At 38.6% G+C, this 288,358-nt stretch overlaps 11 protein-coding genes, 1 long non-coding RNA gene, 1 other non-coding gene and 1 pseudogene across 16 annotated transcripts; 6 read left to right on the top strand and 8 right to left on the bottom strand.

The window, feature by feature from the left end:
• The first annotated feature begins 32,504 nt into the window (after positions 1-32,504).
• LOC104232841 (uncharacterized) lies at positions 32,505-37,177 on the top strand. Its single transcript, XR_712462.2, has 5 exons — positions 32,505-32,789; positions 32,869-32,941; positions 34,478-34,561; positions 35,712-35,798; positions 36,920-37,177. It is a non-coding gene; the product is annotated as an uncharacterized lncRNA (long non-coding RNA).
• Positions 37,178-49,640: 12,463 nt separating this feature from the next.
• Positions 49,641-54,558, bottom strand: LOC104232840 (3-isopropylmalate dehydratase large subunit, chloroplastic-like; annotated as a pseudogene).
• A 29,210-nt stretch (positions 54,559-83,768) lies between these two features.
• Positions 83,769-101,987, top strand: LOC104243798 (DNA mismatch repair protein MSH1, mitochondrial). Of its 3 annotated transcripts, XR_715301.2 has the most exons (23): positions 83,769-84,028; positions 86,695-86,824; positions 86,966-87,063; positions 87,724-87,799; positions 87,929-88,048; positions 88,718-88,765; positions 89,233-89,297; positions 89,657-89,742; positions 90,291-90,455; positions 91,199-91,308; positions 91,389-91,494; positions 91,591-91,666; positions 93,473-93,531; positions 95,142-95,209; positions 96,037-96,210; positions 96,935-97,141; positions 97,709-97,965; positions 98,057-98,200; positions 98,780-98,837; positions 99,131-99,430; positions 100,133-100,858; positions 101,244-101,681; positions 101,857-101,987. XR_715301.2 is itself a non-coding variant. In XM_009799055.2 (22 exons), exons 1-22 carry the CDS (start codon positions 83,907-83,909, stop codon positions 101,472-101,474), a joined length of 3,426 nt encoding a protein of 1,141 aa, XP_009797357.1. In that variant the 5' UTR covers positions 83,769-83,906; the 3' UTR covers positions 101,475-101,738. The 3 variants fall into 3 exon arrangements, 2 of the variants coding, with proteins under 2 accessions (XP_009797357.1, XP_009797358.1); XM_009799055.2 differs by lacking the exon at positions 101,857-101,987 and having other exon boundaries at positions 101,244-101,738; XM_009799056.2 differs by lacking the exon at positions 101,857-101,987 and having other exon boundaries at positions 86,701-86,824; positions 101,244-101,738.
• Positions 101,988-112,702: 10,715 nt separating this feature from the next.
• On the bottom strand, positions 112,703-113,068 carry LOC138868316 (uncharacterized). Its single transcript, XM_070145862.1, has one exon. It carries the CDS (start codon positions 113,066-113,068, stop codon positions 112,703-112,705), a length of 366 nt encoding a protein of 121 aa, XP_070001963.1.
• An 11,742-nt stretch (positions 113,069-124,810) lies between these two features.
• On the bottom strand, positions 124,811-125,881 carry LOC138868322 (uncharacterized). The gene has a single exon (XM_070145869.1). The coding sequence runs from the start codon at positions 125,879-125,881 to the stop codon at positions 124,811-124,813; it is 1,071 nt and encodes a 356-aa protein (XP_070001970.1).
• A 233-nt stretch (positions 125,882-126,114) lies between these two features.
• LOC104243797 (uncharacterized) lies at positions 126,115-131,454 on the top strand. Its single transcript, XM_009799053.2, has 7 exons — positions 126,115-126,890; positions 129,099-129,168; positions 129,400-129,455; positions 129,606-129,681; positions 129,817-129,853; positions 130,860-130,974; positions 131,109-131,454. The coding sequence occupies exons 1-7, from the start codon at positions 126,604-126,606 to the stop codon at positions 131,347-131,349; spliced, it is 882 nt and encodes a 293-aa protein (XP_009797355.1). The 5' UTR covers positions 126,115-126,603; the 3' UTR covers positions 131,350-131,454.
• Positions 131,455-131,823: 369 nt separating this feature from the next.
• On the bottom strand, positions 131,824-133,499 carry LOC104243796 (uncharacterized). Its single transcript, XM_009799052.2, has 2 exons — positions 132,820-133,499; positions 131,824-132,140 (listed from the first exon to the last, which is right to left on the bottom strand). Exons 1-2 carry the CDS (start codon positions 133,410-133,412, stop codon positions 131,981-131,983), a joined length of 753 nt encoding a protein of 250 aa, XP_009797354.1. The 5' UTR covers positions 133,413-133,499; the 3' UTR covers positions 131,824-131,980.
• Positions 133,500-134,679: 1,180 nt separating this feature from the next.
• On the bottom strand, positions 134,680-141,179 carry LOC104243794 (glutamyl-tRNA(Gln) amidotransferase subunit B, chloroplastic/mitochondrial). Its single transcript, XM_070174129.1, has 9 exons — positions 140,973-141,179; positions 140,060-140,709; positions 139,548-139,761; positions 138,633-138,773; positions 138,329-138,532; positions 137,573-137,770; positions 136,664-136,732; positions 135,314-135,430; positions 134,680-135,232 (listed from the first exon to the last, which is right to left on the bottom strand). Exons 2-9 carry the CDS (start codon positions 140,680-140,682, stop codon positions 135,152-135,154), a joined length of 1,647 nt encoding a protein of 548 aa, XP_070030230.1. The 5' UTR covers positions 140,683-140,709; positions 140,973-141,179; the 3' UTR covers positions 134,680-135,151.
• A 95-nt stretch (positions 141,180-141,274) lies between these two features.
• TRNAS-AGA (transfer RNA serine (anticodon AGA)) lies at positions 141,275-141,356 on the top strand. Its single transcript has one exon. It is a non-coding gene; the product is annotated as a tRNA-Ser (tRNA).
• Positions 141,357-151,532: 10,176 nt separating this feature from the next.
• Positions 151,533-152,849, bottom strand: LOC104244530 (DELLA protein RGL1-like). Its single transcript, XM_009799972.1, has one exon. It carries the CDS (start codon positions 152,847-152,849, stop codon positions 151,533-151,535), a length of 1,317 nt encoding a protein of 438 aa, XP_009798274.1.
• Positions 152,850-165,371: 12,522 nt separating this feature from the next.
• LOC104244529 (uncharacterized) lies at positions 165,372-170,847 on the top strand. Its single transcript, XM_009799971.2, has 4 exons — positions 165,372-165,792; positions 167,361-167,428; positions 167,559-167,694; positions 170,582-170,847. The coding sequence occupies exons 1-4, from the start codon at positions 165,651-165,653 to the stop codon at positions 170,656-170,658; spliced, it is 423 nt and encodes a 140-aa protein (XP_009798273.1). The 5' UTR covers positions 165,372-165,650; the 3' UTR covers positions 170,659-170,847.
• An 8,089-nt stretch (positions 170,848-178,936) lies between these two features.
• Positions 178,937-179,356, bottom strand: LOC138868351 (uncharacterized). The gene has a single exon (XM_070145902.1). The coding sequence runs from the start codon at positions 179,354-179,356 to the stop codon at positions 178,937-178,939; it is 420 nt and encodes a 139-aa protein (XP_070002003.1).
• A 7,937-nt stretch (positions 179,357-187,293) lies between these two features.
• On the top strand, positions 187,294-188,308 carry LOC104244035 (putative F-box protein At4g38870). The gene is made up of 2 exons (XM_070145908.1): positions 187,294-187,411; positions 187,761-188,308. Exons 1-2 carry the CDS (start codon positions 187,294-187,296, stop codon positions 188,306-188,308), a joined length of 666 nt encoding a protein of 221 aa, XP_070002009.1.
• A 1,041-nt stretch (positions 188,309-189,349) lies between these two features.
• Positions 189,350-196,791, bottom strand: LOC104244020 (histone-lysine N-methyltransferase family member SUVH9-like). Of its 2 annotated transcripts, none has more exons than XM_009799322.2 (2): positions 194,468-196,791; positions 189,350-189,755 (listed from the first exon to the last, which is right to left on the bottom strand). In XM_009799322.2, the coding sequence occupies exon 1, from the start codon at positions 196,585-196,587 to the stop codon at positions 194,539-194,541; it is 2,049 nt and encodes a 682-aa protein (XP_009797624.1). In that variant the 5' UTR covers positions 196,588-196,791; the 3' UTR covers positions 189,350-189,755; positions 194,468-194,538. The 2 variants fall into 2 exon arrangements, with proteins under 2 accessions (XP_009797624.1, XP_009797631.1); XM_009799329.2 differs by having other exon boundaries at positions 189,350-189,873.
• Positions 196,792-288,358: the final 91,567 nt, after the last annotated feature.

The raw sequence follows: 288,358 nt of genomic DNA on the forward strand, positions 1-288,358 counted from the left end.
ATTGTCAAAACGACCATCTAAAGAATTTAAAACATTTACCGACCAACCTTGGCCGGAAACATATTTCAATAATTTAATTTTACCAACCAAAGTTGGTCGATGTATTTAAATTATGTTTTTTATTAATTATTAAATTTAAAAAAATACCGACCAAAGTTGATTGGTAAATGAAAATATATATTTTTTTAAAATTAAAATTTAACAATACCGACCAAAGTTGCTCGGTAATGTTCAACTCTGAGAATTCCTTGTTCATTAACCGACTAACTTTGGTCGGTAATTGTAAATTTTTTATTCTTTTTTATTGATTACCGACCAACTTTGGTCGGTAATTTGCAGAAAAATATTTTTTTCTATTAGAAACCGACCAACTTTGGTCGGTTTTTTGGGTTTTAATTTTGGCATAAAATGCCTGTTTTGGCAGCTACACCACCTGTCAGCATACCAATACACCTAATAGCAACATAAAACAACAACAACAGCAACAACAACAACACAATAACAATCAATAAATACATTAAAACTAACAAATTAAAGTTCAATTGAACATAAAAATCCAAAACCAAGTTAAAACTTATTACAACTAGTTCAAAACTGGTTCTATTTGTCTAGCTCAAAGTATATAAAATTCAAGGAGTGTTTTGTACAACATCATCATCACCGTCTGATAAACTTTCATCTACAAGACGGTATAGAGAAGGGCCTTGTGGAGGACGGGAAGAACGATCACGGGGAGGACGGGAGGAACGATCACGTGCAGGTCGAGCCTCTGGCGATGACTCACGAGACCGGGGCAACGAAAAAGCTCCAGTAGATAGGAGAGTTCTGATCTGAGCTTGCATGCCAAGGAATTGAGCATCTCTAACCCTTTCTCTTTCCTTGGCCGCTTCTAGCTCGGATGTGAGCTTTGTCATAGTCTTCCACATAGCGGAGAGGCTCTCCCCATTAAGTTGCTTGCCTTGCGAGGAAGTCCATATTCCTTGCATTTCACACTTATAGAGATAGAACTTTTTGTTAGGAAGCATGTATACCTTCCCCTATTTTGGACCGCCAGCAGACTCCATCCATATTCTTTCAGCATCCTCGTCCGAAGGTTGGGTTGGCTCGCCCGATTCACCAATTGGTTGAGTGCAGATGAATTCCTCCACGTTAGTTTGGTAGCGACCCTATACGAAAATTTAAATTAAATTAGTATTTCAAAATTTATATAAAAGTAAATTAAAATACTTAAAGAAAAGTGAAAGCTTATATATACAATCGAGGCCCGGTCCTCGATCCACCTTTCTTGATCCGTCTCTTTCTTCTTCTTTACAATGTGCATCTCCATGAATAGCTCATCATGGTTCATTGGACGCCCCAACTTCTTTTCCTGAAAACAAATTAATTTAGTTAATAAACAGAATAGATATACTTTGAAAATTAAAATAATTTAAGCAATTACGTACCAACCTTCTTTTTATTGTCCCTAGGCTGATCGCACCTCCTGTGTACAAGGAGCCTCTCTTCTCAGAAGTACGAGCTTTCTTTCCTTTTTCGTTTTTCTCTAGGAACTTTGCGGTAAGTCATCGCATTTGCAAATCATCCCATAAATTTTGAAGTAACCAGTCAGGCTTCTTGTTCTTCTTTCTAGCATCGAAGAAAGCATCGGACAATCGCTTGCGAGCTTTATGATGAAAATTTGCAGCCACTTTTGCGCTATAGAAGTGTTCCCATACACACTTTCTATGTATTTCAAAAGTTGAATATTATATGGAAATATCATAAATATAAATTATTAAACTGCTTAAAAGAACATTTATACCTTAAATTGATTGAAAGTTTGCTCCTTTAGCGAGAATGGAAAATCAGTCCAAGTCGCATAAGGGTCATCATAAAGCTTTCTGATGGCTTTGGTGATTATTATCGTAGTCTTATTACTCGGGATGAATCTGCAATTTAACAATAAAAACACATTAATATCTTAGTAAAAATGTTACAAAACAATAAATGCAAAAATAACAAATAACTCTTACCTATCACCCTCAGGGACTATGATGATCCTACCATATTGATCATAATGCACTTCCTTGTCACCATCATCATCATCATCGTCCGAAACATGTGTATCAGAGGCATGTGTGGATGGTGTAGGGGGGTCAGAGCTACTACCTCACAGGCGAAGGTCTGAAATAGATGGAGTCGTTGATGAAGATGGTTGCGATCCCTGTGACTGCGACATATCTGGATGGACCCCAAGTGGTTGTGATACTGATGGTTGTGACCCGAGTGACTATGACATGGATGGATGCAATCCATGTGGCTATGATATGTAGGGATATGATATAGATGGTTGCGATCCATGTGGTTGTGAGGCAGTTGGACTGTATGTCGGACGTATAGTCCTATGGCCCTATGATGAAATACCTGGTGTCTGGATGAAGGTGTAGGGCTCGTGATGCTATGGTAGCTCAGTATAACCGTGGGGTGGAGGATAAGACATAGGCATCTCTGAAGAGGGTAGAAAAGAGGGAGTATTATTATCTACCCTCCTCTTTCCCTTCCTAGCCTTTTTTCAACCCCGAGAACCAGTAGGGTCATTGTTTCCTTGACCCTTGCCTGCCATCTGCATAATATAATACATATTTAGATTGAAACATATAAGAAACTAGCTATAAAATGAGAGTGCTATAAAAACCAACTTTTTAAAGCTCATTGACGTATTGTTCCTCGTCCGAGAATTCTTCGTCCTAATTTTTTATAATTATTACTTCATTTATATCAATTTCTTCCAATATGCGTTCAGGATGTTCCAAATCATTTTCTAACTGATCGTCCACTATTTGGTGAACACTGGAGATATCGTTTTGATATGCAACGTCTAACACATTCTCGACTTCCACCCTACCTACAGGCTTAGTTTTTATTATAACCCACCAATCAGACTTATTCTGCCGCAATGGATAAGGAGCATAATACACTTGCCTAACATTATGTGCAATTATGAAAGGATCATAGCGATCATACTCCCTCGTATGATTAACCTCAATTATGTTGTATTGGTTGTGTACTCTTGTACATCTTGTTGGATTTGGGTCAAACCACTTGCATCTAAAGAGTATCAATTTCTTATATGGCCAACTTGTATATTCTAGTTATATTATTTCTTTGAGCACACCATAATAATCAATATCTCTAACTTGGTTGCCATCACCACTTTGAACCCATACCCTGTCGTTATTGCTATTTTTATTTTTAGAGCAATCCTCTATATAGAACTTATAAACATTCACTACGTACTTAGACATTGTTGTGACCTGAAGCCCAGGTCCCCAAGATATATCTATCAAAAATTGATTTACACCATTATTTGGATTATTTACCTACATAGTGTTTAAAAAAATTCATAAGTTAGCATAACTTACAAACATCATTTACCTACATAGTGTTAGAACATTATCAGGATAAACTTACAAATTGTTTGAACCACGTATCAAATCTCGTATATACAGCATCATGGCCAAATTGACCCACGAAGTGACTGTGACACATCAAATATTTTTAGTAGTTGCATCAAGATGTAATCACAGTAAATTTTATATTTTGATAACTAATAAATCAATACTTACTTCAGAAATGGTACAACTTCGGACAATTTGGCAACACATGAAGTGTAGCTGACTTGTACTCCATATCACTCAAACTTCTCTTTCTAACAACCTTAGAACATCGGTCTGGTTGATTGAATATGGACATTGGTGGATATAATGGATCATTCACGGATTCGACCATGTGCCTATTGGGCCTATTCTTAGAACATGGCACGTTACTCTCAAAATAATAAGAACAAAAATGAGCAGTTTTCTTTGCAAAATAAGCTTCGCATATAGATCCTTCAATCTTATTCTTCTGCTTAACAAATTATTTGCATTTGCCAATTGTCCTACATAATGTCATGTTAGCCAAGAACATTCAATAAAATAGAAAATTACATCAAACTTATAATATTACCTCTCAAAGAGATACATCTATTTGCATTGAACAGGCCCTTTAAGTCGTGCCTCGTGTACAAGGTGGATTGGAAGGTGTTCCATCACATCAAAAAAACCACATGGAAATATTTTTTCTATCTTACTAGAAGTTACACGAATGTTCTGATCCATCCAAAGTAGGTTTTCTTCCCTTAATGTGGTAGAACACAAGTCATTGAAAAATAAACTAATCTCTTTGATGGGTTTCTAGATTCTTTCAGACAAACCACAAAATGTAATAGGCACTAAGGTCTCCATGAAAACATGACAGTCATGACTTTTCAAATTGCTCAACTTCCCTACCTCCATATCTACTTTTTTTCCAAGATTCGACGCATAACCTATAGGCATCTTCAATTTCATAACCCAATCACAAATTTGTCGTCTTTACTCCAAAGTGAATGACTAACTTGCTTTGGGATGGAACACCTTACCATTGTTTGTTGTCTACAAGTATAATTCAGGCTGCCTGCAATATTCTTGTAAGTCCATTCTAGCCTTTTGGTTATCCTTTGTCTTACCTTTAACATCCATCACTGTGTTGAATAAATTTTCAAAATAATTCTTCTCAATATGCATGATATCAAGGTTGTGACGGAGAAGATTATCCTTCCAATAAGGCAACTCCCAAAATATACTCTGTTTCATCCAATTATGAGTAACACCATATCCGGGGAATCTATAAGGTGGAGCTTCAGTAACTTTACTGAAATTTTGGACCCTCTCCAAATTTCCTCACCTGAAAGTATCGGAGGTGGATAATCATATTCCATTTTATTCTTTTTGAATGCATTTTTCATCCTTCTAAACTCATGATCATGAGGCAAGAATTAACGATGACAATCAAACCATGATTGCTTTCGGCCATGTTTCAAAGTGAACGCTTTACTATTTTCCATGCAGTAAGGAAAAGCTAGCTTCCGAGCAGTCATCCACCCAGACAACATTCCATACGCAAGAAAATCATTAATAGTCCACATTAAATTAGCACGTAAATTGAAATTCTGCTTGGTTGATATGTCATATGTTTTAACACCATCAAAACCACAATTGTTTTAGCTCATCAATCAAAGGTTGCAAATATACATCAATCAAACTTTTTGGACTACGTGGACCGAGGATAATACATTTTAAGAATATATAAATGGACTAGTCATGCATAACTCAGGTGGTAGATTATAAGGTGTAAGAAAGACAGGCCAACATGAATATGGTATCACAGATATAGAAAAAGGCGTGAAGCCATCCGCACGCAGACCTAACCGAATGTTCCTTGGTTCACTAGCAAAATCTAGATGTGTCCTATCAAAGTGCTTCCAAGCTTCTCCATCTGAAGGATGACACATAACACCAGGTGGTCTTCTATTTTCAAAGTGTCATCTCATATGAGGAGCAGAACTCATCGACGCATATAACCTCTTTAACCTAGGTATAAGAGGTAAATAATGCATCGCCTTGATAGCGACCATATTCCCGCTGGAAGCCTCTTAAAACGAGGCTTTTCGCAAAATTTACAACTGTCTAAAGTTGCATCATCTTTATAATATAACATGCAACCATCTTCACAACAATCAATTCTCATTGACGAAAGCCCTAACTTAGAAACCAATCTCTTTGCCTTATAGAAATCACTAGGTAAGCTGATATTAGGGTCAACTAGTTCACTCATAAGGTCAATGAAAGAGTCCATGGCTGCTTGAGAAATATTCCAATCAGATTTGATACTTAGTAATCTAACTGCAATAGACAGCTCAGAGTGCGAACTTCCTTCACGTAGTGGACGACTAGCTTCCTCTAACTGTTCATAAAAATGTTTTGCATCATCATTAGAAGTTTGTTCAACATTTTCATTGGCTAACCCCCGAAGTGCATCCCAAAAGCATCCGCAACCATATCCTGAATTCTAGAATCAAGATTTGTATTCTCCACTGACATACTACTTTCACAAACAACCATGTTATGAAATATCCCACGGCTACCATCGATCTCTCCATGATTAGTCCACACAAAGTAATTCTCTATAAACCCCTTCCTATAAAAATGAAACTTAAATTCCTCCATTTTTCAAACTTCATACAGTCGCACCTGACACAAGGGCACCTAATTACTCCTTCACTTTGGTATGGTGGAAGTGATATTGCATGTCTAATAAAGTCATCAACCCCTTCTACAAAATCCTCCCGCAATCCCCGCCGATTAGGATAATTCCTATTGTACATCCAAGTACGATGTTCCATCTATACAAATAAAACAAGAACAAATTAATGTAGTTAATTCATATCCTACTCTTTTTTAGTTAATTCATATCCTAAAAGTTCCAATTCATATCCTAAAAGTTCAATTCATATCCTAAAATTTCAATTTATAAACTAAAAGTTCAATTTATATACTAAAAGTCCAATTCATATCCTAAAAGTTCAATTCATATCCTAAAAGTTCAATTCATAAACTAAAAATTCAATTCATATCCTAAAAGTTCAATTCATATCCTAAAAGTTCAATTTATAAACTAAAAGTCCAATTTATATCGTAAAAGTTCAATTCATAAACTAAAAGTTCAATTCATATCCAAAAAGTTCAATTCATAAACTAAAAATTCAATTCATATCCAAAAGGTCCAATCATATCCGAAAAGTTTCATTCATATCCTAAAAGTTCAATTCATATCTTAAAATTTCAATTTATAAATTAAAAGTTTAATTCATATCCAAAAGGTCCAATTCATATCCTAAAAGTTCAATTAATAAACTAAAAGTTCAATTCATATCCAAAAAGTTCAATTCATAAACTAAAAATTCAATTCATATCCAAAAGATCCAATTCATATCCTAAAAGTTCAATTCATATCCTAAAATTTCAATTTATAAACTGAAAGTTCAATTCATAAACTAAAAGTTCAATTTATATCCTAAAAGTTCAATGCATATCGTAAAAGTTCAATTCGATTCTCAAGAACAAGTCCTAAACCCTAGATTCTAACTAAACTATTCAAGACAATACAAAGTTAATAATTCAATTCTAACTAAACTATTCAAGACTAATTAAACTAATTAGGTAATAAAACTAATTAACTAAACTAATTAAAACAAGACCTAAACCCCAGTCCTCAATAAATGTAACGACTCGACCGGTTGTTTTGAGCATTTGCATTTCGCTCGCCAGTTCCCAGGCATGACTAGCCTCTTATGATGTATTATGACTTATGTAAATCGTCGGTTTTGGTTTTCAGGTGGAACAGAACAGATATGGAAGAAAGGTTCTCGGCTTAAGGCTTAAAATTTGAGAGGTTTGATCAAGTCTTTGACTTTTAGTACTCAATCTTGGATTTGAATTTTTATGATTGGATTAGCTCAGTTGGGTGATTTTGGACTTAGGAGCGTGTTCAGAATGTATTTTGGAGGTCCGTGGTAAATTTAGGCTTGAAATGGCTAAAAACGGTAATTTAAGTTTGAAAGTTTGACCGAGGGGTTGACTTTTTGATATCGGGATCAAAATCCAATTCCGTAAATTGGAATAGCTTCATTATGTCCTTTATGACTTGTGTGCAAAATTTGGGTCAATCGGACGTGATTTGATAGGTTTCGGCATTGTTTGTGGAATTTGAAAGTTGTTAAGTCCTTAGGCTTGAACCTGAGGTGGATTTGGTGTTTTGGTGTTGTTTTGAGTAATTCGAAGGCTCGACTAAATTTTAATGATGTTATGGGATGTGTTGGTACTAGGGGTGTTAATGGATATTCGAAAACGACTAAACCGACCGAACCATACCGCACCGAACCGATTTTTAGGTTTCTTTTTAAGAAACCGTAGGTTTTTATATAAATTTGTAACTGCACCGATAATTAGGGTAGGTTTTTTATTTTATAAAAATAAACCGAAAAAATACCAAACCGTAACGAATAAATTTTACATGTAGAAAATATATTTATTTAGTAAGTTTAAAAATAATAATGCATTAAATTTTCTTTGAGCCTTGGAATTATAAAAACTATTACAAGCCAACAAGTAATTAAACTCAAAATACTAATTCCTAAAACCTATTACGCTACTTCTACTTAAACTAAGTTATTTCAAGTATCTTTATTAGCAAGACACAAAGTATTCTAGCGATTATGAGTAGCAAACTATAATGTATTGAATATGTTTCCTTTCATATAATTTAGATTTATCTTTTTGAATATTTAATCTTCTATAGATTTTATTCTTGAGTCCCAGCTTGGTATATCTTTCAACTCGTGTGATTAATATTTTGTTTGCCTTTGTTTGATTTCTTTTACGATGTTGTAGAATAGTTGATGGATTTATACTCTAGCCATCTTTTTTTTTAATTCATTACTCTTTAAACAGTAAAAATGTCTAGAGAGTTTTGCTAAGTCCTATAAAAGAACGTATGTTATTGCAATTCTACTTCTACTGGTGAATTTTACATGATATTAAAAAAATACCGAAAATTAACTGAACTGTACCGATACTGAAGAGAAACCGACATGATTGGGACGGTTTCGAAAAGTCTAATTTTGGTTATACATAATAGAATAACCAAAACATTGGTATGGTATAAATTTTATAAAATAATTGGTCGAACCGAACCATTGACACCCCTAGTTGGTACATTTGATTGACGTCTCGGGGGCCTTAGGTGAGTTTCGGGGTGAGTTTTGAGCGATTTCGGACATTTCGACACTCGGAAGTTGTTCCGGATCGTGGGGGGCCGCGGACAGCGAAAAAATCATCGCCCCAACAGCCAAAAGGACCGCTATTAGCGGTGATATTTTGCTGAAGCGGTGGAACTTCCGCTGCGGCAGAAAATGGTCCACGACCGTGGTCATGAAGAATCCGCAAGGCTGCTAGTCCAACTTCGGAAGCATATATCTTTTGATCTACAAGGAATTTTGAGATGATTCAAAAATAAAAGTTGTATCCCTTCGTGTCTAGTTTCAAGAAAGGTAAAGAAATCATAATTTGGACATCTGTAGAGAAAGTTATGGCCAAAATAATAAAGCATGTCTGTGCAGCCACCTGAAGTGCGGTCAGAGGTGCTTTATCGCGGTCAGCAGTGAGGGAATCCGGAAGGTGCATAATAAATACGAGATTTGGGGTTTTATTTAATATTTTGACCTAGAGAGCTCGGGCTTTGGCGATTTTTCGAGGGATTTTCAAAAAAAACATCGGGGTAAGTGATTCTAACTCAATTCTGGCTAAAATACATGATTATAACGTTGGATTCATCATTTGAGCAGAGATTTGCTATGAAAATTTGGGGGGAAATTGTGGAACTTCATAAAATGAATATTTGGTATTTGAAAATCGATTCGGAGTCTGAATTGAGTGAAACTAGTATGGATAGTCTCGTAATTGAATGGGTTATCAGATTTTGAGACTTTGGTCGGATTTTGAGACGTGGGCCTGGGGGCCGGGTTCGAGCTACTTCAGGATTCTTGAGTTAATTTGATTATTTTCACTTGGACTTTGTTCCTTTAGCGTATATTGATGATAATATACTGATTTTGGTTAGATTTGGAGCAATTGGAGGCCGATTCGTGAGGCAAAGGTATCGTGGGCTAGAGTTTAGACCGGTTTGAGGTAAGTAATGATTGTAAATGTTGTCCTGAGGGTTGAAACCCCGGATTTCACATCGTTATGCTACTTTGAGGTGACGCACACGTTAGATAACGAGCGTGGGGTCATGCACCGTTGGGGATTTTGAGTTGGTCCGTCCCGTACGACTATTAAGTCGCGTATTTGATTGAAACTGTTTGATATCATTGTGCTTTGGAAAGTATTACTATGTTTTGGGCTGAATGCCATATTTGGACCTAGTGCCAACTGTTTGGACTCTTAGGGGATTTTTACTACTATTTCTCACTATTTTGACTTAATATCTGTACCCAGTCATGCTGTATTTTACTGATTTCATAACTCAGCCGTATTTACTCCGTTCTGATACTTTAAATGATATTTTGGACTGAGCACCCTATTTTTACTGTTAGCCCGAGTGGCTTGAGAGGTTTTCTGACTGAGTGAGGCCGAGAGTCTATGTTGTGAGGATATTATGGGATCGGGTTGCACGTCGCAGCAGGTTGTTACTAATTCATGATATTGTGAGGCCGATGACCTGATTGATTTATGCCACGAGGTGGCTTGTTGTTATGAGGCCGAGGGACTAGTTGATTTATGCCACAAGGTGGCTTGTTGTTATGTGAGGTCGAGGGCCTGATTGATTATGCCACGAGATGGCTTGTTATAGTGTTTGGGCTATAGGAGCCCCTCCGGAGTCTGTACACCCCCAATGAGTGTGGGTACCTAGTGTGAGTGATGTGATGTGGCCCAAGGGGCTGTTGTTGATTCATATTGTTGCCCGATGGGCTGTTCCTGATTTATGTTATGCCCGAAGGGCTGATTATGAGTGATTGTGAGGTAGTCCGAGGGGTTGGTTCTGTTAATATTATGCCCGAGGAGCGGTTTATGGTACATGTTTTTGCCCGAGGGGCTGTTTATGTTTCTATCAATTTTTTACTCATTGTTTTATCACTCATTTGAAACTATTGAAAAATATTTTAAAAAGGAAAGGTTTTTACTGAAAATGAGTTTGATTTACGAAATAAATGGTTTTTGTACTGTTTTGGAAATGTATTGTATTTTCTGTAGCGTTATTACGTGGTTTACATGTTTTCTTACTGCTCAGCTTTCATTTACTTTTATTACTTCCTGAGTTGGCGTACTCACATTACTCCCTACACCTTGTGTGCAGATTCAGGTATTTCTAAATCCAGTGGCGGGTGTTGATTACTTAGTGGCACGTTCATCGGAGTTAGCGAGGTAGTTGCCTGGCGATTGCAACCCTGCTTTTCTCCCTCCTTATTCTTCCTTAGTGTATTTTTGTGATTTTCCCTGCCATGTTGGCCTTGATATCGTCAGAACAGTTGTAGTAGATGCTCATGACTTGTGACACCCCGATGTTGGGCTTGTGTATTTATTCCGCACTGGTTATTTAGACTTATACTATGAGATTTCTTGTTAATTAATGGCTTAAAATGACTTTTATAGAATAATGGTTTTATTTTTGAATCGTGTCAGCTGGCCTAGTTTTATGATAGGCGCTATCACGACCGGGTAAGTTTTAGGGTCGTGACAAGTTGGTATCAAAGCTTAGGTTACATTGGTCTCATGAGTCATGAGCGGGTTTAGTAGAGTCTTGCGGATCGGTAAGGAGACATCTTTACTTATCTTTGAGAGGCTGCAGAACCTTAGGAAACTTCACATTCTTGAATTCTTATCGCGAGACATTGATTCAGGTTGAAGTGTAACTCTTTGAATTCCTTCCACGTGTTCGTATGCGCACATGAGCGCTCGATATCAGTTGTGCATCGACGGCTTATGATTCCCTGGATGAGGTGCGAGCTGTATTTCTATGTGTTGATGTTGAGCCAAGCTGGAAAACTTGAGGCCGGGTTTTGTTTGTGGCTTGAGTACTGAGATTTTGATTGTGTGAGCACGTGCATTTGGGACTTATATGTCTGTTTGTGTCCTTATTGGTGGGATTTGTGATTGGATGACTATGGGGTGAGTATGATTTGACTGTGAGATGTGTTTAGATTGTTCGAATGTGACAAGAAGAGTTTGTTGGAGATGTAGTAAGGATTATTGGGTGCTTGACTTATGTCTTAAGTTGGCGTATGGCCTCGAGCTATGGGTGTGTTGAAAGATCTTTTCATGTTGTCTAGTTGGGAAGTGAAGTAGATTTCATGTTGTGATACGAGTTCAGACTAAGGAAGATTAAGTGATTGCGTGATGTTTTTTATGGTGGAAGGGTATAAAGAGATGTCAGTTCGAGGCGAAGCAGGTGGGTTATCTCCTGCGGAGTGTTTTGCAGTTTGTGTTATCCTTATGTGGTTTGTTGGAAGTCCTCTTTTATTAGTGAATTATACGTTCTGTAGTTTGAGCTTGGATCGCATAGAAGAGTTGTCTTGACCGTTACGAGGGTGAATGCGAGGTTTACAAATGATTTGAAATATGAGATGTTATGTGTTGCATGGGCTTATGAGGGATTTAGTTGAATCTCACTATGGTGTTGTGGCAGTGATAGAGCATAAGCATTGTGAGTTTTTGGTGTGTTTTGATCTATGGCTTTGAGCCAAGTGGGGGAGTTCGATATTGATAAACTGATTTCACGATTATATGTTGTATTGGTTTCGATTTAAGGTATACTTGTAAATGAGTTATGTTCTGCAGAGGGTGAGATCGAGGATGACTTAAGAAGGAAATTTTGGGTAAAATTTATGACTATATGAGAATCATAGAATGATTTGAGTTGTTATTGGTAAAGGATGTAATGTGTATGGAGCAGGAATATATTTGGTTACATTAAGGTGGAGTTACTTCCTTGTATGTTGGAGTGCTAATGGGGTGCCGGTCATTCGGTCCGTTTGGTCAGTCTAATAGAGATTTGAGCAGAGTGGAAGACTCTTGAGAATGGTTCAAATGAATTGAAGATTTGAGCATGGCAATTGGGAATCTTCAGGATGTGTATTTTTCTAGAAACTCAGATTCATATTGGAGGATGTCAGGACTTGTGGCATTTCAATTTCACTACGGATTCTACATATAAGTACTAGGAAGGCGAAGGTAATGACTTTAGATTCGCAGAAGGTCTCTTCAGAGTAGGTATCTCGGTTGAGGTACTTTTGGGATGATTAAGAGAGCATTTAACGGCTTATGAGCCTTAGGACGGTGTGGTTTATGTCAGGGTCTCGTGTGGTGAGTCTTGATTGAGGACTGTGATATTATGGCAAGGATAAGTATCAATTTGAAGGTAATTCAGAAGAAACTAGGATAAATAGGACAGTTTGTAGTAGGTTGGATCGGCATGGTAATGGATGCGATTGGCTCTATTGGTCCTTATGAGGTAGTGAGTTTCTACATGTGTTTTGTGGCAGTACTCTCAGATTTTGGTGGCCTACATGGTTTAGTTGGGTTAGAGAGATTCAGTTATGATGGTTTGGTTATGTGCAAATGGGTTTCGAATAGTTCTCGATGGTTTCTACCACGGTTTGAGATATATATTTTCTACTAGCATGAGGAACATGTGATGTATAGTGATTTTCTCCGGATGAAATCAAATGGAAAGTTCTTGGCTAATTGAGTGAGTAGTTTCTTGTGACTCGGAGTGGAATACGAAGTTCTCGTATTTTTCGTATGATGGCATAGTATATACGGTGTGTTGTGTAGGATTGACATTTGCATATGTAAGATCACAGTTCGGTTTTGAAGGGGATGTCATGAGTCCTTAGGCAACATGGACAGTTTCATATGACTAGGTAAATAACATTACTATTTGGTATGGCTTGATGAGAGTATACATTTCAGAAGGAGGGATGTGTTTGATTTATGTATACTTCATTGGTATTGCGGCACTCTCCTATTTGATCGATTGATAGTGTTTAAATTTTGCTTTGTGGCACAGAAGAATTATAGAAGTATTTCTCGCGGGATGATCGTGTATGAGAGATGTGTTAGACATTCAGGTGGTGGATTTGGGATCAGAAATGGTGATTCGTATATTCTAATGGATTTGGAGACTGAGAGTTTTCGTAAGTAGATGGCTTCGTGGTTGTGGACTGTGAAAATGTAGCTAAGGTTAGTCAGAGGGTGGTATGTGTTGTGATTCAGTCACTGTGGACTTTCGGAAGGTTATTTATCTGTTGTGGGTGACCAGAGTTGATTTAGGGATCATTGGTAGGCCCAGTATGGATGTGTGTTCTGCACGGGGTCGGAATTGTTGCCTCCGAATTGCTATTTTTGAGGGATGTGCCATTCGGTTGTCCTTGAGCTTATTAGTGTTTTGAGGTTATTTTTGAGCTACTTTTATATGCTACGTAGGATTGGGATTCGTTGGTTAAATGCACAAATAATATGGTTTTATTTGGGCTTATAGCGGAATTTGAGTGTGATGGGTATCTGAGTATTGCACGATTGATTGGGCATTGGGTATTTTCTTTCGGGCTGGTGTGGAATTGCGTCATTTGCTTCTCCGTAGTTACAGTGATTCACTTTTGGTTGTTGATTTTGAGCATGGTGACTTGAGGTGTTTCGTGTGGGCCAGTGTTTGGATAGGATTGTGCATTGCAACGAAGTTATGAGGAGGTATAATCCTTCGAGTTAAATTCTTGTGTTCTGGTTCTACGGTATGTGATAGGTTCTTAGCATCATGTTGTGGTGGTACTAGCGAGCTTGCAGTACAGCTCTCTCATTTGAGTCATTTTTTTTCATGATTTGAGTACATTTGGATTGTTACTTATTGGTGCGCGGATTGCACGGGTTGTGGCTTTAGATTGTATTGATGCGTCATGCCACTAGAGTAGCCGTGTTGGATGAGATAAGATCATTGGGCCTAGAATGGATACTATCGGATTCGATTTCAGCATGTTGGAAGGATAATATCAAAGTTCGGCTTAAGCAATTCACTATAGTCCTAGCCGAAGGAGAGGGAGCTCCATGATTGGTTGATCTGATGAATGGTTATGATTTCTGCGTGTTTCTTTCATCATTGATAGTATACAAAAGTGTTGAAATGAGGTTTTATTGGATAAGAGGTTTATTACCAGTATTGGGTTGTATGAGCAGCTGTTGTGATTAGAAGTTATTGCTATGAATGTTTGAGTTGTGTGGTATATCATGTGATTTCATCTTGAGTTGCGAATATGGTTTGGTACATTTTGTCGAACTTATACGGTGTATAGATATGAGATACTGATCCTATAGATGATTTCGTAAATGGAAATTTGGTTCTAAGGATTATGGACTAGGATGGATTACGAAATTTCAGTTATGTTGTGCTAACGGACCTATGTGGGATAGGGTGACGTGGGATCACCTCCGGGTATGTACTTAGTGAGCATACATGGCGATTTGATGGCTTTTGGAACAACTCTGGGCACGTTCCACGACGAACGTATGTTTAAATGGGGGAGGATGTAACGACCCGACCGGTCGTTTTGAGCATTTGTATTTCTCTCGCCAATTCTCGGGCATGACTAGCCTTGTATGATGTATTATGACTAATGTAAATCGTCAGTTTTGGTTTTCAGGTGGAACATAACAGATATGGAAGAATGGTTCTCGGCTTAAGGCTTAAAATTTGAGAGGTTTGACCAAGTCTTTGACTTTTAGTACTCGATCTCGGATTTAAATTTTTATGATTAGATTAGCTCCGTTGGGTGATTCTGGACTTAGGAGCGTGCTCGGAATGTATTTTGGAGGTCCGTGGTAAATTTAGGCTTGAAATGGCTAAAAACAGAAATTTAAATTTAGAAGTTTGACGAAGGGGTTGACTTTTTAATATCAGGATCAAAATCCAATTCCAAAAATTGGAATAGCTCCATTATGTCATTTATGACTTGTGTGCAAAATTTGGGATCAATCGGACTTGATTTGATAGGTTTCGGCGTTGTTTGTGGAATTTGAAAGTTTCTAAGTCCTTAGGCTTGAACCCGAGGTGGATTTGGTGTTTTGGTATTGTTTTGAGTAATTCGAAGGCTTGACTAAATTTTAATGATGTTATGGGATGTGTTGGTACATTTGATTGAGGTCCCGGGGCCTCGGGTGAGTTTCGGAGTGAGTTTTGAGCGAGTTCGGATATTTCAGCACTCGGAAGTTGTTCCGGATTGTGGGGGGCTGCGGAAAGCGGAAAAATCATCGGCCCAGCAGCTAAAAGGACTGCTGTCAGCGGTGATATTTTGTTGCAGCGGTGGAACTTCCACTGCGGCGGAAAATGATCCGCAGCCGCGGTCATGAAGAATCCCCAGGGCCGCTGGTCCAACTTCGAAAGCCTATATTTTTTGATCTACAAGGAATTTTGAGCTGATTCAAAAACAAAAGTTGTAGCCCTTCGTATATAGTGTCCAAAAAGGTAAAGAAATAATAATTTGGATATCTGTAGAAAAATTTATGGCCAAAATACTAAGGCCTATTTGTGCAACCACCTGAAGTGCGGTCAGAGGTGCTTTACCGTGGTCAGCAGTGAGGGAATCCGGAAGGTGCATTATAAATACGAGATTTAGCTTTTTTTCATATTTTGACCTAGAGAGATCGGGCTTTGACAATATTTCGAGGGATTTTCAAGAAAACCATCGAGGTAAGTGATTCTAACTCAATTTTGGCTAAAATACATGATTATAACGTTAGATTCATCATTTGAGTAGAGATTTGGGATGAAAATTTGGGGAAAAATTGTAGAACTTCATAAAATGAATATTTGGGATTCGAAAGCCGATTCGGAGTCGGAATTGAGTAAAACTAGTATGGATAGTCTTGTAATAGAATGGATTGTCAGATTTTGAGACTTTGGTCGGATTTTCAGACGTGGGCTCGGGGGCCGGGTTTGAGCAACTTCGGGATTCTTGAGTTAATTTGATTATTTTCGCTTGGGCTTTATTCCTTTAGCATATATTGATGATAATATACTGATTTTGGTTAGATTTGGAGCAATTGGAGGCCCGAGGGGCTGATTATGAGTGATTGTGAGGTAGCCCAAGGGGCTGGTTCTGTTGATATTATGCCCGAGGAGCGGTTTATGGTACATGTTTTTGCCCGAGGGGCTGTTTATATTTCCATTAATTTTTACTCACTGTTTTATCCTCGTTTGAAACTATTGGAAAATGTTTTTAAAAGGAAATGTTTTTACTGAAACTGAGTTTGATTTACGAAATAAATAATTTTTGTACTGTTTTGGAAATGTACTATATTTTCTGTAGCGTTATGACGTGGTTTACGTGTTTTCTTACTGCTCAGCTTTCATTTACGTTTATTTCTTACTGAGTTGACATACTCACATTACTCCCTGCACCTTGTGTGCAAATTCAGGTATTTCTAAATCCGGTAGTGGGTGTCAATTACTCAGTGGCAGGTTCATCGGAGGTAGCGAGGTAGTTGCCTGAGGATCGTAGCCCTGCTTTTCTCCCTCCTTATTCTTCCTTAGTTTATTTTTGTGATTTTTCCGACCATGTTGGCCTTGATGTCGTCAGAACAGTTGCAGTAGATGCTCATGACTTATGACACCCCGATGTCGGTCTTGTGTATTTATTTTGCACTGGTTATTTAGACTTATACTATGAGATTTCTTGTTAATTAATGGCTTAAAAATGACTTTTATAGAATAATGGTTTGATTTGGGAATCATGTCAGCTAGCCTAGTTTCATGATAGGTGCCATCACGACTGGGTCGATTTTAGGGTCGTGACAATAAAATACAATGTTCAACTAATTGAAACAATAAAATACAATGTTCAATTAATTGAAACAAAACCTAGAAATAACAGAAATGGGTTGTAATACAAACCTAGAATTTTTAGGTGGAGAAGGTGTCACTACCCCAGTTCGCCCTCTACGAACTATCATGACGGCACTTATCCTCTACAACTAGGTAAGCCTAACAATTTGTGGAAAAGGGAAAACAATCGATAAAAACTAATAGAAACTGCGGATAAATATAATGAAAACGTTTAAGATGCTTGGCATATACAAATATACACACTCAACTGAAAAGATCTCCCAAAACCCGGAATCTCATGAAATCACAAGCTAAGGATACTACATAGTGCTCTAACTCCAGAATGTTTAAATCAAAGTAAATACAGAAGGAATATAACTACAAGAGAGAATGGAGAGGGACTCCTCGGACTGCGAATGTGGCAGATATACCTCGAAGTCTCTGAAGAATCGTCTCACCTCAAGGGTGGTAGAGCTGAGCCGAAGAACCTGGATCTGCACATGAAAAACATGCACAGGAAGGGCATGAGTACACCACAGCGGTACTCAGTAAGTGCCAAGCGTAACCTCGGTTGGGTAGTGACGAGGAAAGTCAGGGCCCTACTGATTATAGATGAAAAGAAAAAAAACAAGGTAAAACAGTATAGAATATGACAATATAATTTAAGTGCTAACAGTCTATAACAAATAAAAATGCAGAAAGAATCTAACTCAGTACACAAAAATAGAAACAGGGGATCTCCCGGGATACCGTCCCGTAGTCCCAAACGTAAATGTCTAGAGGATCTCCCGGGATACCGTCTCATAGTCTGAATCATAAAGATGCAGGGGAAACTCCCAGAATACCAATCTGTAGTCCCAAAGTAAATATCCAGTACAGGGGATCTATAGGGTGTTGTCTCATAGTCCCAAATATAAATGTGCAGGGGGATCTACCAGAATACCGATCCGTAGTCCCAAAGTAAACAAACAGGGGGATCTCCCGGGATACCGTCCCGTAGTCTCAAAGTAAACACACAGCAGCAACACGAAGAATATTCAATTCAATCCAATTCCATACCAAGGTAAAATAGATATTTCTAACCTAGCATGCTGCACAGAATTCAAATAAAGCAGTTTGAACAAGTAAAGCAATTAAGTCACTTAGACATATTTTTCTAAACTAACAGTACGTTTAAATTGCAAGTAATGTACAACAAGGAAGAAAAACACAACTATAGTTACATAATGAAAACACGATTTTCAACAATTAGCACATGTACGCACTCGTCACCTCACATACAGGGCATTTCATAAATCAACAATACCAAATCCTAAGGGGAGTTTCCCCCACACAACGTTAGGCAAGCCACTTATCTCGAATCAGCTCAATCAACTCGAAATCATGTTCTTGCCACGAGTACTCGATTCCAAATGACCCAAATCTATTCAAATCAATTGCATAATGTAAATATAATATCAAGTAACTAGTTCCACTAATTAATTCGAAGCTAACACGCGGAATTAAGAAAATTGCCCAAAAAAGCCTCCAGGGCCCACATCTCAAAATCGGGTAAAAGTTACGGATTATGAACCCTCATTCACTCACGAGTTTAACCATACCAAAATTATCCAAATCCGATGCCAAAAACTTAATCAAAACCCCAAAATTAGGCCTAAGAACTTTTCCAAAATTTTCCCCAATTTCTCACCCCAAATCCGAAATTAGATGATGAATTCCCGTTTAGATTAATGGGTTATAAGCAAAAAGGAGTTAGGAATCCTTACCCAATTGATATCTCTGAAAATCCCTCAAAATCTCGTTCAAATCCGAGCTCCCAAACTCTAATTTAGATAAAAATGGCTAAACCCTTGATTTTAAAACTTTATAATCTACCCAGGTGATTCCTTCTTTGCAAACGCGGAAGGCCCATCGCGTTCGTGAAGCATAACTTGGCTTGTCCCAGAATTCTTTCATCACGAACGCGATGACCGTGTCGCAAACGCAATAGCAACTCTCTCCCTCCTACGCGAACGCAGGACCCTTTTCGCGAACGCGTAGGCATATGACCTCTCAGCTTCGCGAACGTGGGATCATCATCGCAAACGTGAAGCATTAAGCTTCCACCATCCCCATCTCATCTTCGCGAACGCAAGACCCCACTCACGAACGCGAAGAAGGAAACCAGAACTAGAGACCTGCTGCAATTTCTCAAACATGCATTTGATCCGTTTAACCACTTAAAACTCACCCGAGGCCCTCGAGACCTCAACCAAACATTCCAACATATCCCATAACATCATTCAAACTTATTCCATCCTTCAAAATGCTCAAAACAACATTAAAACACCAAATTAACATCGGATTCAAGCCTAAAAACTCCAAAAACTTCCAAATTCCGCTTTCGATCAAAAAGTCTATCAAATCTCGTCCGAATGACCTGAAATTTTGCACACACGTCACATTCAACAGTACGGAGATACTCCAACTTCCAGAATTTCATTCCGGCCCCAATATCAAAATTTCACTATCAAACTGGAAACTTCAAAAAATTAACTTTCGGCATTTCAAGCCTAAATAATCTACGAACCTTCAAAACACAATCCGAATACGCCCCTAAGCCCGAAATCACCCAACGGAGTTAATGGAACCAATGGAATTCCATTCCGAGTTCGTTTTCACACTGCTCCAACTACGGTCCAAATTCTAAAGCTTAAACTCTCTTTTAGGGACTAAGTGTCCCAAAACACTCCGAAACTCAAAACAAATCATCCCGGTAAGTCAAAATAGCAGAAACATACACGGGGAAAGTAGTTAACAGGGGATCGGGGCATTAATTCTTAAAACGGTCGGCCGGGTCATTACATCATCCCCCTCTTAAAACATTTGTTCGTCCTCGAACGAGCATAGAGACATACCTGAAGTGGTGAAAAGATGAGGGTAACGGCTGCGCATATCCTGCTCGGTCTCCCAGGTCGCCTTCTCGACCGGCTGGCCCTGCCACTGAACCTTTACTGATTCAATGTTCTTTGACCTCAGCTTTTGAACATGCATGTCCAATATTGCCACTGGCTCCTCAACATAACATAGATCATTGTCCAACTGGACTGAACTGAAATCCAACACGTGCGACGGATCATCGTGATACTTCTGGAACATGAAATACCAGATAAACTCCTGTCAAGCTGGGAGGTAATTCAAGCTCATAAGCAACCTCCCCAATACGTCTCAATAACTCAAAAGGACCAATAAACCTCGGACTCAACTTCTCTTTCTTCCCAAATCTCATGACGCCCTTCATCGCCGAAACCCGAAGCAGAACCCGCTCTCCAACCATATAGGAAACATCACGAACCTTCTGGTCCGCGTAACTCTTCTGTCTGGACTGGGTTGTACGGAGTCTATCCTGAATCACCTTAACCTTCTCCAAAGCATCCTGAACCAAGTCTGTGCCCAATAATCTAGCCTCACCCGGCTCGAACCAACCCACCGTGGATCTACACTGCCTACCATACAAGGCCTCATATGATGCCATCTAAATGCTGGACTGATAGCTATTGCTGTAGGCAAACTCTGCCAGTGGAAAGAACTGATCCCAAGAACCTCCAAACTCTATCACACACGTACGAAGTATATCCTCAAGAATCTGAATAGTGCGCTCGGACTGTCCGTCCATCTAGGGGTGAAATGATGTGCTGAACACCACCCGAGTACCTAACTCATATTGTACGGCCCTCCAGAACTGTGATGTGAACTGAGTACCTCTATCTGAAATGATGGAAACTGAAACACCATGCAGGCAAACAATTTCCCGGATATAAATCTCCGCCGACCGCTTCGAAGAATAGGTAGTACACATAGGAATAAAGTGTGCGGACTTGGTCAGCCGATCCACAATCACCCAAATGGCATCGAACTTTCTCAAAGTCCGTGGGAACCCAACTACGAAGTCCATGGTGATCCGCTCCCACTTCCACTCCATAATCTCTATCTACTGAAGTAACCCACCCAGTCTCTGGTGCTTATACTTCACCTGGTGACAATTGAGGCACCGAGCTACAAACCCAACTATATCTTTCTTCATCTGTCTCCACCAATAGTGTTGCCTCAAATCCTGGTACATCTTCGCAACACCCGGATGGATGGAATACTGCGAACTATGGGCCTCCTCTAGAATCAACTCTCGAAACCCATCAATAATGGGTACACATACCCGACCCTGCATCCTCAATACCCCATCATCACCAATAGTCACATCTCTGGCATCACCGTGCAGAACCTTGTCGTTGAGGACGAGCAAATGAGGGTCATCATACTGACGCTCCCTGATACGATCAAATAAGGAAGACCAAGAGACCACACAAGCTAGAACCTGACTAGGCTCCGAAAGATCCAATCTCACAAATTGGCTGGCTAAGGCCTGAACATCCATCGCCATGGGCCTCTCCGTTGCTGGTAAATAAGCCAAACTCCCCAAACTCTCCGCTCGGCGACTCAAAGCATCAGCCACCATATTGGCCTTGCCCAGGTGATACAAGATAGTGATATCATAGTCCTTCAGCAGCTCTAACCACCTCATCTGGCGCAAATTAATATCCTTCTACTTGAATAGGTGCTGCAAACTCCGGTGATCAATATAGATCTCACAAGGAACACCATACAAATAATGACGCAAGATCTTCAATGTGTGGACAGCTAAGTCGAGATCATGGATAGGATAATTCTTCTCATGTACCTTCAACTGTCTGGACGCGTAAGCAATTACCCTACCGTCCTGCATCAATACCGCTCCAAGGCCAATCCTCGAGGCATCACAATAGACAGTATAAGACCTTGAACCTGTAGATAATATCAAAACTAAGGTTGTAGTCAAAGCTGTCTTGAGCTTCTGGAAGCTCGCCTCACACTCTTATGTCCAATGGAACGGAGCATCCTTCTGGGTTATCCTGGTCATAGGTACTGCAACAGATGAAAACCCCTTAACAAATCAACGGTAATAACCCGCCAAGCCAAGAAAACTGCGAATCTCTGTAGCTGAGGATGGTCTGGGACAACTCTGCAATGTTTCCACTTTCTTCGGATCCACCTGTATACCCTCACTCGATACTATATGGCCCAAGAATGCCATGGAATCCAACCAAAACTCACATTTCGAGAACTTTGCATATAACTTCTTTTCCCTCAAAGTCTGAAGCACTGTCCTCAGGTGTTGCTCATGATCCTCCCGACTTCGGGAGTATAACAAAATATCATCAATAAAGACAATGACAAACGAGTCAAGATATGGCTAGAACACACTGTGCATCAAATGCATGAAGCCTGATGGGGCATTGGTCAGCCTAAACGACATAACAAGGAACTCGTAGTGACTATACTGAGTCCTGAAAGTAGTCTTCGAGATATCTGGCTCCCAAATTTTCAACTGATGGTAACCTGAATGCAAGTCAATCTTAGAAAACACTCATGCACCCTGTAACTGGTCAAACAGATCATCAATATGAGGCAAAGGATATCGGGTCTTCACTGTAACTTTATTCAACTAGCGATAATCAATGCACATACGCATAGAACCATCCTTTTTCTTTACAAACAAGACAGGAGCACCCCAAGGTGATACACTAGGCCGAATAAAACCCTTATCAAGCAATTCCTGTAATTGTTCCTTTAACTCCTTCAACTCAGGAGGGGCCATACGATACGGAGGAATAGTAATGGGCTGAGTGCCCAGCAACAGATTAATGCCAAAATCAATATCTCTATCAGGTGGCATACCCGGAAGATCAGCTGGAAACACATCAGGGAAGTCCTGTACTATTGGGACCGAATCAACTATAAGGGTATCAACACTAACATCTCTCGCATTGGCTAGATATGCGTCACACCCCTTCTCAACCATTCGTTGAGCTTTAAGAAAAGAAATAACTCTACTAGAAGTGTGATCTAAAGTACCCTTCCACTCTACTCGTGGTACACCTGGCATAGCCAGCGTCACGATTTTGGCGTGACCACCAAGAATAGCATAATGGGGCGACAATCAATCCATGCCTAAGATAATAACGAAATCTACCATGCTAAGCAATAATAAATCGGCTCTGGTCTCAAAACCACTAAGAGCAACCAAACACGACCGATAAATATGGTCTACAATAAGAGAATCCCCCACATGAGTAGAAACATAAACATGGGAACTCAAAGAATCTTGAGATATGCCCAAATGCGGGGCAAACTAAGAAGACACATAAGAATAAGTGGAGCCTGGATCGAATAGAACTGATGCCTCTCTATGACAAACCAGGACAATACCTGTGATGACAAAATCGGAGGCGACAGCCTTAGTACGGGCAGGAAGGGCATAATATCTGGCCTGGCCTCCCCTTCTAGGGCGACCTCTACCTCCCCGGCCTCCACCTCTAGCTGGTTGAGTAGGTGGGGTGGCAACTGGTGCTGGAACCATAGCCTAGGAACTCTACAGGGCACGTTATGGCTGAGGAGTCTGTGGAGGTGCACCCCTCCTATATTTAGGGCAATCCCTCACCATATCGCATGTGTTACCACACTCAAAATAAGCTCTAGGAGGACGTGGTGGATGACTAGCTTGGGCAAGGTCTGTTGGATTGACCACTGAAAGCACTCCGTGCAAGAGGCGTACTAGATACTGGAGGTGTATAATAAGGCTCCTAAGGTCTAGGAGGAGTTGGAATATCGCTGGCTGCTAGAAGAGCTGAATGAACGGGGCGACTCATATAGCCCCTACCATGATGAACTGCAACTAGAGCACGAGCACTAGAATAATGGCCCGACTCTCGAGACCTCTTGGCCTCCCTCTCCTCTCTATCCCGACCATGCATACCTCCACTCTCCTAGCAATGCTCACCACCTGCTGATAAGAAATATCCATCTCCAACTCACGAGCCATGCTAGACCTAATGCTAGGAATGAGCCCCTCAATAAACCGTTGAACCCTCTCACGAACTGTAGCCACCAATGCTAGCGCATGCCTAGCCAAGTTAGTGAAACGGATAGCATACTCCTAAACAGTCATGGTGCCCTGGCGCAAATGCTCAAACTCTGCGCGCCATGCGTCCCTGAGGCTCTGAGGAACAAACTCTCTTAGGAACATATCTGAAAACTGATTCCAAGCAAGGGATGTTGCCTCAGTTGGACTGTCCAACTCAAAACTACGCCACCACTAGTAGGCGTCTCCTCGAAGCTGGAAGGCAATGAAAGAAACCCCACTCGATCCTGATATACCCATAGTGCGGAGGATACGGTGACACTCCTCCAGATATCCCAGGGCATTATCTAATGCTAAACCACTACATATAGGAGGCTTATACTTATTGAACCTCCCAAGCCTCCGCTGCTCATCCTCTGAAGTCGTTGCCCTATCCTCGGGCTGATTTGGGACTGCAGGCGGTGACGGTATAACCTATGGGATCTAATCAACCTGGACCCGCTACTCAGGAGTGCGGGTAGCGGGAGTCTGTGCTCTCCCCAGGCCGAGGATATGGCTGCAGCAAGGGGAATCAGCCCTGCCTGAGCTAGAGTGGTGTACATGCTCACGAACTGTGCAATAGTTTCCTGAAGAGCTGGAATAGTAGTAGCAGTAGGCGTATTTGGTTTCTGGACTCCTGCTGGAACTGCTGGTGGCTCCTCTATGGTAGCTCATGCGGGTGATCTGGCTGCACCACGGGCGCATCCTCGGCCTCTACCTCGGCACCGACCTTTGACGGCTCTAGCAGGGGGCGCGGGTGCCTAGTCATCTCTGATAGCACGTGTCCTCACCATTTGTGAGAGAATAGAAGACAGAAGTTTAGAATTGTGATATCAAAAATCTCACACGACAAAAAAATCAAATGAAGTGAAGTTTTTTCCTAAAAGTTAGATAGCCTCTCGTAGATAAGTACAGATGTACCTGTACAAATCCGTGAGACTCTAATAAACTGGCTTGTGATTCATGACTCCTATGAACCTAGAGCTCTGATACCAACTTGTCACGACCCCAGTTCGCCCTCCGTGAACTATCCTGATGGCACCTAGTCTCTATGACTAGGTAAGCCTAACAATTTGCGAAAAAAGGAATACAAAAGATAAAAACTAATAGAAACTGCGGATAAACATAATGAAAACATTTAAAATGTCACTCGACATATACAAATACACACTCTCAACTGAAAAAATCTCCCAAAACCCGAAATCTCATGAAATCACAAGCTAAGAATACTACATAGTGCTCTAACTCCAGAATGTCTAAATCAAAGTAAATACAGAAGGACTATAACTACAAGAGAGAATGGAGAGGGACTCCTCGGTCTGCGGACGCGGCAGATATACCTAGAAGTCTCTGAAGAATCGCCTCGCCTCAAGGGTGGTAGGGCTGAGCCGAAAACCTGGATCTGCACATGAAAAACATGCATATGAAGGGCATGAGTACACCACAATGGTACTCAGTAAGTGCCAAGCCTAACCTCGGTCGGGCAGCGACGAGGAAAGTCAGGGCCCTACTGATTATAGATGAAAAAAAAAGGTAAAACAGCATAGAATACGACAATATATTTTAACTGCTAACAGTCTATAACAAATAAAAATGCAGAAGGAATCTAACTCAGTACACAAAAATAGCAACAGGGGATCTCCCAGGATACCGTCCCGTAGTCCCAAACGTAAATGTCCAGAGGATCTTCCGGGATACCGTCCGGTAGTCTGAATCATAAAAATGCATGGGAAACTCCCGGAATACCAATCCGTAGTCCCAAAGTAAATATCCAGTACAGGGGATCTATCGGGTGCTCTCTTATAGTCCCAAATATAAATGTGCAGGGGGATCTACCAAAATACCGATCTGTAGTCCCAAAGTAAACAAACAAGGGGATCCCCCGGGATACCGTCCCGTAGTTCCAAAGTAAACATACAGCAGCAACACGAAGAATATTCAATTCAATCCAATTCCATACCAAGGTAAAATAGGTGTTTCTAACCTAGCATGATGCACAGAATTCAAATAAAGCAGTTTGAACAAGTAAAGCAATTAAGTCACTTAGACATGTTTTCCTAAACTAACAGTACATTTAAATTGCAAGTAATGTACAACAAGGAAGAAAAACACAGTTATAATTGCTTAATGAAAACAGGATTTTCAATAATTATCACATGTACGCACTCGTCACCTCAAGTACAAGGCATTTCATATATCAACAATACCAAATCCTAAGGGGAGTTTCCCCCCACACAAGGTTAGGCAAGCCACTTACCTCGAACCAGCGCAATCAACTCGAAATCACGTTTTTGCCACGAGTACTCGACTCCAAATGGCCCAAATCTATTCAAATCAATCGCATAATGTAAATATAACTTCAAGTAACTAATTCCACTAATTAATTCGAAGCTAACACACGAAATTAAGAAAATTGCCCAAAAGGTCCCCTGGGTCCACGTCTCGGAATCGGGTAAAAGTTACGGATATGAACCCTCATTCACTCACGAGTCTAACCATACCAAAATTATCTAAATCCGATGCCAAAATCTTAATCAAAACCCCAAAATTAGGCCTAAGAACTTTTCCAAAAAATTTCCCCAATTTCTCACCCCAAATCCGAAATTAGATGATGAATTCACGTTTAGATTAATGGGTTATAATCAAAAAGGAGTTAGGAATCATTACCCAATTGATATCTTTGAAAATCCCTCAAAATGTCGTTTAAATCCGAGCTCCCAAACTCTAGTTTTGATAAAAATGGCTAACCCCTCGATTTTGAAACTTTATAATCTTCCTAGGTGATTCCTTCTTCGCGAATGCCGAAGGCCCATCGTGTTCGTGAATCATAACTTGGCTTGGCCTAGATTTCCTTCATTACAAACGCAATGACCCTGTCGCGACCGCGGTAGCAACTCTCTCTCTCCTACGCGAACGCGGGACCCTCTTCGCGAACGTGGGACCATCATCGCGAATGCGAAGCGTTAAGCTTCCACCAGCCCTATCTCCTCTTCATGAACGCGAGACCCCACTCGCAAACGCAAGGAAGCAAACCAGAACTGGAGACCTGCTGCAATTTCTCAAACATGCATTTGATCCGTTTAACCATCCGAAACTCACCGGAGGCCCTCGAAACCTCAACCAAACATGCCAACATATCCCATAAAATCATTCAAACTTGTTCCAACCTTCGAAATGCTCAAAACAACATCAAAACACCAAATTAACATCGGATTCAAGCCTAAGAACTCCAAAAACTCCCAAATTCCACTTTCGATCAAAAAGTCTATCAAATCTCGTCCGAATGATCTGAAATTTTGCACGCACGTCACATTCAACACTATGGAGCTACTCCAACTTCCGGAATTCTATTCCGGACCTGATATCAAAATTTCACTATCGAACCGGAAACTTCAAAAATTTCATCTTTCGACATTTCAAGCCTAAATAAGCTACGGACCTCCAAAATACAATTCGAACATGCCCCTAAGATTGAAATAACCCAACGGAGCTAACGGAACCGACGGAATTCCATTCTGAGGTCGTCTTCATAATTCTCCGACTACGGTTTGAATTTTAAAACTTAAACTTTCTTTTAGGGACTAAGTGTCCCAAAATACTCCGTAACTCAAAACAAATCATTCGGGCAAGTCAAAATAGCAGAAACAAACACAGGAAAAGTAGTTAATAAGGGATCGGGGCGTTAATTCTTAAAATGACCGGCCGGGTCGTGATAGAAGGAGAGGGGCGGCAGTACAGTGGCAGTGGCAGTGGCCGGCGACGGCGATAGCAAGCTACTAGCAGTGGCAACGCGGGGTGGGGAATAGGATTTGTGTGAGGAAAATAGAGAAGGAGAGGGGAAGGTATTGAGGGAGGAGTTAGGGAAAATTTGGGGAAGAAAGTAAGAGAAATGGGGGGAACCCGTTATTTCATTATGTATTCTGAATTACCGACCAATGTTGGTCGATAATTTTGGTTGGTACATTAAGTGTTGACTGTTTGACCAAAAACCGACCAACTTTGGTCAGTTTTTTAAAAATAAACTAAATTCTTTTTTTGTTTCTATTTCTTAAAATATTATAAGCTATAAAAAAAATTATTATACCTATAAATATTTATTTTATTTAACTATACAATTATTATAAATAATTATAAACTATAAGCATAATCGTTACAAAAATTTATTAACTAGGTAATTACTTTTAATAGATTATAATAGCATCTGTGTAAGCAAATTTTCTAAGTTATGTTTTAGTATATGAGTAATTTCACACACACACACATACATTATATTGTAATTGATGATCAATCTTATACATTACTACGCACGAATAATTAATCAATTGATAAACCAATATAATATTATTCTATTTTAGGTCGAGACGTTTTGTTTTTTTATATTAATCGATATAGTTCAAAACGTTTTGTTTTTAATATTCATCGATGCATCTAAATAAGTTATAAGTCGATGAATCAATTTACAAGTCTATCAATCCATAAAAGAACTCGACCCATGTGTTCCCAGCACTTCGTGTTCTTATATATATATATATATATATATATATATATATATATATATACGGCTATCAAAGTAAGTGTGTGTGTGTGTATATATATATATATATCACACACAGACACTTCATTGTAATATTTTAACTATATATATAGCTTGTTATAGTATATGTTAGTGTGTGTATATATATAACACACACACTTCGTTGTGCTACTTTAACAACATATATAGCATGTTATAGTATATGTTAGTGTATTCATTATTCGTATTATTAAGGGTTAACGGATTACATTCATTCATCACTAATAATGCATGACATAGATTAATCGATATAGGTCGAGACGTTTTATTTTTACTATTAATAGATATAAGTTAAACGCTTTATTTTTAATATTCAACTATGCATCCGAGTAAGTTATAAGTCGATGAATCAATTTACAAACAGATATATTTGATGATAAATTATATATACTAATTATGATCTTCACAAGTCTATCAATCCCTAAGAGGTTATATCCCCGTCTTACGGGAGGTTCATCCCAGTAGAGGAGTCAGCCTTCGACTTCAGCACCAGTTACTTTCCCACCCGCTTAGTTAGCTCGGGGTGGAGGTAAGTCAGCTAGGGGTCGCCCTAGAGGAGGAGGTCAATCAGGGGGTGGCCAAGCCCATTTCTATGCCCTCCAAGCCAGACCAGATGTTATTGCTTTAGATGTTGTGATTACAGGTATTATCTCAGTCAGCCACAGAGATGCCTCTATATTATTTGATTCCGATTCCACTTTTTCATATGTGTCATCATATTTTGCCCATAATTTGGATATGCCCCGCGAGTCTCTTATTTCATCTATTCATGTATCTACTCCGGTAGGTGATACTATTGTTGTGGACCGTGTATACCGGTCATATGTAGTGACTATTAGGGGTTTGGATAGCCAAGTAGATCTCTTGTTGCTTAGTATGGTTGATTTTGACGTGATATTGGGCATGGATTGGTTATCACCATGCCGTGCAATTTTGGACTGTCATGCTAAGACAGTGACATTGCCTATGCCGGGTGTGCCACGGATTGAGTGGCGAGGTTCGACTGATTTTGTCCCAGTAGGGTGATTTCGTTCTTGAAGGCCCAATGGATGGTTGGAAAAGGTTGTCTTTCATACTTAGCCTTTGTGAGGGATGTCAGTGCAGAGACTCCTAGTATTGATTTTATTCCTGTAGTGAGGGATTTTTCCGATGTGTTTCCTGCAGACCTGTCGGGCATGCCACCGGACAAGGATATTGATTTTGGTATTAATCTAGTGCAGGGAACTCATCCCATTTCTATTCAACCATATCGTATGGCACCCGCGGAGCTAAAGGAGTTGAAGGAGCAGCTTGAGGAACTCCTTGATAAGGGGTTTATTCGGCCTAGTGTGTCGCCTTGGGGTGCGCATGTTCTATTTTTTAAGAAGAAGGATAGCACGATGAGGATGTGCATTAATTACATGCAGTTGAACAAAGTTACAATCAAGAACAAGTATCATTTGCCTCGTATCGAAGATTTATTTGACCAGCTTTATGAAGCGAAAATGTTCATCAAGATTGATCTTCGTTCAGGTTATCACCAGTTGAAGATCAGGGACTTGGATATTCTTAAGACAGCTTTCAGGACCTGATATGGTCATTATGAGTTCCTTGTGATGTCTTTTGGGTTGATCAATGCCCCAGTAGCGTTCATGCATTTGATGAGTAGTGTGTTTCGGCCTTATCTCGACTTGTTTGTGATTGTTTTCATTGATGATATTCTGGTGTACTCACGTAGTTAGGAGGAGCACGCGGAGCATTTCAGAGTTGTGTTGTAGAGGTTGAGGGAGGAGAAGCTTTATGCAAAGTTCTCCAAGTGTGAGTTTTGGCTCAGTTCAGTGGCTTTCTTGGGGCTCATGGTGTCCACTGAGGGTATTCAGGTTGATCCGAAGAAGATAGAGGCCATTCAGATTGGCCCAGACTGTCCTCAGCTATAGAGATTCGCAGCTTTCTGGGACTGGCATTTTATTACCGTCGATTCGTTCAGGGATTTTCGTTTATAGCATCACCCTTGACCAAATTGACTCAAAAGGGTGCTCCATTCAGGTGGTCGGATGAGTGTGAGGAGAGCTTCCAGAAGCTCAAGACTGCCTTGACCACAGCTCTACTGTTAGTTTTGCCATCAGCTTCAGGTTCATATACAGTGTATTGCGATGCTTCAAGAGTTGGTATTGGGTGTGTGTTGATGCAGGAGAGTAGAGTTATTGCTTATGCTTCTCGTTAGTTGAAGCCTCATGAGAAGAATTACCCTGTTCATGATTTGGAGTTGGCTGCCATTGTTCACGCATTGAAGATTTGGAGGCATTATCTTTATGGTGTGTCTTGTGAGGTGTTTACTAATCATCATAGCCTCCAGCACTTGTTCAAGCAGAAGGATCTCAATCTGAGGCAACAGAGATGGTTGGAGCTACTAAAGGACTATGATATTACTATCTTGTACCATTCGGGGAAGGCTAATATAGTAGTCGATGCTTTGAGCAGGAAGGCGGTGAGTATGGGGAGCTTGGCGTATATTCCTATTGGGGAGAGACCTCTTGCAGTTGATGTTTAAGCCTTGGCCAATCGGTTCGTGAGGTTGGATATTTCGGAGCCCAGTCGAGTATTGGCTTGTGTGATTTCTCGGTCTTCCTTATTTGATTGCATCAGAGAGCGCATGTATGATGATCCTCATTTGCTTGTTCTTAAGGACAGAGTTTAGCACGATGATGCCAGAGATGTGACTATTGGTGATGATGGGGTATTGAGGATGTAAGGCCAGATATGCGTGCCCCATGTAGATAGGCTTCGGGAGTTGATTCTGGAGGAGGCCCATAGTTCGCGGTATTCCATCCATCCGGGTGCCATGAAGATGTATCAGTATTTAAGGCAACACTATTAGTGGAGGAGAATGAAGAAGGACATTGTGCGATTTGTAGCTCGGTGTCTCAATTGTCAGCAAGTGAAATATGAGCATCAGAGACCAGGTGGCTTGCTTCAGCAGATAGATATTCAGAGTGGAAGTGGGAGCGGATCACCATGGACTTTGTAGTTGGGCTCCCATGAACTTTGAAGAAGTTCGATGCTATTTGCGTGATTGTGGATCGCCTGACCAAGTCCGCGCACTTCATTCCTGTGTGTACTACCTATTCTTCAGAGCGGTTGGCAAAGATCTATATCCGAGTGATTGTTCGTTTGCATGGTGTCCCAGTTTCCATCATTTCAGATAGAGGTACTCAGTTTACTTCGCAGTTTTGGAGGTTCGTGTAGAGAGAGTTGGGTACTCAGGTTGAGTTGAGCACAGCTTTTCACCCTCAGACGGACGGGAAGTCTGAGCGCACTATTCAGATATTGGATAGAGGCACTACTACAAATCATTGATTTTAGAGGTACTACTACAAAAAGGGCTTTGGCTGTAATTATTTAGCGGCAATAAGGCAATTGCCGCTAATAGATTCTATAAGCTGAAATATTAGCGGCACATGACCATTAGCCAGTAAAAAATATCCTTTTACCGACAATAAAAATAAATTGCCATTAAAAATTACTAATTAAAATTAATTTTTTTATTATTTTAACTTTCTCTCCGCATCCGAAAAAAATTATCTTTCCCTCCAATTTTTTGGGCACCAATGAATTATTCCCTCCAATTGAACATGAAATGGGTTTATTTATTCTCTTAGTTTTTTGGGCTTTTCCCTCTGACTTTCGTACATTTAATTGATTATTACGTCAAAAAATTGAAGGCACATTCATAATAGCAAGGAATCAAAAAAGGCATCGGTCTCTCAATATTCTTTGAAAATCATTCCAAAATATTTCTCACCGCTTCAAATCCGGCGAACATATATCAACAATGAATAGAGCCGCTTCCATTGCAGTGGCACCAAAAATTGATAATAAATCATCAATCAACAAGGAGAAGAAACAACCCAACAACCGTTTCAAGCTAAATCTCAATTCCAGATGCAATAACGAGAAGAAATCAATTTAACCATCTGTGAGAAAGATATGAAGGTACAAAGCTTCATATTTTGTTGGTATTTGTCTTTATGTATCTCTGTATTAAATTTCTATTTTTATTTTTTCATCGCAGGCCTTAGATTGGTTTTTCCGTCTTTGAGTCGCAGACGTCGAAGCAACAATTTACCCGAGCATGGGGATTCCGGGTGAAATTTTGTTCTCCTCCTCTTCTTCCTTTCCATTTGAATTTCACATCATTTGTCCTATGGAAATAGGGAAAAAAACTGGGAATAGCATCTCCAACCGGTGCTTGCAGCATTTATAAAATTTATAATTCTATTTCTACAAAAAATGATGTATGTATTAGAGTGACAAAATGAGCTAATCAACAAAAGGAAAGTGTTTTTCTTGTGATTTTATCGGATAAAAGAATGACAATTCAGGAGAAGATATAAGAGAGAGGAAATGTGATATGTCAAGATGATGGTAAGGTAAAAACAAGCTTTTTTAATTTCTATTTTTATATTTGCTATGAACTTTTGCTAAAGAACAAAGACATGATAAATAGGGGTTGAGAAATTTTTTCAAAAAGGTTAAATAGTGTATTTCTTCCCTCATTTTGCAGCGTATTTTTATATTGGTTATGAATCTAATGATTGTTCTTTAGCTGTATGATAGTAAAAATGCAGAAAAGATAGTGTAACAATAACAATTCCTCAACTGAACAAGAAGACAATAAATAAAGGGTGAAAAAGTTTATAAAAGACATCAGAGTGATAGGAAAATCTTTGTTAAGGTATTATTCTGTTAATTTTTAAGAATGGGAAGAATATTTTAGGTGTATATCAGTCCTAAGTTCCTTTGGTATGTAATAATGATAACCATTTGACTTTTCTTTTACCCTTTAAGACCGATTTTTCGATGACCAATTGTGTTACCTTTGCATCTTTGCCTTCTTCTCTTAGTTATTTTCACCTTTCTAGCTTTGTTTCTGCCTGTTGCAAGAAGATATTCAACGAATCCCACATGACGATGGCTGATTACTAATGCATCTTCTGATATGTTCATTTCATTTGTTAAATGCTGACTAATCTGGAGATTTCACGCTGAGCCATGTTCTTTTTTTTAATCTGATAGATGGAGGCCTTTTTCCTTGAAAAAACTCGATTTGTTAGGATACTTGTCTGTCTTAATATCCAGGAGTGAATTTTTCATTTTCTGCCTGTGCTTCTTGATTAGAAAGTTGTCGAATGCTATCCTAATGACTTTATTTGTGAAATAAATTGTTTGCCAATTAAACAGAGTGTCGTTACCCAAAGTTTGTGATAGCAGTATTTGAATGTTTTTGTAGTTTGAATGCAATAATATTCTCTTGATTCCTTCTTAAATTACTGTGTCATTTGTTTATGTAGAACTTGGATGTGAATTGAATTTTTTTTACTAAAAGAGAAGGCTTAGCTTGCAAGTTGCAGTGTATGTGTAAAGTAATATAATACTTTGTGGATGACTATGTGGTTGATTATTTTTCTGGAAAATATGTGAATTATCTGTGTAGAATCCATCTATTATGACTCTATTATTTGAGTACCTCAATCTAATATAACACTATTTCTTTACCTTCCTGTATGTATTTGATCTAATTGTGGGACTAAAATTTTGATATGTATGGATTCTTATATGTGCAAGTATTTACAGTTTTAATAGTGATTTTAATTGTTTATAAGATTTCTATGTAATTGTAGGTAACTTGTAGAGGAGTTGCAGATGTTTGTGACTGAAGTGGAACCACTGAGACCAATGAAGTGCATAATATGAAACGTCTCAAGGTATTTTTTGTACTTAAATTATTGTTCATCTCTTAAGTTTTCATCTATTCCGTGAAGTTATTTGATTGTGCGAAAAGCTTACGGTAGTTCTCTGCCTCTCTCATATTGTATTTCTGGACTCCGCGACATAGTATATCTGAGCAATTTTTGAACTAAGCAACAGTCCCTGAAAACTATAATCCTCAAACCTTTTCAAGTACTCAATCTCCCTTTAATATACCACGTTGGTATCAGTCATGGCCAGCTTGCACACTAGAGAGTTATTGGGATGGAGCATGAATTGTCACATCATATGATGAAGTTTACAACAGTTTTTATGCTTGTGAGGGCAAGAAAATCTTGTGAGGAAAATCTATGCCTATGATTTTGAGAATTCTTTTGATATTCAACATATGACTATTCTTCTCTACAAAGTCTTGATGCTAACCAACAGGCACAATCTGGAACTAAAAAGCAAATTTCATGTTGACTTTATACTATATGGAGTATGTTTTCTTGTAAAACAAAGGGAGAAAAAAGAAAATAGTTATCTATAACCAATCTCGAAACAGGAACATGGAGCTTCTCTCCATATTATATGTTTGTTTGGTTATAATATAATTTATCAATGTTTGTGGCCATGAGGTAATGTTGCAGAATATTTATCAGGTCACTGATGCTAATAGTGGCCATGAACGAGTACCACAGACATCAAGAATATCTAATATTATTGAAAATACTTCAATGCCTCACAGTATTACTAATATTTATCCTTCGGCAAGATACTATTTGAGTTTTCTATTGTTTGAATTTTCCTCCAAATTTTTTTATCATCGGAGTCTGATTTCACGCAAACTTGCAAGAGTTAGCATGAACACCAAAATCTTGCAGCTTTCACGTATTTATATTATAACAGTAACTTCACTTGCCTAAATAAACCTCCAGGGTAAAATTTTGCATGTAACAAACACTACTTGTTAAGATGGTTGTTGCTGTTCTTTTCACTACTTGTAATTTCAGAATACATCATTTTCTTCTCATGTTTCTCTAATTTCTCTTGGAAGTCTGATCCATTACAACCCTCAGTGGCTGCAAGATTTTTGTGTTCTTTTAGGCATGGAAAGTCCATGAACTTGTGCAGATTGGTATTTAACATATAGTTGGTTTGCAGATGTGATAACTTATTTTTTCACTGCTGGATGGTTGGTCTGATGGTGCTGTTCATTAAACAATGTACATGTTTTTGCTGTCTAAATTTGTATGACCATCTCTCTCTCTTGCATTCCTCTTATATTTAGTGTTGCGCTAGTAGGAGAAGAAGATTTCTTGCTTATGTGTACATCTAAAGTGCATCGCAAACCTTTTAATTTGTGTTTAACTGATTGTATGCATACCTCACTCTCCTTTTATCTAATTTATTGTTGTTAAGGTTTGTTTTGATAGGTTTCGCATGATACCTTGTCATTTCAACCCCAACATATGTATGACTAGTGAAATAAATTAATGGCGAATCTTGCTCTATTTGTCATTCAATCTCTCTATTCAATGGAAGTACACACTGTACAAAGAGAAATAAAATATTGGCCAACAAAGATAAATAACAGCTTGATCATTTGTTTACCCCTTGTTTTTGGTGTTTTTCTGCTTTCATTTACCTATAAGAAGGATCAAGAAATTGAGATTCTATAACATTATAGCCACTTCGTTTATCAAGAAACTAAATGAATCATGTTACTGGAAGTCTTTTGATGCACATTTGTCTTTGGGACGAGGAAAAATGTTACATATGCAGAGACTTCCTTCTATTCCCCGACAGGCATAGAACCAAGCCACTAAGGCCAGCCATTGAAAGCCATAAGAATGGGAACAATCTTTGGCAATGTGAAGTTTGTCAAACTTGTGATGTTGCTGCTACTTGCATGCCCTTCCAAACAAAGTCACAACATACAACAATAGACAACTCTAATCCTTCCATACATAATCTTCCATCATGTTGCACCAAGTATTAGGGGGTAAAGTTCTTAGACAATGACTTCTGACCTTTTCTGGAAAGATGGACATGTATTTTGTAAACATCTCTGTATACCCTTTTCCTTACTTTCCCTAGTGTTCTGTGATCCATGCTCATATTACCTCAAGCGCATATTAACTTACATACACTTTCTTTGTCTAATCTATTTAGTATTATGAGCAGATTAAAGTGACATGCTTCACTATTATCGCAGTTTCTCTTCCCAACATTGCATGAGCATTGTGTGTTCTCTTTTACTATATGGAAAAATTGACTTATCTAATCATAATTTCAAGCAAGCTTTAACTTAGCCTGGAATTGAGGATTATTATATTTCATCTATTGACATATTTATTTTATAATTTCAGGTCATACAGTCTAATTTTCGATAATTTAGCGGGTGGAAGATTTCAATATGACAAAGCGTTGCAGAAATTATTTGAAGATTGTTAGTCGTTAAGATTAGTTATATAATGACATTAGCTATTTACTTCAAACAATATAAGTTTATCTTTTAAGTTACTGTGATATTAATATTTTGGATTTGTACTTCCTCTTATTTGTTAAGATTTAACGTGATATATTATGATTTTATGAATTAATATTAATATGTTTTGTTATTTGCATTATTTTTTGGTCAATAGTAGCTATTATTAATGGTGTCTAAACTTACCGTAATAGCTTGTGACTTTTAGTGCCAATTTAACAGGATATACCGGTTATAACAATGGACGATAAAATGATAAATTAGATGTTTATATAGGGATATTGTAGACATTATATTAGTATTAAAGATGACTTTTAGCGGAAATTTAATTGACTTTATTAGACACTAAACTGGATGCTAAAGAGGCATCCTTATACGTTTTTATAAGAGATAATTTTGCCACTCTAATTGCCATAAAACAATTACCACTAAAGGTATGGACTTTTAGCGACAAATGTTTTAAATTTAGCGGCTATAAAAATGGTCGTCAAAGGAGCATATTAGCTATTTTTAGAGTGGGTTTAGTAGCCATAATAATTGCCGCAAACATTTTCCGTTAAAGCAAATTAGTTTTAGCGGCAATCAGTAATACCTTTTACCAGTTTTTGTCAAAAATGCCGCTAAAGGCTTTACCGATCCCGGCTTCAGTGGCGAAATACCAATTGCAGGTAAATGATATAGAGACTATTGTAATTGCCGCCAATGCTATTTATTATTGCATCTAAAGTCCCTTTTTGTTGTAGTGAGGGTCATGGGATCAGTTTCTACCGCTCGCGGAGTTTGCTTATAACAACAGTTATCAGTCGAGTATTCAGATGACTCCATATGAGGTTTTGTATGGGAGATGGTGTAGATCTCCAGTTGGGTAGTTTGAGCCGGGTGAGGCTAGGCTTTTGGGTATAGACTTGGTGCAGGATGCTTTAGACAAGGTGAAGGTGATTTAGGAGCGACTTCATATAGCGCAGTCGAGACAAAAGAGTTATGCTGACAGGAAGGTTCGTGATGTGTCCTACATGGTTGGGGAGAAGGTTCTATTGAAGGTTTCACCCATGAAGGGTGTTATAAGATTTGGGAAGAAGGGTAAATTGAGTCCTCGGTTCATTGGGCCTTTTGAGGTGCTTCGTAGGATTGGGGAGGTGGCTTATGAGCTTGCTTTACCACCCAGCTTATCGAGTGTGCATCCGGTATTTCATGTTTTTATGCTCCGAAAGTATATTGGCGATCCGTCTCATGTTTTGGATATCAGGACGGTTCAGTTGGACAGTGATTTGACTTATGATGTGGAGCCAACAGCTATTTTGGAGTGTCAGGTTCAAAAGTTGTGATCAAAGGATATAGCTTCAGTAAAAGTGCAGTGGAGAAGTCAGCCCGTGGAGGATTCTACCTAGGAGACCAAGCAGGAGATGCGGAGCAGATTTCCTCACCTATTTGAGGCTTCAGGTATGTTTCTTGACTCGTTCGAGGACGAACGTTTGTTTAAGAGGGGGAGGATGTAATGACACGGCCGGTTGTTTCATGAGTTATCGCTCAGTTTCCCCCATTTCTGCTTTTTTATATGTTGTTCAACTGTATTTCATCGCATTGTGTTGGTTAGTTTGGGTTCGGAGTGGTTTTATAGAGAAATGAGACACTTAGTCTCTTAAGTTGGCCTTTTTGTTGGAAAAGTCAACCAGAAGTTGACTTGTGAGTAAACAATCTCAGAATTTGGTTTTTATGATTCTTATAGCTTCGGGAGGTGATTTGGGACATAGGATCATGATCGTAATGGGTTTTGGAGGTCCGGGGTAGATTTAGGTTTGAATTGGCGAAATTGGAATTTTGGCATTTTCTGGTTGATAGTGAAAATTTTGATATAGGGGTTGGAATGGAATTCGAGAAGTTGGAATACGTCCGTTGTGTCATTTGAGACATGTGAGCCAAATTTCAGGTCATTCGGACAAGGTTTGATAGACTTTTTGATCGAAATTAGAATTTGGAAGTTTTAGAATTTCTTAGGCTTAAATCCGATGATGATTTGATGTTTTGATGTTGTTTTGAGAGTTCCGAAGGTTGTAACAAGTTTGAATGATGTTATGGGATGTGTTGCATGTTTGGTTGAAGTCCTGAGGGCCTCGGATGAGTTTCGGGTGGTTAAACAGATCAAATCCTTGTTTTGAAAGTTGCAGATTTTCTACTATTTCGGTCGCAGAGTTTTGGCCTTCGAAGGGATGAGAAGTGGGGCAGGAAATTTGGCCATCACGTTCGCGATATTGGTCCCGCGTTCACGAAGGGTAAGGCTGAGTGTGCATCGCGAACGTGATATGGGTCCCGCGTTTGCATAGAGTAATTGGAGCAGCTAGGGCCCTGATCGTTTGTGCTTCGCGTTCGCGATTGGTGTGCCGTGTTCGCGTAAGACAATTTCTGGTCAATGAGTTTTTGTGCTTTGCGAACGCTAGGCTTTGACCGCGTTCGCGAAGAAGGAAAGGTCACCTGGGCAGAATGTTTAAATAGCCATGTTCGCGATTTTTGGTCTATCTTCCACCAGTTTTGAGCGATTTTGTAGCTTTTTGAGAAGGATTGAAGAGGGAATCAAAGGGAAACACTTGGAGGTAAGATTTTTGGACTCAATACTCGATTCTATTGTGATTTCTACCTAATTAGACATGAAATTTGTGGAATCTAAAGCCTAAAATTGGGGAGTTAAGGCTTGAAATTAGAGGCTTGGATTTGAGGATGTGAGGGGTTGTTTGTGGTCGAATTTTGATGTATTTGATATGTATAAACTCATGAGAGTGTAAGGATACTAGATTTGTGATTTTTATCAGAATCCGAGATGTGGTCCCAAGGGTCGGGTTTGGCCAATTTCGGAATTTTTGATGTAAATTGGTTTATTTTCTAGTGCGATTTGTTCCCTTAACATATTTTGATGGTATGAATCTGTTTTTGGCTAGATTTTGAGCATCCAGAGGCTGAGTCGAGAGGCAAAGTCATCGCGGGCTAGAGTTTGGACTGGATTGAGATAAGTAATGATTGTAAATGTTGTCCTGAGGGTATGAAACCCCAGATTCACATTGTTGTGCTACTTTGGGGTGACACACACGCTAGATGACGAGCGTGGGGTCGTGCACCGTTGGGGATTGTGACTTAGTCCGTCCCGTATGACTTTTAAGTCGCGTATTTGATTTAAAATTGTTTGATATCATTGTATTCTGGAAAATATTATAATGTTTTGGGTTGAATGCCATATTTGAGCCTCGTGCCAACTGTTTTGGACCTTTAGGGGATTTTTACTACTATTCCTCACCGTTTTGACTTCACATTTGTACTCACTCATCTTGTATTCTACTGTTTTTCATAACTCAGCAATATTTACTCCATTTTTGATATTTTAAATGATTTTTTGGGCTGAGCATCATGTTTTACTATTGCTTGGCTTGAGATATTTCTGACTGAGTGAGGCTGAGGGCCTGTGTTGTAAGGGTATTATGGGATCGGACTATGCGCCGCAACAGTGTGTTACTGATTCATGATTATGCGGTCGAGGGCCTGAGTTCGTATGCCACGAGGTGGCTTGTTATGAGGCCGAGGGCCTGTTTGATTATGTCACGAGATGGCTTGTTATAACGCTTGGGCTGTAGGAGCTCCTCCGGAGTCTAAACACCCCCAGTGAGCGCGGGTACCTAGTGTGAGATGTGATATTGCCTGAGGGGTGGTGTTGTTTTATGTTACTGCCCAAGGGGCTGGTTATGAGTGGTTGTGAGATAGCCTAAGGGGCTGGTTCTATTGATATCTTACCCGAGGGGCGGTTGTGGTATATGTTTTGCCCGAGGGGCTGTTTACGTATCTATTCTTTTTCTCACTATTTTCATCACTCGTTTGAAACTATTGACAGATATTTTAAAAAGGGTTTTACTGCACTGAGATGTTTTTACGAGTTTTATTGCTTTACTACATTGTTTTGAACTTATACTGTTTTGTTGTAGCGTTATGCTGTGGTTTACGTGTTTTCTTACTGCTCAACTGCCTTTACTTTTATTACTTACTGAGTTGGCGTGCTCACATTACTCCCTGCACCCTGTGTGCAGATTCAGGAGTCTCGGGTCGCGGTAGCGAGTGTTGATCAGCTTTCCAGTAGGTCTCCGGAGTCGACTAGGTAGTTATTTGGCGTTCGCAGCCCAGTGCTTCTCCTTCCTATCTTATTTAGCTTTGTATTAGCATTTGTTTCAGACTATGTTGTCTTTTCTTATTCCTAGACGAGTTGTAGTTGCTCATGACTGGTGACACCCTGATGTCAGGCTGTGTTTTGTTTCCGCCTGTTTATTCTACCTTATTCTATGGGATTTTAGCTAATTAATGATTTTAAATGACTTATTATAAATGTTTGGTTGGTTTTGGGGTTGTGTCGGCTGGCCTAGTTTCACGATAGGCGTCATTACGACCGGGTCAGTTTAGGGTCGTGACAAGTTGGTATCAAAGCCTAGGTTACATAGGTCTCACGAGTCATGAGAAAGTTTAGTAGAGTCTCGCGGATCGGTACAGAGACGTCTGTATTTATCCTTGGGAGGTTGTAGAACCTTTAGGAAAACTTCATATTCTTGAATTTCTGTCGTGCGAATCTGTTAATTCCAGTACTAAACTTTTTTTATTCTATTCTTTCACATATGGTGAGGACACGTGCTACCAGTCATGATGGACGACCACCAGTACCACCAGTTGGGGCCACTAGAGGTCGTGGTAGGGGCAGGGGTGTAGCCCGCACAGCAGCTAGGGCAGCACTTGCAGATCCACCAGCCACCCTAGTTCATGATCAGGTCCCAGTTGTGGACACTCCAGCAGTACCAACTCAGGCACCAGCTGTGCCTATTGTGATTCCAGAACTTCAGGAGACCCTGGCCCAGATTTTATCAGTATGCACTGGCCTAGCTTAGGCAGTTTCAGTCACTACAACCGCAGCGACTTCTCAGGCCGGGGGAGGCACTCAAATACTCGCCGCTTGCACACCTGAGCTGGTCGTGCATGGACTTCAGACACTGGAGGCACCTCCAGCCTAGCCGATTGTAGCTGCTCAGGACTATGTAGCTCCTGTTATGCCAGAGGACGAGCAACGCAGATTGGAGAGGTTTGGTAGACTTCAGCCTCTGACTTTCAGTGGTGCAGAGGGCGAGGATGCCCAGGGTTTCTTGGACAAGTGTTAGAGGATGCTTCGGACTGTAGGTATTCTGGAGACCAGTGGGGTCTCGTTCACTACTTTCCAGTTCTCAAGGGTTGCACTTAGATGGTGGGAGGCTTATGAGAGGCGTAGGCCGGTTGACGTAGTGCCCCTTTCTTGGCAGCAGTTCTCCATTCTCTTCCTGGAGAAGTTTGTACCTGAGTCTCGCCGAGAGGAGCTACGCAGGTAGTTCGATCAGCTTCATCAAGGTGACAAATCTGTTACACAGTATGAGATTCGGTTCTCTGAGTTGGCTCGCCATGCGGTCTGGTTGGTTCCTGCAGATCGAAAGAGGATCAAGAGGTTTATAAATGGCCTCGGTTTTTAGCTTCGGTTGCTCGTGACCAGAGAGAGAGTATCCGGTGCTACTTTTGATGAGGTTGTTGACATAGCTCGACAGATTGAGATGGTTCGTGGGCAGGAGAGGATTGAGAGGGAGGCTAAGAGGCCTCGTGGTCAGGGTGGATTTAGTGGTACTCCTCATGAGGGTCAGTTTTAGCACGGCAGAGGCCATCCATTTAGGCATGCTCAGTTAGCTCGCCCAGGTTATCATGGGGCATCATCAAGCCATGGTTCTCACAGTTCTTAGTAGGGTCAATCATCACTCAGTGCCCTTCCAGCCTAGAGTTCGTTCCATGATCCATCAATTCAGGGCTCTTCTATGCCAGGTTCTTCTGCTGGTCATCCCGGTGCTAGGGGTTCTCTTCAGTCCCCGTCTCCAGCACTAGGAAGTTTTTATGAGTGTGAAGAGTTGGGTCACATGTGGAGGCGGTATCCTCGTCGTCTTGGGGGTTTATCTCAACAAAGGAGTCAGATATCGACTTCAGCACCAGTTACTTCACCACCCACCCACCCAGCTAGGGGTGGAGGGTAGTTAGCTAGGGGTTTCCCTAGAGGGGGAGGTCGATCAGGCGGTGGTCAGGCCCATTTTTATACACTCCCAGCTAGACCTGATGCTATTGCTTCAGATACTGTGATTATAGGTATTGTCTCAGTCTGCCACGGAGATGCCTTTGTGTTATTTGATCCCGGTTCCACTTTTTCATATGTGTCATCATATTTTGCTCATTATTTGGATACGCCCCGTGAGTCTCTTATTTCATATGTTCTTGTATCTACTTCGGTGGACAATACTATTGTTGTTGACCGTGTGTGCCGGTCGTGTGTGGTGACTATTGGGGGTCTGGAGACCCGAGTGAACCTTTTATTGCTTTGTATGGTGGACTTTGATATGATATTGGGCATGGATTGGCTATCTCCGTGTTAGGCTATATTGGACTATCATGCTAAGACAGTGACGTTGGCTATGCCGGGTGTGCCACGGATTGAATGGTGAGGTTCGACTGATTTTGTCCCCGGTAGGGTGATTTCGTTCTTGAAGGCCCAACGGATGGTTGGGAAAGGTTGTCTTTCATACTTAGCCTTTGTGAGGGATGTCAGTGCAGAGACTCCTAGTATTGATTCTATTCCTGTATTGAGGGATTTTCCCGATGTGTTTCCTGCAGACCTGCCGGGCATGCCACCGGACAGGGATATTGATTTTGGTATTGATCTGGTGCCGAGCACTCAGCCCATTTCTATTCAACTATATCGTATGGCACCCGCGGAGCTGAAGGAGTTGAAGGAGCAGCTTCAGGAACTCCTTGATAAAGGGGTTTATTCGGCCTAGTGTGTCGCCTTGGGGTGCGCATGTTCTATTTTTGAAGAAGGATGGCACGATAAGGATGTGCATTGATTACAGGTAGTTGAACAAAGTTACAATCAAGAACAACTATCATTTGCCTCGCATCGATGATTTATTTGACCAGCTTCAGGGAGCGAGAGTGTTCTACAAGATTGATCTCCATTCAGGCTATCACCAGTTGAAGATCAAAGACTCAGATATTCTTAAGACAGCTTTCAGGACCCGATATGGTCATTATGAATTCCTTGTGATGTCTTTTGGGCTGACCAATGCCTTAACAGCGTTCATGCATTTGATGAGTAGCGTGTTTCTGCCTTATCTCAACTTGTTTGTGATTGTTTTCATTGATGATATTCTGGTGTACTCGCATAGTTAGAAGGAGCACGCGGAGCATTTGAGAGTTGTATTGTAGAGGTTGAGGGAGGAGAAGCTTTATGCAAAGTTCTCCAAGTGTGAGTTTTGGCTCAGTTCAGTGGCTTTCCTGGGGCACGTGGTGTCCACTGAGGGTATTCAGGTTGATCCGAAGAAGATAGAGGCCATTCAGAGTTGGCCCAGACTGTCCTCAGCCACAGAGATTCGCAGCTTTCTGGGACTGGCATGTTATTACCGTTGATTCGTTCAGGGATTTTCGTTAATAGCATCACCCTTGACCAAATAGACTCAAAAGGGTGCTCCATTGAGGTGGTTGGATGAGTGTGAGGAGAGCTTCCAGAAGCTCAAGATTGCCTTGACCACAACTCTACTATTAGTTTTGCCATCAGTTTTAGGTTCATATACAGTGTATTGCGATGCTTCAAGAGTTGGTATTGGATGTGTGTTGATGCAGGAGAGTAGAGTTATTGCTTATGCTTCTCGCCACTTGAAGCCCCATGAGAAGAACTACCTTGTTCATGATTTGGAGTTGGCTGCCATTGTTCAGCGTTGAAGATTTGGAGGCACTATCTTTATGGTGTGTCTTGTGAGGTGTTTACTAATCATCGTAGCCTCCAGCACTTGTTCAAGTAGAAGGATCTAGCAGCAGAGATGGTTGGAGCTGCTAAAGGACTATGATATTACTATCTTGTACCATCCGGGGAAGGCCAATGTAGTGGCCGATGCTTTAAGCAGGAAGGCGGTGAGTATGGGGAGCTTGGCATATATTCCTGTTGGGGAGAGACCTCTTGTAGTTGATGTTTAAGCCTTGGCCAATCGGTTCGCGAGGTTGGATATTTCGGAGTCCAATCGGGTATTGGATTGTGTGATTTCTTAGTCTTCCTTATTTGATCGCATCAGAGAGCGCATGTATGATGATCCTCATTTGCTTGTCCTTAAGGACAAAGTTCAGCACGACGATGCCAGAGATGTGACTATTGGTGATGATGGGGTATTGAGGATGCAAGGCCAGATATGTGTGCCCAATATAGATGGGCTTCGGGAGTTGATTCTGGAGGAGGCCCATAGTTCGCGGTATTCCATCCATCCGGGTGCCGTGAAGATATATCAGTATTTAAGGCAACACTATTAGTGGAGGAGAATGAAGAAGGACATTGTACAATTTGTAGCTCAGTGTCTCAATTGTCAACAAGTGAAATATGAGCATCAGAGATCGGGTGGCTTGCTTCAGCAAATAGATATTCAGAGTGGAAGTGGGAGCGGATCACCATGGACTTTGTAGTTGGGCTCCCATGGACTTTGAAGAAGTTCGATGCTATTTGCGTGATTGTGGATCGCCTGACCAAGTTCGCACACTTCATTCCTGTGTGTACTACTTATTCTTCAGAGCGGTTGGCAAAGATCTATATCTGAGTGATTGTTCGTTTGCATGGTGTCCCAGTTTCCATCATTTCAGATAGAGGTACTCAGTTTACTTCGCAATTTTGGAGGGCCGTGTAGAGAGAGTTGGGTACTCAGGTTGAGTTGAGCACGGTTTTTCAACCTCAGACGGACGGGCAGTCCGAGCGCACTATTCAGATATTGGAGGACATGTTACGCGCTTGTGTCATTGATTTTAGAGGTTCATAGGATCAGTTTCTATCGCTCGCGGAGTTTGCTCATAACAACAGTTATCAATCGAGTATTCAGATGGCTCCATATGAGGCTTTGTATGGGAGACGGTGTAGATCTCCAGTTGGGTAGTTTGAGCCGGGTGAGGCTAGGCTTTTGGGTATAGACTTGGTGCAGGATGCTTTAGACAAGGTGAAGGTGATTTAGGAGCGGCTTCATATAGCGCAGTCGAGACAAAAGAGTTATGCTGACAGGAAGGTTCGTGATGTGTCCTACATGGTTGGGGAGAAGATTCTATTGAAGGTTTCACCCATGAAGGGTGTTATGAGATTTCGGAAGAAGGGTAAATTGAGTACTCGGTTCATTGGGCCTTTTGAGGTGCTTCGGAGGATTAGGGAGGTGGCTTATGAACTCGTTTTACCACCCAGCTTATCAAGTGTGCATCCGATATTTCATGTTTCTATGCTCCGAAAGTATATTGGCGATCCGTCTTATGTTTTGGATATCAGCACGGTTCAGTTGGACAGTGATTTGACTTATGATGTGGAGCCAGCAGCTATTTTGGAGTGTCAGGTTTAAAAGTTGTGATCAAAGGATATAGCTTCAGTAAAAGTGCAGTGGAGAGGTTAGCCCGTGGAGGATTCTACCTAGGAGACCGAGCGGGAGATGCGGAGTAGATGTCCTCAACTATTTGAGGCTTCAGGTGTGTTTCTTGACTCGTTCGAGGACGAATGTTTGTTTAAGAAGGGGAGGATGTAATGACCCGGCCGGTCGTTTCATGAGTTATCGCTTCGTTTGCCCCATTTCTGCTTCTTTATATGTTGTTCAGCTGTATTTCATCGCATTGTGTTGGTTAGTTTGGGTTCGGAGTGGTTTTGTAGAGAAATGAGACACTTAGTCTCTTAAGTTGGCCCTTTTGTTGGAAAAGTCAACCGGAAGTTGACTTGTGAGTAAACAATCTCGGAATTTTTTTTTTATGATTCAGATAGCTTCGGGAGGTGATTTGGGACTTAGGAGCATGATAGTAATGGGTTTTGGAGGTCCGGGGTAGATTTAGGCTTGAATTGGCGAAATTGGAATTTTGCCATTTTCTGGTTGATAGTGAAAATTTTGATATAGGGGTCAGAATGGAATTCGGGAAGTTGGAGTACGTCCGTTGTGTCATTTGAGACATGTGTGCAAAATTTCAGGTCATTCGGACGAGGTTTGATAGACTTTTTGATCGAAATCGGAATTTGGAAGTTTTGTAATTTCTTAGGCTTGAATCCGATGATGATTTGATGTTTTGATGTTGTTTTGAGCGTTCCGAAGGTTGTAACAAGTTTTAATGATGTTATGGGATGTGTTGGCATGTTTGGTTGAAGTCCTGAGGGCCTCAGATGAGTTTCGGGTGGTTAAACAAATCAAATCCTTGTTTTGAAAGTTGCAAATTTTCTACTGTTTCGGTTGCAGAGTTTTGGCCTACGCGTTCGCGATGTTGGTCCCGCGTTCACGAAGGGTAAGGCTGACTGTGCATCGCGAATGCGATGTGGGTACCGCGTTCGCATAGAGTAATTGGAGCAGCTGGAGCCCTGATCGTTTGTGCTTCGCGTTCGCGATTGGTGTGTCACGTTCGCGTAAGACAATTTCTGGTCAATGAGTTTTTGTGCTTCGCGAACGCTAGGCTTTGACCGCGTTCGTGAAGAAGGAAAGGTCACCTGGGTAGAATGTTTAAATAGTCATGTTTGCGATTTTTGGTCTATCTTCCACCAGTTTTGAGCGATTTTGTAGCTTTTTGAGAAGGATTGAAGAGGGAATCAAAGGGAAACACTTGGAGGTAAGATTTTTGGACTCGATACTTGATCCTATTGTGATTTCTACCTAATTAGATATGAAATTTGTGGAATCTAAAGCCTAAAATTGGGAAGTTAGGGCTTGAAATTAGAGACTTGGATTTGAGGATTTGAGGGGTTGTTTGTGGTCGGATTTTGATGTGTTTGATATGTATAAACTCATGAGAGTGTAAGGATTCTAGTTTTGTGATTTTTATCAGAATCCGAGATGTGGGCCCAGGGGTCGGGTTTGGCCAATTTCGAGATTTTTGATGTAAATTGGTTTATTTTCGAGTGCGATTTGTTCCCTTAACATGTTTTGATGGTATGAATCTGTTTTTGGCTAGATTTTGAGCATCCAGAGGCGTAACGGATTAAGGCATCGCGGGCTAGAGTTTGGACCGGATTAAGGTAAGTAACGATTGTAAATGTTGTCCTGAGGGTATGAAACCCCAGATTTCACATTGTTGTGCTACTTTGGGGTGACGCACACGCTAGATGACGAGCGTGGGGTCGTATACCATTGAGGATTGTGTATTAGTCCGTCCCATATGACTATTAAGTCGCGCATTTGATTTAAAACGGTTTGATATCATTGTGTTCTGGAAAGTATTACCATGTTTTGGGTTGAACGCCATATTTGGGCCTCGTGCCAACTGCTTTGGACCCTTAGGGGATTTTTACTACTATTCCTTACTGTTTTGACTTCACATTTGTACTCACTCATGTTGTATTCTACTGTTTTTTATAACTCAACCATATTTACTCTATTTTTGATATTTTAAATGACTTTTTGGGATGAGCATCATGTTTTACTATTGCCCGAGTGGCTTGAGAGATTTCTGACTGAGTGAGGCCGAGGGCCTGCATTGTGAGGATATTATGGGATCGGGCTGCGCACCGCAGCAGTGTGTTACTGATTCATGATTATGCGGTCGAGGGCCTGAGTTCGTATGCCACGAGGTGGCTTGTTATGAGGCCGAGGGCCTGTTTGATTATGTCACGAGATGGCTTGTTATAGCGCTTGGGCTGTAGGAGCTCCTCCGGAGTCTAAACACCCCCAGTGAGCGCGGGTACCTAGTGTGAGATGTGATATTGCCTGAGGGGTGGTGTTGTTTTATGTTACTGCCCAAGGGGCTGGTTATGAGTGGTTGTGAGATAGCCTAAGGGGCTGGTTCTATTGATATCTTACCCGAGGGGCGGTTGTGGTATATGTTTTGCCCGAGGGGCTGTTTACGTATCTATTCTTTTTCTCACTATTTTCATCACTCGTTTGAAACTATTGACAGATATTTTAAAAAGGGTTTTACTGCACTGAGATGTTTTTACGAGTTTTATTGCTTTACTACATTGTTTTGAACTTATACTGTTTTGTTGTAGCGTTATGCTGTGGTTTACGTGTTTTCTTACTGCTCAACTGCCTTTACTTTTATTACTTACTGAGTTGGCGTGCTCACATTACTCCCTGCACCCTGTGTGCAGATTCAGGAGTCTCGGGTCGCGGTAGCGAGTGTTGATCAGCTTTCCAGCAGGTCTCCGGAGTCGACTGGGTAGTTGTTTGGCGTTCGCAGCCCAGTGCTTCTCCTTCCTATCTTATTTAGCTTTGTATTAGCATTTGTTTCAGACTATGTTGTCTTTTCTTATTCCTAGACGAGTTGTAGTTGCTCATGACTGGTGACACCCTGATGTCAGGCTGTGTTTTGTTTCCGCCTGTTTATTCTACCTTATTCTATGGGATTTTAGCTAATTAATGGTTTTACATGACTTATTATAAATGTTTGGTTGGTTTTGGGGTTGTGTCGCCTGGCCTAGTTTCACGATAGGCGCCATCACGACCGGGTCAGTTTAGGGTCGTGACAATATATGCTAGCAAAAAAGTACACCAAATATTATCTTTTTGAGCTCAAAGGAGTCTTGAACCAGAATATTACCTTAAACAATTTTCGTATTCTCATTGCACCACCATCACAAGGATTTATTCAAGTTCCAAAACATAAAAACCAAAAAATGAAAAACAGAATAAAACAGCCCTTTAATGGATACCATAACATCAAAAGCAAGAGCTTAACCCCCCTCATCTGCTAGTGTAAAGCATATTGTCCAACTTCGAGAATGAATTACTCTCAACAACTTCACATCAAAAAATCTCTAGGATCAGTGAGATAACCAGTCAATGCTGATGCTGCAGCTGTATATGGGGATGCAAGATATATCTGACCTTCAATGTGCCCCATTCTACCTGGAAAGTTCCTGTTCGTGGTCGAGACACATACCTGAAAAACAATAGTAACTCATATAGTCAGGTAAATGCCTACAATGCAGTTAGCAAAATTGATCTTTTTTCCCTACTATTCCATGATTGCTTTCACTTTTGACACCAGAAAGATTGTTTGCGAAATTCAGTTTGTGCTATTGTGTTCTTTCTCTGCTTAATTGTTTACAAAATTCAGTTTGTGCTATTGTGTTCTTTCTCTACTGTCGCGTCCTCCTTATCTTTTTAGGTATATTCCTACTCTTGTTTTGATTTCACCTTGATTATTAGCTCTAAATAAACATATCCTAACTCTAGCTATCTGCTTGTGAGGTATTTGATGTCAAACCAAATGACTTTAGTGCACTAAAAATATCCTGCTCTAGGAAAAAACTCAGTAACAATATCCTAATTTGCCTGATAAGAGCCAGTGGCTTTTAATTTTTAGTAGTATCAAAGCCAAATACCCCAATATTCTTATAGAAGAATTAATAACTTGCCCTACTGTGGGCAGTGGCGAAGCCACGTTGAGTGAAGGGGTGTCAATTGACAACCCTTCGCGGGAAAAATACACTATGTAGTTAGGTGTAGAAACCTTTTTATGTATGTTGAATCCCGTGGCTTTTTCGGTGTTTTTTTAATATATTCAACACCCATTGTGCTTCTTTCATCTTTTACTTTGCTATCTTGGTTTCAGTTTTCTAAATATCTTATACTGTTATTACTTGCTATCAGTGCTCCTTTCTTTAGCTGAGGGTCTATCGGAAACAGTCTCATTGCCTTTTCAGGGTGCATACGTCCTACCCTTCCCAGACCCCACTTGTGGAAATACACTGGGTTGTTGTTGTATATTTTGACACCCTATTGGTAAAATTCTGGCTCCGCCATTGCTTGTGAGAGCATATTAACAAGTTAAGCATTCATATAAAATAATTAACAGCTTGCCTTAGGTTCATTGAGCCGTCCATAAGTGTCTGGAAGGCCGCCAGGACAAGCACCACAACTAGGACTTGCAGGTTCATAACAACCAGCTTCCTGGAAAATCTCGGAACATGTTTTACCACCGGATCCTGGAACCGGGAGACAATATATATCCATCCACACCTGAAACATTTTCAAATATTTGCATCATACAGTTCGTCTACATTGACATCGTAGTTGGCTAGTATTGAAAGATAATATTACAAACCTCTCGAGTAGCAGGAACAAGGAAAGCTGGAACCTTCACTTTCTTTCCCTGCACCAGCCACAGTCATTTGTTTAGACAGAATGAATATCTAATTTAACCTGCTTAACTAGACGTGGCTAGTTAACTCATCGACGTGCACTACTGCACTTCATATCTAAAACAGGATGAAACCATAGCATAATGATAATAGAAGATCTGTCTCGTAAATTTTGAGTCTTGCTCCGGGGTAATAATTGACAATAATGATCTAGCAGGAGTTGAAGCTATGTAAAAACAAGGAAATAGTGCCACAATAATATAGTTAAAAAGAGGGATAAGTGGGAACAATCAGAATGCCAAGGTATCATTTGCATGTTTTCACATGCTAATATAGTCTAGCAACAAGTCTAAAGGAAAACAGAATTTTTGACTTGCATATAAGACACATGATCCAACATGAAATGAAACATTTGGGCCGATGGCTTGCTTCACCTTTGGTATCCAATTTTTTTTTTTTAAAACTAATATTTGGCGTACAGGCCTTAATGAAAAAAAGAACAAGATAATCGCGTTGTGAGACATAAAAAGGAGCAACATCTTACAGAAGCTAGGAAAAGTTTTGCAGCAGACATGAAGTCCTCTGTCTTTCCACCAGTACAAGATCCAATATATACTCTGTCGATTTTCACATCCTTGCATTCTCTTTCCAAAGCACGATTATCAGGTGAATGAGGCTGCAAAATGCAGAAAACATTGAACATTTAGAGCAGATGAAATCAAAACACCAGCTTGAAAGCGCGCAAAAGAAATCAACACTGAGCAAGACGAAAATAAACCTAGAGATCATCGTTATACTAGTTGTTTTTGAAATGTAATTGATCCACATACAAGCTTTTAATATCTTATCAATTATATGAAACTTATGTTATTAACCTGATACAATCAAATTTCCTAACCGGTGATGCATTCAACAAATAAGAAAGGGTAGAGTAACCAACCTTTGCCACCAAAGGTTCCAACTTGGAGATATCAATTCGGTATTCTTTAAGAAATCTGAGACAAACACAAAAAGATCTCACAACGTTATAGCCATCGCGTTACGAACCTAATAATGACAACAAAATACTGATTTTGGATAAGAGTAGAATACCAGATGAGATATGCACACTAGAATAATGTCAATTTAAATTACAACTACAGAAGAAAATGTATACAGTGATGAATACCTGGCTCCTCCATCACTATAAACAGGCTATATGGTACAGATGTCTTGTCCTGCGACAGCATAATATAAAAATATATTAACTTTGGAGTAGAAGCCCTTTTTCTTCATTCTCAACGACATTATTGATTTGTATGCAAGGGGGCAGGATTTAAAGAAGTGAAATAAACTCACGGTTCTAAATATGAATTACCTTAAGATAGTCATATGTTGTTTTATCGGCTGGGATGACACCATTCTTTCCACCAGCTTCAACAACCATGTTGCATAGTGTCATTCTTTCTTCCATCTATTAGAGCAACGAAAGATGTTTAACTACTTATATATATGCAACCTGCTTAATTCCATAAAAAGATATCAAGAATGCTTACACTCAAGCTTTCAACTGTGGTGCCAGCGAACTCCATTGTTTTGTATGTAGCACCAGCCACAGATATTTCACCAATAATCTGCAGCATGAAATTCACCGACATACAACAGAATTCGAACTTAGGAACTTATCGGACCGCCAAAGATGTAGCTCGTAGATGAGCTACAGAGTATCTAAAAATAACTTACTTGCAAAATCAAGTCTTTAGCAAGCAAGTAATTGGGCACTTCACCATCCATGACAAATCTCAAAGTTGGAGACACCTACATTATACAAATGTACAATTTCATAAATTAAACTAGAAGAATTTTTCAGCTCTATACTGTCACAATCACAAGAATGATGTCCAAATATTATCGAGAGAAATGTTAAATTTTCATAAATTGCATGTTACAGAGTTAAATTTTAAATTATGAATCAAGACTACATATGAAAGCCAAAGAACAAAAATTCTCATAAAAAGATGCATTAGTCATCTAAACCACAGAGTTGATAGTCAAAGGTAATGCTCCTTCCGATAATTACAAAATACCAAATAGCAAGTTACATACTCCAAAAAAATTTAACCAGCACAATCTTGCACCACCAACAACGACAACAAACCTAGTGTAATTTCCCAAGTGGGGTCTAGGGAGGGTAGTGTGTGTGCAGACCATACCCCCACCTTGAAGGTAGAGAGGTTGTTTCCGATAGACCCTCGACTCACGAAAAGACAAGCAGTAACTGTTGTAATATTTCCCAAAAAATGGACAAATGTCCGACCATGTGGCAACTTGCATGGGAAGTACTAAACAAGTGTCATACACTTGGCATGACCTAAGCCCCTCAATTAGCCTATAAATAGGCCTTCAAGTAGACATCATGTATCAGCATATTTTTACTTTGTCTCTTTCTTTCCTCCCTACTTCCTTTTCTTACCTCTGTAAAACATTTGTAGTCTACTTTGTTTGTTCCCTCTTTTAAAATAGTTGGGTTTGTAATTTACTATTTTGCTGATTCGTGTATCCTCCCTAATAGAGGTAGGCTTGTTTAATCCTGGAGAGACATTTCACACTACTGAAATAGTTTCTTAGGACAGTGCCCAGCACGACTCAAGCCAATTCGTGTATTTCCGCTCACAAATAATATTATTGCAGAATTATTACTATCGTTACTTTTCGGTGTCATTTCCCTACAATCTAAGAAATTATGGCAAACACTGGTGCTGAAAATACTACTGATACCGCCAATATTGACGTTACATCCGCTGCTCCAGCCCCAGTTGCACTGCCATATGTCAGGCCATTTCCAGATGCGTCAAACATTGAAATTTTCGCCAATGAAAATTTCAAACGTTGGCAAGAACGTATTTTCTCACTGTTTGATGTCCATGGTGTTGCACATGCAATGCTGCATCCACAACCTAGTGCAGACGCTGATAATAGAATAGTGGAATCATGGCAATATGCCAACAAGTTATGCCGTCATACAATATTGCAAACTATTTCTAACGAACTGTTTGACATGTATTGCAGTTATAAAGAAGCAAAAGCTATATGGGAAGCTTTAATTAAAAAATTCACTGCTGAAGATGCTACAAAACAAAAATTTGTAGTAGGAAAATTTTATCAGTGGCATATGAGAGATGATAAAGAGATGAACATACAAATTAACGAATTTCAAAAATTGTTAGAAAACTTGAAGGCCGAGGGGATGTCTTTACCAGAGAAGTTTGTTGCTGGAGTACTAATTGAGAAGTTGTCTGACTCATGGAGTGACTACAAAAACAACTTAAAGCACAAACAGAAAAATTTCACTATTGAGGAAATTGTGACCCACATCCTAATTGAAGATTCCAACAGGAAAGAATCTGCCAAAGCTAGGATGACAGCTCTTAAAGCAAACTTCGTGCAAACCAGCAACAACAACCGCAAAAGGTACGAGAATAAGTTTCAAGGTTGCAAGCCTAAAAATCCTAACCTTAAAAAAAAAAAAGGGCTCTTGTTTTGTTTGTGAAAAACCAGGTCATCATGCCTCACAGTGCAAGTACAGAGCAAGAAATGACAAAGAAAAAACTAATACTCCTAAGGCTAACTTAGCTGAAGGAAGTGATATTATTGCAGTTGTCATTTCCCAAGTAAACATTGTAATACATGCAAAAGAATGGGTGATAGATTCTGGGGCTACTCGGCACATTTGTGCAAATCGAGAAGCATTTTCCTCTTATACTCATGTAGAGGATGATAGAGAAGAAGTCTATCTTGGAGACTCAAGTACTACCAAAGTCTTGGGTAAGGGTAACGTTCTCCTGAAACTCACTTCGAGAAAAACTTTAGCCCTTCTTAATGTACTGCATTTTCCTACTATGAGGGCAAACTTGATCTCTGTATCCTTGTTGGGAAGAGCCGGAGTGAAAGTGTCATTTGAATCTGATAAGATTATAATGACCAAAAATAATGTGTTTGTGGGAAAGGGCTATTGTAACCAAGGACTCTTTGTACTTAATATTTCTGATGTTATCAATGGAAATGTATCTAATTCTGCTTATATGGTTGAGTCTATTTCTCTATGACATGCTAGACTAGGACATGTTAATGTCACATATATAGAAAATGTAGTCACTAAGATTAATATCTGGTTTAGACTCAAATAATATTAACAAGTGTGAAATATGTGCTGAAGCTAAAAGTACTAGAAAAACCTATTTTTCCGTAAATAGAGAAACTGAATTGTTATCTTGAATTCACACTGATTTAGGCGACTTGAAGCAGACTATGACTAGAGGTGGTAAAAGATATTATGTAACTTTTATTAATGATTTTTCTAGATATACTAAGTTGTATTTTACAAATTTTGACAGAACAATAACAACCACATATGTCAAGAAGACAGTGCCAGCAACCTAAGAATCAGAAAAATAAATGGAAAAAGCAATATCAATAATCAAAATAATGGAAAGGTACTAGGCAATCGAAGCAGAAAACCATACAAACATAACAAGTTCCACTAACAATCTAAAGCAAGACACTACAAACTAGCCTAACACCCGTAACAGAGAAGAAAAACGCTCAACTACCTACTAACCTACGACCCTAATACTCGCCCTCCAAGCCTTTCTATCTAAGGTTATGTCCTCGGTGAGCTGGAGTCGCGCCATGTCCTACGTGATCACCTCTGCCCAATATTTCTTAGGCCGCCCTCTACCTCTTCTCACACCTGACAAAGTCAACCGCTCGCACCTCCCAACAAGCGCCTAATTTAACGTCGCGGCACGACTTGAACCACTTTATGCCTCCACCTTGAACTTATGAATTGTACCCCTAATTTGGCATCAAGTTTTTTATTATGCTCCCGGGGTGGTGGGACAATTGTAATTGGGCCAAGCAACCAATATCGCATTTTACACTTCTTGGCTTTCAAACGAGGTATATAATTCTGTCTCTCTAGCATGACAAATTCCAGATTGTAAACACCTCGTTCCTCATCCATTTGCTCCTCCAAAGGCTCAGATGACTCGATTTCCATGTCATCATCCAAACACAATGTTGAAAAATATATAGAATGAGGATCAATAGGTCCTAACTCTAGAATTGTATTATTCTTTCCATCCTTATATTTACATGCACTAGAGTCTTCAAATATAACATTCTCTACTCCCTCAAATGACTCTAAAACACTTTTCCCAACATTGACATCCTCAAGGAAAAATATGGTATAATGATTGGTATTCTCGTTTTAGCTCCTCAATTTGGTCTAGAAGATTTTTTTTTAGCTTCACACAACTCATCATTAAATTGTTGGGGTTTACACGCATCAACCTTTGCACTCAAATCTGCATCTAAGTTGCGCAGAGCCAAGCCAAACCTGTTAATTTCTAGTGCAAGATCAACTCTCTCCTTAGACCACTCATTCGTCAATATTGTTAATAAACAACGTCGTTTCGCATATTCCCTTAATCGATAATATTCGTCACAACACCAACCCTTACTCCCATATTCAAATTCAGACTTCCACGAGGTCAGGTCATGACAAGCCCAAAAATACGGGCCATAAAAGTCATCCGTCAACCAAGCGTCTTTGTCAATAATCTTACCTCCGGATACTTCATCCCCAGGTGTCATGTTGAGAACTAGAAACACACTAAGAGAAAAATATCAAATATTTATAAAAATAAAAATATATACAATTTTTTTTTTGGATAAATTAAAAGTGTAATATAGAAAAACAGCTAATTTCTAAGTCCCCGACAACGGCGCCAAAAACTTGTTGCGGCCAAATGCACACGCAAATATACGCGGTCGTCAAGTAATAAAGTGACTAAAAGTCGGATGTCGAACCCACGAGGACTTGTGATTAACTATTAACTAAATTAGATTTTCCTAATTATCTAAACAAGAATTAAACCTAAAAATATTCGATTCTAAACTAATCAAAATAAAAGAAAATAAATGGTAAACTCTGAACAAGGGAAAAGCATATTTTTATGATATTAATGTAATGAAAACGATCTAGGGTCATGGGTTATCTAACATTCTTATTGTATTGTTCAATTGAATTGACTAACTAATTTATCTAGTTTAATGGTTGACATGGTTAATATTGCTCATAATAATCTGTCGAATTCTTACTTGCTTATTCAAGCTAACCTAACACCTATATGTCTATGGAGTTAGAATAAACAAGAACGCATTCATAATTCCTGTACATCAACCAAGCAAGGTAATTAGGTATATGTCTATCCTAATCGCGAATCCATTCCCCGATGCCTGGATTCAAGAACTTGTTCTACTCAATCCTATATGCAATCTAGAATTTTCACGTTTGAGTTTAATTCAAGATTCGTAAATAGTATTCAATTGGTGATCAAGCAATCAAATAATTAAGTGCAGGATTAAATAAATAAATCAATACAATAAACTAAGAAACCAAAAATTAATATCTGAATAATAATAGTCATGAAGAACCACAACCCTAGAAATCGAAGTTTAGCTCCATGTAGATATGGTAGCAAAACAACAAATCATACAAAGAAACATAAAAATTACTAAGTTTGATGGAAGAAAGATGGAATCTGATGAATGTCGGTCTCCACGGCGGCTCCGTTCGCTTCCTAGGTCAAAAGTATGTTCTCCCCCAGTCAAATTTGGTGTTTAATAACTATTTATATGTGTAAGAAAAAACCCTCCAAAACCAAATAGGAGACAAAATAGGTTTTAAAAACCCGGAACACACCCGTTATAGACCGTGCCTCGCGAGGCAAAATGCCTGGTCCACCTCGCCTCAGCCTGTGCGCCGCCAGCTCCACCGCGAGCTAAGTAGCTCGCGCTGCATACTATATAGCGAGCTTCAAAGCTCGCGTCGCCCGAGTGCTTTGCTGCTTCGTTTGTCCTTTTGATTTGCTGCCTAACTCTCTCGTTGCTGTTTCTTTCTTTTTCCTTTCCCTTTGTTTCTTTTTGTCTTAATCATTGTTTAATTATGATATCATAATATTTTCCATTATCAAATAATCACAATTCATTCTTGATTCTTGTAGTAATAAAATATACGTAAAATCTCTACTTTGCTCCCAATTCCGTCTTCAATACCTACATATAAAATAAGCTCAATTAAACATAAATATAGTATAGTTTAGCATCAAAGCTCCAAAATGTAAGGTAAGTAATGCATAAAAAATATGTAATTATAACCAAACATCAATTGTCTTAACCCGAGTCTTAGCTCCATCGTACATGTCCTTAATCACCCTAATGTATGTTACCGGAACACCTTTAGCCTCCAACCTCTCTCGGGACCTTGTCGTACGCTTTCGGGAGGTCAATAAACACCATGTGTAAATCCTTCTTCCTATCCTTGTACTGTTCCACCAACCTCCTGATGAGATGGATAGCTTCCGTAGTTAAACGGCCAGTCATGAACCCGAATTGGTTCTCTGATATGGACACCGACCTCCTCACCCCCACTTTCATCACCCTCTCCCACACTTTCATTATATGACTAAGCAACGTAATACCCCTATAGTTATTGCAATTCTAGATATTACCTTTGTCAAACCTAATATAAGGCTAAAAAATTATCAAATCCTCTTATGTGTTGTCACGTGGTGCCATTTTTTCAACATGGATGTTAGCAAAGGTGATTTGCACAAATAGGACACTTCAACGTCACTCTTATTTTTTGGCCCCACTTACTCTATAGGCAATTAGGCATGACTTCAAGTTTAAAAAGTGTTAGCCCTTCACTTGTTCTATGACTTTTGATCTTAAAAGGTTGTCCATGGAGCAAGTGGGGCTCAAAAAATCAAGACCATCCATTTTCAAGATCATTGAATTAATTTCCAGCGTTAGAAAAGTAGTCCATTCCTTTCCATCCAAAACAAATACTAACACTTTGATTTTATTTTTCTTGTCTCATTTACACCTTTTTTTTTTATTACTTTTCTTCTTATCTCTGTATTGTTTATTCAAATTTATTATACTATTTTTGTCAACCAAAAAAAAAGGTTTCTACACTCCAATAGTGGAATTCACTTAAGTGCTACACTTCTTATTCACCTCTTCAACTAAAACTTATTCGTTTGACACAAATTTCTCAATTGAGGCAAACCTCTTACTTTCTCAGTCATAGTTCAAAGTAATTGGGATTAATAGAAAAATAATCAAGTCAATCTTTATACGTTTGGAAAGACATGCGATTATACTAACTTTAGTATAGTCAGATAGGACAAGATGTGCAAGATTTTTAAATATTTGAAAGACTATTTAGTGTTTAATTTTATACAATAGGATCGTTTTGAATGAAACTCTAAATTTAATAGTGAGCAAATTATGTTATACACCTATTCTACCCAAAATAATTATCCGTTTTTACCTATTCTAAAAATAATTACAATTATACCGGTGCAACCAAAAGTAATTCCCCGTTAATCCTTCTTCCTGTTTTGTTCTTGTTAACGCTAATTTTTCTCCTCCTTTTTGCTTTCTTCTCTTATCATTTTCTCCGTTCTTTCTCTTTCTTTCCTTTTGCCAATATCCCTACAAAATTTCATTAGATATATGATCTATTTACCTCTCTCTCCTATCTTTATCATTTGTCCCAGCTAAAAAAAAAAGTTTAAAAAGAAAGATCTATCAAAAAAGGATAAAAATTTCTAAGTTTTCAGTTTGCTACAAATTTGTGAGGTTATGTATGTAATAACAAATTTTAATTGCCGACGCTCTTTGTCGCAAGTTTTGGTGTTAATGATGATTTTTTGAAGATTGAATTGTGACAAATATTAATTTGTCATTGGAGGACCTTGAAGTTTGAAACTCATAAATTAGGTTTGTTGAGTTTGTGGTTATTTTGATCCGATTCTGACAGGGTATGTTCGAAATGTTAGTTGGAGGAAGTGGCTATATTCCGAGTCACTTTGGTGGAGATTATAGAGTAGATTTTTAAATTTTGGGTTGAAATTGAGTTGAACTAGCAAAGAAGACAGATTTGTATTGTATACCAAAATGATATATTGTATACTCTATTGGTATACAATAATTAATTCAAGAGTACATAATTAACTACAATCGTATACTATTTTTTTCTTTTGAAGAATAAATAAATCTTCTATATACCAAAATAACATATTATATACCATTTTGGTTAATTCAATAGTGTATAATTTATTGTGTTGAATTGACGAAGAAGAATTTATATTGTATATCAAAATGATATATTATATACCATTTTGGTATACAATTCATTCCAATGATATACTATTATATTATACTATATATGTAACGGTATACTCTTGCAATTAGGTCCTTTTAGAATTTTTAAATTTTTTTATTGACAATTGATATTATTTTAGTTTAATAATTGAATTAAAAAAATCTTTTTTAAACTCTTTGCATACAATTGTATACCCTGTTGGTATAGCTATATACTATACTTATATCATATGTTAGTTGGAATTTTTTTTAGTTGTATTATCTACATTTAATTGGTGCATTGTTTGATTTTTCTTTAGTAATAGTAGAATAGTACATTATCTTGAATTTTTAAATTTCCTTTATGCATGTGTATTATGTAATCATTTTGATTTTTTTCTTTATGCATTTGTTTTATATAATCGTATTATAGTACAATATCTTGAAATACATTATTATATTAATATGTGGTACACTATTTTTTAATTTTTCTTTTTATGCATGTGTATTATGTAATAGTAGTATAGTCATATATAGTTGTCTGAAATTAATTCGTAGAACTGTATACCCTATTGGTATAATTATATGTCATATTGGTATCATATGGTAGTTGGAATATTTTTTGGTTGTTTTAGCTGCATTTTTAAGTGAATTCTATTCTGAAATGATTTATATGATCATGTTCTATTGTGTTGGATTTTCTTGTACCTATGGTCATAGATTTTGTGTATTATATAATAGTTTTTATATTTATATGCAATTGTTGGAATGACCCCGTACAACTATATACCCTATTAGTATATTTATATACTAGTATATTGGTATCATATGCTAGATGAATTATTTTTTGGTTGTATTAGGTGCATTTAATTGGTATACTATTTGGTTTTCTTTTAATAATAGTAATATAGTACAATATTTTGAAATACTTTATTATATTAATATGTGGTACAATATTTTTTTTATTTTTCTCTTTATGGATGTGTGTTACGTAATAGTAGTAAAGTCATATAGTTACCGGGAATTAACCAATAAAACTGTATACCATGTTCGTATAGTTATATGCCGGATTGGTATCATATGGTAGTTTGAACATTTTTTAAATTATTTTAGCTGCATTTTTAAGTGAATTCTATTATGAAATTATTTATATGAATATGATTTGCAGTGCTCGAATTTTTTTGTGCCAATGGACATAGATTATGTGTATTATGTAATAGTTTTTATAGTTATAGGCAATTGTTCGAACGATCTCATACAACTATATACCCTGTTAGGATTCGGAATGAGCAAGTTGTCTTGCGAATATTTAGCTTGCAATGCGAGCATGTAATTTTCTCATACTTTTATTGCATCCTTTAATATTTTGGTACAGTAGTATAGTCGTAGATAGTTGTAGCAATATTCTAGAGCAATCATATAGGTATACATGTATATCATACCGGTATCATATGGTACTAGAAGTCTTTTTTCTACTTATATTTTATTGCATTTTTCAATATTTTATTATCATTTCTATTCTAACTAGTATATATGGGAGTTGATGGTCGTAGATTGTGTTTTTATCATAACCCAAAAACTAACCATGCCGTGATGGCGCCTATCGTGGTACTAGGAAAGCCGACACATTACCCAAACAAACGATATTTTCATTTTTTTTCAAGATAATCCCAAAGCTATTTAATATAAAATCTTCATAAGAAGTTCAAATCAAAATAAAAGTGCGGAAAAAGAAAGTCCTACATCGAGGTGTCACTAGTCATAAGCATCTACTACAATCGTCTGACAATATCAAGACTAACATAGTCTGGAAATAATTGAATACAACTAAGGAAAGATAAAGAGGGAGGAAAGTAGGGTTGCGATCGTCAGGCAGCTACCTTGCTAACTCTGATGGATCTACAACTGAATAATCAACACCCGCTACCTGGTCCAGAAACGCCTGGATCTGCACAAAAGGTGCAAGGAGTAACGTTAGCCTACCCTGCACTACTATTGAGTAGCGAGAGAGTGTCGAATCCTACCCCGCACTACTATTGAGTAACGACGCCAAAAAGTTGATCGAAGCCTACCCTGCACTACTATTGAGTAGCGAGAGAGTGTCGAAAAAGCTTTTACCCGATTTAGGGTCGGGATCAATTTTCACAGAGAGCTAGAATTTGGAGTCGGGTATCTATCTAGTTTAGAGTTGCGTAGGTGTTCCAAATTACACTTCTATACATTTTTGGGGTTTTGTTTTACTTCTACTTTTATCAAACTACAATGATAAATGAAACTAGATTGAACTACGAGTTAAACTAAAACGGGTTGTTCAAATAGTTTAAAAGGCACTAGGGTAATGACTTCCGCCTAGGTGGTCAATTAACGGATACTTGAGTCTAAGGCATGATTGACATATTTGGGGAGTATGATATAACCGTTGCACGATTTTACCCACTCTACACCTTTCGGTGGTTCGAGTGATTTTGCCCGAATTAACTTTTTCAAGATCAATTGGGTATGCAAATTTGCGCAAGCAATCAAGGTTCTAGTCGGGTATTACTCTCTCGAGGTTTAACCCTTTAATTGGAGCTATCAATCTCTTGAGTACGCCCAAATTCCTTGTTGGACCAATTTCAGAGACTCAAGCTCTCTTTCTCAAGAAGAGCTCAAGTCAATTAAACACAAACTAGTGTTTGCAACCACTAATTCAACAATTAAATATGAAATTAGCCCAAATATCAAACACCCATAGTCAATCTAGCCCTAAAACACAAGACTCATCAATTATTCACACTAGGGTTGAGCCACAACCCTAGCTTATGGGTATAGCTACTCATAATTAAAGAAGAAAAGCAAGAAATAGATGAAGAACAACTCATATTAATTAATTACCAAGATAAACAATAAGATTCAATGTTGAAATGTACATAAATTGCCCAAAATAGTTAAAGACTTCGAACCCACGAGCGCAACTACAACTAAAAACTATCTGATATCCTAAAATGGGAAAAGAAGCTATTTATACTAAGCTGAAAAATATGGACAAAAATACCCATGCAGGGCTAGTGCGGACCACACAAAATGGTGTGTGGCCGCACTAAGGCTTTGCACTTGAAAACCCATCTTTCTGAACTCAGGCACTGCAGACCACAGAGAATGGACTGCGGCCGTAGAGGCTTCTAGTGCGGTCCGCATGAAATAGAGCGCGGACCGCATTGGCTTGAAACTCGGAAGTTGACACTCTCTGATCCTTCTTATTGCGGACCACACTAAATCGAGTGCGGTCGCATTGATCCTAGTGCGGACCGCACAAAACCTAGTGCGACCGCATTAATCCTAGTATGGACCGCACAAAACCTAGTGCAGTCGCATCGCCCTTTTTGCCTGAATGCCACCTCTCTGAACCTCCTTGTGCGGGCCGCATAGAATGGTGTGTAGCCGTATTGGGCCTGTTTTGCCTAAGCTTTGTCTTGTCTTGGTACTTGTGCAAGTTTCACTTCTTTTGAGCTGACCTTTGACTCTTGTAACTTTTTTGATCAAACCTACAATCAAGCACAACTTGTGACCTTTTGGGACTATTTTGTACGAATTTCTAATTAAAACATAAGCAAGAAGGAGTATAAAATGCATCAAAATACCTAGTTATTAACTCCCCCAAACTTAAGCTTTTATTTTTCCTCAAGCAAACAAAATAAGACTCACCCCTTAAGAGAACATCCAAGAAGTTTCAGTTGTCCTAAAGTAACCTCATCTAGCATCAATTGGGACTAACAATTGCCCTCAATACAAATGAATCATTAACAACTTTTACTCTTTGAAACTCCATGGATTAAGTGCGACACAAGAGCATCAAGAATTGACTCAACACATCAAAGAACTCTTTCTATTACTTTGGTCATTGTGGAACCCAAACTCACACATCCTCAACTCTCCCTCAGCAAACCTCACCTTTAGAATAGTGGCACTCAAAACGAGGTTATTGGAAATCCACTCATCTCTCTCAAGAAAAAGTCACAAGTCCGACTCTAAGTACCATATGCTTGCCCCTTATGTGAGTCACCACTAATGTAAGCTTCATTCAACTCAAGATCATATAGGGCTTTTGTGGAGACTTTGTGAAGGCTTTTGATTTAGGGTAGGAGATATTTGGTCTGAGTAGGTTCCATCTTCCCTTAAGCACTTCTGTGTTTCATTTGGCACGCTTTCACTTGACTCTTTGGGTCATTTCACTTCTTTCTAAGGGGTTAGAGAGATACATTGTCACTCTTTCTTATACATTTCAAACCTTTTCTTTTTTTTTCAACTTTCCACACCTTTCATTCATTACTTTTCTTGAGTCTCTTTTTATTCTTTTTTCACATTGAACATTCTTTTTATCTTTTTGTTTTTCTTTTTTTTCATTGCCTTTCCTTTTCTTCATTTTTGTGCCTTTTTACCACTTTATTGCAATCCTCGTCTCTCCCGTCAAACTTATGCTTTTGTCATGTGCTAAAGGAAAGATCGGGTGCTAAGAGAGGGTATGTTTTAGAATGGGTATAGGCTTGTATTATGGGTCTTGAAGGGAAAAGGTCTAAGGCTCAAAAGGGTTGACTAAGGATCTTATCATTGGTAGGTTATGGAAGTGTTCAAGCTATCATTTGGACCAGGGAGAGCCTATAATCATGTCTCAAGTCAAAATTCACTTAGGATTTCGCCTCAAAAAACATTCAGGGCAAGTTCTAGACCAATGTCTCGGGACTTGGACTTTCAATGCAATTACTCACCACACAAGGGTCGCTAAAGACATAGAGTCGGGGGCCCACAACGACCTTAGATAAGATTTGAGCACATACTGGTCCCGAAAAACCACTTGATGATTATCGGTCAACACAAGAGTCTCAAGGTTACGACTTTCACATCCTAAACACAACAATTTATTTTTGACCATAAGATCAAAGGCTAATACGCTAGGCCCAAGTGAAGCTTTGATTGAGGTACCCTTAACTACTAACTACTAAAAACAAAAAAGAAAAACGGACTCAAACCCTTAAGAAGGTTGTCACGCCATCCATCATAGGGAAGAGCCACCCGGTTCACACAAAACTCCACCTTTGGAAAGAACTGTGGTATTAAGAAAACCAAAGGCTTATTGCAAGCTTTCAAAACAAGAAGTTATGAATCATAAATAAGAAGCTAAGAACGAAAAGTCGCGGAAAGTAAAATGAATATATACAAGAGGAGATTTGTCGAATATACAATAGATGGGATGAATATGTACAATGTAGCATAACTTTATATACAAACCCAAAGTAAAATAAAAGTGCGATAAATGTAACGAAACGGTAAAATTATATACAACCCAAAGATGAAAAGATAAAGAAAGCATAAAAAATATCGAATATATATACAATCATCCGAATGAATCCATAAAAGTAGGGCCTACCCCCTCAGATGAAAGCTGGCATTGTCCCCAATGCCAACTAAACTAAATAAAGCACCAAAAAGAGAAAGGGAAAAGGGATATAGGGACTCCATATGGCCTGTCTGTCTGCATGGGCTCCTGAGTGGTACCTGGGTCATTACTATGCTCGGGAACCTCAAACTAGTTCCTTGTGGCCTGCTGTTGTGCTGCTGGGACTTGGGCCTGGACAGGCTCCTGAGGTGCATCCTATGGTTGACTGGAGGAGGCCTCCGATAGGTCTGCCAACTGGATGACTGCATCGTCCGCTCTGGAAATCATCCTCTTCCTCTTGGGAGGCCTCTAGGACTGCTCGAACTGGGGATAAGTTGATGGTATTGGGTCCTACAGCAATAAGTCCAAAGGCGGATGAACTGCCTTTATTTTGTCAACATCAACCCTCAGCGCCTTTACGGACTCCTTGAAAGCCCGCGTCTTCCTCAACTTTCTGTGATCCTTAGCAAACTCCTTGAGAGCCTGGATGTGTGAAACAACTGCATCTGTGAGCACCTTCTGAGTGTCGAGGATTTTCTTTTGGTTGGATAAAATCTCCTTGAGAGCATCCTCTATGGACTAGGGGGCCTGTGGAGGTGGAGGTGCGGGCTGAGCCTGTACTGTGGTAGTGAGGGTAGACAACTTGGATGATGCAGTCTGCATCCAGTTGTTGATATTGAGAAGAGTCTGGCTCAGTCGGTGGGCAGTCACTGGATAGGAACGGGAAGATGGTACTCCGGGTCTGCTGAGGTGGATGGGCCAGGAGGGATATCAGTGGAGGTGGAGGCAGGCTGAGCAGGAGCCACTACCACAACAGGCTCTTCAGACTGGCCAGTTGGAGCAGTAGTTGTTCCCTTGAAGTTCTTGCTCTTGAGATTATCATTCCCTTGCATGTTATACCAAGAAAATGGGGCCTTCGCTTTGACCTTTATATCAAACGGCCTCTTTTCAACTTTGAGGTCCCGGAAGTAAATAGTCAAAAAGCTTGGGAAAGGTAAGTTTCTGTCATTCTCAACACCCACAATTGTAATTATCCTCGACATCACATTTACCATATTGATTGGGTATCCCGCCATAATCGAAGCCATCAAAACTGCCTGGTGAAGAGGGAGGGAGTTGTTATGAGTCGTGGGGTCCAACCTGCTACATACAAAATTTTCCCACCCCCTTGCCTCGAAGTTCAAACTACGTCATAGAATCTTGACGCCCGCAGTTGACCAGTCAGGGGTGGTACTTAGGATTGCCAAATACTGTGCCAGCCAGGGACGAACTTCCTCGCCCATGTCACACCTCCTTTTTCCTCCCGTGCCGCCCGTGAAGGGGCGCGGAAGGGAGTTTTTTCCAATTAAAGGACAATCGAAACGAGATTTATTTATTTATTCAGAGTCGCCACTTGGGAGATTTAGGGTGTCCCAAGTCACCAATTTAATCCCGAATCGAGGAAAATATTAGACTTTCCAAATGAAGTCTGCGAACCAGAAATTCTAAGTAAGGAATTATGTTGACCCGAGGGAAGGTGTTAGGCACCCCCGAATCCCGTGGTTCTAGCACGGTCACTTAAACTGTTGTAATGGCTAAAATATCTGATTTTAATACATGTTCAAAAACTATAGTGCAATTTTAACTTTTAACCGCTTTTATTGTTATTATTATTTTTATAGAGAATTGCAACATCGTGAAAATATATCTCGAACCACGTCACATCAATGTACCCGTGGTTATCGGCATATTTCGACTCTGTTGAGATTTGGATTTGGGTTACATAAATGCACACCCATATTTAAGAAAATAATTTGTTAAAGGCGCGCCTAAAGCGACTAGCGTATCATTATTTTTTGGGTAAGGTCGTGAAATTTGTTAAACGAACGATCCCGAAATTTATACAATTATTAACCTTTTATTGAGGGCCCCGCATCTTATACATTTTATTGGGTGAGGCTCATCTCATTTATTTTAACCGGATAATCCTAAAGTGCCTACATTTTTTCTATTAAATTTGTCTCTACAAAATGAAAAAAAAGAAAAAGGTCCTAATTTATTTACATGCTTACGAGTTGTTATAGTTGAGTTCCGAATATGATTCGTAAAATCTGAAAATGATGCAAGCAGGGCAGTCTATTGCCAATGCGGGCCCAGACCCAACGTGTATGGCATAAAACTGGACCTGGGTCATCTTATTCACATGTTACTACCTAGTTACATTATACTAGGCATGTTCACAGTTTGTCAAATTAAAAAAAACTTGGCAATCTAATTTTAGTCCTAGACCATTTACATGCTGAAATTGATCAATGGTATTTAACTAAACAATATTCATACAAGTTCCAAAATGGTCTATTCGTTTAATGAACTAACTGTTGAATGTTTAAGAATAATCTAGATCACTAACAAATTAACTAGACAGAGTTACTACACCATTTATTTATTTTTTAGGCAATACATAGATGGTTCGTCCGTTAAGCTATCATCAGATGTTCCACTATATATATTAGATAGCTACCTGATTCTGATTAAAGTAAGCTAAATAATTTATATATACAAATAAAATTCAGAATATAATTAAAATAAATTCAGAACTTCAACTCTTCATTTCATATTCATGCTTCATGTTTCAGTTTACAGTAACCAACGTGTCAGTTGTGTACCAGATATTGGAAGCAAAAGAAAAGGGAGATCAGCAGAAATTCAGTAGCATGCAACAACAGCAACCCCAGCAACCAGTAACAACCAGCAACGAGAAACTAGTGACAGATTTTAAAATCAAGATAAAAATTCAGAAACACCAACAACAATCAACGGACAGAAGCAAAGGGAATCTTTTCAGATTTGAAAGACTAGTTAGTGTTTAACCCTTAATTTCTGAATTCGTATATCAGAATATTTAGATTGTATATCAGGTGTATACTATTCTTCTTTTGAATTTCCAGAATATTTTTATTTTTATTTTTTGAATCTTAGTATTTCCGGAATTTTTCTCTCTCTTCAATATTCAGCTCTCTCTTTTTTTCTCTATCCTCCCTTTAAATCTGTCCAAGTCCCCCTATTTATTCCCATCTTTCAGCATTTTTAAAAAAATTAAAACTCACTATCTTCCACTCATCCCCCTTTTAATCCCACTACCTAATGTTTTGTCCCCCATTATATTAAACAAATACATTATCCTCCCCTCATTATATCTTGTTCCCCATGCTTATATTAAACAATTACATTATTCCCCACCTTTATATCTTGTCCCCCCATTATTGATTATTTTAATATTATTTTAATCTTAATTGACAGAGCACTCAAAATAAATAATTGTTCAGAATTTTAATTCCAAAAATACCCCTCTGACCTTACTGAAATTACCATTTTGACCCTGAAAACATTGTAATTTACCAATCTACCCCGTCAGCTATAACAAGTTCAACTAATCAATTCTAACCAAAATATAGCAGCTATAACCAATTCCTAATCAGATTTTATGAACAAACTCAAACTATATGATGAACAACAAAGAAACAACTGGAATTATTTTGATTGAACAATCTTTAAACAACAAATCTACTTTCAGATTCAACAACAATAACAAACAAGTATATTCAAATCATGAGCTCAAATTCAAATTAAACTTAAACAAAATAAATAAACAGATTCAAATCACTAAACTCAAATAATCAATTGATCTTCAAATTAAATCCCACAAAATTACAACAAAGATACATGATTCAAACTAAATCAAAAAATTAAAAACTAAAACATAAAATCACATTAAATTACTGGATTAACATGAACTTCAAACACAAAATGAACATGAATTATCATGTCTCAATTAAACAACAAACATGTTAGATTCAAACGATTTAAACTAACATATTTCTATATTACAACAAAATTCTTTTAAACGAATAAAAACAAACCGAAGAAGAAATAACTAATTGAATTTCAACTTGAATCTAACAACATTAACAATTTCTAAAAAAAAATACATAAATGCTCATGAAACAAACTTGAAGAAATAATTAATTAAATTTCAATTTGAATCTAACAACATTAAAATTAAACTAACAACTTCTTTTACAAAAATAAATAAAAACACATGAAATAAAATGAAAAACTAGTTAATTAAGCGATAAACACGAGCAAAACAAGAATCAAACATTTACCGATTTTAGATCCGAGAATATCAAAACAAAAATACAGACAAAATGAAACTCCAACTCACTAACCGGATCGAAGCGACGACGAACTCGAACGGAAAGTAGTTTGGTCGTTTGGACGAGGACGAAGAAGGAGCAACGAGGGCAGCCATGGCGGACAGTGAAGAACGCAGCAGCAGCAGTGACGGAGAAAAAGAAACAGTATCAACGTGAAGAAGAAGAAACAGCAGCAACGATCTTGAAGAAGAAGAAACAGCAGCAACGATCTTGAAGAAGAAGCAACCAACGTGATCTTGGAGAAGAAGAAACCAACGTGATCTTGAAGAAGAAGAAGCCAACGTGATCTTGAAGAAGAAGCAGCACGGGCAGCAGCAACGGACAGAGAAGAATGCAGCAGCAGCAGTGACGAATGGAGAAGAAGAAGCAAGAACGATCAGCCATGGCCGAGCTTTGAGCTCGCCAGGGAGAAACGAAGACGCAGTGAACGTGACGGACTGAATATTGCTGCGTTTGGAGCGTCGAAACTGAACGTAGCAGCAGCTCACGTCCATGGCTGGAGCTCGACGGGGCAGCAGGAGTTTGGTTGTTCATGGCTTGGGTGGTGCGATGACGATGGCGGATCTGCTGGTCGCCATTGACGAGCTCTGATGACGAAGATGAGGCAGCAGTCATGGCTGTTTGGAGATGTGTGTGCGTGGTGTGTGCTATGTGTGTTGGATGTGTGAGGGGGGGCAACCATGGTTGGCTGAGGTTTGGAGATGGTGAAGTCTTGGAGAAGAAGAAGAGAGGGTGGCAGATGAGATTAGCTTTTTTAGGGTTTGGGTTTTTTTGTTTTGTTTTGTGAAATGTAAGATAGGGAGATAGGGGTGTTGGGTAATTGGGTTATGGATTGGGTCGACCCGTGTTGAGATGGACCGGGTCATGGGGAAGGTTGGGTATTTTTTGGGCATGTGGTTTGAATTTGAAGAAGAGGCCCAATTCCGATTTTCTCTATTTTTTGCTCTCTTTTCTTCTTTTATTTTTCTAAAACTAAATTCTAAAAATCCTTAAACTATCATATAAAACTAAATTAATTTATAAAAGCGCAAATTAACTCCCAATAACAATTAAAATACAATTAAGTAATAATTAAGCATAAAATTGTACAATTGGACATTAAATGCTAAAAATGCGAAAGATGCCTATTTTTGTAATTTTCATTTTTGTAAAACAAACTTAATTGCTAACAATTGTAAACTTAAATCCTAAACGCAAATGCGACGTATTTTTTTATATTTTTTTATTAATTTATAAAATAAACATGCGCAGACAAATGCAAACAATACAAGAAAAATAACACAAAAATTCTCAAAATTGCACACCAAGGAAAATCGTTTTATTTTGAATTTTTTGGGAGTAATTCTTTCATAGGGCAAAAATCACGTGCTTACAGCCCAGTTCCATCTTTGCCATGTATAGGGTCTCATCTTCCTCATCAAAGCCAAGGTAGTCATTTATTGTTTTCCCATCAAACAACACCTTTAGATTTCACACCTTGGTCACTTTTGTGCCCTTTTTTATGTGGGCAACGTTGGTGTAGAATTCCTTGACCAAGTTCTCGTTGGCATCTATACATTTACCCAAAAAGTATTCCCAGTTAATTCTCTCCCGAAACTGCCTCCTCACATTGGGGTTGTGAGGTAGCAAGTCTCTATCCATAAAACTCCTCTCCGGGATCAACTTCCTAACCGGCCACCATTCCCGGAATTTATGATATGCTACCTCGCTCACGAACCGGTCTTGCCACGCCTCCAGTTTCCTAGTTCTAGCAACACCCCTCCCCCCCACACACACACTTGAGGTTCAACCCGTTCTCCAACTACTTCTTCTCCTCTTACTTCCTCCTCATCACCTACTACATCCTCTCCAGATAATGAAGCTTGTGGGAGATGTGGAGTATTCATCCCCACCGCCTTCAACTGAGCCCTCAAACGACCCAGAAGACACATTTACTAACACTTGGGCAGCTGGGGAAGTGGGAGGAGTGTCTCTTAGTATGTGCCTCTCCGGCCAGTCAGGGATATATTCTGGGATTGAGTCTGAAGATATCTCCCAAGAGAGCTCGTACTCACTCCCAGACATGTCAATGGCCCTATCAGCAGCTTTAATAATCTTCCTCATGTTTTTTTATGTTTTGCCGGGCTTGAACAGTCAATCATACCATTTTCCGTTTCCATCCCCGGGAGGATTCTCCTCTGCCTGGTTGTTTAGAGCCTTTACCTATTTGTTTCACCATTGTCTGCAAACACAGTCCAATTAGCTTGTTAGTATCAATAAAAGCAGTTAAGAAACAGAGTTGCAGAACATGAAGGAAAAGTTGTATACAGTTTTCAGAAGTCACACAGTGCGGACCACACAAAATGGTGTGCGGCCGCATATGGGTCAATGCGGACATCACAAAAAGGCCATGCGGTCCGCATAGAGGTGGGATTTAGACTATCCACTCTCTGTATCCAGATAGTGCGGACCGCACAAAATGTAGTGTGGCCGCAATCCCCAAGGTTCAGCTTTCAGGACTTTCATCAATGCGGTCCGCACAAAATGTTACTGCGGACCGCACAAGGGCACCGCGGACCACACAGAAATGACCACGGTCTGCACTGAGTGCCCAGCTGTGGCACTAAGTTAGGGTTCAAGGTATTTTTTATTTTAAGCCCAAATTTGCACCTAAGTAATGTCCCTAAGTGATTGCCCATTGATTTTAACTACCTATGTCTATTTTAATCAAAGATTAACTACCCTAACTTAATCTATGAAAGAAAATAAAGGAAGAAAAGAATAATAGCCAAGTAAAAGAAAAAGAAAAAGAAAAAAACAAAATTTAAAGCAATTAAATAGACATTAAGTTACCAGATGTGAGATGAGATGAAGATTAACAAGTCCAAGCTATGAATTACGAGTAACAGGCAAGATGAACAGTGCTTTTAATATTTCTGAGAGTAAAGGATCGAAAAGTGTAATTGTTGGGCCTCGGGTACTATTTATAGAAACAGTCTTGGGGCCCAGCTTACCTACCCTAGTGCGGACCGCACAAAATAGACCACGGTTCGCACTACATAGCCTTTTCCAAGTTTACACAGGCAACCCACTGCGATCCGCACAAAATGCCATGTGGCCATAGTAGTCCACCACGGACCGCACAAAAATGTACTGCGGCCGCGGTGTCATACTTCAGAGAGTCGGACATTTCCTCTTTCACCAGTGTGGTCCGCACTAAATGTAGTGCGGCCACATTGCAAAGTTCAGAGGGCTGAACACTCTTTTCCACTATGTCCTGCACTGCACTAACACAATCCTGTAACATCTCACAACCAGTTAGCCCAAAAATTAATCCTACACTACAATGAGAATCAAATAAAACAAGAAGAAAAACACATGGGTTGCCTCCCAAGAAGCACCTGATTTAACATCGCGGCACGACGCAGGTTATCATCACATCATTTGAAATGAAGAAGGGCCACCACGTGGCTGTCATCAATTTTTCCCAAGTAGTGCTTGACCCTATGCCCATTCACTTTAAAAACTTAACTATTTTTGTTCTTTAAATCAAGAGCACCAAACGGGGTCACACACACCACTTCAAAAGGTCCACTCCATTTTGACTTGAGCTTTCCTGGAAACAGATGTAACCGGGAGTTGAACAAGAGAACCAAATCGCCTACTTTGAACTCCTTTCCACGAGCATATTTATCATGAAGGTACTTCATCTTGTCCTTGTATAAGGATGAACTGGAGTAGGCATGGAATCGGAATTCATCAAGTTCATTAAGCTGCTCCACACGAAGATTGGCTGCAATATCCCACTCAAGATTTAGCTTCCTCAAATCCCACATGGCCTTGTGCTCTAACTCGACTGGTAGATGACAAGCTTTCCCAAATACCAACTGATCCGGAGACATACCAATCGGAGTCTTGTAAGCAGTCCTATAAGCCCATAGAGCGTCATCCAACTTCTTTGACCAATCGGTCCTATTTGCATTGACCGTTTTTGACAATATACTTTTGATTTCCCTGTTGGAGACTTCAACTTGACCACTTGCTTGAGGATGATAGGGAGTAGAAACTTTGTGATTGACACAATACTTTGAAAGCAAAGTGTCGAAAACTCTATTGCAAAAATGAGACCCCCATCACTTATGATTGCACGCAGAGTACCAAACCTTATAAAAATGCTTTTCTTGAGAAATGAAACAACACTCCGGGCCTCATTGTTGGGCAAAGCCACGGCTTCAACCCACTTTGAAACATAGTTCACCGCCACAAGAATGTAAGTGTTCCCACAAGAGCTAACAAATGAACCCATGAAATCAATGCCCCGCACATCAAAAATATCAACCTCAAGGATGGTATTGAGAGGCACCTCATCTTTCTTTGAAATTCCACCCGCTCTTTGGCATTCGTCGCATCTCTTCACATAATCACCCGCATCTTTGAACAAAGTTGGCCAATAAAACCCACAACTAAGAACTTTAGAAGCCTTCCTTGCCCCGCCATGATGGCCACCATAGGGAGAGGAATGACAAGCCTCCAAGATACTCAATTGCTCTTCCTTTAAGACACACCTTCGAATCACCCCATTCGTGCAAATCTTGAACAAGTACGGCTCATCCTAATAGAAATCCAAACTATCCCGCTTGGGCTTCTTCCTTTGGTTAGAAGAGAGCTCACACGGGATTATACCAGTCACAAGGAAATTAGCAACATCGGTAAACCATGGCATATCATTCATCGACACCAAAAGGAGTTGTTCGTCGAGAAATGAATCATTAATCTCTAGGCCATCACGAGGCCTCCCCTCCTCCTCCAAACGGGACAAGTGGTCCGCCACTTGGTTCTCACTACCTTTCTGATCCACAATCTCCAAATCAAACTCTTGAAGTAACAAGACCCATCGTATCAGTCTAGCTTTGGAATCCTTCTTCGTTATCAAGTACCGGACTGCAACATGGTCGGTGTGAATAATAACCTTAGCACCCATAAGATATGACCGAAATTTTTCAATAGCAAACACAATAGCCAAAACTTCTTTCTCGGTTACCGTGTAGTTCACTTGAGCATCATTCATTATCTTGCTCGCATAGTACACCAGATGAAATATTTTTTTCACTCTTTGACCCAAAACTGCCCCAACCACAACATCGCTCGCATCACACATGAGATCAAAGGGTAAGCTCCAATTAGGCGCGATAATGATATGAGTGGTGGTCAACTCATGCTTGAGAAGTTCAAAGGCTTGCATATATTTTTCATCAAACACTAACTTAACATCTTTTTCCAACAACTTGCACAAGAGATTTACTACCTTCGAAAAGTCTTTGATAAATCTCCGGTAGAACCCCGCATACCCAATAAAACTTCGAACTCCTTTGACAGATGTAGGGGGAGGGAGCCTTGAAATCACTTCGATCTTTGCTTTATCCACCTCAATGCCATGCTTTGAAATTTTATGCCCAAGAACAATTCCTTCTTCTACCATAAAGTGACACTTCTCCCAATTGAGGACAAGATTTGTTTCTTCACAACGGGCCAAAACTCTATCAAGATTCTTCAAGCAATCATCAAATGAGTCTACCACAACACTAAAGTCGTCCATGAACACCTCCAAAATGTCTTCCACTATATCGGTGAAAATGGCCATCATACACCGCTGAAATGTAGTCGGTGCATTACACAACCCAAAAGGCATCATAGAAAAGGCAAAGGTGTCATATGGACAAGTGAATGTGGTCTTATCCTGATCTTCCGGAGCAATGAAGATTTGGTTGTACCCAGAATACCCATCCAAGAAACAGTAGAAGGCACGCCCAACAAGTCGATCTAACATCTGATCACTTTGTTCAACAGTAGAAGGCACGCCCAACATCCTTGCAGGTCACTTTGTTCAACTTGTGGTAATCCATGCATACCCTCCAAACGGTGACGTGAATTTGCAACCACGGTCATGCCACCCTTCTTTGGTACACATTGCACTGATGAAGTCCAAGAGCCATTTGAGATGGGGTACACAACTCCGACATCTAGCCACTTGATCACCTCCTTTTTCACAACTTCTTGCATTGCCTCGTTCAACATCCTTTGATGCTCCAATGAGGGCTTTGCATCATCTTCCAGAATAATCTTGTGCATACAGAATGCGGTGTTTATTCCCCGAATATCAGCTAAAGTCCATCCAATTGCCTTTTTCTGCTTTTGAAGCACCGCCAGTGTGGCATCAACCTATATGTTAGTAAGGCAAGAAGAAAGAATAACTGGCAAAGTAGAGTTTGAGCCTAAGAACTCATACCTGAGGTGTGGAGGCAGTGGTTTCAACTCCAACACCGGAGGCTCCTCAATTGAAGGTTTTGTTGGTGGAGTCTTTCTATTCTCGAGGTCCAAAGATAATTTCCTAGGCTCATACGAATAAGAGCTCATTTCATGTAAAACATTCACACACTCCACCCGTCTTGCATCCTCATTGACATCAAGATTCAATAGTATGGCCTCCAATGGGTCATCCACATTGATCATTGCACTGGTGTCATCAATTATCATTGTTGTGACGAGGTCAACAAAAGAGCACACCTCGGTACTGTTGGGTTGTTTCATTGATTTGCACACATGAAAGACCACCTTTTCATCACCCACCAAGAAGGTGAGTTCCCCTACTTCCACATCAACCAATGTCTTCCCCGCAGCAAGGAAAGGTCTCCCCAAAATGATAGGAACTTCATAATCTACCTCACAATCCAAGATCACAAAGTCAGCTGGCAAGATAAATTTGTCCACCCGGACAAACACATCATCAATAATACCCAATGGTCTCTACATCGTTCTATATGCCATTTGTAATCTCATAGAAGTCGACTTCGGCTGCCCGATACCCAAAGTCTTGAAAACGGAATAGGGCATCAAATTGATACTAGCCCCCAAATCACATAGAGCTTTAGCAAAATCCGCACTCCCAATGGTACAAGGAATGGTGAAAGCACCGGGATCTTCAAGCTTCGAGGCCATTGAATGCACTATAGCACTAACTTGGTGAGTCATCTTTATAGTTTCACAATCCATAGAATACTTCTTTGTGACCAAGTCTTTCATGAATTTTGCATAGCCCGACATTTGTTCAAGAGCCTCCACCAAAGGCACATTAATGGACAAGCTCTTAATCATGTCAATGAACTTTTTAAACTGATTCTCACTTTTCTGCTTCGCGAGCCTTTGAGGATAAGATGGAGGTGGCCTTGGTAAAGGAGCCTTGGCTTTTGGCACAACCGGCTCCGGCATGTTTATTATATGTTCCCTAGACGGGTTCACATCATTTTGAGTTTCCACCTCGATATCTTGAATATCAATCCTCACTTTTTTGTTCACATTTTCATCAATCGCATCTTCAACTACCAAAGGGACTTCATCTTCATGCAACTCAACATCATCATCTAAGATTTGCTTTTGTTTGGATGCATTCACATCACCGGCTCTCCCACTTCTTGTTGTAACCGCCATAATATGATTGTTCCCACCCTTCGGGTTCACTACTGTATCACTTGGTAGAGCACCCTTAGGGCGAGTATTTAAAGACTGTGAGATTTGGCCTAACTACACCTCCAAGTTTCTAATAGAGGTATTGTGGGAAGCCAACTGCGCATCGGAGTCCGCATTCTTCTTCATCATTTGTTCGAACATCATTTCAATTCTACCCATATCATTGCTAGAAGAACTAGGACCTTGGGATGGGAATGCGGGTGGATTGTTCGGTTGTTGGTACATTGGGGGCCTTTGAAAGCCTTGCCCCCGGTTTCCTTGGTTTCCGTTGTTCCATCCACCTTGATTGTTATTGCCACCCCAATTGTTGTTATTACCATTCCAATTCCCTTGGTTGCTCTGATTGTTGTTCTGATTGCCCTAGTTGTTGTTTTGGTTGTTGTTCCCCCCATTACTATTGTTTTGTTGTTGATTACCCCAATTGCCTTGAGGTCTTCATTGTTGTTGGTTGGAAGAGTTGCCCCGTTGGCCTTGATAATTATTCACGTATTGAACCTCTTCACTTAACCATTATATTGAAATCCATCACAGTCATCATCAAATTGCTCAGAATTCCCTTGGTTTTGTTGCCTTCTTTGCCTTCTTTTGTTGACAAGCATATTGACTCCCTCCATGGCATTCACTTGGCGAGGATTTTGGACTTGTTGTAACTGTGCCTTTGCCAATTGGTTCATAGTAGTTGTCAGCTCAACTATAGCTTGCCCATGATCATGTAATTCCTTGTGCAAATTAGTGATCGTGGGGTCACCTTGAGGCACATTGGCTCTACTTTGCCATGCAGAAGAAGTGTTAGCCATCTCATCAAGTATATCACATGCCTCATCATATGACAGCTTCATAAAGTTGCCCCCAGCAAGTTGGTTCACTATGCATTGATTTGTTGTATTAATGCCCCGGTAGAAGGTTTGTTGGATCATATCCTCGATCATATCATTGTTGGGGCATTCCTTCACCATCGTTCTATAATGCTCCCAAATCTCATGCAAAGGTTCCGTAGGCTCTTGCTTGAAAGCCGATATCTCATCTTGCAATGCCGCCATATGCCTCGGTGAGAAAAATTTAGCAATGAACTTATCCGCCAACTCATCCCAAGTTGTGATGGAATGGTTGGAAAGTCGCTCGAGCCAATCCAATTCCTACCCCCTAAGTGAGAATGGGAAGAGTCTTAACCGGAGAGCATCCTTGGACACATTAGTTTGCTTTCTCCCCCAACATGTATCCACGAACCCCTTGAGATGTTTGTAAGCATTTTGATTTGCAGCGCCCGTGAAGTACCCACGCTGCTCTAGTAAAGTCAACATCATATTGGTTATTTGAAAATCGCCCGCCCGAATTCGGGGTGGGACAATAGCACTTGCATAGCCTTGGTTCGGAAGCACTCTAAGAGCCACTCTTGGAGGTGGCAGAGGAGGGTCTGGAATATTGTTATTATCATTTGCATTGGCCTATCGGCCTCTACGTTGTCCTTGAGGTACAAGAGGCACCTCATCATCTCCGACATCATCTACCTCCTCCCCCGCAATCACATTTTCAAGAAGGTCATTAGCGTTGTTCGCTGCCATTTGGTACCTGAGTTATGACACAAACAAGTTAGTAACAAAGAAGGAAATAAGAACAATACACAACTAACTAAGCCAAAACCGTTAGCTCCCCCGCAATGGCGCCAAAAAGTTGATCGAAGCCTACCCTGCACTACTATTGAGTAGCGACAAAGGGTCGAAGAAGCTTTTACCCGATTTAGGGTTGGGATCGATTTCCACAGAGAGCCAAAATTTAGAGTCGGGTATCTATCTAGTTTAGAGTTGCGTATGTGTTCCAAATTACACTTCTATACATTTTTGGGATTTTTTGTTTTACTTCTACTTTTATCAAACTACAATGGTAAATGAAACTAGATTAAACTAAGAGTTAAACTAAAACGGGTTGTTCAAATAGTTTAAAAGGCACTAGGGTAGTGACTTCCGCCTAGGTGGTCAATTAACGGATACTTGAGTCTAAGACATGATTGACATATTTGGGGAGTATGATATAACCGTTGCATGATTTTACCCACTCTACACCTCTCGGTGGTTCGAGTGATTTTGCCTGAATTGACTTTCTCAAGACCAATTGGGTATGCAAATTTGCTCAAGCAATCAAGGTTCAAGTCGGGTATTACTCTCTCGAGGTTTAACCCTTTAATTGGAGCTATCAATCTCTTGAGTACGCCCCAATTCCTTGTTGGACCAATTTTAGAGACTCAAGCTCTCTTTCTCAAGAAGAGCTCAAGTCAACTAAACACAAACTAGTGTTTGCAACCACTAATTCAACAATTAAACATGAAATTAGCCCAAATATAAAACACCCATAGTCAATCTAGCCCTAAAACGCAAGACCTATCAATTTTCCACACTAGGGTTGAGGCACAACCCTATCTTATGGGTTTAGCTACTCATAATTGAAGAAGAAAAGCAAGAAATAGATGAAGAACAACTCATATTAATTAATTACCAAGATAAAAAATAAGATTCAATGTTGAAATGTAGATAAAATTGCCCAAAATAGCTAAAGACTTCGAACCCACGAGCGCAGCTACAGCTAAAAACTATCTGATACCCTAAAAATGGGAAAAGAAGCTATTTATACTAAGCTGAAACATATGGACAAAAATACCCCTGCGGGGCTAGTGCGGACCATACAAAATGGTGTGCGGCCGCACTAAGGCTTTGCACTTGAAAACCCATCTCTCTGAACTTAGGCACTGCGGACCGCAGAGAATAGACTGCGGCCGCGGAGGCTTCTAGTGTGGTCCGCATGAAATGGAGCGCGGACCGCATTGGCTTGAAACTCGGAAGTTGGCATTCTCTGATCCTTCTTACTGCGGACCGCACTAAATTAAGTGTGGCCGCATTGATCCTAGTGTGGACCGCACAAAACCTAGTGCGACCGCATTAATCCTAGTGCGGACCGTACAAAACCTAGTGCGGCCGCATTGCCCTATTTGCCTGAATGCCACCTCTTTGAACCTCCTTGTGCGGACCGCACAAAATGGTGTGCAGCCGCATTGGGCCTGTTTTACCTAAGTTTTGTCTTGTCTTGGTACTTGTGCAAGTTTCACTCCTTTTGAGCTGCTCTTTGACATCTTGTCACTTTGTCGATCAAACCTGCAATCAAGCACAACTTGTGAGCCTTTTGGGACTATTTTGTACGAATTTCTAATCAAAACATAAGCAAGAAGGAGTATAAAATGCATCAAAATCCCTAGTTATCACACGCCCACACGCCCGTCACATAGCATGTGCGTCACCTCAAAATAGTCATATGACACAAAATTTGGGGTTTCATACCCTTAAAACTATATTTACAATCGTTACTTACCTCAAGCCGATCAAATCTCTACTCCACGATGCTCTTGCCCCTCGACTTGGCCTCCAAATGCTCGGAATCTATTCACAACCAGTACAATACCATCAATATGTGCTAAAAGAATGAATTCCACAAGAAAAACTATCAAATTAGACCAAGAACCCAAAATTGGTTCAAACTCGACCCCCGGGACCACGTCTCAAAATCCGACAAAAGTCACAAAACTAGAAATCTCATTCACTCACGAGTTCATAAATATGAAATTTATCAAAATCCGACTCCATTTGGCCCCTCAAATCCTCAAATCAAACTCTCCAATTTTCAAGCCCTAAATTCCCAAATTTCTAGCTCAAATTCCCAATTAGATGATGAATAAAGTCATAGATTCATGAAATTTATACCATTATAGGTTAGAATCACTTACCCCAACGTTGCTCCTTGAAATCCTTCAAAAAGTCGCCTCTCTCCCGAGTTCTTCAAACTCAAAATCGAAAATGGAGAACAAAACCTCGAGCTAGGGTTTTCTGCCCAGCAAAACCGCACATGCGGTCCCATTTCCACTTCTGCAAAATTTTATTAAAAGTCTATTTCCGCTTCTGCGATCGCCTAACCGCATCTGCAGTCATCGCAGATGTGGGGACCAAGCCGCACCTGCGATCCAGCTGCGCACCTGCACCTCAAATCCGCGTCTGCGAACCTCGCACTTGCAGTTCCCACTCTGCATGTGCGGTTAAGATAGAACCAACAGCTTCAGCTGCATTTTCCAAATTCTAAACTCTCTATTAACCATCTGAAATCATCTCGAGGCCCTCGAGACCTCAACCAAACATACCAACACATCCTATAACATCATTCAAACTTAGTCGAGCCTTCGAATCACTCAAAACAATATCAAAACACCAAATTACCCTCAGATTCAAGCCAAAGAACTTCTAAACTTTCAAATTTCACAAACGACACCGAAACCTATCAAAACACGTCCGAATGACCCCAATTTTGCACACACGTCACAAATGACATTACGAACCTACTCCAACTTTCGGAATTTCATTCTGACCTAGATATCAAATTTTCCACTACCGATCAAAATCGCCAAATTCCCAACTTTCGCTAATTCAAGCCTAATTCTACCACGGATCTCCAAATCATATTTCGGACATGCTTGTAAGTCCAAAATAACCTAACTGAGTTAACAGAACCATCATAATTCAAATTCGAGGTCGTTTACACATAAGTCAGCATCCGGTCAACTTTTCCAACTTAAGCCTTCACAAAAGAGACTAAGTGTCTCAACTTACTCCAAAACCACTCTAGACTTGAGCCAACTAACTCGGTAAGTCAAAATATAGCTGAAGAACACAAAAGAAGCAGGAAATGGGGAAACATGACTATAACTCTCGAAACGACCGGCCGGGTCGTTACATCCTCCCCCTCTTAAACAAACGTTCATCCTCGAACGTGCCCAGAGTTGTTCCAAAAGCCATCAAATCGATGTATAATCTCACTGTGCACATACCTAGGGGTGATCCCACATCACCCTATCCCATATAGGTCTAATAACACCACACGACTGAAATTTCTTAATCCAACCTAGCCCATAAGTCTTAGAATCCAATTTCCCTGATCCAGAATTTCTATAAGATCAAAATCTCGCATCCACACAATGTATAAGTCCAAACAAGCTGAAATCATAATCCAAGATGTAATCACATCACGTTCGAATGGCCCCAAATTTTGCACGCACGTCACAAATGACACTACAAACTTACTCCAACTTTTAGAATTCCATTCCGACCCCGATATCAAATTTTCCACTGCCGACCAAAATCGCCAAATTCCTAACTTTCGCCAATTCAAGCCTAACTCTACCACGAGCCTCCAAATCATATTCCGGACGTGCTTTTAAGTTCAAAATCACCTAATGGAGCTAACAAAACCGTCAAAATTCTAATTCGAGATCGTTTACACATAAGTCAACATCTGGTTAACTTTCCCAACTTAAGCCTTCACAAAAGAGACTAAGTGTCTCAACTTACTCCAAAACCACTCCGGACCCTAACCAACTAACCTGATAAGTCAAAATACATCTGAAGAACACAGAAGAAGCAGGAAATGGGGAAACAGGGCTATAACTCTCGAAACGACCGGCCGGGTCGTTACAGTTTTCTTTTTTGTTATTGCTAATGGTAGAGTGTGTACTGATATTTGTAGGGAAGGAGATCAAGGTTTGCATGGCAATCACGTGGAATTAGAAAAGAAACAAGAAATAAAGAAGATAAATAAAATGAAAAAAATAAAGAATAAGTCAAATTTGAGTGTGAAATAAGTTATGGTAAAAATATCAATAATAGTATATGGGCAAAAATAAATGAATAAAAGAGAAAAAGGAAAAAATAAGAAGAAAACGAGAAAAAAGAAAAGGAGAAAAGAAAGAAAAAAGGGGAAAAAAAGAAAAGAAACATAAAAATAAAAAAGAATTGGAGAAAAAGAGGAAATTCCCCACAAAAATTACTATGGGTAGGAAATGTAATTAGTTTGATGGGTAGATAAGGGTAAATAATTTTATTTTTGTGGGTAAGTGTGTCATTTCCCCTTTAATAGTAGACAAATTTAGATTTTATTGATAGATCCATTATGCTCTATTGGACTAGATATGATGTACCATAAAAACTTGTAGAAACAATACCATGTAGTCACTCTAAATGACAGTTATTTAGGAATTAATCAATGTATTCTGAATTTTAATTTTTTAGTTTAACTTTTTCAGGATAAAAATGTTCGTAGTTGTCTTGAAATTAAGATTTTTAGTTTAAAATTTCAGGACAAAATAAGTATTGACTAATTCTAAATAACATCCACAAGAATGACCATACATGCAATTGTTGTTTAAATATGAGTAGCAAAAAACTATTTTTTTGAAACAATAAAAGAAAATAAAGTCAGTCCCTCCTTCCGACACTGCTGCCGTTTCCACTTTCGGGGCTTTTCCTTCACTTCAGTGTCTTCAGAGTACTTTTCTTCTTAGGTACCCTCTGGCGGGAAGAACAAAAAACACACACACTCTACTACTACTATGAGTTGGGTTACGGCGAAAAACGTAGTCGTTTCAGTTCCGCGTTGGCGGTCACTCTCCCTTTTCCTACGTCCGTCACTCCCACTTCGCCGCCGCTTCTTCTCTTACTCTTCACCTCCCCTGTAAGTCTTTTCTTGCCTAAAGTTTAATGCTTTAATGTACATACTCATGTGTGTGGAGGAGAAAGGTCAGTAGTAGTTGGGTTGGTTTTGGGGGTGGTGGTGGAGAAATCACCATAGGAAAGATAGTATTGGAATTTGTTGTGCCAAAGAGGCCCAAAAGGCAAGGAGTCGTCATCTAGTTTGAAAATGCTGTGCTTTTCCACTGCTATTCATGAATAATTTAATTTTTGACTAGGCACGGAGTTCAACAAAAAAATGAATATATATTTGTGTGGCTATAAATTATTATTTCATTAAGTGTAAAAATGAGAAGCTTAAAATTAAATTGTTTCTAAATATAGAAAAATGTCATTCTTTTTGGAATAGATGGAAATGGAAAGAGCATCGCATAATTGGGACAGAAGGAGTATTACTTGTTTGTATTCTTTTCTGTGTGTTTATATTGGAAAGTTGAGTGAAGCTTAATAAGGAATTCAGATTTTCTGCCTCCTGAAGTTAAAAGATGACCAAATGCAGCGAGTTGTTTAAACAAACAATTGGGCTTATTTTGAGTACAAGAATGGGGATATAGAGGTTTTGAGCAGTGGCTCCATGTGTGCTTGTCAAGGTTGATGCTTTCGATCTTTCGTGCCCGAAAGTTCATTTCTGTGATTGGATGTGAGAAAATTGAGTGAATTAGCTGTCATTCATTTCAAAAATGTTGGATTTCACTGTTTAAATTGGCATTTAGTCGTGCTACTTTTCAGGTTAGGGCGGCATGTTCTGCCTAAGACTCCACATTTTGCTACCACAGACCATATTAGTTTTCTGGAGTGAAGATAGATCAAAAGCACGAGTGATGGATAGAAATAGGAATTATAGTACTATTGTTAGTCGGTGAACATTTCTACTGACGAATCATTTCAATAGCACAGTGTTGTGTCGCGGGGAACAATCATGGAAGCACTAGAAAAAGTAATGTATCTAGACCATCTGCTCTATCTGTTCGAGTAAGCTAGTTAAAAAAAAAGCTCCCATATAGACACAAGGGATGTTGGAGCTGCAAGAGGGTCCGTCCATCAAATGATAGGTTATATGGATGGGCTTGTATGTAAAATTGACCCCGAGTTACCTAACAGAGATGTGCTTGAATAGGGGTTCATTGTCAAAAAGGACAGGCAGGAGTAGGACATTTATACTAATCTTTTTGATCTGCTGGCTTGGTGGTCCTTTCAATCTCATTTTGCCATTGAACTGTAAATGTGCTGTCTCATTCTAAGAACTCAAAAACGCTCTATCTCTAAATAGAAAAAAAAGAGGCTCATTTGTAAGTAAATTTCCCCCCCAAAAAAAATCCTTTGCTCTCCTATTTGATGGAGCTACTATAGAAGTAGCATTGTTTCTTGGCTTCGTTTTTTAGTCAAGCTTCTGTGTTCCTTAGCGTAGTTTCTTTTCCACATTTTAAGACTCTGTTTTTATAGCCTAGTTTATATTACAGCTGACATGACTCCATACTCGATGCTTTATTTTTGTATAAGGGTAACTTCTTAACTTTGTTGCCTTAAAAAAGGGAATGTAAAATGGGTATCGGTTATCACTCCATGAGTAGTTGCTCACCACTGCTTTGTTCCTTCCATGTACACCATTTCTTTGTGAGTGCTCTGCTTGCTTGTTATCGCTCTACTTCCGCTGACAACCAGTTTCAGATTCTTCTTGAGGCATCGTTTAATTAGAGATTTGAATAATCTCTATTTTGGTGCTCAATGTTGCATGATAAAAATAAGATAGATAAATAGATGGATACTATAAAAAGCTAATGGCTTTCTCTTCTTATATAATTGATTTCTTCCACACGAAATCAGCATGTTTAATTAGATTTGAATAAGCTCTATTTTGGTGCTCAATGTTGCATGATAAAATAAGATAGATAAATAGATGGATACTATACCTAATGGCTTTCTCTTCTTATATAATTGATTTCTTCCACACGAAATCAGCATGTGAGAGTTTATCTAACCCCGTGCAATCCTTGCTACTAGTGGGGGTTTGGTTTTTCAGATAAAAACTTGCTCTTTAAGCGATGGGATTAGGAGCTTTGCCCTCCTTAGCTATAAATCTCGAAACTTTCCTTTGGGTAGCAAACCTGGTGGTTCTGATACTGTCTAGTTTGAGATTGATCCATTATTAGAGCCTGCCTCTGTCCTATTTTGGACAAGTTGTAGAAACTTTCTTTAAATTTGCATTTGGATCTTTAATCAGTTTGAGCCTTTGAGGCTGAATCACAGATAGAAACTGTACCTTGGTGCTCTTTAAATGGTCTATGGAAAGATAATTTTGAGGGCTGAATAAATAAAAGTAGAAAGTTTTAAGGTGTAAAGAGGATGAGAGTATTTTCTAGTAATATTGATGGTAAACTGAAAATCATTAAATAGAGGAATAATCAGCCATTTATGGTTGATGGCACACACAGTGTTTGATCTACAGGTTGTTGTGAGTTGAACATATTTGATATATTTATGACTAAGAGAGTTCCTATTTATCATTCTACTCTTTGGGATAAGATAACTTCAGGCTTAATATGGTTTTTCTTTTGAGTTCAGTATTTCATAAAACTCTCATATCAACAACCGCTGACAAATTTCTGGATTCACATGTTCTTTTTCCAATTTCTGTATTCACCCGTGTAGTGTCAGGTGCCGAGAGCGGATATGTTGCTTGAAGGAGCGAAAGTTGTTTACCACAACCGCAAGAAAACTCAAACAACCAAAAGGTGTTCCAGAGGAAAAAGACTATGTTAACATTATGTGGTGGAAAGAGGTAGTTTACATTTCTCTCAATGACTGGGTTGATTGATAATTGCGAGATGCAAATCTATGATTCTTTTCCTTTTTTTAAACAAGTGTAAACAAGAGTTTAATTATCGTATAATGTTCTGCCACCATGACTTTATGTTTGTAGAGGATGGAATTCTTGAGAAAGCCTTCTTCTGTTCTACTGGTTAAGAGGCTTACATATTGTAACTTGCTCGGTGTGGATACAAATTTGAGAAACGGAAGGTCAGTTCTTTCAAGTTGTCTGTTGATCCTTCCTTTATGCAGTTTTCACATTAGTTTTTGTTCCAACTTAGAGAAGAGTTTAATCAAGGGTTCTGGGAGAATCTAGATCTCCTTGTCTTTCCTTGCTGATATTTTTTTTGTATTTGCACATTCTTGGTCTAATATCCTCATATAGATATAATCCTGTCAGAAGTGAGTTGTTGACTTGTGAACTCCACAAAGTGCAAACTGCAGTATCTACGTATTTCAATATTTTTAGCTGAATTTTCTGGCTATATTCACATGGACATAAATATATTAATCATAATGCGCTAAATGATGGTTAGGCTTTGCAAATTGCACAAAAACCCGTAACGATATTATTTCCTGTTTGACATGGCTTAGGGAACCCTGCTGAAAAGCAAAAGAATCCAGGCTGCTCAAAAATTCGTCAAAAAACATTTTGTAACAGATTTTTTTTTTGCTTCTTGGGTAGCATCCAAGGTCGACCGTACCAAGAAGCAAAACAATCCATACAAACTATTAACTGTCCGATCTACACACCGACAAATAAAAATATACATATATACATATGCTTATGTCTCCGCTTGTCTTTGTTTGTCTATTATTTGTCCCATATTTCTTAAGTTTGTAATAAAGGCTACCTCGTATATTTATCAGTCTTAAAGATGGAACGCTTAACTGGGAGATGTTGCAGTTCAAGTCAAAATTTCCGCGTGAAGTTTTACTTTGCAGAGTATGATTTTACAGCTTTCATTTACTCTTCTTTTACATGTGCTTGATAGTCATGTATCAGTTCCTCAATCTATGAGGACTCTACTCAAAGTCAATGATGAGTGCTTCTTGTTCTTCTCTGACTTTCCAGGTGGGCGATTTTTATGAAGCAATTGGATTCGATGCTTGTATTCTTGTGGAATATGCTGGATTAAATCCATTTGGTGGCCTACGTTCAGATAGTATACCGAAAGCTGGTTGTCCAGTTGTGGTACTGGTTTCATTTTCTGTTTATATATATATTTTCAATTTTTCTGTGGAAATCATAGATAGTTTAAGACAGGTAACTCCAAGAATTTGGAGGCCACTAGTTTTCGGCCCTCAGGAAAGGAAAGGTTGAATTAAGTTTTCCGTTTAAAAAGTTTGTTCGTCACATATTTTGCATGAATGGACCTCCATGCTAACGTAGGTTTCAGAACTAATTTCTCTTGTGAACCAAATTTTGTTCCCTTAAGGATATCTTGTTTCTGACCATGTAGAAGCTGAGCTTGAAGCTGGATTTGTTTTCTTTACCTCTTTTAAAAGGGTAAAGAAGCTTTTAAATATGTCTAAGCTGATAATATGCCAAAGAAATAGGGAGATCGTCTGATTTTCTCATTTTTTCCCCCTTCCTTTTTTCCTTTTTAATTACTTTCAAGTATAAATGCTTCCTTCTTTTTGAAGTTCGTTGATGGAGAATCCCTTTTACTTATTCTGTTATCTTCCTACATAATAATGCTCGAGAAAACTGCCAGTAGAGTATGCCTAGTTCCTCCTGTATTCCTTACGTTGTATTTTTAAGATAGACTTTTTGTTATTTGTTTACTCTTATTCTGTGTTCATACTCTCTCAGTTTCACTCTTTGTCGGTAAACTTTGTCATTTTTTTGTTCTTTCTGCAGAATCTAAGGCAGACATTGGATGACCTCACACGTAATGGCTTCTCTGTGGTTTGTGCCATCCCCAAACATTCTGTTGGAACTTTCATTATCCTTTTTGTGTTCCTCTATATATTTTAATACATGAGAGGATGGAATGGTAATTTTTATTGATATGTTTAATGAATTTGTAAGAGTTGGCTTGTATCTACCTCACACAACGTAGGGGTAAGGTCTGCGTACACCCCATCCTCCCCGGATCCCACTTGTGGGATCATACTAGATATGTTGTTGTTGTAAGAGTTGGCCTTTTCTCTTAAAACTGTTGTCTTTTACTAGTGAACTTATAAACTGATTAATTTCTTGAAGCACTAATTTCTAATGATGTTCTACCACTTGTCTTGATATCTTCTTACTTCATTCCCTCTATCTTTTTTCTACACATTACTTCCGCAGCCTCTTTGTCAATCACTTCCTTTTAGTCATGCACTAAAACAGAAATAATAATTTGTACAGCTGTGGCATGTTTATATTTGTAGTGTGTCGTGGAGGAAGTTCAGGGTCCAACTCAAGCTCGTGCTCGTAAAAGCAGATTTATATCAGGGTAATTACTTGTGAATAGCTCAAGGTTTCTGATAAGTACAATTTCCTTTCTGGGTGATATTATACAGTTTTAAACGTTTATATCTCTTGGATCTTTCAATGTACAGGTGAATCTAATAAATGTCGATGATGCAAAAATATTAGTTGTGAGAAATGCAAGTTAAGCATTTATGCTAGCATGCTGAATAGCTTAACTCTTTTTCTGAAAAAAGAAGTTAAGCTTTTCAGCATGCTAGCATAAACCAAAGTATCTTAAATATTCATAAGACCCTCAGCACTGACTTTTTTATTTATTAGAAAACGATGCTGGACAGTCCTAACCTGTGGCAACTTACAATTGACTTGTTTTCAATATTTCAGGCATGCGCATCCAGGCAGTCCCTATGTTTTTGGCCTTGTTGGAGATGATCAAGATCTTGATTTTCCAGAACCAATGCCTGTTGTTGGTATGGCAAAGCAAATTATTCTTGCATAGATTGGTTTCTCTTGCTATTTAGTATTGAAGCTAAATAATGGGTGCATTTATGGAACCAATGTTTTTACACAAATGATTTTGCAAGAACAGAGTCATTGATTCTAATCGTAAATTGTTTACTTCCAGGCCTGACTTCTTATCATTACCAGTATTCGTAATGTGGGCCTTGTGTTTATCAATATTTTCTTCCCTGCCAATATAAGTTCCAGCTTTCGCTGTCATTATTGCTTGACCACTACAACAACTACTACTCTCAATTCCAAGCTAATTAGAGTCGGTTATATGAATCATCACTATCTATTTTGCTCCATATGGACCCATTTCAATCCAAAATTTGATAATTCAGAGCTTTCCTACTCTAGAAGTTCTCTACATTTCTACTGACGAGTGACTGCTGCTTGACCATTTAAGTTAAAAAGATTTTTTTTGGCTTGTTAGCATCTCATAGTTATTAGTTATAAAGATTAAGAAATTTCATTTGCAAATCACAAACTAAGAGTTCTTATTTGGTGGATACAGGAATATCCCGTTCAGCAAAGGGGTATTGCGTTATCTCAGTTTATGAGACTATGAAGACTTACTCTGTGGAGGATGGCCTAACTGAAGAAGCCTTAGTTACCAAGCTTCGTACTTGTCGATGCCATCATTTGTTTTTGCATAATTCATTGAGGAACAATACTTCAGGTTTGCAGATCACTCTTTTTTGTTTTTTATCATTGCTAATTAGGGGCAAAGTGGCTTATGTAAGGGATCTAATAGGCTAATACCAACATACTCGGACATTCTAATTTTAGCTGCATATATCTGTTTGGATATAATGTGGGTGAGGTTAAATTTTGAGATAGAGAGATCAGTTCACCGTGTCACTGCAGGAGAACAATTTGATTGGCCATTTTTATATGCTATCGCCACTTTGTTAGCCTGTACTTAAAATTTAGCCACAGTTCAATTTTTTTTACAAATATAGCCACTTCTTCTTCCCACCAGTTTTATAGAATTTCACTTCCAACTGCCTACTTGTCAATGTATGACAACCTACCCTACTGATTCTACTAGCTAATCGACACAGAAAACCTGAATGGGTTACTTTCAATCTTTTTCTTATACAAACAATTGGGGCACTTGAAGTATGGAGAAGTATTCATGGGTGTTAACAAAATTTGTGAAATGGAAGTGGAGATATAGTAGTTCAAATTTCAGAACTTACTCTATTTATATATTTTAATGGAGCAACTGCCGCGTAATTACTTTCAATCTTTTTCTTATAGAGACAATTAGGGCACTTGAAGTAGCGAGAAATATTCATGTGTGTTAGCAAAATTTGTGAAATGGAGGTGGAGATATAGTAGTTCAAATTTCAGAATTTACTCTATTTATATATGTAATTGTTATTCAGTCCTTCATTTTGCTGGAGGGTTTCCTCTCAGGAACATCACGTTGGGGGGAGTTTGGTGAAGGTGGGCTTTTGTGGGGAGAATGTAATGCTAGACAGCATGAATGGTTGGATGGCAATCCTATCGATGAGCTTTTGTTCAAGGTTTGCTTCAGATCATTTCATTTTTTGTGACACAACCTGTTACTTCAGTTTGAACTACATGAAAAGTAATGAAATTTCAGGTAAAAGAGCTTTATGGTCTCGATGATGACATTACATTTAGAAATGTCACTGTTGTTTCAGAAAATAGGCCCCGTCCTTTACACCTTGGAACCGCCACACAAATTGGTAATGCTTAAATTATTCATTTCAGTTGCATTTTGTCACTGTCTGGTGGTGTCACCCTAGGCTAAAACATCACTTTCTGGGGTTTGTTAACTTTAGGTGCTATTCCAACCGAAGGAATTCCATGTTTATTAAAGGTGTTGCTTCCTCCACACTGCAATGGTCTACCAGTTCTGTAAGTGAGCATCATTTTTCAGCAAACAACTGCCTGGCCTTACTGCATGGAGTTCTCTTCGTTTCTCTCTAGAAACCTACACCCCCTGCCCCCCACCGGCCACCCCTCATAAACCGGCAGGAAATATTTTTGTATGTGTGCTGCTATAATTTTTGCTCCAAACAATATCCTTGTCTCAGCGACAGAACTGTCAGCAGCAAAGGTGTTGGGATCACTGTTCTATACAGCAGCATTAGACAATGACCGATTCTGTTTGACATTGAAAACCTATAGCTCCTTAAGAACTCAAATTTATTTATCCGACCTGATACTTATGTTTTTGTTGTATAGAGGTCCATATGTATAGGTACTTCACAATCTCTGAAAATTTACAGGTTCTCTTATTTTCATGGTTTAGCTTGACAGAAGGATATTTGGGGGGGGGGGTTGGGGGGGGGAGGTGTCAGAGAGTGGGAGGTAAGTGTTAAGTTTAAGGAGGAGGGTACGCGGGGTTCAAAGAATTGATCTGTGGTGTCTGGGTGTTTTAGTTAAAAAAGATCAAAAGAACAAAGAAATCCTTTTTGTTTTCACTGTGGAATCTGTTTTTTTTTTCTGCCAAATTTTACATACTTACATGGATGTGATCTCCTATATATTCTAGAGATTGCCTTGTGTCATACCACATAGCTCTTTGCCTAGTTTTGTGTAGCTCTGTTCCCCCACTTGTAATTCTTCCTCCTTGCTCCATGGTAATAGCGACGAGTCAATCCTTTCTATTTCTAGTAAGCTGCTTTTAAATTACGTGAACACTTGACGAGTAGCTTACTCCATTGCTGTAAGCTGATTTTGTAGACTGCATACATTGGATATGGGTTAGTGCTATATACTCATCATCCTTGAATCGCCCCAAAAGATTGTTTCTATTCTTTATGTGGTTAGGATAATACTTCAAGGAACACAGGTAAAACTTATATTTGTTACATCCCCCACTTCATCGATATAGTAGACTCTATCCAAGCTACAAGAGAGATGTAACCCCTAAGGGGTCGTTTGGTAGGGTGTATAAGAATAGTGCGGAATAAGGTGTATTAGTAATGCATGGGTTAGTAATGCAAGCATTAGTTATGCAGATATTATTTCTTATCTACTGTTTGGTGTGGTGAATTAAAATTTTTAATGCATTGTATAATTTTAAGGAAAATAGTTTTAAAAAAAAATGCTCTCCATATTATCTAGCTTTAAGGAACTTCAAGGACAATTTTGTCTTCAACTATGCTAATGCATGCATTAACACCCTTGGTATTACTAATGTCATGGTTTTCTATGCATTACTTATACACAGGTTAATACCAAGTATGATGTATAACTAATACAAGCATTAGTTATATACAAGTTGAAAAAATGTACCAAACAAGGTATTAGTAATGCACACAACTAATGCTTGCATTATTTTTTCTAATACCTCCTACCAAACGACCCCTAACAAACACAGACAGAAATGGAGTATTCCTTCTGATTTTTGTTGCTTAATACATGTGACTAATTTCAATTAGGCCTCATTTTAAACTGTACATCCCACTTAGTATTTCTTTAGAGAAAGTTTTCAGGTCAATAACTCCTCTTCTTTCAGCGGTTACGACCTGCCGAATACTGAATTTTGTTTGAATGCTACGTTGAAGTGATTATTTATTCCTGCTAGTAGTTAACATATATCTTTTTTGTCTAACTTGTATCATTTTTTGGATGGTTCATTTACTTTTTATAATGTCCTTTTTAAATTTATTGTCGTTCTGGTATTCATGATGTCTGTGATATTGTTTCTATCAGGTATGTTAGGGATCTTCTTTTAAATCCACCGGCCTATGAGATTGCTTCAAAACTTCAAGGTGAGAAATGCCTTGTGTAGATATTCGTGCATTCCCACCTGTTCATGGCGGCAATCACTTCACTAATTACTGCATGATAGATTTGATCAATTTTAAGGTCTTATTTACAGCTTTAACTATGTTTTGTTGTCACATCATAGTGAGTGAAGCCCCCACCGTGCTCTTTCTCTCACACATTGTTTAGGTCTCAATGATTGTAATGCTCTATATGATTCTTGCATTTTATAATAATTCCTATTTCCTTGCTTAACCAAAGAATAAGAATCTTCTTTTCTCTTGAACAGGTGAACCTTACTAGTGGGGTTCTGCAAGTATGTTCTCTAAAAAGAGAGTTTTAATTAACTAATTGTTTTTTATCCTTCTTTTTTGTGCGTTAAATCCATGATACTTAAAGAAGTTGCCCCCCCCCCTTTCAGTTTTCACGTGCAAATAACACAAATTGTAACAACTGATAAAGCTTTGGGATTTTGAAGAATTGTTTCTTTTATAAAGTGTTACTTTTCTAAGTTTTCCTATTTTTCAGTATACTCCTTGTATGCAGGCTCGCTTTTGCCCTTTCTTTAATGAAATTTATTACTTTATAAAAGAGAAGCATTACAGCCTCCCTACTCTCCGGGGTAGGGGTAAGGTTTGCATATACTCTACCCTCCCCAGACCTCACTTGTGGGAACTCACTGGGTGGTTGTTGTTGTTATAAAAGAGAAGCATTACTTCATTGATCAGCGGGAAAGTCCCTGTATGCATGTGGTATACTCAATGTGGAAAACTTACATAAAAACATGGTTCTGTACAAAAAGCATCCAATCATTTATGCTAATTTAAGGGCCTTATGGGTGTACCAAAAGTTTATAAAACAAAAAGTTTGTCCTATTTTGTAGAAAACTTTTTGAAGATCATATTTTGCTGAAATTGTTCTCATATGTATGTTTAAAGCAAACACGTGGATGCTTTTCTTTGATATTCTCTATTGACTTATAAAAATCTATTACTACTAGTTCAAAAATAAAAGTTGACTCAATAAAGTCAATTGAAGCTCCATAGTTTTGCAGTTTAGTGAAGCTAAGATCTAGCTGTAAGCTTTGAGGTCCCATTGAGCTCGAGTTTTCTTAAAGCACAAGGGGTATCGGACTTTCAGCTAAGACCACAGAGGTTGAACAATGGCTAATTTGCCCTAATTTGGGCAATGCCCAACTTGTTGAGATTAGGACTTAGTCATGTCGGTACACTTACTCTAAGTCTGGCGTTTGCCACAAGTCTTTTTAGTTTGTTAAGAACTTTGTTAGGAAAAAGTGTAGAGAACCTCTAGTAACAGAGAAAGTCCTATTTGTGAAAAACAAAAACTAAGTATTAGAATGAAATGCTTCAAATGGAGCTAAGTTGAAGGGTTCATAGAGCCGACCTCAATTAGTTTGGGGTTGAGGCATAATTAATATTGTTTTCTTTTGCCCTGATGTGGAGAGGGGAGGGCAGGAGAGAGACTTGTTAATGTCAATGCAATTTCTAGAGGAGTCAAATATGGATAATATGTCCGTGCCTTCTTTTTTTATCTTCAGTGCCGATAACTGGCGCATTTAATTTTTATACACTAATATTTTCATTTGCTTTTGCAGAGGCATGCAAACTTATGATGGGTGTCACATGTTCAATTCCTGATTTTACTTGTATTTCATGTGCAAAGGTTGTACTTCAATATTCAATTTATTCCTTCTGCACAACTTACTTATTTTCAGTAGATATGCAGATATTTCGCAATGATGTTGTGTTCATTTGCTGTAACAAGATCTTGCATCTTAACTAGTAAACTTGGGTTTTATTTTGGTAAGATTTCTTGCATGAAATAAGAGCCTACATAAAATGCTGATGCCTTTTGATTAAAGTCCGAGGCTCTATGATTTCAATGACTGCTCAGCCCTCTCTTTTCCCAGTTTAAAAGGGAATGAATTGGTAGCTGGTTAGAGCTTAATGTTGGAGTTTCCGAGGCCCTTTGTGCGCCAAGATTATTTCGTCTGAATTCATCACATGTTTCTTGTTGCTTATTCGTCTTTGAGATTCAGAATAAGATTGGTTTCTCTTGTTGAGTTATTATCTCTGGACGAGCTTTTCCTTGTTGTTCCCTCTTTACTTTGATTGGTGTGAAACTTTTCCCTTATGAATAATGCAATAAAACTGATGATTGCAATGAATTTTTTGGATGTACCATGCTTTTAGGAGATATGTTAAGTCCATTAATTCTGTCTACTTATTCTGAACTTGTCATCAGAATAGCAGCATTGATACTTCTGTCTACTATTCATTCCATAAGAAGTTGGATCTGGCATTATGTTATGTGTTTGGAGTTTCAAACCTTGTGCTAGGTAGGAAACTTCAACAGAGTGTAAAAAGAAGAAGCAAAAAAAAAAAAAAAAAAAAACTTCTCTTCCTGCTTTTCCTTCTCAAACAATTCTTAGCCTTCTATGCTTCAGTTTGTAAATGCTACTGTTGAGATTTTTTGTTGTCTATTTACAGCTGGTCAAGTTGCTTGAGTTGAGGGAGGCAAATCATGTAGAGTTCTGCAAAATAAAGAATGTGGTCGATGAAATACTGCAGATGTACAGAAATTCAGAGCTTCGTGCTATTTTAGAGTCACTGATGGATCCTACTTGGGTGGCAACCGGGTTAAAAGTCGATTTTGATACTCTAGTAAGTGATGTTGGGGCTTCTATTCCACATCCAATTCTCATGTAGAGTTCCTGTGCAGTATATAAATTATTGAGTGATGTTTTAAGAGCAATAGTCTTGTTTATTCCAGTTTGGGATAGATGAACAGGAATCATTCAGCCTTTCTTTTGTTGCTTTTTGCATTGTATGAGCTTAGTAACTTTCTCGCAAGAATGTATCTTGTCATTTAAACGACTCTTGCATTAGGTTTTAAATTCTTTTAACATTGTAATAGCTCGTCTACTTTTTATACCTGGCAAGAACCTTTTATGTCAACTCTATTACAACTCTAGGTGATTGGTAGAAAGCTTAAATGTATGAAGATCATCAAAAGAATTGAAGGAATACTAAATCGTGATACTTCTTTTGGGGGACATACCCAATGGATCATAGCGTATACATAGGTTTAATAGCAATTAGAGGTTTGTAGTAATCCTTGAATATACTAGAATTGTAAACTTTGTTGATCATAGTTTAGCTTCCTGGTAAGAGACATGCACAGGCCTCTTGCTTTTTCTGTTAGTCTTTCTACTCAAGTAGGGTTTATGCCAATTTTACTTTTTGCCTCTTTAGTTAGGTACGTGCCCCGTGTGCTCTTCGTAGCTTCTCCGGTATTGACAAATTTGACTTAGATTTTGTTTTTGCCATTCTTGCAAAAGGCGCTTTGATATTAGATCTGATTAAGGTTAACCCGTTGTTACTTCAGGTGAATGAATGTGGGGAGATTTCTGGTAGAATCAGTGAAATAATATCTGTACATGGTGAAAGTGATCAAAAGATAAGTTCCTATCCTATCATCCCAAATGATTTTTTTGAAGATATGGAGTCGCCATGGAAAGGTCGTGTCAAGAGGATCCATTTGGAGGAAGCATATGCAGAAGTAGACAAGGCTGCAGATGCTTTATCTTTGGCTGTGAGTCTCTTTTTATTTATCTTCAACAATCCTAATGATTTACAAGTTGTGCATCTGTGTGCGCTTTAATACTCTTTCATTAGCTAAGATATACATTGCTGTAAAGGCAGTCAGCTTTTCAACGTCAAGTAAAAGCCTTTTTGATAAATCCAGTAATATTATCTAGGAATTTACTGATCGATGAACAATTTTGGGGTAATCGATAGACAAATAAAACAAGGTAGTAACATTTTAATAGTGACGCGGAATTAACTGAGATATTGTTGATCTGGTTGGTTCTAACCAGATTGAAATCATGAGTCTGAAACAAGTGATCTGTAAAATTTAAGTTTTCAGAAAAAAAACAGTTTTAATTGCTCCAGCCAAATAGATCTTGACACTATAGAAGTTTGTACTTTATAGCAGCTGCAACCGTGGATGTCGGATCCAAGACTCCCAGCCAAGCAAAAAAAAAAAAAAAAGGAAAAAAGAAAAGAAAAAGGAAAAAGGGGCACACAAGAATCTTATACTAATGAACTTGACAACCAAATTCACAAATATTTAAGTGGGCTTTCATTCTCTTTCTAGATAACAGAAGATTTCCTGCCTATTGTTTCAAGAATAAGGGCCACTACGGCCCCCCTTGGAGGAATCAAAGGGGAGATTCTGTATGCTCGAGAGCATGAAGCTGTATGGTTTAAGGGGAAGCGATTTATTCCAACTGTTTGGGCTGGAACGCCTGGTGAAGAACAAATTAAGCATCTCAGACCTGCTATAGATTCAAAGGGGAAGAAGGTTGGAGAAGAATGGTTCACTACAATGAGGGTGGAAGATGCAATAGCGAGGTTCCTATGTTACATTTACATTGAAGCTGATTTGTGTCTTACAATGAAATTCTTTTTCTTCGCTAAATAATTGTTTGGATCTCTTTCGCAGGTACCATGACGCAAGTGCTAAGGCAAAATCAAGGGTCTTGGAATTGCTAAGGGGACTTTCTTCTGAATTACAATCTAAGATCAATATACTTATCTTTGCGTCCGTCTTGATTGTGATAACAAAGGCATTATTTTCTCATGTGAGGTTAGTGGCACCATCCTACTGATCAAAAAGCAGTTTCTTCATCCCTTCCTTTAGGGGCTGCTTCTCTGCCCCTCCACACCTTTGGGGGTGGGGTCCTGCAATTTCTAGTTTTTGTTGGCTAAAACTCCCTAAAGAGTGTACTAATCTATTTTATATTCACTTTATTTCTGATATTTGCATTTGTATTTGCAACTGGATCATGAGTCTATAATGTGGAAGGTTCCTTTTCAGAAATATGACTTTGCACTGATGAACAACTTAATACTTCTCTACACAAAGAATCATAGTGATGCTGCTAGACGCCATTTGTCCCATCTCCAGATATTTTAAATTTTTGTTATCATGCTTACTTAAGATCCATAAATTCCGTCATGGATTTTTGATTATAATTATAAACTCCAGTTCAAGTAGTAAAGTTGTTAAATTTCTGAAATTTTCTCATCAATTGCCAATGGCGAAAGGCTTTTATTTTGAAGAGCTGAATATGAATGTGTTTTGAACTTTGCATCGCTTTTTCACGTTTCTTATTTACCTTTACCCTGAATTGAGCTCATAATCTTAATCTTGGTTTCTTATCAGCGAAGGGAGAAGAAGGAATTGGGTTTTCCCAACAATTACACAATTTAACAAATGTCAGGTACTCAGAATCTGTACTTCTTTGACGTGTTTAAATATTAGTACCTCCAAAGGTTGGAATAAAATTAACACATCACATATCCACCAGATGAATTTGAAAAATTTCACAACTAGAACTAGTTGCAGGAGAATACATTTTCAGAATTTGGTTGTGTTGACTGGTGCATTGGTGCTCTGTGGTACTTTTTGTGGAAGACTGCATAAAGAGAAAAATATAAATCTAACTGGTCTCATTCTTTGGGCAAGTATTCGTATATTTATGTGTTATTCCAATTACATGACATCAAAATACAGGACATAAAGGCACTTGATGGAACTATGGGAATGAAGATAATTGGTCTATCCCCTTATTGGTTTGATGCAACGCGAGGTACTGGTGTACAGAATACAGTAGATATGCAGTCAATGTTTCTTTTGACAGGTCCAAATGGTGGGGGCAAATCAAGCTTGCTGCGATCATTGTGTGCAGCTGCATTGTTAGGAATGTGTGGATTCATGGTTCCAGCTGAATCAGCTGTCATTCCTCATTTTGATTCAATTATGCTGCATATGAAATCATATGATAGTCCTGCTGATGGAAAAAGTTCATTTCAGGTACATTATATGTTCCATATTCTTGAATTTATAGCATAGACGGTTTTCTTCTTGTCCTATTTGCTAGAGGCCTAGTTCTTTATTAGGAAACAGAACAAAAACATAGGTGCTGTATCATGATGCATCCCGCGATTGTAGCAACTAGGCGTTTCACTCTTTGCATGCATTTGCTTGCTCCTGATGATTTTAGCTTGTTAAGAATAGTTGTATTTGATTGTAATCCATGGTCAAGAGGGATGGATAATTCCTGGAATTATTTAGTTAGACTTTTCGGTGCGGCTTATCTCCTTATCCTCTCCAGCCTGAAGAGTAGATTGATTGGTATAGTGGATGTATGACAAGAACTTTTTGTGGTCATCTTGGCAGAAAAATCTTTAGTACATAGCAGTTCTGGTTTTCAACTATAGTTTTCTTATGATACAAAAAGGTAATATTTCTCTTCTAGTTATTTTATTGGTCCTAATTATGGAGTCGCCTTCTTTTGCATGTCTCTTTGATTAATCTATAGGTGATAACGGAGTTAGTTTCATTTATGACATGTTCTTTCTGAGAGAAGCTATTTCAGTCTTTTGTGTGGATAATCTTGACTCTAGGTGTCGGTATTTTTGTTCATCAGTTTTCACTTTTTCTTACTGAAATAATAGAGTCTCATGGCTTTTCTGAAGGCAATATTCTGACTCTCAGCTGTCTAACATGTCCCAGATTGAAATGTCTGAAATTCGTTCTCTGGTTACTGGTGCCACTTTAAGAAGTCTTGTGCTTATAGATGAAATATGTCGAGGAACAGAAACGGCCAAAGGGACATGTATTGCTGGAAGTGTTATAGAAACCCTGGACGCAATTGGTTGTTTGGGAATTGTATCAACCCACTTGCATGGGATTTTTGATTTACCCCTGAAAACCAAGAGGACTGTGTATAAAGCAATGGGAACTGAGTATGTTGACGATCAAACAATACCAACTTGGAAACTTATTGATGGGGTCTGTAAAGAGAGTCTAGCATTTGAAACAGCTCAGAGAGAAGGAATTCCAGAAATATTGATTCGAAGAGCAGAAGAATTGTATAATTCAGCTTATGTGAATCAGATATCAAAGAAGAAAGACCAAATAAGACCTGTTTGTTCAGATTTTGACCTCAATAGCACAGATAAAATCTCTGACCAATTAAATGGTGCAAGACAAATAGCTTTGGATTCTAGCACAAAATTAATGCAGCGAATGGGAAGTGCAAGTAAGAAACTTGAAGATGCTATCTCTCTTATCTGTCACAAGAAGTTAATCGAGCTGTGTAAAGTGAAAAATGCGTCAGAAGTGGCAGCGGTGAATTGTGTTCTCATTGCTGCCAGGGAACAGCCAGCTCCATCAACAATTGGTGCTTCAAGTGTATATATAATGTTAAGACCTGACAAAAAGTTTTACATTGGACAGGTACGTTTTTCCGTTCCTAAAGTGCAGCCATATGCTGTCGAATCAATTGTTTTATGTGATGTTAAATTGTATCAAGATGCTTTACGAGTTGGAGGAAGCATGCACATTTGCATCTCATGAAGAATTGAGCCCATTTTGTTCTCATAAATTGTTTCGCTATTTTTCAAGAAGTTTCTTTTCTTTGAAATGCTTTTTCAAATTTGTGGAGGTACTTGTGTTCAAAGATGTTTTGAAATGAATGGTCCAACAGACAGATGTCATTTACTTATCCAAATGAATCCTATGGGCACATCTGCAAAAGCTAGGAGTCCTTTTGGTTTTTGAACCTATTACTTCAATTTACATACTATAGCTTAACATTCTTCTTTCTCTATTATTTGTACAGACTGATGATCTTGAGGGCCGAATTCGTGCTCATCGGTTGAAGGAGGGAATGGAAAATGCTTCTTTCCTATATTTCTTAGTCCCTGGCAAGAGCATAGCCTGTCAACTGGAAACTCTTCTAATAAACCAACTTCCTGATTATGGCTTTCCGCTAACAAACATTGCTGATGGTAAGCATCGTAATTTTGGCACGACTAGTCTCTCCCTGGAACCTTCAACCGCGCTTAGATGAATCCACTATCAGCTTGTTGCGGAAGAGTTCAAGTTGGTGTATAAAAATTGTATATCAGATGTGCATTGTTAGACTGTTAGTTTTGGAGAATTTTATGCAATGAGCAATTCAACTTGCAGTGGCTGCAGCAATTTTGGGTTAGTGTTAGCTTCTCCACCTGTGTATATATAGCTCACCATCACCTGTGAAATTGAGGTGAATTCTGATGTAAGTTAATATTCCTAATTTTTATTTAGTTATGACATGCCATTGTCATTTTATTTCCTTTTTGAATGTCAACTATACCCCAATAAGATTTTTTTTTTATTTCTATTTAATTCATTATGTTTAGTTTGAGCAAAATTCATGGGTATATTTTAAAAGTTATTTCTCTTAATTACAGGGACGGATCTAGTGCAATAGGTACAAGTTCACGTGAATCCAGTAACTTGCTTAGACCCTGTTTTTTAATTAAAATATTAATTTTATAAGAATATATAGCTTGGAACTTAGTTCATTGTTTGGTGTATATTAATCTGACATCGTGTAGGAACTCACAAACTTAAAATTATGCATTCGCTTTTGCTTATTTATGCTTGGCTTTATTAGCAACTTTTACTAAATCAAGCCCCCCCCCCCCCCCCCCCAATTTTCATTCTTCAGAGTTTGGTTGCTAAAAATCGCCTATTCAACTGTTAGTTTCTTTTTTACCTCTCATATTTCACGATTAAAGCATCACGTAATAGGTTATATCTATTTACGTAATTGTTCTTGTGATGACAAAACATTTTCAATATGAAGCACAGATATATGTAAAAAATTCTGAAAATTTAACAAATTTTAAAGTCAAACCTATATTCTAGAAGTGCAATAGGCCGGGTGGCAAAAATCTTGGAAGTCGAACCAGTAAATTTATATTTGAATTCGCATGTTAGGACGATCACAAAACAGAAGCTAATATGAATGTAATTGAGATGTGCTGTTAAAATGATCAGATGACACAAAATACTTGCACTTAAAGTATATCATTGGTTTTTCATATATGGATTATGTATAAATAACTTTATTGATGTACAAAGTTAATTCTTTGACCCAAAATTAAGATTCGAGTTCAACCAATTAGATTTAAATAAAGTAGAGTCAATCTTAGCTAATATTAATATTCAAAAGACAAAATAACTGATTTCGTAGTAGATAATATGCATGTTTGACCAAATGGCAATGAATGCGGACAACACTAACAATATTCAATGACCAAAAAGGTGAAAGATATCATTAAATAATAATAAACAACAATGAATGACATTTATGTAAATAAGAACATGCGAGTCACCCGAAAAAGGGGTGAGTTTTGTGGATATTCCTTATTACAATGATGATTGATGAGTGTTCGAATGTTCAAATAGTTCTTGGGTCTGGTGGAAAAGTTATGCAAGGATCTTAGTAAAAAGGTATTTCTCGTGTGCTTGCAATAAAACAAGATTCTCCCTATAAAGTCAATGTGTTTTCTTACAAATAAATATCTTATGTCCCATATCCTTTTGTCTCTTTCTATTTATAGGGAAAATATACCTAGAATACCCTAAGGAGTCGTTTGGTTGGAAATAGGTTATCTCAGTATTAATTATCCTGGGATTAGTTATCCCTGGATTAGTTACAATCCCGGGATAACTAATATCGGGATTAGTTATACCGCAGTGTTGTCCCAACTAAATATGGTATAAATTCACTTAAAATTTAGTCCAAGAATTAATTATCATGTATCCCTCATACCAAACGAGCCCTAATAGTACATGTCTAGAGAATATCTACTAGAATATTTGTCGTAAAACTAGCCGTTATTCACTCTATCTACGGTGAGTGCTCAACCTCGACTCTGATCTTCGCTAACACTTCGATCTCGATCTCTGCCGACTCTTCGACCTTGGTCTTCAACAGCTTCATTGTCCCTGCCCTTCACTTTCTTAAAAGACCGCTTCGACGTCGGACAGGCCTTTCGAAACATCAACCTTCTTCTCTGCATTTTTCTTCTCTGAACCTCCTTTCCATGTTTCGTTTCCCTACATCATTTCCCATTCTCTCTCGTTTGTTTATCACCTTGAAACATGTCAAACTTACCATCAGATGCCGGTGAAGGGAGTCGCATTGCTCCCTTGACAGTTGTGTTTCCCTCCCATAAGGAGAGTGTTTCTGCCATTGTTGAGGATGAAGCATTCCCGTCAGTGGAGGAAATAATCCCCCGTAATCCCAACTTTAGTTCTGATCTCACCCGATCACTGGACGCTGCACCCGGGATTTTCCTATCGATGACGATGTCCAAAGAATTGGCATAATTCAAGGCCAAATTCGGTCCTCCAAATCACGTCGAATTGATCTCGACCGTAGGGGACGTGGTACAGGTTCATCGCCCTAAATACTGTGCTCTATACGCCTACCCCTTCCTTATCGGTTATTCTTTCCCCCTTCTTCCATTGGTGGAAGAATTTTGTCGTCACTACGGCTCTGCCCTACTCAGCTTGCTCCATACATCTACACGATTATTAGAATGCCGACCAAATTTGCCGAGATGGTTGGGGTCGAACTGACACTGCAGAATTTGGTGCATCTATTCTCCCCTAGCTTCTATAGGGGAACGATGTTGAACCTTCGCCACCGAGGAGGCAAATGCTTGGTAGTAAAGACGTACGATAAGGCCAGTCGTCAGTTCTGGCTCAATTTCTTCTACGTCGGGACTGAGGACATTATGGCTAACATCGATGGCTTTCCTGAGGCTTGGAACTACACACGTAAGTCCCTAGTTTTTATTTGCATTCTTTTACTTGCTTGGTATTAGTTGAAGGATTTGTCTTTCCTTGCAGCCAACAACTAGCCTCCCTTTTTAGTCACGCGCATTTCCGATTGGATCGTGCAAATCCTCCCCCGTGTCATAGGAATCCACGACTGCCGATCTTCTTCAAGAAGTTCAAACCGGCTCTTCCTTCGACAGGTAACTTGTTCTCTTTGGCCGTGGTCTTTTCACTTTTCGTTGTATGTCGATTCGTTCTACTAACTTCAATGTTTGTCTCTTTCCCAGGCAGGGGGTCTTCTCGAAGGAGCCGGGCACAGATGCCCTCTTTTCGGAGGAAGACTGTTGCACCTTCAGCTTCTGCCCCTGTTGCGACTACCGCACCTTCCGTACCGGCCCCTACCTTGGCTACCATAATCCAAGAGCCTGCCTTCGCTTAGTCCGTTGCTTCTGCTCCACAACTCTTTTCGCTGGTTGATGAGGACGACAATATCTCCCATAAAGATAGTGGTCTAATACCCCATAAGAGAAGAGCCATAGATGCGGGAGGAGAAAGGCTAATAGCCGTCGACTTAGAGGAGGGCGACTTCGCTCTTCGAGAGACGCCCGTAGTGCATGTTAGGGAGAGCACTAGGATGGACTCCGAGGCCTCGCACTTGGAGAAGATGAATGTGGATGCATCAGTGCGTCCTGCGAGGGAGACGATCGAATGGGGGATTCCTGACGACAACCTCGCACTTTCGAGGTAATAGAGGGCTTCGTCCTCTAGGGCTGCAGTGATGTTCCCTCGTCTGCTGGTGACAGGGAAGACCATTGCTGAGAAGGACGCTGGGTTTGACTCTCATATGGATTTGGACGAGTTGAACATGATTGATGAGGGGCTTACTCAACTTGAGGTGAGGTTGGAAAGAGGCTCCAGGACTATTACGATCCCAATGGATCATAATCTGCTTGTAAATACCGAGGAGGTACTCCCTGCCCTCGGTCCACTTTGTCCTGAGATTGAGGTTATGACCCTCGAGACGATACTATGTCGAATAATATTACCAGTCTCGCTCTCCGGGTAAGTACGACTATTGTTTGTTCCTTTCGTTATGCCTTAGTTTCTTTGCAAGTTCTAACACCTTTTCTTTGTTTTGTAGATGGTTATTCTGGAGATTGAGAGTGCTCGGCGGGAGAGGAGACGTAAACAAATTTACGTGAAGCTAAAAGATAAGTATACAACGTGCCTTAGAAAGTACTAGGAGCTGCGGTGTCGGTTTCGTGAAGGTGGCGATATGCGGGTCCTGAGGGAGGACTTAAAGAAGAGGGACGAAGAGCTGATGCATGCCGTTGAGAAATGTAGCATCCTTAAAGGGATGTTGAGGAGAAAAGAGCAGGAGCTCGAGCTTAGTAGGGGCGTAGAGGCCCAATGCAGCGATCTCTAAGCCCAAGTGGTTCGGCTGCTAGGAGAACTTGAAGAGTGCCAGTTCAAGGCAGTGGCTCTCAGTGGCGAGCTCGCCGAGAAGCAGGAGGAGCTTGACAAGGCGGAGTCTTCTCGGTCGGAGGCTCAGAGGAGGGCGGAGTTCCTTGATTTGGCGAACTGAACCCTTCGTTCTGAGCGAGAGAATGACCTATCGACGGTAAGGGCTAAAGAGAAACGACTTGATGAGAGGATTGGGGAGTTGGAAAAAGAAACCTCCGATCATTATAATTGACTTGCTTCTCTGGAGGCCGAGAAGGCCCAACTTCTTGCACAACCTTATTCGTCTATTGCTTCTAGCTTCCGTACGTCCCCCGTGAGCTATATGAAGAATGGATTCATGCCGAGGCCTGACTGGATGTGCTTTGTGAGTTGCATGCGATGAGATCTGTTTTTGGGGTGGCCTTTGGGGATGCTTCGGTCAAGGCTCGTGAGGCTCAGATTTCTTGTGTCTACGACCCTACTACGCCTCGCCCTGGTGAAGAAGATATAATGAGGAGGATGCTATGGATCATCTTGAGGAAGAGGCCTGGTACAATTATATTTACCCTTAAGGAGAGGATGAAGATGACTCTGAATGTCGGGATGGTGATGGTGTCGACGGTCAGGGAGGCGATATTGTTGAGGGTCGGACCAGTGAGGATACTATGGGTCGTGATGGCGATGGCCAGTAGTTTAAGAAAAAAATCATTTTGTGTACTTTTATCGGCGTCTTCAAGAGCCTTTGTAAGAAACTTTTGTCTATGAATATCAAATTTGATTTTTGCTTTCATCTGTGCCTTTCTTATTTGCCGTGATTTGTTTTTGTACTTGTATGTTTTGGTCCTTCATATTTTTGTTGTCGTCCGCTAACTGATCGTAGTCCTTGGGCTGAATAGCCATAGGATAAATCATCCCTTTGTCTATATAGATCGAGTATGTCTCCTTAGTTGAGGATCGATAGGTTAAGTTTGAACTGTCGGACTTAAGCCTCTTGTTCGGTTGAATTTAACCTTCTATCGAGACGTGGCCGAGGGCCGGTAGGTGTTGTTTGAGCCTGGTCAAACTTAACCTTTTGTTAAACCACGGTCGAGGTCCGATAAGTGTTATTCGAGCTTGGTCGAATCTGAGATTTTTGATAAGTTGTAGCCGAGGGCCGATAGGAATTTTTCAAACTTGATCGAACTTAACCTTCAATTAAATCATGGCCGAGGGCCGGTGGGTGTTGCTCGAACTTAACCTTTTATTAAATAGCGGCCGCATGCCAATAGGTGTTGTTCGAACTTGGTCGAACTTAACCTTTTATTAGATCGTGGCCGAAGGCTGATAGGTGTTATTCGAAATTGGTCAAACTTAACCTTTTGTTAAGGCGATTTTGATAAACATAAGTTTCTGTTACTTTGACATTGTTGCTTTGATTACATAATGGAGAAAGTTACAAACTTTGGGCATTGGCCGGCGTCCCAGTCCCGGTCTATCTAGTCCCTTCATTGTCCAACTTTGAGAATATTGTGGAGTTGGGAAATGAAAGGGAAACTAGTCCTCTCATTGTCCAACTTTGAGAATATTGAGGAGTTGGGAAATGAAAGGGAAACTAGTCCTCTCTTCGCATACTTTGACTCGAAGTGTCCCTTTCGTCGCCTCATTAAAAACCTCCTTGAGAAAACACTAATGGGACAAAACTCAAGTGAGGGAAAAAGAGTACGACCCGGGGCGCTTCTTCCTTTTAGAAGTTGAAGTATTTGAGGTGGCTGATGTTCCAATTGTTTGGTAATTTTTTTCATTCCATTGTCTCTAGTTGGAACAATCCCTTATTTGCTTTGGCTGTAATTTTGTACGGGCCGCCCCAGTTTGTTCCCAGTTTGCCTTCCCGTCGATCTCTGCTTGCTTGGGTTTTGGCTTTGAGTATGTAGTCCCCAACTTTGAGCGCCCAGACCTTTGCCTTCTTGTTGTAGTAATGTTCCGCTTGCTCTTTTTAGGCGACCATTCTTATGTACACCATATCTCTTCATTCGTTGATCTCATCAAGCTCTTGCTTTCTACTCTCGTCATTATTGGTGCCGCTTTAGTGGGAGTACCTTAGGCTAGGTTCTCCGACTTCGACTAGTATCACTGCTTCGGTTCTGTATACCATAGAGTAAGGCGTCTCTCTATGCTTGTAATTGGGGTAGTTCTATATGCCCACAATACTTTTGGGAGTATTTCCGGCCAAAGTCCCTTGGCGCCTTCGAGCTTTTTCTTCATGATGTTTAATATGGACTTGTTGGAGGATTCTGCCTGCCTGTTGTCACACCTCCTTTTTACTACACCCCGTAGAAGGGTATAAATACAAGGGAGTTTTTCCAATTAAAGGACAATCGAAACGGGATTTGTTTATTTAAGATTCAGAGTCGCCACTTAGGATAATTTATGGTGTCCCAAGTCACCGGTTTAAAATCCCGAATCGAGAAAGTTTGACTCTATCCGGGTAAGGAATTCTGTTAACCCGGGAGAAGGTATTAGGCATTCCCGAGTTCCGTGGTTCTAGCACGGTCGCTTTGATCATACTTGGCTTATTAAAATTATCTAATTACTGATTTTAGATCCTATGTGCATTTACCCTTTACTGCTTTTAAATTATTTGATTATTCGTAGTTAAAGAGTTGAGTTACGCGTACGTATACTCTTTTCCTTTGGCGCGTCAAAAATCATGTCACGCGAACGTGTCCATAATTAATAACGCTTTGTATTATTAAGAAAGTTTAGCCGAAGTTACACGAATCCGATTTATTTTTAAAGAAATCGCAACCGTGTCACGCGAACGTGTCCACAACCACGATAATATTTTAAATAACCCTAAAGGTTCCTCTACAAATATTTATCTTATTGTCTAATTAAACATGTGGGGCCATAAGCCATATTCTATTCTAACATGGTACACATCGTATGCCTTAATCAGCGAAATCTGATTAACTAAGAAAATTATTGCTACTTTTGGACTGAAAATTTGGACCAACTCTAGACTAAAAGACCGAACGGATGGCATGATGATTAGAGGATAAAGTGAAAGAGCCTTGGGCTCGAACGAACTGGCTCAACGTGTGAAGAAGGGTGGCTGATCTTCACTCCAGGCCTAACATGAGCCTAGACCCTTGGAGGATCGAGCGTTGAGGAGTGCTGGACTCGAGGTCGAGTCCCTGAGCACGCGGGATATCAGATTATGGCGGAACGGGCATGAGCCCAATTTTATTAGTAAAAGGGGATGTCGCGCAAGCAGACTTGGACTGGCTTTAATTTTAGCAATTGGGCCAATATTTGGCCCAAGTCTAAAACCCTCCTCTATGCACAATTAGCTACTTGTAATTCCATTAACACTTCATGAAACATGGAATGGAGTTAACCTTCTACTTCTGCATCTCAATTATTCAAGAACATGATGACTAACTAACCATTACGAAATTGCAATACCATTTCCAGCTAAAATGCCCAATGCACAATTAGTCACTTGCAATTTAATTAAGAACCGATATGAAATGTGGAATGAGATAAACATTCCAAGTTTGCAAACAACAAATCCTACTTAAACATGCTCGCAATCAACACCAAAGTAAAGTGGTATTCGCCTCTATTCCAAAAGTATTCTGAACTATTCCCTTCCCTTCAAACATGACCTCAATACCCCATTTAACCAAACATACATTCAGTTGACTCATAGCATTATCCAGACACAACTAACATGATATCCAAAACTTAAATGAACTACATATCAGTCTGAATCACTCTAGAGCTTTTATATCCAAACAACAGTCAGTTTCAGCCTTTGAAACAGGCTGACAACAACTTTAATTAAGATTCCGAACAAAATAATACAAGATATAACCAAGCTGGGTTAGACCTACTGTTAATCAAACATTCGTAATAGTCCAGAATTATGATAAAGTTCAGTCATACAATACCAAGCCTTTAACTATGAGACATTTAACAGGAAAGTGAGTCTCTTGCTAATTCTAAACCAAATTCAACCCTCAAAAGATACTATCACCAAAGAGGAAATCATGCACCAATAACTCATGATTCTAAAGAGAAATAAAGCTACATTACGACAAAGAACAGGTTGATGTTAAGCTCCCAATCTCCAGATTTCCATATCAAACTTGAAGCAAGTTTTACATTAGGTAGAATCAAAGAATATATACCTGGAAATTGAAAAGGAAAAGAGGTGAAGAAGCAGTAGATAACGGTAGAACAAAAGCACAGCAGTATCAATGCAACAGTAACCTCACAGCAGCTTGAAACCCAGAAAACCCAAAAACCAAACCTTCTCCCAACCCAGGTGCACGATGTGAAACTTTCAAAGATTAACTAATGAAGAAGATCAGAAATCCCCAGCTGATACAGAATTTGATCAGTTTTTATCCAAGAAATATGCTGGAAATCAGTGCAGTTATAGAATTTTCAGCCATTTTTGTTCTCTCAGAATTTGTTTTCTCTTTCAAGTCTCTTGGGTCTGCCTTGAAAGGCAAGAAATGATGCCTTTATAGGCAAGAAACAGGGCAGCCTTAAGGGTTCAGTTTTTTATTTTAGTCCTTTTCAAATTTTCCTTTTAGCTTAGGAGCCCTTATCCAATTTTCCTTTTTGTTTAACTACCCCTGGTTCGAATTTCAATTTGTTAGGCAGTCCCCCTCCCCAGCTTCCTAGAAGCTTCCCAATTCTGTTACTCATAGATTCCCTTTCCCAATTTCCCAAACTACCCCTCGATCCATGGTTATTTACTCTAGGAAACCAACCTAGCAGAACCCCTGTTGATACTTAGACAGACTGAATGGGCCACGGGTCAATTTGACCCAACTGTTCAACCCCAAATGAACCAGAATAGACCCAAAAATCCAACCCTCAATATCAAAGATCTATTCGGCCCAACTAACAATTATCTGATTACCAAATAACACAGAACAATTAAACTTTAGCCTAAATGGTTTACTAACTAAACTTAACCAAACTAACAATTTTAAAACTAACCTAACAAGACTCCGATTACTCATGCATGAATGAATAGATTCCGGAACAAATGAAGAATGATTCGAGAAGAGGATAAGAAACAGAAAATTTAAAAACAAACGAGGGACAGATTAAACCAAAAGAAAGAAAGAAAAAAAAATACCTGAGAAAAGTTCGAAAAATAAAAGGGGAGCCTGGGTCTTCAGATCCTCGGATTTTCCGGCCAAAACTGAGGTTAATCGTGTGCTCTTATGAAGAACACACGAATAAACTCATATTCGGCACAAAATTTTGCCAAACTTGGGATTCTGGGGTTCGTTTTTGATCTAAGATTCGAGGAACTGGGGCAACATTCGAGGGTAATGTCGTATGGATTTGGAAAAGGGGGAGTGAGGAGGCTATAAGGTGTGATATTGGTGGCGTTTGAAGGTGGCGCCGCCACCGGAGGCCAGGGATTTGGGGGCGGCTTAGCTAGGGTTTCGGGGTGTTTGTGGTGAAAGTGGTGAGCCAAAGGGATTCTGAAGGGGGGGGGGGAAGGTTTTCGGACAGTTAAATACCCCTGGGGCTTCAGTTCTGAGCCGTTTGATCAAGGGGAGATCAACGACTCAGATTGATACTTATTGAAACGGCGTCGTTTAGTTTGGCTAGGGAACCGACCGGGTCAAGGCGTGGGTTTGGGCAGGGTATTGGGTAATTTCGTTTGGGCTGGGGACAATTGAATGGGTCTTAGCCTAGATCTGGATTTTCTTTCACTTCTTTTTTTTTCAAAATTCTTTTTTCTTTTCAAAATTAAAATAAAACCTAAATTAATTAATAATAATTTTTAAACTAAATTAACCTACCCAATTAGATTAATCACTCATCATGGTATTTACAATAATTAATTAAATCCTAAATTTAAAGCAAAATTATAAAATTCAAAATTTAAAAGTAAAAATGCAAAATGAATTATATTTTTTGTGACTTTCATTTTTTATAAACAAACTAATTTACTAATTAATCTAAAAATATAAAATTAAATCCTAAATGCAGATGTAATATATTTTTGTATTTTTCATGAATTAAATAAAATAAACATGCACAGACAAATGCAAATAATTAACAGAAAATGCCACGAAATCCAACAAAATTGCAAACACTGAAAGAAATTATTTTATTTTGAATTTGTTGGAGTAATACATATAGGGCAAAAGTCACGTGCTCACACCTGTTACCCGCTGGGTGATACGGGGTTGAAAGTATCCTCTTAATATGCCATTTCTCGAAGAATTCAATAGTTTTCTTTCCCGTAAACTGGGGTCCATTGTCACAGCTGATCTCTTTGGGTAGGCCAAATCGGCAGATAATGTTTTTCCATATAAAGGTGACTACCTCTTGTTCGCGTATTTGGGCAAATGCTCCTGCTTCCACCCATTTAGAGAAACAATCAGTTAAAACTAAAGAGAAATCGTACATTACCTCGCCCTGCTGGGAGGGGATCCACGATGTCCATTCCCCACTTGATGAACAAACATGGAGAGGTGACTGAGTGAAGATGTTTGTCTGCTTGGTGAATTATTGGGGTGTATTTCTGAGATTGTTCGCATTTCTTCACAAATTCTGAGGCATCTTTTTCATGGTGGGCTAGTAATATCCTGCCCGTATGAGACACCTGACGAGCGCTCGATCGCCAGAATAAGCATCGCAATGGCCTTCATAGATTTCTTAGAGGATGCGCTGGGTTTGATTTGGCCCCAAACATTACGCTAGAGGGCCACCGTATGTCCTCTTGTATAGGTCGCTATGGAAGAGGTTGTATCTGGCTGCCTACATTATTAGTTTTTTGGCTTCCTTTTTGTCGTTTGGGAGTGTGCCGTCCTGCAGGTAGGCGATAATACAATTGCACCAATCCTAAGTTAAACTTATAGATCTTACCTCAATTCAGTCTAACGATGACTTGAGGAGATGGACTATACTTTTATCCTCGATCGTGATGCTTTTGGTGGTTCCGGCCAATTTGGCGAGGCCGTCCGCTTTGACATTCTAAGAATGCAGGATCTGGTCAAGCTAGCATTTGTCAAACTTGGGCAATAACTTATAGATCTCATTTTGATATTTTTGTAACCTTTGTTCTTTGATTTGGAATGTCATTGTGACTCGATTGACTACGAGCTGTGAATCACAATGGAGCTTCAACCGCTTCACCCCATACTTTAGTGCTGGTCTCAATCCTGCAATTATGGCCTCATACTCAGCATCTTTGTTAGTCATATCTGGGCACCTTATGGACTGGCAAATTACTTTGCTGGTAGGGACCTCGAGTATGACTCCCAGTCCGAATCTGGAAGCATTGGATGCACTGTCGCTGTATAGGACCCAAAGATCTTGTGTTTGGAGGGAAGCTTGGATGGCTTCCTTCTCGACCTCAGGCATTATCTTCGTAATGAAGTCTGCGACAAAGTCGGCGAGCACTTGCGACTTTATCACTGTTCACAGCTGATATGTGATATTGTGCTCGCTTAGCTCGATGGTTGACTTGGCCAGTCTCCCCAAAAATTTAGGTTTATGTAAAATGCTTCTTAGAGGAAATGGTAACGACCAAGATATGATGACACTGGAAATAGGGTCTAAGCTTTGGTGAAGCTACGACTAGTGCCAGGGCTAATTTATAGAGGTATGGGTACCTCGTCTCTTCGTCAACGAGTGTTTTGCTAATGTAATAAATGGGAGATTGCGTACCTTTACTTTCGCGGATCAGGACTGCACTTACTACCAGTTCGGAGACGGCAAGGTATACGAGGAGGTGTTCCCCGGGTTTAGGCTTTGATAACAAAGGTGGTGATGATAGATATGCCTTTAGCTCTCGCATAACTTGTACGCAATCGGGCGTCCACTCAAGACCGTTATCCTTTTTGAGTGCGCTGAAATATCTGTGACATCTATCGGATGACCGCGGGATAAATCTCACTAGGGTGGCGATTCGACCAGTCAACCTTTGGACTTGCTTCTTAGCAGTCAGTTGCTCTAGTATCCCTTCGATAACTTTGATTTGGTCTGGGTTGACTTCAATCACTTGTTGTGACATTAAGAAGCCCAAAAACGTTCCCGCGGCTATGCTATACGCGTAAATCTCTGGTTGATATGGTCCTCCGCCCTTATGGATTTGACCAGTATGTCATCAATATATACCTCCATGTTCTTGCCAGGCTGATCTTTGAACATTTTTGTGGCCAATCTTTGATAGATAGCACTTGCATTTTTCAGCCTGAACGGCATGACCCTATAGTAATATGTTCCTCGGTGGGTGATGAATGTGGTTTTCTCCTGGCCGTCTTCTTTCATAAGTATCTGGTTATAGCCCGAATACGCGTCCAGAAAACTCAACAGTTCGTGCCCGGCTGCCGCGTCGATGAGTTGGTCGATATGTGGTAACGAGAATGAAACCTTTGGGCATGCTTTGTTTAATTCTATGAAGTCTACACCCATCCTCTATTTCCCGTTTTTCTTTTTTACCATCACTATGTTGGCGATCCACTTGGAGTATTTTGATTCCCTGATGGAGCCATTTTCTAATAGCTTTTCCACCTCCTCATGGACGACATCATTGATGGCGGGATTGAATTTTTATTTGACATGCCTTAACGGGGGTAGAATGGATCGATGTTTAATTTCTGTGTAGTGATCTTTTTGGGGATGCCTGGCATATTTACATGGCTGAATGCAAATAAATCCGCATTAATTATTAAAAGTTGGCTTAATTTACATGGTTCTCAGAGTTTACAGCCGATGTAGGTATATTTGCTGGAGTCACTGGGGTCTAATTAATCAAGGTCAAGGTCCTCTATAGTTAAATTTGCGACTTCAACTATTTCGGGGTCCATGATGACGTCCCTGGTCTCTTCTTGTGTTGACCTCGACCTTATTGATTGTTATGCCTTATTTTCCTTGTCTTTCTTCTATTGGGTTGTCGTGCTATCTAAGGCGAAGTGGTAGCATTCTCGGAATGTGCAGTGTTCTTCCCATATGCTGAATATCCCCCAAGGTGTTGAGAACTTAATTACTTGGTATAGGCTAGAGGGGACGACTCTCATGGAATATATCCATGGTCGTCCTACTATGGCATTGTATACGGTGGCCTAGACAATGATGTGGAATGTTGTCTCCAAATTTATGCTGCCAGCCAAGACGGGGCGTGTAATTTCACCCGATGTCCGTTCAATTGCATTATTAAAACCGATTAGTGTGATGCAACGTGGCACTATCTTGCCCTGTAATCTCATCTGTGCGAGGACTCGGGGATGGATAATGCACTCTCCACTCCCATCGTCTACCATGATACGTTTGACATTAGTATCTAAAATTTGTAAAGTAATGACGAGAGCATCATTGTGAGGGAAAGTCAAACGGTCGGCATCTGACTCGTCGAAGATGATACTTTTTTCGAGTCCGTCATACCATTCGTGGGTGGTAGATCTTTTGATCTTGTGAGTGGCAGTGAATTTAATGTCGTTGATGGAGGCATCGTTGCTACCACGATGATCATTTTGATGGTGCGAGCCGGTTATGGCGGCTTCGGCAGGCCTTGGCATTCATGACCTTTGGAGAAGTTGTTTCTCCCCTTGTCGCTCAACAGCTCTTTGAGGTGTCCTTGCTGCAACATGTTTACAACCTCTTTCTTGAGGATGATGCAGTCTTTTGTCTTATGTCCGCATTCCTGGTGGAATTCACATAGGATGTCGGATCTGGTGCTCGGGTCGGACCTCATCTTTGGCGACCACTTCACCTTCGTTCCGAGTTTCTCCAAGGCATAGACTATTTCTGTAGGCGACACACAAATTGTGAGCAGACAAAAGGGGGCATCTCTCTTATTCCGATGAGTCCCCGTCCTCGGCCTAGATGGTCTATCATCATAGTGGAAGATACCCTGACGTATGGCTGATGTCGTTCCTTGTTTGGTCATGAGACTGGGTGATCCATCCTTACGTTATCTCTTTGTTCTTTCCTAGGCTCGGCTTGTACAAAGTCGAGCCGTCGAGTTGGTCCATTGAGGTCATCATCATCTGCTCTGACTTCGGCACAGTAAGCATTGTGGATTTCATCCCAAGTTGTTAGAGGGTACTTCATCAACCGGCTCAACAATTTTCTAGTTGCTTTTGAACCTTCTCTACTCAACCAGTTCTGAAAGGCCGCGACTGCAATCCCTTCAGACACGTTTGGTGGGGTCATCCTTACTTTGTTGAACGTGCGAGGAAGTCCACCAGTCCCTCTCCCAAGGACTGTTTGATGGCAATGATATAGTTTACTCTTGTTTTGGCTTTATGAACTTATCATCCATTTCTTCAAAGGTCTTTATGAATACCATGTTAATGCCCCTCCCGTGAGGGTTTTGCCAAATTTCTTCAGCAAAATAAAGGACATTTGTTCCTTGGTGAGTCGTTGCCCTTCACGGCGGTGACGTAATGAGTCACGCAATATTCAAAGTCAATTGTTTCGTCATATATCCTGAGATACAGAGGCATTTTAAAGGTCTTTGGTATGGCACGTGGGGCTGTTTCCTTTCTATACGGCTGCTCTATGAATCTACCGGCATCCCTCTTTAGCAGTAGCTTAGGGGCACCCAGTATCTTGTCGACTAATTCTTGGTGTTCTTTCATTTGATCTGTGAGCATTTTGTTTTCATTCTTCATTTCTTCTATCCTCTTTACAACAACGGCGAGGACGTTGTCACCTGCATTATTAGTAACATTATGAGTTATACCTGGTGTTGATGTCACGCCCCGACCTCGGGGAGTGCGACCGACACTCAACCAAGATACCCCGGTCAAGCAAGCCTAATTGATGCCTTCTACCCAATCTTACCTATGAACAATGATACCACAATATAAGAATCAATAACAAGAGATAGACATGAGAAGAGTAAAGTGTTCCATATTATTTCTCCATTACTAAAAGGATATTCATTTTACTATTTTAAAAATATTACAAGTTCGTAGTTACGAGAGAAAAACATGTTTGCCAAATACCAACACTTCTAGTTCACTACCCAATATCGAACACTACCCACAACATGTCTACAGAATCTCTAAGTACAATAGAAGAGTAGTATGGAAGTGTCGGCGACAAGGCCCCGACTATACCCCAAAACATAAAGTACAAAATCAAGTGATATAAGGCTCGGAACAGAGTAGGGCTCACCAAAACCTGCTGAATAGAGAGTAACTACTAATGAGGATCAAAGCTTCCCGTTGATGAACCATCTACATCCATTGAATATGCAGTGCCCCCAGCAAAATGGACATTAGTACATATGGAATAGTACTAGTATGTAAAGCTAAAAATCCTATTTCGAAATAGAATGCCAATATAAGAAAGGAAAAACTATGGAAACAACAAGTAACAATCAATGATATCCAAATGACAAGTTAAAACATAACCATTTTCAAAATATGAAAATAATATTATTTTTGGTTGGGAGATCATTAGCACCGATATACCATAGTGTTTTTAGCACGGAGTCTGATCACGCCCGATCGACTAGGCTATCTCTCCAAGAACAATGTGTATTGACATGAAAAAGAAAGGTGTTACCAAGAGTATGAACCACCATGCGCGTAACATGGCGTCCGATCACCACCCGACAGGCTGGGTCGTCTCCCTACATATGCCGTGTGAGTCGACATTAAATCTAGGGCTATCAACAATCTCATCCCAATCAAGGCGAATAATCTCAACACATCAGTCTCATCCCAAATAAGGAGAATAATCACAATCCCCTCCTACACCGACATATGTAGTTTCGGGTGTGGGCCGTTACAACCCACCCTTCCTCGGTTCGCTAATGATACTCCCAAAAACATTTTATTTTGCACTAAAAGGAAATAGAAATACAAATACATTCACCTCATAACCTTTCACATCATATACCACTTCATTAGTACGTTCAACCACTCACAACCTCATTATCTCATTTACTCTCTTGGTCATACATGTGATTCTTCATTCAAGGCACAATTACAACATCTCTTATTCCACACTTTCATTTCTTTACTTTCAAGGATCATTATCATAAACATCAACACATAGAATATTCCAGAAATCATAACCTTAAGTTCATTAGTAATGAACGCTTTAGACACAATAGTTTTCTTTCCAGTTATTAGATACTCTAAAATTGTCAGATATTTGCTCCGAAATGAGCCCTAAAGGCTTCTAATCAAAATGTGGTTGGTTCTAAAAATAGAAAATGGATCCTCCGAACTCATCTTTGCGGTTGTAGAATGGACCGCAGAACAGATATATGGCCCGCAAAATGGACCGCGAAATTGACACCAAAAGTTGGTCTGGTCTGGACTAGTCTACTGCAAGGTCTATAGTCCACATACCAATTATGCGGCTGCGAAATGGACCGCAGAATCCCCCTCCCTTTGAAATTCTTCATACCAAATATGTGACGGAAGTGCGGACCGCAAAACGGATATGCGATCGCATAATGGACGGTAAAACAACCTTCAAAATTCAATTATTTTCTACCCAACTCCGTGATGGGTATGCGACCCACAGAATGGTTCTGCGGTCGCGAACTTGACTGCAAAATCGCCTTCTTCTGCTAAAAATTTTCATTAACTCCTCAACAAATTTTTCAACCCAAAAAGTCCGTACACATTAGTCTACATACGCACCACAAAACCTTAAATTCCTTGGCGAAATTTTTATGGGGTCTTACAATTGGAGGGTCTGGTTGGTTGCCCTGTTTGTTGTTGTGTGGGTTCTTGTGGTCTCTATGGTCGTGCATGGAGCAGGTTTGTTAAGCACACTCACTAGTGTATCGGTCAACCGTTTCGAAGAGCTTTATCATGGCCGGTGGCGTCCATTCTCCTATGGACATGGAGGACTCTTTTCCATTTGGTTTTGTTGTGTTACAATGGGGGGAGGCAACCTCTCTCACCTGGGGGAGGCAGTGGATGTCACGTCATCGCCTAGCATTTTATAACTCTCATTGATAGCATTCATGAGGTTACAGGAAAGTCACCTGTCACTTTAGTCCTATCTCCTTGGTTACCTACCATGTAAGTTTCCGTATGCGCAGAGAACCTTGTGGTTTGTTAGGTTAGCAACTCACATGAGTTGTGGATCTAAAGAAAACTAAAAGATTAGCTAAGAACTCCCCACAGACGATGCCAAACTGTTTGGCCCAAAATTCAGATCCTGATTCAACCAATTAAATATAAATAAAGTAGAGTCAATCTTAGCTAATATTAATATTCAAAAGACAAATAACCGATTTTGTAGTAGATAATATATATGTTTAACCGAATGGTAATGAATGCGGACAACAATAACAATATTCAATGACCAAAAAGGTGAAAGATAGCATTAAATAATGCTAATAAATAGCAATGAATAACATTTATGTAAAAAGAACATGCGAGTCACCCGAAAAAGGGGTGAGATTGTGGATATTCCTTCTAACAATGGTGAATAATTGATGAGCCTTTGAATGTTCAAATAGTTCTTGGATCCAATGGAAAAGTTATACAAGGATCTTAGTAAATATATATTTCTCGCGTGCTTGTAATAAAGCCAGATTCTCTCTATAAAATTAATATTTTTTCTTATAAATGAATATTTTATGTCCCCTATCCTTCTATCTCTTTTTATTTACAGGGAATATATACATAGAATATCCTAATAGTATAGGTACTGAGGATATCCACTAGAATATTTTCGTGTGATGTCTTATCCTAAAAATAGCCATTATTCACTCTATTTACAGTGAGTGCTCGACCTCGACTCTGATCTTCGCTGACTCTTCGATCTTAATCTCTGTCGACTCTTTGACCTTGGTCTTTAACAACTTCATTGGCCCTGCCCTTCACTTTTTAAGAGATGGCTTCGACGTCAGGCATGCCTTTTATCGAAGTCGTACTGGTGACACATGGCAGTCCATGAGTATGCTTCTAATGTTAACATAGTTTGATCATGTCAAAGGTAATTTTTAACCCATACATTAATGTTTGAGAAGTTACAAATCATCTATTACTTAAAAGTCATAGTTGCTATATATGTATGTGATTACAAATTTGTCAATTTGTATGTAGTAGCAATCCTTTCACGAACAAGTATATGATTAGATTTGCCACGTGGACGCTGGAACCAAAATCTACACTTGGCGAACTTAGCATAATTTTTTTTTCTTTCAGAGTCTGAAACACAATTCTCAAATGCTGCTCACGATCCTCTCTATAATTCTATCTACATGAAGCTATATTGTTTGTGAAGTTAAACTTGTAAAAATACTCTTTGTATCTGCAAAAGTATCGGTAAATTTTATAGAAATCACCAGCTTGAGGTTGTTCCAAATGTTGGACTTCAACAATGATAACTACTACTTCTTCAGTTTGAGAATCTGCTTGTTTGTCGCAATGCCCAACTAATAATTTGATTGAAACAAAAATCACATGCTTAGAGTTAACAAAGTGATAAAAATATTTTAAATTTGAAATAATACCCTTATTTATTTGAGCATATTAAATCCAATTATTTTTAGGTCGGTAAGAGAGAGTGCAGAATAAGGTCTGATTTTATTGTGTCCATCGTAGTTCTCCCCATCTGCCTATTGTCAGAGGTCAATTATTACTCCCTCACTAGAGATTGTAATTTGATATAGGACTCAATCCACCACTAGAACCACATGTGACTCCTCTAAAGGAGCTCTAGTACGTACTGCCATGTACCTTAGTATTTAAACTAAGGAGATATTAGCTATGTATTTGCAATATACCTTAGGATTTATTGCCAAAAGTTTTATTTATTATTTACTAATATGAAGTTTAATTCAAAGTCCTAAATACATTTTTTCTTATTAGGCGACGTAATCTTTACGAGAATTTGACCAAAATCATCCCTCTTGTTTCACCCCAACTTTTACTACATCCTTATAATATTTCACTTAACCTAAAACATCCTTTAAGTTTCCAAAAGTTGACCAAAAACATACCTCTGTTAAATTTCCATCCATATTTAACAGATTCTAATATTCTCACGTGACTTTTTCTTTTTTCCCAGAAGGGAGATATAACGTTTGAAGGCGGAATTAGGAAAGTGGAGATAGAGTATTGCTATAATGGGGTGTAGAAGCTTCTATAGGCTACATCTTTGGGCCAATATAAATGAAGACACATTGGGCCAAATTAATAAGAAAGTCGATGGCCCACTTGTAGCAGCCCAACCAACATTAACAAACAATAAATACACAGTTGGAAGAGGGAAGCATCAATCAATTTCCGGTAATTCCGTTACTTCCTAATAAACTCCTTCTCTTTTCTCTCTCATTTCTCTCTCTTCTCTCTCGATCCTAACCTCCTTTTCTCTTCTTAATTCTCAGGTCATTTCCATGGAGTATCTAGCTTGGTCTACTGTAATTAGCTAGATCTGTGTAAAATTCCATTGACAAACAGTACTTCCTTGATCAATAAAGCTTTCTTCATTCTATTTTTGTCTCGATTACTATAATCCATACTAGTTCATTACAGATTTGGTATCATAGCAAGTCCTGACACCATGACAATACCAGAAATTAGGGCTAAAGCTACAGAAGAAAACATAAAGAAATTGGAGAATCAATTACAGAATTACATGTCAGAGACGAATAAAAATCTAGAGTCCAATGACTAAAAAATGGATGATTTACATCACAAGTTTGACATAATGATGGATAAAATCTTCGTTAGTAAAGATGGAATTCTGGGAAGTGTGCCTTCAGGAAATCTTCAGGTGGAAGGTTCTGGAAGCAGGGCAAGAATGGTGGAGCCGCACGAGCAGCCTATGGGGAGATACCACTCGAGAAGCTCTGCTTCAAAGGTAGACTGTCCATACTTTGAAGATGATGATACCAGGTCGTGGTTGAGGAAATGTGAAAGGTACTTCCATTATAATCACATCTCTGATCCTCAGCATAAACTTAAAACTGCTGTTCTTCATTTAAATGGAAAGGCTGAGTCATGGTACTTTTCATACCAAGTTAGTAGATGTGTGGTGAGATGGCCCGACATTGTGGAGGAAATCTGGAAAAGATTCAACGATTTAGACAATAGTAATCTTAACTTGCTAGGCAGATTTAAAAGAATTGAACAAGTGGGGAGTGTGACAGAATACCTAGAAAAATTTGAAGACCTTAAGACTTGGGTATTGATTAAGCACCCTACCATTCCTGAAGAGTTCTTTCTAGGGTTCTTCATTGAAGGGCTTAAAGAAGAAATTCGACACATAGTTAAGATGTTGGGCCCTTTTTCTTTAAGCCAGACAGTTGAGAAAGCTAGACACAAAGAAGAGTTACTAGAAGCAGTAAGCAGAAAGAATAAAGGAAGTGTGGGAAGGGGCACTAGTCAGTATAGTATGACTCATGGTACTTCAGGGAGTAGAGCTTCTAATTTTATCCTAAAGGAAGGCAATACTAACTCTGCCATCTCAGGGAATAAATTGTTTGAAGCTAGAAAAGAGAAGGAGTTTGTTAGGAAGTAACGGAATTACCGGAAATTGATTGATGCTTCCCTCTTCCAACTGTGTATTTATTGTTTGTTAATGTTGGTTGGGCTGCTACAAGTGGGCCATCGACTTTCTTATTAATTTGGCCCAATGTGTCTTCATTTATACTAGCCCAAAGATGTAGCCTATAGAAGCTTCTACACCCCATTATAGCAATACCCTATCTCCACTTTCCTAATTCCGCCTTCAAACGTTACAATCTAATCCATACTAGTTCATTACAAGAGAGCCTTCCAACTTCAGTGAACTCTTCATTCTTAACAAACGTGTGTTGCATCTTTTTTAGTCTTTAATTTTCTCCATCTTTTTCTCGTGAAATCAATTAAAAATTATTTTTTCTCTAATTTGCTATTTCTATATCCTTTTCATGTTTCAGATTTCCGATTACTGATCAATCAAAACTTCTCATTTCTTTTTCCTACAATTTTTTCTTTTGTAGAATGTGAACCTTTTGAATTGATTTCAGCGCCTTTTTCCTATATTAGGGTAGAGAATCACGTGCAAAAACTAAAAAATATGCAGATTTTGGTCTGCGAAAACTTAATAATGTGCAGTTTTGGTATGTAGAAATTGAAAAATGTATGCAGAAATTAATAAAAATGCAAATTTTGGTGTGCAGAAATCAAAAAATGTGTGCAGAATGGAATATATTGTTGTGCAGAAACTGAAATGTAAGTGCAGAATTAAGCAAAATATAGTGCAAAAAATAAAATATATGTGCAAAAATTAAAATTTAAGTGCAGAATCAAGAAAAATATAGTGCAGAAAATGAAAAATATGTGTAGAAACTGAAATTTAAGTGCATAATAATCAAAAAAAATATAGTGCATGATCTGTGCAGAATCTGAAATATAAGTGCAGAATGTAGATAAATATAGTGCAGAAATTGAAATATATGCAAAAACTGGAAAATATGCACATAATGCAGAAAAAGTGCAGATTGCAATAAATTATGATGCAGAAACTGAAAATTAAGTGAAAAAAGAGAAAACTACTTACAAAAATACCAAATGCCAAAAGTTGAAACATGTAAATAATTAAAGTCTGAAAACTTCATAATTGAGTCGTATGAAATGAACTTAATTCACTTAGTAGTCATCACATTACAAAATAAACTTCCGTCATTCCAAAATAAATCCTGTCATTACAAAATGAACAAAATGGAAACGACTGTCACATCTACGATGCTATGCAACTTGGCACATTCATGCTACTGGCCTCTTCTAACCTGAAAAGGGAATAAGAGGACCTTAAGATAGATGATTTTCATTACAGTGAAGTAAGACAAACAATATTGATATATGCATCTCACCGGAAGTTTGTCACGAAAATGGGCAGATTCTTGCGTCCAACTTGCTGTGTTCTCAACCGTAATATAGTCCAAAAATGAAGTGCAGTTTGTTGGTTCTGGTTCAACAACATTATATAAGAGCAGGTTCTTTTGTTGTGGCCAGGTCTACCACACTTGCTACAATCAACTGATTTTGTTTTCTTTTTATCCTGGTCCTCGAGGCTCCGGGCTCATCCACTTCTTTCTTTCTTAATCTATGTTTCTTTCCTTTCTTCTTTTTCAAATAAGAAGGTGGCAATAGCTTAGGATTAGATGATTTAGGCCATAAATCTTGCCCATTCATAGGGAATATGGTTGTATATTCTTTCCTGTATGTCTCAACCTTGTAGCAGTCGTGAACATAGTCTACAATCTCATCTTTTTCGTCCATATATCACAAATAGCGTGTTTGCAAGGTGTCCCTGATAATTCCCATTTTCTACAGCTACATATCTTGTTATATAAGTCCACAACATAAGTGTCATTTTCAGTAGGCCCTAGGATCTCATAATTCCATGAGTTGGCTTTTCGAGGAATATAACCAGAAGCTCCCTTCATGTTTCTATGTAATTTCTTTTTAATAGTTGGACAAATATCACCCGAAGCCCATTTTTCAGCTTTATCCCTATTGGTTGTAATCCTAGCCATGAGTATATGTCTTATTGTCTCCAAAAGTTTAATAATGGGTTTATCTCTAGCATCAAGAATCAAACTATTGAAGACCTCACACACATTGTTTAACAGCATGTCGCACTCAGAGGCGGATGTAGTATACTGCCTACGGGTTCAACTGAACCCATAACTTTTGACGCGGAGTAAGAATTTGTATGTAAAAATTCATTAAAATTGTAAAATAATAGATATGAACCCATAACTTTAAAAATATAATAGGTTCAATGCTAAAAATATTATAATTGAACCCATAGAATTTAAATCCTGGATCCGCCTCTGGTTGCACTTGGAAAGTGATGAGAAGTGAGATCTGGACCATTCACTAGGTAACTTAGTAGAAAGCCATTCATGCGCTTCTTTATCCAATTCGAGTATCTTCAACATACATATATTAAACGCTTCAACAGTTGTTGCTCTAGACGCTTCCCAAAAAGCATCTTTTAACGTATGACCAGGGAACCCAACCTTTTTGAAATTATTGTGCAAGTGCCGCGCACAAAACCTATGAGAAACATCTGGTAACACTTCCTCAAAAGCTTCAAGAAGGCCTTTTTGCTTATCTAACATGAATGTCCAGAGATATTACTCTTCTATTTCAATATCAATCATCAAATAGTTCAAAACCATTGCTATGTATCCTTGCACTCCTTTTCCACAATGGCATAGACTATAGGAAAGATATTGTTATTGCCAACCAAACCAATACCAGCAAGCAACTGTGCTCCATACATAGAATCTTTCGACCAGCAACCATCAACACCAACAATCTTCCTACAACCTGCCTTAAAGCCCTCTTTACATGCTGCAAAACAAATATATAATCTTTGGAATCTAGACGGATTGTTAGGGGTCTCATTTGGTGTTAACTCCATGTAAATTGATGTTCCAGGATTAGATCGCACAATCTCATTAATATAATTCCATAACATGTTAAACTGGTCATTTAAGTTACTATCAATCAGAGAAATAACCTTCTTTTTAGCTTTTCTTGCTTGGCATAAAGATAAGTCTACTCCCAGTGCTCTACTGACTTCATCTCTAAATTTTGATGTCTTCCAATTTCTGTTTGATTTGATTCTGTCCATATATTTCTTTGCAATCCAACTGGAAGTAACATTCTTATTCTTGACATTCCAACAAAAACATGTATGCTCGGAGTTGTAAGTCTTTATCTGAAAATTTGTATCCCTATGCATTTTTGAAGCTAGAATTACCCACTTACAAGAGGGATGGTGCTTACATCTTCCCCTTGCTCTTTCTGAATCATCCTTAATCCACTCGACTGTCCTTTCTCTTTTAACCTCATGAGTAGTTACAACTTCCTTAAACTCTTTTTTGTTTTGAAATACTTGTCCCAATGCTAACTTAGGATTAGAGCCATCAGTCTTCGAATTATGCTTTGGAAAATTAAAATCTTCATTAGATGCATCACTATCACTATTCAAGCTTTTTGTGCCACTAGAAACAACATAATCTGAGTCGCCATCTTCGTTTTGCATATGCTTTTGCAACTCTTTGCTAATGAACTCTCCACTATCATCATTTGTTCTGGCATTTCTGTTGGCATTGACAGAAAATGTTTCAATAGAAGGGTCAACATTTTTGTCAAATAAAATGTCATCTTCATAATCTGAATCTTCAAACTCTCTGTAATCGGACTCATTATCAGAATCACTATATACTGCTTGACTCTGGAACATTGAATCTGCCAATAAAGTAATTTTTATTATATAATAATAATAATAAAAAAGCTAATTTTTGTATGTGAAACATAAGGTTCTTTGTATATGTTCATTTGTCCACGACCTACTGTATATTATAATAAGGTATTATGTCTTTACCTTTACTTTTACATTTATTTTAGAGGAAGATTATAAGAAGTAATGTCTATAAATAAAAAAATCAAGAAAAACTAAAAGTAGATTAGACTTACTGTTTGGAACCCTGATTAGGAGTGTAAACAGCGAGATTATAAAATTTACACTTAAAGGTAGAAGCTTCGCTCAAGAAGAAATTGTTCAACCATTAGAAACCCTTTCTCAAGTTTTCCAAAAGGGGCTTTTTGCTCTGTCAAAAGGAGGAAGGAGGGAAAATTTTGTGGGAAAAGTTGGGGGAAAACAGAAGTCACGTGAGAATACAAGATCTCTCAAATATAAACGGAAAATTTAACAGAAAAATATTTTTGGTCAACTTTTGGGAAACTTGAAGGATGTTCTAGGTTAAGTATTATAAGGATGCAGTGAAAGTTAGGGCGAAACAAGATATATGATTTTTGTCAAATTCTCTAATCTTTACTTTCGTTTTCCTGAACTAAACAAAGCTTTCTTTTGGATCTTTCGTCTCCTTCGCAATTTCATTTCATAAAATTTCCCAAAATTTTCTTTGCTAAAAGAGCTAGGACTCAACTCTGCAAAACCCCCAAATGGACGAGGTGGTGGAGGAAGTAGAAAAAGTGAAAAAAGATTTTGAAGAAACATACAAACAGGCACAACAACACATCAATTCCATTCAGGAATATGGCAAATCGACGAGATTAATTTCAGAAGAGAAAAGTTCACTCCCAAGATTGAATGGTGTAGCTCAAGATGGGATGAATTTGCTTCAATCACTCCAATTCAAGCTTGATCTCTTAGCCCCACAACTCCCTTTTGATGATCAAGTTGTAAAAACTCAGTCTTTGGCTCAATCTTGGAAAACCCAAATCCAAAGGTAGCTTTTTAAGCCTTATTTTTGTTTTTTGTTTCGTTTTGTTTTGTTTTAGATACAATGATACTGTTGAGAAGAGTATATTCTCAATATCCAGTTTGCCCTATTTAGAACTGTTTCATTCCAATACTGTGTGTAAAAGTAATGTGAAGGAATTCAGCAATGTGGGGTTTCAAAGTTGATTAGGAAACGGGGATTGTTAAGTTTTCTTGTTTTCATATGATCAAGTTGAAATGTTTCAATTTTTGGCACAATTTAGGAAACTCAAATCGTAATGTGGCTATAAAGTAAACACTTCATACATTTGTTCCTGATAGATGCTATGATACCGTGTAGAAAAGGTAGCAGATATCCAGTGGAATAGTCGAGGTGCGCCCAAGCTGGCCCCAACACCACCATCATTAAATACAAAAAAAAGGAGTATTCGGGTGTGGCTGTATGTATTTATTCCGCACTATTTGGATTTTTGGTGTGGCTGTATGTATTTATTCCGCACTATTTGGATTTTTCATTCCAATACTAGAAAAGTAATGTGAGGAAGTCGGAGATTTTGGGTGTGAGAGGTTGGTTCGGAATAGGAAAGATTTTGATTTGTCTTGTTTTTTGGTTTTTAGATAATGAGTCGGGTGATCATTACTTGGTAATACAATGTGGAACTTGACAAAATATGGGTGTGCTTGTTTGGAAGACTGATTTAACTAAATTGGGTTTTTGGTATTAACTTAGTTGTGACAATATAATGGAAGAATTGATATCCAGAAAGATGGTATTGTCCGAAGTCTGTTTTTTCAACTGTGAATCAGTGTTATCAAAGACGCGCTAAAGCCCTGGAGCGAGGCTCAAAATATGTTGAGCGCTTCGCCTCACTTAACGGGCACTGTAGGTGTTGTCATCAAGGCTCTAAGGCATACCTTTCCTTGCTAACAGGCGTAATCCGGAAGAGGCGACACTAAATAATTGATATTTCATTTTATCATAAATTTTCTTCAATTTCTTTGTCCATATATTTGGTATTCATGCTTATAGATATTAGTCTTAGACTACACATACATATTTATAGTTTTTCTGCATTTGCGCCTGTCTTCATTAAAGCCCACACTTTATTTGCGCTTTGCGCTTAAAGCCCCAACAGACCTTAGAGATTTTTTGCGCTTTTCGCCTTTGATAACCCTGCTGTGAATATGACTTGGTGCATGACCCAAAAGAGAAGGTCCGGAGGAAACCTATTTACCCTTTACTTTAGAGTTGCTAGTTGCTAGATTTTTTTAGGTAATTGAAGAGGGAAATTATTTTGGCTGCTAGGTTACAAAACCCAGTATACTTGCCAAGGCTGCCTTATAAGAATCATATGCTACATTTATGTTTTGTACGTTATACTTGCCTGTTTGATAGTTAACTTTAAAGAAGAAAGATGCCATATCTTAATATGGGTGTGAATGCTAGGCTTCTAAGAGCCAACATATCCATAATCCATAAGACATATCATAAAAGTGTGAATATTAAGATAGATGTGCAGTAATACAAGATTCGATAAAATGAGAAATTATCACATACAAATAAAGTATGCAAGTAGCACACATATAGGATGAAATAAGAGAGGTTGTGCTATCTCTGAATTTACAGTCCGTAAGTGCGACATTATGGTGATTGATGTTGCCAAAAAGGATAGGTAGATCCAAAATCACATGCAGGCAAGGTGCGCGGAAAGACCTACAATCTCTTAGAATAATTTAGCTAACAACAAAAAAATCGAAGTAAAGGAACCATATATGTGATGCTAAAAAAACTAGTTGGTAATTATGTCTTAGCTATTGTTCATTATACTTGCATTAAGTCTGAATATAGATAGATATTGGAATGAAATGGGTTCTAAGCGAAATTAACATAGAGGATTCATACAACCAACCCCAACTAGTTTGGGATCGAGAAATAGTTGTTTGTTGTCCTCTTGAAAAAGCTCCATTCCAGGAGATAAGGAATCAATAATATATGCTTTTTTGGAAAAATTGTTTTGTTCATTATTTGTACGTTTCTTTGAGTATCATGTTTTGTGTAAGGTTCGGGCTCTCCATGAGTTTGTTACACGGGATGTATTATCTCTTTACGCACTAACCGTGATCACGGTGTACTATTTTCACTTTTACATGTATGAAATCAGTTAGTACTATATGCTTTCCTCTTCCTTCATGACCTTTTAAATGTCTGTTTCAGCTTGAGGTTGAGTTTAAGAAACGCTAATTTACAAGCAAAGGCAAACATGAGGAAAGCTGCTCAAGAAGAGGTAATTTGTTTATTTGTGTAGAGATTCCATTTAGCATGCCAGAATTATTAATTTCCGAAACATCCTGCAATTTATCCTTCTTTCTAACTGATGTTCACAAAAGATATCGCTCTGTCATCTTCGTGGATATGATGTCAAACACATAAAAACTTATCACCTGCAATTTCTCCTCTTTTGACCCTGATACTTACAAAAGATGTCATGCTGACATCTGCCTTCGTATGATGTCAGAGGGAGCTTCTGTTGGGAGGTGGAGAAGAATCTACAGTTCGCAGGCGAAATCTACAGTATGTGGTGCTTTTTAAGTTGTTATACTGCCGTGGTTATATCTTCTTTAAAAATTCACGCAGCTGCGCTTTTGTGGGGAAGAAGTATCAAAATGTTTCTTTCTGTTGAACTGAGGTGCTATATATCTAAACTATTAATGTATTTTCCAGGACAAAAGCTGGAATGACATCTGCATCTGAAAGCATCACGGAGAGCCTACGCCGCACTCGCCAACTTATGGTTCAGGTTATTGCCATCTTTCTTCTATTTTCATCTGCATGGTTTTAAGTCCTATTTTCTTCTTGCTCATGTAATTTTTTTTTGAGCTTTGTATGTTGCATAACACTGCTTGTTCTCTTGTCGTTTATATTATGTTTACAGGAGGTTGAAAGAAGTGCAAGCACTCTAATGACAGTTGGTAAGTAACTTTCCATGTTTTGTGAATGACATTCACTCTTGGCATGATATTTCTTTAATCTTTATTATCAGTTTACTTTATGTTGCTTCAGATGGCGTTGTGCTATTCTCCCTAGTTCTTTTGCTATTTATTGAGTCGTTCATAAAAAGATTTTGATTTCACGATGGATGGTTAAGAAAAAGTTCATATTTAGATGAAAGGTTTTTTCTCCTTCCCTTTTTCCTTTTTTCTTTTTGAAGGGGATATAAGATATTTCTTTAAGGATGGTGATATATTGACAGAAGCATCAAAGAACTGCAGTTTTGCTTGCCATGCAACAAAAATAACGGGGCCTCTTTCTGCACAAATATTAGGAAGTGTGTCAAACATTCTATAGGATGAATAAGTTTGTAATTGCAGCGAAAACAAATTCGGTTTGACAAGTTTCCTGCTTGCTTCTGAATAGATTCTACTTCTGTTACTTTTGATTATGCTTCTGAAGTAATGTGGAAAATAAACGTCATAAACCTCAATTTCAGATATATGCCATTTTTTTTGGTTAATCAAAGCTCAACTTAGAGCTAGGTCTTGTTGTATTATTTGACTGATCACCCAGGTTATGTACTAGGTTAAGTGCACTTAAATATGTTTACCTCACTGTAAAAGTAGCCTTATAAATAAACACCATCTGCAGCGTAAAAGCTTAATGGGTGTAAGGAAAAAGGTTACAAGAACTTGACCAGAAAATACATTGATGTTATTCTCTACATGGCTCAATGGATCTGTCCCATCCAATGAGGTATGCTGTACATGAATAGGTTTGGTTTCTTTGATAAGGCGTGTTCAAGAGACGCACCTCTTGAAAGATGATGACAACAACATGGTTACTTTTATAATACCTGCATTTACTATCTAATGTGATGAGTCTGGTGACTGGCTCTATGACTTTTGGACCGTATTCTTCATATCCTGAATGTGGAATGTAAGTTGAGACTAGATGACAATGTACACGGTCTGGATACTGCAGATGAATCAACAGGGGTATTAACGAAAGCTGAGAGTGAATACAAAGGCCACCGCTCCTTGCTAACACGAACGCGGAGCCTTCTGTCCACAATGCAACGGCAGGACGTTCTGGACAGGTATAAAATAACGTTGACCTTTCTTTGTGATTCTACTGTCAATTTTGTTGTATCCTACTTTCTCCCTGTTTGTTAGTACGTTGTTTAAAAGTGTATTTAACCTTTATTGCAACATAACACAAATCTGTGAGCAGGGTGATACTGGTTGTTGGATTTATTATTTTCTCCTTGGCTGTTCTTTATGTGGTTTCAAAGCGTATTGGCCTGCTCAAGTTGCAGCGTAAGCTCATTGAAGCTGTGAAGACTGGTACAGCTGGACAGGTGGAGATAGTACCCAGAGTCGGTAGAGAAGGTGCAAATGTTGCTCAGGTTCAGATGAATCCCGTACCCGAGTTAAATGTACCCTTAGAACAAGCAATGCATGATGAACTTTGAATTCTCTTTAGTTTTGTACATTTTCTTTGTTACATGCAATTTCATCTATGAAGCTCCGTTTCTTGGTACAACATTTCAATAACATAGTTTTGTGTTCTTTTGTTATTTCTATTATTCACAGCTTGCCTTGGTCCCTTCATCTTTGGTCTTTTTACTCCGTTGGTTATATGTTTTTGATCTTGGTATTGTAGACACGGATAAACAATATATGCCCAGTAAGAGAATGTATGTACAATCTTGTTGTGTTCTTGCACTTGAGCATAGCATTTAGTGGCGAAGGCTGGTTGCGAGGCAGCAACCTCACAAAGTTTTGAAGCCCCTTGATCACTGAGATACACTTTTAAGCTATGTCAAGGAGATTCAACATATAATGTATAGAGACAGTAATTTTCCGGCGAAGGAGATTCTGTTGAACCCCCTTCCGCCCCCCTAAATCCGCCTCTGATAGCATAAGTCTTCCCAATGACTAAAACAGAATGAAATGACATCTATTTTCTATTTCAACTCCAGAATTGACATAGCAATACTCTTTGTAGATAACCAAATAAAATTGAGAAGGATGTGGAGTTCGAGCCATTTATAAGTGGAAAAAGGAAAATGAAGAAACTATTTTATACATGTATATTTAAGATTATGCTAAGAGCCAGAAATTTCTATGAGTTTTGGTGTTGAGAAGATATCCTGCAGTTTGGCCTTTCCTTTGAACTGCAACACAGGTGCATTTGCTGTTCTCAATCAAATAGTCTGCCATATCCAGCCCCAGCCCTCTTAGCGATACACTTCGTCTTGGCCTAGCCACACAAATGCAAAACAATTTACACCTATTAAAAGAATGGGGAAATAAAAGAAACTTTTTTTGTGTGTGTGTGTGTGGTGGGGGTGGAGGGGGTTCTAAGATGCATGTCTTGTTAAGCCATTGCTTTATTGCTTTTTTAATAATCGAGAAATCCCCGAAGCTAGTGGCGCGTGGTTTGAAAAGTTAGTGGATAATGAGTCCGTCCTTCTATCCTTCTCTTATTGTCGGATCTTTTTTTTGTGACATGTGCCTAATCTACACGTCACAACATCGCGCTCTTACATTAGACCAAAACCCGGGGCACCTTTCCTTTATTACTTAACATTACCATATCTTGTACTCCCTCCATTACAATTTAAATGAGCTAGTTTGACTCGGCACAGAGTTTAAGAAAAAAAAAGGAAGACTTTTGAAACTTGTAGTTTTAAAAGCTTAAGGGGTAAAAGCTTTATGCGGCCATGATATTTGTGTGATTATAAAAGCTTCTCATTAAGGGTAAAATGAGTAAAATAAAAAGTTTAAAGTTGAATTATTTTTAAATTTAGAAATGTGTCATTTATTTTGGAACAGACTAAAAAGGAAAGTACCTCATCTAATTTGAAACGGAGGGGTATTTCTTTTAGTTCTCCTTTTGAATTAGATGGAGTAATTAATGTGAGAGAATAGAAACTCACCGAAGTATTACGTTAGAAAGACTCCTTCTTTGACCTATAACAAGGACATCAATACCAAGAGATGCAGCTTTAGCAAGAATGATAGAAGCCTTTTCCTTGGCATTGCCATCCATTTCCACTGTCTCTGTACAAACCTTTATTTTAGGTTGTGCAGCCTCACATGCATGTTTCATTGTCCCAAGAAAATCCATATATCCCTTTCCTCCACACTCTCTGACACCACCGTCTTCCGCCACATTGGAGGGCGTGGATGACGACGGTGGTGATGCAGAGGATGCTAGTGATTTCTTAAAGAAAGCACCGAGTGGATTATTGTGTACGCCTCTTCCTTCTTCAGATTGAGAGGATAAAGAGGTCGTGGACGTGGACGAGGATGTAGCTGAGTTTGGCAATGGCTTCTTGATGAAAGAACCAAGGAGATTCCTCCATGCATTAGGGTTACCAACATGCAAAAGAATCAACGTGTCATTTTCCGCGACTGCATGGGACAGCGCGTATTGAAGAGCGGCTGCTGATTCACGAGTTGGATCGGCTACCACCATTACTTTTCGTGTTGAGTTCTTCCCATCTGCCATAATATGGTCTCTGGCCATTAGTTACCACCGCAACCGCGAACCGCCCCCTCCACCACCACCACCAACGTTGGTCCTCTCCTAATGATAAAACCAGGGCTTGTGGGAATGGTAGAGGAGCGGTAAACAAGGAAGAAAACAAGAATATGAAGCTGTCATCTTTTTAGGCTTCTCGTATATATATGATACCCATGTATATATGTTAAAAAGGGTAGTTTCTTATACAAAAAAATTGTGATTCCTAAACTTAATGCCATTCTTACTGTTTGCAAAAGCCATTAGAAAGACCAAATGAATGTCGACCTCTCGTGTTGAAAGGGTAACAAACTTTTGACCTTCTATGTTCTCCATATATACATATGATATTATATACTCCCTCCGTTCCAATTTATGTGAACCTGTTTGACTGGGCACGGTGTTTAAGAAAAAATGAAGACTTTTGGAATTTGTGGTCCTAGACAAGTCAAAAAGGGGCTCAGAGTATTTGTGTGGTTATAAAAGCTTCTCATTAAGGGTATAATTGTAAGTTTAAGCAAAATTGTTACCAAATTTGGAAAGGGGTCATTCTTTTTGGAACAGACCAAAAAGGAAATAGGTTCACATCAACTGGAACAGAGTGAGTACTATATATATATATATATATATATATATATACATATATATATGGAGAACATAGATAAAAGGAAAAATATGTAATTATATTATTGATAGATAATATTTCACAATGTATTAGATGCATCCTACAAGTGACTCCCAATTTTGAAAAGTTAGGTCTTCAAGAATTTTGAAAAGCCTGGCTAGAACCACAGTGCAAATTCTCGGCTATTTGAAGAATTTTGTTACGAAAACGACATTATATAGCAGCTCTCAAAATAATAGCTAAAATATATATATTTTTTGTATATATATATATACATTCTTTGTCATATACAAAAATTGCACAGATTTTATACACTTTCGACTACCGAGGATAAATAGTTTTTGGTGCAGACTAAAAGTATATACCCTAATTTTGTTTGCATCTCTTTATCTTAAACATGTTTTCTTAGAAGCAAATTGGGTTCTCAATATTTTTTTATGCTCATGCATCTAGTATCCGAAATTCATTGGCCAGCTTATATCAACACTCGTATAATAGCTAGGGGCAAGAAGTAGGGGCTGTAAATTCGTTATATAACAGAACAAGACTTACAAACAGTGCCAGCGTAGTAACTGCAAACCTTAACGTTAGCTTCTCAATCCCATTACACTTATTTAAAGGAAAAAAATATCTAGAACAATAGCTTCATCAACAGAAACATGGAAATGACATTGAATCCATAAAAAACTGCATACTTTAATTACACTTGAAGGAAGAGAGTAGCAGCTACAATTGCATTAACAAGTAGCTTATTTCCCCCTGATGATAGTACATAAATCAGAAGCTTGGCAGTTTGAAATTATACCAAAGTTGTACTTAATAAGAACTAGTTCAAAAAAATCTCGAAAGTAATGACCTATCCTATCTCTGCTAAATTTGTCTTCCTCAGTGCTGACGATATGCAAATGATCTAGAAGCACATTTCTGGTCCTTCCACTTCTAATTTGAAATATCAAGATTATGACCAATTAATATGCCGCTTCTTCATCAGTACCCAATCACAGCGTATGGAACATGAGCAATGTGATAAGAGATGGAAGCAAAGGTCTAGTACTGCATATATTGACCAGGAAAAGAAAGAACTAAATAGAGTTCGTACGGGATCAGACAGAAGCCAACTTCAGCTTGTGGCATTTAATTTTTCCAATAGGATTTTGTTCAAAAGTTTTGGATTTGCTTTGCCTTTAGATTCCTTCATCACCTAGTGATCACCAATGTGAAAAATATTAGACAGCTTGATGTCAAAACAATAAATTTCAAGTAGAACTAAAGGAAAACATACCTGGCCAGCAAAAAAACCTTGCAATTTAGTTTTACCACCACGGTATTGTTCTAGCTGCATTGGATTATCCGCAATCACCTTATCTACCAGTTTCTCTATCTCCGCAGTGTCAACAATCTGTTATTTTCCAAAAAAAATGGAAACTTACATGAGATTCCTTTCATAACGTACATGCTTCAATTATTTAACTGGTTTCCAATTGCCAGTCATGTAAATTGACAACAACAAACACTTCCTTAGATCAAATAACTTCAAAAACAATACCACAAGGACAGTCAGTCTGAGTTATAGATAGTTCATCTTCGGTCAAGATTTGTTTCCAGAAACAATAGCTCATGGTAGAAATCCGTATTCGAGGCAGTGTAATCGGAAAACATATACACACAGCTCGACACACTTCAGAAAATAATTTTGGGAAGTTTTAAGAGTGAACTGTATGCTATTTAAAGTAGATTTTCTGCGACCTTCTTAGATCAGGCTAACGGAATAATGCTGAGGCTTTTACCAAGCTGGGCACAATAATAATCTAGCAGTCAGTTTTTTCTTTTTTCGGTTGCTCTGATGGTAAGCAACCTCCACTTCCAACCAAGAGGTTGTGAGTTCGAGTCTCCCCAAGAGCAAGGTGGGAAGTTCTTGGAGGGAAGGATGCCGGGGGTCTATTTGGAAACAGCTTCTCTACCTCATGGTAGGGGTAAGGTCTGCGTACACACTACCCTCCCCAGACCCCACTAAGTGGGATTATACTGGGTTGTTGTTGTTGTTGTTGTTGTTGTTGGGATAAAGTAACGTATCTAGCAGTCATTAGGTTTTTAAAGCTTATAGCACAACAACAACAACAACGACCCAGTGAAATCTCACTAGTAGGGTCTGGGGAGGGTAGTGTGTACATAGACCTTACCCCTACCCCGAGGGAGTAGTTAAAGCTTATAGCACAATAATACCAAAATTTTCATCTACAAGTTGTAATAAATAGGGTTCTGTTATGTGAATTGTGAATCCCTGGAATAACATTAAGCATCAAACTAATTTGCATAGTCTTCTAGCAATCTGAAGTTCATTGGCTAGGTGTCTATTTGGGGTGTATATTCCTCCTCAAGTATTTTCAGCTATAATTGTTTCATGATCAGCTTCCTCTTTTTAGCCAGGTAATATGGCCTATCATTTTAACTCTACCAATCAGAATGAGGAAAACAACAAGTAGTCATTGATGAAAGGTGATAGTTATATGGTTTAGAAATTTAAAAGATAATTTAAAAGCTCTTCAACAGAACAACAAATCATTTGATTGTATATATTGAATTGAGACAAGAGAATAAGCTAGAGTCCTCGCAATAATGCAAGCCAACTTGCCTGAACCAAATCCTTTTCTTTTATCAGTCCCTTGACAGTTCCACCCTTGGCCATTACCTCAAATAGAATCTGTAAAATTCAATGATAACTGATCATTCAGAAACATATAAAATGAACAGCGTGGATCCAAGTAAAACCAGTGAAGAAAGCGGTCCATTGGCATATTATGCATTTATAGAGAATGCTACTGATAATGCACAAGTGATTCTTCCTCTTCCTTCTATGCAGACATTAACAAGTTTTTCGAAATAACTTTCATGAAATTAGTTATACCGACGCTCAAACAATCGTTAATGATTATCTTTATTTGATAAAGAAACAATAGTTAATGATTATCACAATGAATATAAAGGGTCACATTGCTTCCATCACAGAGACTCCTTTAATAGGCCTCCATAGCATATCTCGTCACTAATTACCGTCTGAAAAGGGTATATGCTTAATTCCTGATATATGTTCCATCTTTAACTACCCTGTTTCTAATATGTCACAATTAGAAGCACTGACACAGAAAAGAAACAGCACATCAATTCCTGGCTACTCAAAGGCAACTTGAATATTTTATTTTTCTGGAGAAGGTAAAGTTAGGAAACTGGAATCAATTGAAAGGCCTGTGATTCGCAGAAAAAATCAGGAAAGTGGTCGTTAACTTGTGACTGGATAAACCCCCAATCTTGCGCACCCAAAATATTAGATATGGTGAGAAAGATCAACTAAAATAAAATTCTAATTAACAAAGTATAGAGTAAACATTAGGCTGCGTACGATAGACCCTTGTGGTCCGGCCCTTCTCCGTTACACTGTGCATAGTGGGAGCTTAGTGCACCGGGCTGCCCTTTTTAGAGTAAACATTAGAAATGATATGTGACTCATAAAAAATTGATATATCAGCATGAAAAATGTAATTACCTCCTTTCCAATCTTTCCACTGATAGTCCCATCTTTAATGGAAGCTATGAGCTCCCCAAGTTCTTGAGGGGTAAGTTTAATCTCATTGATAGTCACTTTTTCATTTTTCATGTATGCAGCAATATCACCCATAATCCAATTGGCAGCAAGCTTTACATCAGCACCTGCTGCAATTGTTGCATCAAAAAATTCTGCAATCTGAAACATTAAATTATTAGTGGATTTTGGACATTTCCAAAAAGAAATAATGGGAAAAGCTGGAAACGAAACATGATTTGAAAGTTAACAGTCCAGGAATTTTAAGAAAGGATGATGAAGTCATCTCATGCTTCAGGACATCCTTGAAAAAAAAAACTTAATAGGGAAATCCATGCATGTAAAACTTTAAAGTCCGTGAAAGGATGAACGTGTTCTTGAACAACAGCATCTATCCCTTCACTTCTCTTTTTTTACTTATTCAAGTTTCCACCCTCTCCCCCGGGGTTGGTCTCATTGGGCCATTGGAAGAGAAGGGAAAAGGGAGTAGACATGTCCAAGGACGTACTGCTAAATGGCCTTACGTATACATAAAAGTTAAATAATGCTTCTCGGTAGCTGTTTAAGGATTTAAAACAGAAAACTAAATCTTCAGAAGGAAGCACTTCATGCACAGATTAAGCCCTTACTAAAAAACATCAGCTTGATAGATTATAGCAATGGAGTGCCAACATGTCATAAGGCCAGTATTATCAGAACCAGAAGATGAGCAGCACTTACATTCATGTCATTGGCGAGAAACAAGACATCTTGCATGCTTAGGCCCATGTTCTCGTACCTCCGACGCTTAGCTTCTGGAACTTCAGGCAATGATTTACGGATATTGTCCACATACTCCTCGGTGAGAGTAACTCCAGGAAGATCAGGTTCAGGGAAATAACGATAGTCAGCAAGTCCTTCTTTTTTCCGCATTGTTACTGTTTTCTAGAAGTATGAGAAAGTTAAACATATAAGCTTACCATGGAAAGACTTGAGTAAATTAATCTGACATACTGCAGTAGCATGAAAACTAAATTTAGCATACCTGAGCACCTTCCTCCCATAGACGAGTTTCCTGTACAATTTGATCAACCTGGCCTTGGCTATGTAGAAGCACCTGTCTTGAAATTTCATAATCAATGGCCCTGCTCACCGATGAGAAGGAGTTCAAGTTTTTAATTTCCACCTGATGCAAGATGAATTATATCAGTTCAACACATATAATGCTGACTTAATGATCTGCAAATTAAGCTAAACACTTAATGCGGAGAATTTCCAACACATAGAAAAACAACACTAAAAAATTAACGCCAGATGAAGCAAAAACATGATCCATAAGGCAGAAGAATCCATGTTATTGACATGAAAGTTGCAATAATGGGAAAATCGCGGTCACTCTAGCAACAATTACATAGGATAAAGTGGCCATTCTCTTAAAGCCTTGAATGGCATGTAATATGTATTTTGAGGAATTAAGAGAAAACAAGAATTCATTTGCTAAACATCTCTACGGTTTCATGTTTCTCCAGAGAAGGTGGTTTACACTAAATGAAGATGAAATTATGTTCATCCTAATATAAAAGGTCATGTTCACTAAACTTGGCATGTCTCCTGTGGGACCAACCAGAGACCAAGTTTCACATTAGAATGACAAGTAAAGTTCCTTACTAAGTTTAATGCTAAAGCAAGAATTTCATAAATGGCCAAACTGATTTTGCAGCTGTGGCTAAATCAAGTTGTCCATTAAACTGATTATAGAGGAGCATTCTTTGTGGAGCCTATGTTAACTTAAAACACAAAATTAACCTAACTGGTAGAACAAGATCAGACGGAAAAAAACATCCACAAAGGAAAGCAAACTAGAAAGTTTCCAATCTTATGCTGAATCATCCAGCTATCTTAAATCTGTATTTCCTATGCATAATGGAAGCAAAAGAGATGGCAGGTACATCATGCAAACCTTTGTACCAAACTCTAACTGCCCAATAGGACGAACTGAGATATTGACGTCACAGCGAAGTGATCCTTCTTGCATATTCCCGTTACTCACTCCCAGATACCTGACCAACCTTTGCAATTCTGCAGCATATTCTGCGGCTTCAATACCAGTTCTCATATCTGGCTCAGAGACAATTTCTAACAGTGGAACTCCCGCCCTATTTAAGTCAACCTGCAACAGAGAGCCAAATAAATCAACATCCGTCTAAGTATCATAGTGAATCTTGAAACCATCAGGAATACTTTATCAATAGAAGCAACAAGTATATTAGATCAAATAATCTAACTCCATTCCTGCACATATACAAATAAGTTACCACAATTTGATACAATCATCAATGGAACTTAAACATTACAATGTGAAGCATCGGATAAATGCAAGAATATGCTATCTGAAAGAAAGGGGCAGAAAATAGAAAAAGAAGATGACGAGCACAAGAATGTTTAAATGAGTAAGGAGGAGTTCTTTCCTGCGAGTAACTCCCACCGTCGGTATGAAGCAGCTTCCCTGCATCTTCTTCCATATGCACCCTGGTAACGCCAAACTTTCTATGGCCACCGCCAAACTCAACTGGAAGATCCACATCAAGATATCCGCCGCTAGCAATTGGGATATCAAACTGTGATATTTGATACCCTTTTGGAAGGTCAGGATAAAAGTACTGCTTCCTATCAAACTTGGAACTCAGAGACAGCTTACAATTAAGTGCAAGGCCAACTCTCACTGCACACTCAATCACCTTTGAGTTCAAAACCGGCAATGCGCCAGGCAAACCCATACAAACAGGACAAACACTGGTATTTGGTGGAGAACCATAGTTATAAGGGCAGCTACAAAAGGCCTTAGTAAGAGTAGAAAGTTGAACATGTGTTTCTATGCCTATAACTGCCTCATAGTCTTTCAGAATTTTATCAACTGTTTTGGATTGGTTTTGTGTGGAAATTTTCAATTTGGGCTGTTCCTTTTCTTGGGTTGCAGTTTGTGTTTGTGCACTTCTCATACAACAAAACAAAACACCATGTTTTCTTGCAAAATATGAAGATGGGTATAACATAGAAGGATTAAGTTGTATCCCTCTAAGGAATGTCAAAGCCATCTTACCAATAAACACACAAAATTATGCCTGCAAATCATCAAACACATTGTTCAGAAGCTTCAAATTAATTACTAATTTTTCAAGAAAATACCTTGAAGTACATAAAGATTCCAACTTTAAGCTGAGAGAATACCCAGGTTTTATTTTTCAGTCAAAAAGCTTCAGAGCAATAAAATACGTGGTTCAAAAGCTTCAAATTAATACTTTTCTTTGTCAGAAAATGCCTTGAAGTACATAAAGATTGTAACTTTAAGCGAAAATTGATAAAGAAAACTGAAAATAGAGAATACCCAGGTTTTATTTTTCGGTCAAAAAGCTTCAGTGACTGATGAGAGTCACATACACGACATCGTCCAAGATTTTACCCTGCGAAGCTATGAGATATTAAATACAATTGGTTTGAACTGAAGAAAGAACTAGACAAGAATTGGCAGCTTCAATGAGTTGAACCTGAGCATGGCAAAAATTGAAAGACTGAAGAAGTTCGAACACTCGAAAGAGAATTGGTGAAGATAAAGTGAAATCAGAAATCAGTCTTTCATTTTTAATTTAATGGTATAAATTTTAAACTCTCGGATCTTATGAAGATCAAGTGGTCGTGCCGGAGTGGTTATCGGGCATGACTAGAAATCATGTGGGCTTTGCCCGCGCAGGTTCGAATCCTGCCGACCACGTTTTTTGGTTAATTTTGTCATTTTAGTTAATGGCAAACCTTGGTAATATGAGAATAGAAAACGTAATATAAACCATAATTTTAGCTTTGTACAACGTTTTGGAATAAAAGCATGGTTTATTTTCCTCGTATTCTTAGTGAAAGAGGTAACTTGAGGAAATGTTTGGTGAAAATCGAATACAATAAGATAGTAACCATGAAATATGTGAATTTGCACTTCTGATTTCAACAACTCCCTTATGTAAAAAGATGGAAATTGAGCAGTCTATTATGAGGAAATGCAGTTCTTTTATGGTTCAAGTATATTTAATTAAATCATTGAGGATATTTTTCCTATTTGCAAGATGAACTTACTAGTGTACGTATATATATAAGTTTTTGGGTACGCGCATATTGATGAGTATAAAAAGAATATTGAGTTAGAAAAATAAAAGTTTACATTATTAAAAAAATTATAAATATGATCCTATTTAGCTCACAAATGATAATTGAATAGGAAAGTTTATAAAATAGCAAAAAGTAAATTTTGTATTCGACTTCCAACCGAGAGTGAGGAAGTGTATTAGATATTTGTCAAGTCCCCGCTGCCATTTTGAGCATTGAAGAGGGACCAAAATGCCTCCCTAATGCTTCCTTTTAGGGAGGCGCACAATGATTTTGATAACTAAAATAAAAAGATAGAATATCTTAAATTTTTTACTGGTAATACAATCATTCATAAAGACATGTATTTTCTAGGAGTTCAAGTTATCTTACTTCGAAATGTTCCTTTAATTTCAATTAATTGAGAAACTTTTAGTATTATATCTTGAAAAAGTTAATGGAACAATCAACGTAAATAGATAGCTCGTGATGCACTGCAGGAATTAGATTTGCATCTCAAAACATGAAACTCATTTTTACCTTTTGCAAAATAGTATGGATTGCTCACCGATAATTAAATCTCTTGCAATTCTCAAGAAAAATATATTTTTGAATGTTTGACGTTTCTGCTTGGCGTTGGAGCTAAATGCTTTAGCTCGTCTTTTGCTCAATGCTTCTGTAGAAGTAGGGAAACAAAATTAGGAAAAATAATATCACTCAATTTCAAATTAAAATTTGAAAATAGAAATAAGAAGAAGAGAAGAAAAGAGTGAGAAATTTCTATCAAAACTTGAACCGAAAATCATCTTGAATGAATGGAATTTAGAAAGAAAATGAGAGCAGTGCAAATGAGTAAGTTGGTGAACAAAATTAGGCAAACAAAATATTCAAACCAACTCCTCAAATTCTATAAATATTTAATAGCAATAAAGAGAACATTAGTTAATGTAATTATGTTTGCTAATATGTTTTTTCTGTAAACCGATTATGAAATTGTAAAAGCCAGCTCTTAAATGGTGATACATGCATAGAAGGTTAGAAGAAATTAATTTTTGACGAATGAAAGCTAACCAATAAACCAGCAAATGATTCTTATTAGGTCATTATTTAGCAGCAAAAACAAATGGAGTAGAAAATACAAGGGAATTAACGTTTAAACTTTATGGTTTACAAAATAAACAGCAAATTCATGTGCAGTTGTAATTCACCATTTAGTAGGATGCCAAATTAACCACATTATTCATGTAACTGCGCTATTATTTATTAACATTTTATAGGAGGATTCTTTTTAATGGTGAAGGTCAAAGGGCTGTCTTTATTTCAATTTAAATATTATTTTTATTAATTTTCTTAGAATATATCTTTACATCGTTGTACAAATTTATATCTGAAATAATATTATATTGAAGGGTATTACAGTCATTCACTTTTATAAGGTTATTTCGGTCTTTTAAGTTTTAATTTGGGTCTTCATACTTATAATATATATATATAATGAATGTGTGAAAACAACTTTGAACACAGGGGTTTCCTACAATAGAAAGATGAAAAGTGTGGCTCTCATCACATAGGCCGTAGATAGAAACAAAGTCATGGTAGAGATGCCAATCAACCTCCAAAGATATAAATAAAAGTCTAAGGCTGCAACCAAGAAGGAATTCGTGGGAGCAGTAGCGAAGAGAAATTCATACAAGGGAATTGAAAAATATTAGAGCGTCACACCTAGGATTTGATCATCATTTACCACTGTACTACAATAATGTTTTCTTTTGTTGAGGGGAGGGGATTCAACAGTTCATACATAACCAACAAATTTTGCTTTAACGCAGTACAATTTTACAGATTTCGGCCCCTTGGCTCCCTTTAGCTCCGCCACTGACGTAGAGGAAGATCCAACAAAAAGGTGGAGTCACAAATACAAGTTGCGGATGTTTTTATCTCATGCCCCTGAAAATTGATACTTGCTATTTTTTAGTAGAAATTATGCTCGAGTGTCATTCATAGAGTAAATTTCACAAATTATTCATATAACTGTGATTTTTTTTTCACCAAAGTCATATAACTATGTTATCTCGCATAAAAATTATAAAACTTTCAGTAACTCACAAAAAAAATTATAGTGATGGAATAATACAACTTTTCGGTAGTTTTTCTTATTCCATGTTTTTTTTAATTTTAAGTTTAATAAATAATAATTTTTGTGTGAGTTGGTGAAGTGTGAGAAAACATAATTATTGGACTTGGCGAAAAAAAGTCATAGTTACATGAATGAGATATGAATAATGTTTACAAAAGATGTTGAGCTGTAGTGCAAAGGTTTCTTCTTACCTTAGTACTTTGGAATTGAGGTTTTGTTTTACTGCTAGGCGGCTTTAGGTATCGTCGTTCTTTATTTGTTTCTTACTTGTTTTCAAACATATATATGAACAAGAGCTATTTTGTTGCTCCTTTTGCTATTTTACTAAGCTGTCCAGTGGCGAGAAATAAATAACTTCAATTCTCATATATCACACAAAACGTCCGGCTCTCTGGTGCTATCAGCTCCTACCATATATAATGAGAATTAGTGGCGGACGCACGTGGCGGCGGGTTCAACTGAATCCGCTTCACCAAAAAATAATACTGTGTATATGTATAAATTACGATTAAAGCAGTGTAAATTTTTTATAAATATTTTATTTGAACCAACTTGAATTATTTTGCGACTAAAGTTATGTACTTCTAAGAATGAACCCGCTAGCACAAAATCCTTGGTCTCCACCGATGAGAATGACAAGAGAAAAGTTACTTCATTATATGTCAAAGAAGTCTGATGCTTACTCAGTCACGTTTAATCCCCTTGTTGGGATAAAATAAATAATCCAGCCCAGGAATAATATCCACAGCAAATAATAATAACACAAGAGAATAACAATGACACCAAATATTTTAGCGGGATAAAATACAATATCCGAGTGTAGCAATATTACCACTATAATATTACAACTCAGTAGTGTCAAGAGACTACTACAACTTTGAAAGAAATAACACTCTTTATATAAAACACCTCACTACAATATTACTACCACTCACTAGTTATCTCACAGACAACAATCTGTGGATTACTCTCTCTAACTTCTATTGGTTCTCTCTTATTTTGGTGTGTTTAAACCGAGAGGGAAGCATCTCTATTTATAGGTAAAATAGCCACCCTCTCAGCCAATCAAAATTGACTTTTGCATTGCAAATTGAAATCTTGATCCGCCGCCCATAAGCAATTTTTCAAGCAACTTATTTTGTCCTCTCCAACTTTTCTATCTTATTTCCTTTAGTAAGTGAGGTATGGACCCCACAAATCTCTCCCTTAATTTTGATTTTTCTTCTTCAGTCCAAGTCTTGTTCTCAATCTCTGAAAATCTTCAAACTTGAGAGGCTTTGTAAAAGTGTCTGCAACTTGATCTTGAGACTTCACATATTTAAGCTCGACTTCCTTTTTGGCAATGCACTCTCTGATAAAGTGATACCTTATATCTATATGCTTGCTTCTATCATGATACACTAGATTCTTCGCGAGTGCCTGTGCTGATTTGTTATCAATACAAATCTCTGTAGCTTCCATTTGTGGCAAATTGAGTTCCTTTAATAATCTCCTTAGCCAAATAGCATGACAGGTACATGATGTTGCTGTTATATATTCGGCTTCACAAGTCGAGAGAGTAACAATGGACTGTTTCTTTGAACTCCAAGAAATAACAGAATCACCCAAGAAAAATACAAAACCAGTTGTATTTTTTCTATCATCAATATCTCCCGCATAATCACTATCACAAAATCCCACAAGGTTGAAATCATTAGAAGAAGAATAAAATAACCCAAAATCGATCATACCTTTTAGGTAACGAAGAATTCTTCTAGTGACCTTCAAGTGAGTAGAGGTAGGAGCCTCCATGAAGCGACTTACTACTCCAACTGCAAAAAGTATATCTGGTCTGGTACAAGTCAAGTACCTCAAACTTCCCACAAGACTTTTGAAGAATGTGGGATCCACTTTTTCTCCTTCATCAAACTTGGACAATTTTATCCCACTTTCCATCGGTGTGTTCACGGGGTTGCAATCGAGCATGTTGAACTTCTTCAATATCTCCTTTGTATAGCTTTCTTGAGAGATAAAAATTCCATCCTCCATCTGCTTCACTTCTAGGCCCAGGTAATATGACATGGGCCCTACGTCTATCATTTCGAACTCACGGGACATATCTTTCTTGAAAGCTTCAAACAAACTTGGGTTATTACCCGTGAAAATAAGATCATTAACATAAAGACAAACAATTAAGATATCTCCATTAGTATGAACTTTAAGTAAAGAGCATATTCATGGAGACAACGAGTAAACCCATTGTCTTGAAAATACTTGTCGATGCAACTATTTTATGCTCGTGGGGCTTGCTTTAATCCATATAAAGCTTTATTCAACCGCAACACTTTATCTTCATGGTTTTTGACCACGAAGCCTAATGGTTGTTCAACATAAACTTCTTCTTCAAGATAGCCATTCAAGAAAGCTGACTTGACATCTAGTTGATGAATCTTCCACTTCATTTGTGCCGCCAAAGAGATCAGCAAACGAATAGTCTCCATGCGGGCAACAGGTGCATAGACTTCTTCATAGTCAATGCCTTGACTTTGCTTGTAGCCTTTAGCCACAAGTCGTGCCTTGTATCTCTCCACATCTCCATTAGCATTCTTCTTTGTCTTGTATACCCATTTCACTCCAATTGCTCGATGACCCTTGGGAAGAGTTGTTAACTCCCAAGTGTTGTTCTTCTCTATTGACTTAATCTCCTCCTCCATGGCTTGTATCCACCTTTTGTTTGTAATAGCTTCATCAAAGTTCATTGGTTCACTGTCAGCAAAGAGACAACATAAAAAATCAAAATTAGTAACTTCTTCTGTGTCCTCATAGAGCTCTTGAATGCTCCTTGTCTTTAGCGGCTGTTCATTTGAACCTTCTTGAGAAGAGGGAGATGCAACATTTGTTGGAGAAGAAGGTGGAGTTGTGTCATGCACAGGTTCCACGGTCTCCGGTTCTTCTTCATCACCAAAGTATGGAAGAAAATCATATGAAGTTTCTTCCTCAGCTTCCCAATTCCATGCCAGTTCTTCATCAAATTCAACATCACAACTTACCACCACCTTACCGCTACTTGGGTTGTATAGCTTGTAGCCTTTTGAACTCGTATCATAGCCAACAAACACATGCTTGACACTTCGATCGTCAAGCTTTGCTCTCCCTTGATGTGGCACATGAGCATAGGCTATGCTCCCAAAGATTCTCAAGTGCTTGACACTTGGATTTCTTCCACTCCATGTTTCTTGAGGGGTTTGATCTCTAACATTTCCTGTTGGAGACCTGTTATTCAAATAAACTGCACAAGAAACAGCTTTGGCCCAAAATTCCTTAGGCATACTTTTAGCTTTCAACATACATCTAGCCATATTAAGAATCGTTCGATTCTTTCTCTCTGCAACACCATTTTGTTGAGGTGAATAAGGTACCGTTAGAGGGCGACGAATTCCATGAAGTTGACAGAAGTCATTAAATTCGTTTGAGGTGAATTCTCCTCCTCTATCGGACCTTAGAGCTTTAATTTCATAGTCACTTTCTTTCTCCACAAGTACTTTGAAATTTTTAAAAGCAGCAAAAGCTTCAGATTTTTGGTTCAAGAAATAAACCCAAGTCTTTCTACTGAAGTCATCAATGAAAAGTAGAAAGTATTTTCTTTTACCAAAAGAAGGCGGATTGATTGGTCCACACACATCAGTGTGGACAAGTTGGAACTGCTTGGTTGATCTTGACATGGCCTCCTTTGGAAAACTCCTCCTTGCATGCTTTCCAAGAAGACAAGCTTCACACAATTGATTGGGATGGTTAATTGATGGTATCCCATGCACCATGTTCTTTTCTCCCATTGATTTGAGCGCTTCAAAATTTAAGTGCCCAAATCGCATGTGCCAACACCATGATTCATCTTGCACATTAGCCTTCAAACACTTTGCATCAATTGTTTTAAGATTCAGAGAAAACAATCTATTCTTTGCCATATGCACTTTAGCAATTAGAATTCCACTTGAATCTCTAAGCCAAAGATGCATATTTTTCATGTGGATGTCATATTCCTTTTCAAGAAGTTGGCCCAAACTTAAAATATTACTTTTTAATTTTGGCACATAATAAACATCTTGAATTAACTTGTGACTACCATCTTTACAGGAGATCAGAATCGTACATATCCCTTCGATTTGAACCTTTGAGGTATCTCCAAAGGACACATTACCTCTCACTGTTTTATTGATCTCCACAAACTTCTCTTTGCATCCACACATATGATTGCTTGCTCCATTGTCCAAATACCACGAGCTGCAATCATCTCTGTCTTCTTCCTTGAGTGCCATCAACAACGTTGACTCATTTTCTTCTTTCTTGTCGTCAACAAGGTTAGCCTTTTCTTCAACATTACTACGACATTATGGCCAAATTTATGACAATTATAACATTCAATTTTTGATTTGTCATACCTTTGTCCATTATTTTCTTGGTAGTATCCACGTCCTCTTCCTCTTCTTTGTCCACAACCACGACCTTTGAATGTTTGGGTGATTTTAACTTCATTGTTGAAGTTGTTACCATTACTTCTTCCTCTTCTATGACCTCCTCGACCTCGGCCTCGTCCTCATCCTCGTCCGTTTCCTCGATAGCTTGTTTCACCTCCATAATCCTTGAAGGATGTCTGAGTTTTAAGAAGTTGCTCCGATGGCACTTCTTGTCTCCTTTTGATCTTTTCTTCGTGGGCCTATAAAGAACCTTCCAATTGCTCCACCATCATAGAGTCTAAATCTTTAGATTCCTCAATAGCACACACCACAAAATCAAATTTAGGTGTTAAAGTGCGAAGGATCTTTTCTACCACACAGACATCTTCTATGTCCTCCCGTATCTTCTTAGTTGATTTACAACAGCCCTCACTTTTGAAAAATAATCCGAGATGCATTTGGATTCTTTCATTTTTAAAACTTCAAAATCAGCCCTTAGAGTTTGAAGTTTTACCTTTTTCACCTTGTCAACTCCTTGAAGAGAATTTTGTAAAATCTCCCAAGCTTCCTTTGAGGTGGTAGCATCTGCCACCTTCTCAAACATGGCATCATCCAAACATTGGTGGATGAGCGTGAGGGCTTGTTGATCCTTCTTCCTTGTCTTTGCCAAGACCTCTTTTTCATTTTGGGGCAGAGCTTCCTCATTATCGGGTTTTGCATACCCTCTGTCTACGATTTCCCATACATCCTGAGAGCCAAGGATGACTTTCATACGTAGACACCATTTCTCATAATTATCTTTTGTCAGACGGGGGTACTGAAAAGATAGCGGACCATTATTTGCCATGCTCTGATACCACGTTGTTGGGATAAAATAAATAATCCCGCCCAGGAATAATATCCACAGCAAATAATAATAACACAAGAGAGTAACAATGACACCAAATATTTTAGCGGGATAAAATACAATATCCGAGTGTAGCAATATTACCACTATAATATTACAACTCAGTAGTGTCAAGAGACTACTACAACTTTGAAAGAAATAACACTCTTTATATAAAACACCTCACTACAATATTACTACCACTCACTAGTTATCTCACAGATAACAATCTGTGGATTACTCTCTCTAACTTCTATTGTTTCTCTCTTATTTTGGTGTGTTTAAACCGAGAGGGAAACATCTCTATTTATAGGTAAAATAGCCACCCTCTCAGCCAATCAAAATTGACTTTTGCATTGCAAATTGAAATCTTGATCCGCCGCCCATAAGCAATTTTTCAAGCAGCTTATTTTGTCCTCTCCAACTTTTCTATCTTATTTCCTTTAGTAAGTGAGGTATGGACCCACACCCCTTACAGCAAATTCTGGTCTGTCTCTTGAACTAGTAGAGGATTTGGACCTCACAATACTACTTCAAGCTTCTGCTGAAATGGTTGCAACTCGAAAATTTGATCGTGCAAAAAAGTTGCTGAACTTGTGTAATCCGTCTGCTTCTGCTGCTGGTAGCTCAGTTCAGAGAATTGTGCTCTTATTTGCTGATGCTCTTCAGCCGAAGATCAATACGGAAAGAAAAGTTCATGTGATTTTGAAGCTCTGATGGATGCTATTAAAGCTCTCAAACCATGCATAATGGTGGTCAGTGAGGCCGAGATGAGCAAAAATTTAGCAAGTTTTGACGATTGCTTTTATGAAATTTTAGTTTTCCATAGTAACATCATTGATATGTTTGATACCTACATGGGGCAACAACATAGTTTCACAGTCAGAAGGAGTTTGTCTGAAAGGTTATTCGAAATATTGTTGCATATCACGTTGAAGAGAGAGCTGCTTGCCATGCAAAACTCGAAGTTTCGAGAGACTTATTTGCAAGTTTTGGTTTGGTGGAATTAGAAATGAGCCACTCATCGTTGTGGCAAGCAAGTTTACTGGTTGAGAGGTCTGAATACCATAGGTTGTGCACCTTTGTGCCGAGGTCTATCAAAGCCAACCTCTCGACCATCATAAGCCATAAGGTAGGGATAAGGTCTGCGTACACACTACCCTTCCCAGGCTCCACTTATGCGATTACACTAAGTTTGTCGTCGTCATTGTTGTTGTTGTTGTTGTTGTTGTGTCTGATCTCCTTTTCATCTCTTGGCTTGGCAAACCTGAGCTCATACCAGGAAGATACTTTCCGGTCGCCCTAAGATTGCAGAATGATCTACTCCCTCCGTTTCAATTTATGTGAACCTGTTTGACTAGGCACGGAGTTTAAGAAAAAATGAACATTTTTGGAATTTGTGGTCCTAAACAAGTCAAAAAGGGGCCCATAGTATTTGTGTGGTTATAAAAGCTTCTCATTAATGGTAGAATTGTAAGTTCAAGCTAAGTTGTTTCCAAATTTAGAAAGGGGTCATTCTTTTTGGAATGGACTAAAAAGAAAATAAGTTCACATAACTGGAACGGAGGGAATATGAATTATGGCCAATATCAGGTACATAACTAGTTTATATCAAAATAGAAAGAGAACTGATGAATGGTGCCAATGGCGTAATCTCTCATTCTAAGAGGTGATAGAGACCTAGTCCCGTTAGCTTTTTTTTTAAGATTAAGATGTTTGAATTTGTATACATATATGATTATTAAGATATTGACTCCAACTCCAGACATTGGATAATTTATAAAATTCAAATAAGTACAATTAATTATGATATCCATGTCGTATCAGAGAACATATTAATTTACATGGTGCTATAAAAACTGTTTGTGATGAAGCACATTTTAAAAGCTAGAGGTGGTGGTGGTCAGCAGTGATGCAATTGAGGTGATAACAGAATACATGATAAATTACCAAATTAAGGGGATAAAGAAACAGCCTCTTGCAGAATGCAGGGTAAGACTGTGTATAATAGACCCTTGTGGTCCGATCTTTCCCCGGACCCCGCGCATAGCGGAAACTTAGTGCACCGGCTGTCCTTTGAAGGGGACTAAAGAAGTGTGGTCTAATGATCTGTTGGTCATTATGTAAAAGAGATAAAGGTACTTCTTTCTGTCAAAATGTTAAAAAGTAAGAAGAGTTTAACTTTTGTGCATGGATAAAAACACAAACTTTTGCACTATTACCTGCAATTACATATAACTGTTTATAACAAACATAATTCCATAACCTGCTATAACAAAGTTAAACTACACGGATAGTATAAATAAAAATCAAGCTAACGGAAGATAATAAAACTCATGTCAAGCGACCTTATTTTCTTCAGTGTTGGAACTTCCAAGCAGAAACACAGATCATTGGAGTTTTTTTCCACCTGATAACTAGACATTTCTCATCCAACTCACAGGTGCATAATCCGCGGAACTCTGACTTATCAAACAGTAAACTTGCTTCGATCAAGGATAAATGGCTCAGGTCTGTTTCCACCATACCAAACTTGGCAAATAAGTCCCTCCACACTTTAAGATTCCCATGGCGGGGAACGTTCTCTTCTCCATGATATGTTATCATATTTCTGATAACTTTTTGTATGTAAAATCCTTCATATATTGGTACACCCTTGTGGAGAACCTCAGAACAATCAGTTAATGCACTAAAGTAATATAAAGTTTCATTGAAAGAATCTATAAAATCGGGTAGATATGTGTTTGCTATTCCCTCGACGAGCACAATTATGCAAGGATTAAGGCTTTTAATAACCTCCATCAAAGAATCCATATCGTTAGGCCATGCTAACATGGTCCAAAGAATGACATCTGAGTAAACTGCGACAACTTCATCAGCCTCTACTTCAAAAGACTCAGATTTAAGATTCCTCAGGTCTGACACAACTGTTTTGAAGGAAAATGATATGTTTAATGTCTCAGCAGCAAAAGCTGACAATCTTCTCCCTACATCTTCCATCTTCTTTTTAGACCTTCCAACAGAACTTATTTTTAGATGCTTGAGTGGGCATTCGTCTCGATCAGCTAGAGTTTGCATAAATGTTGTCCAATGTGATCCGCTTTTTATACATAGATCAATCAAATGAACCCTTTTTGCAGTCTTTGTACTGTCTAATATAGCTTGTATTCCGGTGAATGAAGTGACCTGGCGATAAGGAAACAATGGTCTTTTTGCAAATACAGCAGGTTCTAAATCCATGACAAGCTCTTCTACGTCATTAGAATACGCTTCAATATCTGCTTCTCTAGTAATTGGCATTTTCCCTATCTCCCTATCGATTCTGTGCTGAAGAGCGTCAGCAAAATAATACACAACTCTTTGGACTGGAGTACCTGCAGCAGAAGCAGACTGGTCACACAAGCTTAGAAACTTTGTAGCACGGTCAAATTTTCGAGTTGCAACCAGTTGAGCAGAAGCTTGAAGTAGTTCAGCTAAGTCCAAATCCTGCTCTAGTTCAGGAGACAGACCAGAATTGGCAGTAGGGGGATTAAAAATGATGGAGTAAGCATCAGATTTCTGCGCGATATGATTGAGTAATCTTTGTCTTGCTATTTTCATGATTGTGGGAGCTGATGATAGCACTACAGATTCTTGTTTCTCTTCAGCATGATCACCGCGTTTTTTCGCTTCCATGATTCCCAAGATTCTTTTTCTAATATGTAACACTTCAGAATAAGAATTTTACTATGAAATTCTACACTGCTCAAGTAGAATAAGAATTTTACTTCAGACTATCTTATAAAGACTATGAAATTGTTTTTTCAGAATTGCCTTAAGGAGAAAAAGACAGATTCTCTACCTTGTTATAACCTCATATGAACCAACACAAATGACAAAGAAGAAAAAGGCAAAAAAGCATCAAATGCCTCTCTTATTATTTTATTTATCTATATAAAAGGAACAAAAAAAATTGAAGCTAAAACCTCCATCTGAATATTAATTTTTCTAAAGCCGGCCTGGCGGTAGAACATAAGACTCCATCCAAACAGATGAAGTGCACATCACCTACCACAAGTAAAATGTTTAAAGAACTGAAGCCAGTAAAATTTCAGACATGTTAAATAATTAATGATAAGGAATAAATCAAGATTCAACACGAAAAACTGTAAAAAAGTAACACTAGAAACAAGGGAACAACTATGATAACAAAAGATGTTGTAGGATAGCTCTAAACACCTTATTTATATGTAGTTAATCTAACTATGTCTCAATCCTAAACTAGTTGAAATCAATTATATGAATCCTCTATGCTCCCTCCGTTCCGCATGTAAGTATGAAACCTTTTTTGGAGGAGTAATATATATCTTACCATCCCGTTACATATGTTACTAATATTTGCTGAAATTTCTGCTCCGGCAATTTTGGAAACATATAGGGTGTGTTTGGTACGAAGGAAAATATTTTTCGGAAAATGTTTTTCAATTTTCTCATGTTTGGTTGGCTTAAATGTTTTGGAAAACATTTTTTCTATGAACTCTTTTTCCTCCAATTGGAGGAAAATATTTTCCTTATCAAGAGAATAGAAAACATTTTCCAAAACTCTTTCTCAACCTTTCCCATCCTCACCAACTCACCCTACCTCCTCTTCGAAAAAGGGCTTTTTTTTTTTTAAATTTCAGTTTTTTTGTTACCACCCACCCTACTACCCCTCCACCCCCACCCCCCACCGCAAAAAATTATTTTTTTACCTTAATTTTTTTTACAATTTCAAATTTCTGTTTTTTCGTTTTTCTGCACCACCCACCCCAACCACTGCCCCCCACTCACCCCAACCCCCTCCCGCACAAAAAAAAAATTTACTTTTTTTTGTAATTTAAATTTCTGTTTTTTTTCGTTTTACTGTCAACCTCCCCCCCCCCTCCCCCTCTCGAAAAAAAATTATTAAATATATTTTTCAGTTTTATCCCGTGGCTTGTTGGTTGGGCGCTACTCATTACTTGTAAAAGGTCATGGGTTCGAAGTTAACGACCCCTACAAAAGAAGTTTTCCCAGACCGCGCATGTTGGGATCAAACTGGGTTTGTTGTTGTTTTAGTTTTAATTGTTTTATTTATCGGTTTAAAGGTTCACAATTTTACAAGTTCTAAAATTATGAGTTCGGAGGTTTATGTGTTTGGAAGTTTATGGGTTTAGAAATTATAAAGTTTACGGGTTCGAAATTTTGCGATTTTGAAAATTTAGCGGTTCGAAAGTTTATGAAATTTGTGGGTTCGGAAGGTTGTAGGTTTGAAAGTTTATGGCTTCATGTTTATTATATCTAAATTATTTATGAATACTCTTGAGAAGTCATTTTCCTTAATTTGCATACCAAATACCGAAAAATGAAAAAGATTAATATTTTTTTCCAAAAAAATATTTTCTTGGAATACATTTTCCACGGAAAACATTTTCTGTTATATCAAACACACCCATACAACAACAACAACAACAACCCAGTATAATCCCACAAGTGGGGTCTGGGGAGGGTAATATGTATGCAGACCTTACCCCTACCCCGAAGGGTAGAGAGGCTGTTTCCAGGAGACCCTCGGCTAAAAAAAAAGCAACAGGAGCCGATATATTAGTACCATAAAAATGCATAATAAAATAATAGCAATATAAGAGATATGAAATACAGAATACGAAATACGAAATAGATGGCTGGTATAGTAAAACTAGTAGGTAAAACCCTGCATCAATAGACGACCAATGACATTCTTAGTCTAACTCCTAACTGGCTAGTCTCACTCTATTGTGCTGTAGAAATATTCACAAGTTTCCCCTAACCTACAACCTTAATGCTCGACCTCCATAATTCCCTGTCAAGGGCCATGTCCTCAATACTCCTAAGTCGCGCCATGTCCTGTCTGATCACCTCTCCCCAATACTTGTTAGGTCGCCCTCTACCTCTCCGCGTGCCCACTACAGCCAGTCGCTCATACCTCCTCACCGTTGCATCAGTGTTCCTCCTCTGAACGTGCCCGAACCATCTGAGTCTTACTTTTCACATCTTGTCCTCCATGGGGGCCACGCCCACCTTCTCTCGAATATCTTCATTCCTAATCTTATCCATCCTTGTATGCCCGCACATCCACCTCAACATCCTCATCTCTGCTACTTTCATCTTCTGGATGTGTGAGTTCTTTACCGGCCAACATTCAGTTCCATATAACATGGCAGGCCTAACCACTGCTCTATAAAACTTACCTTTTAGTAACGGTGGCACTTTCTTGTCACACAAGACTCCCGACGCTAACCTCCACTTCATCCACCCCACCCCTATACGGTGTGTGACATCCTCGTCAATCTCCCCGATCCCCTGAATAACCGATCCAAGGTACTTGAAACTACCCCTCTTGGGAATGACTTGAGAGTCAAGCCTCACTTCAACTCCCGCTTCCGTCGGCTCAACTCCAAATTTGCACTCGAGGTATTCCGTCTTCGTCCTGCTCAACTTGAAACCTTTAGACTCAAGAGCATGTCTCCAAATCTCTAGCCTCTCGTTGACGCCGCCTCGTGTCTCGTCAATTAGAATAATGTCATCAGCAAATAGCATGCACCATGGCACCTCCCCTTGAATATGATGAGTCAGTGCATCCATCACCAGGGCAAATAGGAATGGGCTGAGCGCAGACCCTTGGTGCAACCCCGTAATAACTGGAAAGTGTTCAGAGTCGCCTCCTACTGTCCTAACCCGAGTCTTAGCTCCAGCATACATGTCTTTAATCACCCTAATATAGTCAACCGGGACCCCTTTATCCTCTAAGCAGCTCCATAAGACCTCCCTAGGAACCCTATCGTACGCTTTCTCCAGATCAATAAACACCATGTGGAGATCCTTCTTCCTATCCCTGTACTGTTTCACCATCCTCCTAATAAGGTGGATAGGTTCTGTGGTAGATCGCCCCGGCATGAACCCGAACTGGTTGTCTGAAATAGACACCGTCCTTCGCACTCTCATTTCTACCACTCTCTTCCAAACTTTCATGGTATGACTTAGTAATTTGATGCTCCTATAGTTGTTACAACTCTGGACATCACCTTTGTTCTTATACAACGGGACCATAGTATAATGGTACTTGTAGTACCAACGGGTAATACCCCCTATAGTGTCAATGATTAGTTGCTATCAGAAGTGGTGTTATTTCTGGAGAGTTTAAGCTCTATAAACTGACAATGTAAAATCATCTATACAATCAGGCTATTTATAACATAATTACAAGTAAATCTCATGATAAACATTAATTAGTTACTTATCTCGCTATTTATGTATGATACTTGTATTTATCGTGTAAATGACCTGAAAGTTCAAAAGTTGTTCTACGCTGTCAATTCATAGAAATTAAACTCAAACAAGAAAAGATCAGGAAGAACCTGAAACTGCTGAATTTTCATTCCAATATACTCAGAAGAGTGTGGAATCATAACAAAATACATGATAAACAACCAAATTAAGGGGGTTAAGGAGTACTGTGGCCTAATACCCTCTTGGTCATGATAAAAAAGAGGTGACTACAGGTACTTCACTCTATTAAAATGTTAAAACAAGAGACTTAAGCTAAAGTAAGATAATAAATTCACGTTTATGACCCCTTTTTTTCTTCAGTCTTGGAACTTACGAGCAGAAGCAGAGATATTAATATTGTTGGAAAATTAGTGATACCTCAAAACTCAAAATTTAATGTTTATCTAAACTTTGGAATTTTTTTTCTCTTTAAAGCGTTATTTACATTTACTTATTATTTAGTAAGTTATTTTACAATTAATAGAGTCAAACTAGCCATTACTAGCCGTTGGAGCAAAGCCTATATAAACATGGTCTTTAGAGAGCTAAAGACACACTTTCTTATATAACTTTCTGAATCGTCTTCTTCCTTCAATATGTTGGGTTTCTTTCTTGAATTACCTGCTACTTATGTTTCCAGTTTAATAACTGCAAGAGTTTGTTGAATCCTAGGCAATACACCTAATTTTATTCATTATTGTGTGGCCAAAGACAATGTCTTTGACACGCATCAAGCTAAATCTTATTCTCCATAATCATTTTTTCCAATAGATATATTGTTACACTGAGTTGTGGTTCCATTGCACTTATGTCTAGCAACAAATCAACTCCTTCCCTTCAAATATAAAATCAACCTTTAAATAAGCAGCTCAGTTTTCGTTTTTTAATACCTTTGAGAACTTTCTAAAACTAAATGACTTATATTTTGAGGGAATTTTTTCTTATTCGATTTTGAGATTTAAAATTTCTTCTAATTATTTAACATAGATGAAGGGGGAAAGGGTTAAATTTGCATGTAAGTGTACTCCGTTAAATTTTAGGTCTAATATTTTCTAGAAAAGTTTTATTTTGGTCCTAGACCTCTAACGAAATTCCAACATCAGTAGGATAATTCTAAATTATAATCAAAAGTTGAGGCATATATCTTGTTTGACTCAAAAGATATCGAAATCTTTTTGAACAAATCAATCAAAGAAGATGAAGGGGTAAATCTTAGTCAGACATAATAAATTTCAGATCAAAGAGCTAATAGTATAGATTGTATATAGGACGAAAAAAGATATAAACGATCTTATTGAAATTCAACATTGTGACTCCCATCAATCGATGGAGGATAGCTTTACATGTTCTTCTGTAGATTACTTCTTTCCTATCAAGATTACAAGAAGAGAGCTTGGGAGAGAAAGGGGGGAGGAGCCTCCTTTAATCGAAGGTTTTCCCTTACTATATATAGTCAAGGCACCCTTGCCCTTTACTTGGTCCGACTCTCTCTCGCCTCCAGTGTGTCTTGGTCGTCCTTTTAGGCACTGCTCTTTCCGACTTGACGGATGTCAGGAAAGGGATGTAGAGTGGGATATGTTATCTTTCACTACCTGGTCACTTAGGTGGGACGTTGGTCAGTTCGGCCGTGACGGTCAGATTTTGACCAATACAGTTAGTCCCTCCGTCTGTCGGGGTCGTCCTCTATCGGGCTCGACAGACGGATCATGATTGCTACGAATTCGAGCAAAATCTGACTCCTGACTTCTCATTCCTTAGTTATATTACTTGGGTTTTAGGCGGGGTGGCAACGTTCTTTCGATACCCATGAACCGTTTTCGGAACCGAAACGTCGTTTGGTATCAAAGCGATGTTTCGTGGTTACCGCCATTATGACACACGTTCCTGGGGAACTAAAACGTTTCGTGCCCTATCAGATTCGATTAGCGACTCTTGGGTTTCGTGCTCAGGGGATTGATGTCTCTTATAAATAGAGGGAGATTATCATTCGATTGACACACCTCTTTACCTTTTACTCGAGAGAATTCTGCAGATATACTTTCTTTCTGACACTCCAAGTTTTTGTTTACCCTTAATTAACTGAAAATCTCCATCCTTTCTTTCTGTTGTCTTTTCGCCATATCATTTGGAAAAAATGGCTGGTGATTCCTCTCGCACCGATCTCCCTACCATAGTTCCGACATAGGAAAGTGTTGCTCAGGCCACTAGAGGGGTGGATGCGGTGGAAGACGAGGAGGTCCCGTCGATAGTTGAGATTTTGCCTCGCCCTGGGAGAGAATTGACCGACTTCAGTAGTCACGCCGGGGCAGAGCCGGAGCCTGTCCCTTCTGTTCTGAGAGAAGCAGACATTGCAGAGTTGAAAACCAGGTGGGGGATCCCCGGCTACTTCGACATGCGACCGGCGGTAGGAACCGACATTGTTCATGTTGACCATCCTCGGTACTGTGTATTTTACGCCTATCCCTTCCTTATTGGATACACGCTTCCTCTCCCTCTCCTGGTGGTAGACTTCTGCCATTTTTATGAGGTATGCCCCGCTCAACTTTTGTCGTACCTGTACAAGTTGTACCTTATGTTGCTCAAGTTTGCGGAACTCGCCAGTTGTGAGATCACTTTGGACCATCTGCTCAGTATCTTCTCCCTTCAACTCATCCGCGGAACGATGCTTCACATGCATCCTCGGTGGTCGAAGAGTCTGGTGGTGAAAATGGACGACAGGACCAACCGCCGTTTTTATGAGAATTATTTCTATGTGCGGACTGATCATATTGTGGCGGATCCGACGGGGTTCCCTGAGAAATGGAACTTTGCACGTAAGTCTCATGCTTCTAGTCGAAGATATATCCGACCATTTTTTGTTACGCTACTAAACCCTGTTATGTCTTTGCAGTTGAGAAATTGCCGCCTCCCCCTATAGAAAATATCCATGAGTGGGTGAGCGCTATTCTTCCTTATACGGCGGGGGTCCACACGTCGGCGGCCTTTTATGACAAGTATGGGCGCATGCCTCTTTCTGGTAAGATGTCGTTTCTGTTCGCCATTTTTCTCTTTTCCCTCTTTGTGTTTAATTCCTCACGTATTGTTCGTTGGTGTCAGGGAGGGTGGGGAGAGTGAGGGCTCCTCCGTTGGCTTTCCGGTAGCCGGCCTCATCTAATCACCCTATCACGGTACCCACTGCTCGACCTTCATCGAGGGCTACTTCCGTTGAGTCTGCGGCCGCGGTTATTCCTGTGAGGGCCACTTCTCAGGCCGAAGTTCCGACCGTGTCGCTCGCCCGACGGGTGAATCTCCGTCTACTGGGGAAGAGGAGGGGCTATCGAAAAGACGGCGAGTGAAGTTTGAGACCGTACCCCCAACAGTGATTCATTTAGATGACTCTCCTACGACGGGATCTGGAGAGGGGGTTGTCGTGGCTCCCCCCGCAGGGACGGAACCAGCCGTTGCCTCGGCTCAATCAGAGATTCCCGCCATTATCGGTGGTCAGCAACCTATCGTGGCGGAAAGTCAGACTTCAGGGCCGTCGTTGTAGTTTCGGACGTACCGTCATCCTCTGTAGTTGGTCGTGCTTCCTCTTCAGCTGTTGAAAGAGAAAAGCCGTGGTGGTCGACGATTACGAATCCAAATCGGACCTCGACCCTGATGATGTCAGGATGTTTTAGGAGGGCCTTACTCACAAGGTGGTTCGTGCGGGAGGTTCAGCCCGTATTCTTAAGATCCCCTCGGATACCAACCTTATGGGGGACACGGAGGATCTGGTGCCGCAGTTCAGCATGTTATGCTCCGCAGCCGAAAATGCGGCCCTTTGGTCTGTTCCTGATGTTGATTTGATGGATGAGGTGGCCGCTATGGGCTTAAGGGTATGTTACTCTTACTTTCGCTTTTCCCTCGCCTTTCTTGATGATACGATTCTAACTCATCTTTACATTTTTCAGATGTATATGGTGGAAGTGGAAAGCATTAGCAAGGCCAACATTTGTGCCAAGATTTTCTTGAAGATGTTGGAGAAATATCGTCGTTACCGCAACAAGTGTCGCGAGATGCATGAGTGGTTGAAGGCAAACCCTGGTAATCGGGATCTTGGTGAGGAGTCGGAGAAAAAGGACAGGGAATTGATGCAGTCTATCCGCAGTAGGAGTGTGCTTGAGGAGCAACTTCGAATATAGGACGAGGAGCTCGAGTTGGGAAAGGTGGTCGCCGCAGAGTGCGAGCATCTGCAAGAGAAATTAAGGTCAATGTAGTCGGAGATGGATCAAAACTTGATTAAGGTCGAGGCGCAGAGCGTCGGAATGGATGAGGAAATTGACTGAGCTGGAGAACAAGGTTGCTGGGTTGGAGAGCATCGAAAGTGCTTGGTCCGGGGCTTCGGAAAGGGCGGCGGCTCTGGAGAACACCATCCACGTCCTCCAGTCCGAGCAGGAGTCGGAGAGAGCGACGACTACCCTTATGGAGGCAAGGCTTAAGGAGCGCATTAACGAGATTGATCAAGAGGCATCGGTTCTGGGAGATCGGGTTGCAGCAGTGGAGGCAGAAAATGGGCGACTGTTAGCTCAGATTGAATCTTCCTCCACCGCCATTCCCCGCCACATGCACGAGCTTTGGGTTTACACCGAAGCCCAGCGGGATATATACAAGAGTTTGTGAGAGGCGGGTACTGTGACTGAGGCTGCATATGAAGAGGCGCAAGTGAAAGTACGGGAGGCTCGCGTCAAATGTGGGTATGATGCAGCGATGCCAGAAGCTAATGGGGGCGCGGACGCCGAAGGAAAACTTCCCGGAGATGGCAGTGGAGAGGGTCGCGATGATGATGCAGAGTAGAGGGATAGTGATATTGATTAGTTTTCTGTTTGTTGTTTTCTTCCCAATTTTTCGTTCGTAATCGATTGTCGTTGTTCCTTTTTTATTTTTTCCCTTTGTTGTTGCTTTTTTTTAGACTGTTGACTTGGGTCTTATGTAATCTGCGACCATTTGCGCGGAGACATTGTATAAAGGAGAATTTTTTGCTGTTATTTGTCTTGTATTCTACTCTTGTTTTCGTTTCGCGTGATTTCGGTACGAGATAGATTCCCGCACGGCAAGTCCCGGTCTTTTGCACTTTCCGATATAATTTGGCCTTAGGAATATTTCGCACTTTCTCATTGGTGATGGCTTATGGCCTTAAAGGATGTTTGCCAAAATAGTAACCTGTCTTCGTTCGATTGAGGTCGAACTCTCCTCTTTTTGGCGAAGGCCCTTGGCCTTAAAGGGTGTTATTTCGAACTTACCGAAATAGTAACCCGTCTTCGTTCGATCGAGGTCGAACTCTTCTTTTGGCAAAGGCCCTTGGCCTTAAAGGGTGTTATTTCGAACTTATCAAAATAGTAACCCATCGTCGTTCGATCGAGGTCGAACTCTTCTTTTTTGGCGAAGTCCCTTGGCCTTAAAGGGTGTTATTTCAAACTTATGGAAATAGAAACCCGTCGTCATTCGATCGAGGTCGAACTCTTCTTTTTGGCAAAGTCCCTTGGCCTTAAAGGGTGTTATTTCGAACTTACCGAAATATTAACTTGTCGTCCTCCGATCGAGGTTGAACTCTTCTTTTCTGGCGAAGGCCCTTGGCCTTAAAGGGTGTTATTTCGAACTTATCGAAATAGTAACACGTCGTCATTTGATCGAGGTCGAACTCTTCTTTTTGGCGAAGTCCCTTGGCCTTATAGGGTGTTATTTTGAACTTATCGAAATAGTAACCCATCGTCGTTCGATCGAGGTCGAACTATTCTTCTTTGGCGAAGGCCATTGGACTTAAAGGGTGTTATTTTGAACTTATCGAAATAGTAACCCGTCGTCGATCGATCGAGGTCGAACTCTTCTTTTTGGCGAAGGCCCTTGGCCTTAAAGGGTGTTATTTCAAACTTATGGAAATAGTAACTCGTCGTCATTCGATCGAGGTCAAACTCTTCTTTTTGGCAAAGTCTCTTGGCCTTAAAGGGTGTTATTTCGAACTTACCGAAATATTAACCTGTCGTCCTCCGATCGAGGTTGAACTCTTCTTTTCTGGCGAAGGCCCTTTGCCTTAAAGGGTGTTATTTCGAACTTATCGAAATAGTAACACGTCGTCATTCGATCGAGGTCGAACTCTTCTTTTTGGCGAAGTCCCTTGGCCTTAAAGGGTGTTATTTTGAACTTATCGAAATAGTAACCCGTCGTCGTTCGATCGAGGTCGAACTATTCTTCTTGGCGAAGACCCTTGGACTTAAAGGGTGTTATTTCGAACTTATCGAAATAGTAACCCGTCGTCGTTCGATCGAGGTCGAACTCTTCTTTTTGGCGAAGGCCCTTGGCCTTAAAGGGTGTTATTTCAAACTTATCAAAATAATAACCCATCGTCGTTCGATCGAGGTCGAACTCTTCTTTTTGGCAAAGGCCCTTGGCCTTAAAGGGTGTTATTTCGAACTTATCAAAATAGTAACACGTCTTCGTTCGTTCGAGGTTGAACTCTTCTTTTTGGCGAAGGCCCTTGGCCTTAAAGGGTATTATTTCGAACTTATCGAAATAGTAACTCGTCGTCGTTTGATCGAGGTCGAACTCTTCTTTTTGGCGAAGGCCCTTGGCCTTAAAGGGTGTTATTTCAAACTTATGGAAATAGTAACCCGTCGTCATTCGATCGAGGTCAAACTCTTCTTTTTGGCAAAGTCCCTTGGCCTTAAAGGGTGTTATTTCGAACTTACCGAAATATTAACCTGTCGTCCTCCGATCGAGGTTGAACTCTTCTTTTCTGGCGAAGGCCCTTGGCCTTAAAGGGTGTTATTTCGAACTTATCGAAATAGTAACCCATCGTCGTTCGATCGAGGTCGAACTCTTCTTTTGGCGAAGGCCCTTGGCCTTAAAGGGTGTTATTTCGAACTTATCGAAATAGTAACCCGTCGTCGTTCGATTGAGGTCGAACTCTTCTTTTTGGCTAAAGCCATTGGCCTTAAAAGGGTGTTATTTCGAACTTTTTGAAATAGTAACCCGCTGTTGTTCGATCGAGGTCGAACTCTTCTTTTTGGCAAAGGCCCTTGGCCTTAAAAGGTGTTATTTCTAATTTATCGAAATAGTAACCCGTCGTCGTTCGATCGAGGTCGAACTCTTCTTTTTGGCGAAGGTCCTTGGCCTTAAAAGGGTGTTATTTCGAACTTATCGAAATAGTAACCCGTCGTCGTTCGATCAAGGTCGAACTCTTTTTTTTGGCGAAGGCCCGTGGCCTTAAAGGGTGTTATTTCGAACTTATCGAAATAGTAACCCGTCGTCATTCGATCAAGGTCGAACTCTTCTTTTTGGCGAAGGCCCTTGGCCTTAAAGGGTGTTATTTCGAACTTATCGAAATAGTAAACCGTCGACAGTCCTAGTTTTTGGAGAGCCAGACATTTTCTGGTTGAGTCCCAGTTCGTTTGACATTGCTTGCATCAGGGGGTGCAACGTTGGAGAATACAAAACGTTGCTATTTTGCTTAGGTTCATTCTGCGCACACATTGTAGTTTCCTTGTCTGACTTCTGCCTTCCGGCTTGGAAATGTCACCGGCGGGCGGTGTTTCGGTTGTTTCGCAGTAGTTTTTTGTTCTTTAATTGAGATATTTCTTTACTCGCTCGTCCGCGCGACCTTTGTGTTCCTTTTTGAGCAAAGAGCAGAAGGTGAGTTAAAATGATACTTTCCTTACCCCTACCCGGTGGTCCAATTGGGGAGAACAGGTTGGTAACGTTGTTCGTCTTGTTTGGCATTTCGATGGTTGATGGGGCGAAGATTTCTAAATTTGGCGATTCTACTCGGCTCTCCTTCCCTTATCTCGCATGGGTTAGGTTTTTCCTTCGCGCTCTTTTCGGTGGGTGATCGTATTTCTTGTTTTTGATCTGGGAGAGACTAGGAAATTTCACTAAGAAATCCCCACAGACGGCGCCAAATTGTTTGACTTAGAAGATATCGAAACTTTTTTGAACAAATCAATCAAAGAAGATGAAGAGGTAAATCTTACTTAGACATAATAAATTCCAGATCAAAGAGCTAATAGTATGGATTGTATATAGGATGAAAAAAAGATATAAACGATCTTATTGAAATTCAACATTGTGACTTCCATCGATCGATGAGGGGATAGCTTTACATATTCTTCTGTAAATTCCTTCTTTCCTATCAAGATTATAAGAAGAGAGCTTGGGAGAGAGAAGGGGGGGGGGGGAGGAGTCTCCTTTAATCGAAGGTTTTCCCTTACTATATATAGTCAAGGCACCCTTGCCCTTTACTTGGTCCGACGCTCTCTCGCCTCCAGTGTGTCTTGGTCGTCCTTTTAGGCACTGCTCTTTCCGACTCGACGGATGTCGGGAAAGGGAAGTAGAGTGAGTTATGTTATCTTTCACTGCCCGGTCACTTAGGCGCGACGTTGGTCAGTTCGGCCGTGACGGTCAAATTTTGACCAATACATATCTGAACCTTTTCTCTCTAATAATTTGGACATGTTGAGTCCATACTACATTTCACGCCGGAGCTCCATTAATAATACAAATGATTTACTATCAACAAGTGTATGAATTGACCAAAAGTGTAAGAATTGACCAATTTCGGATAATACAAATTTCGACTTTTTTCCTAACAAAACTTAGCTTCTCATCGACTATGTCAGAAATAAGATCCGCAACTTCATGTACCACCAACTGACCAAAGTATGTGGTGCAGTGGATGAGACTGCTCTTCCTTAATCAGGGTTTAGGGTTCGAATCCTGAGTATGGAAAAATCCTTGATGGGAGTGCTTCCCCGAGTGGGGCCCTACGCTACGCGAATCTGGATATAGTCGGGCTCCAATGCGACTACCGAACACTAAAAACAGGGTGGGAACAAAAAAAAATCCATATACAATGTAAGCTAGAACGAAATTATTGTAGCTACTTTGGTGTTAGGAATTGCACCACAACCAAATCGATTGAGTGAGTCATCGGATAATTCTCTTCAAAAGATCTATTTTCTCTAAATGTCCTTTTACAAAATTTAAGAACCCAAATCAGTAATTTCAAATTTATATCCCTTTTCAGCTGATTGTTGAATCAAAAACCTTCCTTTTTCAGCTGGGGTTTAAGATCCCAAATTAGTAATTTCCAATTTATAGAAACTTTCATTCAGAAAAACACGATTGTTGAATCAAGAACAATTTTCAGCTGGGGTTGAAATGGAGGTGGTACAACATAGGTGGAGGTTAAGGTGGTCATTCAAGAATGCTACAATTGTTGTCACTTTGTTCAATTTGATTGCTTCCATTTTTCTACTTCACAGCTTTTTCTCTTCTTCATCTTCCAGCAAACCATCTTCAGGTTCCTTTTCTTCTTGCCCTTTTCTTTAAATTTACTTCAATTTCAGGTCAAACATTTCTTGGATTTTCTTAATTATCTATAGATTGCGTTTTTTCTGTTTGATCTTTTCTGGGTTGTGTTGAAGGAAGCTATAGAAGACAGAAAATTGAAAAAGCTCTTAACTTCTTAGGATATAGGAGGTTTTGTTATTTGATCAAGAACTGTAAATATGGTTGCTTTTCCTTTAACAGCTTGTTTGGATGGTTGTTACTCATTGTATCGTATCGTATTTTTACTTTAAATATAATGTTTGTTTTGATTGTTACTTAAATTTTATTGTATACATCGTTAAATCCGTCGTTATGTCACTTTATGTAACGACCGATTTGGTGTGGCCGCGTCGTTACCTTGTCTTTTTCTCTCAATCTCACCCTTTATTATTACTAAATTATTTTATTTTATCATTTACCCTATCTTTTTATATAGTAATTTTACCTTGTATCATAATTTTTCTTTATAATATTGCAAGTTTATTCTTCATATTGCTGGTGTGTGATATCATGAAACGATGGCAAACGACACAATCTATCCAAACATTGTATTTATCAAACGATACAGTACAATACAATATAGTACGATACGATACATTATGAAACGATGCGTAACAACCATCCAAACAAGCTGTAAATTTGCTTCATTTTCAGTTAAATCAATTCTTCGATTTTTTTAAAATCTAAAAATTGTGTTTTTTCTGTTTGATTTTTTTCTGGGTTTGTGTTGAAAGAAGCAACAGAACACAGAAAATTGAAAAGTGCTTAATTTATTTAGGGTAGAGGTTTTGCTATTTGATCAAGAATTGGAAAAATGGTTACTTTGATTAGGAGTTGTTGCATTTGGTGTTCTAAATTTTCACTTTGGAACCATTTTCTGTGTAACTGAGAGCAAATGAGGCTAAAAAGTTACTGCCTTCTCTTGTATTCCCTCTAATGTAAACTATTTAGTGGAATTTCTTGCTTAAATAGCACAAATAAGGTTTCTTGGAAGTTGCCATCTGACCCTTTTTAGTTTCTGCAATCCTTTTTGAAAGTGCCCATGGAAATGATATTCCTAATTTGGTTTGTCCTTATGGAGGTAAAATTGGGTAATTAATTTGTAAGCCCAATCAAAAGTTGCATCGGAATTGTGCTTGCACCATTTTATGATTCAATGGAAACAAAAGATATCCACTTTTTGCAGAAGCTGTTTTAAAGCAGTACTTCCTTCGCTTCAATTTGTGTGGCGTGGTCTTAAACATACCATGAGGCTTGTATGTCTGTAAAAGCATGTCATTAAGGGTGTTTCCAGAAATAGAAATGTGTCTTTTTTTGGAACAGACTAAAAGGAAATAGTGTCACATAAAAATGAATAGACGGAGTAGTAGTAATTGCTGGCATGTAGCGAAATAAAAGGCGGAGGTGTAGATAGCCAGCTTTGTTCTTAAAAAGTTGTTTTAGGATATTTCATTTTCTTGTCAAATAACTATCACTAGATATCCTAATCTTGGTAAGAGGATGGCTATGGCTAACGGCATCTTGATGTTTGAACTGCAGTTGAAATGTATATAAAGGAAGCAGAAGAGATTCGCCGTGCTATGCTGCCTGTGGAGCTAATTAAAAGAGTGAGTACCATCCTTTTTCTATGTTCTGCTGTAGCTGAATAATTAGGATGCTGTGCATCAATAGTATTTTTATGTCTTGTTTTCTATTTTCTGAGATTTCTGGAGAATACAAAATCTTCTGTCTTGATAGGTGAAGGAAATACAGAAAGAAGCATATGTCGAACCAGATCCTGTTCAACAGAAGGATGCAAAACAGACTGCTGCAGTAGACCTCATATCTAGACTGAACAATTATCGGTCATATTCTGATTCAGGCAGTGTGAAAGGTAAATATTCAACAACCCACTCTTCTTTCCTTCAGACACAAAAAGACCTCTATAACACTTAGCCATAAGTTGAGTCCATCAACCATGTCTTCTGCCATATGGTGAGTCCGTGAACTATGTCTTCTGCCGCTCTTGGTATCAGTAAAAGAGAAATTTTGGTGCTGAATTAAACGACATAGCATGATTCAGTCAGTCGTATATCTTCTATGACTCACACTTATTGTTATATATTATATCAGTCATCTGATTCGGTAATGAATTGAGGCAATACAAAGGACAACTTAATTGTCATGCATCAACTTTATCTGTTTTATTTCAATGCATGTTAGTTCTTGGAGAAGTAGTTTTAATCAGATGAGCTCGCATACGTGTAGGACCCTAGCTCGATTCTCTACTTCTACACTAGATCTAACACAATATCATGAAATAAATCGTGCCCAGAGAATATCCAACAATCTATGAGTGACCTTCATCTTTTTATCCTGGAGCTCTTTTGATAACTTTGAATGTGGATTACTGAGTGTCAGTAACCTTTATATGGAGTTTGAAGAAACTGACCCAGTACACTTACTGTAAATATTATCTGGTTATGTGATTGCGAAATAATTCAGTTTATCAATCAGTTTTCAAAATCTTCAGAGTCTTCCTGTGACACCCCCTGGATTTGTTTCCTCTAGTGTGTCCAAAATATACTTCCCTTGTAAGGTGAGAAATGTTTATCTTGGACTATACTACCTCAATTCCCAAAAGGCACTTAATTTAATTTTTTATTTTTCCATTCTTTGGCCTCAAGGTGGTTAAACAAATTCTGCTTGAGTTGAGATAAATACATTTATCATGACAATCATGACACAAGAAACTGAACGATCGGCTTCACTTCAAGCCATCCCAAATTGTTGGGACTGAACGACACAATTGAACCTTCAAAATTATACCTAAGAGGATTAGTTCAGACCATATAATGACCAAGTTAGTCTTCTAGGCTTTTATCCCATATAATGACGAAGCTCGCTTGTGCTCTCTCGCGCGTTATCCTATTCCGGTTCGATCGATGCCATTCTTCGTTATATACCTGACAAATTGGGAGGTGTAGCCGCAATAGCATCAGTTTTTATGTCCGTTGGCTCCACCCAAAAAGCTGTGCACCCCCTTCTGGATGATGAGCCAGAGTGAGAGCCCACAATAAGCTAATGGATGCGATCTCTGCGGGATAATTAATTCCCCCTTTTTAATTCACGGATAGCACAGTTGAAAAGACGTAAAGGAATTTGCGAGCCTGCTTCAGTCCTTGCTACATTTCCCATCTCCTTTTTAGCCATCTCTACATCTCTACATTGCTACATTGAAATGGGAAGAACTACTCATCCAACGAGTTGGCATACCTCTTAGCATTCCCCTAAAACTGAGCTTGCCAAGCGGTCAGTGATGCAGGTTGTTAATTGTTAGCTACCAAAGAGAATGTGTGCTATTCAAATTCATAAATTTGAGTGTACCCTTTAACAATAGGCAAGCCTTCAGTCAATCAGTTTTGCATCTGGATCCACTTTCACAGAATAAAAATAGTGGCACCTAGCAGCAGATTTGACCTGCCGTCAATGAAATCAATTTCTAAGTGATATTGGCAAGGAAAGCAGTCATCTTCTCTGTGGTGACATCTCGTTATCTTAGATATTCCAATGTCTCAAGTCTTTTCTACAATAGCATTAGTCAAAGCTGATACAAATCAAAAGATGAGGACATACAATGATAGTTCAGAAAGTTATAAATGTGATGTAAATAATGAGAAGAACAAAGACATTTGTGTATCACAATGGACGGAGTGGTGGTATCTGCTAATGCCGAGCAGGTGAGGGTTAAAGTACGAGTAATCAGGAGTTGCCAGCATACATGTATCATGTGAAGAATTATCATGGGTGTTAGTAGGAGTACGAGAATGACATGAGTAGACTTGGGGAGGAGGAGGACTGACTTGTGATATAGGAAATATATGACTTAGTAGTTTGTCTTATCCAGTATTCTAAAAAGACACTAGGAAGAATAAGGAAGGATGATTGAGAGAATTGTTAAGTTTGATTATTCCCTCAAGTTTGAATGGGCATTTATACTAAGTACGTAGATTATTGTGTCGGTAATTTACATGTTTTTGGCAAAATTACATCTCCTAACCTAGGTAAGATTGCGTTGGTAATTTACATGTTAGTTCTCATAAAAACTCAGGACTAATAGGTATGTATGAACTGGTCGCCATAATCATCTTAGACGAGGGAAATCCATGAAGACATTGTTGTTTGTTTCTCTCACATGTGCTTGGAGCATGCAATAGAGTGACAGACGGTTTTGTAGGGGCTTCTCCAGTCCTGTATATTCTCCTTCATGAGTTATCCATCATGTGGATGAGAACCAATAGTTATGAGAAACAAGTTATTCTGGTAATAAATTTCATCATGAAATTTTCATGCATCGAACTCCATGACTGAAAAGTAGCATGCCTCTATTCTGGTAATAATTTCTAGTACTCTCTTCTTGCTCTCATTAATATTTCATGTGCTTGATTAAGCTTTTCAACTCCATCGACAGTGCACAGTAGCTGGATGAGTGTTGCTTCTACCCATGGCTTGGCGTTTATTTAAAAATGTTCTTGGTTGCATTTCAGAACCATTAGTTGTTAAGAATGCTAAATCTACTGTTAGGAGCTTTAAAAAACCAAATGGGTGGCAATACCAATTTTCAGATAGAATTTGCTTCAGAGAGTGATTTTTCCCTCTCTCATGCACAAATCTTTATCCCTCGAAGATGGTACACAGTTAAAATCATGATTTTGTATGGTTGTTTGTTAAACATGTTCCTTCAACAATTAAACTGTTCTTCATTTACTGCAACTATACAGTTCTGGAAGAATGGCGTAAGCGGAAGATGGAAAGAGCCAGACAACGTGAACTTGAAAAGAATGGAACCACCATCTAACAGTCATATATCTTTGAGGGGGTTAAGAACATGGGGTCATTTGATCGTTACAGCTCGTATTATCAGGTTTTCAACTGTATCTATGCTATCATTGATTTGTATATTGTCCTGTATCCAGATCTGCAGCACTCAACAATTTTACGCAACATGTAAAGTTTCTCCCTATATTATGATCTCCTAGACTTTGAATTTGGATGTTTCTCTTTTGCTAAATTATGTCAGCGCAACGCAATTGCTTGAGGGGAAATGCTCTCAGCTCTTGCTTTAGCTTTGACTTCACCAACACAATGGAAGTTAATCCTATAGTTGTCCTAACGTTAAAAAAAGCTGTATTTTCAGTTCTCTAATGTTATAGTTATTTGTACAGTTCTCTAAGCTGTATTAGATTTCTATAATAAAAACATGAGTCACAAGTGTAGGACTTTAGATCCAGAAAAAGCAAAAGGCTTTTACATTCAGTTGATATTGGGAAATTCTTGTTCAATTATTAAGCCAATGATCAAGACCGAAAGAGAGAAATGCTACTTGATAGAGACCATTTTATTATGCTTCGTAGATAAACTTGGGATTTTGTAATGTGGGACAGTGCATTGCTGAAAGTATATCCAACCAGCATATCTGGGAAAAGTGATCAAATGTTGACACAGAAAGAAAGAGAACAGGTGAGAAGGACAGCCCGATGCACAAAGCATCTTGTATTCACACTGGGTTTTGGGAAGTGTCGCATCCCAAGGGGTGTGATGTACAGTCTACTCAATGCAAGCATTAATGACTGCATTTATATCTCATGCTGTAACTAATTTATCAAGTCTATAATTATCCATTAAGTTGACACGTCACTGTCCATGTAAGCATTATGTAACTGTCAACTCAGCACCATGTCGAAGTTACGTTCTGCTAAAGGTGGTCGATTGATCATCCTTCGTCTAAAAATTATATTGTGACGTTGAGCATTAATTTTTATAATTATATATAAAAATTATATATATATACATACATACATACATACTATATTAAAAGCACGAAGGCCCTTAGCAAAATATCGTTCACCTTTTTTATTCATTAAAAATAGAGTTCACATTGAGTAAAATAGTCATTTCATTATTTTTCCTAATGTTTAGGATTAAAAATCTGTAATACTTAAGGGGCCTAATTTTTCAATTATTTTCCTAATAATTAGTAATTCCAAATCAAGTAAATTTTGTTTATTAAATTCTTCCTTATTTAAACTATGTACTAAAACAAATTTGTTAAAAAAAAAACAATAAAAGACAATCAAAGTATTTTGTAAATATTTCAGTAAAATTAATTACATCCGTTTGAATTCCTTTTATGTTTTGGGAGTCTTTTGTTTGTTATAAATTTCAACCAATCAATTCTTTAAAAATTAGGTTAAGAAAGTAAAGTATTTCAATAAAAATAATTATATTCGTTTGAACTCCTTTTATGTTTTTGGAGTCTTTTGTTTGTTATAAACTTTAACCAGTTAATTCTTTAAAACAATTAGGTTAAGTTTTTTTAGCTCTTTCGTTCCTTTTAGATTTAGGAGTCTTTTCTTTTTGTTTGTTATAACACATGAAAAAATCACATTGGGAAACTTTCGAGCATGTTGAACTCCTTTTAGGTTTAAGAATATTTAAAAATTAACCAATTAATACTTTAAGATTATTTAGGTAAAAAGTTCATTATAATATTTAGTAATTCCAAATCAACTAGATTTTGTTTATTATATTCTTCCATATTTAAAATAGGTAATATAATAAATTTATAAAAGAAAAAATCAAAGTATTTTGTAAAGTATTTCAATAAAATTGATTACATCCGTTTGAACTCCTTTTACGTTTTGAGAGTAATTCCTTAAAAAAAGTTTAGGTTTTTTAGCACTTTCAACCCCTTTTAGATTTAGGAGTCCTTTTTTTTTTGGGTTTTTGTTTTTTATAACACATGAAAAATTCACATTAGAAAACTTTTCGAGCACGTTGGACTCCTTTTAGGCTTAGGAATATTTATGAAAGAGTTAACCAATTAATTTAAAATTATTTGGGTAAAGAATCCATTATTCCTTTAAAAATAATATTTTATGTAAAGAATTTGAGCACTTTTACAACTTTAAGGTTTAGGATTTTTTTTTAAAAAAAAAAAATTCGAGCAATTTCACCTCTTTTTTAATTTAGGATTATGTGTTTATCGAGAATTCAACTTCTGCTGCAAAGCATTAAGTCCTTTCGCGAAATACTGTTTGATTGTTTTTATCGTTTATAAATAAGTTTTACATTGGACAAAATTGTAGCTTAGTTATTTTCTAATATTTAGGAATTTAATATCAAATACAAATTTTGTCATTAAATCTTTTTAATTCAGAAAGTACGAACACACAAAAAAAAAAAAAAGAAGAAGGAAAAACCAAAGTTGACACCTAAATCGGAGAAATCAAAGCAGGAAACTAAAATATGGTGCACCTAGAACTCTATTATGTTTAGGATTCTTCCTTCCGAGTATAATGGATTTAATTATTTAGGGATAATGCATAAAATTCTCCCCGACCTATGGTCATATTACCAACTACACATCTTTTCTTTTTGGGGGTCCTATTACCCCCCTGAACTTTTTTTAAGTAATATTATTTACTCCTTAAAAAGCAACAACCAGATGCGTGCAAGGTGGTAAATACACGCGTCTAAAATGTGTATTTCTTACTTAAAAACTTTTTTTCACCGTTTTCTCCTTCTTCCTTATTTTCCTATTTGCAGGCCTTCATTACCATATCTGGTCAAAAGGCAAAAACCTCATTTAATGAGTTTTATCTAATACTTGTTTGATATTGTCAGATCTGGCCGGAGAACGAAACTCCGACGAAGACCCTTGCTCCAATGAAACTCCAGTGAACGAAACCGCTTTGACTATTCGTAGGTTCTTACTGAATCATGCTCGTTGCTCCCTCTAGTTGTTGCTCTATTTCTATTATTAAACATATTTGTTTTTGATTTCTAGGTTGATTTTGCGTTGTATTGGATTTTTGCTCCGGCATTTCGCCGTTGAAACGATGTCCCCCTTATTCGTGCGAGAAGAGGTTTAAAAGCGAAGGAGACTAATTAATTTGATGTAATTAATTCTGTAATGTCCCATCAAAAGATGACACTTGTACTTGTTAATCAATTTTAAAATTATTTTTATAACTTTCACTTGCCTTTAAGAGAGTGTGCACACTCTCTATGCCACGTCAGCACTTAAGGTGGTGTTTATTATACTTTAAAATAGTTCAGGGCGATAATAGGATCCCGAAAAGAAAAAATGTGCAGTTGGTAATATGGTCATAGGCCGGGGAGGATTTTATGCATTATCCCAATTATTTATATACTACTAAACTACTTATATACATCTAATCATTATAATTCTGAAGCAATGTCACTATATCTTTTCTGCAAAAAAAAAAACATATTTATTGTTAGGTCTAGAAATAAATTGTGATTGGTAGTTTGTGAGATATTAGAATAGAAATAACGGTATGAAGATATATTTGTAGGAAAGAAGCTTAAAGTTGTCATTTCACGTGGTCATAATTGTGATGTTCTTCGTGTAAAAAATATATCTACAACTTCTTAGGAGTTAGAACTTGAGACTCGTGACGACATTCATGCTTGATTTTTCAAGTTATTTCCTCAAATAAGTATAACGGTCATAAAAGGACTAGAATATAATTGGGAGCAATTAATATAATTAGGCTGCCGAGATCTTTTAGATCAAAGTCTTCCTTTATTGAATTAGCTAAACAAAATCAATATTCTTAATATTTTCACGCATTTAAATCTTTTTTTAATATTTTAATTTTATAATATAATTTTTGGACATCACGCGTACCAAAAGATTAGTACATGTAAAATATAAGGATTTAGCGGTATATAACATATATTGAATGCCTTTTGTCGGAGAATTTTTTTTCACCTTTTTCAAGTTTGAATATCATTGAAGAAATTTCTGACTTCGCTACTAATGTTATTGTCCAGTTAGCTTCCTCGTCATTATCCACCTCGTCATTATCCAATCAGGCTATGATGCGTCATAAAATAGCTTCTTTCGATATACTTGACTTGATTCTCCAGATTTCTTTTCACAAACTCAAGTTGATTCATTGCTTTAAATTCGAAAGGTTGTGTTGAAAGTCAAGGGAATTGATACAATTGTGTTTTAGAATATTCCATGAAATATAGCTAGCACTTATTATATACTGTAATATTTAAAATTAATTCTCCGGACAATAAATTAAAGGCTTTCGGCATTTTTTTCGTAGTTTTTATAAGGAAACCAAAAGGAAATAAAAAGTTTTGCCCTACCTACGTAGGTCTTTCCAACGAGGCATCTGTTGGGATAAAATAAATAATCCCGCCCAGGAATAATATCCACAGCAAATAATAATAACACAAGAGAGTAACAATGACACCAAATATTTTAGCGGGATAAAATACAATATCCGAGTGTAGCAATATTACCACTATAATATTACAACTCAGTAGTGTCAAGAGACTACTACAACTTTGAAAGAAATAACACTCTTTATATAAAACACCTCACTATAATATTACTATCACTCACTAGTTATCTCACAGACAACAATCTGTGGATTACTCTCTCTAACTTCTATTATTTCTCTCTTATTTTTGTATGTTTAAACCAAGAGGGAAGCATCTCTATTTATAGGTAAAATAGCCACCCTCTCAGCCAATCAAAATTGACTTTTGCATTGCAAATTGAAATCTTGATCAGCCGCCCATATGCAAATTTTCAAACAGCTTATTTTGTCCTCTCCAACTTTTCTATCTTATTTCCTTTAGTAAATGAGGTATGGACCCCACAAATCTCTCCCTTAATTTTGATTTTTCTTCTTCAGTCCAAGTCTTGTTTTCAATCTCTGAAAATCTTCAAACTTGAGAGGCTTTGTAAAAATGTCTGCAACTTGATCTTGAGACTTCACATATTTAAGCTCGACTTCCTTCTTGGTAATGCACTCTCTGATAAAGTGATACCTTGTATCTATATGCTTGCTTCTATCATGATACACTGGATTCTTCGCGAGTGTCTGTGCTGATTTGTTATCAATACAAATCTCTGTAACTTCCATTTGTGGCAAATTGAGCTCCTTTAATAATCTCCTAAGCCAAATAGCATGACAGGTACATGATGTTGCTGCTATATATTCGGCTTCACATGTCGAGAGAGTAACAATGGACTGTTTCTTTAAACTCCAAGAAATAACAGAATCACCCAAGAAAAATACAAAACCAGTTGTACTTTTTCTATCATCAATATCTCCCGCATAATCACTATCACAAAATCCCACAAGGTTGAAATCATTAGAAGAAGAATAAAATAACCCAAAATCGATCGTACCTTTTAGGTAACGAAGAATTCTTCTAGTGACCTTCAAGTGAGTAGAGGTAGGAGCCTCCATGAAATGACTTACTACTCCAACTGCAAAAAGTATATCTGGTCTGGTACAAGTCAAGTACCTCAAACTTCCCAAAAGACTTTTGAAGAATGTGGGATCCACTTTTTCTCCTTCATCAAACTTAGACAATTTTGTCCCACTTTCCATCGGTGTGTTCACGGGGTTGCAATCGAGCATGTTGAACTTCTTCAATATCTCCTTTGTATAGCTTTCTTGAGAGATAAAAATTCCATCCTCCATCTGCTTCACTTCTAGGCCCAGGTAATATGACATGGGCCCTACGTCTGTCATCTCGAACTCACGGGACATATCTTTCTTGAAAGCTTCAAACAAACTTGGGTTATTACCCGTGAAAATAAGATCATCAACATAAAGACAAACAATTAAGATATCTCCATTAGTATGAACTTTAAGGTAAAGAGCATATTCATGGAGACAACGAGTAAACCCATTGTCTTGAAAATACTTGTCGATGCAACTATTCCATGCTCGTGGGGCTTGCTTTAATCCATATAAAGCTTTCTTCAACCGCAACACTTTATCTTCATGGTTTTTGACCACGAAGCCTAATGGTTATTCAACATAGACTTCTTCTTCAAGATAGCCATTCAAGAAGGCTGACTTGACATCTAGTTGATGAATCTTCCACTTCATTTGCGCTGCCAAAGAGATCAGCAAACGAATAGTCTCCATGCGGGCAACAGGTGCATAGACTTCTTCATAGTCAATGCCTTGCCTTTGCTTGTAACCTTTAGCCACAAGTTGTGCCTTGTATCTCTCCACATCTCCATCAGCATTCTTCTTTGTCTTGTATACCCATTTCACTCCAATTGCTCGATGACCCTTGGGAAGAGTTGTTAACTCCCAAGTGTTGTTCTTCTCTATTGACTCAATCTCCTCCTCCATGGCTTGTCTCCACCTTTTGTTTGTAACAGCTTCATCAAAGTTCATTGGTTCACTGTCAGCAAAGAGATAACATAAAAAATCAAAATTAGTAACTTCTTCTATGTCCTCATAGAGCTCTTGAATGCTCCTTGTCTTTTGCGGTTGTTCATTTGAACCTTCTTGAGAAGAGGGAGATACAACATTTGTTGGATAAGAAGGTGGAGTTGTGTCTTGCACAGGTTCCACGGTCTCCGGTTCTTCTTCATCACCAAAGTATGGAAGAAAATCATATGAAGTTTCTTCCTCAGCTTCCCAATTCCATGCCAGTTCTTCATCAAATTCAACATCACGACTTACCACCACCTTACCGCTGTTTGGGTTGTATAGCTTGTAGCCTTTTGAACTCGTATCATAACCAACAAACACATGTTTGACACTTCGATCGTCAAGATTTGCTCTCCCTTGATGTGGCACATGAGCATAGGCTATGCTCCCAAAGATTCTCAAGTGCTTGACACTTCGCTTTATTCCACTCCATGCTTCTTGATGGGTTTGATCTCTAACATTTCTTGTTGGAGACCTGTTATTCAAATAAACTGCACAAGAAACAGCTTCAGCCCAAAATTCCTTAGGCATACTTTTAGCTTTCAACATACATCTAGCCATATTAAGAATCGTTCGATTCTTTCTCTCTGAAACACCATTTTGTTGAGGTGAATAAGGTACCGTTAGAGGGCAACGAATTCCATGAAGTTAATAGAAGTCATTAAATTCGTTTGAGGTGAATTCGCCTCCTCTATCGGACCTTAGAGCTTTAATTTCATAGCCACTTTCTTTCTCCACAAGTACTTTGAAATTTTTAAAAGCAGCAAAAGCTTCAAATTTTTGGTTCAAGAAATAAACACAAGTCTTTCTACTGAAGTCATCAATGAAAAGCAGAAAGTATTTTCTTTTACTAAAAGAAGGTGGATTGATTGGTCCACACACATCAGTGTGGACAAGCTGGAGCGGCTTGGTTGATCTTGACATGGCCTCCTTTGGAAAACTCCTCCTTGCATATTTTCCAAGAAGACAAGCTTCACACAATTGATTGGGATGGTTAATTGATGGTATCCCAAGCACCATGTTCTTTTCTCCCATTGATTTGAGCGCTTCAAAATTTAAGTGCCCAAATCGCATATGCCAACACCATGATTCATCTTGCACATTAGCCTTCAAACACTTTGCATCAATTGTTTTAAGATTCAGAGAAAACAATCTATTCTTTGCCATATGCACTTTAGTAATTAGAATTCCACTTGAATCTCTAAGCCAAAGATGCATATTTTTCATGTGGATGGCATATTCCTTTTCAAGAAGTTGGCCCAAACTTAAAATATTACTTTTTAATTTTGGCACATAATAAACATCTTGAATTAACTTGTGACTACCATCTTTACAGGAGATCAAAATCGTACATATCCCTTCGATTTGAACCTTTGAGGTATCTCCAAAGGACACATTACCTCTCACTATTTTATTGATCTCCACAAACTTCTCTTTGCATCCACACATATGATTGCTTGCTCCATTGTCCAAATACTACGAGCTGCAATCATCTCTATCTTCTTCCTTGAGTGCCATCAGTAACGTTGACTCATTTTCTTCTTTCTTGTCGTCAACAAGGTTAGCCTTTTCTTCAACATTGCTACGACATTCCCAAGAGTAGTGGCCAAATTTATGACAATTATAACATTCAATTTTTGACTTGTCATACCTTTGTCCATTATTTTCTTGGTAGTATCCACATCCTCTTCCTCCTCTTTGTCCACAACCACGACCTCTGAATGTTTGGTGGATTTTAACTTCATTGTTGAAGTTGTTACCATTACTTCTTCCTCTTCCATGACCTCCTCGACATCGGCCTCGTCCTCGTCCGTTTCCTCGATAGCTTGTTTCACCTCCATAATCCTAGAAGGATGCCTGAGTTTTAAGAAGTTGCTCTGATGGCACTTCTTGTCTCCTTTTGATCTTTTCTTCGTGGGCCTGTAAAGAACTTTCCAATTGCTCCACCATCATAGAGTCTAAATCTTTAGATTCCTCAATAGCACACACCACAAAATCAAATTTAGGTGTTAAAGTGCGAAGGATCTTTTCTACCACACGGACATCTTTTATGTTCTCCCCGTATCTTCTTAGTTGATTTACAACAGCCTTCACTTTTGAAAAATAATCCGAGATGCATTCGGATTCTTTCATTTTTAAAACTTCAAAATCAGTCCTTAGAGTTTGAAGTTTTATCTTTTTCACCTTGTCAACTCCTTGAAGAGAATTTTGTAAAATCTCCCAAGCTTCCTTTGAGGTGGTAGCATCTGCCACCTTTTCAAACATGGCATCATCCAAACATTGGTGGATGAGCGTGAGGGCTTGTTGATCCTTCTTCCTTGTCTTTGCCAAGACCTCTTTTTCATTTTGGGACAGAGCTTTCTCATTATCGGGTTTTGCATACCCTCTGTCTACGATTTCCCATACATCCTGAGAGCCAAGGATGGCTTTCATACGTAGACACTATTTCTTATAATTATTTTTTGTCAGACGGGGGTACTGAAAAGATAGCGGACCATTATTTGTCATGGCTCTGATACCACGTTGTTGGGATAAAATAAATAATCCCGCCCAGGAATAATATCCACAGCAAATAATAATAACACAAGAGAGTAACAATGACACCAAATATTTTAGCAGGATAAAATACAATATCCGAGTGTAACAATATTACCACTATAATATTACAACTCAGTAGTGTCAAGAGACTACTACAACTTTGAAAGAAATAACACTCTTTATATAAAACACATCACTACAATATTACTACCACTCACTAGTTATCTCACAGACAACAATCTGTGGATTAGTCTCTCTAACTTCTATTGTTTCTCTCTTATTTTGGTGTGTTTAAACCGAGAGGGAAGCATCTCTATTTATAGGTAAAATAGCCACCCTCTCAGCCAATCAAAATTGATTTTTGCATTGCAAATTGAAATCTTGATCAGCCGCCCATATGCAATTTTTCAAGCAACTTATTTTGTCCTCTCCAACTTTTCTATCTTATTTCCTTTAGTAAGTGAGGTATGGACCCCACAGCGTCCCATCACTGTTCGCTTCAGCTGCACGCCAAGGCGTCCAATTAAGAAGAAGATGAATTCTACGACAAGAAAACTGTCTATTCCTCAAGAAATCATCCAACCTGCAGCGACTTTCAATTCCAGTACAGGAGAAGTAAGATTTCTTCCCAACCTAAATAATGACTTTGTTCAGTGTAACTATTCATTAGGTTTTGAATCAGAAGAAAAGAATAAGTACAAAGTTCTTTTGACAACTAAGCATGTTCGAGAAGGGTATTGGATTTTAATTTTAGGTGTAGACAAATTATGGAGAGAGATTGAAATTAAAGTATTTCTCCTCGTGTTTTATGCATGCCTGGGGTGTGTATTAGTGGAGTTATTTATCGATTTGTTTACCATAAGGATAAACTTGCTATAGCTGCATTTGATGTTAAATATGAAAAATTCAAAATTATTGCATCTCACTCGGCATATGATTATCAGTTGATGGAGTTGAAGGGTAAACTAGCTGTCGTGCATTATGAAAAATGCACACATGGATACTTCAAAAGAAGAATGGAAGAGTCAATTCATGAAGTTTCCATGTGACGACATATATAGAGTTTGGTGCTATATCATCTTGTACGTTCCGTGATGGGGAGATTATATTCATTAGGAACTTAAGGCCGGAAAATATTTGTGTATGTTATAATATCATGGAAAAGAGTTTGAGAGTATTAAATACTATCAAGGAGCTTCCTAAAGAGAGATGCATCAGACGCTTTTATAGTTACGTAAAAAGTCTATTCCCCTTTAGCAAACTTGAAATACATGTTAGTTTAAACTGGAAGTCATTCTGACTTGTGTGTTCTTTTTCTTTGATTTTGGATAACAAGCCTATGAGATCCTACCTTTTGTGTTAAATTAGTCTCTCCATTGATTTTGAGTTTTGGATTTTTTATGGGATTCGGTTGAATATTTATTTTTTAGAATAATAAGTTGCGGACGAATTTATTTTCCCAAGTTGGCTACTTATAATCCTTTATGTTTAATAAAAGGTAGAGACAATTTCAATCAATACTATTAATTTTCTTTGCTGCTCTATCTCTTTTTTTTTTTAAAAAAAAAAAAACAACAGATTCTTAATTTTCTAAAGAACCTGCAGTAGACAATCAATCTCACAAGCTCAAGCAAGCTAAGAAAATTCTTTTCATATGTTATAGTTATCGGTTAGTCCTTCTATAACTTGTCTTATTAAGTTTAAAGCGTCAATCAAGCTACTAATTAAATGCCTTTTGAAAATTCTACCATTTAATTTGTTTATCAGGAGAGGTAACAATGAGTCAGAAACATGTCAATCATACTTGAGTTTAAGATTACAAATTTTACAAGATGTTTGAAGTATTTCTCTCTTTCTAATAGAGGCGGGGATGCAGCCTTATAACATCGGTTTCATTTGGATCTGGTACTTTAATTGCAGTGAATAAATCTATGTGTAGTAGTTCTGAGATCTCAACCCGTAATTTTAAAAATATAGTAGATTGAATGCTATAAGATTCAGATCATGAATTTGCATATGCCTTTTTACATAAATATCACATCTCCTTAAAGTCCAACCCTGAAAGAATTTATCTCTTTTTGCAATGAACCTTGATAGTGACTTGTAACAAGAGACTGAAGAGAATATGTTAACTTGCTAACCTCAAATTAAGTGTCATGTAAATCATACAATTCCAATTATTTTTCTAGCAATAAATATACTCACATTGAAAAGAGTTATCAAATCAGCAGTCCATATTTGCGAGCATTAGTCCCATTTAATTAGCTTAAACTAGCACGGGCACCACGATTATTTGTCAAGCCAATATTAAAGTACTTCCTCCGGTTCAAAATAAGTGATTTTCTAGTTGTTTTCATACATATTAAGAAATTCACCTTTTAACATTAATTAGCAATGAAATTGATCATATTAACCTTTACTATCTCTTTACATAAATACTCCTAACACATACTCCAACACTATTTACTTCAAGAGCAATGTAGGAAATAAATAATTAATTCATTCTTGAAATGAAAAAATCACTTATTTTGGACCACAAAAAATCACATATTTTGGACCGTGGGGAGTAGCTAATTTATCAAGTTAGCCGTCTATATTTGTCCAGTAAGCTGACATGTCATCGTCTATGTAAGCATTATGTAACTATCAAGTCATTACCACGTCATTGTCCATTTAGTTTCCACGTCATTATCCAATCAGCAGTTGATTCATCGCTTGTAAATGTTAAATGGTGTGTTTGAAAGTCGAGGGAATTTATACAATTGTAATACTACTTATTTAAAGAAACCAATAAGTAGAAATAGGTTTAAACATGAGACATCACATCATATATTATAATATTCCTTACAAGGTGTTTAAATTATGTCTACATTCACGCGAACTATTACGCAACGCCTTCCTGATATTCTTTGGAAGGGCAACGTAAGGCTAAACAACCGATGTCAGTGTGGTTGTTGTCCGCCAATGAGGTCCCCTCCGCACGCTAGACTAGATCGCCAGTGCCTTGCGGGAAAACCAATGTCACGAGCAATTGCGGAAGCTCAGAGAGAATTGGATTTTGAATGTTGATGATGATTTTATTGATGAATGAAAGCTGATTACAAAAGATGCGGTGTCGAGGGGGAGAGACACCAGTACAGAAAATTGATTGCTTGAAAATGTTTGATTGTTGATCCCCCCTAATAATGCTTAAAAAAATAAACCGAAGTTACATGACTTGCCCTAATAAAGCTGTAGAAACACACTGAATGAAAATGATGTAAACTAGCCTATAATTATAATGAAAAGGACTTAGTTTATTACAATGTAGGAACAAGTCCGGTGGCAGCAACTTTGTCTTGCGAGTCAGGGTCTGCCCGCGCGGTGTTGTTGGCGCGCGCGACACTTGTTGTGTTTGCCTGAGGCTGGGCGCTGGTGCTTGGCATCAGGGTTTGTGCACGAGGCGCTACTGGAATGGGCCTGTAGGTGTTGGCGAGGCATCAGGATCTGCGCGCGCGGCATTGTCAGTGCGCACGGCGCTGTTGTCATTGGCCAGCCGCGGGCGCTAGCGAGAGACATCGGTGGGGTGACAGAGGCACATGCGCGCTTGTCACTTGGCGTAGCCAAGACCACAGGGCCGACCATGGAGCTAGGCATTGTGAGGCTTGCTAGGCCGCCATGGGGCGCGACCAAGGGGTCATGGGGTGTGTCTGGAAAGCAACCCATGACATTCTCCCCCACCTGAGTTGGCACCGTCCTCGGAGCCATGTCAGGATGATGATGATGATTGTTCTGGTGGTTGATGGTTGGGAGGTCTGCGCCCCTCTGTTCTTTGAGCTTGCTTTGGTAGCGATGCAATGATTTCATGCGGCTGACATGAAAGACTGAATGGTTCTTCCACTAGGATGGGGTTTTCACCTGGTATGTGGACTTCCCAATGCGTTTTTCAATGGGCAGGGGCCCGATGTATTTTTGTTGCAGGCGAGGGTCATGGGTCCTCTCTACAAACAAGTATCGTTTTGGGATGCATAGCATTACTTTGTCCCCTGCTTGATGATGGGCAAAGCAAAGATTATGTTCGGTGAACCTTTTTGCCCGCTCTTGGGCTTTGACGAGATAGCTCCGCACTATCCCCATGTTGCGCTCCCATTCGCTCGAGAAGTTGGCAGCTCGAAGAGATTTCGGCATGGTTGATGCATTCACTATTTGCGGGAGAAGCGGTTGTTGTTCGGTAACAATTTCAAAAGGGCTTTTGTTTGTATGATTGCTCTTATGAGAATTGAAACACAGTTGAGCAGCATCCAAGAGCTTCACCCAATGCTTCTGTGACCTGGTTGCAAAGTTGCGGAGATATTCCTCCAGCATGTCATTGAATCGACCTGTCTGGCCATCCGATGGTGGATGGATGTCTGAGTTGTGACTCAATGTCGACCCAAAGCACCTGAAGAGATGGGTCCAAAAGTTGCTAGTGAAGTGTGAGTCACGCCCACTAACAATGTCTTTGGGCAGGCCCCAATGTTTGACAATGTGCGAGAAGAAGAGTAGAGTTGTATCTTCTGCTGAGATGTTTTGCAGGGCTGCTATGAAGGTTGCATAGTTTGAAAACTGATCTATGACAACCAAGATGGATGCAAGATTACCGACTTGGGGCAATTCCGTGATGAATCTGAGGGAAACACTTTCCCATGGTCTATGTGGGACATGTAATGGCAGCAAGGGTCCTGTCTATGATGAATGATCCGACTTGTCCTTGTGGCATGGCTGACAAGTCTTCACACGTTGAGGAGCGTCACCAGTCTTTTGAGGCCGATGGCATGATGGCTGATTGTTAATGCGAAGGGTAGCCAGAACCAGGGGTTCATATCTATTGACTACCTTCTCCAACTGCATGGCCGAGATGTTTCCTGCGGCCATCTTTATAGTAAAGCATGGTATAGTGCAGGGCTTGGTCCCGTTTTCTCCCATCATCAGAAGCATGTTGGCATATGGTACCGGTATGGTGTTGGTTTGCCTCATGAACTCCAAACCCACTATTATGTCGAAGTCATCTATGATTGTGATATGCAGGTCGATGCTTCCTTTGTATGGGCCAAGTTTCACTAGGACATCTATAGCTGTTCCACCCAATGTCTGGGGTGGCGAGTTGATTGCCTTGACGCGGCCTTTACTATTTTGCACAACTAGACTCAGGCGCTCTACCTGAGTTGAAGCCAAGTAGTTGTGGGTAGCACCCATGTCTATCAATGCGTGAATGGGCTTGCCGTTCACTTTCAATTCAACGAACATTAGGGTCCTTGCTTGTTTAGGAGGCCTCTCGTCCATCTTTTCCTTCTATTTCTTGGTGGTTGGGCCTGAGATTTTCTTAAGAGGACATGCACTGGTCCCCACTAATGCATGTGGGATAGAGCCAACAATTGCATTGAAGGCGCCTACCTGGTCTGCTTCTGATGTGTCTGATGCATCTGACTTATCCTCGACAGTTTGATGAGCATTGATCTTTATGTTGGGATATTCATTGTTCCAATGTGCCCTACCGCAATGACGACATTCTGAGGGAGGCTTTCTCCCTGATTGTTGTTGATGGTTGCAGCACTGTTGCTGCTGGAGGGAGGAGTCTTAGTTTTGGATGCACTCCGATCTCCTCCACTTTTGCTTGGGCCACCATTGCTGGGATGGTTCGCGTTGAATCCCCCTCAGACAGGCAGTTGGGGCCTGTCGTTCTGAGTTCCCAAGTGATAATCGCCAAGGCATTTTGCAGCTTGAATGACCTTGGTCAGGGTGTCTATCCGTTGTTTCTGTAGTTCCATACGAGCATGAGGTTTCAATCCTTCTATGAATGCGAAGAGTTTGTCTTTGTCCCCCATGTCGCGTATGTTTAGCATGAGTGCGGAGGATTCGCGCACGTACTCCCGCACTGACCTGGTGTGGCGGAGCTCCCGTAGCTTTCTCCTTGCATTGTATTCCACATTTTCGGGGAAGAACTGCAAGCGTATGGCTGCCTTTAATTCATCCCATGTTTAGAGAGTATCTTCACCGGCCTTGATGGCTTCGTATTTGACCCGCCACCAAAGTTTGGCATCGCCCTGAAGATACATGGCAGCAGTTGCTACCTTTTTGGATTCTTCCAAATGACAAATTTTCCACTTCCTTAGCATCCTGAGATTCGTCGTATGGTTTTGGCTCCGGTATCTTAAGTTTTTGTGGAATGGGGGTGATGCTTGCTGCACCCTTGATGTGGTTGTCGCCTCCTCGAAGTAGGCTCTATAGGGAAGCATTGACAACGTTGAGCTGGCCTGTCAAGTCATCTATAGTTTGCTGCATGGCAGTTAGTCTGTCTGCCTTTTGTTCCTGATGGGCTAAATCGTCGGCACGCTCCTGTTGGAGGTCCTCAAATTTGCCATGAATATTGGCAGTTTCAATGGCTGTCGTTTGCCGGTCATCCTCAGAGTCGCAACTGATGTTTGCAATGTCATTTTCCGCCTGCCGCATTCTGTGGTCCAGGTCATCCAACCTTTGCACCAGGTTGTTGTTTTGATCAGGCACCATATCCACGATGGGTCGTAATCGGTCAACTGTCTCTTCTAGGGATGCTAGGCGCTCCCCATGATTCACTATGGTCAGAAATGGTGATGATGGCAAATGTGTTCCCTCGTCCGATGTCGAGCCTAGGCTTTGATACCAACTGTTATGCAACGCTTTCCTCATGTTCTTTGGAAGGGCAACGTAAGGCTAAGCAACCGATGTCAGTGCAATTGTTGTCCGCCAATGAGGTCCCCCCCCCGCAAGCTAGACGAGATTGTTAGTGTCGTGAGGGAAAACCAATGTCACGAGCAATTGCGGAAGCTGAGAGAGAATTGGGTTTTGAATGCTGATGATGATTTTATTGATGAATGAAAGCTGATTACAAAAGATGCGGTGTCGAGGGGGAGAGACAACAGTACAGAAAATTAATTGTTTGATCCCCCCTAATAATGCTTAAAAAAAATTAACCAAAGTTACATGACTTGCCCTAATAAAGTTGTAAAAGCACACTGAATGAAAATGATGTAAACTAGCATATAATTACAATGAAAAGGACTTAGTTTATTACAATGTAGAAACAAGTCTGATGGCAGTAACTTTGTCTTGCGGGTCAGGATCTGCGCGCGCGGTGTTGTTGGCACGCGCGACACTTGTTGTGTTTGCCTGAGGCTGGGCGCTGGTGCTTGGCATCAGGGTCTAGAGTCTATGCGCGAGGCGCTGCTGGAATGGGCCTGCAACTGGGCGCTGCCGAGGCATCAGGATCTGCGCGCGCGGCATTGTCAGTGCGCGCGGTGCTGTTGTCATTGGCTAGCCGCTGGGCACTGGCGAGAGGTATCGGTGGGGCGACAAAGGCACATGCGCGTTTGTCACTTGGCGCAGCCAAGACCACAGGGCGACCATGGTGCTAGGCATTGTGAGGCTTGCTAGGCCGCCATGGGGCGCAGGGGTCATGGGGCGTGTCTGGAAAGCAGCCCACGACAGATTAAACATGAGAGTATAATATTCCATAAAATATTACTTAGAATATAATACACCTATTAAAAGAAACAAAAAGGTAATAAAAGTTTTGGAATAGGGTTAGAAATAGGGTTTTTTCCAGAGCAAAACTAAGGCATCGACATCATCACTATTCTCTTCAGCCGCGCGCCTTCAACAATCAACAAATGGAGAAGAAGAATTTTGCAGGAAGAAACTCGTCAATACCCCGAGAAATAATCTTTGAAATATTCTCGTGGCTTCCTGCTAGATCTGTAATGCGTTTCAAGTGTGTTGCCAGATTCTGTAATTCCTTTATATCAGAGGCAAACTTTGTGAATATCCATGCACGTCGCTCTATATATGACCCGTCCTGGTGGAACAAAATTCTTTTTGCGCGAAAAGAAATCAGTTTTTTATACTATTGAGCCAAAAGAAGATGGAAAATACTTTGCCACCCTTCTTCAAATTGGGAGATTTGATGAACTCTACAACCATGCTCCTGTGAATTCTCGTTTGGATTAAGTTAACGGTTTATTTTGCTTATGGGGACCATCATCTGTGGAACCTGCAGCGATTTTCAATCCCAGTACAGGAGAAGTAAGACTTCTTCCCAACCTAAATAAAGATTTTGCTTGACGTAGCTATTCATTAGGTTTTGAAGCAGAAGAAAAGAAGTACAAAGTTCTTTTGATAACACAGCATGTTAAAGAAGGGTACAGAAAACAGTTGATTTTAACTTTAGGCATAGACAAATCATGGAGAGAGATTAAAAGCATCTCCCCTCATGTTCTAAGCAAGCCCGGGATTTGCATTAGTGGAGTTATATATAGGTTTGCTTACCATAATGGACGTGCTATAGCAGCATTTGACGTTAAATCTGAAAAATTCAATACTATTATTGCATTGTGGAATGCATATATCTGGGAGAATGATTACAAGTTGATAGAGGTGAAGGATAAATTAGCAGTCATTGGTTATCAAAAATACAGACGCGGATATATCCAATTGTGGATTTTAGAACAGAGACCAGTAGAAGAATGGGAGACTCTTGAAATTCCTTTTCCTTCATTATTGAACGACATACGGTCTCGAGTTACATCAGCGTTCACGTCTTGTGATGGGGAGATTGTATTCATCTTGAACATAAAACCAGGTACGTTATGGATAATCTTTCAGCCTTTCTTCCTTGTGGTGAACTAGACCTGCAATTGTTTGAGACAGGTAGAAATAAAAGAGATAGGTCACCTTTGTTATGGATAAGCTAATCAACAATATACAAGATGAGGTTTCATAGATTATGCTTTTTGTTGACGATATTATGTTTAAAAAAACAAGGGTGTCAATCAAAAGTGTAAACTATCCAGAAGCACTGTGGAGAGAAGATCTTAAAAATAAGTAGAACATGTGCAGTGCAAGTTTGTGCAAGTTTATGCAAGTTTATTCAAGATAAAGAGTGAAAGCAGATGCAGTTATTGTGCCTAAATATAGACAATTTAGATATTTACGCTCGTTGTTTCTGCAAAATGAAATTATATATAAAGATGTCATATAGAATCAAAATCAGATGGTAGAACTGGAGACGTGATATACGGGTGTTTTGTTATAAAAGTATGCCTACCAAAGTGAAAGGTAATTAAGTTCTACAGAACAGTTATAAGACCAGTATTTAGCAATACTATATGAGAGTGAATGGTGGGCCGCTAGAATTCAACGCATCCAGAAGATAATGTCATAGAGATGTGGATATTGAGGTAGATATGTCATCATATAAGATTATACAAAATTAGAAATGATCACATTTGCAATAAGGTTCAAATAGCATATATAGAGGATAAAATAACCGCTTGAGATGGTCAGTCATGTCTGCTGTCGTACACCAAATGCTAAAAGACTAAAGATACCTTCAAATAACTGATTGAGCTTCTCCTATCCAGTATAAAATCTTACACTCAATGCATCACAGCTCAAGTATATGAAATAACTTGGCTAAATCAAAGCAAAATGAGTTTAGTTAGGGTATACCAACAGGGTAAACAGCAACATGAGAAAATACAGGCTTAAGAAAAAGGAAGGATTCAATCATTTAAATGAAACTTGCATTGCCATATTCAGTGGGAAATTTTGGAAGCAACATATTTGATGTGCCTCTTTTGATCCTTTCAAAATCCCAGCATCCCTAATTTGACGCATTGGACCGCATAATAGGTGCTTCCATCTTTAACTAGAAAGAGAACAGGCAAAAGCATTTGAACTGCACTCTGGATATCCATTAGCACGATATAGATACAATCTTCTGTACAGAATAAGCAGTTTGATCTTCATATATACAAGCTATTACTACAACCTATTAAAGTTCTAACGATCAAGAACATCAGTAGCAGACCAGCTCTATCAAGGAGATGATCGGTTAAAAGGGTTCCTTCCAAAGGCGGATAGTGAAAAAATGCAATATCGCTTTCTTCATTCTTCTAGCTAGTCATTGAACACCATGCTATCTACAATATAGGATCGACAAACTGATGAAAGAACAGCAACAGGAGCAACTTGTTTCAGGAACCTGATGATGTAGTCTAGACTGTGTCATCAAGACAGCAGGATTATAATGAAAAGGAAACAGGATAACAGTTAGCCAATACTCGCCCTTCATCTGCATGAGATAAAATATTAGTTAGAGTCAGCAGACGGTTAGGCAGCAAGCTGCTTTGAGAGACAACTGTAGGCCGATATCTTCATAATCAAAATCTTTTCCCTAGCAGGTTGCTTCCCTGACAAAACAAAGGTATCAGCAGTATGCACAATGATTTCCAGAACCAGTAACTACCGCATCAGTTAATCAGTATATTATGAATTTCAGTTAAGCAAACAACAAATGGAAGTGGATAAAATCCTTTAAGTAGAACTGAAAGGGTATATGATTAAAAATAAAAACTCTGAAAGAGCATATGGTAACTAGACTGACAGAGATTGATAACTATGATTTCCAGCTCGAAAAAGGAGGACACGTGATATTTTTTAAAGAAGAGAGGAAAGGAGTGTGATCTCTGGCTAATATTGTATGCATTGCAAGAAGCAACAAGGATGACCTTCTCCATGATTTAGTTCAACAGCACTAAATTAAAAAGTAGGTAAATTCAATATCACATCTTGACTGCAGGCATCAGCTAATACAATATAAACAACGCTGACGGGTCATGGTCACATAGTCCAAAATGAATACATCAAAGCTCCTTTTATCAAATGGACAAACAATCATTTGAGACAAAACATAAATGCAACGCATGGAGCCAATGTTTCCCCCAATAAGGACAAGATTCATATTCAAAATCCCTGGAGGTGCCAATCGTAAGCAGTTTCGTTTACAGTCAAAAACAAGAGAGAGAGAGAGAGATTCGACATGACAGGAGGTGCCAGTACCCAACAAAGTTCAGCTCCGGACACCTTACAGGGCAGCAAAAAGTAAAAGACAAAACTACCAGCAAGCAAGTTTAATTTATCATCAAACAAAATAATTCAAGATAAATTGAAAGAAATAAAGAAGGAAAAAACAGAAAAGGGAAGATCATACTGTTTCTGTGTGTTAGTATGACAAGAAGCATTACTCTACCTTGACAAAAGTAGCTATTACTTCTTTTTACAACTGAAAATTCCCAAAGACCAGTTGGCAAACGGTTCAAGACCCGCTCCGTCTAACCTTCTCCATTTAAATACCACTCTTTTGTTGGCAGTAGAGTTCGAACACAGGAAATGAGCTTAACCCACACATCATGGTTTGCGCTAACTCCGGGGATAATTATATATTACTAATACATTAACAAATATTTCTAATTCCTAGATTTGTTGATATTATAGTTTATCCATAATCTACCACTTATGTGAGCTTCCTACTATTGAAACTTTCAATCAATAAGGGTCATTTGGTATGAGGTATAAGAAGGTATAGAGGTGGTATAAAAATTTAATACCACCTTAATACTATGTTTGGTTAGCAAACCATGTATAAGTTATCCCGATGTTAACTTTAACACCGGGATAACTTATACCTTATAAAGGGTGGGGTAATTAGCACCGGTATAACTTATACCTTCTTCTTAGAAATTATGCAATTGTCATTCTTAATACAACATACCAAACAGTGAATAAACAACAATCCCAGCATAACTTATACCGGCATAACTTATACCGGCATAATCCGTATTCCAACCAAACGACCCCTAAAAGATAAACTTACCACTTATCAACATGTAATACAATTCTTATAAAGAGCATTTATTAGAGGCAGAATTAGAATATCAAGATAAAAGTTTTCAAATATACATGGAGTTGTCAAAGAGTCCAAAAAACGCAAAAATGTATCATGATATCTAGTTTGTTCCCCTGCACACAAAGTATAGATTTTGTAGACATTTAAACTTTATGAAAGAAATGTAACTTGAAGGCATTCGTCTATTTTTTGAGTAAAATCTTTTCAAAACTAACCAAAACAGGAAGAGGATCATATAAAATGGAATGGTAAGAATAGTATTTAGCAACCATATACATGTGCACACTCATACCTCATCAAGCAAAGAATCATATAATTGATGTTCACTGAAGTAGGAAAACAAATAATTATGTATCGACCTCTATGGATGGGAACTGGGTGAGGTGGGATAGGAAAAGGCTTGATCAAACTCTTAGTTGTGAACCGCCAGGATGGAAAAGAATTCATTATCTTCAATGAGAGCGAAGAGCTAGGTGCACTATTTAAAACTTTTCAAGTTTAAGATTTTTACTTATATATCCTAGCGATATTCTCTTAATGTCTTGCTCCCTCCATTTCAATTTACGTGACGTAAATTGATTCAGCATGGAATTTAAGAAAAAATAGAAAACTTTTGAAACTTGTTGTCTTAAAAGCTTAAAGGATAAAAGCTCTTTTAAGGCTTCAAGTTGTATGGATATAAAAGTCGGGTAACATGGGCAAAAGAAAAAGTTTAAAGTTACTACCGAGTTTGACTCGACACGAAGTTTAAGAAGAAAAAAAAAAGACTTTTAAAACTTGTTATATTAAAAGATTAAAGTGTAAAAGCTTTGTGGGGCCATAACATTTATGTGGCTATAAAAGCTTTTCATTAAGGGTAAAATGGGTAAAATTGAAAGTTTAAAGTTAGATTGTTTTCAAATATAGAAACGCGTTATTCTTTTAGAACGGATTAATATGGAAAGTGTGTCACATAAATTGAAACGGAGGGAGTAAATTTTTTCCAAATAGAGAAATGTGTCATTCTTTTTTAAATGGAGTAATACGGAAAGTGTGTCACATAAATTGAAACTTAATGAGTTTATTCTGCTGTTCATTTATAATAATTGATGTTTCTTCAAATGTTAATTTAACCATCTAATGAAAACAATGTTATTGGCCGGCGATATACAATACCTAATTTGGAAATTCAATAAACAATTAAAAATGATGAAAAAAGGACTAAAAATTAATGGAAAGAAGAGAATCAGCAAATTGGGCCAGGACAGGGCAAAGTTGGGCGAGGTGGAGTGGGGCGTTAGCAGGGAAAGCATCCCAGCTGATTCTGCGCCATTGCCTTACATATCCTCCTTTAATGGTGAGGAATAAATTTTACTCTTTAAACTTGACTTTGTTTGTAAAGGTGCTACCTAAGGAACGGTTTTTTCATAAAGATTTAAGTGAGTCTCAAGACAAGTTCTTCCCCCCACCCTCTTTCTCTTCTCGTACATGACCACCACTTAAGAACGCATAGTCCCATGTAATTAAGCCACTACGTAACTGTCCAATCAGATCAAGGTACTTTTAGTCAAAATCATTTGAGCATTTCCTAAAAGAGAAAATTAACAATGAGATATGCAAAATATTCATAATCATAGCTCATGTTACAATTGGCACTTGGACACCAACAGACAGTATTCCGTTGTCCATTTGATCCCGTTAATATTTAACTTAGTTATAGTACTACCATTGTTTCAATACTTGACCAATTTTCCATATAAATAGAAGAAAATTTCATCAGTATAGCTGCCTCCACTGTGTACATACTTGACCTACTTCCCCCTAAATTTCATTCCCAAAATAAAACTTCCCCTTGAACGTAACTTTTTTTCCCCATAATTATATCAAGCTTCTTGATATCTTCTCAACTAAATATTCTATTTTTCCACATTTCAAAACCTCATTTTTAACCCTCTTTTTCCAACTCAAAATAATAAATTACACTCTAAGAGGATGTGCGATAAGCTCAAGCACTAGTATTTTTTGGCTTACTTATGCATTTGGTAAACCTCAAAAGTGCTTGTAAGTCATAAGCTGGTCACCTCTAACTTATAGTCTTTACAGTTTATAACCACTTCTGAGTTCTGATCTTACAGGATTTTTATTATTTTATCCCTAATTAACTTTTAATACCAAAGTACCCTTCCTAAAAGAAAACCCCTAACTCCCTCTGTGTGTGTGTAGAGAGAGAGGGGGAGGGGGGCACTTCAGTCATCTTAACAAAAAAAGTGCTTATTATCAGTTACAGTACTTTTAATCAATCATGTAACCGCTTATTATAAATCAACTTTAGTATTTAATGCATACTAGTTTTAATTGACTAAACCAAACGGGCTCTAAATATAATAGCTAGTTTAACATTTTTTTTAATAATAGTGGCATCCACACTTCGAGTAAACTAAGTAGTGTTTAACTTTGTCCACTAAGACTAAGGTAGAAAGGAAACAATCTAGCGTTTTTGTTTCTGGTCTCCCTTGATTTTCACCAACTTTATTGACCTCACACCCTTGGCTGTAAAAAATAAAAAGAAGCTCAACTATTATGGGACGAGAGAATACTTCTTAGCAGTTATTTGAGGAGTTCTTTAGACATGGAATCTGAAGAGGAAGATATCTACCAGGGGAAAAGCACAGCAAATCAGAAACAAAATCATCCTCTGAATCATTAAAAAGGCAATCAAGGATGGGAAAGGGAATTCCTATTAAGCAGCATGAAAAGAAGTTCAAATCCATTAAACAAGCACAGTAAGATGCATTCAAACTGCATATAGTATATTTAAAAAACAAAACAAAAAACTCAGGGAAAGCAATTGGAGTCCCAACCAGCTTTTGGCGACACATCCAAAAGTTGCCAAAGCTAGACAATTTTAGGACTGCCCCAATTGTAATAAAATCAGTCTCATCAATTCCAAATTCTGAGGGCTTAAAACAGCTTCTAAAGAGAGATTCAGAATAAAGGCCATAACTAGCTAGAGTAACAACTGACAACCAATACCAGTACAAACTGATTAGAAAACATGCCGCTCAACGCCATTACAGTTTTGAGTTTAACAGAAATTATTGACTGAATGTTTTAATTACCTCAGCAAATGATGTACCAGAAATGGTTCTGCTGCATCATGTTCAAAATTGCATCAACTCCTACAAGTTAGTCAATTACAAATGGCAAGCTTCCCTGTCCATTCATCTGCTACCCCATAATCAAGACTGATCTCCCTAAGAGGAGGGATATTCTCCATTGCAAAGAGCATCAGGTGGGGGAAAGATACATTGTTGTGATCATAAAGCACGGGCTGCACCAACACGTTGGGGCTTGAACTGTGACTCATATAACATGCTACGTTCCTCATTCTAGACACATCCATCGCGAAATCCAGAGGAGGAATGGAGGGGTATGCTGGCCGCACATAGTCAGGATATATTTGGGACAAATCTCCCCATTCTGCCCACCTCTCAGGAAAGCGATTTGGATAGACTAAACTATCACCATTCATTGTAAAAATTTGGGCTTGCTCTCGTGTGAGTACGACCCCAGTAAATTCACAGATGAAGGACCCAGCTTGGATCAAGTCCAATGACCTAACTCCCCAACCAGTCTCTCTAGACCGAAACACTTCAAATCTGTGCCTCAAACCCTTTTGACTCACTCGATTCCGGCAAGTTGGAGGACACTGACAATGTGGTCCACATTCAAACACTAACGGTTTGCCTCTCACCAATATCCCATTATAATCATAGGCAAATTGGCCACCATTTCTCATAGCACAAAAACAATTATCCACACACCCATTAACGCACTCACAGCCATTTCCACTGCCCACATTCTGGTACACGTACGGAGGAAAAACAGTCTTCAACAGATAATCAAAGTAAGCAGGATCATGATTATCATCGATATCATTGAAAAGAAATACCGGCACGTTTTCTTTTTTCCTCGATATATCTAGACTAACATACCCCGTAGGCCTTGCCACCAAAGGTCTAATCCTAAGATTCTGCGCAAACCTAAGAATGGCACTTCCCAACTCTTCCTGATTCTCAATCCTAACAAGCTTGTACTTATACACTCCAAATCCAGACTTCCCAACATCAAACCAACATTCAACAATTCTATACAATCCATCATACACATAAACTTTACCACTAGCACTACCTTCGTACTTAAAGCCGCGAATTACCCTTACCTCAATTCCATAGTGCATACTCCGCTCCAACGCCAAATTTCCACATTCCAGCTTCTGATGCATACATTGCCTCGACAACTTATCCTGTCCACCATGCCCGGTATATATAATCACATCTCCACCATCCTGATCATCCTCGTATCCACCCGAAACAATCACACTAGTAGCAATCGGCTCCCTATTTGAGCTCTGACTCGCGGGGACATAATCAATGCCAGCTTGAACCTGCCCATGTAAACCAACAACACAAAGCTCCATCCTGAAAAAGAACACATCACCAATAAACACCCCCGGGATCGCCCCAACAATTCGCTTATCGCGATTCATCCATAACCCGTGTTCTCTTAAAACCTGACAAGCCTTCAAATCACCTCTAGTCTTCCTATGAGGCACCACACTCATGTTATTCTCATCGTCCACCATCGCTAAAACACGTAATGAATCATACAGCATTCGAGTTCTCCTAACAGCATCACGAAAATAACGTTGATCTTCAGGTTTAAGATCTGTAACCCTAACTAATTCAGATGATCTTTGTTGATATTTTCTTCTAGGAATTACCATTTCCGAAACCTGATTATCCTCATTATTAACCGGAACAATGGCACGTGAATTATCCAGGTCCACCTCGACGTCACGGGTATCATCATTCTCAGGGTCAGCAACAATCTCAATATCTCCGTAACGCTGCATTCGTTTAGCAAAAGCTTCACGAAACAGCTCAGAAATTCTGTTATACTCAGAATACACATTTGTTTCATTAGACCCAGATGGGTTTTGTTCAGATGTAATAATTGAGCTGTGTGATAGTGAATTAGGAGTGAAATTGGAGTTGAAATTGGGAGTATTAGGGTTGGAGAAAAGAGGTGGGGTTTGAAGATCAGCTTGAGTAAATTCATCCAGTGGTTCAAGTTTTGGTTCAATTTTGGGGGTAATTAACGGAGTTGGAGAATTAGAGGTTAAATTGGTGGATTCAGGTTGAAGATTAAGGTCTTGAAATGGGACAAGAGAACCCATTTTCTCTCTCTCTGTGTGGAGAATCAACAAAGAATTTTTGTGGGGTTTTCTTAGGACATGAAAAAGGAGAGAGAAAGTTGTTTAGGGGTTTGAAGAGAGGTTGATAAACAGAGGTTTTGTTCATGGAAATGGAAAAAAGGGACTTAGGGAGGAAGAAGAAGAAGAAGAAGAAGAATTCATGAGTGGATTATGGCAATATGGACAAAATTACAAAAATATTGGGAGTAAATAAAAATAATACTGGGGACAAAATTTATATTTTTGTTATAAATTTAAATTTCATAAATGGTAGAAAAAATTTATATTTGTTGACCAAAAAAGGTTAGCGTTCACGCAAGATCCGAGAAAGGGTCGCATCTTGAGTAGTGTGATGTAGACAGCATAAACTAATGCAAGTATCAGTGGCTACTTTTATGACTTTAACCCATAATCTATAGGTCATACGGTGACAAATCTTCTTTTTTATTTTTTGAGGCAGGTAAGCAAAGGTAAATCTATAATTTAAATTAAATTATTTGAGTATAATATTACCACAACAAATTGATTAATTGGGTTTTAAAATATATTATTTTTACATAAGAATTAAGCTAAAGCCAGTAGGTTTGGATGAACTCATAATTTGTACTAAGTCCACTTCGGAAAGTGAGAAAAATTATGGATGGGAAAATTCTTTAGTATTCGCACCAATTAAACACTCCCTTCAGTCCACAATAAGTGATTTTTTGGTCTTTTTTTATGGTCCAAAATAAGTAATTTTTTCAGATTTCAAGAATGAATTAATTATTTTTTTCCTTCATTATCCTTGGAGTAAACAGTGTTGGAGTATGTGTTAGGAGTGTTTATGTGAAGAGATAATAAAGATTAATATGGTCAATTTTATTACTAATTAATGTTTAAAATATGAATTTCTTAATCTGTGTGAAAACAGCCAAACTTATTATGGATGGGAGGGAGTAATACATAATGTACTTTAATATAAATGAAAACTTTTATGACCACATAAATTTTATAGCATATTTAAGACCACAAATTTTAAAAGTCTCGTACCACACAAATGATATGACCTATTCAAACTCGCAAGTTTCAAAAAAATTAATTTTTTTCTTAAATTATGTTTTGAATCAAACTACTTAAGGTAAATTAACGAATGAAGAATTATACAATATATATTCATATTTTAATTTGTAGCTTCGAAATTATATTTTATGGAATGGAATGTTGAATTTGATTTTATGGTAAAATAGATATATCTTATAATATTAATTTTTTCGTAGAGTTTGACTTTTATGAGAACCCCTTAACCAGGAAAGAAAGTACAAAAGCTAGTGGATTTAATAAATATTTAGGCTCACGAAATGGGGTTTTTAGAATTTAAAGTACAGCTTATGTAATGGAAGCAACGAGTGGGGGAGTACATGAAAAGATTTGTACGTTTGACCATTTGAATTTGGTACAATAAGCATATAAGAATTCTACTATATGTAGATTTTCATGTACGTTGAGTTGAATTTTACTATTTGTAATTTGTCAAAATTATAAATATTTGATTTAAAAATTCTAAGGATTAATATTTTAGAAGATTTTGTGTTTTGAATAAAAGTTTTACCATCATTTAGAATAATATAACTTATTAAGCACTTCATATGTGAAAACTTTTAAATAATTCTATAATGTATTTGCTTGATTCTATATAACAGGCAAACCGGCCCGGGCCCGGGCCTAAACGAGCCTCATGAGTCGGTCCTAAATAGGCTGATACTTCGTGGGCCGGGCTTAAAATACAATAGAATCACTTTCTAAAGTACATTAAGGACAATAATTGATTGAATTACAATGAATGGTTTTCTTTGTAGTGAATTTAGTTCAAATCCTTTATATCGAACAAATATTGAGAAATAATATTTTTTTATTTTAATGTAAAATTGAATCATATTACATGTGTGTTTAATGTTAATTCATAGATTTATTTGAAGAAATTTGCCACTACTAGAAACATGTGTATTTCACAGATATCCTTGAGAAATGTGCTTGTAGAAAAATATTTCTAACAGATTTTTATCGAAAATTCCATATTATTGATAACGTTCAAACAAGAATAATCGTGAAGAATCTACAGATTTCTAGTACTAGTTGTCAAAACTCTAAATAAATGAAAAATAAAAAAAAATGTCTTGACAGTTTTATCTCGTCATCCTCCTTCCTATGGAGACGGATCTAGAATGAATTTAATTGGTTCAACTGAACATATTACTTTCAATTTGAATTATTTATATATTTACTTTGAATTTGCTGCCTCTAAATATTAAATTCGTCAGACCGACCTTGTTCAGAACGACCCAAAAGCCCACATCTTCTATTTTCTCCCTTTCATCTATTTTTCACATCCCATTGAAAAAATTTATGAGAGTCCTATTTTTTTCCCTTAAAGTAGGACTTGTTACACAAAGTATTATAAATCATTATTTGTTTACCATTACAAATAATAAAATTTTGGAAATTAATATAAGAAGATAATATCGATATCATATAAAATGAAACAGAAGAAGATAAGAATGGAATCCTATGCAAAGTGGTAGTTGTTTAGGTAGAAGGCAACTTTATATAGGACCCACAACCTCTTATCTTTTTGTCCCCACAATGCACATGTTCCAAAGAATCTAGCTATAAATACAAAAATTGCACGTATATTTAATATTTATATCAAATCAATAAATATCTATTTTATTTATTTATAATTTTATTTTATTTTTCTTTTTAATTTATGTGATGATTTATAAATTTCGAGTGTCAAACAAGTTAGCTTCTAATGTAAATTCGAACATAAAATATTTAAATATTTTAATTAAAATTTATATATTTGAAAACTACATAAAAAGTTCTATAAGTCATTGTAAGTATAATTTAAATTATTTAAAAGACATAAAAAATAGTGATAAAAAAGACTCATTTGATTCACGAAATTCGGATACCTCCACATAAATTGAGATAAAAAAAAGTATTATTAACTATAGTTGATTAAAGTATATTTTCGTTGTAATATATCAGAGATAATATATTAATATAATTTTACATAAACATTGAATTTATGTAAACTATTTCGTTAATGATTGGTTCAGATTAGTTTTTAAAAGTTAGTCTTCGGATAAAAGTTTATACATAGAAGTAATTGTGGGAAAGCTTGTATGTTAGATTAGTTGTTTTAAAAAATCTAATTGATAAGAGCTAAACATTTTGTTCCAAGAAAAAAATAATTAAAGAAGGCTCTAGCTATTGTGTTAATTCGATTTATAACAAGGGGCACTTTCGACTTTTCAGATTGAGGTAAAAAATGACGCGTCTGCTGATCTTGTGTTCTAAAAGCCGGGAATTTCAAATTCTGTTATTTGACCCCCCTGAACCCCCCCCCCCCCCCAAAATAAAAACTTACTTTAAAAAGGGAAGCGGACTTTTCCCTCTTTTATTTGTTTCTAACTTCCCTTTTTAAATAAATACTCCATCCATTCACTTTTATTTGGTAAGTTTTGACTTTTTACGTCTCTTAAAAAATAATAAATAAAGTGTATAATTTATCATAATACTCATATCAATTGATGAATATTTTATTGGATTTGAGAAAATGATTTGAAATAAGTAATAAATAATATGGGTATAACATGAAAAAAAAAAATTATTCTCTTAATATACGTAAAATGACAAGTAAAAATAAAAATATATTTACATTCCAAAGTAAAAGTGAATGGAGGGAGTAAATAAGAGAGAAACCCACATTTTCCTAGGGAGATTTCAATGTTTTGCCCCATTATAAATGTTATTTTAATTATATAATTATTTTTCACAAAAAGTAGTAAAATATAACACAAGAGATATATAAATTAGAACTAAAAATATATATACACAATTATTTTCTCCGATTCAAATTATGAATAAACATAAAATTTATTTCCTTTAGTAACAAGGTTATCACCTTCGCTTGCTTGAAGGTGAAAGACCAATGAGGTTGAGGTTCGAAGTTAATCTTGTTATTAAGTATTAACTTTTCCATGAAATATTAATAATAAAATATGCCTACTCAGAAAATGGAACAGAAACATACTGTATTGGTCAAAATCTGACTGTCACGCCCGAGTTGACCAATGTCCCGCCTAAATGATCGGGCAGTGAAAGATAACATAGCCCATTCTACATCTCTTTCCTGACACCCGTCAAGTCGTAAAGAACAATGCCTAAAAGGATGACCAAGACACACTGGAGGCGAGAGAGCGTCGGACCAAGTAAATGGCAAGGGTGCCTTGACTATATATAGCAGAGGAAAACCTTCGATTAAAGGAGGCTCTTTCCCCCTTTCTCTCTCCCAAGCTCTCTTTTTGTAATCTTGATAGGAAGGAAGTAATCTACAGAAGAACATGTAAAGCTATCTCCCCCATCGATCGATAGGAGTCACAATGATGAATTTCAATAAGATCGTTTGTATCTTTTTCGTCTTATATACAATCCATACTATTAGCTCTTTGATCTGGAATTTATTATATCTGACTAAGATTTACCCCTTCATTTTCTTTGATTGATTTGTTCAAAAAGATTCCAATATCTTTTGAGTCAAACAATTTGGCGCTGTCTGTGGGGATTTCTTAGTAAAATTTCCAAGTCTCTCCCAGATCAAAGACAAGAAATACGATCACCCACCGAAAGGATCGCGAAGTAAAAACCCAACCCACACGAGACAAAAGCATAACACGATAGGGGGAGGAGAGCCGAGTAGAATCACCAAGTTTAGAAATCTTTGCCCCATCAACCATCGAAATGCCAAACAAGACGAACAACGTTACCAACTTGTTCTCCCCCATTGGACCATCGGGTAGGGGAAAGGAAAGTATCATTTTAACTCACCTTCTGCTCTTTGCTCAAGAAGGAACACAAAGGCCGTGCGGACGAGCGAGTAAAGAAACATCTCAATTAAAAAACGAAAAACTACTGCAAAACAACCGAAACACCGCCCACCCGATGACACCTCCAAGATGAAAGGCAAAAGTCAGGCAAGGAAACTACAATGTGTGCACAGAACGAACCTAAGCGAAATAGCAACGTTTCGTATTCTCCAACGTTGCACCCCCTGATGCAAGCAATGTCAAACGAACTAGGACTCTCCCAGAAAATGTACGGCTCTCCAAAAACTGGGACTGACGACAGGTTACTATTTCGATAAATTCGAAATAACACCCTTTAAGGCCAAGGGCTTTCGCCAAAAAGAAGAGTTCGACCTCGATCGAACGACGAAGGATTACTATTTCGATAAGTTCGAAATAACACCCTTTAAAGCCAAGGGCCTTCGCCAAAAAGAAGAGTTCGACCTCGATCGAACGATGACGGGTTACTATTTCGATAAGTTCGAAATAACATCCTTTAAGGCCAAGGGCCTTCGCCAAAAAGAAGAGTTCGGCCTCGATCGAACGATGACGGGTTACTATTTCGATAAGTTCGAAATAACACTCTTTAAGGACAAGGGCCTTCGCCAAAAAGAACAGTTCGACCTCGATCAAACGACGACGGGTTACTATTTCGATAAGTTCGAAATACCACCCTTTAAGGCCAAGGGCCTTCGCCAAAAAGAAGAGTTCAACCTCGATCGAAGGACGGCGGGTTACTATTTCGATAATGTGATAACCCAAAAGGTCATCACTTGTTTTAGAAATAAATTTTATGTTCCGAGGCCCTTAAAACCTCTTTCTATCTCACCTCGATTTGCGTGCGTAGTTCAGGCACGTAGCCGGAAAGTCATTATGTGAAAATCTAGGAAAATGAGAAATTTTGCCTTTAAAATGAATTTATATTGAATTCGGTCAACATTTTGGGTAAACGGACCTGGACCCGCGATTTGATGGTCCAGAAGGATCTGTAGGAAAATATGGGACTTGGGCATATACCCGGAATCGAATTCTGAGGTCCCAAGCCCGAGAAATGAATTTTTAAAGAAAATTATTTTCTGAAATAAATATGAGTTTTTGAAAATGAAAAATGTTTGGAAACTGATGGTATCGGGCCCGTATTTTGGTTCCGGAGCTCGGTATAGGTCTTATATGTGATTTAAGTCGAGCCTGTGAAATTTGGCGGAAAATGGAGTTTATTTGACGTGATTTGGACTTCCGGTTGAAGAGTTATGAACTTTAAGTGTTCTTTATAAAAATGATGAGTTTTGAGGTTTAATTCATAGCTTTACATCTTATTTTCATGATTTGATTGCACGAGCAAGTATGTATGATGTTCTTAGGTTAGTGTGCACTTTTGGTTTGGAGCCCCGAGGGCTCGAGTGAGTTTTGGATAGGCCACGGAGTGAAATTTGCACTTAGGAATTTGCTGATATATTGCAGGCCTGCAGGCTTCGCATTGGCTCGCAAATGCGAGCAATGTGTCGCAAATGCGAGAAGTGGCCTGGGCTGCCTTGGTCACAAATGCGAAGTAATTATCGCAAATGCGACATCGCAAATGCGAAGGCAGTATCGCAAATGCGAAGAGGTCTGGATTCCTCAGTGTTCGCAAATGCGAAGGTAGCAGACTTCTGAAGGGTTCGCAATTGCGAACCATGGTCACAATTGAGATACCTGCGACCTGCAAATTTATAGCTTAGCCGAAAATCTTCCATTTTTCAAACCCTTTCAAAACCAAAACACTCTTGGGCGATTTTTCAAAGACAACTACTCTTCCAAATCGATTGTAAGTCATTTCTAACTTGTTTTGTTTAATCTTTAACATCTTTTCATATGATTTTAACTCAAAATCAATGATTTTCATGGGGAAATTGGGTATTTTGGGTAAAACCTAGGTTTTTCAAATTTAGGGGATTTGGACTTCGATTTGAGGTCCGATTTCAAAATAAATTATATATTTGGGTTCGTGGGGGAATGAGTAATCAGATTTTGGTTTGAACCCGGGTTTTGACCATGTGGGCCTGGGGGCAATTTTTGACTTTTTGGGAAAAACTTTAGAAAACCTATTTTCATGCATTGGAATTGATTCATTTAGCATTAATTGATATAGTTAAGTAGCTTGTGACTAGATACAAGCGAATTAGTGGTGGAATCAAGAGGTAAAGCGATAATTGAGGCTTGAATTGTATTCGCGGCATCGAGGTAAGTGTTTGATCTAACTTTAGCTTGAGGGATTAGGAGTTGTGTCCTATTTGCTAAGTGTTATTTGTTGAGTATGACGTATAGGCATGGTGACGAGTATCTATACGTTGGTATCAAGCATGCCCGTGAGTCTTATATTATGATTTTTATGACTCCGTTTATATTGTTCATGCCTTTTGTAATAATTTCTATTGTTGAGTAAAGTTTGTGGAAGTAATAGTGATAATTGAACATTGAGGAACATTGACTCAAGTTGTATAATGAATTGTGGAAGTATAATTGGCAATTGAACCTTATAGAGAATTGGCTCAAGTTGTAAAGTGAGTTGTGAAGAAAAAAAAGTGAAAAAGAGAAGAGAATTATTATATTGTCTCCCTTGCCGGGATATTTTTGCTTTTAATGCTATCTCCCTTGCCGGGATGTTGATGTTTTGATATTGTTCCCTTGCCGAGATTTGATTGTTGAACTATTATTCCGTTGCCGGGATTTTGTTATGATTTTACTTAATTACTTGCCCTTATTGCTTGTGATTGTTGTTTGGGTGAGGAAGAGTGTTAAAGCACGAAGGGTGATGCCGTGTATTATTTTGGTGAGAGAGTGTTAAAGCACGAAGGGTAATGCCGTGTATGATCTTTGTGAGGAAGAGTGTAAAAGCACGAAGGGTGATGTCGTGCCGCACGATGTACCATTCTGTGCCAATTATATTGATTTTCATGGTGAGGAAGAGAGTAAAAGCACGAAGGGTGATGCCGTGCAGATTAAATTGCTTCTTATGGTGAGGACAAGAGTAAAAGCACGAAGGGTAATGTCGTGCACTTGTTTGATTTCTGATTCTTATTGATAGTTGAGTTATTGGGTTCTTTATAATTACCTATTATTCTTCTGTTATTATTGATGTTTCCCCCACAGCATGTTCCCCCTCCCATCTTTAACTGTAAACTTCTACTTTTATTCTCCGCTATATATGATACAACTGCACAGGTTTATTTGGTAGTCTGGTCCTAGCCTCATCACTACTTCGTCGGGGTTAGGCTAGGCACTTACCAGCACATGGGGTTGGTTGTGCTGGTACTACACTCTGCACTATGTGCAGATCCCGGAGCAGCAGCTTTCAGACCGTAGTTTTGGGTGGCTTCCTTCAGTCCAGTCGGAGATTCCGAGGTAGTCCTGCAGGCGTCCGCAAGCCTTGGCGTCTTCTCCTATCCTTTTAGTCTGTTTCTTTTACATATTTCAGAGACAGTGTTGAAATAAATCTTTCAAACTTTTATTTGTAGTATTCCTAGACAGTCTGTGAAATTGTGACACCAATCTTGGGTAGTTATTGTATGAATTGGTAGTGGCATCTTTCTTAAATTATTACATTTAAGTCTTCCGTTGTTTATCAAATGTTGGTTATTAATTGTAAAAGGACTAAAATGAGAAAAAGGTAGATAATTCAAATGGTTGGCTTGCCTAGCTTTCACTAGTAGGCGCCATCACAACTCGCGAGGGTGGGAAATACGGGTCGTGACAAGTTGGTATCAGAGCTCTAGGTTACATAGGTCTCACAATTCACAAACAAGTTTAGTAGAGTGTGAGGGATCGGTACGGAGACGTCTATATTTATCCCTAGAGGCTACAGAGTTAGGAAAAATTTCACATCTATTCTTTCCTGTTGTGCGGTTTTGTTTCTCAATGCTAATTGAATTTCTACTCTGTTTTTTTGCAGATGGCAAGAACATGCGCTTCCTCATCCACCGATTAGCAGCTCGAGCCCCTAGCAGCAGCTCTTACGAGGGGCAGAGGGCAAGGTCGAGGCCGAGGTAGGGGCAGAGCTCAGCTAAGAGCAGCAGCACCAGCGCGGAGCCTCAGGTTGACTTTGATGATTAGGTTCCAGCCCAGGCAGTTCCGGTGGGCCCAGCTCAGGTCCTAGAGGGGTTCATTGCTACCCTAGTACTCCAGGATGCTCTGGTCCGTCTAGTGGGCCTTATGGAGAGTGTCACCCGGGCAGACATGCTTCCTATAGTATCAGCCGTCTCTTGGGCTGGAGGAGGAGCCCAGACTCCTACTACTCGCACTTCGGAGCAGATGGCTCCCTAGTTTTAGAATCCGGCAGCTTAGCCAGTTGGAGTAGTTCAGCCGAGTGTGGTAGCTCAGACAGGTGATGGAGCAGCTATGTCTGTCGATGCTTTGTGGAGATTGTACAGGTTCACCAAGCTCTTCACTACTACTTTCAGCGGTGCATCTTCTGAGGATCCCCAAGATTATCTAGACAGCTGTCATGAGGTTCTCAGGAACATGGGGATAGTGGAGACCAACGGGGTCGTGGTGATATGGGTCACATTACTAGGTTTTGCCCTCGAGCATCGAGCAACTCTCAGCATCAACGTTCCCATGGCATGGTTCAGGCACCGAGTGTTCCACAGCCCGCTCAGCCAGCTAGAGGTGGAGGTAGAGGTGCTAGAGGTGGAGGTAGAGGCATTAGAGGTGGAGGTCAGGCTGCTAGAGGTGGAGGCCAGCCAGCCGCAGTCCATCCTAGAGATGTAGTTTAGGGTGGTGGGGCCCAGCCCTGATGTTATGCTCTTCCAGCCAGGCATAAGGCTGAGGCTTCCGATGCAGTTATCACAGGTACTGTTCTGGTTTGTAGCAGAGATGCTTCAGTTTTATTTGATCCGGGATCTACATACTCATGTGTCATCTTATTTTGCACCATATTTAGTCATGCCTAGTGATTCTTTGAGTGCCCCTATTTATGCGTCTACACCGGTGGGTGATTCTATTATGGTAGATCGTGTCCATCGTTCATGTATAGTTGTGATTGGGGGTCTTGAGACTTATGTAGATTTGTTACTTTTGGATATGGTTGATTTTAATGTCATATTGGGGATGGAGTGGTTATCACTTTACCACGTTATCTTGGACTGTCATGCCAAGACTGTGACCTTAGCCTTGCCGGGTTTACCTCATTTAAAGTGGAGAGGGACTCCTGGTCATTCTACCCGTAGTGTTATCTCATAGATGAAGGCTCGGCGTATGATCGACAAGGGGTGTTTGGCCTATTTGGCATATGTTCGTGATTCTAGCGCCGATGTTCCTTCTATTGATTCTGTGCCTGTTGTTCGTGAGTTTCCTAAGGTATTTCCTTCATACCTGTCGGGTATGCCACCCGACAGGGATATTGACTTCTGTATTTATTTGGCTCCGGGCACGCAGCCCATTTCTATTCTGCCATATCGTATGGCTCCGCCTGAGTTGAAAGAGTTGAAGGAGCAGTAGCAAGACTTGCTTGAAAAAGGCTTCATTAGACCTAGTGTCTCGCCTTGGGGTGTCCGTGTTGTTTGTTAAGAAGAAGGACGGATCGATGAGAATGTGTATAGATTACCAGCAGTTGAATAAGGTTACAATCAAGAATAAGTATATGTTACTAAGGATTGATGATTTATTTGATCAGCTTCAGGGTGCCAAGGTATTTTCGGATATTGACTTGAGATCTGGCTACCATCAGTTGAGGATTAGGGCATCTAATGTCCCTAAGACAGCTTTTCGCACTCGGTACGGGCATTATGAGTTCTTGGTGATGTCATTTGGGTTGACAAATGCCCCAGCAACTTTTATGGATTTGATGAACTGAGTGTTCAGGCCTTACTTGGATTCGTTCGTGATAGTCTTCATTGATGATATTTTGATCTATTCCCGTTGCCGAGAGGAGCACGAGCATCATCTTAGAGTGGTTCTTCAGACTTTGAGAGACAGTCAGTTGTATGTCAAGTTTTCGAAGTGTGAGTTCTGGTTGGGTTCAGTTGCATTCTTAGGTCATGTTGTATCAGCAGAGGGTATTCAGGTTGATCCGAAGAAGATAGAGGCAGTCAAGAACTGGCCTAGACCAGCATAAGCTACAGAGATCCGGAGCTTCTTAGGTTTGGCAGGCTATTATCGTCGCTTTGTGGAGGGGTTTTCATCTATCGCAACCCCGATGACCAAGTTGACCCAGAAGGGTGCCCAGTTCAGGTGGTCGGACGAGTGTGAGGCGAGTTTTCAGAAGCTCAAGACAGCTTTGACTACGGTGCCAGTGTTGGTTTTGCCCACAGGTTTAGGTCCATATACAGTTTATTATGATGCATCTCGTATTGGACTTGGTGCGGTGTTGATGCAGGATGGCAAGGTTATTGTATATGCTTCGCGTTAGTTGAAGATTCATGAGAAGAACTATCTGGTTCATGATTTAGAGTTGGCAACCATTGTTTACGCATTGAAGATTTGGAGGCATTATCTGTATGGCGTGGCATGTGAGGTGTTCACGGATCACAAGAGTCTGCAATACTTGTTCAAGTAGAAGGAGCTAAATTTGAGGCAAAGAAGGTGGTTGGAGCTATTAAAGGATTATGATATCACCATCTTATATCATCCGGGAAAGGCCAATGTGGTGGCCGATGCTTTGAGTAGAAAGTCAGCCAGTATGGGCAGTTTAACATATAATCCGGTCGGTGAGAGGCCGCTTGCTTTGGATGTTCAAGCCTTGGCCAATCAATTTGTAAGGTTGGATGTTTCTGAGCCTAGCCGTATGCTAGCCTGCACAGTCGCTCGTTCTTCTTTATTGGAACGTATTCGAGATCGACAGCATGATTATCCTCATTTGTGTGTCCTTAGGGACACAGTGCAGCACGGAGGTGTCATGAAGGTTACATTAGGAGATGATGGAGTTTTGAGGCAGCAAGGTCGAGTTTGTGTGCCTAATGTGGATGGGCTTTGAGAGTTGATTTTAGAGAAGTCTCATAGTTCCCAATACTCTATTCATCCGGGTGCCACTAAGATGTATCATGATTTTCGACAGCATTATTGGTGGACAAGGATGAAGAAGGATATCGTTGCATATGTGTCTCAGTGTTTGAATTGTCAGCAGGTAAAGTACGAGCATCAGAGGCCTAGTGATTTGTTTCAGAGGATTGAGCTTCCCGAGTGGAAGTGGGAGGGATCACTATGGATTTCGTTGTTGGACTCCCAAAGACTCGGAGGAAGTTCGACGCAGTATGGATTATTGTTGATAGGTTGACCAAGTCATCGCATTTCATTCTTGTAGCAGTCTCCTATTCTTCCGAGAGGTTAGCTGAGATCTATATCCGGGAGATTGTCCGTCTTCATGGTGTGCCCGTGTCTATCATTTTGGACTGAGATACGCTGTTTACCTCATGTTTCTAGAGGGCAGTTCAGCGAGAGTTGGGCACACAGGTTGAATTGATCACAATATTTCATCCTCAGACGGACGGGCAGTCCGAGCGTACTATTCAGATTTCGTAGGATATGCTCTGAGCTTGTTTCATTGACTTTGGAGGCTCGTGGGATCAGTTTTTTCCTTTAGCAGAGTTTGCCTACAATAACAGCTACCAGTCGAGTATCCAGATGGCTCCTTATGAGGCTTTGTATGGCAGGCGATGTCGGTCACCGGATGATGGTTTGAGCCGGGAGAGGCTCGGTTATTGGGTACGGATCAAGTACAGGATGCCTTGGACAAGGTCAGGATTATTCAGGATAGGCTTCGTACAACTCAGTCCAGGCAAAAGAGTTATGCCGATCGCAAGGTTCGTGATTTGGCATTCATGGTCGGTGAACGGGTATTGCTTCGGGTGTCGCCTATGAAGGGCGTGATGAGATTTGGGAAGAGGGGAAAGCTTAGCCCTAGGTTCATTGGCCCGTTTGAGATTCTTGATCGAGTGGGAGAGGTGGCTTACAGACTTGTATTGTCGCCGAGCTTATCAGCCGTGCATCCAGTGTTTCATGTGTCCATGCTTTGGAAGTATCACGGCGATCCATCCCACGTGTTAGATTTCAGCACTGTCCAGTTGGACAAGGACTTGTCCTATAAGGAGGAGCTGGTAGCTATTCTAGACCGGCAGGTTCATCAGTTGAGATCGAAGAGTTTCCCTTCTGTTCGTGTTCCGTGGAAAGGTCAGTCTGCTGAGGCATCGACCTGGGAGTCCGAGTCCGATATGCAGAGCCGTTATCCCCATCTTTTCCCCTACTCAAGTACTTCCTTCTTATGTTCCTTCGAGGATGAACGGTTGTTTTAGAGGTGGAGAATGTGATGACCCAAAAGGTCATAACTTATTTTAGAAATAACTTCTGTGTTCCGAGGCCTTAAAAACCTCTTTCTGTCTCACCTCGATTTGTGTATGCAGTACGGGCGCGTAGCAGGAAAACCATTATGTGAAAATCTGTGAAGAATGAGGAATTTTGCCTTTAAAATTAATTTATGTTGACTTCGGCCAACATTTTGGGTAAACGGACCCGGACCCGTGATTTGACGGTCCCGGAAGGTCCGTAGGAAAATATAGGACTTAGGTGTATGCCCGGAATCGAATTCCGATGTCCCAAGCCCTAAAAATGAATTTTTAAAGAAAATTATTTTCTGAAATAAATATGAGTTTTTGGAAATGAAAAATGTTTGGAAACTAATGGTATCGGGCCCGTATTTTGGTTTCGGAGCCTGGTACAAGTCTCATTTTTATTTAAGTCAAGCCTGTGAAATTTGGTGAAAATGGAGTTTATTTGACGTGATTTGGACTTCCGGTTGAAGAGTTATGAACTTAAAGTGTTCTTGATGAAAATGATGAGTTTTGAGATTTAATTCATAGTTTTACATGTTATTTTCATGATTTGATTGCACGAGCAAGTCTGTATGATGTTCTTAGGTTATTGTGCATGTTTGGGTTGGAGCCCTGAGGGCTCGGGTGAGTTTTTGTTAGGCCACGGAGTTAAATTAACACTTAGGAATTTGCTGATATATTGCAGGCCTGTAGGCTCCGCGGCCTGGCTCGCAAATGCAAGCAATGTGGCGCAAATGCGAGAAGTGGCCTGAGCTGCCTTGGTCGCAAATGCGAAGTAATTGTCGCAAATGCGACATTGCAAATACGAAGGCAGTATCGCAAATGCGAAGAGGCCAGCATTCCTCAGGATTCGCAAATGCGAAGGTAGAAGACTTCTGAAGGGTTCGCAATTGAGAACCCTGGTCGCAATTGCGACATCTGTGACCTACAAATTTATAACTTAGCCAAAAATCTTCCATTTTTCAAACCCTTTCAAAACCAAAACACTCTTGGTCGATTTTTTAAAGATAATTTCTCTTCCAAATCGATTGTAAGTCATTTCTAACTTGTTTTCTTTAATCTTTAACATCTTTTCACATGATTTCAACTCAAAGTCAATGATTTTCATGGGGGAAATTGAGTGTTTTGGATAGAACCTATGTTTTTCAAATTTTGGGATTTTGGACCTCGGTTTGAGGTCCGATTTCAAAACAAATTATATATTTGGGTTCGTGGGGGAATGGGTAATCGGGTTTTGACCATGTAGGCTGGGGGGAAACTTTAGAAAACCTATTTTTATGCATTGGAATTGATTCATTTAACATTTTTAGATATAGTTAAGTAACTTGTGACTATATACGAGAGAATTGGTGGTGGAATCAAGAGGTAAAGTGATAGTTGAGGCTTGAATTGTACTCGTGGCATCGAGGTAAGTGTTTGGTCTAACCTTAGCTTGAGGGATTAGGAGTTGTGTCTTGTTTGCTACGTGTTATTTGTTGAGTACGACGTATAGACATGGTGATGAGTATCTATATGTTGGTGTCAAGCATGCCCGTGAGTCTTATATTATAATTTTTATGACTCCATTTGTATTGTTCATGCCTTTTGTAGTGATTTCTATTGTTGAGTAAAGTTTGTGGAAGTAATAGTGATAATTGAACATTGAGAAGCATTGGCTCAAGTTGTATAATGAATTGTGGAAGTACAATTGGCAATTGAACCTTATAGAGCATTGGCTCAAGATGTGAAGTGAGTTGTGAAGAAAAAAAAGAGAAAAAGAGAAGTTAATTTTATATTGTCTCCCTTGCCGGGATGTTGTTGCTTTTAATGTTATCTCCCTTGCCGGGATGTTGATGTTTTGATATTGTTCCCTTGTCGGGATTTGATTGTTGAAATATTGTTCCCTTACTGGGATTTTGTTATGAATTTTACTTAATTCCTTGCCCTTATTGCTTGTGATTGTTGTTTGTGCGAGGAAGATTGTTAAAGCATGAAGGGTGATGCCGTGTATTGTTTTGGTGAGAGAGTGTTAAAGCACGAAGGGTGATGCCGTGTATGATGTTTGTGAGGAAGAGTGTAAAAGCACGAAGAATGATGTCGTGCCGCACGATATACCATTCTGTGCGGATTATATTGATTTTCATGGTGAGGAAGAGAGTAAAAACACAAAGGTTGATGTCGTGCAGATTATATTGCTTCTTATGGTGAGGACGAGAGTAAAAGCACGAAGGGTGATGCCGTGCACTTATTTGATTTCTGATTCTCGTTGATAGTTGAGTTATGGTTTTCCTTATAATTACCTGTTGTTCTTCTATTATTGTTGATGTTTCCCCCGCAGCATGTTCCCCCTCCCATCCTTAACTGTACACTTCTTCTATTATTCTCCGCTGTATATAATATAACTGCACAGGTGTATTTGGTAGTATAGTCCTAGCGTCGTCACTACTTCACCGGGGTTAGGCTAGGCACTTACCAACACATGGGGTCAGTTGTGCTGATAGTACACTCTGCATTGTGTGCATATCCCGGAGCATCAGCTTTTGAACCGTAGTTTTGGGTGCCTGCCTTAAATCCAATCGGAGATTCCGAGATAGTCCTTCAGGCGTCCGTAGGCCTTGGCGTCTTCTCCTATACTTTTAGTCTATTTCTTTTACATATTTCAGAGACAGTGTTGAAATAAATCTTCCTGACTTTTATTTGTAGTATTCCTAGACAGTCTGTGGAATTGTGACACCAATCTTGGGCAGTTATTGTATGAATTGGTAGTGGCATCTTTCTTAAATTATTACATTTCAGTCTTCCGCTTATTAGATTTTCCGTTTTTTATCAAATGTTGGTTATTAATTTTAAAAGGACTAAAATGAGAAAAGGGTAGATAATTCAAATGGTTGGCTTGCCTATCTTTCACTAGTAAGCGCCATCACGACTCCCGAGGGTGGGAAATACGGGTCGTGACAGATAAGTTCAAAGTAACACCCTTTAAGGCCAAGGGCCTTCGCCAAAAAAGAAGAAGTTCAACCTCGATCAAACGACGACGGGTTACTATTTTGATAAGTTCGAAGTAACACCCTTTAAGGCCAAGGGCCTTCGCCAAAAAGAAGAATTCGACCTCGATCGAACGACGACGAGTTACTATTTCGATAAGTTCGAATTAACACCCTTTAAGGCCAAGGGCCTTCGCTAAAAAGGAGAGTTCGACCTCGATCAAACGACGATGGGTTACTATTTTTATACGTTCGAAATAAAACCCTTTAAGGCCAAGGGCCTTCGCCAAAAAGGAAAGTTCGGCCTCGATCAAACGACGACGGGTTACTATTTCGATAAGTTCGGAATAACACCCTTTAAGGCCAAGGCCCTTCGCCAAAAAGAAGAGTTCGACCTCGATCGAACGACGACGGGTTACTATTTCGATAAGTTCGTTATAACACCCTTTAAGGCCAAGGGACTTTGCCAAAAAGAAGAAGTTAGACCTCAATCGAACGCCAACGGTTACTATTTTGATAAGTTCGAAAAAACACCCTTTACGGCCAAGGACCTTTGCCAAAAAGAAGAAGTTCGATCTCGATCGAATGACGATGGGTTACTATTTCGATAAGTTCGAAATAACACCCTTTAAGGCCAAGGGCCTTCGCCAAAAAGAAGAAGTTTGACCTCGATCGAACGACGACGGGTACTATTTCGATAAATTCGAAATAACACCCTTTAACGCCAAGGGCCTTCGCCCAAAAGGAGAGTTCGACCTCGATCGAACGAAAATGGTTTACTATTTCGGCAAAAATCCTTTCAGGCCATAAGTCATCCCTAATGAGAAAGTGATAAACATTCCTAAGGCCAAGGATCGTCAGAAAGTGCAAAAGACCGGGACTCGCCATGCGGGAATCTATCCCGCACCGAAATCACGCAAAACAAAAACAAGAGTAGAATACAAGACAAATAACAGCGAAAAATTCTCCTTTATACGAAGTCTCCGCGCAAATGATCGTGGATTACATAAGACCCAAGTCAACAATCTAAAAAAACAAAAAAACGAAAAATAGAAAGGAACAACAATAATCGACTACGAACGAAAAATTGGGAAGAAAACAACAAATAAAATACAGATCAATATCAATATCCCTCTACTCCACATCATCATCGCCACCCTCTCCAGTGCCATCTCTGGGAATTTCTCCTTCGGTGTCCGCGCCCCTATTGGTTTCTGGAGTTGGCGCATCATACCCGCAATTGATGCGAGCCTCCCGCGCTTTCACTTGTGCCTCTTCATATGCAGCCTCAGTCACAGTACCCTCCTTCCACAAACTCTTGTATATATCCTGCTGGTCTTCGGCGTAAACCCAAAGCTCGTGCATGTGGCGGGGAACGACGGTGGAGAAAGATTCAATCTGAGCCAACAGTCACCTATTTTTTGCCTCTAGTGTTGCGACTCGATCTCCCAGAACCGATGCCTCTTGGTCAATCTCGCTAATGCACTCCTCAAGCCTTGCCTCCATAAGGGTAGTCGTCGCTCTCTCCGAATCATGTTCGGACTGGAGGTCGCGGACGGTGTTCTCCAGGGACGCTGCTGCCCTCGCCAAAGCCGCGGACCAAGCACTCTTAATGCTCTCCAACCCAGCAACCTTGTTCTTCAGCTCAGTCAATTTCCCCATCCATTCCACACTCAACGCCTCGACCTTGATCAAGTTCTGATCCATCTCCGACTGTATTAGCCTCAATTTCTCCTGCAGATACTTGCACTCTACGGCAAATCCCTTGCCCAACTCGAGCTCCTAGTCCTTTATTCGAAGTTGCTCCTCAAGCAAACTCTTGCTGCGGATGGCCTGCATTAATTACTGGTCCCGTTTCTCCAACTCCTTACCAAGAGCCCGACTACCGGGGTTTGCCTTCAGTCGCTCATGCATCTTGTGACACTTGTTGCGGTAACGACGATATTTCTCCAACATCTTCAAGAAAATCTTGGCCCGAATGTTGTCCCTGCGAATGCTCTCCACTTCCACCATATACGTCTGAAAAATGAAAAAACGGGTTAGAATCCTATTATCAAGAAAGACGAGAGAAAAGTGAAAATAAGCGTAACATACCCTTAAGCCCATAGCATGCTGAACTGCGGCACCAGGTCCTCCGTGTCCCCCAAGAGATTGACATACGAAGGGATCTCAAGAATATGGGCTGAGCCTCCCGCACAAACCACCGAGTGAGTAAGACCTTCCTCAAACATCCTGACATCATTAGGGCCGAGGTCCGATTCGGATTCGTAGTCGTCGACCACCAGCGCCTTTCCTCTTTCAGTAGCCAAAGAGGAAGCACGACCATATGCAGAGGATGAGGGTACATCCGAAACTACAACGGCGGCCCCGGAAATCTGACCTTTCGCCCTAATAGGTTGCTGACCACCGATAATGGTGGGAATATCCGATTGAGCTGAGGCAAAGGCCAGTTCCGTCCCTACATGGGAGCCACAACAACCCCCTCTCTAGATCCTGTCGAAGGAGAGTTGTTTAGATGAATCACTGTTGAAGGCGCTATCTCGAACTCCACCCACCATCTTTTTGATGGCCCCTCTTCTTCCCCGGTAGGCGAAGATTCACCCGTAGGGCAAACGGCACGGGTCGGAACATTGGCCTAAGAAGCGGCCCTCGTAGGAGTATCCACAGTCGCAGACTCAATTGAAGCAGCCCTCGATGAAGGTCGGGCAGTGGGTACCGCGATTGGGAAAGTAGATGAGGCTGGCTGCTGGAAAGCTAACGAAGGAGCCCTCACTCTACGCACCCTTCCTAAAATCGACGAACAACATGTGAGGAACTAAATACAAAAAGGGAAAAGAGAAAAATGGCGAATAGAAACGACATTTTACCAGAAAGAGGCATGCGCCCGTACTTGTCATAGAAAGTCGCCCACATGCGGACCCCCACCGTATGAGGGAGAATAACGCTCACCCATTCATGGATATTTTTGACAGGTGGAGGGGGAAACTTATCAGCTGCAAAAGCATAATAGGGTTTAGTGCTGTAACATAAAAATGTCAGATATATCCCTGACTAAAAATATGAGACTTACGTGCAAAGTTCCATTTCTCAGGGAACCCCGTCGGATCCGCCACAATGTGCTCAGTCCGCACATAGAAGTAATTCTCATAAAAATGATGGTTAGTGTTGTTGTCCATTTTCACCACCTGACTCTTCGACCCCCGAGTACGCATGTGAAGCATCGTGCTACGGATAAACTGAGGGGCGAAGATACGAAGCAGGTGATCCAAGGTGATCTCACGACCGGCGAGTTCCGCAAACTTGAGCAACATAAGGAACAATTTGTACAGGTACGACGAAAGTTGGTCAGGGCATACCTCATAAAAACGGTAGAAATCTACCACCAGGAGAGGTAGAGGAAGTATGTGTCCAATAAGGAAGGGGTAGGCGTAAAACACACAGTACCCAGGATGGTCAAAATGAACTATGTCGTTTCTTTCTGTCGGCCGCATGTCGACGTAGACAGGGATCCCCCACCTGGTTTTCAACTCTATAATGCCTTCTTCTCTCATAACAGAAGGGACAGGCTCCGGCTCCGCCCCGACACGAATGTTGAAGTCAGCCAATTCTCTCCTATAGCGAGGCAAAATCTCAATTATCGACGGGATCTCATCATATTCCACTACATCTGCCCCTCCAATGGCCTGAGCAGCACTTTCCGATGCCGAAATTGTGACAGGGAGATCGGTTCAAGAAGAATCACCATCCATTTTGTCCAGAAGATACGGCGAAAAGTCAACGGAAAGAAAGGATGAAAATCTTCAGTTAACAAAAAGGCAAACAAAAACTTGAGAGTGTCAGGAAGAAAGTATATCTGCAGAATTCTTTCGAGTAAAAGGCAAAGAAGTGTGTCAATCGAATGATAAGTTCCTTCTATTTATAAGAGATAGAGATCCCCCGAACACGAAACCCAAAAGTCATCAATCAAACCTGATAGGGCACGAAATGTTTCAGTTCCCCAGGAACGTGTGTCATAATGGCGGTAACTACGAAATAACGCTTTGATGCCAAACGACGTTTCGGTTCCGAAATAGCCGCAACAGTTCATGGGTATCAAAAGAGCACCGCCACCTCACCTAAAACCCAAGTAATGTAACTAAGGAATGAGAAGTCAGAAGTCAGATTTCGCTCGAATTCGTAGCAACCATGATCCGTCTGCCGAACCCAATAGAGGACGACCCCGACAGACGGAGGGACTAATAGTATTGGTCAAAATCTGACCGTCACGACCGAGCTGACCAACGTTCTGCCTAAATAACCGGGCAGTAAAAGATAACATAGCCCACTCTACATCACTTTCCCGACACCCGTCGAGTCAAAAAGAGCAATGTCTAAAAGGATGACCAAGATACACTGGAGGTGAGAGGGCGTCGGACCAAGTAAATAGCAAGGGTGCCTTGACTATATATAGCAACGGAAAACCTTTGATTAAAGGAGACTCCTCCCCCCTTTCTCTCTCTCAAGCTCTCTTCTTGTAATCTTGATAGGAAGGAAGTAATCTACAGAAGAATGTAAAGCTATCTCCCACATCGATCGATGGGAGTCACAATGATGAATTTCAATAAGATCATTTATATCTTTTTCGTCTGATATACAATCCATACTATTAGCTCTTTGATTTGTAATTTTTTATGTATGACTAAGATTTACCCCTTCATTTTCTTTGATGATTTGTTCAAAAAGGTTCCGATATCTTTTGAGTCAAACTGTGATGACCCGGCCGGTCGTCTTACGAATTAATGCCCCGATCCCCTAATAACTGCTTTCCCCAAGTTTAATTCTGCTATTTTGATTTGCCAGGATGATCAGTGTCGAGTTTCGGAGAGTTTTGGGAAACTTAGTCCCTAAATGAGAGCTTAAGTGTTGGAAAGTTGACCATAGTCGGAACAGTGTGAAGACGTCCTCGAAATGGAAATTCGATGGTTCTGTTAGCTCCGTTGGGTGATTTCAGGCTTAGGGGCATGATCAGATTGTGTTTTGGAGGTCCGTAGCTAATTTAGGCTTGTATGCCGAAAGTTAAATTTTTGAAGTTTTCGGTCCGATAGTGAGATCCGAGGGTCGGAATGGAATTCCGGAAGTTGGAGTAGCTCCGTAGTATTTAATGTGACGTGTGTGCAAAATTTTAGATCATTCGAATGAGGTTTGATAGACTTTTTGACCGAAAGCGTATTTTGAGAATTTTGGAGTTCTTAGGCTTGAAACCATGGATAATTCGAGGTTCCGATATTGTTTTAGGTGTTCTAAGGATTGGAACAAGTTTGGATAGTTGTTTGTGACTTGTTGGTGCCTTTGGTTGAGGTCTCGGGATGAATTCGGATGGTTGACGGAAAGATTTTTGAATTTAAGTTGCAGCTTCAGCTGCTGGTTCCGTCATAATCGCACCTGCATTTTGGATTCCGCAGGTGCGGCGCCGCAGAAGCAGCTTAGTGGCCGCAGAAGCAGAAATTGGGGACTTCTTCAGGAACCACAGAAGCGGTGGTATTTTGCAGAAACGGTACCGCATCTGCGGATTGGGAGTCGTAGATGCGGAAATTGGCCATTAAGTGAAAAGTCACAGATGCGACATTAGTTCCGCAGAAGCAGGATCGCAGATGTGGTCCCTTGACCGCAGATACGGAAACAACTGGGCAGAAATATAAAATTTCGAGTGTTTAGTTTCAAAAGTTTGAATTGACCTTATATTTGGATAATCTTGGTATGCATAAACCCGTGAGAGCATGAGGATTCTGAAAATATAAATTTTACTTGATTTCGAGATGTGGGCCCGAGGGGCGTTTTGGTTATTTTATGTAATTTCGCGTATTAGCTTAGAATTTAATTGTAGAATCAGTTACTTGAAGTGTTATTTACATTATGCAATTGAATTGAATAGATTTGGGCCTTTTGGAGTCAAGTACTCGTGGCAAGAGCGTGGTTTCAGGTTGATTTTTGAGCGGGTTCGAGGTAAGTGGCTTGTCTAACCTTGTGTGGGGGAAATTCCCCTTAGGATATGATATATTTGATAATTGAAATGCCTTGTACGTGAGGTGACGAGCGCGTACTTTAGCAAATTATTGAAAATCCGATTTTTCCTTAAGTATTTCAATTGAGTTTTTTTTCTTGTTTTATTTTACTTGTGAATTTAGCATGTTGCTAGTTTATAAAAAGCATGTTTAGTTGACTTAATTGCTTATTTGCTTAAACTGCCTTAATTGCATTACGTGAAGCATGTTAGGCCAGAATTAACTATTTACTTGGTACGAATTTTAGCTTAATTGGGTATTCTTGTATTGTTGCTGTGTGTTTTTACTTTGGGACTACGGGACAGCATCCCGGGAGATCCCCTGTATGTATTTATGATCTGAACTGAGGTGCGGAATACCAAGAGATCCCTGACACGTATATTGAGGATACCAAGAGATCCCTAGCATATATTGAGGATACCAAGAGATCCTCGGGATACCAAGAGATCCCTAGCATATATTGAGGATACCAAGAGATCCTCGGGATACCAAGAGATGAGTCCGGAACTAAAATGTGGTTCTTTTGGACTCAAAGTACACAAATAGGTGGTAAAAAAAGTTACATTTTTATTTATAGCGCCACAATACCTGGCACTATACATTAACGGTGTCGTTATCGTTAATGTATAGCGCCAGGTATTGTGGCGCTATACTGTAAAAGCTGACACGGCATAGGTATAGCGCCACACCTGTGGCTATACATACATTTTTTAAATTCCTTCCGTCTTCTTCATCATTTCATCCTCCATTTTTTTAACCTCTCCTCTCTTCTTGGTCCCCCACCCCATACCCTCTTCTGCCCTCCTTTTAAAAAAAAAATTGGGGTCCCCCCCGACACATAAAACTTGAAGAACGTAGGTCCCACATTCGAGTAGAGCTTCGTGTTATTGTTGATTCACACTTCCGGAGTCAAAATTTCAATCTTTTTGCTTTCCGAAAATTCTAAATCGAGGTATTTCGATTTATTTTAAGTTGAAACATTTATAATAATGCATATTATTTGATTTGTATGTGTTCTATTTCGGTTTGTGTTTTTTTTCGAAACTAGCATGTTAAATTTATCCGGATTTAATATTAGTATTTTTAAAAAAATATATAAATTTGCAAAATAAATTTGTTTGTTAATATCCTGATTTATATATATGTGTTTTCATGCCGTTTTGTTTTTTATTTGATATTAAATTTATTTGTTGTTTATGTTTAGTTTAGATTATTTTTTAGCGTAGTAAAATCTAGACCTTTTTAGCGTAGTAAAACGTAGACCCTTTTAGCGTAGTAAAATTTAGAGCTTTATAGCGTAGTAATGTGTAGTATTTTAGCTTAGAATTCCTTTTATTTAAGTATCTTATACTGGTTGTTGAAAATACAAACTTTGTACAATTAAGTTAATAATTGTATCAACACACATAACTAGTAATTTGTACAATTAAGTTATTAAAAATATGAATTTAAATTATAATAGAAACACATAATTATTAATGATAGTTTGGTGTTACTGGTTTTCAAAATATCGAGCCTTGAACCCATATATATAATTTGTACAATTAAGTTATTAAAAAATATGAATTTAAATTATAATAAAAACACATAATTATTAATGATAGTTTGGTGTCACTGGTCCTCAAAATATCGAGCCCTGAACCCATATATATATAATTTGTACAATTAAGTTATTAAAAAATATGAATTTAAATTATAATAAAAACACATAATTATTAATGATAGTTTGATGTCACTGGTCCTCAAAATATCGAGCCCTGAACCCATATATATATATAATATATATATATATATATATATATATATATATATATATAATTTGTACAATTAAGTTATTAAAAATATGAATTTAAATTATAATAAAAACACATAATTATTAATGATAGTTTGGTGTCACTGGTCCTCAAAATATCGAGCCCTGAACCCATATATATATATATATATATAATACCCATATATACATATATATATATAATTTGTATAATTAAGTTATTAAAAAATATGAATTTAAATTATAATAAAAACACATAATTATTAATGATAGTTTGGTGTCACTGGTCCTCAAAATATCGAGCTCGGAACCCATATATATATATATATATAATTTGTATAATTAAGTTATTAAAAATATGAATTTACAGTTGACGACATGGACGCGACTATACATCCCGACCCTCGGACGTTGGATCTATTAGCCCTACAGCCCCAACATAGATCCGAGTATATATGGGATGGACAGTTGCTTACGCAGACTTTCCGTGCTAGGAGAGTGGATCTATTGTGGGAGTTTTTGAGTCCTCCCCGCGTTCTACATCCCCGCGTGGTCCATTACCTGGAGGAGATGGGGTTATATAGAATTATTAGGATTGGCCGGATACAGCTCGACTATGCTTTGATCAAGGCCTTGATTGAGCGGTGGCGACCGGAGACGCACACTTTCCATTTGCCCATCGGCGAGGCCACCATCACACTCCAGGACGCTGAGATTTTATATGGCATGTCCGCTGATGGCTTGCCAGTTTTACTGCCTGCGACCATGAGATATTATTCGCGGCAGGCATATTGGGATATGCTGCACATGCTCACGGGTTTCATGCTGGAGGACGAGGAGATAGCGTCTGGGTCCAGTCGTATACAGTTGGTTCCCATTAGAGACTACCTGGTGCAGATCTACCATACTATCACCGACGAGTCAGCGGAGGTGGATGTACAACGATATACGAGGCTGATGTTGCTCCTTCTATTTGGGGGGGTTTTGTTCCCGAACACTTCGGAGAACCTAGCGAGCCTCCGTTTTGTGCATCATATTGCCCGGTTCGAGGATACAACCATCTACAACTGGGGTGGTGCTGTCATCTCATATCTTTACAGGCAGATGTGCCGGGCTTGCATCGACACACAGAGAGACGTTGGTGGCTTTCTACCGCTTCTACAGGTGACAACATATTCAAATAATATGTCCATTAGTTACAATTCTACCTAGTTATAGTTAATCTTATACTTTACATCAACTATGTATATTAGGTTTGGGTCTGGGAGCGATTTCTGCAGTTTCAGCCACATCTACCACAGCTACCGGCTAATGTAGAAATTCCGCAACTCCCTCTAGCCTGTAGGTGGGTTATGCATCGTACTCTTGCACGAGAGTATGATGCCCATCATAATCTCCCCCTCTGCAGGGATATGTTGGATCTGCTGGAGGACGCATAGGTAAATAAATAACTAAACTTACCTGTTATAGATTAACTTAGTGTTGTACATACTAACGGTTTGTGTTCTTATTTAATAGTTCATCTGGATGTCGTACAACGATGAGGTGATAGGTACCCTGCCAGCGTATTGCACGTTCGGCTGACATATTTGGAGGGCTTCCATCCCATTCATATGCCTCGATATTGTCGAGCACCATGCCTCCGAGCGGGTATTTCGTCAGTTTGGCCTGCCGTAGCCTACACCGACTCCGCCTGCATGGCATGCTTTACATTATGAGAGGGATGATCGGTCCAGGGTGGACGACACATTTATGGTATGGCTTAACAAGTAGTTGGGTACTTGGGACAGGTGAGGGGACTTGACCCCACCTCCGCAGCACTTTCCTATTCAACGTTATATGGCATGGTACCGCACTGTTTCCCGACTTTTTATCGGGAACCCAGTTCATCAGGCACACGATCGGTACATCCCATACGCCGGAAGACATGAGGCCCTGGTATGTTTTCTGTTATTATTAGTTATATACCTGTAATTTAGTGCCAAATATGTAGTTTATATTTTTTACTTTGTGCAGGCGATTGGATTGCATACCGTCTATCATATAGGGCAGCAGATGCAGAGTTATGTCCATGATCCTATGGCCATGCAGGAGTATAGTCGTCGATTCAAGGATGTGGCTGCCCAGACACTGCAGCGAGCCCGATCGGATCAACGTTTAGCACACGAGGCTGATTATATGGACCCAGTACAGTACCATCGAGGTCGTGGTATCCCACAAGCTGGTGGTGCCCGACGAGCTGGTGGTGTCGGACGACGTGGTCGTGGGCCGAGAGGAGGTGGTCCCCAGCAAGGGGGCGTTGAGGCTCCTGTTGATGATGTTGATGCTGATATGGCAGGTGGCATGTATAAGACGGACATGTCGTTTTATAGCCTTGGAATTTATCGCACTCCAGTGTCATCGCAGGTGACCTCATTGGGTCAATTATTGATCACGGGCTCGGATATTCAAGGAGTGGATTGGGGTAGATACTTTCCAGGCCCGTCTACCACTGTTGAGGATCGACCGACCCGAGATTTTTATAGTGGGCGCCGACTGAGTTATGGCTCCACATCACATGCGCAGGTATGAGTTTATTAGTATTGAATTTGAATTTGTTTTAACTGTAACTTATTTATTTTCTTTAACTTTATTAATTTCCTTTTTAAGGCTTCATGCGATGCAGCGACAGATGACTACATTCAGGATCTAGAGACAATGATGGTAAGACAATATAAATTGTTGTGATTTGTTATGTAGTTTTCTATACTAAGTTTCATATTATTATGTAGCCTTCTACTGGAGCTGACATCACCACCGATATATGTCATCCTGCGCCGCATCCGGCTATAAGGAGACGACTTGATGATGATGATCCTGATAGCGTACCCGGGCGGGAGGGGATGCGCCTCAGGCCAGCGACTGCATTGAGACACACCGGATGCGGGACACATTGACATGATGTAAATAATATTTTTGTATACATTAATAACAATATTTAATCGAATATGCCCATTATTTTTTTTAGTTCTCCATTCGTTTGATAGTTTCATAAAATAAAATTTAGAACAACACAAGCACTTAAACTTAACTTCCACTTCAATTAAAATAAAATTTAGTACAACACAAGCACTTAAACTTAACTTCCACTTCGATTAAACTTAACTTCCACTTCAATTAAAATAAAATTTAGTACAACACAAGCACTTAAACTTAACTTCTACTTCAATTAAAATAAAATTTAGTACAACAAACAAGGAAAACATTACTACAGCACAAACACAAACATAGCAGGCCAACATAATAAAAATACATGAAATATGAAAAATACACTAAACACATACATGCCAATGTTTAGCCCCGGTTGTTATTTATTCTCCGCTCCAACCACTTAAATCGTTCTTTCAGTTGTTCTTTTTATTCTTCTACCTCTTTCAGTTTCGCCTTCACCTCTGCAAGTTCCAGTTTATATTATTTTTTACGTTCCTTTTGTGCTTCACAATTCCATTGTATTTTCCATTTTTCTTCTCCCACCTCCTTCAGGTTCGCCCTCAAGTCTGCAATAATTCTATTGCTTTCTTTTTCATGTTCTCGTTGTCTTAAACACATATTATGAAGAAACTGCAGTTGTTCTCTGTAACATTCCTGATAACATGGTTCATCAACCCATTCCTCAAAATCACAAATAGGTTCACCGGGAACCTTGTAAAACTGGTTCATACATTGCCAGTAGCGCCGTCCAACTTCACCACCGTCCCAACAATTTTGCATCAAGCATGCTTTTTCACAGTTGCACTTTGGTGGACGAAAAGGTTGAGCCATTTGTGAAATATTTGCTTTTAGTAAAAAAATCTTACTTTTAATAAAATATTTGCTTTTAGTAAATTTTGACCACACAAAATAACTACAATGAGCCCGTTATTTATAGGCGAGACAACACACACATAACATACTATCTAATGGCACTATACTTTGCGTGTTAAATATCATGATGTTGACAAGACAACTTTATGTCAGCTGGTCAACTTTTTCAGTTCGACAAGACAACACATACATAACGTACTATCTAATGGCGCTATATTTTGCGTGTTAAATATCATGATGTTGACAAGACAACTTTATGTCAGCTGGTCAGCTTTTTTAGTTCGACAAGACAACACACACATAACGTACTATCTAATGGCGCTATATTTTGCGTGTTAAATATCATGATATTGACAAGACAACTTTATGTCAGCTGGTCAGCTTTTTCAGTTCGACAAGATAACACACACATAATAAATATACAGATAATTTTATTAAATTATTATTTAATAGGTAAAATGGGAAAGTACAAATCATAGTTAACAAGCATAATTTTATTTCATAAATCTTGCAACATAGACATAACATCTAATTATTACAACATCAACTCATGGGTAGTTAGGTGCACTAGAAGAACACCCACCACGAGCTTGATTAGTTTTGCCACCCAAACCAGCTGAAGGACATTTACGACGGTCGTGTCCTGTTTGCGAGCATATACCACATTTGCGCGCATAAACGGTGTCACTAACATCCAGTTGGTCCCGTATACACGTTCTCTTCTACACCTGTCTTATAGCAAATAGGACTTGTTACACACCATTTTAAATGGTTCCGGAGGCCAATAATGCTCAGCACCCAATGGGTGTAACTAACCACTATATGTGTTTAGGTACTTGGAAATACTATATTATTGATCAACATAGTTGGTCTCCGCATAACCAACACGTTGAAAACACTTGATGGCATGTGAGCAAGGCATGTGGTAGATGGACCATTTCCCACAGGAGCATAACCTTGATGATTCATTTAGGGTATGTACATTATTACCCCGATTATTATGGATAGCGGTGCGAACTTCAAAAACACCTCTTTCGTTATCATACTGCAAAAATGAATGCCAATGTGCTCGCCGTCTGTATTTCTTTAATCTCTGCATCGGCACTGGCATAAATTCAACACCCCTCTCCATCAATTCCGTTGCAGCTGCAGACCGTTCAACAAACCTCTCCGCCATCTGCTTGAATGACTTCCGCACCATGGCTGTGACGGGCAATCCTCTTGCCGAATTCAATAACCCATTGAAGGACTCTGACACATTTGTAGTAAGAATTCTCTATCGTCTGCCACCATCCGCATGCAATGTCCACTTTTCAGGGTCATGTCGCATTAACCAACGATAGGCTGCCTCGTCTTCTTGCCTGATAGAATCCATATGCCTCCGGAATTTATGTTGTTGGTGGTTTGTTGCTGCCATCCACATCAAATCATGTAGATCCTTGTTGGGATGTGCCTTCTAGAAATTGGCCTTAAAGTGCCTCACACAGTGACGGTGGTATGCATAAGGTTCTTGACATACAGGCAAGTTCTCCACAGAACTTAATATACCACTGTGCCGATCAGATATTAGATAAATACCTGAACGCTGTTTGATAACGTGCTCTTTTAGATGGTTCAAAAATAGCGTCCACGTCTCTATGCTTTCATTGGCACAAACAACAAAAGCTAGAGGAAATATCTATCCATTAGCATCCACTGTCACGGCTATCAATAGCTTGATATCGTACTTTCCATAGACATGAGTTTCGTCTATGGATATTACGGGCTGACAATGCGAAAAACCAACAATTGCTGGCTTAAACGCTCAGAACACATAATTGAATATGTATTATGGTGTTCCCGAACTCTGCTCAAGCTTTCATTCAACAACTATCCCGGGGTTAAAGTGCTGCAGTGTGGCCATGTACTTTGGCAGAGATGCAAATGACTTATCCCAATTAGCGTACACAATTTCAAATGCTCGTTTGCGCCCGAGAAATGCCTTTCTTTTCGTAATGGTATGGCCATATTCCTGGTGGACTGATGTAATGCACTCTTTGATTGTATACCTTATGGACGCTTCGAGGTGCGGAATAAGTACAAGAGAAATCAAGTCAATATCCAAGTTGAAGTGATTCCTGTTGAATGTGTCCATTTTGCATGTGTAGGTGGGAATGTATTTACCCACTTTCCACATACCTGTCTTCTTCTTGGTCGCACGCAACATCCAATTACATGGCCAAAACCACCTACGGCAAATAACCTTGTATACCATCGGACTTGACTCCCATACCTGCATCTCATGACACTCTTTTACGTTGTGCATTTTACAAGCCCTGCTTAAGCACGCTTTATCAGGAAAAAGCATCCCCTTTGCAAGCATCGTTGGTCCAGACTCATCCCACATTGTTGTTCGGCTTTCATCAAAATCCCTTGTGAGAGCTTCCACATCCGGCACGGTTGGCAAGTTATCAATGTAAGGAATCTCCCTTGAATGAAACGGCACTTCGGACTCGTACACTCTTCGTCTAGGGGGTCTCTCTTCAAATCAGGTCCTTCCTCCTCATCCTGCTCATCACCATCCTCATGAAAAAAGGTGTCTCATCTCCGGATTCATCGGCATTGTTATCGTAATCACTGTTTTGTTCCTCACTCTATGCATCTGCCAGATCCCAATATAATATGTCATTTTCGGTCAATTGAGTGAGTACGGGTGATTCAACTTGCTCGTTTTCACTGCACAACCAACAAAAATATAAGCTACTGAATTAATAAATGCTTTCCATATGGGTATATCACTTCACTTACAAGTCGTAATGTGATGAAATTCCATAATGGACGTTTTCAATTAGGTGATGACTACCGGATGGGCCACTTGTAAAATTCATATCTGGCCGGTACCCCCTATTAAATATATGAGCGTTAATACAAATTCAATACGCCAAAAAAATACATAATTAACACAAATGAAAATTGAAGTTTACCACTTGTCTTGTGAATTATGGATAACAGGGTATAATTTATTTTTTCGCTACTCATTCACCGGCGGTGATAAGTTTAAATCAAGGAAAACTCTTTCATCCGGAACCTGTCTGGCAAAAACTGCTCCAGAATAACCATCCGATGATTGGGGGTTATCTCTACTACGCATAACCTCGTTTTTTGGAACGACTTCAACCTTCACGTACATCTCCAACATTGTGATTACAAGAAATTCCCGGCATTCGTCCGGAGTCCTCAGAAAATCACTTAAAGTTTCATCATCGTCGATGTTAAACTCCGAGTAAAAGGCAACCCCTTGCGGAGTGATGGAATACGAATATCTTCTAGTTACTTTAAGTATCTCTGAACTTTTCCTCACACTCATTTTTTGCATAACAACGATATCAATTTATCGTACTCTATTGTAAGTGGCAATTTAACATGACACTGAGCAGGTAAACTGTAGCCCATGGAGTTATTCTCCATCACAACCTCACCCCCCCCCCAATATAATGAAACTCTTATTCTACGCTCTTCAGACATAATGAAAAAATGTTGGAGAATTTAACAACAATAAACGTTTCAACAAGAGTTAAATTTTTTTTTAATGAATTTCTATACAATCCTAACCTCTTTATATAGGAAATGGCTAGCCGGGATATTTTTTTTATATATATATATAGCGCCCAAAAAGTTGGCACTATATGCTTTTGAATTATTGAAGTCGGGAATTGTTGGTGGGGCCAGGAAAAAGGAGTAAAGCGCCAAAATACCAGGCGCTATATATAATACTTATGTATAGCGCCAGGTATTGTGATGCTATACCTGGGCGTGTCAGCTTTTTAAGTATAGCGCCACAATACTTGGTGCTATACAGTAACGGCACAGTTAACGTTACTGTATAGCGCCAAGTATTGTGGCACTATACATAAAAATGTCACCTTTTTCCCACCTATTTATGTATTTTGAGTCCAAAAGAACCACAATTGGGTTCCGGCCCCGGTTATCATCCTTGTTATGAGTGGTACTTCCTTGTGGTTTGCCTTCATCTTTGTTTCTGTTATTATACTCTTATTATCCTGTGAAGATTCTTACTGTAGATTCTCAATTGTACTGCTTATCTTATCCTGTTATCTTTATATTTATTTAATCTCAGTAGGGCCCTGGATTCCTCGTTACTACCCAACCAAGGTTAGGCTTGGCACTTACTGAGTACCGTTGTGGTGTACTCATGCCTCTTCTGTGCATGTTTTTCATGTGCAGATCCAGGTATCGCTACTAAGGGCGATCATCCTTGAGGAGGCGACTGCTCTAGAGACTTCGAGGTACACCTGCCGCGTCCACAGACCGAGAAGTCCCTTTCTATTCCTGCTTTTTAGTATTTAGCCTTTCTGTATTTTTTTCTATTCTTATTACACATTCCGGAGTTAGAGCTATGTAGTATTGATCTTAGCTTGTGATTCATGGGTTTTCGGGTCTTGGATTTATGTATTGGTATTGAGAGTTAAACATGGTGTGAGCCGAGTGGCATATTTAAATACTGTTACTACGTTATTTCTGTTTAAATTGTTTTACTTCATCAAATTTTGGTTTTTCTTCCACAAATTAGGCTTACCTAGTCGTAGAGACTAGGTGCCTTCACTATAGTTCACGGAGGGTGAACCGAGGTCGTGACAAGTTGGTGTCAGAGCTCTAGGTTTATAAGAGTCATGGATCACAAGCCGGTTTACTAAAGTCATGCTAATCGGTACGGAGACATCTATACTTATCTACGAGAGGCTATGTACCTGTTAGGAAAATTTCCACTTCATTTGATTCCTTGTCGTGCGATATTTTGACATCACAATTCTAAACTTTTATCTTTTATTCTCTCACAGATGGTGAGGACACGTGCTACCCGAGATGATCAGGCCCCCATGTCCCCTACTGCAGCCGTCAGAGGCCGGGGTCGGGGTCGGGACTAGGTTAGAGGCCGAGGACGTGCACGTGGTGCAGCCAGAGCACCTACGCGAGTTACCGTTGAGGTACCACCCGCAGTTCCAACCGGAGTCTAGACACCTGAAATGCCTACTGCTACTACTACTCCAGCCCTTCAGGAGACTTTGGCGCAGTTCATGAGCATGTACACCACCTTGGCTCAGGCAGGGTTGCTTCCCCTTGCTGCAGCCACATCTCAAGCCGAGGGAAGAGCATACACTCCCGCCTCCTGCACTCCTGAGAAGCGAGTGCATGTTGAGCAGGTCCCTAAGATTATTCCTGGACCGCCTGAAGTGCCAGTTTAGCCCGAGGACAGGCAGCGGCTTCCGAGGAGGAGCAACTGAGGCTTGAGAGGTTCAAGAAGTACAAGCCTCCTATATTCAGCGGTCTAGCATCGGAGGATGCTCTAGGATTTCTAGATGAGAGCTACAACATTCTCCGTACCATGGGTATATCAGGATCGAGCGGGGTTTCCTTCACTACCTTCTAGCTTCGAGGAGTCGCCTATGAGTGGTGGCGCACCTATGAGTTAGACAGTACGGATGAGGTTGCTTTACTGACTTGGACTCAGTTTTTAGATCTGTTCCTGAGAGAGTATGTTCCTCAGAGCCTCAGGGACGCATGGCACGCAGAGTTTGAGCATTTGCGCTAGGGTGCTATGACTGTCTCAAAGTATGCTGTCTATTACACTAGTTTGGCTAGGCATGCACCAGCCTTGGTTTCTACTGTTCGCGAGAGAGTTTGCCAGTTTATTGAGGGCCTTATTCCCAGCATCAGGTCTAGCTTGGCTCGTGAGTTGGAGATGGATATTTCTTATCAGCAGGTGGTGAGCATTGCTAATAGTATTGAGGGTATGCATGCTAGGGAGAGATAGGAGAGGGAGGCCAAGAGGCCTCGAGAGTCGGGCCATTATTCTGGTGCCCGTACCCCGGCTGCAGGTTATCATGGTAGGGGTTATATGAGTGTTCATGTTCATTCAGCTCTTCCAGCAGCCAGTAGTGCTCCAGTTCCTCCTAGGCCTCAGGAGCCTTATTATGTACCTCTGGTTTCTAGCGTGCCTCCTGCGCGGGGTGCTTTCAGAGGTCAGTCCAGCAGACCTAGTCCGAGCCAGTCACAGCCACCACGTCCTCCCTGAGCTTGTTTTGAGTGTGGTGACACATACCACGTGGTGAGGGATTGCCCTAGACTTGGGAAGAGTGCACTTCCATAGACTTCTCAGCCACAACGTGCCCCGCAGAGTTTATAGGCTATGATTACAGCTCCAGTTGCTACCCTACCTGCTCAGCCAGCTATAGGTGGAGGTCGGGGAGGTAGAGGTCGCCCTAGAGGGGGAGGTCATGCCAGATACTATGCCCTTCCTGCCCGTACCGAGGCTGTTGCCTTTGATTCTATCATAATATGTATTATATTGGTTTACCACAGAGATGCATCGGTTCTATTCGATCTAGGCTCTACTTACTCTTATGTGTCTTCTTATTTTTCTCTGCATTTGGGTGTATCTAGGGATTCTTTGAGTTCCCCTATTTATGTTTCTACTCTTGTGGGAGATTCTCTTGTTGTGGACCACATCTATCGGTCGTGTTTGGTTGCTCTTAGTGGTTTTGAGACCAGAGCTGATTTATTGTTACTCAGTATGGTAGATTTTGATATTATCTTAGGCATGGATTGGTTGTCTCCCCATTATGCTATTCTTGATTGTCACGTTAAAACCGTAATGTTGGCTATGCCAGGTGTACCGCGTGTTGAGTGGAGGGGTACTTTAGATCACACTTCCAGTAGAGTTATTTCTTTTCTTAAAGCTCAACGTATGGTTAAGAAAGGGTGTGACCCGTACTTAGCTTATGTGAGAGATGTCAGTATTGATACCCCTTCAGTTGATTCAGTCCCAGTAGTACGGGATTTTCCCGATGTGTTTCCAGCTGATCTTCCAAGCATGCCGCCTGATAGAGATATTGATTTTGGCATTGATCTGTTGCCGGGCACTCAGCCTATTTTTATTCCTCCGTATCGTATGGCTCCTTATGAGTTGAAGAAGTTGAAGGATCAGTTACAAGAATTGCTTGATAAGGGTTTTATTCGGCCTAGTATATCATCTTGGGGTGCTCATGTCTTGTTTGTGAAGAAAAATGATGGTTATATGCGTATGTGTATTGATTACGCCAGTTGAACAAAGTGACAGTTAAGAACTGTTATCCTTTACCTCGTATTGATAATATGTTTGACCAGCTTCAGGGCGCACGAGTGTTTTCTAAGATTGATTTGCGCACATGTTACCATTAATTGAAGATTCGGGAGCCAGATATCCTAAAAAATGCTTTCAGGACTCGGTATGGTCATTACGAGTTCCTTGTTATGTCATTTGGGCTGACCAATGCCCCAGCAACCTTTATGCATTTGATGCACAGTGTGTTCCGACCATATCTTGACTCGTTCGTTATTATCTTTATTGATGATATTCTGGTGTATTCCCGGAATCGGGAAGATCATGAGCAGCACCTGAGGACTGTGCTTCAAACTCTGAGAGAGAAGAAGTTATATGCTAAGTTCTCGAAATGTGAGTTTTGGTTGGATTCAATGGCATTCTTAGGCCATGTGGTATCGAGTGAGGGCATTCAGGTGGATCCGAAGAAAATAGAGGTTGTGTAGAGTTGGACCAGACCATCCTCAGCTACAGAGATCCGCAGTTTCCTTGGTTTGGCGGGTTACTACCGTCGTTTTGTGAAGGGGTTTTCATCGATTGCAGCCCCCATGACCAGGTTGACCCAGAAGGATGCTCCGTTCCAGTGGACGGAGGAGTGTGAGGCGAGCTTCCAGAAGCTCAAGACAGCTTTGACCACAACCCCAATTTTGATATTGCCTACAAGTTCGAGGTCTTATGCGATCTATTGTGATGCCTCGAGGGTTGGCCTCGGAGCGGTGTTGATGCAGGACGGTAGGGTGATTGCCTATGCATCCAGACAATTGAAGATACATGAGAAGAACTACCCTGTTCACGACCTTGAGTTAGTTGCCATTGTTCATGCACTGAAGATTTGGCACCACTACTTATACGGTGTGCCTTGTGAGATTTATACTGACCATCGGAGTTTGCAACACATGTTCAAGCAAAAGGATCTAAATTTGCGCCAGAGGAGGTGGTTAGAGTTACTAAAGGACTATGACATCACTATTTTGTATTACCCAGGTAAGGCCAATGAGGTAGCTGATGCTTTGAGTCACCGGGTGGAGAGTTTGGGGAGTTTGGCTTATTTACCAGCATCGGAGAGGCCTATGGCGATGGATATTTAGGCCTTAGCCAGCTAGTTTGTGAGATTAGATCTTTCGGAGCCCAATTGGGTTCTAGCTTGCGTGGTTTCTCGGTTTTCCTTATTTGATCGTATCAGGGAGCGGCAATATGATGACCCTCATTTGCTTGTCCTCAAGGAAAAGGTTCAGCACGGTGATGCCAGATATGTGACTATTGGTGATGATGGGGTATTGAGGATGCAGGGTCGGATTTGTGTACCCAATGTTGATGGGCTTCGGGAGTTGATTCTGGAGGAGGCCCATAGCTCGCGGTATTCCATTCATTCGGGTGCCACAAAGATGTATCAGGATTTGAGACAACACTATTAGTGAAGGCAGATGAAAAAAGATATAGTTGGATTCGTAGCTCGGTGCCTTAACTGTCAGCAGGTGAAGTATGAGCACCAGAGACCGGGTGTGTTACTTTAGCAGATAGAGATTCCGGGGTGGAAGTGGGAGAGGATCACCATGGACTTTGTAGTTGGGCTCTCATGGATTTTGAGAAAGTTCGATGTTATTTGGGTGATTGTGGATCGGCTGACCAAGTCTGCTCACTTTATTCCTGTGTGTACTACTTATTCCTCGGAGCGGTTGGCGAAGATTTATATCCGGGAAATTGTTCGACTGCATGGTATTCCAGTGTCCATCATTTCAGATAGAGGTACTTAGTTCACATCACGGTTCTGGAGGGCCGTTCAACATGAGTTGGGTACTCGGGTGGAGTTGAGTACAATATTTCACCCTTAAACGGACGGACAGTCCTAGCGCACTATTTAGATTCTTGATGATATGCTCTCTATGTGTGTGTGATTGAGTTTGGAGGGTCTTGGGATCAGTTCTTACCATTGGCGGAGTTTGCTTATAACAACAGATATCAGTCCAGTATTCAGATGGCACCTTATGAGGCTTTATATGGGAGACGGCGTAGATCCCCGGTGGATTGGTTTGAACCGGGTGAGGCCAGATTATTGGGCACAGACTTAGTTCAGGATGCATTGGAGAAGGTTAAGGTGATTTAGGATAGACTCCGCACAGCCCAGTCCAGACAGAAGAGTTACGCAGACCGAAAGGTTCGTGATATTTCCTATATGGTTGGAGAGCGGGTTCTGCTTCGGGTCTCGCCTATGAAGGGCGTTATGAGATTCGGGAATAGAGGAAAGTTGAGTCCGAGATTTATTGGCCCTTTTGAGATATTGAGGCGTGTTGGGAAGGTTGCTTATGAGCTTGCCTTACCTCCAAGCTTGGCAGGAGTTCATCCGGTATTTCATGTTTCGATGCTCTGGAGGTATCACGGTGACCCATCACACATGTTGGATTTCAGTTCAATCCAGTTGGACAAGGATCTAACCTATGTTGAGGAGCCAGTGGCAATCTTGGACAGGAAGGTTAGAAAGATGAGGTCAAAAAACATTGCATTCGTGAAGGTTCAGTGGCGGGGCCAGCCGGTCGAGGAGGCGACCTGGGAGACCGAGCAGGATATGCGCAACTGTTACCCTCATCTTTTCACTACTTTAGGTATGTCTTTATGCTCGTTCGAGGATGAACAAATGTTTAAGTGTAGGAGGATGTGATGACCCAACCGGTTGTCTTAAGAATTAACGCCCTGATCCCCTATTAACTGCTTTCCCCAAGTTTAATTCTGCTATTTTAATTTGCCGGCATGTTCGGTGTCGAGTTTCGGAGAGTTTTGGGACACTTAGTCCCTAAATGAGAGCTTAAGTGTTGGAAAGTTGACCATAGTTGGAACAGTGTGAAGACGATCTCGGAATGGAAATACGATGGTTCCGTTAGCTCCGTTGAGTGATTTCGGGCTTAGGGGCGTGATCAGATTGTGCTTTGGAGGTCCGTAGCTAATTTAGGCATGGAATGCCGAAAGTTGAATTTTTGAAGTTTCCAGTCCGATAGTGAGATTTTAATTTGAGGGTCGGAATGGAATTCCGGAAGTTGGAGTAGCTTCGTAGTGTTGAATGTGACGTGTGAGCAAAATTTCAGGTCATTCGGACGAGGTTTGATGGACTTTTTGATTGAAAGCGTATTTTGAGATTTTTGGAGTTCTTAGGCTTGAATCCATGGTTAATTCGAGGTTACGATGTTATTTTAGGTGTTCTAAGGATTGGTACAAGTTTCGATAGTTGTTTGTGACTTGTTGGTGCCTTTGGTTGAGGTCCCGGAGGTCTCGGGATGAATTCAGATGGTTGACGGAAAGATTTTTGAATTTATGGTTTTGTCATAACCGCACATGCGGTTTGGGTTCCGCAGGTGTGGCGCCGCAAAAGCGGCTCAGTGGCCGCAAAAGTGGAAATTAGGGACTTCTTCAGGAACCGCAGAAGCGGTGGTATTTCTGCAAAAGCGGTACCGCATCTGCGGATTGGGAGTTGCAGATGCGAAAATTGGCCATTAAGTGAAAAGTCGCAGATGTGACATTAGTTCCGCAGAAGCGGGACCGCATATGTTGTCCCTTGACCGCAGATGCGGAAACAGCTGGGCAGAAATATGAAATTTTGAGGGTTTAGTTTCAAAAGTTGAAAATTCGATTTGGAGCTCGGGAGAGGGCGATTTTGAGAGGAAATTGAAGAGGAGATCATTGGGTAATGATTATTTAACCCTTTCTAGTTATATTCCATCAATCTATAGTTAGTTTTATCATTTAATTTCGGATTGGAGATGAAAATTGAGGAAAAATTGGAAGAAAGTTCTTAGACCTAAAATTCGACTTTGAATTGGGAATTTGACCTTAGATTTGGATAACTTTGGTATGCATGAACCCATGAGAGCGTGAGGATTATGAAAATATAAATTTTACCCAATTTCAAGACGTGGACCCGAGGGGTGTTTTGGTTATTTTACATAATTTCGCGTATTAGCTTAGAATTTAATTGTAGAATCAGTTACTTGAAGTGTTATTTACATTATGCAATTGAATTGAATAGATTTTGGCCATTTGGAGTCGAGTACTCGTGGCAAGAGCGTGGTTTCAGATTGATTTTTGAGCGGGTTCGAGGTAAGTGGCTTGTCTAACCTTGTGGGGGGTGGGGGCCCTTCCTCTTAGGATATGATATATTTGATAATTGAAATGCCTTGTACGTGAGGTGACGAGCGCGTACTTGAGCTAATTGTTGAAAATCCAGTTTTTCCTTAAGTATTTCAATTGAGTTCTTTTTCCTGTTTTATTCTACTAGTGAATTTAGCCTGTTGCTAGTTTATAAAAGCATGTTTAGTTGACTTAATTGCCTATTTGCTTAAACTGCCTTAATTGCATTACGTAAAGCATGTTAGGCTAGAATTAACTGTTTACTTGGTACGAAATTTAGCTTAATTGGGTATTCATGTGTTGCTGCTGTGTGTTTTTACTTTAGGACTACGAGACGGCATCCCAAGAGATCCCCTGTATGTATTTATGATCTGAACTGAGGTGCGGGATACCAAGAGATCCCTGTCATATATATTGAGGATACCAAGAGATCCCTAACATATATTGAGGATACCAAGAGATCCTCGGGATACCGAGAGATCCCTAGCATATATTGAGGATACCAAGAGATCCCCGGTTATCATCCTTGTTATGAGTGGTACTTCCTTGTGGTTTACCTTCATCTCTGTTTTCGTTATTGTACTCTTACTATCCTGTGTAGATTCTTACTGTAGATTCTCAATTGTACTGCTTATCTTATCCTGTCATCTTTATATTTATTTAATCTCAATAGAGCCCTGGCCTTCCTCGTCACTACCCAACCGAGGTTAGGCTTGACACTTACTGAGTACCGCTGTGGTGTACTCATGCCTCTTCTGCGCATGTTTTTCATGTGCAGATCCAGGTATCGCTACTCAAGCCTATCATCCTTGAGGAGGCGATTGCTCTAGAGACTTCAAGGTACATCTGCCGCGTCCGCAGACCGAAAAGTCCCATTCTATTCCCGTTTTTAGTATTTAGCCCTTCTGTATTTTTTTTCCTGTTCTTATTAGACATTTCAGAGTTAGAGCTATGTAGTATTGATCTTAGCTTGTGATTCGTGGGTTTTCAGGTCTTGAATTTTTGTATTGGTATTGAGAGTTAAACATGGTGTGAGCCAAGCAGCACATTTAAACATTGTTACTACGTTATTTCTGTTTTAAATTATTTTACTTTCTCAAATTTTGGTTTTTCCTCCGCAAATTAGGCTTACCTAGTCGTAGAGACTAAGTGCCGTCACGATGGTTCACGGAGGGCGAACCAGGGTCGTAACACAAACACACTAAAAAATATAATTGTGCAAAAGGCATTGAATTTTCTTATAATTGAAAATAAGAAAAATATATGTAATATTATAAAACACGAGAAAGATTAGTGTAATAGAGCAAAATGAAAGAAGATGTCTCTAAAATTAACCATAAATATTAACTTTCAACAAAGTAGGCAATTTGGAATTTGATAATGTAATCCATCAATCTCAAATAGAATGGCTGATTGCTAATACGTGGACAACACTTCTAATTTTTTATGGAAATTCAATAATTAATTTCTTACTTTTCTCTCTTAAAATGAATCTACATATTTATATATTTTAAAAAATATAATACATCATAATTATTATGAATACAAATAAACGTAAACATTGAAAGACGCATAAGAAAGATGATATTAAAGTTAATAATAGAGTATCATATAAAATTGAAATGGATAAAAATTAAAAAGAGAATCCAATGCAAAGTGGTTGCTGTTTTGGTGAAAGGGCCCGTTATGGGACCCACAACCTCAACACCCCACGCAATGCACATGTCTCATGGTCTGGCAAAGTCATAAATGAATAAACTTGTATATATTAAACTTGTATATATTAAAGTGTTTACGTCAAATCAATAAATATTATTATATAATTTACAATTTCAATTTCGTGTTCCCTACCATGCACAGTGTTCCCCACCATGCACAGGTCCCAAGGAACATGACAAAGTCATTAAAGTACGAAGTTGCACTCACATATCTTTATGATCGCTTAGTTTGAAAATAAGTTATACTCTCTTCCGTTTCAATTTAGACTATGTAGTTTGATACGAAATGAAGTTTTAAAAAAAAAGACGGCTTTTGAAATGGAGAATTCTTCTAAAATTAGCTTATTTTGAGAAGTATTTTTTTTAAAAGTACTTTTAGAAAAGCACTTTTGGTGAGAAACAAAATATTTGGCTAATTAATTTGAAAAATACTTTTGAGCATTAATTAGTGTTTCACCAAACTTTTGAAAACTGCTTCTAAATGTATTTTTCTCAAAAATGTTTATCAGAAAAGTGATTTTGGAGAGAAGCTATTTTTTTCTGCTTCTCAAAAATTTCTTCTGATTCTCCTCAAAAGTACTTTTTTTTTCCTTCTAAAAGCTTGGCCAAACACCTCAATTTTTTTCTAAAAGTGTTTTTGGTCCAAAAAAACTTGGCCAAACTCGCTATTAATTATCCCAAGATTAATTATATTCGGATTAGTTATTCTGTATAATTTCTTATTGAATGTTTGATATGTTGTATTAATTCGAATATTGTCAATTTATTATTTTATCATGCGATAACTTATTATGTGAATTATTATCCCACCTTTTAACATGCATATATTATTCCGGTACTATTTTTAATCCTGAGAGCTATCTCTAGATTAGTCGCCAGACAGAGAATAAGACGATACTAAATGTTATCTTAGGCTTATTTTTGCTATTCCACATACCAAGCGATCCCTTATTTTTTACATCAAATCAAAAAAATGTATGATATACTTTCACTGTCTCTACATTTCGCTTATTGAGAGTCAAACTCCTTTTTATATCAAATAAAAAATGTACGATATACTTTTACTGTTTTAAACGGAAGACACATTTCACTTATCGAGAGTCAAACTTTTTGAAGTTTGATCAACATTTTAAAAAGAATTTTTATCATACTAACATAAGAAAAATTACAATTTATAGTAGTTTTTTTGTATAGTTTTTGAATATCTAAATCTAAATTTTGATTTTAAAATACTGAGTTGAACTAATCCAATTTAGCTTTAAAGTTTAGTTAAATTAACTTTCGATAACTGAAATATTTCATCTAAATTGAAACAAAGGGAACATTTAATTAAGATATGCTTTCACTTTAATTATCACCTAGGATAGTACATTAATGTAATTTGAACGTTGAGTGTATGTAAATTATTTCCTTAGTGTTTGCTTTTGGATTTGGTTCAGTTTAGTATTTCAATTATACTTTTTGGGAAGTTTATATGTTAGATTAGTTTTTTTTTAAAAATTTTTAATTTTACAAAATCTAGTTTGTAAGAGCTAAAAAGGGCACTTTCGACATTTCCAGCTTTAATGTGGAGAATGATGTGCCTGCTGAGCTCAAGTTCTAAAAGCTCGGAATTTCAAATTCTGTTATTTGGCAGAAAACAGTCACACACTTTGAATTTTCCGCCAAAGCCCGAAATTTTCAGTTGCTCTCCAGTGATTTTTTTCGCTTATGTGGCAATGGGTTTTTATTAGAGTAATAGCCTGTTTGGTCAGGTTTTTACATAAATAGCCGATTATATTTAGTATTTATTTTTTAATCATACACGTAGATTATACATTTATTATATATAATTATACACATATAATATATAAATTATACATATAGTATACTTTCATCGACTATTTTTAATTTAAGTGATTGGGTGGGCGGATAGTTGAGTTAATTCTTTTTTTTTTTAATTGACCAAAAAAGCTTTTTAACAAAGATAAAATTATTATTACTCGATTTGCAAATTCTTTGAAAATGAAAGATTAACAATAAGTTTTTGTGACAAGTATTTGTACAATCAAATTTTTGTGTAATGACAAGAGTAATATAAGCAACTTCTTTAACTTTGATTCGACGAAAAATCAGAAGTAAAATTGACATTATAGCTAAACTTACTTTTAACATATTTAGGCTTAAAAGCAAATCTCAGTGTCTTCTTTAAAATGATAAAAGTGTAGTGTATTTGTATTAGTGAAAAATAAACTCGCCATGGGGATCTATGCTATAAAGATAAGCGATATAGGAGTTAAAGCGACAAAAAAGAATGATGCGTTTAGAAGACAAAAGCAACACCCCCGGGATTATTAGCGGGAACACCGTGCTTGTTAGCCTCGATGTTGAACACAAAAGAACAACCACGGGACTGGTGATTAATATCATTAATTACTACAAATAAGAAAAGGATCAGTCAAATCTCAGATTATTCGTGATTTGCTACCATTATCTTAACCGTTACAAATCAATCATATAACGGGCAATTAGTAAAATAAATAATAATAATAATAAGGGAAATGAGCTAAACAAGGCAAACAATTACAAATAGTAGTACTATTGTGACACCCTTTCCATAACTTGTATAAGTTGCATCCCCATCAAAAATTCTACCGAGTCATATTTTCAATTACAAGATTCCCTTACTATTCTTTGTTGTTAAAAGAATTAACCTTTCCTTCAGGAAAAAAACTGCAATTAACAATGAGATTTTTATTTTCTTATTTTCCCAGTTAATTCTTTACTATTTTTTTTTGCATCAATTATATTTAGGAAAGTGAAGTAGATTGATTGTTAGAAACTCAAATTATTTTATATGATTGCTTTGACTTCAAACTAGGGGTGTTAAACGGGTTGGGTTGGACTGGTTTCGGACCGGCCCAGACCGGTATAACCCGGAACCGGTTCAGACCGGTAATAAGGGGGCTGGGCTGGGCTGGGTAGGGGGGTTTGGGGGGTTTGCACGGTTCATCTTGCCCAAACAGGTAACCGGAACCTGTTGAACCCGGTAGAGTGAACAGTAACTCTTACCGGGTTAACCGGCCCGGTTCAAACGGCTATTTTTTTTATTTTTTTTTATTTTTCTGACTTGTGGGCCCCACAGACCGTTGGTAACGGTCAGACCATGTTTTGGTCTGTTGGCCAACGGAAAAATTTGCACAAATAGCCTTTGTTTTTAAATTTTTAACCCTTTTTCAATTTACAAAACTAACTTTCTCTAAAACTATAAATACCCCCATCTCTTCTTCATTTCTTCACTCATTACTCATTTCTCAATCTCAATTTCTCTCATTCTTCAATTTGCAAGAATTCAAGTTTTCAATCTAATTTTATTTGGCTCTCTTTTCTTGAACTTAATTTATCGTGTTTTGTCATTCAGAATTTGAAGTTTGAACTTTGAACAACTGAAGTTCAAAATTGAAATACTTGCTTGACATTTGTTTGTGGTAACCTCGGGATTGCCTAATCAAGTGCTCAATTTATTGGCGAATTCGGTGCACTCCCTCCAACTCTCTCTTATTTACTATTTTAATTGCATATTTAATTTTAGCTTATACTTTAATTTTTACAATATGTTTAATGCTGTTAAAAGAGCGTGTAAAAGAGTTACTGGTAGGGGAAATAAAAAAAGAGATAGTCCTTCAACATCTGGTAGTAATAGTAATAACCCATTATCATTTACACATGTTTCCGAATCATCGCCTAATAATAATTTAGATATAGATTATGAACAATTACAAGAAGATTTTGGAATAGAAGATAATGAAATAAGAATGGAAGATGAGATACCAGCTACACCTACTAGTGTTGGAGTTGGTAGTATTGGGGTTGCTACAAGAGGTGGTGGTCGTGGCACTAGAAGTAGACCACTTGTAGCTCCGACTACTAATCGTAAAAAAAGAAGTAAGGTTTGGAATTTTTTTGAAATAATAGAAGGTACTGATAGAGTTAAATGCAAACTTTATATAGGTGATTTTAAACATTTGACTGGAGGAAATTTAGGGGGGACTGAGACGCTTAGTAGACATATGAGAACTGAGCATCCCATAGAATGGGGCGCTGATGGTAATATTTACAACAATTATATAATTATTATGCAAATGTAATTGATGATGATGCTCTTAATGTAGGCAATGTTAATCCAACTATGCATTGTACCACTTCTGCTACTGTGGATGATGAAGAAGGCCTTGCTAGTTTTAATATTTTTTCTACATTTTCTAACACTCAAACCAGTAGCAGGAACATTGATGAACTTCAATTCTACTTGCAGAAGCAAAAAGAGCCTCGCACAAATGAATTTTCACCGTTGGGATGGTGGCATGAGAATGGAAAGCAATTTCCTGTTCTTTTTGCTATGGCTCGAGACGTGCTGAATGTACCAATTTCTACTGTTGCATCGGAGAGTGCATTTAGCCAAGCAAGACAACAACTTGGAGACACTCATTGGGAAGCAATATTTTGGAAGTTTTAGTATGTTTTAGAGATTGGATTAGATCAGAACGAAGGAATCAAGGACGTGAAGATGTTGATAGCCCAGAAGACGAGGAACTTGGAGATATATTAACTCATGGAAACCCATCCGAATTTAACACTCCAGAAGAAGGTCAATCGGTTCATATTGATTATGATGAACTTACTAAGGCAATGCAAAACTTTTGAATTTACTATTTTACTTGTTGAAAAAAATGTAAACATTTCAATTTGTAAGCTTGAAACTTTGAAATTTGAATTAAGAAATAAAAGTAGCACTTGCAATAAGTGCATTTTTTTCCCATCTTCCTTGTATTCTTTATGTTAGTACTTTGTAATGCACTTATTACAATATTTATACAAAATTTAAAAAAAATAAATTAAAATTACACTAAACCCGCCCCCGCCCTCTCAACCCGTAACCCGTACGATTTAGTTTTTATCAGGTTAAACCCGAACCCGTTAAGAACCAATCCGAAACCGGCCCGGACCGTAACCCGTACGGGTCCAAAAAAGGGAGGCCCGGGCCGGCCCGGTAGCCCGTTAAACACCCATACTTCAAACACTAGTTTTGATTAAACAATATTTAAGTCTTAAACTAAAATAATATTTCAAGAATATTCCATTTTCAACATCCTATTATTTAACAAAGTAGGCAATTCAAAATTTTGTATTTCATTCATTCAAAAAGAATGGCCGAAGCCCGAATGCTAATACAGGACGGCACTTCTAATTTTGCAACGTGAATTCCGAATCGATCCTTATTTTTCTGTTTTAAAATAAAATTACCTTATATTTTCAAAATTACATAAAGACTTAAAATTCATTTTTTTACAACTAAAAATAATTCAAATTTTTGAACAAAAAATCAGAGAAATAAACTTCCAATATAGTATTAATTATTATCATATAAACTGAAACAAATGAAACGCAATTCAAACAAGTGGTTGTTGATAGGCAAGGTCCCATTAAATGGGACCCACTAATCAAATTGTTGTCCTCCACTATGCAGAAGTTCAATGAATTTGATAAAGTCAAAAAGTAAAGCGTCATTCAAATCAATAAATGCATGATACGTCTTTTTATATATTTTTGTTACATAAGAATTTAATAAAATTGATTGTTGATTAGGTAAAATGTACAATTATGTGAAACTCACAACTCAATTTGTTATCTCTCATCACAAAGTCTACTAATATCGTTCTACAAAAGTTATACGTTATATCAAACCAATAAATACATAATATATATATATATTGATAATGATAAAAGTGGTTGTTGATTAGGTGAAAGGTATAATTATATGGGACCCACACCTCAATTTGTTGCTCCCACCATACACTAGTCTTAAGGAATTTTAAAAAGTCATCAAAGCATGATGTTATATGTTACGTCAAATCAATAAATATAAGATATATATTTTATATACTTTTGTTACTTAATTTTAATGGTAAAGTGGTTGTTAATAAGGTAAGTGTAACATTATTTGGAATTCACAACTCAATTTGGTAGTCCCACTATATATAAGTCTTAAGGGATTTGAAAAAGTCATAATAGTTCAATATAATTATATTAAATCTATAAGTACAAAACATATTTTTTAAAATATTTTTATTACTTAATTAATATAAGGGTAAAAGGTTGTTCATTAAGTAAAGGTATCATTATATGGAATCCACAATTCAAGTTGTTGCCCCAATATACACAAGTCTCAAGGAATTTGGGAAGTCTTGTTATACGTTATTTCAAATCAATAAATGCAAGATTTTTTGTTCAATACTTTTATTACTACTTAATTATAATAATAAAAATGATTATTGATTAGTTAAAACACTATTATATGGAACCCACTATGCACAGGTCCCACAAAAGTTTGATAATAAAAATATAAGAGTGCGAAATTATATGTTATATCAAATCAATAAATAAATAATATATTCTTCTTTTTATTTTTTATATACTCCATCCGTTTTAATTTATTTAAATTTATTTAATTGGGGACGAATTTTAAGAAGAAAAAAAGAATACAATTTTTGAACTAGTTGTATAAAATATGACACATGTATTTTGTGTGACTATAAATGATTAAATAAAATAAATTATTTTTAATATGAAAATGGTCATCCCTTTTGGTACGAATAAGAAAGGAAATATAAATTGAAACGGAAGGAATATATACCAATCTAAATTCTAATGTATATTGTAGGAGCTAATTCAAAAGAATAATACGATTTAAGTGGCATTTTCGACGAGACAATGGATCATTTGTTCTTTAACTGTGTGGTATCTAAAGAGATATGGGAAAATGTTCTCAAAATGGCAAGGCATTTTGAGAACTGCCTTAGACTGGCAAAAGGAAATTGAATGGGCAGAAGGAAATGCAAAGGGCATAAATATAGATGCGCAATTGTATAGAGTAACACTGGCTTGTGTGGTATATCATATATGGAGGGAAAGGAACATGCGAGTCTTTCAAGGGCAATAACAACTGAATGAAGTGATAGTTAGGCATATTATTCAAGAGGTGACAAGTAGAGGGCTGATGAAGAATAGACTAGTAAAGAAGCTTGAAACATTAAATTTTTATCCATAGAAGTATAGAAGCTTAGAGTAACTAGAGACGTTATGAGCCTAGGGTATGTCTAGGCTCAGTTGCTTTTGTTTTGTACATATTGATACGGGCAAATAAAATCTTTTACTTACCAATAAAAAGGGGCATTTTCGACTTTTCATGTGTTGAGGTGCACAGTGGCGGAATGACGGTTCCAGCTGACCTAAAAGCCGGGAACTTCAAATTTTTTGTGATTTTGGCAGAAAAAAGATCACATGCTTCGAAATTTTCCTCTTTAACACGAAAACTTTTCAGTTGCCCTCCAATTGTTTTTTATTACAGATTTGGCGCTAAACTCTTGGAAATTCTTTACTTTCTAGCACTTCTCTGATTTCGAGAATTTTTTGGGAGAAATTATTTACTACCCTCCGTTAACTTTTACTTATTTAATGTGGATTTTGCACATCTCTTAAAAAATAATACTCCCTCTGTTTTAATTTAGTTGAGGTAGATTGACTCGATACAAAGTTTAAGAAGAAAAAAAACTTTTGAAACTTGTGGTCTTAAAAGTTTAAAGGGTTTACTTTGTGCGGCCATGACATTTTTTTGGTTATAAAAGTTTCTCATTAAGAGTAAAATGGATAAAATAAAGAGTTTAAAGTTGAATTATTTTCAAATTTAGCTAGCATTTGGCCATAAATTCCCAATTTTGTTTTGAAAAATCTGATTTGAGTGATGTTTGGTTTGAAGATTAAAATGTATTTGGACATACGTTTTCAAAACATATTCCTAAATTTATTTTGGAAAAACATGTATATTATTAGTGTTTGTAAATATTTTGACCCAAAACCAGCTTTGGGATTTTGTTAAAATATAGGCAAAATCTAGGCCAAACATGTGTTTGCCAAATAAAACCTAAATTTATTTTGGCAAAATCTATGGCCAAACGGGTACTTAGAAATGTGTCATTTATTTTGAAACAGACTAAAAAGAAAAGTATTTAATCTAATTTGCAATAGGGGGAGTATATAAAGTGCATAATTTACTATGTTATTCATATTAATTAATGCATATTTTTAATGACTTTGAGAAAATGATTTGAAATAAGTAATTAATACTATGAATATAACAGGAAAAACGAAATTATCTTCTCTTGATATACTAAAAGTGACAAGTAAAAGTGAAAATATATTTTTAGAATACTGGACAAGTAAAAATGAACTGAGGGAGTACTATATAACTATTTCTTTCGTTCACTTTTACTTGTCCATTATACTAAAAATAAATATTCATTTTTAGTTATTTATTTAGCAAATCAAGAGAAATATGAGATTTGTTTTCCTATTTTACCCTCCACATTTACGCTTATTCCCAAAATCATTTTCAACCATTTTAACTCTTTATCATTAAATATGGGCATTTGTTATAAAATAAAAATTGTAAAGTAAAGACAAGTATAGAGAGAAACCGATATGTTATTCAAATTCAAACTGATGTACATAATGAACTGAAATATCTTCTATTTATAGAAGAAGGTAAGTTGTTGTGTAAGCTGCTACTGCAAGCTGCTGTGTAAGCTGCTACTATACCAGATATGTATAATCTTTTACTGAGAGTAATGTTTATCCATAACAGAGTACTTAAAGGATAAACTCATTGTACCCGGTATGGATAACCTTCTACCGTAGGTAATATTTATCCATAACGGAGTATCGAAAGAATACGCTTATTATACCCGGTATGGATAATCTTCTATTGGAGGTAATATTTATCCATAACCGGGTATCGAAGTGATAAGCTTCTTCAGGAGACTTATTTCCAATAGAGTAGTAAATACATAAACATATTTACGGCGGAATCCCATATGGATAAGTTTCTTCAAAAAACTTATTTACAATGGAGTATTAAATGCACATCCATAATATAATATATTTATAACAGCATTATGATAATATATTCCTTCATTTATGATTTTCATAATGGGTGCATGTCAAACATGGTCAACTAAAATTAAGCAAAGGGAATACTAAAGTGGCCAAATGGTCGAAAAAGTTACAAAACTTAAGTTTCATCTAGGGCCGCGCAGTATTTGGGTCAACCAGAAAATCCGAATCGATCCATATTATTTGGATTGGATTTTAGCTCTTTGGATCGGATTTTGGATCTTGAATTTAATTATTTTGGATATTGGATCCAATATGATTTGGCTCAATTTACATCTAAACTGATCCGAAACCCAAAATTTATATTTTACATATAAAAGTGAGGGGTATCCTTTTAAAAATTCTAATTCTTTGTTATTTCTTTCATTATTTTAGCCTTTTATTTCCTTCCAATATTAAAAGTAAAAGACACGAAAATGAACGAATTTTGCTACCGAAAATGGTAGGAGATAGGGAGTAGCATATTAAAATTATTTATTTTAGCATCTTAATAAAGCGTACAATCCGAATCGAAATTTAAAATATTTATCCGATCCAAACATCAAAATCCAATCCGATCCGAATTTAATTTGGTTCGAATTCGGATTGCGATTTACACAATTTAAAATCCAAAATGTGCTAAATCCGATCTGATCCATGAACAAGCTTAGTTCATGCGAAAAATAATTTATAGCATGTTTGACCAAGTTTCTTTTTGGCAAAAAGTTTTTTTGGGTCAAAATCGTCTTCTTCTTTTTTTCAAAGTTAAAGTGTTTAACCAAACTTTTAGAAGGAAATAATTTTTGAGAAGTAGAAAAAAGTAGTTCTTCCCAAAAATATTTTTTTTGAGAAATTTACGGTTAGAAGCACTTTTCTAAAAGCTTGGTCAAATATAGATTGCTGCTCAAAAATGCTTTTATAATTAATCAGTCAAACAAAAAGTGCTTCTCACCGATATTACTTTTTGAGAAACAAATTTGAAAAAAATATTATTCAAAATAAATTTTAGAAGTTTACTGAACAGATTATATATGGAGTCATTTTTGTTAGGGAGTATTTTATTACTTAATGTGAAATTATTCCGTGCAAATCCAGATTTAGTTAGATTTCAATGTAAGACTTGGGACGCGAATTCAAATTTAGTTGGGGTTTTAATGTGTGATGGGAAACCCCAAAAAAAAACTTTTGACTTCCTGTACCCATCAGTCAAAGTTTGACTTCTTCAAACATTCAACAACCACATAAAATAAAAAATAGATTAGCTTAGGTAGATGACTTAACCAAACATTTTTTCTTGTTCTTTTTCTTCCTTCTATTTTTTGAATAAATATCTCAACGTGCTTGAATTGTTCACAAGTATATTCTTTTTAACAGTTCTTTGTGCTTTAAGTATTTGCACCTTTTTTATGAAAACATTCTCAATAGTCAATGACTCATTGCCCTTCTTCATTATAAAAAGTTAAAAAAAAAACAAAAAAAAAAGACAACAAACAATAACAAATTCATTATATTCTCATATAGAGGTGTACAAAGAAAATCGATATACCGCACCAAAATCGATAATCCGAATCAAACCAGAAAAAAAATTCGATTGTAGTTTGATTTGATTTGTTTTGGTATTGAAAAAAAAAATTTGACCATAATTGGTTTGGTTTGCTTTTAACTAAAAAAAATCAAAAGCGAAACTAAACCAACCCAATAATACGTTTATACAATTTTTTAAAATATTTTATACATATAAATATTTATTGTAATGTAATTTATAAATATTTCTTAACCTTTTTCATAGTTTTATCTTTTAACGTATTATTTCAAGTTTGGACTTAACATTGTTGAATAGTAAATAAATTTTATAACCCATAAATTAGTAACTCAAACAAAGTTCAAATTAATAATAATGCTAACAAAAGAAATTCAATTCAAAACTAGTAATGATAATAGTGTTGGATATCTATTTTTTAATTTTACATTGGTTTGTAATGAAAATGCATAACTTAGTTTATTTTTTTCTTTAGTGCTTAGTTATGTAATTAATAGTATTTATTAGCTATATTTATTTTAACATGACTTATCTCATATTATTGTGTTATTTTCTTGAAAAATATATTATATAATTGTATCTTACTAGGACTAAAGAAATATTTGGAGCACACGTTACATTCTTTGTGCTATGAAGGCTTTATTAAAAAAAAGTCGAAAACCCCAAAAAAAACTGAAAATCAGAGAAAAATCGAGATTGAAAAACCCGACTTTGTTGGTTTGGTTTGCTTTATAGATTTAAAAATCCAACACCGTCAGTTTGATTTGATAATTAAAAAATAACCAACGCGACCTATGTACACCCTTAAGCTCATAGATGAGTCTTAAGATCATCTCCAACCATAACACCAAATTTCACACCAAAATGGTGTAACATCAAATTTACTCCAATTATTACACAATTTTTGTTACATTTCGCATTTTTCCTACGTTAAAATTTCATCTTCAGTTAATTGATGTAGGCTCGGGGATGAGATTATCTGGAGGTTAGCGTATTTATGCGATTTATAACAAGCAATAACTAAGTGCCAGGAAGGAAAGGGTACACGAATTAAAGAAAATGAGTTTCGTTGAAGGTTGTCGATTTGGGATAAAATACGTGTCAAGCGTTAATACCCGATAATTATAAACTAGTACCATGCAAGGTACCATATGACCACGGTAGTATAATATATAAAGTGTATATGAAGTATTTTAAAAATAAATAGAATTTTAAGTAATTTGTGATAAATTTTAAATTATGCGGGTAATTGATTAATTACCGGGTAATGAGACATTACCCAGTTAACTAATAAGTGGATAAAAAAATTTATTAAACTAACCCCCACCCCACATGGCAAGAAGCCACAAGATTTGGAATATGACTAAGTAGTCAATTTTTCAAGTGGCTAACTGTGGTCACAACTTAACTCTGCAAATCTTATCCTTAGAAAGAGTGCCTTGTAAAGGCTTTAAAGTCCAAAAATGCAGCATTTGGATGAGAAGCAAAACACATTAGGCAGAAACATTTTCCTTCATTAAACAATCAAACAACACTTGCATTCTTTGGTTTTAAAGAACCAAAAACGTGAAAGTTTATTTTGGTTTATCAAATTCAATTTTTAGCCAATGTTGCAATTTCAAAGAACTATCAATTTCGTTTCTGTATCTCGAGAATTTCGTCCATATTTTGTAAAAGCAGATTCGTTCAAATAATTTCGGGAACAGGTATGTTAAGGCTATCCCTTCTTTCTTTTGGCATGATCCATACGATATGAACGAAACGTGCAAATGCACAAATTTCAAAAGTGACTCTACTCATAGGAGTAATAGATATCTATGTTCTTTAATTTCCAGGTGTCATAATATTTTATCATCTGTTCATGGATCTCAGAAAAATACGAAAGTTGAAAGGATGTTACATTATGATATTGCTCAAGGGGAAAAATGGTCTTATGACATTCTGAATGATTTTATTGACGTACATTTCATGCATTGCATCCACGTGCATTGACCCATGACCAGATGACGTTATATACGCATATATATATGTAAATATATTTATATGGGATATGGGAAAAGGTTATGGCGTTATATACGTACCACCACCTGATCAGCTGGTATATGATGATGATGTTGCCCACAGTGGCTGAAATATGATTCAAACGGCGTTATATACGCATATATGGGTATGTATTCAAATGGCGTTATATACGCATATATATGTATGTATTCAAACGGCGTTATATACGCGTATATATGTATGTATATATATGTATATGGGATATGGGAATGGTTATGGCGTTATATACGCACCACCACCTGATCAGCTGGTATACGATTATGACTCACCACCACCTGATCAGCTGGTATACGATGATGATTTTGCCCACAGTGGCTGATATGATATGATGGGATGCCCTCAGAGGCTGATGATGTTATGAAATATGTACCTATGCACGACATGACATTCATACGCATATGCATGACGCTAAAAGTAATTTATGATTTACAAAGTTATTCAGACTTACAGGATGAGTCATGTACTCTATATTTCTTCCATGTCTCTTATGTACTTATATATATGCCTTACATACTCGGTACATTATTTGTACTGACGTCCCTTTTGCCTGGGGACGCTGCGTTTCATGCCCGCAGGTCTCGATAGACAGGTCGAGAGCCCTCCAAGTAGGCTATCAACTCAGCGGAAGATGTTGGTGTGCTCCATTTGCTTCGGAGTTGCTTGTTTGGTTAGTATGATTTAGACGTGTATTGTTTGGTATGGCGGGACTCTATCCCGACCATTATGATATATATGTATTCTTAGAGGCTTGTAGACATATGTCGTGTATGTGAAAGATTGTACGGCCTTGTCGGCCTATGTTTTGAGTTTATAAAAGATCATGTTGCCCTATTAGGCATGTATGTCACGTGTATATGATGATGTATTAAGAAGATACGTTACGTTGGTACTCGGTTGAGTAAGGTACCGTGTGCCCGTCGCGGCCCATTGGTTTGGGTCGTGACAAAAGTGGTATCAGAGCAGTTCTGTCCTAGGGAGTCTACAAGCTGTGTCTAGTAGAGTCTTGTTTATGGATGTGTCGTGCACCACACTTATAAGTAGGAAGCTACATAGCATTTAGGATTGTCACTCTTTCTTCTTTCTCTAGATCGTGTGGTAGAGCTCACTTATAAGAATTCTAATTCCGAAATTCTATTTTATTCGTAATAAGACGATGCCTACATCCAAAAAGAAGGTTGGAAAGAGAGATAGTTGTGGAAGAGCTGAGTCAAAGGAACTAAATTTTTGTATGATGCCTACGATAAGTAAATATGAGGTCTTTAGCAGATCATGGGTATACTGAAAGGTGTAAGCTTCCAGATAAGAAGCCTTAAGGCAAGAATGCCTATCCATCTTTATGGTGAAGGTACAATGAGATATTAAGAAGATAAATACAAGTTCAGCAAGTAAAAGAAGCAAGGTGAAAAAGGGTACGAGGTACCCAGTTAATGAAGGTTAACATCGTTTATAATTGAGAAAGAGGAACATAAGATTTTTGAGTTATATTCAATTGTAACAGAGGTATATACAATTGGTCTCACCCCTTACAGATATGCCCTATGAGAGCTAACTGATATGGTTTAAGAGAAGGACATGATAATAGGATTCGGCTGGGGTTAGAGTAACCTAAAGTGATGAATGGATGGTTTGCATTAGTTGACATTTCCAAAAGATATTACAACGGTGTTAATAGATCTCCTTGTGAGACACCCAGGTGGTGCACTCTAGAATATTACAATTAGATGTGAATACTAGCGTGATAAAAACAAATCCGAAGATAGGCACTGAAAGCCTGTAAGGGATAAATATTACCTTAAGTGTGGCTCTCATCCCTAGTAGAGCGAGGATGTTGAGCAACCCAAAGAGCCACTGGATAGAGCAAAGGGAAGCTAAAAGCAAAAAAATATCGTATTGAAGTTTTCACAAGACAAGGGATATGCAAAAATATTAGCAGAGTAATAAGAAGAGAGATAAGAAAGCATTATGAATAAGGTGTGATACATGGATGAAAACGGTAGAGTGTTATAGAACCTATAGTCAAATGAAGGAAGAGACGAAAGGTGATGGGCCTTAAGACAACGATAAAGTATAGGCCATAAGGTTATATCATCATTTCGAGAAATAAGTTCGTGACTCCAACGCGACTACCAGAGGGGAGAGTTACTCCCCAGAGTAATAGAAATCAGTATGGACTAATAAACAAGATAAACTAAATATGAATTAGGGACTGAATGATTGGAAAGTACTCGGCATCATGAGAATTTCAGATTTCGTTCCGGCAGTAATAGAATGGGCCAAAGAAGAAGATTCACGATGAATTCAGAGAATAGTCATTCAGGGAGACGCCTCTCTAGAGCAAGAAATGTGAGCAAAGTTAAGCTTAAGAGACTGTAAGTGCCAGTTACGTTAAGAGTCACCCTCGCGAGTAAGGGAATTTGTCATCCTTGGTACAGAAGAAATGCCGCAAGGCGAGTAAGGATCATTGATGTTAAGAAACGACACCAAAAATGAAGAGGTAAAACATCTATAGGTAAATCCTCGTGGCTTCAGCTTTTAGTACAACCCTAAATGGGGGAACATGGAATAATGTGGCATTAAGCCAGAATTAAGTGGTTCTAGTGACTATGGAATGGTAAAGGAAGAACGCGATAAATGAAAGAGGAATGAGATGGCACTTACCCAAATCTTACAGATACGCTACGATTCAAGAATATTGTGTAAGCACGACGTCAAGGAGAGGAAGTAAAGGTTCTTGCCTGAGTTGTTATTAATAAATAAGGAGCCAGTGCGATACATAAGATAAAACAAAGTAAATATCCCAAGAAAGATTACGAGGAATATTGATACGAGAATGGGCCAACGAGTAGTTAGTAATTGGTCAACAAGATCCCAGTTATGGCTAAACAGGAGGTTACAGACGAGTCATCAGATCGTGTAAGATAAACATAGTAGAAACCAACATGGAGAATTCAGCCTCACAGTAATATCATTATAATACTTGAGATATATTCAAATAGGAGTCGGGGTAATTGAAGGTACCGTATGAGTGTTACGGGAATAAAAGAGAGTGCTATTGGGAAGACAGTCAAAATATCAGTTCAGAAGCAACCCTACAAGCACAAAGTCATGGATTTAAGTAACTACGGATAGTTATAGGCGAAGAATGACATAAAAAATTCCATCGAGTATGCGATATAATAAGCTCACATCTTTACAAGAGTCAGAGGATCCTCCGTAAGTACTACAATGAAAGACTAGATGAGGAAATAAGGAAAAAGGCTTCAACCTCAGTACAACGACCTAAAGAGGAAATGGTCGTGTGACAACAGTCTCAAAACAACATTGTATAAACTCCCTAAGAAAGTGGCACCTACAGTGGCCAATGAACAGAGAGTAAAATTAGAAGTGACATTCAGAATCGTATGAGTTGTATGGAATTTCAATATATATATATGGGCACTAAGATAAGCTAAGTATGGACGCAACGAAGGGACAGAAAGACTAGGAAAAGTAATAGCTTACGTTGAAAAAAGCTAAGATGGAACAAAAGAATTATTTGATCAATGGTCCAGAATTGGTTGCATGAAAAACTCACTTAAGGGTTTGGAGTTTTATATATATGAAGCATATATAGTCGTAGAAGATTCTGGTATATGTTAAAAGAAAGAATTCAGCCCAGGTCATAAACGAAGGATTAAATTGTTAAAGGATCGTATCATGCACATACATCAATGCCTATAAAAGGCTAAACAGAATAAATAAGACCATGAACCACAGATCATAAAATAGCTTAAGCCGACGTTAAGGCCGATCAAAATAAGGAGGAAACTAAAGAGTTACATCACCTAAGAAAATCAGGAGTTTGATTATTGGACCCAAAAAAAATAGAATCATTTTGTTGATCGAGAACATTGTAGGATCTCCCTTAAAAATCAGAGGTGCGAAAGTGATAGAATATGTGATGTGAGGCTTTAAGGAAAGTAAGGTAAAGGTGAACAATGTACGAGATACTCAAAAGCAAAAGGTTGAGGGTATTCCATACTTGGGATAGAAGGCTAGAAGCGCAAGGATTCAATATCCAGGAAGGATAGCGGTGTCGCTAGTGGCATATCTTCCAGCATATGGTTTCTAGGTATCGTGAAGCATGATTGAGAAAGTAAAGAAGAGTGAGAAATGATGTTATGTCTCGCCTGATATCTAGAATAACATAAGAAAATCTATGGTGCAAGCAAGTTGATTAAAAGTTTCGAGTAGTATAAACAAATATGTGTAGGTCAAAAAATAAAGTATGGTAAAGCGACAAAGTTCTGGAAGACAAGAATAAGGATAAGAAAGGGCAAATGGGAAGGTGATGAGAATGGATAAAGTCCTCAGGATTAAGCCCATAGAGCTAATGGTTTCTTTAAGTTATACAAAGCTCAGTATAACCTGAATGAACTCAAAAGAGTCTAAGACTAATAGCATTTAGACGAGATGGAATGCTGCCCTGGTAATAGAATAAGGGTATAATTGCGAAAGATAAAGGATAAAGTTTGGGCCTTTGATTGAGTAATGATTTCATGAATTATACAGGATTAAAATACCCACATAAGGTAAATCACACTGGGATGCTATGAACTACGATTATGGGAGTATATTATCGTATCGCCCAAGGTGGATCAAGACAATCACTTCAAATGTTCCACAATGAGACGTGATCCATAACGGCAGTGTTACATAAGAGATCAAGTTATCATTGATAGATGATACATCTACATTAAGGCGAATCGACAATGGATGGACAGAAGTCACAAAGAATTAGGTGAGATTAGGTCGTCATTCATAAGATGAATAGTAAGGAAGAAGCATTAAAGGATATAGATTTATACATATAGGATAAACAATGAGAGTATGCTGGGATTTGGTAGCAGACCTCAACAACAATAAATTAAAGTAAGAGTTATGACAGTAAAGTTATACGAATTGATAAATGGATCTATGAAATAAGGCATAACAATATTCGTAAGTTCAACAAAGTACTCGAGCAAAGAAATTCAATATAACCATAGATGCCTAGAGGAACGTCTTATCAAGATCGGTATATGTTTACAAAGTGAGGCCTAGAGATTGGCAAAAAAAAAGAAAGAAGAGTCGTATAGGCACACTTACAAGGTCAAAATCGTACAAACTGCATGACAGAAGGTGGCAACACTCACAAGTCATGGTGTGAGAAAGAGGCCTAGGGGAGGGGGAAATGCCCTGGCCTTTGGATTTATTCACAGAATAGTTGCCTACGTGGCAAAAGGACTACTAATGTATTTGCAAGATCTATGGGATATGAGAATGATAAGCGCATCAGTCAACATTCGAGGACGAATGTTCCAAAGGGGGAATGATGTTACATCTCGCATTTTTCCTACGCTAAAATTTCATCTTCAGTTAATTGATGTAGGCTCGGGGATGAGATTATCTAGAGGTTAGCGTATTTATGCGATTTATAACAAGCAATAACTAAGTGCCATGAAGGAAAGGGTACACGAATTAAAGAAAATGAGTTTCGTTGAAGGTTGTCGATTTGGGATAAAATACGTGTCAAGCGTTAATACCCGATAATTATAAACTAGTACCATGCAAGGTACCATATGACTACGATAGTATAATATATAAAGTGTATATGAATTATTTTAAAAATAAATAGAATTTTAAGTAATTTGTGATAAATTTTAAATTATGCGGGTAATTGATTAATTACCGGGTAATGAGATATTACCCAGTTAACTAATAAGTGGATTAAAAAAATTATTAAACTAACCCCCACCCCACATGGCAAGAAGCCACAAGATTTGGAATATGACTAAGTAGTCAATTTTCCAAGTGGCTAACTGTGGTCACAACTTAACTCTGCAAATCTTATCCTTAGAAAGAGTGCCTTGTAAAGGCTTTAAAGTCCAAAAATGCAGCCTTTGGATGAGAAGCAAAACACATTAGGCAGAAACATTTTCCTTCATTAAACAATCAAACAACACTTGCATTCTTTGGTTTTAAAGAACCAAAAACGTGAAAGTTTATTTTGGTTTATCAAATTCAATTTTTAGCCAATGTTGCAATTTCAAAGAACTATCAATTTCGTTTCTGTATCTCGAGAATTTCGTCCATATTTTGTAAAAGCAGATTCGTTCAAATAATTTCGGGAACAAGTATGTTAAGGCTATCCCTTCTTTCTTTTGGTACGATCCATACGATATGAACGAAACGTGCAAATGCACAAATTTCAAAAGTGACTCTACTCATAGGAGTAATAGATATCTATGTTCTTTAATTTCCAGGTGTCATAATATTTTATCATCTGTTCATGGATCTCAGAAAAATACGAAAGTTGAAAGGATGTTACATTATGATATTGCTCAAGGGGCAAAATGGTCTTATGACATTCTGAATGATTTTATTGACGTACATTTCATGCATTGCATCCACGTGCATTGACCCATGACCAGATGGCGTTATATACGCATATATATATGTAAATATATTTATATGGGATATGGGAAAAGGTTATGGCGTTATATACGCACCACCACCTGATCAGCTGATATATGATGATGATGTTGCCCACAGTGGCTGAAATATGATTCAAACGGCGTTATATATGCATATATGGGTATGTATTCAAATGGCGTTATATACGCATATATATGTATGTATTCAAACGGCGTTATATACGCGTATATATGTATGTATATATATGTATATGGGATATGGGAAAGGTTATGACGTTATATACGCACCACCACCTGATCAGCTGGTATACGATGATGATTTTGCCCACAGTGGCTGATATGATATGATGGGATGCCCTCAGAGGCTGATAATATTATGAAATATGTACCTATGCACGACATGACATTCATACGCATATGCATGACGCTAAAAGTAATTTATGATTTACAAAGTTATTCAGACTTACAGGATGAGTCATGTACTCTATATTTCTTCCATGTCTCTTATGTACTTATATATATGCCTTACATACTCGGTACATTATTTGTACTGACGTCCCTTTTGCCTGGGGACGCTGCGTTTCATGCCCGCAGGTCTCGATAGACAGGTCGAGAGCCCTCCAAGTAGGCTATCAACTCAGCGGAAGATGTTGGTGTGCTCCATTTGCTTCGGAGTTGCTTGTTTGGTTAGTATGATTTAGACGTGTATTGTTTGGTATGGCGGGACTCTATCCCGACCATTATGATATATATGTATTCTTAGAGGCTTGTAGACATATGTCGTGTATGTGAAAGATTGTACGGCCTTGTCGGCCTATGTTTTGAGTTTATAAAAGATCATGTTGCCCTATTAGGGATGTATGTCATGTGTATATGATGATGTATTAAGAAGATACGTTACGTTGGTACTCGGTTGAGTAAGGTACCGTGTGCCCGTCGCGGCCCATTGGTTTGGGTCGTGACAATTTTTTACACCAAAAAATAATATTTCTTCTCTCTCTTCTATATTATATTATTATCTTCTATTTATATTTTATTTTTATTTCCTTCAAACAAATACTATCTTTTTTTCTTTTTTCCATATTCATTATATATAATTCACATTCACCACTTATATAATCATTTATTACACACTTATTTTAAAGGATAAATCAACTAAAAGTGAAATCATTAATATAAATATAATATATACAAAAATTAATATATCAAAAAATATGGTATAAAATTAAAATTATAAAGATCTTAATATAAAAATTAATTATATACACAATATATGATAAATTAAAGGTCCAAAAAATAAAAAGATGAATAAAATAATAATAAATCAAATTTGGTGTGATAAATAGTGTTGCACCAAATTTGGTGCAACACTATTCATGCACTATAATGGTGAAAGATTTGATGTTCTATTGAAGCAAAAAAAACACCAAATTTTGCACTAAATTTGGATTTGGTACAAAATTTGGTGCAACCTTGGAGATGGCCTAAGAAAACAAAGACGTTACTCAAAAAAGTTTTTTCAAGTTTCAAAATACTTAAAAAAAAGAAGCTACTAAACTTTAGGTGGCATTTACTTAAAAATTTGAGCAAACTACCCTCTATAGCCCCTCAAAATTTTAAGAGAAATTTTCATAAAGCACTATCTTTTAGTGGTAGTTAGCTATATATAGATACCATTTGCTATATTACAGATTGTAGATGCGTTTTCTGTTGTTATAAGATGTATTAGATGTATTTAAGTAACTGTATTCATGAATACACAAGCAAAAATAGGCGTGAATAAGGGAAGTCCAGCTAATCAGTTGTTGTATTCGAGTGTATTCGACTGTATTCATGGCATGAAATATAGGATTATAGCCGGACATATTATTGTATTCGACTGTATTCATGGCGTGAAACATGAGATTACAGCTGGACAGATTATTATATTCGATTGTGTTCACGACGTGAAATAGGGAAAACGGAAAGTGAATCAATTAACATAATAGACTTCTAATATAACTCAACAAACTCAATTATAACATACAAATTTTGTATTTCCAGTTATAAAAAGATTCTCAACCCAAAAACACCCCAAAAACATAGCAATCTTCAGAGAAATTATATAATACATCTGAATACATAAATTATATTAATTAAAAAAACATATGAATACATTTATGGAATATAGCGAGACAGTGAATATAATGAAATACATATAATACATCATGATATATTGAAATACAATGAAAAAAATAATAATGAATACAATGAAATACATAGAAAACAGCGAGATACATTGAAATACAATGAAAAAAAACCACAATGAATACATGGAAATACATCGAGATACATTGAAATACATTGAAAAATATTAACTGAAAATTCAAGTTGCTCAGCCCCCAACTCCATCGTCTTTGTTCAAGAACAACCCTAATATCGTCTCGTTGAAGCACCATCAGTATCCAATAACTAATCCTTACAATTATTTGCTTTCGGAAGTATGTGTCGACCCTTGGTTTCGGAAGACCGAATTACCTTTCTTTCTTGTACTGAGATGGAGTTTCAATACTTGGTTTCGTTATTGCTATTCATTTCCTTCATCTTTCTTCACTTTTGATTATTAGAATGGAGGAAATTGAGCAGACTAGCCACTTCTCAATTGGCAGCCACTTTTCGATTTCTCAGTTGGCAGTTTTTTTCGAATTACCATTCTTTCACTTTTGAGGGAATATTAGAAATTTGAGGGGAGAAAGAAAAATAATACAAAGCTTATTTTATGACTTAATAGTAGGAGGTGACCATAAATAAATATTTGTTTATAAAAAAAATCAAAAGGTAGCTATGAAATATAATTTTTTAAAAGGGTATTTATTTAAAATAAATAAGGTATCAACCTTTGCTATAGGAAGTAATTAATCCTAACCTATGTTTTTGCCCATTGACACAAAATGGCCCTCTGGCCCAAACATATTACATCCAATAGCCCGAAATGTCTGTTTGTATATTTTTTGTATAGTGACGGTCTATTTTGTATATTTTTGATATAGTGACAATCTATTTTGTATAGCGACAGTATATTTTATATTTTTTTTGTATAGTGACAATCTACTTAATATATATTTTGTATAGCGACAATCTATTTTGTATAGTGATAATCTATTGTATATAGATTGTATAGTGATAGTTTATTTAGTATATTTTTATATAGTGACAGTCTATTTTGTATATATTTTGTATAGTGATAGTCTATTTTGTATATTCTGTATAATGACAGTCTATTTTTGTGTATCTACTGTATATAAATTGCATAGTGATAGTCTATTTTTATATAATTTCTGTAGAGTGACAGTCTATTTTGTATATATATTTTGTAATATACCAATATTCAAATGTCACGACCCTGTTTCGCCCTCCGTGAACCATCGTGACGGCACCTAGTCTCTACGACTAGGTAAGCCTAAATTGCGAAAGATAAACCAAATTTGCGGAAGAAAACAATTTAAAACTGAAATAGAGTATAAACAGCGTTTAAAAGTGCCGCTCGACATGCACAATATTAACTCTTAAAACTGATATATTTTTCCAAAACCCGGAAATCCATGAATCCACAAGCCTTGGAATGTCTACCAGTGTCTAACTCCAAAATATCTAACAAGGAAAGGAAATACAGAAAGGCTAATACAATAGGGAGAGTAGAAAGAGACTCCTCGGTCTGCGGACGCGACAGATATACCTCGAAGTCTCTGGCACAATCGCCTCGTCTCAAGGGTGATAGGACTGAGTTAAGGTACCTGGATCCACATGAAAAACATGCATATAAAGGGAATAAGTACACTACAGCGGTACTCAGTAAGTGTCAAGCCTAACCTCGGTTGGGTAGTGACGAGGAAGGTCAGGGCCCTACTAAGGTTAAATAAAATATAAAGCTCGACAGTGTAGAATAAAACAATATAAATAAGTACAACAGTAAAAGTAACACAAGATATAAAGGGCAACAACAACTATTATAGAGGCAAGGTAAACACCGAAAGAAACACGACTCAACACCAAGATAACAATCAGGGATCTCCCAGGATACCATCCTGTAGTCCCAAATATACATATCCAATGGATCTCCCGGGATCCCGTCCCGTAGTCCAACTCATAGTGCGAGAGGATCTACCGGAATCCCCTTCCGTAGTCCCAAATGTAAATATCCAGTACTAGGGGAATCTACCCGGTGCATTCCCGTAGTTTCATATAACTATGCAGGGGGATCTACCGGAATCCCACATCCGTAGTCCCAAATGTAAACAGACAAGGGGGAGAGGGAAGGGGGGAGCTACCGGAATCCCATATCCGTAGTCCTAATGTAAATACACAACAACAACAGGAAAATATTCAGAATTGTCAAATTTCATATTAAGGCAAACAAGTAATTCTAGCCTAGCATGCTGCAAGAAATTCAGGTAAGGCTTTTTGAGCAAATAAAACAATTAAATCACTTAGACATGCTTTCCTAAACTAATAACAAGCTTAATAGTGCAAGTAATAAAAACAGGAAAGGAAACATACTAGTAATTACTTAATGAAAAATTGAATTTCCAACAATTAGCACAAGTACGCACTCGTCACCTCACGTACAAGGCATCTCAATTACCAAATATACCAAATCCTAAGGGGAAAGTCCCACACACAAGGTTAGGCAAGTCACTTACCTCGAACTAGCTCAAATCAATCCGAAACCACGCTCTTGCCACGAGTACTCGACTCCAAATGGACCAAATCTATTCAATTCAATTTCATAATGTAAATAACACTTCAAGTAACTGATTCTAAAAAGAAATTCTAAGCTAATACGCAAAATTAGGTAAAATAACCAAAATGCCCATCGGGCCCATGCCTCGAAATTAGGTAAAATTTACATTTCTAGAATTCTCACACTCTCACGAGTTCATTCATACCAAAAGTACCAAAATTGAACCTCAAATGGTCCCTCAAATCATCACTCAAAAGTCTCTAATTAGTCAAGCCCTAACCCCCAATGTACCACTGATTTTCCATAATTTTTTATGCTTAAATTGATAAAAATCATTCCAATAACGAGTTTAGGGACCAAAGACCTTACCCCAATGAACTCCTCTGAAAATCCCTCTTGAAAAATGCTTCCCAAGCTTCTTCCCGTTTGAAAAGAGGTGAAATATGGCTAAATTTCGCGAAGGCAAGTATTTATATGTTTCTGCCCAGTTAATCCACTTCTGCGGCCCAGGGACTGCATCCACAGTCCCACTTTTGCGGACCAATGGTCGCATCTGCGACAATCACTAACTCAGCCTGATTTCGCACCTGCGACTCTCCATTCGCAGATGTGGTACTGCTCCTGGGAAATTCTACCGCTTCTGCAGCTCATGCTGTCCCTCTCCATTTCTGCTTCTGCGATGGCAATGCCTCTTATACTGCTCCACACCTGCAGGACCCAACCGCAGGTGCGGTTATGACAGATATCAACAGCTTCAGCTGCTTCAAACCACTTCCAAATCCTTCCAACAACCATCCGAAATCATCCCTAGGCCCTCGGGACCTCAGCCAAAAGCACAAACAAGTCTAATACCACTGTCCAAACTCATACCAATCCTTAAAACACCTAAAACAACATCGAAATGATGAATCAACCGCAGATTCAAGCCTAAGAACTCCAAAACTCTAAAAATACATTTTTGATCAAAAAGTGTATCAAACCTCGTCCGAATGACTTAAAATTTTGCACACACGTCATATTCAGCACTACGGAGCTACTCCAACTTCCGGAATTCCATTACGACCCTCGGATCAAAATCTCACTATCGAACCGGAAACTTCAACATTCAACCTTTTGACATTTCAAGCCTAAATTAGCTATGGACATCCAAAACACCATCCGATCACGCCCATAAGCTCGAAATCAACCAACGGAGCTAACAGAACCATCGGAATATCATTTCGAGATTGTCTTCATACTATTCCAATTATGGTTAATTTTCCAACACCGAAGCTCTCATCTAGAGACTAAGTGCCCCAAAACTCTCCGAAACTCAAAATTGAACATCCCGGCAAATCGAAATAGCAGAAATAAATATGGGGAAAGCAGTTAATAGGGGATCAGAGCGTAAATTCTTAAGACAACTGGCCAGGTCGTCACATCAAAAGAAATGCTCTCCCGTCTAATGCATAATCTAAAATGACTAACCGCCTAATTCAGTAGCTATTTACCCCTGTTAAAATTTGCATTTTTCTGCTCGAAATCTCTTCTAGAAAGCAAGATAAAAGTGCAGAAAAATTGCTCGAAAAATGCAGGAGATCAGTAGATTTTAAAGCTGAACAAAGCTGTTCAAGAGTGCAGGAAATAGGCTGAAAAATAGTTCTGCAGAACTGCTGAAAAAATAGGTACAAAGACTGGCGAGGCACTTCTGAAAACCAAAACTAGCCCAAACCTGAACTTGTCAATTGCAGAATTTCAAAACTTTAATTTGTAGCTTAAACTATTGTCCAAAATTGTAGTTTTTAGCAGCCTAAACAGTCAGAAACAGGGCATAAATTCAATCAGAAGCAAGGATTCTTGGAATTTCTTCTGCAGTTAGAAATTCACTCACAATCCAAATTCAACCCACACAACATTTGCAAGGAGAACTGTAAGTGCAATTTCCAGATTTGAAGGATGACTTTCACTCTCACATTTTAAACAATTTTACAGTCAACACCCTCTAATTTCAGCATTAATACTGATTCTTCAAGCTCAAGAATGAGTCCCAGAGCAAGGTTGCACGACAGAGAGAGTTGATTGGTGGTTCAATACGGAGGCGGCTCTTGCAATGACAGCGTTCGACAGTGGCTTCTTCGGCTGAGGAAAATGTGTATGATCGCTGAGTGAGAAGGAAGTTAGGGTTTTGAGTGGCAGTGGTCTTTGGATAGCCTTTTAATTAGTTTTGGGCTATTAATTATATGGTTTATTTTGTGGCTAGCTATTGCCATTAGTTTTTTCCAGATGGGTACAGATGAAGTTTGCTTAATTTATCGCGAAAATGAGTTTGCAACGTAAAAATAAATAAAAACACATATATTATTGGGCTAAACTAGCCCAAAGATACTCTTAACATGGTGTGATATTGTTCACTTTGGGCCAAGACTGCACGATTTTCCCCAAAAGGCCTCACACCATTAAGAGATCCCTACACCTTATATGTAGATTCCCAATCTTTTTAACTACCAATATGGGATTTTGTTCGCACACCCAACAATCTTAATAGTTATAAAGATGAAGAACGTTGAGTTGTTGGGATAAACTAGCTCAAAGATACTCTTAACATGGTGTGATATTGTTCGCTTTGGGCCAAGCCTGTATGATTTTCCCCAAAAGGCCTCACACTGTTAAGAGATCCCTACACCTTATATGTAAATTTCCAATTTTTTCAGCTACCACTATGGGACTTTGAACGCATACCCAATAATATACCAATTGCTGCGGAAGATCGTGGGTAACTAGCACACAACCACACACAAATCAAATAGAGAAGAAAAATCAACACAAGGATTTAACGAAGTTTGGCTAAGCCTAATCCTCGGGGCAAAAGCAGAGAGTTTTTCACTATGAATGAGAATAAAAGTACAATACAATTTATAGAATCCCCAACTACAACCCCTATATATAGATCCTAAATAGTCCCAAACCTATAAGAGAAATGTTTCCCAATTTGACAAGGACTATAGGTTTTCCTTTCCCAAATCTATAAGGACAATAGGTTTTCCTAAACCTACAGGGATTATAGGTTTCCTAAAAATATAAGGAAATAATTCAAGCCACAAAATAACAAATCTTCCCCTTGGCTTGAATTCTCTTCATCAACATGAACAACGTCTATCCACCTTGCCCTCAGCCCTCGCAAGGGTTCTACCCATTGCCACACACATCAACCAAGTCTAGGCAACGTCTAAATTTGTTAAGAGACTCAATATTTTTAACCATAGTACTAACCCGTCGATATGGTTCTATGCTCTGAATAGCTTCTGAATAGCTATAACACTCAAACTCATCAACGGTCTTTGCAACTGCCAAAGCAAATCCCATAGGATTCGTATATCCAAGAAGATTCCAATCAACTACATTTGCAAATCTTTGCAATCGGTTGATCACTCTCTTCTCTCTACCTGTTGCAATGTTATATGGTTGTTATTGCGCTGGTGAATCAATATTATCATCTTGATCAATATTTTGCACCTCCACTACTTTAGAACTACTGGGATGAGCTAGTGGAGATTCAATTTCTAGCTCTATGTGGTTACTGACACCACGATCTGTTTCTGCTATTGCCTTCTCCTTCTGACTTCCAGTGAGGTAGATTCATCGAATGTTACATCCCTATTGATAATTAGCCCTAGAGTCTTTTGATATGTGCACCACAACCTATAACCTTTCACTCTAGTTACATACCCTAGAAATATGTACTTCTTTGCCTTCGGGTCAAGTTTTCCATCCCTCATATAAGCATAAGCAGGACAACCAAATATCCTTAAATTTGAATAATTAGCAGGCGAATCGGACCATACCTCAAATAGAGTTTTGAACTCTATAGCTGTGGATATGTCACCGCCCGAAACCCTAACCTGTCATGATGACGCCTAACATGGTACTAGGCAAGCCGACATTTCCAAAATATTTCCCAACACTTACAAAATAAGACAAAGTATTTTTAAATGATAAAAATTCTCATAAACGGGGTAAAACCCAAAACCACAAATGCGGAAAACTCCCAAATCGGGGTGTCACTAAGCTTATGAGCATCTATATATCACCAGTCTAGAAAAGTAATGACTATGATAGTCTGGATCTAAATACAATAAAAGAAAAGATAAGGAAGGAGAAACAAGGACTGCGAACGACGGACAACTACCTCTAAGTCTCCAACGATCAGCTGTGCAAAATATCAACACCCACCATGTCCAGAAACACCCAGATCTGCACACGAACTGCATGGTGTAGCGTGAGTACAACCAACTTAGTAAGTAATAAAACTAAATAAAGAACTGAAAGTAGTGATGAGCTATGCAATTATAGTTCAATTTCAGTAATTTCAACATTGGAAAAATATGCATGCTTTCAATTTCGAAAATTTAGGTCAAATCAGCTATCTCATATCAAATTCGAGTAAAACAGAATGTAACATCTTTTAGAAAACTTCCAAACAGTGATATATGACAGCTAAGTGCATTAATAATGACATCAAGAGCATCCTATTAGAGCAACAATCACTCAATCTTTCTCAATATCTCAGCACTCGACACTTGGCAGTCAATATTCAACACTCGTACTCAATAGGTACCTGCGCGGGGGTGTACAGAATTCGGAGGGGCTCATTCAGCCTAAGCTCTATATAAGTGCAGCATGCAGCCCGATCCCATCAATATATATATAGCCATAAGGCTCGTTGCGGTGCGTAACCCGATCCACACATATACAGCCTTAAGGCTCGTTGCGGCGTGCAACCTGATCCATATATATACAGTTCTGAGGCTCGTTGCGGCATGCAACCCGATCCATATATATATACATATTGCTCACAGATCGACACTCAACCCTAACTTAGTCACTAACCTCCCCAGTCTCTCGGGCTCTCAGAATTCATGAAAATCAGCCCAAACAACAATAATATGATATATCAACAAGGAATAATAGAGACCGAGATATGATATACAAGTAGAATCTGAGACTGAGTGCAAACAACAAATAACATGTAATTCAACATGTACACAACCCTTGTAGGTCCCAACAATACTGATAAGTAGGTTTTTGATCACTTATTTACTCTCTTTTACTTGAGTTTTAGTTCAAAAATGCTTAAAGGTGTTCTTCGAAAACTAATGAAATGTGCTTGCTTGCAGGAGTGTTGCAATATGAGCCAATGAAATCAAAATCAACTGATTAAGGAGTTAAAAGTGGACAAGGACCAAAATAAGGCAAAAAGGCCCACAGTGCGGACTGCACAATTCTATGTGCAGTCACAAAACAAGGAAATAGCCATGTCAGTTTTTTCTTCAGAGCATGCGGACCACACAAATATTGTGCGGCCACAAAAGATGAGATTCAGAGAGTTGGTTTTGGGCAAGCTGAAGATATGCGGACCGCACCATAATTGTATAGCCGCATGATGACAAGTGCGGCCGCACTCAGAATTATGCAATCCGCATAAGAGAAGAATCAGAGAGCTAGGTTCAAGTCCAAAGTCAAGGAGTGCGAACCACACTATAATTGTACGGCCGCAGAAGCAAGGGTGCGGCCGCACTCATAAATGTGCGGTCCGTACAAGAAGAAGGAGTGTGGCCGCAACCCAGAATTGTGCGGCCGCAGAGATGGTATCTGTCAAGCCAAGTCTATTTGTGCGGACCGCACGCATTATTGTGCGACCGTACAACCTCTCCAGGGGCATTTTTGTCCGATATTTTCAGTTTAGTATAAATAGAACTTTTTGTCATTTTAGGTTAACTTTTGTTTCGGGAGAGCATCTGAGCCGTTTTCTTTACTGTTTGGAGTAATATTGTACTAGATTAGCTTCTAAGCATTAGATTTTCTTTTCCTAATCAATTATTATGCATTCTATCTTAATTTCTTCTTTAATTTCTTCATTTTTCATGAGTAGCTAAATTTCTAGCTAGGGTTGTAGCCCAACCCTAGCGTGGGTATTTAATGTGTGTTTGATTTAGGGCTTGTTTGTGACTGGGTTAGTGATATTTAGCCTTGTTCATGCTTGAATTCAAGAATTAATGGTTGCAAATATTGATTCATGCTTAATTGACTTAGTCTCTTCTTGAGAAAGAGAGACTAAGTCTAGAAAAACTTGGCTAACAAGAAATTGGGGTGAACTCAAGAAATTGATAGTCCCAATTAAAGGGTCAAATGCAGAGATAGTAAGACCCGACTTGAGCATACATCACTTGTTTTGTGCAATAATCATTTGGACTTGAGAAAGCCAAACTGGGCAAAATCACTCAAACTACCGAGAGGTACAGAGTGGGTAATTGCGTGTTATTGCTATATTATAACTCTGACTAATCAAACTTGCCCTTGAGTTTACAACCCATTAGGTAGCCACCTAGGTGGAAGTCACGACCCTAGATTTTTTTAATCATTTAAAAAATAATCAAAACCAAACATATTGTCTTCTAGTCTTACAATTGCAATCAATAGCTTAAAGTAGAAGTAAAAATAACAAACAAGAATGTGGAAGTGTAATTTGAGGCACAACATACAATTATACTAAATATATACCTAATCCCAATTCTAACTCCCTGTAGATTTGACCCCGACTTGCATTGGATTTTTATTATTGCTTTGACCGTCTCACTACCTATACTTGTGGTGTGAGTTTGGGCAACATCAATTTTTGGCGCCGCTGCCAGGGAGTTAAATGGATTTAGCTATATATCTAGGTTTTTGTGTGATTTGTCTTCTTTTCCTTCCGACTCACTAACTTTGTTTTTGAATTGATTTTAGGTACGAGAATGGCTCTCAACAACGAGCCCATCAGGAGTTTGCTAATGGGGGAGGACGTAGATGATGGCCAAATGGATGAGGTTCCTCTTGAACCTCAAGAAAATAAGCGAGGCTGACGCCTCATAATAATGTTCCCGTTCCTCCCCCACCTCCACCAAGAGAAGCAGAACACCGATAGTTACCGAACGAGGGTTATGCAAGTGCTATAGTCCCGCCCCGCATTAGGGCGGGCAACTTCCAAATCAGTAATGTGATCCTTACACTACTTGAGCAACAAGGATTCTTCACCGAGGCTCTGAGCCAAAATGCTTACAAGCATCTCAAAGGGTTCGTCGATACTTGTTAGGGGAGCAAGCAAGCAAATATCTCCGAGGATGTGCTGTGGTTGAGGCTATTTCCCTTTTCTCTATGGGGAAAGGCATTGGACTGGTTAGAGAGATTGCCCAATCATTCCATCCATAGATGAGTTGGCGGAGAAATTCATTGCCAAATTCTTCTCTCCGGGGCATATGGCTACACTTCGGGATGAGATCCTTGTGTTCAAGCAAGAATCCTGAGCCATTGCACGAGATTTAGGAAAGATATCTTACCATGGTTAAAGAGTGCCCGAATAATGATATGACCGAAGCCATGATCCAACAAACCTTCTACAGGGGGGTCAACACAACAAATCAATGTGTGGTTAATCAACTCGTTGGTGGGAACTTCATGAACACGCCTGTAGACATGTGATTTTTGACCCTCCTCAAGATTTTTCATATTTTAGCACGTAAATATTTAATTTAGGCCTAATATAGCTATTTCAACTATTTTTGACTTCTTTACCTTATTTTCGTCATAAAAATGGAAAATTACAAAAAAAAAATATTTTAGTATATATCTTTCATAAATTTAAATAAAAAATATACAAAAAATAGTACCTTATTTTTATCTTTACATAATCTTGAAAATACAAAAAATATATACAATAGTTTCATGTTAGCTTTTGCATTATGTAATATTTTTATCTTATTTTGAAAGGAGTCGATTAAGGTGTTGGATCATAATTTTAAGAGTTTTAGAACCCAGTTCTTGGCCCAATTCGGATTAGTCCATTAAGCCTAGGGACCCTTCTAGACTCTTCTTTGGAACAAAAACAAATAAAAAAGACCCTAAGGACCTAATACACAAAAGACCTAGGGACTAATGAGCAAAATACACAAAAATACACCTAAACCTAGACTCTACCTATAAAGTAATGCTTAAAAAATCTAAAAGGGACAAGAAATAACGCTGAAGAAGGGAGACAAAAAGTTGCGCAGCTTTCATCAAGCACCCCTCCCCCAGCGTAGTTTTTCGGATCTTCTTCAAAAAGAAAGAAAAACCAAAAAAAGAACCTGTCGATTCCTCTTTCTTCTTCAGCGAAACACCCATCGCTATTTCTCTTCATCTTCACAAACCAAGCACCCTTGAAACTCACTGCAACGACCAAGTGACAATCAGCCCCAAACAACCAACAAAACAACAGCTCAACCGCTACCAATTTCAACTGAAAATAGTCCGAAAATGGACATCAAAACCCAGCTGTAAACCTCACTTCAAAACACCGAAAATCAGTCACAAAAATAGATGCTGACGAGGTCATTTGCAGTGACATTCCAGTCCGATCGAGTCGAGTGCACGGTTCTGATTTCTAGTCCTCGGTGGAACAAAAGCTCGATTTGCTTTGTAATCTGAGCTCGAGATCTTTCAAATCAATTATTGTGGCTGCTTGAGGTGTAACAAGTGTGATTGTGATTCTAGGCACTCCGAATGTTGATTTGCTCTCTGTTTTTATTTGCTATATATAAAGGTCCATCTCTCTCTTCTTTGTCTCACTGATTTAATTGATTCAAAGTGATCTTCCCTTTATGGTTGAATATGTTCAATTTATGGTATTGTCACCTAAATCTATCAGATTTTGATGTGAATAACTGAAATTTTTCTCATGTCTAAATTCTCGGTCGCTGTACATAATTGTTCATGTAATTAGGGTGGATCCATGTTTTTGTTGGTTTTATAATTGAAACTCCTCTTCTGTTTAATTAACCAAATCCGTGCTTGGCCATGTGAATCGTTGTTACTCTCAGTCACGTTAATTTATTAGTAGTTAATGGGAATGCTTCGAATGTATACGGAGAAACTATTAAGCATTGAAATGGTTTGGACTATGTAATGCTATTCTTTTAGTCTTTTATTTTGTAGCAGCTTTCGTTTCAATAGTTTTGCAAATATGGCATCCAGTTTTATTAATCACGTTTGTCCTCTCAAAGAAAATAGTGAACAATAGCTGAATGTCAACTTCCTCTCAAATGGATATAGTTAGACGTATTAGATTGAATCATAGTTTTTTATCATTTTTTTTCATTCTTGCCGTTAGCTATTTGTAATTGATTGATTACTAAATACCCCCGATGAAATAATCTCAAAGTAGTCTAGAAAAATAATTCATGAATATCCGTAGTTCGTTTTAGTTGAGTAAAGCCTTATGGAATAAGTGGAGGCGTGCCATGCCAAACAAAATCTCAAAATGTATGGCCCTCATTTAATTGATTTTAATCCTTTAGAAATCAAGGCGTGCCATTTAGTTGAATTTCCATGGCCCTCGCAAAGTTGTTAACGCGTAGTTGCTTTAGGCGCATCATCTAATAATAATACCTTCCTAAACTTGGGTGCGCATTTCATGTGACCCAAGTCAAAATCTTAAAACGTTGACTAAAATGTGTTTAGGATTGCGTGTGCATTTCATGTGGCGCGATCCAAAGGCACGTTTTAAATGACGTTCAATCTTCTTCGAAAATTAATTAAAAGCGGTCAAAAGTTAAAAATGGCATCATAGGTTAAAACGTGTCTAAAATCAAATAATTAAGCCGAATATAACAGTTAAGCTACCGTGCTAGAACCACGGAACTCGGGAGTGCCTAACACCTTCTCCCGGGTTAACAAAATTCCTTACTCGGATTTCTGGTTCGCGGACTGTTAAACAGAGTCAATCCTTTCCTCGATTCGAGATTTGAACCGGTGACTTGGGACACCATAAAATTATCCCAAGTGGCGACTCTGAATCTTTAAATGAAATAATCCCGTTTCGATTTTTCTTTAATTGAAAAAACTCCCATATACTACCCTTTCGAGGTGTAGGTAAAAAAGGAGGTGTGACAGCTCTGGTGACTCTGCTGGGGAATGGACCCAGAATCTCTGGTTCAGGGTTCAAGAATTCTAGCCTATAATAATTATTATATTTGGCTTTATCCATTATCTGAATTTGTTACATGATTTGGGCCTAATGTGCTAATTGATTGCTTTTACCTCTTTGATATTCCGTGAACTGTATATAAACTGTTGCGAAATCCCTCTTCTCCCTGAGTCTTCTAAATCATGAAGAAATGTGCACTTCGTGTGACTTCTTTTCTGTTAGAGTCATATCCCAAATTTAGAACGAGGTTCGGACAAGTTGCAAAGCCGATGAAGCTTCTGTATTCCCGGTACACTGTCCCCCCTTGGCTCGAGCTGTCCGCTCGGGTAAGCCAGGTCTAGAACAATAAACCCAGGTTTTGAACCTAGTACAACAAGACCTCATGCCGGATCCCTAGCAGGAACGTTTGCTTGCATCATGTGCATTTAACTTTGGAGACTCAACACAGGGGTTGGGTCTGTCTATGACAGGTGTACCCAAAATAACAGACCATCTTGATGCATCCTATGTGCTACATGTTGCATTTCTTCAAGGGTAAAAGAGTCATTTGGCAGACCAATGATAGTTGAGGGCAAATGAAAAAGAAAAAGAAAAAGAGGTTGAAGTGTGAAGATAAAGCGAGTGGGGCCCAATTATGTTTTATGTCACATTCTTGTTAAGAAAAAAGAGCTTGAAAATTCAAAAAAAAAGAAGAGATTTTGCACTTTTCATCATTTTCCGTAAATCAGAAAATCAAAAAAGGAAAAAGAAAAAAATCCAAAAAAGACTTTACATGTTTCATCATTTTTCAAAAAGAAGAAGACAAAAAAATATGTTTTCTCTAAATTAGTTATTTTTTTAAAACTATTCTCGTCCGTATCCAATCTGCCCGAACTACGCATACCTGATTCTCGTCTTTCGGGGCGTGATACGTAGGCAACCCACATAGGTGCCGGTCTTCCTAGTAAATCTTAGGTTCTTGGCTTTGCGGGGTCATAGCCAAATTTTGCACTTCTAGCCATCTTTTGGCCAAATAAGTCATTTTGCAAAAATAGCCTAAATCATGTCTTGCATATTTCCAACATGAAGGGTTATTGTCTCACATAGCGCTCTAGGTCTTTAACCTATTTGGTTTTAATTTTCTCATACATGCATGGATTTACTTATCGGAGTTTGGGCATGACAAAGCTCCAGGACTATCTAGTCAGGATCACTTGTTCAGGAATGGATTAAAAAGAGATTTTCTTTTATTTTATTTATTTTTGAGTTTGTTTTCCTTTATGTCATCTTTTACCTTTTAGTTTTGTACAGTAATGTCGAGTCTTTTAGGTGATATTAGAGTTTATCATAGTCTAGTTAAGTTTGCTGAGTCTTTTGTTACTGTATTTCTTATTTTTTATTTGGAAATGTGTTACAAGGCAAAAATCCAAAAAAAAGGAAGGAAGAAAAGAGAAATTCTGCGTGTTTATATTTATGTGGGAAGTTTTCTTTAGAATACTCATTCTAGGAATTAAAAAAAAAATCATTTGACGTGGTTTTTCCTTTAGGCAATTAATATCTAGAACTTAAAATAAAAATTTGTTTTATATTTCCTTTAGTATATCAAGACTAAAAATTCAAAGAAAAAAGAATTTTCTGTAAGGTATTAATATCAAAAATCCAAAAAGATTTTCTTTTGAGGTTCTTCTTTGGAGAATTAATGAATAAATGAGAAAAATTTCTTTTTTATTTTACAAGAACTTTAGGATATTGTACATAGAAGAAATAACATATCTTATCTTCTGTTTATTTTTAAAATTTCTCCTTTAGGTAATTAAAGATTGAAATCCAAAAACAGTTTTTATCTTTTTCATTTCTCATTACGAAGTTTTTCTTCAGGGATATCAAATGAAAATTCAAAAAAAAGAGAGTCAAAAATATATCTTTCTTTTCTAGGATTTTTCCTCAATAGAGTAGTTGTTTCCACAAAGAAAAGAGAAAGAAAAATCCGTTAAGCTTGAGTTTAGAATAGGTTATAGAACATTAAGTCTAGAAAATTCAAAAAAAAAAAGTTTTGTTTCTTTAGTTCTCTTTTCTCATCGAGTTAGTCATTAAGGTAAAAAAAAGGAGAATGTTAGTTTATTTCCTTTATTCCTGATTTGTCCGAACTATGCAAAGATCTGATTTATGCGACGTCATGATACGTAGGCAACCTACATAGGGTTTGATTGAATCATTTTTTTTATTTATTAAAAGGAAAAAAAACAACCAAAAAAAAGGGAGATGAAATCATGGGATGTGAGAAATGAGAGGGAAGAAAAGAGCGATAATCAGAAAGAAAAAAAAGGAAGGAAAATGAGCGAGTTAAGAAGTGCGAGCAAATAAAAGAAAAGAGAAGATTCAAATGGACAAATTGGGATGATACCAAGTGACCTTGTGACCCTCGAAGTCATTCTTGAACCGTTAATTGTTGCTAGGTACATTGCACGAAATGTGATATTTTTAGCTGTTAAATGCCCTAACGTTAACATGATGACTTCATTTTGTTCCTCTTTGTTCTCCTCATTATAGCAGAAGGGTGGTTGGTTTGTGGTTCTTAAGGTAACTCGTCCATACAACACAAGGTCAAAGGTCAAGATAGCCATGACTAGTAAAAACTTGGGCACAAGAGTTGTTAACCCATCAAGGGAGTTTGTGGAGTCGGAGTCTGAATTAAAAGAGGAGGTCCAAAGGGTGAAACAACAGATGGCAGAAATGTATCAGTCTTGGATCAGGGGCATCCTCCACCTTCATTCCCCACTAACTACACTGAAAACCCTGCAACTGTCCCACCACTATCACAAATCTAGATTTCTACTGCTGCTGATATCACCCCACAACCTTTTCACACTCTACCGCCAAAACCACCTCGTATCCCGCTTCTTTGGCCACTCATGCTCTTGTAGCTCCTCCCCCAGCTTCTTTTCCTCGATCCTCTAACGAGGCTGTGTTCAAAGTCCCTAATGCCCAACACTATGCTCCAGAACCAATTTTCAAAGTCTCAGATTCATACTCTCCCGCTCCTTATTTTGAACCTCCCGGTGAAACTAAAAAACATGCTAAGACAGTGGAGCAAGATGAGATATCCAGGAAGGTGAAAATCTTAGAGCAGTCTTTAAGAAACATGCAAGGGATAGGGAGCCAGATGAGCGTGGCTTACAAAGACTTGTGCTTGTTTCCTAACGTTCGACTGCCTGATGGGTTTAAGATGCCAAAGTTCGATTTATATGACAGACATGGGGATCCCGTGGCCCATTTGAGAGGCTACTGTAGTAAGATGAGAGGCATCAGTGGGAAAGACAAATTATTGATGGCGTATTTCAGTCAAAGTCTGAGTGGGAAGCTCTGGAGTGGTACACGCGCCAAGATGCTAACAGGTGGTACACGTGGGATGATATGGCTCAAGCCTTTGGCAGGCACTTTCAGTACAATATAGAAATTGTCGCAGATCGCATGTCCCTCACCAAGATGGAAAAGAAGCCTAATGAAAGCTTTAGGGAATACGGGCTCAGATGGAGAGAGCAAGCTGCCAGAGTCCATCCTCCTATGGAAGAAAAAGAGATGGTCGAGTACTTTCTTCAAGCTCAAGAACCAACTTACTTTGGGCATTTGATCACGGTTGTGGGTAGGTATTTTAATAATGTAGTAAAAATGGGAGAAATGATAGAAGATGGGTTGAAGTCTAGCAAGATCATGAGTTATTCTGCTTTAAATCCACAATACAAGCAATTCGGAACGACACAGGAAGCTTGTTGGGTCAGAAGGAACATGATGATTTTGCCATGGTTGTTTCAGAGTCACGACGTGGACCAAAAGGTCCGCCTCACCAATATACCCAGCCTCAACTCCAACTCCAAACCTGTCCTCGAACTCCACATAATCCACCTCAGTATTATCCTCCGAATAATGTCCGGTCATATGTCCAACCACCAGGTCACTCCCTATGGTGAGAGCCAGCACCGCATAATGTATTCTTGCCTTTACAACATTTTCGAGCACCCAACAACCCTAGAAAATAGGGGCAGGGAAGGGAACAAAGGCAAAGAAATAGTTTCACGCCAATTGGGGAGTCCTACATAAGCTTGTTTGAAAAGTTAAAGCATTCTGGCCTGATTGAGCCGCTCCTCGGCTATACTCCAGACCCATATGCAAAAAGCTTTGATCCTACTGTACGATGCATGTACCACTCTAATGTCCAAGGGCATAGCATTGAAGATTGTCATTCTTTGAAAAGGGAAATAGAAAGAATGATTCAAGAAGGGGTAATTGTGATCAATAACAGTGACAAGGAGCATGCGAATCCTCTTGGGAACTTGCGGATTGAAGTTAATGATATTGAAGTTGTTAATGGTTTTGGCAATATTGATGTGGAACCCAATGGCTAAGATGCCGTGCTTGGTAATTGGAAAGACGCTTCATCTCTTGGCTAGCTGGAGAGGAGTCTTGGTGGTTTATTTTGTTGTCATTTCTGTTGTCCAGGTTATTTTTAGGATTGTAATCCGGATATTGTCTTGTGATTCAAACCCTTCTATCCTTTTATTTTGCCTAGTTTATTTTTCGTACTAACTCGTTTAGTGTTGTCTAGGTTTGTTCCAGGGTCGTAGCCCAGTTTAGTTTGCTGTTTTGTTGTTCAAACCCTTTCACCATCTGTTTAATGCAATTTTCTGTTTTCTGTTATTTTTAGTTATTTTTGTTTAGTTCTCTTTTCCTTTTATAGTCCTTTTTCTGTTGACTCTAGTGACATGACATGCACTCGTTATTCTCAGCCTGGTCTTAAAAAGTTAGTTTAGTCATGAAGCAATGAAATAATTTTGAAGATGATAGGGACATTTGAGGGAAAAAAGTAAATGCATTTTGAGATCACTTCAAGCCCGAATTGTGAAAATGGGGCAGATAGAACATAAAGAAACCCTATTGCAAGGCATCCTGCAGCATCGGGTCGAAGCTAAAGGCAAGTTCGCCCCAAATTTGCAAGGGGTTGTTCGTGGTAATGAGAGTGAGAGTGTTGTCCAATGGTGCTTTGTACTTAACAGATGGAGAAGGCAAATGTGTGGATATGGCTATCAATTCTGATGCAGTCAAATGATATTATGTGTGATTTCTTTGGTTTGTTTAATTGTGCCATTTGCATCTGGCATGCTTTGAAGATTGGAATGACGAAGGCATTTTGTTCTGCTATCTAAACACTTTATCCTTTGTTACCCTCTTTGAGCCTTATTTATTTCTTCTTTTGGAATCAATAGCAAAGTTCAGAAATGCAAGCGCGAAAGATAAGTAAAGGAAAAGAGAGAAACGAAAAATGAAAATTGAAAAAAAAGAAGAAAAAAAAGAGGAAAAAGAAGAAAGAAAAAACAACAAAACAACAAAAAGAGAAAAAGGAAGAAAGAAAAGAAAAGAAAAGAGAAATAGAAAAGAAAAATCACAATAACAGAGCAATTCCCATGCCATGAAATACGTTCGACCTGATTCCTTTTAAGGATATGTAGGCAGCCTCACAGTTCGGTCCCATCAAAATAAAAATTCAAAAGTCCCGAAGCAAAGAAACTGGGGCAGAAGTTGTGATTGTTGTATGAGATCTGATTCTAAAAGTTGTAAATTTGAGCCCTTTTAAGCTGTTTTTGAGCTTTTATGATACCCTTTCTTTCTAACCCCATCCAAAAGCCCACATTACGGTCCAAAGAAAGATCTTCCGATCAATCTTTGTGTAGTGCCTAGGCAAGCGAGTTAAAGGTATGATTTACATCAGGGGCAACACTCCGTTCTACACAAGGGAAACAAAAATGAGAGAGTCTTATCGGTGAAAACCTTCACAGTCACCATAAGGCAATAGTAAGTTGAGAGAAAGAACAAAATAAGAGAGGCTTGATGGTGAAAACCCTTCGGGCACTACAAAGTCGAGTAAGGATCGTGAATCAGATTGGAAAATTGGAGCATTGAAGCCCAGTTTCACAGCGAAGAGGTATAATAAGAGTTGAACATCGGACTTGCTTGGCAGATTAGGCCATTTAATCCAAAGGTGCATGTCACGGTCATTAGAGTTGGTATCTACATCTGATAAGTGTTTAGTTTTCTTGTTAGGAATCATCTTTTTCCATTGTCCTTACTCTATTCCTTTTGTTTTGTTTATTTCCCCTTCTTGAGTCTATTTGGTTAGAACAAGTGAGAAATGACTTCAAAATTTGTTACCAACTTTCCAATTGTACAAAACGGAATTTGGCTAGCACATCAAAGTGGCATAAGTCAGGAAAGAACAACGTGCGCACTGAGTTGTTAACAATCAACATGCTTTGGGATTATATGAAATACAAAGGTTTGGTATATATCAATTCATGAACAATGCAACAGATAGATGATGTTGGGTGAATAGATCAAAGATATTCTCTGTGATGAGGTTGACAGAGAAAGTGGTTAACCAATGACAAGCAAGGTCTTCCTAGCGAAAATCAAAGTTATCATGGCAAGTGAAGGAGCAATAGACCTCAAGGCCAAGCCTAGTGGTTTAAGTCAAGAAAGAACAACATACGCACTGAGTGGGTGGCAATTGACATGCTTTGGGATTCATGCGAGACACAAAGGTTTGGTAAATGTCAGTTCATGAGCAAGGCAACAGATAGAGAGTATTGGGTCTGAACGGAGAAGAGGTATTTTCTGTGATAAGGATGACAGAGAAAGTGGTTAGCAAGGTCTTCGAGTGGAAGTCAAAGTTATCATGGGAAGTGGAGGAGCAATCGCCCTCAAAGTCAAGGCCACAAACCAACCACCGCATTCTAAACTGACAAGATTTTTCTTTGATTGAAAAAGGAGCAGACAGTTTCGATTGTTTCGAGGAAACCCTCCGTAGGGGAAAAGCAAGCACCAGACAGGTTTGACTTTTGATTCTCAGGACCCTCCTAAAAAATGGGACCTAGTTTAAAATTCAAAACAATCATGAGTAGCATAATCTAGCATAAATGTAACCCCAAGGAATATAAGTTGGCTTCAAAGTCTGCATGTTTGAGATAGTATTCAATTAAGAGTTGTTAGGACCCTCATGAATAATGGGACCTAGCTTTAAAATTTTCATTGGATAACAAAATTTAGCGTAAGTTCTGGTGTAGGGTAATATAATGTAGCCGTAAAATAGTCACTCTTAAGATAAAACTTGACTTTTGGATTTTCAGGACCCTCTTGGATAATGGGATGTAGCTTTAATACTTTCTTAGATAACAAGATGTAGCGGAAGTAATACCTTCAGAAGATATAACTTAGATTTAAAATTGTCGTTTAATTAAGAGTTGTCAGGACCCTCCTGGATAATGGGGTGTAGTTTAAAGATCGGCTTAGGTAAAAAGATGTAGCGAAAGTAATACCCTTAGGAGACGAACTTCCTAGTTTGGATCATATGAGTTTTAGTCACTGAAGTTCTCACCCCTAGGAGACGCACTTCCTAGTCTTGGTCATTTAAATTCATTCCTAGGAGGCACATTTCCTAGTTTAAGTCATTGATGTTCCACCCCTAGGAGACGTACTTCATAGTCTTGGTATTTCAAGTTATATTTCGTTGTAGAAGAAGCACTTCCTAAATTGAGATTTTACCACTAGGAGACGCACTTCCTATTTGGTTCATTTAAGTTCATTCCTAGGAGACGCACTTCCTAGTTTGAGTCATTGATGTTTCACCCCTATGAGACATACTTCCTAGTCTGGGTCTTTCGGGTTATATTTTTGCTTTAGGAGACGCACTTCCTAAATTGAGATTTTCCCCTAGGAGACGCACTTCCTAGTCTGGTTCATTTAAGTTTATTCCTAGGAGACACACTTCCTAGTTTGAGTCATTGATGTTTCACCCCTAGGAGACGCACTTCCTAGTATGGGTCTTTCGGGTTATATTTTTGCTTTAGGAGACGCACTTGCTAAATTGAGATTTTCCCCTAGGAGACGCACTTCCTAGTGTGGTTCATTTAAGTTCATTCATAGGAAACACACTTCCTAGTTTGAGTCATTGATGTTTCGCCCATAGGAGACGCAATTCCTAAAGTGAGAATTCATTCATAGGAGACGCAGTTCCTAGTTTGACTCATTGAAGTTTCACCCATGGGAGACACACTTCCTAGTCTAGGTCTTTCCGACTATATTTTATTTTAGGAGACGCATTTCCTATATTGAGTTTCACCCCTAGGAGATGCACTTCCTAGTCTGGGTCTTTCGGGTTATATTTTTGCTTTAGGAGACGCACTTCCTAAATTGAGATTTTCCCCTAGGAGACACACTTCCTAGTCTGGTTCATTTAAGTTCATTCATAGGAAACACACTTCCTAGTTTGAGTCATTAAAGTTTTACCCCTAGAAACGCACTTCCTAGTCTGGGTCTTTCAAGATACACCTGTAGGAGACACACTTCCTAAATTGAGATTTCCCTCTGGAGACGCACTTCCTGATTTTGGTTCATACAAGTTTTACCCGTAGGGAATGCACTTCCTAGTTTGGTTCATTCAGGTTTTATTTTTAGCAGACGCATTTGCTAGTCAAAGTTTTGGGTTTTACTCATAGGAGACGCACATCCTGGTCTAGTCATTAGTTTACTCTTATCATTGCATCAATAGTATAAGTGGTTTACAATATTGCTAACAACGCACAAATCTTCCTAGTGCAAACTGGGGCAGAAAAGTTCGTTTGTTTTGTTTGTTTTGATGAAATCAGGCGCCCACCTGGAGAACAAGGGAATACAGTTCAAGTTTTGGCAATCAGGCGCTCACCTGGAGAACAAGGGAATACAGTTCGAGTTTTGGCAATCAGGTGCCCACCTGGAGAACAAGGGAATACATTTCAAGTTCAGCAATCAGGCACCCACCTGGAAAACAAGGGAATACATTTCAAGTTCAGCAATCAGGTGCCCACCTGAAGAACAAGGGAATACATTTCAAGGTTCAGAAATCAGGCGTTTACCTGGAGAATAAGGGAATTTACTTCAGAACACAATTCAAGTCAGCAATAAAAGAAGCTCGTGACGAGAATGCGAGTCCACATTCCGAGGTGATCAACAAAAGTTAGTCACAATAAAGAAAAAAAGAGAAAGGCAAGAAGTGAATCCAGATGCAGAAGTTGATGAAAATGTGAGCTGCTCGAGACATGGTTGAAGTCATAAGCATGGTATGTCTGGTTTTGGTCTGAAAAGGTGAAGAAGAATGAACTAGCACCTGCAATTAGCAAGCGTCAAGGTTCAAATCCAAAGTCTGCATGAAGAACCATTCAAGACTCAAGATCAAGCTTCAGAAGACTTATAGATAGGAATCTTGTAACTCGTAGTTGGCAGGCTTTGCTAGTCTTTTTCATGTTTTGATTTTTGATGTAATAACAGGACCGCGGACCGGGACCTAGGCGGAACGACACCTCGACCGACTCTTCACCTCGGCATACTCCATCATCTCACTCACCTCTGAACTACACGTGGCCTGATTCCTTTAATAGCCAAGGATATGTAGGCAGCTCAAATACCAGAGCTCGGTCACATTCCCCTCTCTCTTAGTTTTAGTCTCTCCAAATAAGGGTCGGGTCAAAAAACCCGTCTAGTCGTTCTTTGTCTGAAAATACTTCGTCTTTCCAATCAAAGAGGGGCAGCTGTAGACATGTGATTTTTGACCCTCCCCAAGATTTTTCATATTTTAGCACGTAAATATTTAATTTAGGCCTAATATAGCTATTTCAACTGTTTTTGACTTCTTTACCTTATTTTCGTCATAAAAATGGAAAATTACAAAAAAATATATTTTAGTATGTATCTTTCATAAATTTAAATAAAAAATATACAAAAAATAGTAACTTTTTTTATCTATACATAATCTTGAAAATACAAAAAATATATACAATAGTTTCATGTTAGCTTTTGCATTATGTAGTATTTTTATCTTATTTTGAAAGGAGTCGATTAAGGTGTTGGATCATAATTTTAAGAGTTTTAGAACCCAGTTCTTGGCCCAATTCGGATTAGTTCATTAAGCCTAGGGACCCTTCTAGACTCTTCTTTGGAACAAAAACAAATAAAAAAGACCCTAAGGACCTAATACACAAAAGACCTAGGGACTAATGAGCAAAATACACAAAAATACACCTATACCTAGACTCTACCTATAAAGTAATGCTTAAAAAATCTAAAAGAGACAAAAAATAACGCTGAAGAAGGGAGACAAAAAGTTGCGCAACTTTCATCAAGAACCCCTCCCCCAACGTAGTTTTTAGGATCTTCTTCAAAAAGAAAGAAAAACCAAAAAACGATCCCGTCAATTCCTATTTCTTCTTCAGCGAAACACCCATCGCCATTCCTATTCATCTTCACAAACCAAGCACCCCTGAAACTCACCGCAACGACCAAGCGACAATCAGCCCCAAACAACCAACAAAACAGTAGCTCAACCACTATCTTTTCAACTGAAAATAGTCCAAAAATGGACATCAAAATCCAGCTGTAAACCTCACTTCAAAACACCGAAAATCAGTCACAAAAATAGATGCTGACGAGGTCGTTTGCAGCGACATTCCAGTCCGATCGAGTCGAGTTCGCAGTTATGATTTCTAATCCTGGGTGGAACAAAAGCACGATTTGCTTTGTAATCTGAGCTCGAGATCTTTTGAATCAATTATTGCGCCTGCCTGAGGTGTAACAGGTGTGATTGTGATTCTAGGCACTCCGAATGTTGACTTGCTCTCTGTTTTCATTTGCTATAGATAAAGGTCCATCTCTCTCTTCTTTGTCTCACTGATTTAATTGACTCAAAGTGATCTTCTCTTTATGGTTGAATATGTTCAATATATGGTATTGTCACCTAAATCTATCAGATTTTGATGTGAATAACTAAAATTTTTCTCATGTCTAAATTCTCGGCCGCCGTAAATAATTGTTCATGTAATTAGGGTGGATCCATGTGTTTTTTGGTTTTATAATTGAAACTCCTCTTCTGTTTAATTAACCAAATCCGTGCTTGGCCATGTGAATCGTTGTTACTCTCAGTCATGTTAATTTGTTAGCAGTGAATGAGAATGCTTCGAATGTATACGGAGAAACTATTAAGCATTGAAATGGTTTGGACTATGTAATGCTATTCTTTTAGTATTTTATTTTGTAGCAGCTTTCGTTTCAATAGTTTTGCAAATATGGCATCCAGGTTTATTAATCACGTTTGTCCTCTCAAAGAAAATAGTGAACAATAGCTAAATGTCAACTTCCTCTCTAATGGATACAGTTAGACGTATTAGATTGAATCGTAGTCTTTTATCATTTTTTTCATTCTTGCCATTAGCTATTTGTAATTGATTGATTACTAAATACCACCGATGCAATAATCTCAAAGTAGTCTAGAAAAATAATTCATGAATATCCGTAGTTTGTTTTAGTTGAGTAAAGCCTTATGGAACTAGTGGAGGCATGCCATGCCAAACAAAATCTCAAAATGCATGGACCTCATTTAATTGATTTTAATCCTTTAGAAATTGAGGCGTGCCATTTAGTTGAATTTCCATGGCCCTCGCAAAGTTGTTAACGCGTAGTTGCTTTAGGCGCGTCATCTAATAATATTACCTTCCTAAACTCGGGTACGCATTTCATCTGACCCAAGTCAAAATCTTAAAACGTTGCCTAAAATGTGTTTAGGATTGCAGGTGCATTTCATGTGGCGCGATCCAAAGGCACGTTTTAAATGATGTTCAATCTTTTTCGAAAATTAATTAAAAATGGTCAAAAGTTAAAAATGGCATCATAGGTTAAAACATGTTTCTAAAATCAGATAATTAAGCCGAATATAATAGTTAAGCGACCGTGCTAGAGCCACGGAACTCGGGAGTGCCTAACACCTTCTCCTAGGTTAACAAAATTTCTTACTCGGATTTCTGGTTCGCGGACTGTTAAACAGAGTCAATCCTTTCCTTGATTCAGGATTTGAACCGGTGACTTGGGACACCATAAAATTATCCCAAGTGGCGACTCTGAATCTTTTAATGAAATAATCCCATTTCGATTTTTCTTTAATTGGAAAAACTCCCATATACTACCCTTTCGGGGTGTAGGTAAAAAAGGAGGTATGACAACGCCTTATGCCGAAGCTTGTGAAATTATTGATGAGATGGCGGATACCTCATCGACATGGCAAAGTAGAGCCAATGTTCCTCAAGGTGACCTTAATGTCATTCACCTACACAATGAACTATATGATCATGGTCAAGCTATTGCCGAGTTGACAACTATAATGAACCAATTGGCCAAAGCTCAACTTCAACAAGTTCAAGGGACAAAACTAGTGAATGCAATGGAAGGTGTAAATATGATGATGAACAAGAGACGACAACAAGGTCTACCAATGCAAAGCCGTCCAGAATAATTCATGCAAGATGATAGTAGTTATGATCAAGGTGATTCGTTCAATGAGAAAGAAGAAAAAGTTCAATATGTCAACAATTATAAAGGCTAAAGAAACAATGCTCAAGGATAAAATCAACAACAATGGCGGTCACAAGGAAATTGGAACAACCAAGGCCACCAAGGCAAGTGGAGTGGTGGTAATAATAATCAAAACAATTGGAAAAATCAAGATAACCAAGGCAATTGGGGAGGTAATCATCAAGGTAATTGGGGTGGAAACAATCAAAGCAATTGGGGAGGTAATAACCAAGGAGGGTGTAGCAACAACAACAAACGGGGGTCGAGTTTTCAAAGGCCCTCGATGTTCCAAATAACCGAGCAATCTACCTCCCTATCCTTCTCAAGGTCCGAGCTCTTCTAACAATGATATGGGTAGAATTGAAAATATGTTTAAACAGATGATGGAGAAGAATGGCGACTCCGATGCTCAACTAGCCTCTCGCAACACTTCTATTCGCAATTTGGAGGTTTAATTAGGCCAAATCTCGCAAGCTTTGAATACTCGTCCTAAGGGGGAACTACCTAGTGATATAGTGGTGAACCCGAAGGGTGGGAATAATATGGGACATGCTATGGCCGTGACTACTAGAAGTGGAAAAGGTGGCGATGCAACCCCCTAAAAGCAAAGGAGAATTGTGGATGAAGATGTTGTGGTTCAAGAAGATAAAATCCCAAGCAATGTGGTTCAAGCTAATAAAGAATTGAGAATTGATATTTATGAAAATGTGGAGGAGACGCAAGAAGAAGTGAATCCGTCTAGGGAACACGTGATTGACATGCCGGAACCAGTAATGCCAAAGGCTAAGGCACCAATGCCAAGGCTTCCTCCTCCATACCCTCAAAGTCTTGCAAAGAAAAATAGTGAAAACCAATTAAAATAGTTTATTGATATGATGAAGAGTTTGTCGATTAATGCGCCATTGGTTGAGGCATTAGAACAAATGCTGAGATATGCAAAATTCATGAAGGACTTGGTAACTAAGAAGAGATCGATGAATTGAGAAACAATTAAGATGACACATCAACTGAGTGCTATAGTGCACTGAATAGCTTCTAAGTTGGAAGATCCGGGCGCTTTCACAATCCCTTGCACTATTGGGAGTGCCTACTTTGCCAAAAGTATTATGTGATCTTGGGGTAAGTATCAACTTGATCCTCTATTTGGTGTTCAAAACTTTGGGAATTGGGCAACCAAGACTCACATCCATGAGGTTACAAATGGCAGATCGCACAATGAAGAGGCCTTTGGGTATTATTGATGATGTGTTGGTTCGAGTTGACAAGTTCATCCTCCCGGTGAACTTTGTGATTCTTGATTGTGAAGTGGACTATGAGGTGCCTATCATTTTGGGTAGACCTTTCCTTGCTACGGGGAAGGATCTTGTTGATGTGGAAGCGGTGATCTCACTTTTTGGGTGGGTGACGAAAAGGTGGTCTTCCATGTGTGCACATCTATGAGGCAACCGATTAGTAATGAAGTTTGTTCGTTTGTGGATTTGGTGACAGATGTGATTATTGATGATGCAAGTGACACAATGAATGTTGAGGATAATTTGGAAGCCGTTTGCTCAATCTTGATGATGTTGAGGAGAAAGAAGGCTATGTGGATTGTGTGAATACATTGCAAGGCATGTGGTCGTACACTTATGAGCCTCGCAAGCTATCTTTGGATCTTGAAAATCGGAAGACTCCTCCAACAAAACCCTCAATAGAGGATCCTACCACTTTGGATTTAAAGCCATTGCCTCCACATCTCAGGTATGAATTCCTTGGCCCTTTTTCTACTTTACCGGTTATCCTTTCTTCTTGCTTAACTATCATGTAGGTAGAGTCCACATTGGAGGTGCTACGAAGGAGGAAAAGAGCAATCAGATGGACTTTGGCGGATATCCGGGGCATAAGCCCCACCTTTTGCATGCACAAGATTATTTTGGAGGCAGGTTCCAAACCCTCCATTAAACATCAAAGGAGACTAAATGAAGCAATGCAAGAGGTGGTGAAGAAGGATATAATCAAGTGGTTGGATGCCGGGGTTGTTTACCCCATTTTCGATAGCTCGTGGACCTCTCCAGTGCAATGTGTCCCAAAGAAAGGGGGCATGACTGTGGTAACAAATGACAAGAATGAATTGATCCCCAAAAGAACCGTCACCGGGTGGATAGTGTGCATAGACTATAGGAAGCTCAACATAGTCACTCAGAAAGGTCATTTCCCGCTTCCATTTCTTGATCAAATGCTTGATAGGTTGGCCGGACGTGTTTTTTATTACTTTCTTGATGGATACTCCGGCTACAATCAAATCCTTATTGCTCCTAAGGACCAAAAGAAGACCACTTTCACTTGTCCCTGTGGTACTTTTTCATTCTCGCGGATGCCATTTGGTTTCCGATGACTTTTCAACAGTGTATGATGGCTATTTTCACCGACATGGTGGAGGATATTCTTAAGGTCTTTATAGATGATTTTTCTGTGGTTAGGAATTCGTTTGAAGATTGCTTGAATAATTTGGATAGGGTTTTGGCTAGATATAAGGAGACAAATTTGGTGTTGAACTGGAAGAAATGTCACTTTATGGTCGAGGAAGGCATTGTCCTCGGCCACAAAATTTCAAAGCATGGTATTGAGTTCGACAAGGCCAATATTGAGGTGATCTCCAAACTCCCTCCCCTATATCCGTGAAGGGAGTGAGGAGCTTCTTGGGTCATGCGGGTTTCTATCACCGATTCATCAAGGACTTTTCCAAGGTGGTAAATTCTTTGTGTAGACTTTTGGAGAATGATGCCAAGTTCCATTTCAACGAAGATTGCAGGAAGGCATTTGAATTTCTAAATTTCAAGTTGACTACTACTCCTATTATCACCGCACCGGTTGGAGCTTGCCTTTTGATCTCATGTGTGACGCTAGTGATGTGGCGGTTGGAGTGGTATTGGGACAAAGAATCAACAAAATCTTCCATTCGGTCTACTATACTATCAAGACCATGAATGATGCCCAAGTCAACTACACATTGACCGAAAAAGAGCTGCTTGCTATTGTTTTTCCTATGGAGAAGTTCCGCCCGTATTTGATGGGTACAAAAGGTGATTGTTCACACCGACCATGCGATGCTTCAATATTTGATGAGCAAGAAAGATTCAAAGGCAAGGTTGATGTGGTGGGTGCTTCTATTGCAGACGTTTGATCTAGATATTCAAGACTGCAAGGGCAGTGAAAATCAAGTGGCGGACCACTTGTCCCGATTGTAGGAGGAGGTGAGGCCACATGATGGCCTTGAGATTAATGATTCCTTCCCCAACGAGCAATTTCTATCCGTTTCAATGATCGGGATGCCATGGTTTGCCGATTTAGCGAATTATCTTGTGAGCGGCATTGTACCGAATGAGTTCTCTTCAAACCAAAAGAAGAAGCTCAAACGGGATTGCCTTGACCATTATTGGGATGAGCCATATCATTTCCGGATATGTACCAATGGGGTGATTCGGCGATGTGTGCCGGAGGAAGAACAAATGGGAATTCTTGAGGCTTGCCACTCTTCACCATATATTGGTCACCATGGTGGAGCTAGAACAACTACAAAATTGTTGAGTTGTGGATTCTATTGGCCTACTCTCTACAAGGACGCTAGTGATCTAGTCAAGCATTGTGATGAATGTCAAGGGCCGGTGGGATTTCTAAGAAGAATGAGATGCCCCTCACCATCATCTTGGAAATTGATATCTTTGATTTTTTGGGTATTGATTTCATGGGACCGTTCGTGAGCTCTTATGGGAACACTTACATTTTGGTAGTTGTAGACTATGTAAAAATGGGTTGAAGCCGTGACTTTACCCAACAACGAAGCTTGAAGTGTGGTAGAATTTTTGAAGAAGAACATCTTTACAAGGTTTGGTACTCCAAGGGCCAATATTAGTGATGGGGGTTCGCATTTTTGCAACCGGGCTTTTGATACCTTACTTACCAAGTATAGTGTCCCTCATAAAGTCTCGAACCCCTACCATCCTCAAGTAAGTGGACAAGTTGATGTCTCCAACCGGGAGATCAAGAGTATTTTGTCAAAGACTGTGAATGACAACCGGACGGATTGGTCAAGAAAACTTGATGATGCTCTTTGGGCTTATAGGATGGCGTACAAGACATCGATTGGGATGTCTCCATATCAATTGGTGTTTGGGAAGGTGTGTCATCTTCTGGTCGAACTTGAGCATAAGGCCATGTGGGCTTTGAAAAGTTGAACCTTGAATGGGATGTTTCCGCAAACTTAAGGGTGGCATAATTGAATGAGCTTGATGAATTCCGGTATCATGCCTACACAAGTTCGTCCCTTTACAAGGAGAAGATGAAGTACCTCCATGACAAGTATATCCACAACAATGAGTTTAAAGAAAGTGTTCTTGTGCTATTGTTCAATTCCTATTTACGGATGTTTCCGGACAAGTTGAAGTCAAAATGGAGTGGCCCCTTTAAAGTGGTGAACGTAACCCCCTTTGGTGATCTAGATTTGAAAAATAATAATGATGAGGTGTTTAAAGTCAACGGGCTTCTGGTTAAATATTATCTTGGCAAGGTTGATGATGGTCATACTGTGGCGGTTCTTCATTTCAAGTGATTGGTAATCTGCGTCGTGCCGTGACGTTAAATCAGGCGCTTCTTGGGAGGCAACCCATGTGTCTTTTTCTTTTTCTTGGTTTTATTTTTTAGATTAGATAGGCTTTATTTTGTGCTAACTAGTTTTGAAGTGTATTGAGAAATGGGTGTGCATTGTAGGGAATGTGCAAGAAAAATTGGCCAAGTGTCACAAAAGTGCGGACCGCACCAGAATTATGTGGAACACACAATCGCTCGGCATCCGCACAATTCTGTGTGCGATCGCACAT

This window comes from Nicotiana sylvestris, chromosome 1, assembly GCF_000393655.2.
Source record: "Nicotiana sylvestris chromosome 1, ASM39365v2, whole genome shotgun sequence".
In the NCBI taxonomy this organism is placed as follows: domain Eukaryota; kingdom Viridiplantae; phylum Streptophyta; class Magnoliopsida; order Solanales; family Solanaceae; genus Nicotiana; species Nicotiana sylvestris.

Coding starts and splice junctions, on each gene's coding strand:
- LOC104243797 (XM_009799053.2), top strand. CDS start 126,604: ATGGACGAGGTGGTGGAGGAAGTAGAAAAAGTGAAAAAAGATTTTGAA. Junction 129,682..129,816: donor CTCGCCAACTTATGGTTCAG/GTTATTGCCATC, acceptor TTATGTTTACAG/GAGGTTGAAAGAAGTGCAAG. Junction 130,975..131,108: donor CGGCAGGACGTTCTGGACAG/GTATAAAATAAC, acceptor ATCTGTGAGCAG/GGTGATACTGGTTGTTGGAT.
- LOC104243794 (XM_070174129.1), bottom strand. CDS start 140,682: ATGGCTTTGACATTCCTTAGAGGGATACAACTTAATCCTTCTATGTTA. Junction 138,533..138,632: donor TATGGGAGGAAGGTGCTCAG/GTATGCTAAATT, acceptor TCATACTTCTAG/AAAACAGTAACAATGCGGAA. Junction 135,431..136,663: donor AAGAAAAGGATTTGGTTCAG/GCAAGTTGGCTT, acceptor GGAAAATAACAG/ATTGTTGACACTGCGGAGAT.
- LOC104244035 (XM_070145908.1), top strand. CDS start 187,294: ATGGAGAAGAAGAATTTTGCAGGAAGAAACTCGTCAATACCCCGAGAA. Junction 187,412..187,760: donor CAAGTGTGTTGCCAGATTCT/GTAATTCCTTTA, acceptor GCTATTCATTAG/GTTTTGAAGCAGAAGAAAAG.
- LOC138868316 (XM_070145862.1), bottom strand. CDS start 113,068: ATGCCTGAGGTCGAGAAGGAAGCCATCCAAGCTTCCCTCCAAACACAA.
- LOC104244529 (XM_009799971.2), top strand. CDS start 165,651: ATGGAGGTGGTACAACATAGGTGGAGGTTAAGGTGGTCATTCAAGAAT. Junction 165,793..167,360: donor TTCCAGCAAACCATCTTCAG/GTTCCTTTTCTT, acceptor TTTGAACTGCAG/TTGAAATGTATATAAAGGAA. Junction 167,429..167,558: donor CTGTGGAGCTAATTAAAAGA/GTGAGTACCATC, acceptor CTGTCTTGATAG/GTGAAGGAAATACAGAAAGA.
- LOC138868351 (XM_070145902.1), bottom strand. CDS start 179,356: ATGTTTGAAAAGGTGGCAGATGCTACCACCTCAAAGGAAGCTTGGGAG.
- LOC104244020 (XM_009799322.2), bottom strand. CDS start 196,587: ATGGGTTCTCTTGTCCCATTTCAAGACCTTAATCTTCAACCTGAATCC.
- LOC104243796 (XM_009799052.2), bottom strand. CDS start 133,412: ATGGCCAGAGACCATATTATGGCAGATGGGAAGAACTCAACACGAAAA. Junction 132,141..132,819: donor CTTTCTAACGTAATACTTCG/GTGAGTTTCTAT, acceptor TTGTGTGGCTAG/GCCAAGACGAAGTGTATCGC.
- LOC138868322 (XM_070145869.1), bottom strand. CDS start 125,881: ATGTTCCAGAGTCAAGCAGTATATAGTGATTCTGATAATGAGTCCGAT.
- LOC104244530 (XM_009799972.1), bottom strand. CDS start 152,849: ATGGAAGCGAAAAAACGCGGTGATCATGCTGAAGAGAAACAAGAATCT.
- LOC104243798 (XM_009799055.2), top strand. CDS start 83,907: ATGAGTTGGGTTACGGCGAAAAACGTAGTCGTTTCAGTTCCGCGTTGG. Junction 87,800..87,928: donor GTGAAGTTTTACTTTGCAGA/GTATGATTTTAC, acceptor CTGACTTTCCAG/GTGGGCGATTTTTATGAAGC. Junction 88,766..89,232: donor CACGTAATGGCTTCTCTGTG/GTTTGTGCCATC, acceptor TTATATTTGTAG/TGTGTCGTGGAGGAAGTTCA.